The sequence below is a fragment of the Semicossyphus pulcher genome, unplaced genomic scaffold, assembly GCF_022749685.1.
Source record: "Semicossyphus pulcher isolate SPU_LCO1_2020_fin unplaced genomic scaffold, fSemPul1.0.p SCAF_27, whole genome shotgun sequence".
Taxonomy (NCBI): domain Eukaryota; kingdom Metazoa; phylum Chordata; class Actinopteri; order Labriformes; family Labridae; genus Semicossyphus; species Semicossyphus pulcher.
In genome coordinates, this window is record NW_027211701.1 from 2,858,907 (window position 1) to 3,118,958 (window position 260,052).

The 260,052-nt window shown below is 42.1% G+C and overlaps 19 protein-coding genes, 2 long non-coding RNA genes and 1 pseudogene across 21 annotated transcripts; 12 read left to right on the top strand and 10 right to left on the bottom strand.

Moving 5' to 3' along the window:
• The first annotated feature begins 8,658 nt into the window (after positions 1–8,658).
• Positions 8,659–16,601, top strand: LOC138604897 (uncharacterized). Its single transcript, XM_069676933.1, has 5 exons — positions 8,659–8,747; positions 14,003–14,305; positions 14,858–15,169; positions 15,265–15,375; positions 16,427–16,601. Exons 1-5 carry the CDS (start codon positions 8,711–8,713, stop codon positions 16,453–16,455), a joined length of 792 nt encoding a protein of 263 aa, XP_069533034.1. The 5' UTR covers positions 8,659–8,710; the 3' UTR covers positions 16,456–16,601.
• Positions 16,602–29,542: 12,941 nt separating this feature from the next.
• On the bottom strand, positions 29,543–29,933 carry LOC138604915 (histone H2A-like). The gene has a single exon (XM_069676952.1). The coding sequence runs from the start codon at positions 29,931–29,933 to the stop codon at positions 29,550–29,552; it is 384 nt and encodes a 127-aa protein (XP_069533053.1). The 3' UTR covers positions 29,543–29,549.
• Positions 29,934–30,296: 363 nt separating this feature from the next.
• LOC138604910 (histone H3) lies at positions 30,297–30,707 on the top strand. Its single transcript, XM_069676948.1, has one exon. It carries the CDS (start codon positions 30,297–30,299, stop codon positions 30,705–30,707), a length of 411 nt encoding a protein of 136 aa, XP_069533049.1.
• Positions 30,708–33,580: 2,873 nt separating this feature from the next.
• On the top strand, positions 33,581–33,949 carry LOC138604917 (histone H2B 3-like). Its single transcript, XM_069676955.1, has one exon. The coding sequence runs from the start codon at positions 33,581–33,583 to the stop codon at positions 33,947–33,949; it is 369 nt and encodes a 122-aa protein (XP_069533056.1).
• Positions 33,950–35,562: 1,613 nt separating this feature from the next.
• Positions 35,563–35,874, top strand: LOC138604930 (histone H4). The gene has a single exon (XM_069676968.1). It carries the CDS (start codon positions 35,563–35,565, stop codon positions 35,872–35,874), a length of 312 nt encoding a protein of 103 aa, XP_069533069.1.
• Positions 35,875–36,805: 931 nt separating this feature from the next.
• On the bottom strand, positions 36,806–37,179 carry LOC138604922 (histone H2B 3-like). Its single transcript, XM_069676960.1, has one exon. The coding sequence runs from the start codon at positions 37,172–37,174 to the stop codon at positions 36,806–36,808; it is 369 nt and encodes a 122-aa protein (XP_069533061.1). The 5' UTR covers positions 37,175–37,179.
• A 2,835-nt stretch (positions 37,180–40,014) lies between these two features.
• Positions 40,015–75,356, bottom strand: LOC138604900 (histone H2A-like). The gene is made up of 4 exons (XM_069676936.1): positions 74,977–75,356; positions 71,476–71,504; positions 51,995–52,001; positions 40,015–40,363 (listed from the first exon to the last, which is right to left on the bottom strand). Exons 1-4 carry the CDS (start codon positions 75,354–75,356, stop codon positions 40,015–40,017), a joined length of 765 nt encoding a protein of 254 aa, XP_069533037.1.
• On the top strand, positions 42,739–43,107 carry LOC138604919 (histone H2B 3-like). Its single transcript, XM_069676957.1, has one exon. It carries the CDS (start codon positions 42,739–42,741, stop codon positions 43,105–43,107), a length of 369 nt encoding a protein of 122 aa, XP_069533058.1.
• LOC138604902 (histone H1-like) lies at positions 72,946–73,590 on the top strand. Its single transcript, XM_069676938.1, has one exon. It carries the CDS (start codon positions 72,946–72,948, stop codon positions 73,588–73,590), a length of 645 nt encoding a protein of 214 aa, XP_069533039.1.
• A 355-nt stretch (positions 75,357–75,711) lies between the features above and the next one.
• Positions 75,712–76,122, top strand: LOC138604906 (histone H3). Its single transcript, XM_069676944.1, has one exon. It carries the CDS (start codon positions 75,712–75,714, stop codon positions 76,120–76,122), a length of 411 nt encoding a protein of 136 aa, XP_069533045.1.
• Positions 76,123–79,056: 2,934 nt separating this feature from the next.
• LOC138604929 (histone H4) lies at positions 79,057–79,368 on the top strand. Its single transcript, XM_069676967.1, has one exon. It carries the CDS (start codon positions 79,057–79,059, stop codon positions 79,366–79,368), a length of 312 nt encoding a protein of 103 aa, XP_069533068.1.
• Positions 79,369–80,478: 1,110 nt separating this feature from the next.
• LOC138604923 (histone H2B 3-like) lies at positions 80,479–80,847 on the bottom strand. Its single transcript, XM_069676961.1, has one exon. It carries the CDS (start codon positions 80,845–80,847, stop codon positions 80,479–80,481), a length of 369 nt encoding a protein of 122 aa, XP_069533062.1.
• A 10,511-nt stretch (positions 80,848–91,358) lies between these two features.
• On the bottom strand, positions 91,359–91,769 carry LOC138604911 (histone H3). The gene has a single exon (XM_069676949.1). It carries the CDS (start codon positions 91,767–91,769, stop codon positions 91,359–91,361), a length of 411 nt encoding a protein of 136 aa, XP_069533050.1.
• Positions 91,770–92,121: 352 nt separating this feature from the next.
• LOC138604898 (histone H2AX-like) lies at positions 92,122–107,700 on the top strand. Its single transcript, XM_069676934.1, has 3 exons — positions 92,122–92,501; positions 106,983–106,988; positions 107,301–107,700. The coding sequence occupies exons 1-3, from the start codon at positions 92,122–92,124 to the stop codon at positions 107,698–107,700; spliced, it is 786 nt and encodes a 261-aa protein (XP_069533035.1).
• On the bottom strand, positions 93,905–94,549 carry LOC138604901 (histone H1-like). The gene has a single exon (XM_069676937.1). It carries the CDS (start codon positions 94,547–94,549, stop codon positions 93,905–93,907), a length of 645 nt encoding a protein of 214 aa, XP_069533038.1.
• LOC138604932 (histone H4) lies at positions 100,219–100,530 on the top strand. The gene has a single exon (XM_069676970.1). It carries the CDS (start codon positions 100,219–100,221, stop codon positions 100,528–100,530), a length of 312 nt encoding a protein of 103 aa, XP_069533071.1.
• LOC138604925 (histone H2B 3-like) lies at positions 101,454–101,822 on the bottom strand. Its single transcript, XM_069676962.1, has one exon. The coding sequence runs from the start codon at positions 101,820–101,822 to the stop codon at positions 101,454–101,456; it is 369 nt and encodes a 122-aa protein (XP_069533063.1).
• Positions 106,547–106,957, bottom strand: LOC138604912 (histone H3). Its single transcript, XM_069676950.1, has one exon. The coding sequence runs from the start codon at positions 106,955–106,957 to the stop codon at positions 106,547–106,549; it is 411 nt and encodes a 136-aa protein (XP_069533051.1).
• Positions 107,701–116,779: 9,079 nt separating the features above from the next.
• Positions 116,780–135,048, bottom strand: LOC138604780 (NACHT, LRR and PYD domains-containing protein 12-like). The gene is made up of 15 exons (XM_069676768.1): positions 134,942–135,048; positions 133,951–134,105; positions 131,239–133,119; positions 129,705–129,881; positions 127,174–127,425; positions 126,913–127,083; positions 126,628–126,801; positions 125,274–125,323; positions 124,601–125,178; positions 123,612–123,667; positions 122,055–122,269; positions 121,690–121,958; positions 120,701–120,817; positions 120,471–120,612; positions 116,780–118,800 (listed from the first exon to the last, which is right to left on the bottom strand). The coding sequence occupies exons 2-15, from the start codon at positions 134,103–134,105 to the stop codon at positions 118,478–118,480; spliced, it is 4,560 nt and encodes a 1,519-aa protein (XP_069532869.1). The 5' UTR covers positions 134,942–135,048; the 3' UTR covers positions 116,780–118,477.
• Positions 135,049–137,572: 2,524 nt separating this feature from the next.
• On the top strand, positions 137,573–139,733 carry LOC138604781 (E3 SUMO-protein ligase KIAA1586-like; annotated as a pseudogene).
• Positions 139,734–175,758: 36,025 nt separating this feature from the next.
• LOC138604971 (uncharacterized) lies at positions 175,759–178,568 on the top strand. The gene is made up of 4 exons (XR_011309308.1): positions 175,759–175,849; positions 177,021–177,386; positions 177,793–177,920; positions 178,109–178,568. It is a non-coding gene; the product is annotated as an uncharacterized lncRNA (long non-coding RNA).
• A 12,756-nt stretch (positions 178,569–191,324) lies between these two features.
• On the bottom strand, positions 191,325–192,272 carry LOC138604754 (uncharacterized). Its single transcript, XR_011309302.1, has 3 exons — positions 192,193–192,272; positions 191,845–191,937; positions 191,325–191,647 (listed from the first exon to the last, which is right to left on the bottom strand). It is a non-coding gene; the product is annotated as an uncharacterized lncRNA (long non-coding RNA).
• Positions 192,273–260,052: the final 67,780 nt, after the last annotated feature.

A 260,052-nucleotide genomic window follows, 5' to 3' on the forward strand; every position in this document is an offset into this window, starting at 1 on the left:
GAGTTTTTAGAGGTGTTCGATAGCCTCGACCTTAAGGTACCAGATCCTAATCTAGGTAGAGCAGTAAAATGTAAAATCTTTATCCCCTAAACTGCCCGTTCATGCGGTCGATTTTATTATCGAGCGCATGTCGAAGAATTTTCGTAAATTACACTCCCTGGCGGATTTTCAACATATCACCTCAGCTTGATTTCGCTGGTTGAGCAGTAGACACTTTTTAAACTCAAAGTGGGTCTTTGTACTTTAACAGGGAAAGTTAAGTCACCCAATTCACATCTAGAATCCTTGTTCTAATGGTTAGGGCCTAAATCTTTCTCCTGCCCCACGTTGGGCGCCATGAAGCATGCTCTAATATCTAAATAGGGAAGGGGAAGGGGGGTTTTAAGAAAAAATTGTTCCTATTTTTTCTTCTCCTTCTAAAAACGGGACGCCCTCAGAAGCGTCACAAAACTGAGGCTTTCCGGTCGGCGACGACACGTTCATTAATCTGTCGCCGTAGTGCTCACGGATCACTACTGGGACTATGCTAGCGGGCCCTTAGCCCTCAGGGAAAAATACGGCTAGTTTCTCTGTCCCTTGGTCCGGTCCCTACCGTGAAACCCCTACACGTCTTTCTCCCACCCTAAGGCCTCGTCCCTGACTTAAGGCTAAAATACAAAAGGGAGAGATGCGGGAAGGGGAGGGTGCTGAAGGAAAAAAGCCCCCTTATCTGACTTTATTCACTGGCCTAAACACCCATAAGATTTTATCTTCCTCCGTATGAGAGCCCTGTTAGTGGGACCCCTGTATGATTTAAATCCTAACAGCTATGAAGGCCTCAATAAACATAGATGCCTAACATAGCTCAAGAAGGGGCTTTCTAAAGGTGCTCTCTACCCTGTGTGTGTGTGTGTGTGTGTGTGTGTGTGTGTGTGTGTGTGTGTGTGTCTATAAATCAGTAATGTCGCCGTAGTGTGAATCTCATGAGCTTACCTCGGGGGCGTAATGGAGTCCTTTGAAGAAAACCTTTCTCACTTTTGATTTAATACCACTCACTCCGGAACAAAAACTCCCTCCAAAGGATTTCTTAAAGTTTTACATGCCTTTATTTGTTCACTCAGTTATAAATGACACAAATAATAAAAAAGAAAATAAAAGGAAAAAAAAAAAAGTTAAAAACTCAAATTTGTCAGAACTGGTCTGGTTCTGTTTTCAGATGCCTTTAAATAAGGCTGATAATTTAGGAGTTGGACAATTTGGATGCAATTTAAGAAACCTTAAATTACATTCTATCTATCTATCATCTGAATTTGGGAGTCTCTGGCGGGCATTGATTATTCACAAAACCTCGAGTCCTGTTTAGGTTTGTCTACCAAGAGATACCATGCAAACCCTCAATAGGCGTATTGTCGCCAGGAGCTTACGAGCATCTCCATTATCGCACGCCCAACAGTTGTCAAAGTCTTGCTTCAAATCTAAATTACGCCAGAAGTTCAAGTCACAAACGGACAAGAGTCAGATTTAAAGTTTTTCAGGCTATCTGCTTTACCTCTTCCTGCGAATGGAGAATCTCTGAGAGACGAGTAGGCATGTCCTGAGGAGAGCGGAGCGGAGAGTGAGCCCCGATCTCCGGACATTTGCCTTTATATAGGCCTCTGCGCAAAAGCTGGAATTTCCCAGCTCCTGCACCTGCAAGTTCACGCGGCCCGTTCACGTGAGGTGAGGTGCACGCGGCCCGTCCACGTGAGGTGAGGGACACTTTTCCAGCCTACCCATAAATATTGGCCAACCAGAGCCCTACCCCACGTGGGCCAGCTGCGGCCGGGGAGCCAATCATAAATCTGTTCCAGTTTCAACAACTCTCCCACCCACAAATAAGGACTCAAAGAGAAGTTCTCTGACAACTCAATAAATGTAAGCATACATGATAAATGTTTAACAATACATAGTCAAAAATCCAATAAAATTTTTTAAAGTACATTGACAGAAAAATCAACCATGCAGATTGATGAAGAGACTAAAGTAACTACTAGAAGGAGAATAGTAGCACAAATCATTGATTAAAAGTCAAGGTTAAAATAATTCCTTGCAATTCACAATTCACCAATAATTTGTGTTAATAAAAAGTCGACATAATTGAGTAATACTCCAAAATAATATGTAATCAAACATCCTTCTATTTTTCCTAGTTAAGAAATTAGATAATAATCCATTAATTAATAAACTCATTTATAAGTTGTGAGCTATAAGCTACACAGTGAGTTTACAATGTTCAAACTTAAACGCACACATATAATAAATCTAAAGAAAAAGACCAAGAGAGCAAAGGCTACAGTACATAAAGCTTGCTGGCTATAATGTTAAAGGCTGACATGCAGTCAGTGTAAATGAGGGAAAACAGGATATAAATCAAGAATAGGATCTTTAAAGACTCAACTGCAGTAATTCTCAAGACACTCAACTAAGAGCATCAGAGGCCAACATGGCAGTAAAACTTAAAGCATACATGTTAGACTCTGACACCTCAAGAGGAGTACAAGAGGAGCAGATCTAAGATCATACAGAGAACATAAAAGTGATATATTCTCAAGACTCAAACGTGCACAAGTTATTCAGAACAAGTTTTCTGGCTACTCTTTCATGCCAGTGTAAGCTTATGGAGAGTTCCTCCTTATTATTTGTTTTTATTATTTTTAACTTGTTATTTATATAGTCCCATAAGGGACATGGGCGAAATGCAGGAGTCCAAAGACATGTAACCCATTACATCCTACATAAACGCTCATTTAAAAAATATTTAATTATAGTAGTCAAATATTAACAACAATTGCATTTAATTTGACCTGTCCTGTCTAACACATACAAACCAAGAGGAGGAGTTATGTAGTCACAGTTTATGATTACTTACTTTATGATTTAAACTGCACTTTTGGTGCTCAAAGAAAAGACAGATGACTTTTTCAAATATAATATCGCATCGCTGTCGTATGCCTTTGCCAACCAATCAAGTTGCAGTTTACATCCATCAGTGTTTCTCTTTGAATTTTCCTGTGGAGTCATCGGCTGTTTTAACAGCTGTGACAAACTTTAACTTTGGGAAAAAAAGTGCACAATACACGAGCATCAACGTCCTGAAGAGTCCCTCTGTATGAGACCACATAGATTCACTGTCCGTGCAGAGGACTGAGACATTCTTCAGGAGTGAATTGAGAATATTATAATTATCATTATTACAGTAATGTCGTCTCTCTCTGACTGACCTGTAGATGCATTTTGTTTGGTCGGCAGGTGATTATTTAAATGATCGTGAATATAACGTTCCTCCACTAGATAGCATCATGAAGTAAGAGCTGCATGTAATCGCTACAGAGCAGCTGCATTAGCAGAAAAATGTAAAATACGTGCTGAATGAATATTAAAAACTTATTTGTCAATGTAACAAGTTTGTGATGATTACATGCAGCTGTTAGTGATCAAGCTAACTAGCTTGTAGTGTAACATTATATTCAGCATGGTCACGTTTTTCTCCATTTCTCTGTTATGTAATCAGGCTGTTGTTGTGAAATGTCTAATATTTAAAATCTAAATAATGTTAAGGTCGCCTGATTAAGGTCCCTTCATTAGTAAAGAGAGGCAGCTGTCTAACATCTTTAATCCAACTAACGATGCTGCCGTCACAGTCCGCAGGCAGCAGCAGACACGGAGCGGCCATCGCAGTAACGACCACATTGGGACAATAACACGTAGAAAAGATGATTCCTCTGCATACTGGAGGCATCGGTGCTCATCACAGTCACATTTGCACAGAAACAGAAAAGTCCTTCAGAGGGACACATTTTACTTTTATACTGTGACGACATTTCAGAGCCTGGACCTTCAACTTTTGCTTCAGTACTGAAGTATGTCATGAGTTATTCTAGTTTAGTTCTGGTTTTGATTTGATTTCGGTGTTCAGTTATTATTTCTTGTTTTACTTGTCACTTTGTCTCTTGTCATGAGTTCTCATTGTTTAGTTTTGTATTTAGTTTATTCTGTGTTCTTGTCATTTAGTTAGAATTTCATTTGTGTTTTACTGGTTCGATCATTTCCTGGTTTACTGTGTCACCTTGTCTCTCGTGTTGGTCCACTTCCTGCCTTGTTTGATTATGTGCCCTGCCCTTATTGTTTTCACCTGCCCCTTGATTGTCTCACCTGTGTCTGATTAGCCTCACCTGCTGGTTCATTGTCTTTGGCTGTGTCTGAAACCGCATACTAACGTACTCCCTACTACATACTCAAACAGTATGTACTGCATACTGCCTACTAACCTGACTATTAGGATGCCGGTGGCATCATACTCAGAGCCGTCTTCTCCGTATCACGTGACTTAATCGTTTACGTATGTCCGGTCTGATCTCCGGTCCATCTCTGCCATAGTAGAAGCTGAATAGCCGCAATGCATTTTGGGGCGGTTGAGTACAACCAGTGAGCTCCCGTCTCATACTCAAACATCTGGGCCGATCTAGTATACATCCGGGCATTTCTCACATACACAAAATTGCATACTATGAGATGGGAACGCATGACACTCATTTTACGTCACGGTTAGTATGATTAGTATGATAGTATGCGGTTTCGGACACATCGTTTGTCTTTATGAAGCCAACGTACGTCTAACCTCATATTACCTGCTCCTAGTTTCCTCGTGTTACTGTTGTTTTTCCCCTTGGATTATCCGTTACCTGGATTTGATTAAAGTAAGTTTTTCCTTTTTTGTCTTTTGTTGGATTTTAGATTTTGTTTTTGCATTTTGCCTCAGTTTATTAAACTCTTTTCTAAGTCTGCATCTGAGAGTCCTCAACCTTCATTTTTACCACAACCGTGACAAAGTCTATATTTAGTATCTATACTTCTTGTCACAACTGAACTAGGTCTTGAACCCAAATGCACGACTGGAAAACAAAGTACAAATAAACAATCTTTTAATAACAAAGTGCAAAAATCAAAATCACTCTACAGACGAAAATACAAGTGAAGAAACCAAAAATCACTCTGATGAGGAAAAAACTTCTATGACAAAAAAGGCTAGACAAAGTATCACAATAACACAAGAGCAAAACAAAGTATCACAATAACACAAGAGCAAAACAAAGTATCACAATAACACAAGAGCAAAACAAAGTATCACAATAACACAAGAGCAAAACAAAGTATCACAATAACACAAGAGCAAAACAAAGTATTAAAATAACACAAAACCTGAATTGACGTAAAGCATAACATGGAAGTGGCGTAGGTTCTCTGACTGCATGGGACAAGACGAACTGGCACAGAATGAAGGGAAACGCAGACAATATATAGACAAGGTAATGGGGAACAGGTGGAAACAATCAGGGCAGTGAAGACAATCAGACCAGCTGGGAACACACAAGGGGAGGGGGCAAGTTACCTGAAAGGAGAGGAGAGTTAGATTTCAAAATAAAACAGGAAGCCACAAGACAACATAGACACAAAACAAAAACTAAACATAACCAGATTTCTCTGACATGACACTTCTACTTGAGCAAAGCCTGAGAGTACTTTTGTCCCCTTTTGTGACATGAAATTAAACACACCGCTGAGCACACTGGCACACTCCTGCATCAAATTAAGCATGGTGCGCTTGTGATTTTTACCTATGAGAAAATATCACAAGATGCACGAGCAGGAGCGTATCCAGGTACAGGTAGCAGTGTGCTACTGTGGTTCTGTTTTTACCGTGTTTGTACATTTATTTAATTAATTCATTTAATTTTTGGTTCATAAAGATAATCAGATAAAACATATATAACTATATCATGAGATTTATGACAACTTTTTATGACTAGTATTCTTAAATAATTTTCCATTCAAGAAATGATCACAATCAGAATTCTTAAAATTGTCACAAAAACTATGATATTATATTAAAATAGTTTGTTGCCCATCCCGCTCACCAAACACTGAGTTCATGAGATGTAGTGAGAACACCTCCTTCTTTTTTGGAGTTAATGAAATAAACACCAGAGTCACTCCTCTGCACTCCTGTGAGCGTAATGTGTCCACTTCTGTTGCTCCAGAAAAGTCTGTCAAATTTCCTCTCCTTCACAGAGGCGATAGCTTTTCTAAGCGTAAGAAATCCAGACTCCAGTAGAGGGTGAAGTAGAGTGATGGATCGTCCCTCAATGCCTGTCAGCTTCATGCCGGTCTCCAAAGAATGTAATGAGATCACCGCTGTATAATGTAGAGAGATACAACCGTTAGTTAGACCAGCTCAAATCCACTTTTTGTGAAGGTGAGAGCTCTTTCCTTTAACAACATACAGCGGTCATGCAGCTCTCCTTAAAGCCACCAGACTGCTTTCATACAGTGATTTAACCCCGCAGCATTCAGGTCTTGCAAGTGTTCGGCTACCTCAGCCTGTAAGTGACTTTGGTGTTCTTAAAGGGTTAGCTTGGATACAACAAAACATGTTAACATGAAGACGAGCAGAAGATGAGCAGTGGCAGACCAGAAACGTGTGCTTCGAGGTTAAACTGCTGTTTTTTCTATGGTAGCTTTGAAGGAAGCAAAGTAGATAAAAGCAGTTTCTCTCACCGCGACAGTCAGGTAATCTTTCTATCATTTCTGTAACATTTTAACCAGCATCGCATAAATGAAACATTGAAAAGGAGTTCTAATTTAGAAATCTGTTTGTGTCTTTTGTTCATTTATAATTAAAAATTAAATTGCGGAAATAGTTTTTATTGGTGCATTCACTGCATTCGTAATATATCCAATAAAACCACAGCAATACAATAAGATGAACTTACACCTTTGTATAAAAGACGAAAGGACAGTCAGAAGAAAAGAGAGTTAATACCTTGTCAGTGTAAGTATAGTACAGGTCATATAAATGAATGAAACATAAAATATACCTCACCAACCAAGTGGTGATTTTCTTTTAAAGACAAGAACTCACAAACTCCTGAATGTCCTGCGCAATCTAAGTACAGCAGTATCACCTTCATTTAGTCGAGGCCTCTAAAATCAAGTCAAAGTTTCATATCACATTTTACAGAGATTCATAAGTTAAAAAGTTACCTATGACAAAGACGATAATCCTCAAATGTAGCTCCATGGTTGTTTTCTGGATGTGAGCTCTTTCAGGTGTAACACTCACCACACAGCAGAGCGAAGACCACAATAAAGCCGAAGCGTCATCTTCGCACGTTGCAGCTTCCTGTTTCAAAAGAGACAAAATTGAATGCTGCACAAAGCCACTGAGATCCCTCAGGGTCTTGCTGCCAGAGCACCTGATGAGGTAAATGAGAAGAGGAACACACAAACATGCCTTTGTATGTGAAAAACTATTTATTAGTTTCTCTTCACATGTGTTTTATCTGTTTATTACAACATTGTGTTCACAAACACAACCGGCTGCGTCGTGAACGGAATTGTTCACATACAGCGCGTGTTACTGGAGGATACCTCTAGAGGGCACACCAGAGAGCTCAGGCTGTATGCATCTACTGTATGTGCAGTATGACAACAGATGTTGGGTGCGTCTGAAACCGCATACTATCATACTAATCATACTAACCGTGACGTAAAATTGAGTACGTCATGCGTTCCCATCTCATAGTATGCAATTTTGTGTATGTGAGAAATGCCCGGATGTATACTAGATCGGCCCAGATTTTTGAGTATGAGACGGGAGCTCACTGGTTGAACACAACTGCCCCAAAATGCATTGCGGCTATTCAGCTTCTACTATGGCGGAGATGGACCGGAGATCAGACCGAACATACGTAAACGATTAAGTCACGTGATACGGAGAAGACGGCTCTGAGTATGATGCCACCAGCATCCTAATAGTCAGGTTAGTAGGCAGTATGCAGTACATACTGTTTGAGTATGTAGTAGGGAGTACGTTAGTATGCGGTTTAGGACACGTTTGCACACACACTTGTAGTGTTATAATTGGACTAAAAGTGGTTTGTCACCAAAAAAAAGTCACATAATGCAAGCTTCTCACAAGTGGAAAAAAGGGCCTCAAAGGTTAAAACATATATAGACCGGCGTGCATGTTGCGTGAGAAACAGGCAGGTTTTGTAGAAATGAGAGCGAGCTACCTGTGGTTGTCGTGGCTTTGACTCATGTATGTCAGGCTGCGGTCGACAGATGGCTCCAATGTCTGGACTGCTGCTCTTTTATCTACGTGTTTGTAATGAAGAAGAGCGTGACAGGAAGAGGGGTCTGGTTTTTTATTTCGAGAACTCTCAACCAGAAGAACAGACAACATGCTGCCGTATGGAAACAGAGAAGGTTTCATGTGTTCACAGACAATGGTGAACCGAAATTGATGTTTCAAACTAAAGCAGAATGGATTTTTATTTTATTTCTTAACAATGCTGCTGTGGTGTGTTCTGTGTTTCATTGCAAAAGTACAAACCATGAACATAGTTTCCTTCAATAAACATCATATTAACTTGCATGTCATCGTGGGTTTCATCCCTGGACCCAGATACAAAAAAATGTTGCTGCATTTTTACATTTCACATCACCTCCAGAAATCATATTTTAATGCCAGTAAACACTGTCACCAGAATCCCTTTTTCTTTTACTCCTCTCTCTCTCTCTCTCTCTCTCTCTCCCTCCCTCCCTCTCTCTCTCTCGTTCTGTTTTAGTTAGGCTTGTCGTGCAGAAGCTGCGTTGACTTTAAACAACATGCGCGTCTTCATTTAACTCCGTAATGGAGGTGCTGATGAGAATCATCGTCTTCTTCATGTGTAAGTAATAAACTTGATATCGTATGCACATCCATAATGCAGTTCAGCTGATGATATATTTCGGAGGTAACCTATATCCGTCTGATTTCGGTTGTTTGGCAGAAGCTTCCCAGCTTTTACTCACTAACGAAATGCTGAGGGTGCTGCAGCGACTCTTAACATCAGGAAAAATAAAAACCATCAGCTAAAAAAAGCGTAAAAAGGACGTTTCCTCCGTTTTTTTCACCAGTATAAATGTGTATCTGGCCACGTCACACCCCGCCGTCTATCAACAGCATCTAAATAGTTTAGGACACTTCTGCAGAGTAAACAGGGTGTGTGATGTGGTTATAGCTGTGAATTATACAGTAAACTAGATGTGGTACAGTTACTTAAGGTTACTCTGTATCGTCAAAGTTTGGTCGATTGTTCATTTAATATGAACAAACAATGGACTCCGCGGAGAGGGAGAGAGAGAGGGAGCGTACAGAAACGGATCATTTCGCCTCTTCGTGTTTCTCAGTTTATCAGGGAGAGGTCTGAATCTGCATCGATCTGTGTATCACTCGTCTCGATATACCCTCATGGCGCTGCACTGTACTTTAACGTTGCTGTATGAGGAACTTGTCATTGTGTGAACTCTTAAAATCCCTTTCGGATCTCCTCTGTGCAGCATTCCTTCTATTTTTCTGTTTCTGTTTTCTTTTTGTGAGCGATAGCCTACATGTTCATGTTTGATTTGTTGCAGAGTAAAAGGCTGAAAATTGGTAAATATGTAAAAATAATAATAATAAACTCTAAATCTCATAACCTAAAGATAATTTTTGCCCGTGTTGCCTTTATTAAAGAGGACAGCTGAGGAGGAGAGTGGGGGGTGACGTGCAGCGTGGGGCCGAGGGCGGGAGTCGAACCTGCGGCCGCTGCCTCGAGGACTGTAGCCTCTGAAAAGATCATCACAGATGTTTCAGTGATGAAGTGCTGTATGAATTATTCTCCAAACCCAGAAATGAGTTCAAATATAGCTAAACAAAAACAATATTTTATCCTTCGTCATTAACTCTGTCTTTGCTCATGAAAAAACAAAGGAAGGAAGCTGCATGCTTTTCTATTTAACCAAGTTTCTGCTGGAAACAAAATATCCAAAGTCATCTTAAAATAAAGTATTAATTTAAGATTATTTTATTGTGTTTTAGAGAGATATAATCTAGTCTATAACTTAAAAGAAAAGCTTTGATGAAGAAACACAAATTCTGATCCCAGTAGAGAAGTAAACGGTCTAAGCAGCCGACTAAGAAAGAGGAAATAATTAAACTTGAAACCAACGTCTTTTTTTGGTCTGATCAACATGTGATACGTTCACTGGAGGCTCAAGAGATAAAATGAAAACTCCACGAGAGATGTTGAGAGCGGCTCATCCTCGGCTAATACTGCAGGGTTTTTCCATCCAACTGTTATCACCTGAAATATAACTGTTTACAACACACAGTCTGTTGCGAGGCAAGCTGTCCAAACAGAGACTTCCTCTAATGTGAAGTCTGGTGATAAAGTAAGGCATGATAACATGTAGTTCCTCAAAATGGACTCCTCACAGGGAAGTATTCTGCGTACACTCTGGTCACTTGCTTAAGACGAACATCTGATCCTTTAATATGTTGCGGTCCTCTCTGTGAGCCTTTGTTTCTGTCTTTAGTTAAGGAGGCCGTTGTCAGGCCTGGACTAAAATGAGGACTCAGATGCAGAGGATATCACGTACAAGCACACTTTATTGAATTCAGATCCTCTTTGAAGAGTGACAAACAATTGGGCTATGAAAAACTCACTTAATAAACTAAGTCCTGGCAAGATAACTCGCGGAAGATAACCTTCCTAACAAGGAAAATCTCCAATAAAAGGAGAGACAAAAAACACACTAGAAACAGGGAAGATCCTAAAACATAAATCGCTCCCGAAGGAGGAAAACCAAAACTACTGATCAACGGGACAAAAGAAAAGGCTCACCTAAACAGGAGGCTCTACAACTATCTAATACTTATTAAACACAAAATCGCTCCAAAAGGGAGGAAAGAAAACAGTTTACAAAATAACACAAAATCGACTCTAAACTAGAAAACTTTAACAAACGAAAAATCACTCTCAAAGGAGGAAACAGAAAACAACTTACGTGGCGTAGCAAAAAACTCTTGGCAAAACCGACTATGACTGTGGATAAGGGCTTGGGTGCACGGACAAGGACGAAACACTTTGGCAAAAGACAAAGGGGAGACGCAGACTATAAGCACATGAGGGTAATGGGGAACAGGTGGAAACAATCAGGGATCAGGGGAGACAATCAGACCGGTGACACATGAGGAAGGGCAAGTGACCTGAAACGAGAGGAGAGTTAGGTTTCAAAATAAAACAGGAAGTTACGAGACAAAAATCCAAGACAAGACAAACCTCACCGCGGTGTGACAGCCGTAACAGTTGCATCAAAAGTTCTTCACCAGCCATTATTCAGTAAAGCAGGTACACTGAGGATCTGACTAATACCTGAAACAATTACCATCCCATAACGGTTTAAAACAATGGAAACATTGCTCTCTCCAGTAAATAGACTCCTACTCCTCCCTGAGGGATCCTGAGGCATTCCCAGGCCAGATGAGATGTTTAATCTTTCAAGTGAGCTCTGGGTCTGCCTTGGGGTCTCCTCCCAGTTGGACGTGTCTGGAAAACCTCCAAAGGGAGCGTCAGGAGGCATCCTCATCAGATGCCTGAACCACCTCAACTGGCTCCTTTGGATATGAAGGGAGGAGGGAGCTCGGAGTAGCTGCTCTACTCCGAGCTCCCTCAGGATGTCTGAGCTCCTTATCTTATCTCTAAGGCTGAACCCAGACACCCTGCAGAGGAAACTCTTTCAAATCAGCCGAGGGTTGTAACGTAGATGAAGTGGTAAATCGAAAGCTTTGCCCTCAGGCTCAGCGCCCTCTTTACCACCACAGTCCAGTACACGCACCGAATACTGCTGATGCTGCACCAACCCTCCCATCAATCGATTTTACCTTCACTCTTGAACAAGGCCTCGAGATACTTGAGGCAGAGACTCACTCCCCATTGATACGGACTAGTCAAGTCTAGGGTTGAGGGTGTGACCTAGGCCGAACCTGGAGTGTGCAAAAAGAGAGAAAAAGGGGAGAAGCTGGACCTGGAATTCAGCTGAGTGGAGAAACAACTGTGTGGTTAGCTCACGTCTAAGTCCACAAGCAGCTCCTGGTGGAGGCCTTCCTGGGCTGGTCCTCGGGAGCGGCGTGCTCCGTCGTTTCCCCAAACGTTAACGTTAGTTCAAGTTTTTATGATCATTGGTTGTATCCCCAAAATACCAAAAGTAACAATGCTGGTCTTCATCCAGTTTCATGAGTAGGAGGTGATAAGCTGCCGTCGTCCTGAAGCCCGTCTCAACTCAATAGTTGGCGTCTCATTGTGGACTCTCCCGTGTGCTTTTACACCTGAGCCTCATTAGCAGACCGCTGCGTGCGTCATCACATCACATCATATTGACGTCCTATCAATAGCATAACCAACCACCTCATTGTTTCTCAGTGAAAACCAGTCCAGAGTCAGGAAAAGGAAAGACAGAAATTATAACCCCCCTATCACTACTAACACCACCCGGAGGGAGCAATCCACAGTTTTCCACCAGAGAGCCATGGCCTCAGACGTAGATTTGCTGACTCTCATCCCAACCAATGACTGTATATAGATGGACAACGCGTCTCCATCTGCTCTCATTGTATGAAAGTGATGCCAAAATAGGATAGGAGTTGCGCAGTAAAGATCGGGTGGAGTCGCAGTAGCCACTTCCGCTTACCAAAACACACACTTAACTTACCGAAGAAACAGCAAGGATCCCGCACACCGGCGTGTTTAACAGCAGAACAGCTTCTTGTGTTGGTCTGAGGTTAACGTTCACAGGTATGGAAACTTCAATGACTGTAGTGATTGTTTTAGGTACGTCTCCTCTCGCTGTTCGTCCTCCACTCTGCTAATCCGAAACTGATCGGCTGCAGGAGCCGTATTTGTCAACAGAGCTGTCAATCATCATTTTTACAGCATCAAATAACTAAACTTGTCAGAAAAATAAACACTTGGACGTTAATCAGCATGATAAGAACTAACTATAATGACAGAAACCATGTTTGAGAAAAAATTATTTGACGTGTATTTTGATTTTATAGTGTGACTCATGTCCCATCTGTTAACATGGAGGAGGCGGGCTTTATGACCTATACTGCAGCCAGTCAGCAGGGGGCGATAGAGAGGGTTTGGCTTCACTTTAGGGAGCTGTCATGTTGTCCATCTTTTTATACAAGCTGTGTTTGAAACGGGATACTACATACTGCATACTGCATACTGCATATACTGTGTTTGGTGGTAGTATGTAGTCTGGAGGAGCATTTCAAATGTATTTTGCAGTATGCTACGCCAGGTGCCAGTTTCCGGTTATGGAAAGCGCAAGTACACAATAACCGCTGCTTCTTTAGCTATAGCGCCCTCTTCTGCTCGAATGCTGCTGTCCGTCATTTCACCTGCTGCTGTGACGTTCCAGCGCTTTGCATTGTGGGATACAGTAGGCGAGGTAGACTGGTCCGATGCATACTGGAGAATTTCTCCGAATCATAACGACATCCGGGCATTTTTGGCATACTGCACATTTTTCTTTTGTTTGTATACTACAGACTACACTTTGGCCACATCAGTACCTACTGCTAGTATAGTATGACATTTAGAACACAGCACCTGTCTTTGATCCCAACAAACCACCTCATTGCCTGCTGGAGGTCCCAGCTTGATAAAGCCAACAGAACGTTGCTATGGTTACTCGTTTTGTATACAGACTATGATAGACACAGCATTAATTTAGAACGGTGAACAGACATGGCAGCCAATCAGAATTGAGCGTTCACCCAGCTCATGTTATAACTGTGAATATGTTAAAGGGAAAGTGTCCGGTAATAATTCTTCACAGGTTTCCTAAAAGCGACTCTTTTCACATAAAAGTTGTCACGTCATCTTTTGTTAATTAAAATAGGATTATTGATATACATCCCGTGTCAGAGAGAGATGAATTGATCCTTTCTGATCTCAGTAGAAATGATTGAGGAATGTTTTAGTCCTCTTACTTCAGTATGATAAGGCTGTGATAGATGTTATTGAACTCTAATGGAGGTCATTATTGATAGTCAGTAGATCAGCTCTACTTTGTTCATCTCTGTTGACTGTTGTATCTCTACATGTTACAGTGAAGGTCTCGTCTGCTGCTGAGGAGGTGAAGAGTGAGCTGAGAGGCATTGAAGGAGGATCCATCACTTTCCTTGATCCTGTGCTGGAGTATGGATTTATTTCACTTGAAAGAAAGAATGTTGCCATGGTGAAGGAGAAGAAATGTGACATATTGGAGGAAATTTACGAGGACAGACTTTTCTGGAACAACAGAACTGGACTCTTTACACTCAGAGGACTGCAGAGGAGTGACTCTGGTGTTTATGGTTTTGACTCTAAAAAAGGAGCTGTTTTCACTTCATCTCATAGACTCACAGTGTACGGTGAGTTACATTTACTTTCCCAGTTTACTGACCAGTGTGTTGGTGGTTAACATTGTTTTCTACCATCTTAGCCCCGTTTGTTACCTCAGCAGTCCGTATGTTACTACATGACTTGGTCTTATACAGTTTCCTGCTTTAATCTCAAAGATCAAAACTCATTCAAATCTTCTTAAAGTTTTTTCTGATGTTTACTGTTGTTTGCTTTAGACAACAAATCAGCATTTAACTGCAGAGTTTATGTTCTTTCAAGCAGCTCAGTCAGTAGAAATATAGCATCAAACATTAGTTTGGCCCAAAGGGAAGTGCGTGACAGAACAACAGTGTAACTAACAACATGCTCCGGTCACTATCGTGGCTAACAGCACAAGTGTGTCGAGACGGTTTGACACTTAGACTGTGGATTCACATTGAGCTGGAGGACATCAGAGGGAGATATTTATCCATAATATGATCCTGTTTTACCTCAAATCAAGTTACAATGTGAACTTTGTCCAGTGAGCACAAACAGGGGATGAAACTTAATCAAACTATTCTCATGAATCTCTTCTCTAGAGCCCGTAGCAGCTCCTGCAGTGAATGCAGTGAACACAGTGAACGTGAGCGCAGAGAGCTGCACCTTGCTGTGTTTGGTGAAGAAAGCTGGAGAGACGACTCTGCTGTGGTACAAAGACGAGGACATACTGAACCAGAGCAGCTCGGCTCTCTCTCTGCCTCTCACCTTACACAGGCAGGATCTCACATCATCCTGTAGATGTGTGGCAGCCAACCCTGCTGAAGAAAAGACTCTTCACGTCGATGTTACCGCTCTCTGTGGGGGACTAATGGACACAGACAGGCACGGCAGTGACACCAAGATAAGAAGCTGTAAGACGTATTCTTACTCACATTTTAAAGGCTCTTGTCACAAACTGTTCATGTTGATGTTTGTGTTTTTGATGTTGTGTGTTTTGTTTTCACAGATATGATCATAGTTCCCATTGTGCTTGCTGCAGTTGTTTTACTCGGTGCCTTGTTCATCAGAGGGAGGTTTTTCCTCAAAAACAAGAAGACAACCACAGAAACACAAGCAGGTATTTGTTTGATTAATCTCTGCCTTTGAATTAATGTATATATATTCATCTATAGATTTTCCAATGTATCTCTACTTAGCAGGACTGATCCTTGATGTAAGAGATCTTTTACCATGATCCGAGTGAATTCTGATTGGCTGCTGGATGTCCATTAACTCCTGACAATGGAAACCCACTAAGTAGTTCCAGTAAAACCGTTAATTGACCCGCTGGCTACTTAGTATCAGCCATCGTCCCAAATGAGTAACCACAGCAACAACAACACGCTAACATCTAATCACAACAATGAGGAACTTTTATTTTAACCTTTTGGAGGATTATGAAAACTTCATTTAATGAGACGCAGAAACTAAAGTTATTTATCAGACTGACTGTAGTCCTTCAGTACCTCTGAACACCACAGGATGGCGCCTGTAACGCACAAGCAGCAGGAAGTACACTGCCCCTCTGAACCTTGGATCACATAAACGATTATCTCTCAGCGCTTGAACTACTTAGCTCGTTACTGAAGGCCGACTTTAAACATGGCCGATTATTTTGGGTGAAAATCTTGATGTGAATTTGGGGTCAATAACACGGCTAGCTACACCGCGTAGCTAGCTTTTCTAGTTATGTTTAACAACTTGACAAGCTAGCTAAGCGGCCATGTTATTGACGGTTGACTGTCAAATGTTTGCTTTACTTTACGACGATATGATCTTTTGGAACGACCGCCAACTTTTCAGAGCTTTTGGGGTCATTGTTTACAGTCTGACTAGCAACTTGAGAAGTGAGAATGGAGTTGAGAGACGTCGTCTAAGAGCATGTTAGATGCACTTTCATGCAGATGTCTGTTTATAGAGATTAATTAAAGCTGTCTTGTCTTCAGATAACCACCAATTTGTTGCTGTATTGGTGCCTGTTTAGCTCTCCACAGGGACTGCTTACCTGCACACAGGCACAAACCAGAATGCTGCTGACACCAGAAATTGTGTCATTTGCCGACAGATTCTGCATTTAAATGCAGATATCTGTTAAGAGAGATTAACTGGGGTTTTTTATGTTTTTTTAGAATATTATTTGCCTTCATTAGATAGGTGAGCTGACGAGAGTCAGGAAACGTGCGGAGGAGGAGAGAGTGGGGGATGACACGCACCAGACATCCACAGACGACCGCAGCCTCTGCACACGGAGCGCTCGCTCCACCAACTGAGCTAAACCAGCGCCTGAATGCAGATTAACTTTATGTCAACCAAAAGTTATTGAATTTAAATTTTGCTAGCATGCTGTTAGCTTACTTGTTCTATAAGCTGAGCAGACTAGATTTATCTCCCGCTGCCAAGTCATAGTTAAAGTCCAGCTCCAGTCATGTTTTAAAACATACGGTATTAAATGCTCTGCTTGAAATAATAAATTGTGTCTGATGTTTTCTTTTCTCCAAAATATGTTTAATTACAAGCTCCTTTCTCATCTTTGATTCATGACAACAACTCTCTGCCCATGATAAGATCACGTGGACACCTGAAGCCCAACAGGTTTTCACTGACTTCAAGTCTGCACTTACAAAGTGCACCAACTCTAGGTTTACCTGACCCTGTGAGTTAAGTGCGGGCTGAGCCCTTTTCAGATATTACTGGGTACACTTAACAGCTTCCCTTTCAGCCCTTCACCTCCAAGTGAAGACTGCACTGCCTCAAAAGGCCACTGGTCCTAAACACAACACCCAGCCTAGTGACTGGGTGCTCAAAGATTTCAGGAGGAAGCAATGGAAGCAAAGGCGTTTCACCGGCCATTTCCAGGTCCTCCTAACACCACACAACCCTCTCAAAGTCCAAGGGAGGGCCACTTGGCTCCACACCAGCCACTGCAAACTGGCTCCTTCTCCAACAGGGGAGCCTCTGAGGAAATGATTTACAACCTTTGGAATATACAAGTTTTGTTCTCCCATCGGGGGGAACCTTTGGAAATATCATTGCCTCTTTCTCCCTTTGGGGAGAACCTGAAAGAAATAAAACGGCTGAAAAGCCAAAATTTGAGACGCTGAGGAAGACAACTGGGAAGTGAGCCAAGCGCCACCCTTCAGAATGGATCGTCAACGACCGTGGTGACCACTCCGGCAGCCTGGAGATGTTGTTTAACTTTAGTAACATCGATCGTCATTTTTCCTTTGTTATGGTTTGACATGCAACAGCAGACAACCAGAGTTGATAACCTGACTACTAGTGTGACGCACACACATGACCTGACTAATAAAACACACCAGACTAACACGTGAGTTTGACTAAACAGCTGACATTTAAAGCACTGATCCAAAGTGACTCTGACCTCCCTGATGACCCCCGCTCAGCTGACCTTTGCCCTTTCCCCAACTATGACACAGACATGATATCACACATGGGTAAGTATTGACAATTCTCACAGGACAGCAGATATTACAATGATTCTTACCATGATTCTTTTACTCCCCTTCTGTGTGACGAGTGTAATTAAACTGTAAAACAGGGTTTACATTCTGATGTTGCTGAAGGCTTATATACTCATATACTCAAATGTAATTATCAGTTCATGATAAAAAGTGGGGAGTTGTGAAGGAATTTTTATGTTAACCTGTTTGCTCGTGTTTAAATTTCTTTAATATTATAGAGTCAATAATCATGGTATAATCAGCTAAGGTTGTCTGCTCCTCTCCAGGGTCTTGTGCATGATTTACTGTTGCTCCTTCTGTCTTAGAGAGATAGTTGGTGGCCTTGTCTGGGCTGAGAGCTCCAGGGCAAGGGGTAAACTCTAGATAGACAGGCGCCTCAGCTAAAGTCATAACAATAACACCTTACTTTATCTCTGTGAGAGGGAGTTCTTTCTGTAATGTATAACACACACTGTGAACCTTGAGTCTGTGTCAGTCAGCTAGACAGCTGCGTTCTGTGTAGTACTGGTCTGACCCAGCTCGAGTTGTTAATTGCTTTTACTCATCTTTTAATATTCTTCAATTAACTCGACGGTGTTTTGCTATGCTGCTAACTGGCAAATTGTCTGCAATAGCAGACAAGCTAACGGTAGCTTGTTGTCAGCTTACAGCTGGCTGGCTAACCTTAGCCTAGGCAGGTAATGCAATGATATTGGCTAATAGAAAACAATCGGTAAATTATACACATTTGCTTTGTTTTGCTACATAATTTACAAAATCAACACCATTTGTCAAGTTAGCTTGCAGGTTATTTGCCAAGCTAGATAACCGACATACACACTCATATAGTATTTTGGTAGTCATAATGTTAGCGAGCATGCTAAGGTTAGCCAACTCTAGCCAGCTCTAACATAAAAACACTGCATGGCTCCAGCATTGTGCTTCGTAACCAAACGGCAAATTACGCCGGTGAACCAGCAAATCATCACAAGCATTAGTGAACATTAGCCAGGCAGGGCAGGGCGGCTGGAGAGAGCTGGCATGAAGCTCTTGTGCTGTGAGAGAAAAAACGTTGCATGCTGGTTTTGTTCCTATGACAACAATAAGTTGTGTCTGTTTTGATCCCCAAAAGCAATCAAAGGTCTCCAAGATTAACATGCCCTGCCAATGTTGACTCTAGTTTTCCTCCTGTGTTGGTGTTGTTGTGGGTGTCGGCCGTTTGTTGGCCTTATCCAGCTCCATTTCACAGCTTGTGTTGTCTCGTGTTGCACACTGTTGACTGTCGTGGTGTAGAATGAGCTCTCAGCAGAGGTACTCGCGAACGCGCAGATACGTCACATCCTCTTGTTTCCCGGAAAAAACGTCCCGATTGCTTTACATAAAAATCAGCCCGCAGGTTGTTCGGGCCGATGGAGGAAGATGGGGAAGGTCTCAATTTATCAGTTCCTCTACTATCCCTTCACTCATCGGCAAAAAGATATTTGATTGATGAATACATGTGAAATCTTACATATAGCCCCTTTAAAATTTATACTTGACTCATAAATTCTTTGTTCTGTTCACAGAAAAAAAAAGAGAGAGACGATGATGCTAGTGATTCACAGTCAGTCTTTTTCAACGAGTACTGCGTGAAATTTGAATCTTTCCAGAGATGTAGCAGGTTGTAGGTTGGGGGAGGTGCTGCTGTATGGGGTTTGTTTTGGTTTCATGCTGGTGCTCAAGTGCGACATCTACTGGACATAAAAGTCGCATATTAAGCCTTTAGGGGCGGCTCTGTCAATCGGAAGGTCGGAGGTTCGATCCCCAGCTCTCTCAGGCTACATGTCGAAGTGTCCTTGGGCAAGACACTGAACCCCAAATTGCTCCCGGTGGCACAGCCAACGGGTATGAATGTGATATCGGATTGACATTTGGGCACTGTACGTGTATAAATGTGTGTGTGAATGGGTAAATGTGACATGTAGTGTAAAAGCAGCTTTGAGTGGTCGCAAAGACTAGCAAAGTGCAAGTACAGTCCATTTACCATTTACGGTCACTTTAATAAAAAAACATCATTGTTGTGATTTCATTTCATGAGAATGTTTCTCTCCATCAAAAATCTGTGAAACAGTGGAGAGGTGACATCACCCTCTCTGTCTGTCTGACAGCTTCTTACTGACATGGTCTGTGTTCGAAATGCTGAACTACATACTACATGCTACATATTATACACTACATGCTACATACTACATACTACATACTACATACTACATGCCTCATACTGCATTCGGCAGTAGTATGTAGTATGGAGGAGCTTTTCAAATTCATTTTGCAGCGTGCTACACCAGAAGTAAACAATAACCGCTGCTTCTGTAGCTGTAGCGCCCCCTTCTGCTTGAATGCCGCTGCTGTCCGTCATTTCAACTGCCGCTGTGACGTTTCAGCGCTTTGCATTGTGGGACACAGTAGGCAAGGCAGACTTGTCCGATGCATACTGGAGATTTTCTCAGAATCAGTGCGACATCCATGTATGTTTGGCCTACTGCACATTTTGCTTTTGTTTGCATACTGCATACAACATTGTGGCCTAATCAGTACGTGCCGCTAGTATAGTACGGAATTTAGAACACAGCAATGGATTCCTTTGTAGTCTGGGTTTTCCTTATTTCTGTCTCCAACATGTTCGTGGATCGACGGTCCCGCTCCTTTTTCTAGCCACTCTGGTAAGGAGTTAGTAATCCTGTAGTTTCTATATGAAATGTCTCTCTCTGTGATAATCCTTTCACTAAACAGATCTTCAGTTACAAACTGTAGGTTCCTAATCAGTGAAGCCATGAGCTTGACGCTCTCCTCCCTCGTTATCCACTTGAACGACAAAAAAAAAACTCCACACGATTCCTTCGTTTCTTTTCATTGTTTACTCCGAAAAATAAGGCAAAATACAATAGTCCAGCATTATGAAAATAAAAAAGAAAGGCAAGAGCCAAAGACAACAAAAATGCGGAGTCTAAAGGTAACTTAAAGAGCAAAGAGGTCAAAAAACTGTGTGGCTCCACTCCATGACACTGACCTGACTGCCTGCTTTTCGTTAACCACGCCCACACACTCATCAGCATTAAAGGTTACATGTGCGATTTTTAAACCAAAAAACACCCACACATTTTTAAGTGAAATGAATGAAGTACTAACCTATTAATATGAACTGTTCACCTGTGAGTAATGTAAATAACCTCTTTTTTATCATAATTAACCACAATCTTTTTTCACATATCAACTTAAGTTATTATTCAAATACTTATCAACAAAAAATAGCATTTAGGCTCCTATATTACCGGCCCCTAATTGTTATCAATGTCCTTGAAACAATTACTCCAAAGGTGTCAACTTAAATTAAAGGAGCCTGAATAACATTACTATCACTTAGTGAAAGAAGCTTGGTGTTCTTAGTCCCATTCAAGATGAGATCTTCATAACAGTCCATCAGTTATCCTCTGATTCTTGAAGAAGACTTTGTTACAGGGCGACAAAGCTCGTTGGTCTTGGTCTTCACTTTAACCTGACGAACGAAATCATTTCTATCAGGAAAAGTCTCCACTATTCTTCCAAGTGGCCAGGAGTTTCTGGGTGATGTATCGTCCACGATCAGCACCACGTCGCCGACACAGAAGTTTCTTCCAGGTGAACACCATCGCTGACGTTCTTGGAGCTGTGTCAGATACTCTTTGCACCAGCGTTTCCAGAAGACATCCGCGAGGTATTGAATCTGTCTCCATCTGCGGTTGACGTACTGGTCATCTTCATGAAATACTCCTGGTGGTAACTCGGGCTTGACTTTGAGCAACAACAAGTGGTTGGGCGTGAGCGCCTCTAAATCGTTGAGGTCTGATGACGCCTTTGTGATGGGCCTGCTGTTTATGACCGCCTCAGCTTCACAAAGTAGGGTGTGGAGACCTTCTTCATCCAGCAGTTGCTCCTTGACCGTGATGTTCAGGATTTTTCTCACTGAACGAATTAACCGCTCCCAGCTGCCTCCGTGGTGAGAACCCGCTGGCGGATTGAAATGCCACTGAACACCTCTCTGTTGCAAATGTTTCTCGATCCTGTTGGTGTTCCATTCCTTGATTGATTTCCTCATCTCACTGTCAGCTGACCGAAAGTTGGTTCCATTATCTGAATACATCTCTCTGACTTGTCCTCTTCTGGCAAGAAATCTTCTGATTGCGTTGAGACAGGCATCAGTGTCGAGAGAAGAAGCAACTTCCAGATGCACTGCTCGTATAGCAAGACACGTGAAGATAACGCCGTATCTCTTTACTTGGACTCGTCCTCTCTTCACTAGGAATGGACCGAAGTAATCTATGCCGACTCTTGTAAAAGGAGGGTCGTCTGGCAGGACCCTGCATGTTGGTAGATCTGCCATGAGCTGCTTGCCAGCTGCTCCATGTAGCCTTTTACAGATGACACACTTGGACAGGAACCTTCTGATAGCTCCACTGGCTCCAGGGATCCAGAATCGTTGCCGTAGCTGAGCCAACATGTGGTTCCTTCCGGCGTGAGCTGTAATGTCATGAATGTGTCTCAACACAAGCCTTGTGACGTGTGAATCCTTAGGCAAGATGACTTGCTGCTTGGAGTCATCAGGCATAGCCGCGCGACTCAACCTTCCACCAACTCTCATAACTCCGTCTTGGAGCACTGGATTTAACTTAAAGAGCGAGCTACCTTTCTTCACTCTTTGATGCTCCTTTAGCATAGCCAAGTCTTCTTTGAAGCTTTGTTTCTGACAGCATTTCACAATTTCTGTTTCTGCTTCAGTCAAGTCATCACAAGTCAGATACTTTCCTTTAACGGCTTTCTTGAACTCTGTCATCCGGCTTTCTCCGTCTACTGCTCGTAGCTCCTTTCTCTTTTCCTTTAGCTCTTTCAGCAAATCCTTAAGTTTCAGAAACCAGCCTACAGCGCGTTTCAACGCCGTCCAGGAAGAGTAGTGGTTCATCCACTGATCCATGAAATCCTCAAGTTCTTGTGCCTGAATGACATGCACTTGAGTCACTCTTTTGACCTCTGGGTCGTCGATATCCAGCATGCCCGGATCTGGATTTTTAGGCCACTGGTCTTGTGAGCTGAGCAAGAAACTTGGTCCTGAAAGCCAGCTCTCATTTTTCAAAAATGCTTCCACAGTCTGTCCTCTTGAGACAACGTCAGCGGGATTCAGAGTGGTGTTGATGTATCTCCACTGAGACGTCTGGGAGTGATCCAGGATTGCTGAAACCCTGTTAGCAACGAACGTCTTGAATCTGGTGCTCTCACTGTTCAAGTACTTTAGCACAGCCGTGCTATCGGTCCAAAAGATGGATTCGTGAAGCTCCAACTCAAGCTCTTTCCTCAGAAGCTTGTCCATTTTTATTGCGACTGTGGCCGCTGTCAGTTCCATTCTGGGAATAGTTGGTGACTTTAAGGGAGCGACCCTTGTTTTTGCTAGGATCAAGGTGGATTGAGCTTCACCCGTTGAAAAGCGCAGCAGTAAGTAGCTTGTGGTGCCGTAGGCATCTTCACTAGCGTCAGTAAAGTGATGAAGCTGCGCAAAGACTGGCGCACCAAGGTGCTTCGACTTGACACATCTGTCAACTCCAAATTTCTCAATCTGTGGCAAACTTGAGATCCACTTATTCCAACCTTTGACCACAGTGTCTGGCAGGTCTTCGTCCCAACAATACTTCTGCCGACATAAATCCTGCAGGATTCTTTTGGCGGGCAATATTACTGGAGCGAGAAAGCCCAGCGGATCAAAAATTGAGCTGACCAAGGAAAGCAGGCCTCTCCTAGTGTGTGGTCGATCTTTAAGGTTGATCTTGAACCTGAACTGATCTGATTCGGCACACCACTGGATACCCAATGTTCTTTCCATGGGCAAGTTGTCCTCATCTAAGTCCAGATCTTGAAACCCTTGAGCCTTTTCCTCTTCTGGGATTGAGTTAAGCAACTTCCTGCTGTTGCTTGACCACTTTGTCAGCCGGAATCCTCCTTTTGCCAACATGCTTCTCAACTCAGCACACAGTGTGATGGCTGTATCTTCATCAGAAGCCGACTTAAGACAGTCGTCCACGTAAAAATTTTTCCTGACTGTTTTAGCCTTCTCTTGTCCAAACTCCTCTGCGAAATCTGTTGCGCATTTCTGGAGCGCAAAGGTGGCGACACTTGGCGATGATGTTGCGCCGAAGATATGCACCAGCATCTTATGTTCGACAAGATCCTGCTCATAGTTGCCGCCAGGCCACCATAGAAATCTCAGGAGATCCGTGTCTTCATTACTCACTTTGACTTGGTGGAACATGGCCTCCACGTCTGCCATGACCGCCACAGCCTCCTGGCGGAACCTCATGAGGACCCCCACCAGCGAGCTTGTAAGGTCCGGACCCTGTAGGAGCTGCTGGTTCAATGATATTCCTTGGAAGCTTGCGCTGCAGTCGAACACGACGCGCAACTTCTGCTTGGTTGGATGTCTTACTCCGTGGTGAGGCAAATACCACGTTCGCCCCTCAGTAGGTTCACACTCATCACCTACAAGCTTCACGGCGTAACCTTTCTTGAGCACGTCGTCCATGAACGCCACATATTCTCCATAGAACTTGCCGTCCTTTGAGAACCTCTTCCGTAAGTTCAGTGCACGTTGCTCCGCAACTGCTCTGTTGTTCGGCATACACAAACATTTTTTCTTCACTGGAAGACAAACATTGTAATGACCGTCTATAAGTACAGCAGACTGTGACACCATGCTGATAAACTGATGGTCCTCCTTAGACATCTCGATGTCTTCGTCTTGTCCAGCATCTGGAAAGTCCTGCTTGAATTGTAGCTGCCAAAGTTCTTCAAGCTTGGCTACTGAGATTCTGTTTGCAGTAATTCCTGTCAGTGTGTTTGCCTCCAATGTGTCATTTCCACCTCTGAGTGGTCCGTTCACTGTCCAGCCTAATATTGTCCTCACGGCGTATGGTCCATTGTCCACGCTGTTGACCACTTGTAGCGGTTCCATCGCCTTGGGAACATTTGCTCCAATGAGCAATCCAACTTCTGCTTGGATAGTGGGGATTTTCACCTCTTTTAGGTGGGGCCAACTGTCAATATCCTCTTGGCGGGGAATATTGTCCTTAGCTACAGGAATGTCCTTCTGTGAATACACCTCCGAAAGTTCAACAAACTGGTTGCTGTCCAAACTGCTGATCTCCAGACCAGCCACAATGCGTGTGTTCACGACTGATTCATGTCCCATAGTTCGCAATTAGATGCTTACATTGCGTCCATTCATGTTCAGTTGATTTATCAGTGACTCTGTAGCGAAAGTAGCCGAGCTACCGGGATCCAAAAACGCGTAGGTTGTCACTGTCTTGGTTCCTTTTTGTGCCTTGACACACACTGGAACGATGGAAAGAACGTAATCGTCTTTACCGGCCCCTGTGACTCCAAAGGTTTCAGCCGTTCGTACAAGGGCACTTGAAACAGATTGCTGATCACAACAGTCCTTTCCTGTGTCTTCTCTTGTGTCTTTGTTAGTAATGTGCAATGATGTGGGATGCGGTCTGGAGCATTCTTCACATTGAAGCTTCTGTTTGCAGCTGCTACTCATATGACCGTGCTTTAAACATGCGAAACACAGACCTTTGCTCCTCAAGAAACCAATCTTGTCTTTATGTTGCTTGCTCTTGAATTTCTTGCAAACTGTGAGACTGTGTTGCTCTCCATTACAATAAACACAAGGTTTGCTGAAACCATCGACTGAGACAGGTTGTGTTTTTGCTGCTGTCTGTTTTTCATTTTCCGTCTTTGGGGGCACAACAACTGTTGTGAACACTTTCCTTGATTTGAGTGTCTCTGCGTATTGTGGTTTCGGTTTCTGTTTTACAGGCTCTTTCGTGTTTATTGTGTTTATTGTGTTTTCTTTCATGTTTCCATAGAGTGGATGCAGAAGATACTTAACTTGCTTATTCACAAAGTCAACAAAGTCCTTGAACTTGACTCTTTTTTTTGTTCTTTCTTGCAGGTCGCAAGCGGACTTCCTCCAGGATTCCTTGAGCTTGTATGGAAGTTTATTTGCCAGTGCCTTTATATTAGCTGTGTTATCCAAATCTTCCATGTAGCTAATATCTGTCATTGTGTTAGAGCAACCTGTTAAGAATAGTGCGAAGGATTGAAGGGATGCACCATCTTCCGGCTTGATTGTGGGCCAGTCCAAAGCTTCCTTTATGTACGCTTCCGCTATCTTGAAGTCGTCACCAAAGAACTCTTTCAACATTTGCTTTGCTTTAACATATCCTGCTGAAGATTCCATGTGGATGCAGCTCTTAACCAACTCATGTGGTTGTCCACTTGTGTACTGTAGCAAAAATTGAAGACGATCACGATTGTCACTTGTGCGACCTTCAATCCCATGTTCAATGGCTCTAATAAAGGATTTGTATTCCAGTGGGTCTCCTTTAAATGTTGGGATGGTGAGATCAGGAAGTAGTGAAGCTTTGTGACTCCTCACAAGATACTCTGTGACGTTGGCTTGCTGAGAGATGGCTTGGCAAAGCCCATCGAGCACTGGTCCCTGTGGCTCTTTAATTTCAGTCTTTGGCGCAGAAGTAGCCAATTGGTCAGTTGCTGCTGGAGTATTTTGTTTAACCCTGGGCGCTGGTAAGGTGGGTCTTGTGTCTGTTTGACCGTTATCATCCGCTTTACCTTTGCTACCATCTTCTTGTGTGTTCTCATATTTTTGTAAGACCTCCATTTTAGCGTCAGACTCAGCCAGTGCAGTTTGCATTGCATGCATTTCTTTTCTAGCTTTTAGTGAAGCTTCCATCCTTTTTTGGTGGGCTTCAAACTCTGCTTCTGTTCTATGGCCAGTTTCTCCCGTAAAGCTGCAGCTTTTGCTCTTAATAATGCTTGTTCCATTTCCGCCTTTAATCTGACTGAAGACGCTGATGAACGTGATCTTCCACTCCGTGATGTAGCTTTACTTCGACCGCTAGTGGTCACTTTTGTTGATGTAGACCTACTGTCTGCAGGTGTAACCTGTCTGTCACACTCTTCAGCCTGCTCAACACGCTTCAAAACCTCTTTCATCCAATCCTCACATTTCCAGAAAAAGTCATCCATTGATTTATTCTTTGGATCAAACCAGTTCCTTTGATCTCCTGCAAATTCCTCCTCATTCATTAATTTCTGAAGGCCAGAATTAAGCTCCAAAAATTCCTGATGCAAGCCACTGAAGTCAACACGGAGCTTATTTTTTACAGTGTCAACATTTGCATCGTCTTCCATTAATTGTTCAATGTGATTTTTCAATCTAGTTATCTGGGAGAGCTTGTACCTGCGTGCCTGGATCTGTCTGGATGTATGTTCTTCTATGGCCTTCTCAGTCATCTTTACTGTCCGCTTTCCACTGTCTTGTTCATCCATAACAAGGTATTATTTCCACTTTTAATCAATAAAGAAGTCGAAGCACCGTAGAGTCTCACTTCGTTATTCAGCCGAACAACGATCCTGTTTTTTTTTACTCACATGCGTCGGCGAGTAGACTCGCATCAATTAACGATCCGACGCCAGGCTGATGAGCTCCCTCTCGCAGCTTGTGATTTTTCCTTTTCCAAAAGTCTCCGTGTTTGTCAGGCAGTTCCACGTTCCATAAATCCACGAAGAGCAAGTTTTTTGACTAATGTAGGTTCCTAATCAGTGAAGCCATGAGCTTGACGCTCTCCTCCCTCGTTATCCACTTGAACGACAAAAAAAAACTCCACACGATTCCTTCGTTTCTTTTCATTGTTTACTCCGAAAAATAAGGCAAAATACAATAGTCCAGCATTATGAAAATAAAAAAGAAAGGCAAGAGCCAAAGACAACAAAAATGCGGAGTCTAAAGGTAAATTAAAGAGCAAAGAGGTCAAAAAACTGTGTGGCTCCACTCCATGACACTGACCTGACTGCCTGCTTTACGTTAACCACGCCCACACACTCATCAGCATTAAAGGTTACATGTGCGATTTTTAAACCAAAAAACACCCACACATTTTTAAGTGAAATGAATGAAGTACTAACCTATTAATATGAACTGTTCACCTGTGAGTAATGTAAATAACCTCTTTTTTATCATAATTAACCACAATCTTTTTTCACATATCAACTTAAGTTATTATTCAAATACTTATCAACAAAAAATAGCATTTAGGCTCCTATACAAACAGTTCAGTGAACAGTGAGCCAATGGTCTGTTCTCAACAAGTCAGTCAGTGACTCAGCAGGTGGGCTCAAGTTTATTTGTTAGTCCAATGTGAGTCTACCGGTGGCACAGTATAAAAGGCGCCATGTATCATCTGTCTGTGTTGCTGGTACGAGCTATGTTGGATGTCGATAAGCTGTTAACTGCTGCTGTTTTTCTTTGATGGCTGAATAAACCAGAACTTTTAGTACACCTCACCACCGACTTGGCATCATTTTCCACCCTGAACTCTGCATTATCCAGCCGTTGAACGGGTCATTCTAACATGCACTGTTTAATTTTTAGAAGATGTTTTTGAGTCTGAGGATTATTTTGTCATTTAGTGCAGCTTTTAATTTTACTGTCCACACATTATCCTCCAATCACGATGTGAAAAAAGAAGTTACTACGTTTATCAGTATAACAATATTTAGGGCCTCTTTTCAGCTCTGGCTGAAGATCATAGATGGTTTTATATCAGAGCTCTGTTGGTGAGTGTGTTTATTTATCTACCCGTAAATACAGTGTTATACTGAACACCCTTGTTATTACTGCAGAGAAATGTGTTGCAATATACAAACATGTATTATTGAAAGAATTATTATTATTCACAACCGTAGAACAGCTCTGACAGGAAGCTTCGCCGACCTGCAGCACAGGCCTCAGCCATCATCGGTGTGTTTGCTGTGACCAGAAGACGTTGATTTAATCACAAACTGATCCTCAGCTGATGGTTGTTTTTACTTGGAGTCCCTGAACAAACATGTGGGCAGTTATTTATTATCACTTCCACTTTGATAGATGGGTAGGCCTATGTAACAGGCCCCGGGTGTGAGACCTGTATGCAGATTATGATTGTTCAGTAAAGAACAGGAAAATAATGAGACCGGCAACCGGCAGGAAAATGTGCTTCCTTCTCTCGCTTCTGACAGACGTTCACATGTTTAAGTATTTTAAACCATACTAATAATTTCATATTTTTAAACACAAACCCTTTACCAGGTAGCTTAATCACACACTCCACGTTTTGTCTCTCCAAACAAAATATTATCACACTACATGTGCTCTTTAACAGTTTCATATACAAATGAACATAAAATAGATCTCCCTCCAAACTCATCCGGTCTGCTGCTTACAGCTTTAATAACTGCAGCATTAGTTGCATATTAGACTCCAGATAAACTGGTTGTATATATTAAAACAATAGCAAGGCTGGCGGGAGACATTACACTCGTTTTACTTGAACCTTAAACATTTACAATTTAGAAGTTACTTCAAAACATACACATGCGTACTACACAGTTTTTAACGTGACAGATGCCTTACTAGACGGTTTATTAACGTGAGCCTTATAAAGAGACAAAGTAACGAAAATAAAATACATACTCCCTGTGCGTGGAGCTAGCTTACATTGCTTTAGGTAATTGCTTTAGCCTTATCATTTCGACACAGTTATAAACAAGAATGTGACCACACATTTGCTGGGCGTCACAACTATAACAGAAACTCTGCTCTTTATTGTCGGTGTGTGTGGCTCTTAAAAGAGCCGTTGTGTGTTGTAAAGTCGGTTGTGGGTCTCTACTTCTTGGCGGCCTTCTCGGTCTTCTTGGGGAGCAGGACAGCCTGGATGTTGGGCAGCACGCCGCCCTGAGCGATGGTCACTCCGCCCAGCAGCTTGTTGAGCTCCTCGTCGTTGCGGACAGCCAGCTGCAGGTGACGGGGGATGATACGGGTCTTCTTGTTGTCGCGGGCAGCGTTTCCGGCCAACTCCAGGATCTCAGCGGTCAGGTACTCCAGCACAGCCGCCAGGTAGACGGGGGCGCCGGCACCCACACGCTGGGCATAGTTACCTTTGCGCAGCAGCCTGTGAACACGGCCGACTGGGAACTGGAGCCCGGCACGGGATGAGCGGGTCTTTGCCTTAGCTCTGGCTTTCCCGCCTGTTTTACCTCTTCCACTCATGGTTCAGTCTGTTTGCTAGGGTCGAGACTCAGAGAAATGTTGCCTCCGACGGACAAAACCCTCCTTTATAAGTCGCGGAGCGCGGGAGGGTTCCTGCCGGACCAACCAGAAGAGAGGCTTCCAGCAGAGCAGAGAGGGGGGTCTCGCGCCCAGTTTCGGTACATTTTTCCGCCAATAAGCGGCGGGGATTGAGGCGGCGAGTCGCTCCTCCAGGCGGGGCTGAGCTCCAACAGCAGCCCATCACCAATCAGGGGCTGCAGGTCTGAACCAGCGTCACCCTTTCGCCGCTCCTCCAGTTTAAGAGCAGCGCGTCTCCTCTCTCTGACTGCTACACTTTTCTCTTGTTCAAAGAAAGAAGAGACGATGGCAAGAACCAAGCAGACCGCCCGTAAATCCACCGGAGGCAAAGCCCCCAGGAAGCAGCTGGCCACCAAGGCTGCCCGTAAGAGCGCCCCGGCCACCGGCGGCGTGAAGAAGCCTCATCGTTACAGGCCCGGTACCGTGGCTCTGAGAGAGATCCGTCGCTACCAGAAATCCACGGAGCTGCTGATCCGCAAGCTGCCCTTCCAGCGCCTGGTCAGAGAGATCGCTCAGGACTTCAAGACCGACCTGCGCTTCCAGAGCTCCGCTGTCATGGCTCTGCAGGAGTCCAGCGAGGCTTACCTGGTCGGCCTGTTTGAGGACACCAACCTGTGCGCCATCCACGCCAAGAGGGTCACCATCATGCCCAAAGACATCCAGCTGGCCCGCCGCATCCGCGGAGAGCGAGCTTAAACTGTCGTCTGCTGCTATACGAACCACAACGGCTCTTTTAAGAGCCACCTCACTCTGACTCAAGAGATCATTCCTCTGCTGCGTGTGTTCAACATTTCAGCACTTTTATCAATTTAAACTGCACTTTAAACAGTATTTTAATATCACTACTGAATATTTAAGTTAACAGCCTTCATGCTGTCAGTTCATGCACGATGGCCTACCCTGACTGGGCACAACACATGGAAGAGTTTATACCATATGTTTGTTGTAAGTGCAGGCTGTGCTCGTATTCAGGGCTAATGTCTCAGTGATTCTCCGGGTTGGCTGCCCTATTTTTATTAAGACTTTGTCAACACATGCATACAGAAAGCAGACGTCTAATTTACAACAAGAGTCCGTCTGGTTTGTTATCATAATAAAGGGAAGCTCATGAAGAAGTCCTGGATCAGTGACATGTAGGCTGTTTAAGGCAGAGTTGAAATACTACAAAGGAGGAAACATTGTGAGGATAAACAATCAGACTGACTGAGTTACTGTTGTCTCTAAGAAAAAAACACGAACAGATATTTTTTAGGAAAAATAAATGTGATATATTTTGCAGCAGTGGTTCTTACAGGGTTAAGAGTAAGTGTTAGCGAACATTTTTTTTAGGATAGATATGATTATGATATGATATATTATTATATATGTATGACTCTATCTAGAATAATTAAGGTTTAATAACGTTGTAGAAAGAAAATACCTACAGGCAGTAGCTGATTTTCAGGGCTCGTTCCGGGTACCTAAAGTTAAATCTAACCGCTAACCCAAACCTCCACGTTATAGCACAACTATTTTCCTTCTGTAGTCATGTCTCCCCCAAAACACTTTGTTGTTGAGTTGGCTCAATAGTGACACAGACACAACTGAATGGTCAGGATTATTATAGGACGATTACAGGCAGTGTGTCTCTGATTATCTTGCTCTTCTGCAACTGTTCACATTACGTGAAACTTAATCATAAGGGTGACACTACTTTGGACCATAACTGTTTCACTGTAGTAGTATAATAATAATAATAATAATAATAATAATAATAATGATGATGATGTGTGAATGATAATAAAGCATGTATTTAGTGAATTGTATATAACATTATGAATAAAGATTGAATTGACAGAAGGACAGGATTGAGAGAAAAGGCACAATTATTAATCCCTCTGCAACTTCAGCACCAAGGACAGAGGCATGGATTTGACCAATCAATCCATTTCCTGTTAATTTATTGACAAAATATTGCAAATAATGTTTTGATATAAAGCAGGTCTGTAAGGAGGAGGATCGGGGCCAGACGATAAGTTCTGAATTTAAACTCAGGTTTCTTAAAGACAAAAAAAGCAAGTCAGTAAATACAAAATAAGAATAGATGAAATAAATCAAATCAAATAAGAGATATATACAGCTGTTATACAAGTAAGAGTAAGTGACGAGTTAAAGTGGCAGTTATAGGATACAGTGACATGAATGGGTAATAGCAGCAACATTTTAGCAGTATGAGATAATACAGTATGATATGAGGAATATTTTAACGAAGCGTTCGGGACCGAAACATCTCTGATATAAAGCTCGATTGATCAGGAGAGTTGTAAAAGGATTTTGTCCTGGATTGTAAACACTCTAGAATGAAGAGAAGTGTTTATCATAAAGCCCAAGAAGCCCACATCACCTTTATACAAGAGACTCACTTGTTTGATTCAGATGCTGACAGGTTGATGAGAGACTCGCTCCGTCAGATAGATCCTAAATCATTCTCTGGTTAAACACGGAGTCGTCTTTGTCTCGTCATGAACCAGCCACAACACGAGGAAGCACTAATGACATGTCTGGAGGCCTAAATTAATGTAACTCAAATTAATGTTTGTCATATTTATGTTTCAAATGTGGAACATTCAAGCATGTCTCATCTAGTCAGTAGGGAGCATAGTAAAGGGACATACAACAATAGCTTGATCCACCTTCTCTTATAATGTACCTAAAGACAGAACGGTGACCGAAGTCTCGACTAGTCCAGGCGAGTCTAGTACAAGGACTGAAACAAACAGACAAAAGAAAGAATTTTCTCCATTTCAGGAGCCAGAATTCAAAAGTTTTATAGACAAAGACCTCAACATTTTTATTAGAGAACAAAGAAACAATGAAATGAGTTGGGTCAGTCTAAGGCCGACATGATGGGGAAACATTAGCCTGCTTCAATAGGAATAAGGGATCAAACACAAAGGGTTAAAACCTTGAATCTTAAGTAAGAGAATGAAATCAAAGAAAACTTTCCATTAAAAATGATTTCGGCAAATGTCAGAAGTGAACTGAAGTTTGTTCTTTCTAAATGTTAGCTAAATCTGGTGCAATCGTAAGTTGTCTCTAATATCGTTCACTATCCTGCTCCTCACTCGCTAGTTTGGGAGTTCAGAGGAGAAGACCAAAGAGCTCTTCAACAAATACAAACACGTCCGGACATTTCCCGGCTTATTTTCTCGGTGCTGTTAATCATCACTGCTGTTTGTTTGTTTGTTTGTTTGTTTGTTTGTTTGTTTGTTTGTTTGTTTGTTTGTTTGTTTCAGCGCGATGCAGGGTGCTGTGTTGAGCTTGATGAGTGACCATCAGGCATCACTACACTGGGGATTATTATATTGACTGAAGACTTTGACAGACTGAGAGATAAACTCACTGTAAGGTGGGCGGGAAATGATTTTGGACACAGCCTCCTCTCCCCCTCTGGTTGCTCAGACTGAGCTCACACATCTCAGCCAATCCTGCGAGAGCGAGAGCACGAGCTTATTTGCATCAGGCACATACATAAAGAGCGCCCCGAGACTGATGACTCTATCAGTTCCAGTGAACTATACCACCCAAACATGCCGGAAACAGTCAAGGCGCCCAAGAAGGGCTCAAAGAAAGCCGTGTCAAAGGCCACCAAGACCGGCAAGAAGAGGAGAAAGACCAGGAGGGAGAGCTACGCCATCTACGTGTACAAGGTCCTGAAGCAGGTCCACCCCGACACCGGGATCTCCTCTAAGGCCATGGGCATCATGAACTCCTTTGTGAGCGACATCTTTGAGCGCATCGCCGGTGAGGCCTCCCGTCTGGCTCACTACAACAAGCGCTCCACCATCACCTCCAGGGAGATCCAGACCGCCGTCCGCCTGCTGCTGCCCGGCGAGCTGGCCAAGCACGCCGTGTCTGAGGGAACCAAGGCGGTGACCAAGTACACCAGCTCCAAGTAAACCCGCTGATATCTGCTACAACCCAACGGTCCTTTTCAGGACCACCCACTAGTTCCACTATGAGCTGCCATCCTGTCCATTTTTCTTAATGTATTTACGTTGATGACTAATGTAAAGCAAAATGTCATAGTACCTAAACTTGGTTGGTAAATTAAGCCTCCAATTTGTTATACTCCGTTCTCTCTCTCTCTCTCTCTCTCTCTCTCTCTCTCTCTCTCTCTCTCTCTCTCTCTCTCTCTCTCTCTCTCTCTCTCATAAAAACCACAAGCAATCTGAATATGTTCGCCTCATAATTTTTTTATATATGTGTAACTCGGACAGAACATACATTACATGCATGAATCACCTGGCTGTTTGCCATATCCTGGGGTAGCTCCGGGTTGTTTCACAGGTTTGGTCTGAACAAAACAAGTTACTTTAGAAACGAGACCTTAATTAACATATGGCGACAGAAGGCTCTTTATTGCGGTTCCTGCTGAAATTTGCTTTCAATAAATTGTCGTAAGTCTCATGTAGGCCATGAGTAGGCCTACATCATGTTAGTGAACATGAACGGCTCATACGGTTGTTTTCGCCATATGTGAATTAAGGTCCCGTTTCTAATGTAAATAAAGTAACTTGTTTTGTTTACAGGACCCACAGGGGAAACTCTGCTACTCCAATAAAAGTGCTGATAATGTAAAATGTGTCTTTATCATTATTAAGCGTTCTGTAGTGACATTCAGAATCGTGAGCATTTAGTCAGTGGACGGTCCTGTGCTGTTACGTTTGTCCAAGTCATCTGTAAGTTACTTTAGTGTTAGCGATGAAAAGAATTCCCCTCACATGAATCTTAATGTACTTGACTCTGTGCATGGACTTAATACTACTGTACAAAAGCACGATACATTGATGCTGTGTTTAGACTGACTTCATCATCAGGAAGTTTACTGTCTCTTTTGACTCAGTGTACAGTGTGCATCTCATATTCTCTTGACGACAACAACAACAACAACAACAACAACAACAACAACAACAACAACAACAACAACAACACAAAGGCTCTTTTAAGAGCCGCACACTGAATCAATAAGAGCTGATTTCCACGTTTTAAAACAAAAGACATTTCTCACTGCTATCTAAAATTATAAGAGGCACGAAAATGAGGTGAAGTGAGCCTCATTATCAAAACATACATCTGCCAACTTTTCTGAATTTAATTAAAGTTTTCTCGAGTCAAAAAACGGGCAACTCAAGGTCCTCTTCAGTGCTTTTACTTGATCTCACATCTTTGTAACTTTAACTTTATGTAAGAAAGAAGTGTTAAAATGATTGAATGTCAAACTTGTTTTTCTTAAACTGCTGCTATGAAACTTTTACTGAAGTCAAATATCTAAAGACTTCTTCCATCACTGGACGATGTGGAGCTCAGTCACTTTGACAGGAGACATGCTGTCCCTGATTCAAGCGGCTGGTCAGTGGGGGCGCTAATGCTCTGAAGAGAGAATCAGCGACTGTCATGAAGAGAAGAAGAAGAGGCGGACCATGTCTTCTATTAGGTCCTCAGATAAGATATATGTTGCTGTGACTCGTTCAGAGCGCATCATTCGACTTTAAACTATCAACTAGTGACAATGAGTGGAAGAGGAAAGGGCGGGAAAGGACTCGGTAAAGGAGGCGCTAAGCGTCACCGTAAAGTCCTCCGTGATAACATCCAGGGAATCACCAAGCCCGCTATCCGCCGCCTTGCTCGCCGTGGTGGAGTGAAGCGCATCTCCGGTCTGATCTACGAGGAGACCCGCGGTGTGTTGAAGGTGTTCCTGGAGAACGTCATCCGTGATGCCGTCACCTACACCGAGCACGCCAAGAGAAAGACCGTGACCGCCATGGATGTGGTGTACGCTCTGAAGAGACAGGGACGCACTCTGTACGGCTTCGGAGGTTAAACATTCACTGACCTACTACAACACAAAGGCTCTTTTAAGAGCCACACACTCGATCAACAAGAGCTGACTTTCCAGTGTCTTTTCCACGAATCTCTAATCGCCATGATTGAGGAAATGGGCCAACTTTTTAAGCACAATTGGCAAAACAAACTGCTGCTTAGAGTCATTTCTGTGTGACTGTAAAACAATGAATGGTAAACTTGAACAGACTGCTGCGCTGAGAGAGAAAGCTAAGGCAAAAAGCAGTCATTCTGTATATTTAAGCGGATCATGATTCTTGAAAGACATTGTTCTAATATTAAAACCACCAGAGCGTTTAGAAGAATAAAATATATTCGCCACGGTTGAGGTTACAGGTTATTTCTTTCCAGTCTGAAGTGTAGCCTAATTCCTTGTTGTGGGAAGAGATGCATAGCGCATATACTGAGGACCTAGATGAAGGATAAAAATGCTTAGGACTATTACAATCTAAAAAGGCAGATGTCCCTATTCACATTCCCAGTGAGTATTTCAGTTGAACAGATGTTCAAAACTATGGGTCGCCGATTGTGAAGAGTTTCTCACTGAGATTTCCAGAAACATTGAGCTCCAAACACATTTTTTCAAGTCAACATTTACAGCTATATGAATTTATTTTCTTTTAAAAATATATAAATGAGCACTTTGACTGCTACAATTTAAATACTGTCTGAATATTATATCTTAATGTTGAACATTTAGTACCTACGTGTTAAATGAGCTTTGATTATCTAGATGTGAGTCATACTGTAATTTTTCATCGGTGCATGACAGAATTTCATACAACGTAATTGCAGACACACCGTGTTACCCACAGTCACATCACGAACACAAAACAACTGAACAATCACGCTTCAGTTCTAGTGGGTGGCTCTTAAAAGAGCCGTTGTGTTTAGATTAACAGCAGAGCCGTTTACTTGGAGCTGGTGTACTTGGTCACCGCCTTGGTTCCCTCAGACACGGCGTGCTTGGCCAGCTCACCGGGCAGCAGCAGGCGGACGGCGGTCTGGATCTCCCTGGAGGTGATGGTGGAGCGCTTATTGTAGTGAGCCAGACGGGAGGCCTCACCGGCGATGCGCTCAAAGATGTCGCTCACAAAGGAGTTCATGATGCCCATGGCCTTAGAGGAGATCCCGGTGTCGGGGTGGACCTGCTTCAGGACCTTGTACACGTAGATGGCGTAGCTCTCCCTCCTGGTCTTTCTCCTCTTCTTGCCGGTCTTAGTGGCCTTCGACACGGCTTTCTTTGAGCCCTTCTTGGGCGCCTTAACAGTTTCCGGCATGTTTGGGTGGTGTAGTTCACTGGAACTGGTAGAGTCAACAGTCTCGGGGCGCTCTCTATGTATGTGCCTGATGCAAATAAGCTCGTGCTCTCGCTCTCGCAGGATTGGCTGAGATGTGTGAGCTCAGTCTGAGCACCCAGAGGGGGAGAGGAGGCTGTGTCCGAAATCATTTCCCGCCCACCGTACAGTGAGTTTATTGTTTTGTATGTCTGTAAAAGTCTTTATAATCCCCAGTGTAGTGATGCCTCATTTTACCATGAGAAGTAGTGTAGGCCTACAGATGATGGTCACTCATCGAGCTCAACACAGCACCCTGCATCGCGCTGAAAGAAACAAACAAACAAACAAACAAACAAACAAACAAACAAACAAACAAACAAACAGCAGTGATGATTAACAGCACCGAGAAAATAAGCCGAGAAATGTCCGGACGTGTTTGTATTTGTTGAAGAGCTCTTTGGTCTTCTCCTCTGAACAGGATAGTGAACGATATCAGAGACAACTTATATTTTAGAAGCAGACAAACAAAAGAGGCTAATTATCTTCTCATGCCAAGCTTTTATATTTCAACATGTCGGGGATGTCATGTCACTTATTTAAAGCTAAAGTTTTGTGTCTTTACTGTGATCCAAATGTGACATTTCATCATTTGGTACTTGAAGATAACTTTTCTATAAAAGGCCGAGTCTCGCTCTCAGTGACGATCCTGCCTGCTGATTTGATCAAACATTTAGAAAGAACAAACTTCAGTTCACTTCTGACATTTGCTGAAATCATTGTCAATTGAAAGTTTTCTTTTATATAATTGTCTAAGCTGAGGTCGTGGTTCGGCTGAAATATACTGGCGACGGGGATCCTCCAAACCGTGACTATGTTGGTGAAGAATTACTCTTTCAGTCATGCTGGATAAACACCTTTGATGTAAACTCTTTCATTGCTCTCCCAAACAAGAGAGACTTTGAACTGTGTTTCCTTCAGGAAGCTCCGCGTCGCCGCTTCTTGGAGGTTCAAGCCTCCAAAAACTACGAACCAAATGGAAAGATTGGACTATTGAATCATCCATTCAACTGGATATTAACACGTTGATTGTAAAATTCTGGACCGGCAGAATCCCTGACCACCACGTCGAACTGTACCTGCACAGATACTGCGAACTTCTGCGAAAGCATCCTGAGGTCCTACCATCCTCCAAGCAGCAGAGGAAGCAGATCCCCTGCCTGTCTCCAAACAACAACAACAACAACGACAACAACAACAACAACAACAACAACAACAACAACAACAACAACAACAACAACAACAGCAACATGAGCCCCTGCCAGCTTCCCTGCTGTGGCCCCCAGCTCCACCTCCTGATGACCTCTCCTCGTCTCCAGGTGAGGGTTGCTTAACTATTGATAGCGATGCTGATATCGATGCTGATGCCGTTTACAGTATTGCAGAGAGTTTTGAAGATGAAAATGAAAACATACATTATGAAAGTGCAAGTGAAACCCCGAGCTCTGACGTCAGCTGTGATAACAGCTGGCCAGAGAGCCAGCCCCCCACGTACATCTTTTTTCTGTAATCGGTTATTGGTTCGTGGCTGATGCAGTTATTTTCAGTACCTTCTATAGGCCATGGGGTGATGTCAGCTACAATGGGCCAGTTTTTGGTTAATGATCTGTTAGACCATCAAACAGGTTATGCACGAAAGCGAATCTGATATTTTGATTTATTGGCACAGGCCTCTTAAATATTTCTTTGTTAATAAAATGAGGACAAATATAATTGTTTTGGATTGATCAGAGTTGGAGTATCAACATGTTCACTCTTGAGCTACGCCACGATGTTCAGGTAAAATGGGCCAATGAAAACTGAGAACAACACAGTGAGTACAGATGACATATCAGTAATTGTTACAGCAGATTGACAGCAGCTGTTGTCTGTGGTGTGCCTTGGATGTCTCTTTCACTAAGGGGGAAACCTCTTTGGGAGAGGAGCTTGATAAGGCCGGCCAGTTACTTGTTTTCCTTTTTCCTCCTGCCAATGCACCTTTGCAAAGGTGTCTTTGGAACATTGGATGCCCTTGCTTAAAACTGTCTGCCCTTTCTCTACTAGCTCATCATTGATAGCACCTCTTATTGTGTCTTTCTCCACTGGTTTATTGTAATCTTCCTTCCTTTTCCTGTCTTTTTCTCTCTGCAACACATGTGTCTAAAAAGTGTTCTGAAGATCTTGAATGGATACTTAATTGGACCTATGAACTTGTTTTACACCCTTAATTTTCTGTCTTACTGTGTAAAAGTGTATATTGATGCGGCCCATTTTAGACAAGTGGTTAAGCTAAATTGGGCCAGTTTTTTCACAACGTTTTTCAGATTTCAACCTTTTTATTTTAAAGGCCTGTCTAATAACTGATCGTGAACATTTTCCTTTATTTGTAAACCTACTTCAAATTGTTTTATACCCCTTATTAGTGAGGAGTCATTTCCGTCACTTCATGCAACACTCTGCCCCGCCCATCTCAGCAAATTTAGACCAATCCAAAGTATTGTTATATGTCATTAGGGTTGTAGCAACAATTCAAGATCAGTCATTGTGATTGGATGTTTATATTTCATCAATAGCCTTTTCCAAAATAAAACAGCTAATCGCCTTTACATTTTAAATAACAGCCAGCTAGTCATGCCTTTTACTTCAACACAAAAGTTAGTTGGCGGACAGTTGTCCCAGAAGACAAAAGTTTGTATTAGTTTTTCGTCGCTGCGCTGCAGACGCACGTGAAACTCTGCTCTTTATTGTCGGTGTGTGTGGCTCTTAAAAGAGCCGTTGTGTGTTGTAAAGTCGGTTGTGGGTCTCTACTTCTTGGCGGCCTTCTCGGTCTTCTTGGGCAGCAGGACAGCCTGGATGTTGGGCAGCACTCCGCCCAGCAGCTTGTTGAGCTCCTCGTCGTTGCGGACAGCCAGCTGCAGGTGACGGGGGATGATACGGGTCTTCTTGTTGTCGCGGGCAGCGTTTCCGGCCAACTCGAGAATCTCAGCGGTCAGGTACTCCAGCACAGCCGCCAGGTAGACGGGGGCGCCGGCACCCACACGCTGGGCATAGTTACCTTTGCGCAGCAGCCTGTGAACACGGCCGACTGGGAACTGGAGCCCGGCACGAGAGGAGCGGGTCTTTGCCTTAGCTCTGGCTTTACCGCCTGTTTTGCTTTTTTTTTTTTTTTTTTTAAAGACTTTTATTGAAGATAACACGTTACAGATTAAGTTACATTAGTTTACAGTTTGCTATCAAGTACAATACATAAATACAAAAATAAAAAGAAACATACAGTCAATACAAAGTGCAGATAGTGCGAAAAATAGTTTGTTTTCCTTAAAGGTTCAGAATGTGCCAGGGGAGGCGCTGAGCCTTATCTAGAGTTCTCCTCCTCCGGAGGTCTGCAAGGAGTTGTTTTATGACAATTTTGGAGTCAACAAAAGTCTGATGTATGGTGGTCACACATCGTGTTTTCCATAAATGATAACAAGTAATACTGATGATGGTTTGGTAAAGTTCTTTTTGTTTGGTTGGGAATTTTTCCTCCAACAACCCATACATAACAGATACATATGATACATTAAACACTAAACCAATATCTTTCATTTTGCTCCAGACTTCCTGTGATCTGTAGCACTTAATCAGTAGATGTTCCTGAGTTTCATCATTGTGGCAATAAATCATTGGGCATTTTTTTGTCGTCACATAGCAGCTCCAAGATACCACAGCTCTCACAGGAAGTCTGCCAACAGAAATGAGCCAGCGTACATCTCTAATGCTCTCTGATATATTTTTATTTTTTAAGATTTTTATCACCTCAGTGTAATTATTATCAGTTATATTTTTATACTCTATTAACCCCCCATATTTATAATTATTTATAATGTTAAATATATTTTTACTGGGTGTACCACTCCAACTGATCTGTAAGTGTTGGTGATCAGATGTAAAATCTCCGTGCAGCAGCTTGTAGAAGGGGCCACTTCTTAATCTGCCCCTTCTCTTCTGCCACAAGGAGCGATCACCAACCCAGAGAGCATTTCTTAAGATGGCAGCTGATACGTTTTTAACAAAGGCAATATTTAACATAAGTCCTAAATCAATAGCTCCTAAACCTCCTTGTTTTTTACATTTAAATAACAAAGCTCTTTTAGTGACTTCTCTGGTGGTTCCCCATACCATATTTACACTGTTTGTTTAGTCGAATGATCATTTTGTGAGAAAGAGGAAAAATGTTGGCCAGGAAAAGGAGTTTGGATAAGATGAACGTTTTAACAAGATGAATTCTTGTTTTGTAATTAGTACTTTTGTTCTCCCACTTCTTTACTTCTTCTTTCACCACACACACTTTATTCTCCCAGTTTCTTTCACTACATTCTCTGTTACAGAAGGTAAGACCAAGTATTTTAATCTCTTGTTTCACTTTAATATTTATGTTTTGTACGTCTTCATCTGAGCCGATCCAAACTCCTTCTGTCTTATCCTGATTTCATTTGGCACCTGAGGCCTGTTCATACAAGTTTAAATGATTAGTTAAAACATCCATTTCCTGTTGATTTTTTATGATGACTGTGATGTCATCGGTGTAAGCCATGGCTGTGACCTTGTGCATGTGTCCTACCCTGGAGCCAGTTAAAAGGCTGTCATTATTCATCTTGTTTATTAAAGGACAGATAGCCAAGATGTAAAGGGCGGCGCTCAAGGGACAGCCCTGCTTCACACCTCTCTCTACTTGAAACGTTTCTGTTAAAACACCGTTAACATTAATACACACACTTGATTTTATGTGCAGATAGTTATAAGAAGATCGAGACCGATCCAGCCACTGTGGAGTCCTTCTTAAAGTCTATCTCCTCTCACGACTCCTTAAACTTTACTCCCCTCCTGGGAGAGATCAGGACAGACGAAGTGCTGCAGGCCATCCAACAGCTAAACACGGGGAAGTGTCCCGGTCCTGACGGCCTTCCTGCCGAATTTTATCAGCTGAACCTTGATGGAGTCATAAACCTCCTCACCTCTGTGTTCAACGAAGGCCTCCACAGTGGTTCTATGGGTGATTCATTTTATCAAGGTATTATGTGTTTATTATATAAAAAAGGTGATGATACTGACATAAATAATTATAGACATTTAACCATTATGAACACGGATTATAAAATATTTGCTAAAATAATTATGAATAGATTAAATGATATCCTAGACGAAAAGATTCGTTCTTTTTGAACGAATCGTTCAGGACCGAAACATCTCTAGTGACCAGCATCGGTCAGTCTACACTACTTCTCATGGTAAATTGAGGCATCACTATACTGGGGATTATTATATTTACTGAAGACTTTGACAGACATAATAAACTCACTGTACGGTTGGCGGTAAATGATTTCGCACACAGCCTCCTCTCCCCTTCTGGGTGCTCAGACTGTGCTCACCAATCTCAGCCAATCCTGCGCGAGCGAGAGCACGAGCTTATTTGCATTAGGTCCATAAATAAAGAGCGTCCCGACACTATGAAGCCTATCAGTCCCAGAGACCTACACCGAGCCACTATGCCAGAAACCGTCAAGGCGCCCAAGAAGGGTTCTAAGAAAGCCGTGTCGAAAGCCACCAAAACCGGCAAGAAGAGGAGAAAGACCAGGAGGGAGAGCTACGCCATCTACGTATACAAGGTCCTGAAGCAGGTCCACCCCGACACCGGGATCTCCTCTAAGGCCATGGGCATCATGAACTCCTTTGTGAGCGACATCTTTGAGCGCATCGCCGGTGAGGCCTCCCGTCTGGCTCACTACAACAAGCGCTCCACCATCACCTCCAGGGAGATCCAGACCGCCGTCCGCCTGCTGCTGCCCGGCGAGCTGGCCAAGCACGCCGTGTCTGAGGGAACCAAGGCGGTGACCAAGTACACCAGTTCCAAGTAAACGGCTCTGCTGTTAATCTAAACACAACGGCTCTTTTAAGAGCCACCCACTAGAACTGAAGCGTGATTGTTCAACAGTGACTGTGTTCGCGATGTTAATGTGGGTAACACGGTTTGTCTGCATTAATAGTATGAAATTCTGTCGTGCACTGATGGAAATTACAGTATGGCTCACATCTAGATAAGCGAAGCTCATTTAACACGTAGGTACTATATTTTTAACCATTAAGATATAATATTCAGACAGTATTTAAATTGTAGCAGTCAAAGTGCTCATTTATATTAAAAGAAAATGAAAATGTTACTGTAAATGTTGACTGTGAAAAAAAGTGTTTGGAGCTCAATGTTTCTGTAAATCTCAGTGAGAAACACTTCATAATCGGCGACCCATAGTTGTGAACATCTGTTCAACTGAAATACTCACTGGGAATGTGAATAGGGACATCTGCCTTTGTAGATTGTAATAGTCCTAAGCATTTTTATCCTTCATCTAGGTCCTCAGTATATGCGCTATGCATCTCTTCCCACAACAAGGAATTAGGCTACACTTCAGACTGGAAAGAAATAACCTGTACCCTCAACCGTAGCGAATATATTTTATTCTTCTCAACGCTCTGGTGTTTTTAATATTAGAACAATGTCTTTCAAGAATCATGATCCCTTTAAATTTACAGTGACTGCTTTTTAACTTAGCTTTCTCTCCCAGCAGTCTGTTCAAGTTTCCCGCTCATTGTTTTACAGTCACACAGAAATGACTCTAACCAGTAGTTTGTTTTGCCAATTGTGCTTAAAAACTTGGACCATTTCCTCAATCATGGCGATTAGAGATTCGTGGAAAAGACACTGGAAAGTCAGCTCTTGTTGATCGAGTGTGTGGCTCTTAAAAGAGCCTTTGTGTTGTTGTTGTAGTAGGTCAGTGAATGTTTAACCTCCGAAGCCGTACAGAGTGCGTCCCTGTCTCTTCAGAGCGTACACCACATCCATGGCGGTCACGGTCTTTCTCTTGGCGTGCTCGGTGTAGGTGACGGCATCACGGATGACATTTTCCAGGAACACCTTCAACGCACCGCGGGTCTCCTCGTAGATCAGACCGGAGATGCGCTTCACTCCACCACGGCGAGCCAGACGGCGGATAGCGGGCTTGGTGATTCCCTGGATGTTATCACGGAGGACTTTACGGTGACGCTTAGCGCCTCCTTTACCGAGTCCTTTCCCGCCTTTGGTTTTTTTTTTTTTTTTTTTTCAAAGACTCGGATGCCTCACAGTTATTGTATCACTCATTGACTGACTGTAGGCCAATTTCATCATCGTCTTTGTTTTCATTTGATTTTTTTAGATTAAAAAACAAAATAAACATGACTTTATTTAATTTAAGGCTAAAGTATTAAACTAATAATAAAGATTAAACACATACAGTACAGTCAAACACATGTAAAGTGAATCAGACATTAAATGTTTAAAAAGGTCCCAGGGCAATGGACTGTTATTCTTTTGGTCGATGGTTTTCCTCTTCCTCAGATAACAGGATGTTTTTAAAGACACAGTCACTCGAGATCATTTTCTGTTGGAGCACGACTTTTGCTCTAGTTTTCCATATTGTTGTGTTTATCACACACATGACAAACCAAAAGAGGCGCTTTGAAATCATTAACCACGTTAAAACCCAGGCTGGCCATTTTTAACCTCACCTGTTGAGTGCGGTGGCAGTGGAGCAGCAGGTGTTCTACAGTCTCGTCCTCATCACAGTGAATCATGGGACACTTTTTTGTTGTGACGAAGCAGCTCCACTGAACCACCGCCCTCACAGGAAGTCTGTTCACAGAGATCAGCCACGCTCTGTCACGGAGACTCTCACTTAAAATTTTGTCTTGGAAATTTTTGCTGATCTGATTGCATTCACTGGGACGTACATTTTTATATTCAATTAAGCCTCCATTAACACTATCATTAATCACTTTATATGCGTCTTTGGTGGATGAGCCAGTCCAATTTATATTTAGAAATTTAAATTTAGTTATAAAATCACCAAAAATCAACTTATAATATGGGACATTACTTCTGCCCCCACATCAGTCACCCTTTGATGGCGCATGTTTGTTCCTGTTCTATTATTATGTCGAGGACGTCATTCAGCCTGTTCATTATTATTTTCGCTAATATTTTATAATCTGCATTCATTATTGTTAACTGTCTATATTTATCTAGATCAGGGGTTCTCAAAGTTTTGATAGCTGAGGGCCAATTTAAGAACCCATCATTGGACTGAGGGCCGCAGAAGGGAAAAAAAATGGAAAAAACAGAAAAAAATCCCATTTGTAATCATTTTAATGACCAGGTTGCATCTCTACAATTCACATTTATTGGTCTGCATCCAGTAATGTGCAATAAATAAATTTCAATTAATAAATGAGGCTAAACCTGGCAAAACTTGAGAAAACCTTGAGAAACATTGTAATACACACAAAATCCCTGAGGTTTTCTGCCCTCTACAGTAAAATTTGGGATATAACAGTCCTGTGTGCAGTCCATTTCATTTAGAACAGAAAGTCAGTCTCAGTGTGCCTTGCTTCCTGTCTTATCAGCATGGACCTTATTCAGGAGCAATTCCAGCTACCAAAGCGCCACAGGAAAACACACACACACACACACACACACACAGAGGGAGGGGGAGAAAGAGAGAGAGAAGGACTTTTAAAATAGAAGCTCACCAAACAAGTCATCATCATTACCATCATTAATATCTATCATTGCCTGTCATCAATAAGCTTGTCATTAAGTCACACAGAATATTTGTTATTTATGGTCAACATACCTTTTTTTATTGGCATGGGATTTGTGGTGCTGTTTTCGGCCACGATTCCTCTGATGTCCGGCTCCATCTCCGTCGTTGCGATACGAAGGACAGCATGAAGATGGCCATCTGTCAGCCTGGATCGCAGCTTGGATTTGTTGATGGCCATGGTGGAGAAGGTCTTCTCACAAATGTATGTGCTTCCGAATAAAGAGACCATTCTGATAGCATGCTGGCGAAGTGCAGGGTATGTAGATGGGGAAAGTCCTTTGTAGAACTCGATGAGATTCTTGTCACGACATGCTGCTCTTGCCTCAGAGCTCTCCTGCAGGTCGATGAGCTCAAACTGCATTTCTGCAGGCTCTTCCTCAGGGACACATGAGAAAGGATTTTGGAAGAGGTTGAATGACTTCTCATGGTCCCTGAAGTCGGAGAAGCAGTGGTCGAATTCCTCTCTGAGTTTTTTTATGAGGTTATGGTTCTTGTCTGAACGCAGGTGACGTAAAACGCGGCGCCCATATGTGTCTGTGTCATCTACGAGTGCCTTGCAGGCGGGAAAATGGGTTAGATCTCCCTGTTTGAGCTGTCCCTGCAGCAGTTCAAGTTTTCGCTGGAAAGCTTTGACATTGTCAAATAGTGTGGAAATGAGCTTCCCATGGCCCTGCAGCTTCACATTGAGATCGCTGAGCCAAGTATTCAGGTCAACAAGGAGCGCTAGGTCACAGAGCCATTTAGTGTCACTTAAATGTGTCACATCTTGACCTTTTGACTCCATGAACTCTCTTATTTCTTTTCTCAGGTTAAAAAAACGCTTCAGTGTGGCACCTCTGCTCAGCCACCTGACGGCAGTGAAATATATGACGTCACCAAAATCTGCCTCCGATTGCTCCAAAAAAGTCTTGAATTGGCGGTGATTCAGACCTCTGGACTTAAGGAAATTAACTGTCTTCACAACAATGTCCATGATATGTTTCATATTAAGCGTTTGGGCAGCGAGAGCTTCTTGGTGTATTATACAGTGATATTTGATTAGCTTCTCACCTCCGTTGTTGGCCACTTTCTCAGAGAGCAGCGACACTGCACCTGTCTTTCTCCCGATCATTGCCGGTGCTCCATCTGTCGTGACACCGACCATAGACGGCAGCTTCACGTTGTATGCATCGAGACTGCGACACAGCATCACAAATGTCGACTCCCCTTGCTCTGTCTTGGATACTCTCCAAGCTTAGTAGCTCCTCGCCTATTTCAAAGTTCTCTGTGACTGTTCGGATGAAAATCAGCAATTGCGCTGTATCGGAAATGTCCGTGCTTTCATCCAGTGCGATAGAAAAGGCTCCCTTTTCCAGGCCCTCCACACGTTGTCCCAGTTGCTCTTTGAGATCGTTGGCCAGATCTTCGATTCGTCGTGTCACTGTGTCATTTGACAGACTTACGGAGCTTTGTTTTCTGCTCCGGGCATACAATGTCGGCCACTTTCAAAATGCAGTCTCGCACAAATTCTCCGTCACTGAACGGCTTGCTCCGCCTGGCTATTTCTTGAGCTACCACGTAGCTAGCCTGTGTCACAGCTTCACCGGATTTGGCCAGATTTGTGAAAACTGACTGCTGTGCAGTGTAGCCTCTTTTAAGTTGTTCAAGCTTACTGGTGCGCTCCTCGCCGGTGAGTTTGTCGTAGGTTTTATGGTTGGTATTATAATGGCGTTTTATGTTGAAGTCCTTGAGCATTGCATTAACCTGCTTGCAGATCAGGCACATGACTTTATCCGACCCGTGAGGTACGACAAAGTAAGCCTTTGTCCACTTATCTTGAAACCGCCTTTTTTCCTCGCCGACACAACGTTTTTTTCTCGAGGGGCCCGGCTCCTGCTCCGACTCCATTGTCACAGCTGCGGTCACAGTCTCTTCCCCGAGGCAGGGTGATGCGGGAGACACCGTCAGCACCCCAGTGGTGAAATGAAACATTGCACCGTGGACCTCTGGGAGTGAGGTCAAGTGAGGTCTAAACCACACCTGCAATTACCGCTTATCCCTATAGATGCCGCTAAAGAGATTCATCCTTTCAAAGCAATGTACAGTTGGATTAAATGATAATGAATGATAATTCATTGCGGGCCGCCAGAAATGTTTCTGCGGGCCGCCATTGGCCCGGGGGCCGCACTTTGAGAATCTATTTATCTAGATCATGTTCCTCACCCTTTTTATACAGTAAACACATGACTCCATGATAAAACGTGTCACATAGTACACCGTTCCTAAAACCCGTATTAAACACTGAAGTTAAGAGGTCGGTGATGTCATCACAGGCCAGTTTATAAAACTCAGCGAGCAGGCCGTCTGGACCTGGAGACTTACTGCTGTTTAACTGGTTGATGGCTGTGACGACTTCATCTCTCCTAAAATCACCTGACAGTGCAGTAAAGGTACACGGATCATAGGGCGTGATTACGTCTAAAACGGAACTGATGGCGTCATCATCGGGAGCTATTCTCCCATACATGGAGGAGCAGCTCTCGGCGACGGCACATCGTTTCTCCCTCTCATTAAAACACAGTTTTCCACTGAGATCTTTGACACATTTAATGAAGCTGCCGCTTGTTTTGTTCTGACTGACAGAGACAGTGTGAGTAACATTTCCCCTGTCATCACTTCCAATTAGCTTCTGCATATTAAATAATAACTCCGTATTTATTAGGTCTATTTGACTCTTCAGTTCACTCAATATATCTTCCTCTAGTTCTGTACGATGTTTATTACATTTCAGCTCTATCTTTTTATATTATCATTATACTCAATGTTTTTAATCCTACTTAATTCCCGACATTTGAACTGAAAGAAATCTTTAACTCTGCTTTTCATTAATTCCCACAGTTCAATATCGGATCTTACAAGAACTCTTAAATCTATTATTTTACTCATTTCGATTTTCAATTCATTCAATAGGTCAGTATTATTCAAACATTTAATGTTAAGTTTCCAAAAGCCCTTTCTGTCTTTACAGCTGCACATAACAGAGGCTTTGACTATAAGATGATCAGAGTAAGTATTTATCAGCGTGTTATAGCTCAGACTCTGGACTTGGGAGGATACATATATTCTATCTATTCTAGTTTTAGTTTTAGTATCAAATCGGGTGAAGTGTGTCCCCGCTGGGTTTAAAACTCTGTACAGATCATTCAGACATTTTTACAGATATCATCAAGTAATTTTCCTTCCCCGAGTCATTTTGAAAGGAGTGGCAGCAAGTCTATCCTTCTCATCAGTGACAGTATTATTTATTATTATTTATATTAGTAAATCACTACATAATATTATATTAAATCCAACATTGACTATTTCTTTTAACTTTTTAAATAACTGCATGTTACTTTTTCTGTCAGGCGCAGTATATACATTAATGATACGAAATTTCTGACCCATATAAAAACAATCGATCAGAAGAAGTCTACCAGGTATTATATCTCTTCTCTTTATAATATCTACGGTATGGTTTTTAAAGAAAATACCCACTCCGTCAGCGTTATCTTCGCCTATAGAGATCACACAGAGTCCTTTATGCCAAAGACGACACACATCATCGACATCAGCGCTGCTTTTAAGAAGGAGCTCTTGCAGACACAAGAAGTCAAGATCGGTGTTCAGCAGAAGATTCATTTTCCCACATCTCAGCTCAGAGGACTGCAGACCTCTCACATTCCAGGTAGCAACTTTTACACAACACATAGAAGAGATTTGATGTTAAGACTTACTCAGGACTTGTCTTATGGTCTGGACGTTTCTCTCTGCCATGAGCAGCTGGGATTTTGGTACGCTTCCTTTTATTGACCAGCACCGGGTAATAAATGTTGTAATTATTTCGATTAAGACGTTAATTGAGGCTCGTTTCTACTGAGTGGGCACTTGTTCCGCCATGCGCCAACAACAAAGAGACTTCCGCTTTCAAAATAAAGCCCATTTTAACGGTAAGTGGAAAAACAGTGTTCTTCTCTCTCGTTGAAAATTACAAGCCAGCTTCACCTCTGTTTCGTTTGATATGGTCAAAAGAGTGATGGACTGGCACACCCACCAACACTATGTCATATGGTCATAAGGGTCAGAGTACTTACTGCATCAAGGTGAGAAGAAAAACTTCCGGAGACAAGATATGCAGGATCATGTTGATTACAAACATGGCACAAAAAATATTATTTTTAATAATAAGTATTTTTTGTAATTGTAGGTTGGACCATTTAACAGCATATTACATTACTTTAACACTTTCTGGAACAATACTTAAAATCTATCCTTTTATTTTGAAGGCATTGTGACTGTATCCAATCCAATCCAATCCAATCCATTTTATTTATAAAGCACAATTTTAAATAAACGCAAAGGTTTCCAAAGTGCTGTACAGCAAAATAAATACAATAAAACATAATAAAAAGTCAGAATACTAAAAATAAAAGAAGATAAAACATAATAAATTACTAGACTGTTCACCTCAGATAAAATATCTGTGCACATAAAGTCAACAACCTATGTGGTGTTAAAGGCCAGAGAAAAGAGGTGCGTTTTAAGAAGACTTTTAAAATTAGACAGTGAGGAGGCCTGTCTAATGTGCAGCGGCAATTCATTCCATAATTTTGGAGCTGCAACCGAAAACGCTCGGTCCCCTCTGAGTTTCAGCCTAGTTTTGGGAACCCTCAGGAGCAGCTGGTCAGCTGACCTGAGAGATCGGCTGGGTGTGTAGGTGTGGAGAAGCTCAGAGAGGTACAATGGGGCAAGACCATTTAGACATTTAAAAGCAAATAAAATAATTTTAAAATGAATTCTAAAATGGACGGGTAGCCAGTGGAGTGAAGCTAAAATCGGTGAAATGTGCTCAAACTTCCTTGTGCCAGTTAAAAGACGTGCAGCTGCGTTCTGTACCAGTTGAAGACGTGCGATGGAGGATCCACTGATCCCCATGTAAAGTGCATTACAGTAGTCTAGCCGAGTCGTCACAAAGGCGTGAATTACTGTTTCAAAGTGCTGTCTCTGGAGAAACGGTTTTATTTTTGCCAGCTGCCTTAACTGGAAAAAGCCTGTTTGCACCACAGCTTTAATCTGGCTGTCCAGCTTAAGTTCTGCGTCCACCTTTACCCCCAGATCATTTACAATAGGTTTGGCGTACTGTGCCAAGGAACCCAGATCGACTGGGGGGGTAACAGATGTGCCACCAAAGACCATCACTTCAGTCTTTTTTTCATTGAAATTTAAAAAGTTTAGAGCCATCCAGGCCTTGACATCATCTAAACAATTTAACAGTGGCTTAAGGGAGAACGAATCAGCCTTTTTTAGGGGGACATAGATCTGGCTGTCATCAGCATAACAGTGGAATAGAATGCCGTGCTTCCTGAGAATAGAACCAAGTGGGAGAAGATACAAGGAAAATAAAAGAGGGCCCAGCACTGAACCCTGTGGGACCCCACATGTGAGAGGATTTTTCTTAACGAGGTAATGTGATTCAAAAATATAGACAACAGATACGATGAGATAAAGCTACGGTATAAATTGAAATTAGAAAACAGATTAGAAAAAAAGAACACAGATAGCCTATGAGACAAAAACAGCACAGCAGATACTATTGCGAAAGAAGATAAAAACAACAGATGTATTTACCTTCGGTAAAACCATGTGGCTACCACGTGACCCCACAGTGCAATAGCCTAAAAGTCATGATTTCTTTTGTAGTAGGCCTAAATGAATATTAACTAAACAAAAAAGTACTGAATTTATGACGACTATTTGTAGGCCTAAATAATCTGAACAATCAGCAAGTTACTTTGGGTTTTATTTCAATACAATTGGATAAATGTCAATACATTTCTTAACATAGGCTATTGTTTTTAACACAGAACATATTAAGGACATGTTGAGGGTAAAGGGAATAATCTGCATCAGATATTACGTAAGGGCATTTTTAAATATAAACAAAACCCTGCTGACAGCAGCAGAGACATTTGGCTTCTCTGTCTTTTTCTTCTTGATGATACAGTTTGCAGAAGCTTCCACCATATAACTTAACCCAGTTGTTCATTTATCAGGCCTATTACTGTAATAAAACTAAAATGTATTTGACCCTAACCCTTTTTGGGAAGACTGCAGGTGGTTGAAAGTAGTTCTCTGTTGGACTTAAAATTTTCACTGAATGTTTTCTGACTTCTTTTAGTATGAAATTACTAAGATGAATGCAAACAAACTGAAACAGGCAATTACTTTAACTGTTTGGTTTAGGGCGAGTTTCCCTGATTGCGCCATTCTTTCTTTCAAAAATGTAGAATTCAAGGTGTCCATTCACATTACACCATCACCACAGAGACAGTTGACTAGAATGTCTTCAAGTGTGTGTTTAAGACTTTAAATGGAGTTTTATTGACTTGTGATGGCAAATGTGAGGACTTTTCCTGATATTCATTATGGTGGAGCAGATTCTGGTATGTTCATGTGACCTGCAGCACAAGTTAAAATGTTGGATGTATTTCTGTCTTTAGGTCCTTCGGTGCTTCAAGTGGACATCGACCCTCCTACCAACCCCCCACGAGACTGGCATCCCACGCAAATCCTCCTCTGAAAAACCTCCTGACTCTCTCTTGAGCTCCTCTTCTAAACCGACCACCACTTATCTTGACTTCTTAGGGAACCGGTCTTCAGGCTTCTTTTCTGACTCCTCCTCTGACACCTCCCCATCAGTCACTCAGCCCCAAGTTACTACCTTATTTATACAGTATATGGTTTCTACCCATGCTCATCTAAAAGCTCTTTCAGCCGTAGGTCCTCCCTCTTGTCTTCTCCCAGAGCTTCCGCTGTAGTGCCAGTGGATGAGCTCTGGACCTGTGTGATGCACGAAGAGCTCAAGATCTTCTTGAAGAGGCAGCCGATGACGAGCCACCCTGCGACAGAGGAGCCACCCAGCCCACCCGCTACACAGCCCACAACCACGAGTCCGACGGCGTCCGTCTCATCGGGCCCCTCTGGGAGCAGGAACAACGCAGGAACAACACAGACAGCATCAACTAGGTCATGAAAGACCTGGAGGACCTGCTGCCGAACCGATCTCTCATGCCTCCTGCTCCTCCAGAGCCGGGTCAGTACACTCCTGATTGATGCAGATATACGAAGAACATCATAAGTATATTTTAGTGTTTAATATTGGAAAATGAATCCAGAGAAGTAATGTTTCTTTAATGTTTTATTAATACAAAGTTTAAGTTATAGTATATGAGATAGATACCAACAGCTGTGATGTATTTATAAATATATATCTAGAAAGCTGAGACGAAGCCTAAGACGAAGCCTGGGTCAGCAGGTAAAGGTGTTAACCTGCAGAAAGATGTAGCTCTGGCATCGCCCAACCCCAACGCTCAAGTGCCGGTGAGTCGCCTGCCCGGGCCAGAGGACTTGGACCTGGACCGGGCCGGGGCCGTGGGAGAGGGCTCCCTTCGAGATAACGGTGAGGAATCTCTTTTCGCTTCACAGCTGGAGATATGAAGAGGTACAATAACAAGGTGTTGAGATTGTGTTACAAAAATCACCTCATATTTATTTACTGATATCAAGTGTTTAAAGTCTCCTGGAGGTCATTTTTGTAAATGAAATGTGAATAAGCTGTAACCTACAGTACTGTTTTACAACACAGTGCGGTAAAAACCTCAATTTTGTTAATTATTTTAAGCATTTCAGATTTTCAACAACTGAGACATCTGTGCTTTATTGTTTTCTTCTTACATTTACTTTGTAATTCATGCTATGATTCTAACTTTGGAATCAAATTTAAAATCCTTTAGTGACATTATTGTTTCAGCTCAGTTTATATCTTTTCATTCTTGGCTGAAAATCAGCAGCTCCACAGCTGATAGTCGGTTTCACTAAAATCTCACCACCCTTTGATGGCCGGAGTTTTTGTACAGGGAGGCAGAAATCTAGCATGAAGGTCAAGTGTGTGTGTGTTTTCATGCCACTTGGCTACTTGGTTATCTAAAAGGCGTATAACTTCCAAATGGATCCGTGAGCCAAAGGACAGGTGATTACCGTAAAATCCAGAATATAATACACTTATGGACCACTTTTTTAAGGACACCTGCTCAAATGCTCGTTAATGCAAACATCTAATCAGCCAATCACGTGGCAGCAACTCCATGCATTTAGGCATGTAGACATGGTGAAGACGATCTATTGAAGTTCAACCCCAGCATCAGAATGAGGAAGAAAGGTGATTTAAGTGACTTTGAACGTGATAGGTGCCAGACGGGCTGGTCTGAGTATTTCAGAATCTGCTGATCTACTGGGATTTTCACACAGAACCATCTCTAGGGTTCACAGAGAATGGTCTGAAGAAGAGAAAATATCCAGTGAGCGGCAGTTCTCCGGGCGAAAATGCCTTGTTGATGGCAGAGGTCAGAGGAGAATGGCCAGACTGGTTGGAGCTGATAGAAATGCAACAAGTAACTCAAATAACCACTCATTAGAACCAAGATATGCAGATGAGCATCTCTGAACATACAACACGTCAAACCTTGAAGCAGATGGGCTACAGCTGCTGAAGACCACACCGGCTGCCACTCCTGTCAGCTAAGAACAGGAAACTGAGGCTCACCAAAATTGGACAATGGAAGATTAGGACAACGTTGCCTGGTTTGATCAGTCTCGATTTCTGCTGCGACATTCAGATGGTAGGGTCAGAACTTGGCATAAACAACATGAAAGCATGGATCCATCATGCCTTGTATCAACAGTTCAGGCTGCTGGTGGTGGTGTAATAGTGTGGGGAATATTTTCTTGGCACACTTTTGATAGTACCAATTGAGCATTGTTTAAACGCCACAGCCTACCTTAATATTGTTGCTGACCATGTCCATCCCTTTAATGACCGCAGTGTACCCATGTTCTGATGAATAACATCGAAACACAATAAAATACCTCTCTCTGCATTTTATAGTGGTATATTGGTCACACCGGTGTATAGGACGCAGCCCACTTTTTAGATGAAAAAAAAAAGTATTGAAAGTGCGTCTTATACACCGAATTTTACGGTAACTGTTCGTGCCAGTTGGCAAAAAGGGTTTGTGTCAGAGGGATTGGTTTATAACCAAAAGGGGCACAACTTATGAATAGATTCCAATAACTTTGTCGAAAGACACACAAACACATTTTGCCACGACCCCTTTCATAAGCCTTGCCATATACACTTGGTGGCATCACTGAACCGAGCAGAGTTCCTTTTTTATAGCTTGTAATGTGCATTTTTATTCATCCAATCTTTATATTTCTTTGGTCATTTGTTTAAAACATCACAAGGAAGGGAGAGACAGAAAAGAATGACTTAAAGAGACTCCAGTGAATTTGTGTCAAACAGTTGCCTCCTTATAAGACATTAATGTTTAATATATTTTACATGTCAAAACCATGAACTCTTATTGTGCTTTAGTATTTAACTTCTTCTGTATATTGTCTTGTGTTACCACCTGGCTCAGGGGCGGTAACAAAAAGGGAGGCCACACACAGATAAAGCAATCAAGTTAGGATTTTATTTAACTTAAATGATCAAACATCAAATAACTAATGTGATACGTGAATATGACAGTAATCAGTCATGTCTGAAGTGTGTGGATGAGTGAAAATGTGGTGTGATGCATGTGATGCAGCAAACCAAACAAAGGAAAAAGGCTGAGCAGGATGCAGCAGACCCAGCTGACTGAGTGAGTGTGATTTTAAAACTGATTAACAAATACAACCTGGATAAAACTCAGAACAAGAGGGCATGTTTAAAAAAAGAGAGAGTCATTTTCTGATGTCATTTCCCTCTTGACCTGCTGTATATGTCCCTGTGAACTGAGCTATGAACGTTGCACTATTTATGTTCTAAAACCTTCAAATCTTGATATATAGATATGTTCCACTATATTATTATTGCACAGAAAAAAAAGATTTTAAAAAATGCATATAAAACAATGTCAGGGGGAAAAACAGCCTCGGTGTTGGTGTTTCTGCAAAAACTCAGGTAATGCTCAGTGGTCTGAACTTATTGGTCACACTCAACACTCACACCTGTTGCCTCAGTCGCAGTAAAGTTTTATTTTGAAGGGTCTTTAAAACTTTGATATGTGTGAAATTACAAAAAGTGAAAGAGACAAATATTAGCATACACAGAACGTAAAAACACTCGTGTGTACATGTCGCACGCGGAGGATTCCATGGTTGCTATGGTTTGTCTCCAGGTGCATCATTTTGATCAAATCATCACTGAAACACAAACGACTCTAAAAAACAGCCACAAAAGTTTTTCGTCCGTTTCAATTGAGGACTTTCGGGAAATTCATCGCAAACTTTGAACTTTTTGAACCCCGACGAAGACTCCAGACTTCCAGAGACCAGCTAAACTTGAGACGACCATGGAAAATGTAAGATTTGAACACTTTGACAATCTTTAACGTGTTGACTGTAATGATGCACTCTGTCCAGCCATACTGTACCGGATCTATTCATTTAAAACAGGCCACAAAACACGATTTAAATCATTTTGATGCAATCTTTCTACATGTCTGATACATAATTTATAACTAATCAACAAATCAGCATCTCCCAGCTCTGAATGCTACGTTAATGAGTTCAACTCTGAAGCAGCCTACATTAACTGCGTATATTAAATCCATCAAGTCATTAAAACTGTAAATCCGTAAAAGAGTACGAAAATAAATATGAAAGTAATAAGAATAAAAGTAGGCTATAGATGTTTAAATATAAAGAAAATTACAAATATAATTGAATAATTATGAGCCTTTTCCCTTTTTGTCGTATTTATGTGTTCATGTACTTTAATAACCTATATGTTTATATTTTCAGTTTTTGATGTAATTTAGTTATTTTTATTTCTTTATTTTTCTTATTCTGTCGCCTTTTGTTTGGCTATTCTTTGAGGGGCCGAGCTGTCAATCAGCTGGCTTTGTGACATGTAAAAACCTTCATACAGTTTATGGTAAAACAATAGTTTGTGGTCAGCTGTTTGGATTCTTTTAACTGACACATAAAGGTCTAAATATGGGTCTTGTTTTGTTCCCTGACATACTGCATATTTCTTCATTAGTATATATATTCATGTGATCACAGTGAGTCTGCAGACAGGTAATATACTAACTCACTGAGGGTAATCAGGGGCCCAGCAGCTCCTTGTGTTACTGACAGGCTGTTTAAGAGACGGGTTGAAAGGGTTAATGTTGCATTTATGCTGGTGAAAGTTAAGGTCATTTTTTATGTGAAGCTTCATTTCCTGCTGGACATTGTAAAATTGTCATTCAGTGTTATTTATTGCATTAGTAAAGCCTCACTCTAACGTGTCTGTATGTGTGTGTTTTGCTGCAGTGTGTCGCTGAGAGATCCAGGAGGCCCCGAGCCCAGCGACAGTGCCCCTGCTGCAGGGATGACCTGGTAAAACATTTGATTGTCATGCTTTGGTAGAAACAAGTTGTAAAAAAGTCACAATGTAATCCTCAACAAGCAGAGAGTTAGAGAACTCTACAACACAGAAATCACAGGATGAGTCTAGTTTCAATGCTGCATGTTTCGGGACACAAACGACTGTACAGACCTGTTGCACTGCTTACTGGACTTATTTGTATTACAGTAAAATGGAAGAGTATGAGGGGTCAGACATTAAGGGACAACAATGAGAGGAGGAAGAGTTTGTGTTCATTTTGCAAGAATAAAGTCAAAATGTCAGAAAATCTTCCTCCTCTTTTTCTATTTTCTATAAACTGACGAAGTTTGACTTTATTCTCAATATAAGGCCTTTACTTCAACACTTCCACTTGTTCTCAAATGTTTTACTTTATTGTTAACTTGTAAAATATTCTTGAAATTTAGACTTTATTCTCATATTTTTAACTTTGTTTTCATTATTTTCATTTCCATCATGGAGACAATTTGTTGTGGACATTTCAGCACAGTACAAAATGAGTTTCCTCAGGCCTGGTTCTAAAACTTTACTGTCAAGATCCCATCAAACCTTTCACCTATTAACAGCTCGAGTGTGTGGTTACAAAACGAGATTTAAATTTCACCTTCAAATGTATTTTATTGTCCTTGAACTGAGGTTGTTCTTGCAGAAGGGTGCTTAAGAAAAGAATTGTTGTGTCTCTAATATCCAATAAGTTAGAAATAATTTGTAAAGGATGTTTTCCTTTGACAAACTCTGCAGTGCATCTGATGGAGATTTTCTCTTAAAGTATGTTGATGAGAAGTTTACTGTAGCCTGACATCCTCTTGCGTGTTGCTGACCTTTCCCTGATCTCAAACCTGACCCAGCAGCACTCCGCTCCTGCTCCCCGACGGGCCAGGAAGAGGACCCGTCCACGTGAGCCTTCTGCTGACCGTCCTGCTGCTCTTCAGGCCACCATCTCCGCAGAAGAGCTGCCGACGGTCTCCAGCGTGGCCCCGGGTCCCCGGCCCTCCACGCATCCACTGCAGCGTGCTGAGGATCTTCGGATCCACGGCCGCTCAGTGGAGGAGTACCAGCAGCTCTTCGGTGCTGTTGTGGAGGACATGCTGAGGTATGTTTGTTTTAACAATCAGAGAATCTTTCTCTGTCTTCATCTCCAATCGATCATTTTTGATCTCACGTATCGTTGTGATTTAAGTTCTGTTTCTGTTGCTCTTCACAGATGCAAGAACGGTCGCCGACGTCCATACAGCCTAGACCTTGGACGCCGGGTGAAGCAGAGGCTGTGGGAACAGCTGGACCGGCCCGCTTTCACAGAGGCCGTCGATGGTGACGGCCTCCTGAGTGTGGAAGCGTCATACGGGTGTGGGGATCATCCTCCGCTCTATGATGTGGACACATCAGGAGAGCCAGAACCTAAGACGCGCCCTGTGAAACGAGCCAGGAGGTGAGGTCCCAGCTGACTGTAAATATGTATATATGTATATATGTTAAGTGTTTTTGTGATGTTTATTGATTGATTGATGATTCATGCTTTTCTTTATTTCTTTATTGATTCATTCATTCATTTATTGATTTACTGATTTATTGTTGTATTCATTCAGTCATTCAGCCATGCATTCATGCATTTTTATTTCTTTAGAGTGACTGATTGATTATATTTATTAAGTGTTTGATTGTTAGTGATGTTGTGTGATGATGTTTGTGTGTGTATTTTTGTATATGTATGTATGTGTGTGTGTGTGTGTGTGTGTGTGTGTGTGTGTGTGTGTGTGTGTGTGTGTTTGTGTGTGTGTATTTTTGTATATGTATGTGTGTGTGTGTGTGTGTGTGTGTGTGTGTGTGTGTGTGTGTGTGTGTGTGTGTGTGTGTGTAAGTGTCTGTGTGAGTGTGTGTGTTTGTGTGTGTGTATGTTTGTCTGTGTGTGTGTGTGTGTGTGTGTGTGTGTGTGTGTGTGTGTGTGTGTGTGTGTGAGAGTGTGTTTTTATGTGTCTGTGTGAATGTGTGTGTGTGTGTGTGTGTGTGTGTGTGTGTGTTTTTCTGTGTCTGTGTGAGTTTGTGAATGTGTGTGTGTGTGTGTGTGTGTGTGTGTGTGTGTGTGTGTGTGTGTGTGTGTGTGTTTGTCTGTGTGTGTGTGTGTGTGTGTGTGTGTCTGCGTCTGTGTGAATGGGTGTGTGTGTGTGTGTGTGTGTGTGTGTGTGTGTGTGTGTGTGTGTGAGTGTGTTTTTATGTGTCTGTGTGAATGTGTGTGTGTGTGTGTGTGTGTGTGTGTGTGTGTGTGTGTGTGTGTGTGTGTGTGTGTAAGTGTCTGTGTTTGTGTGTGTGTATGTTTGTCTGTGTGTGTGTGTGTGTGTGTGTGTGTGTGTGTGTGTGTGTGTGTGTGTGTCTGCGTCTGTGTGAATGGGTGTGTGTGTGTGTGTGTGTGTGTGTGTGTGTGTGTGTGTGTGTGAGTGTGTTTTTATGTGTCTGTGTGTGTGTGTGTGTGTGTGTGTGTGTGTGTGTGTGTGTGTGTGTGTGTGTGTGTGTGTGTTTTTCTGTGTCTGTGTGAGTTTGTGAATGTGTGTGTGTGTGTGTGTGTGTGTGTGTGTGTGTGTGTGTGTGTGTGCGCGTGTGTGTGAGTGTGAATGTGTGTGTTTGTCTGCGTCGTGTGAATGTGTGTGTGTGGGTGTGCTTGCACACAAGGTGTGTGGAGTGTCTCATGCAGTAGTGCATTAGTGTAGAGGAGCTGGTAGTTAGTGCATGCTGCATGCAGCTCTGTGCTCTCTGCCTGCCTCTCTCTGCTTACAGCTGCTGCTGCTGGCTGACCTTGTTAACAGAGTGTAAAGACAGTTGTTAAAGCTTTCTCCTGCTAGCACACAGCCTCTCCACCACCACGACTCCTGCAGTGCCTCCTCGCGGCCACACATGGAAACTGGGTATCTCACGGTCCCAGGCTAAACTACAGGGGATCTCGGAGCAGCAGTGGGCCCCAGAGACGCGGCGTGCAGGCGTGCCCGTCAACCACTGCCTCAGCTATGGGCACATAACCCATGTGCTGTAGTAAGTGTATTATAACAAAGGTAAGGTAGCCCAGTCTGACAGAGCTATATCAGCTTCACACAGCCCGATTCATTGCCATAAGAGCAGGCACAACCAAGACTGGTTTCACTATAACTTAGACACATTGCACAACTTGCTAAAAGACATGCACAAAGCAAACAGGGCATCTATTAGACAACATTTTATCCACCACACCAGACAGCTGGCAGGCAGCTCGGACAAAAAGTTGTCCTTAAAAATGATGCATAATTTCAATGCTGCTGGTGTAACACTTTTAAAGTATCAGAATGCTAACCCTCTGAACTTCCTCCCATCCAAGACCTCAGTGTCCATTATTGTCTTAAGCTATGGGTCGTAATGTAATGGCCTGTTCTTTACTTTCTTCATTTGATAATAGACTTTGTGCATTAATTAACATGGAACAGATTAAATGCACTTGAGTTAGCTGAAAGGTTTGTTTTCATTAACTACAACAGGTGCAGTTCAAATCCAAATTACAGATGAGACTGATACAGTCATTTTTAAGGTGCATAAACATAGCAGTGTGATGAGTTGTAATATGTTGTGATGTGACTTGATTTGCTGTCTGTTGCTATTGTGATGTATGTCCACAGTATACAAACAGTAGAGAGAGTCACGATGATCCCAATGCAGTGAATTTGGAGTGGGAATACTGCCTCCCAGTTACTCTCATCACTACCAGCGGGAAACAAACAAATGTGGTAAGATGAATCCTCTAAATGTAGCTTATCAAAGCGGAATCTTGCAGTGGTACATTCGATGGGTAAGTAAATCAACTCTACAAGATGGATTCACTTCAGCATGCAAATGGAATATTAAAAGGTGAGTTTGATACCAAAATAATTCATGCTAATTTAATAAGTGTGATCCTGTTTGATTGTTTGTTTTCCTTCAGCCCTGTTTTTAGACTGCAGGACAGGCCTGAACGATGAGGGACAGCTCTCAGGAACAATGGTAACTTGAAGAAAATGTCTCTACTTTTTGTTAAAATATAAAGTGCTCTTTGAGGAAATGCTTTTATTTATCCTAAATTTCACAAGTGCTTTAATTCAAGATTGAATTAAGAAAACTCCAAATGATTTAAAAGAACACAATGCAGCTCAAAGAAGAGAAATAACCCCGAGATGCAAAGAGAGATTTGGCAAATAAGATGTCATGTTTTACCTATTTGTGGGCAACGTGTGCTTAAGGTAACCAAAGGAAGGCAATTGTATTTAGTATAGTAAGTATATAGTTAATGCCCTCTGGGTGAAATCTGTTCACTTTAATTTCTGCATGAAATCAATCAATGACAAGTTTATTGTTTTTCATTCTGTCCCTAAATAATAGAAACACACAAGAAAGGCCAAATATCAGAAACATAAACATCAGGCTGCACCACCTCTGTGTGCACGTGTCCAATTAAACTTTGTAATGTCCGTTTGTTTCAGCTGAGAGCACAGAGCGAAGAGAGGACCAGACTCAACTCTCCATCTAAAGAGGTGGGGATCGACCTGAGAGACGACATCGGGACGAAGATTTGCACAATTTTAACATGATCATCCTATAAAAATAATTTTTCATATATAAAGTCAAAAGTCAAATGTTTTCACTTAATGATGCCTTTAAGTCTTTTTCATTATATTATATATTTTGTGAAATGTTCAACTGTTAAAAAGAACTTTTTGAAAGCATTGGGTGAACTGAAAAATGTGTAATGGTATAACATTCATACTGTACATTGTTTAAGGTATTCAGAACAGATATAACCACAGTAACAACCATTAATACAATCATTTAAAACAGTAAATAATTTTAGTTCATAAAACATGAAATCAGACTCACAGTAATGAGTTGAATAAATATTAGACTCCAAGCATGAATTTTAGTCAAATATGTGCAGATAGCAAAGAGACAAGAACACAAAGAACACAAAGAACACAAAGGCTTTTTATGTTTATTCATTGTGTCAAAAATCTAAAGAAAAAGCAAAAGATGTAAAATATAGGTTTTCTCTACAGTCTTAAGTCATAGCTGACTGCAGGCACTGGTCCTGCATGGTTTGAAGTAACAACTGAATGGTTATGTCCATGAGAGATCAGACTTGACAGCACTTTTCTGATGGTAACTTTAAAGAGAGAGAGAGACTTAGTTAATCCCCGAGGGGAAATTCAATTTTTTCATGCTACACACACACAAAGGCCCAAAACACACAAACAGGAACCAATGGACATGCATTAAAGGAGAGACGCCAGAGTGAGGGGGCTGCACATGGACATGCACACCGAGCTGTTGGTGCCTTGCTCAAGGACACCTTGACGGAGCCCAGGAAAGGAACTGGCACCTCTTCAGCTACCAGCCCTGATCACTTGATCCAATGTGGGACTTGAGCCGGCCATCCTCTAGTTCCCAAGCCAAGTCCCTCCAGACTGAGCTACCGTCTACCCCCTTACATGATGATAAATCACCAAAGAGAATGTGATATATTTGAGTGTTTGACTGCTTGACATTAGAATAACCAAAACAAAATACTGAAGTGCATAAAATATCAATTAAAAGGAAGTTTTCTTAAAAAAGGCACCCTTATGAAAATTCACATTTCATATCCATGAATTGAACATTTGCTTCCACACTTTACGAAAAAGCAGTCCACTTTTATCTATGGGGTTTTTGAGTGTTACATAGAGTCAACTTCAGAGAGAGCAACTCCAACCAGTCTGTTTGACTGTAAAAAAGAAGGTACACTGATATGTGTCTGTGGAGGCCGTTTCTATGGAATTAGATTTGTGCCAAAATAATCAAACAAAACTTTTTAAATATCAAACAAAAATACGAATTTCAAAGAGAATAAAACTCACCCAAGCAAAAAAAAAAGTAATCTCAAAATTAAAACACTTGCAAACAAATTATCTGTGTAATTGTGTAAAGTATTGGTCTTTTACTCTTTTCATAACATATCATTTTGTTTACAACAGTTTACATTTATTTCTTACTGCTGGCTTTACGGTTGCGCTCCCAGCTGTCTCGTTTGCACTCCCTGATTTTTTGTTTGGAGTTTTGGCACAAACCTCTCGGGTGGGCGGGTTCTTTAAGGGGTGCATCCCCATTGGCTAATGAGTATTTGAGTGACAGCTCCATAGCTGGAGAGCTCTCTCAGTGCCCCGGAAGTTGTTCAGCAGCGCACCAAGTTCTGGCCCAACGGAGACACGTAAACGAACCAACGAGAGAGTCCTACATGATCATTAACGCGTAAGTATTGATCATATATGTTGTCTGTGTCTTACTAGACGTTTTGTTGTTTTGTTCTGTTGTGGTTAGTAAGTTTTTATTGAATTAACGTTAGCTAACGTTAGCTATTGCTATCAATAACGATTGCTAGCTAGCTAACCACACACACACACACACACACACACACTAGTACTAACTTTGCAGAAAATCAGGCAGTGTAGGTAGGATTTTGAATGCAGGATTCTATTTGTAATGAAGTATTTTTACATGTGGCATTGATACCTTTGCTTAGGTAATCTGAGTACTTCGGGTCACAGAATCTGCTGGTTAACCAAATACCGTGTAACACCGGCCTGTTTTCTTTTCTGGTTAACTTAGATATGTAAGTGCATGTGATGATAACTTTTTAATAAAAAAGCATGTTAATTTGCCGTGACAATCACTGGAGGCTGAATGTATCTTGACTGTCATCTTCACTTTGTAGAATAATGTAACATTGTGGGAACAGAGCAGGACCTACACAACAATGCAATCCCAGGTAGGTCAATACATGGTGTATTATAACAGATTATGATCCAGCTAATACATCGCAATGTCACTAATGCTACAAATTTGCATACATGGTCCGAGTTAACAACAAAAGGAAGCAAAATAAATGTATGACTTGGTGTAGTTTGTGTTTTTGGCTTTTCTAAGCTACTGAATTTAGTGTTATGTCAAATAGTTTATCGGTGTCAGATATACTAGGTACCGGTAGGAACAGGCAAGCTAAGTGCGTTGATCAACTCCTGTAGATTGTTAATGAGTTCCTGTGGGATGTTTAGGTGATGTGATGCAACTGTTGCCAAGGAAAGCTCTTGTTGAGCAACATCCAGGAGGTAATCCAAATCTATTGTTTCATTTATGAGAACCAAGCTGAATCTTGCTTGAATCCTCTGCAAGATTTCCTCTCGTCCTTGCTCCTGCAGGCACAGATATTGCCAAGTCAGTACAAAGTAACCTTAATGTCTATACAACTGGACACATTTCATTACACGATCCAAAAATACTATAGCATGTGGCAAATTGACGAGATAAGCCCAAGCTCTACATTTGCATGTCAAATAATGCTTGTAAAATTAAAATGTCAGGGGCAGTCATAGATATGTTACATATGCAAATTTGTAGCATCAGTGACATTGTGATGTATTAGCTGGATCATAATCTGTTATAATACACCATGTATTGACCTACCTGGGATTGCATTGTTGTGTAGGTCCTGCCCTGTTCCCACAATGTTACATTGTTCTACAAAGTGAAGATGACAGTCAAGATACATTCAGTCTCAAGATACATTCAGCCTCCAGTGATTGTCATACCGGTGTTACGCGGTATTTGGTTAACCAGCAGATTCTGTGACCCGAAGTACTCAGATTACCTAAGCAAAGGTATCAATGCCACATGTAAAAATACTGCATTACAAATAGAATCCTGCATTCAAAATCCTACCTACACTGCCTGATTTTCTGCAAAGTTAGTACTAGTGTGTGTGTGTGTGTGTGTGTGTGTGTGTGTGTGTGTGTGTGTGTGTGTGTGTGTGTGTGTGTGTGTGTGTGTGGTTAGCTAGCTAGCAATCGTTATTGATAGCAATAGCTAACGTTAGCTAACGTTAATTCAATAAAAACTTACTAACCACAACAGAACAAAACAACAAAACGTCTAGTAAGACACAGACAACATATATGATCAATACTTACGCGTTAATGATCATGTAGGACTCTCTCGTTGGTTCGTTTATGTTTCTCCGTTGGGCCAGAACTTGGTGCGCTGCTGAACAACTTCCGGGGCACTGAGTTCAGGTACCAGCTCCCTTGGAAGAGATGGAGGGGAGCTGGAGGAGGAGGACGGGATACTCACATCTACTTCACCAGAAGAAGGGAGGGGGGAGCTGGTGTGATGTCCTCCGGGAACAATGGAAGTGCTGAATTCATCACTATCACTGGCGCTCTCATACTTCTCCGACGCGTCGTCGTCGTCACTGCCAACGTCATTGTTGTCACCTTGTTGTTGTTCATCATCATCGTCGTCGTCATCTCCTTCACTTCCCATCGGCGGGGTTGAGCGGGAAACGGGGTCGTTGTGGGTTTCTGCCTGCACCTCCTCTGCAGCCTGCGGCTCAGCAGGTGGGATCTCCTCACCCTGATACTGGCTGTCTGTCTGCAGCTGTGGTGGGGGCTGATCTGGAACCTGCTGATCGACAGGCTGTGTTTGGGGGGCCACAATCAGCTGCTCAGGCTGAGGCTGAGCTGGAACAGGCGTCGGAAGAGGAGCAGGTTCGTCCTGCGGAGGAGGCAGGGGAGCCGGCTGTGGGAGAGCTTGAGCTGTATTGTGTGTCTGAATGTTGGGTGCTTTGACTTTCTTTGTTTTATTGGCATATGACAGCGGACAGTTGAAGAAGGTGTGACCCTTCTGTCGGCAAAGGGAACATTTACTTGTTCCCTGACAACTTTTGGCCTTGTGACCTAGTTTCCCACAGCGCCAGCATTTTACAGTAGGGCGCTCCTTCACCTGATGGTCGGATGCCTGACAGATAAAGCACCTGTCTGCTTGCCCGTTGTAAATGACTCAGCCGTTGTAAGGACCGAGTGATATGGAGTTGGGTATTTGGACGAGGTGGCCGTTGCTGTCTTTCATCATTCTGACTTTGAATTTCCTCACCCCATACCAAATCCCAAATCTGTCCACTGGTTTGAATGGAGGCTGAAGAATGTCACAGTACCTTTTCAGGTAAAGTTCAACGTCCTCATCCGGGATTCTGCCTGTCCAGAATTTGACCACAGTTGTGGTGACATCAATTTCTATGGAAGATTCAATTAACCACTCCTTCCATTTCGGGTCTTGTGATTGTTTTGACACTACTTCCAAGAAACGGCGGAGGGGAGCCTCTTGGCAGAAAACCAACTCATAATCTTTCTTGTTTGGCAACAAAATGAAAGAGTAAATGTCTTTGGCACTGAGCCAATTTGTCTGAAACAATAGTTCCTCTGCTACAAAATCATGAGGGGGTGCGTCACCATCACCAGTGTATTTAAGCCTTACCCATAAGTGTCCCAATTTAGCAGCATAAGGAGCAGGTCTGAGGGGAGCCATAACAGTAGAATAAAGAGAGTGGAAGGAAAGGACTCATTCATTAATCCCACCCTTTCCTCTTCCACTCGTGGTCACTGGTCGGTGGTTTAAAGTCGAATGATGCTCTCTGAACGAGTCACAGGTACATATATATTGTCTGAGGACCTAATAGAAGACATGGTCCGCCTCTTCTTCTCTTCATGGCAGTCGATGATTCTCTCTTCAGAGCATTAGCGCCCCCACTGACCAGCAGCTTGAATCAGGGACAGCATGTCTCCTGTAAAAGTGACTGAGCTCCACATCTTCCAGTGGTGGAAGAAGTCTTTAGATATTTGACTTCAGTAAAAGTTGAAGAAAAGCAACTAAGAGTCTGGCATCATTTTAAAACTGCTTCAACACAAAACGTTATTAAAAGATCTGAGGCACGGATAAAGCCTTAATGGCTGAAACACATGGGCATGCTTCTTTTTTTATATATACTGAGTCTGTAATCCTGAAGACATACAGGCTTTGTGTTAATCAGAGCCTCAGATTTTCTTGAAACTTTTTTTCTTACACAGGCCACACTTCTTGTGTAACAGAGTTTACATAGATAATTCCCCTTGCAGGCCTGTTTTGTGGTTCTTTCATTGGCATGTCAGCAAGTTAAATGAACAAAGAATGACACCTAGTTGTACTTCCTGTCTTGGGACGCCGCATGTGACACCATCTTCCCAGTCTGTAAACACCACGTCACGAGTAGGTCCGCTTAAACAAGCCTCTGTTACATATCAGAATCACAGTCAGCTTTATTGGCCAAGTATGTGTGCGCATACAAGGAGTCTGAGTCTGGGTTTTCTTTGCACTCGATGTACAGACACACATACTAAAATTAAAAAAACAAGGACAGGTTAGACAAAGGTAACACAGACATTTAGACACTAAAACTACAGACCTATGCATACAAATATATATAACAAATTATTAATGTATTATTTGCTATAATATTTTAAAGAAAACACTACATGACTTATAGACATGAGACAATGGTGCAATAGAGAGTGCAAAGGTGCAGAGATAAATATGGTTGTGAATCAGGTTGTTATAAGAGGTAGATGGTCGTAGTATTTACAGTATTTACAGAGAATGTGGATTGACCTTCGATGTAGGGGTAATATATACATGATAGGACCGTTAATTAAGCAATGACAATAAATGATAAATAACATATTTCTCATGCACAGTGGATGTTTGTATAACTCGGATGTACAGCTGATTAGGTTACACGTTTATAGTCGCTGACACTCTGGCTGAGTTAGCTGTTCATCAGAGTGACAGCTGCTCCAGAGGCAGGTTGAACTTCCTGAGCTGTCTCAGGAAGTACATCCTCTGCTGGGCCTTTTTCCTGACAGTGTCTATGTGGGAGGTCCACTTCAGGTCCTTGGAGATAGTGGATCCTAGGAACCTGAAGGTGTCTACAGCAGACACTGTGCTGTTGAGGATTGCGAGGGGGGAAGTGTAGGGGGGCTTCTTCTGAAGTCCACTGTCATCTCCACAGTCTTGAGCGGGTTAAGCTCCAGGTGAATCTGATCGCACCGGAGGACCAGCTGATCCACCTCCCGTCTGTAAGCAGTCTTTTCACCATCCCGGATGAGGCCAATGACCTTCGTGTCGTCTGCAAACTTCAGGAGTTTCACAGAGGGGTCCCCTGAGGAGCAGTCATTAGTGACGAGGGAAAAGAGCAGAGGGGAGAGCACACACTTCTGGGGGACGCCAGTGCTGATTGTCCAGGTGCTGGATGTGATGTTTCTCAGCCTCACCTGCTGCCTCCTGTTCGTCCATCTTGTTAGCCAGAGAGCTGACATCCGGCAGGCGGATAGATGGGAGCACAGTGCGTAATCCCTGCTGCCTCAGTTTCATGAGTGTTCCTGCTCGTTTCCCCCATCTGCGTTTCCGGCTGCTTCCATATAGAGCTGCTGATCCTCTGACAAGAATCTCTGTAAAATTTTCTAGTTAGGTGAAAACTAAAAAAAACTAAAACTATCATAGGAAAACCCGATGTTTAGAAGTTCCTCTCTGGTAAATGCAACCAGAGAGGGAGAGCAGAAGACTAAACAAAAACACATCTACGGCCTCGTGCCGCAGCAAGTAAACAGTAATAATCAACAACAGATTGTTTTTTGCTCCACTAACTCAACTAGTTCCACAAGTTAATTGAAACTGGACAGTTGTTGCCAAGCAACACAAACATTCTCCTGCACACTGTGTCTACACGTTACCACAGATCAGCTGCTTTTATCATGTACATTTATCTGTTTGTTTTAATTTATCATCAACCAGTGAAATAAGAGTCTGCTGACTGATTCAGAGGTAGCAGCTTGATCAGTGTAAACATACACGGTCTGCTGTAATGTTAATTAACAGTATTCAGAACACCTGGCTGAGGCGGAGTGATACACAGAGTAAAAAGTCGCAGTGATGTTCTCTATATCGCCACTCATGGAATGCCTCTTGTCCAATCAGATTACTTGGTCAAAACTAACTGTTATACAATATGAGACTTAAAATCCCTCATCCAGATATCTACTTTATACATATGCATTTAATAACCTGAAGTTTAATTTATGAAACATGTTTTTATATCTTTTAATATTTTAAGTGCATGTTTGTTGTGCATCAATGAGGAAGTTTCAAGGAAGGTTAACATGTCTGTAATTTCCAGTAGGAGCTCACAGTAATCTTCACCTTTCAGTCTGACATTTGCAAAAGAAAAAAAACAACAACTTTAAACTACTTTCCCCTCCTGTACAGATGTGTCATGTCCTGCACATTTCCAGAGAAGGTCCTGATGAGTCAGTTTTTGTGAGGTTGAAATCTCCTTTGATGATGTCATTTTCCAGATCTACTATCTTTGTTACATATGACCTGATATTTTAAAGGATGTGTTACAAAAATCATAGCAGATGACACCATTTTAAAACTCTGTGAAGGATCAGATCTCTCTGTATTCTCTGTTAACTGCATGAAATTGTGATATATCCATAAACTTGTTCACCAGTGCATCATGGTGCAAACGGTCTGTTCTGCTGCGACTCTGCTCTGATGATTGTATTTATTGATAACTTCTGGAAACTACGGAGAGATTCAACAATCTGCCATTGGATCCCATCAAGAAAGAACAAATGTGTCAAGGTTAACGGGATAAACGACTTCCAGTCTTTTTTGCGTGCTGCATTGTTGACAGATAAATGAACCCTTTTTCTTGTGATTGACTTTAATCAACGGGTCTCACCTTTGCTGAAATTTCAACATCATGATGCAGATTTGTAAAATGTCAAAATGAAGCTTTGTCAGGTGTGTCCTCAAGAGCAGAGCTGTTACAACAGAAGACCTCCACATGCTGAAAGTCTGCAGATGGGCATATTACATTTCTGAAGGAACAATTCAGCAGATTAAAAATCTATAAATTAGGGAAATGCTTTTTATCTTTTTGAAAATATTTGATAAAATAGAATATTATAGTTGAAACAACAGAAAGAACTCTAATAATTGTATCTAAAGAGTTGGTTTGCATGAAAATAAAAAGCTGTGGGCTTCAATAAATGTTTAGTTCTCAGTAACAGTGTTTGTTTATTTTAACAGAATATATTTGAGTCTGACGATTATTATGTCATTGAGTGCAGCAGCTTTTAATCTTACTGTCAACATATTTTCCTCCAATCACAATGTTTTTATAATTCATTAACACTACGTTTTAGAGGTCGACCGATTGATCGTTTTGGCCGATTAATCGGCCCTGATAGGACTTATTAAAAACTATAATCATCAGCGGATCTGGGCTCCGATAGTGGCCGATGGCTGTGCAGCCTCAGGCGGGGACGTACATCGCGTGCATTCGCCTTTTTAATGGAGTCTCCATACGTGACATACAGGTAATGCAGGTACCTGGGATAATGAATTAAAGTTAACTTCATAACACAGCTTTATTCACAAAGTATGATCATGATAAGGTTGTTGTTTATAGTATTGCATTATTAATGAATTAGACTATCAATAACTTTTACTGCTTTTCTGCCGAACTCGTGCTGCTGCCATCTCTGTTTAGTTAGCAAGCTCGCTACAATTTGGCTAGCAGTGAGTGCAAGCCTTGCACAACTAATGGGATCATCAAAAAAACATGAAATGCCACTCGTACGTGGAGACCGGGCAGGTGGGGGCTAAACCTTTGCTGCACCGGGGAACAGCTGACAAGTTGTACGTGATTCATATTATATCTGACTCGTTTCAGTTTATTTCTCCCCTCAAAAGTTATCTCTGGAATATAACGTAACAAGCTCTCCACGATACAAGACGGGCAGGCAGGGAGGAAAATAAATCATTTAACTGTTACTTAAATGACTTACCAATTTGCCGTTCTCTCTTCTAAATAATCCAACCACGTAACGTCAACTGTCCATTCATGACATGAATTCACACTTTTTTTAATGATCCTCCTCACTCTGGTAATGTGCACAAACACTAATAGTTTGAAAGAGTGGTATTTAAAAATGTAACGGGATGCACAGCATCTGGCCTGATATACGCTACAGTCGAAATGGCAAAAAACGGGTTTATTAAAAACCGGCGTTTGCATAAGGCTGTTGTAGGAGTAAAGCACGCCACGACGTTAACACAAACTGTTGTGAACAATGTGTAGGTAAAGTTAAAGGAAAGGAGCGAGAGACTGACGCAGGGGCGACAAATATATGCCAGAAAGCTTCTGTGATGATAATAACCAGTCATTTGTAACTTTAGTAAAACTTTACTTTATCAGAAAGGTTTTATTAAACCAGCAACTTTAAGAAAACAACTGCAGTATCATTTCAATTTAAAAATGATTAATAAAATGCAACTTAAATCATTCATGTAGACTGAAATAAATATTAAATATATAAAAGTAAATAATAAAGTTTTATATATATACATTATCTATTTGATAGCCTATTTAGTTAATAGCTATATTGAATTGATTTACATGTTTGTTTCTTACATTAGACGGCAGCTGAAGGAAACACAGTCCCTCTATGGGACTATTTAGCTGAGGAAAGGCACAATGTGGGCACAAAAATTTGAGTTAGATGTTCATTTGCAGATTATATTTTCTTTACTACTTATTTTATTTATTTAGGTATTGATTACTCTTTGAGATCCATGTTCTGTTCCAGATTGATGTTTTTATTTTGTTATTAATTTGAAATAGACTTTCAGTTCAACAGATATGTGTAAGGATGTGTAATAAAGATAAAGATTGTTTATTTAAATTAGTTTCAATTTTTTTTCGTGGGGTAGGGAGATACTGGCCGATTAATCGGCTATCGGCTTTTTCTTCGAACAAACTATCGTTATTATATCGGCCTTTAAAAATCCACTATCGGTCGACCTCTACTACGTTTATCAGTATAACAATATTTAGGGCCTCTTTTCAGCACTGGCTGAAGATCATAGATGGTTTTATATCAGAGCTCTGTTGGTGAGTGTGTTTATTTATCTAACCGTAAATACAGTGTTATACTGAACACACGTGTTACTACTGCAGATAAATATGTTGCAATATACAAACATGTATTATTGAAATAACTATTATTATTATTATTATTATTATTATTATTATTATTATTATTATTATTATTCACAACCGTAGAACAGCACTGACAGGAAGCCTCGCCGACCTGCAGCACAGGCCTCAGCCAACATCGGTGTGTTTGCTGCGACCAGAAGAAGTTGATTTCATCACAAACTGATCATCAGCTGATGGTTGTTTTTACTTGGAGTCCCTGAACAAACATGTGGGCCAGCCGGAAAACAACTTTTCACGGAGCTCTGATGGATTTTAAATCATTTTAGGAGAGATATGAGCGCGAAAAGCCGCTGAGCAGTGCTGCCCACGGCGGTGAATATGTGAGGTTTGGAGGCTCCACAGAGGAAAAAGCAGCGAGCAGCAGAGCTCAACATGACTTCAATATGAAGAGACACAAGTCCGCTATCTGCTGCTTCACTGTCAGCCTTCAGCGCGGCTCCCACATGTAGTTTGGACTCTTTTATCGGGGAAGAGAAAACACAAGAGGCTCGGCATCCACACGACTCAGAGGAGGCACGCGCTGGGTTGAGTCTCCACGGTTCCCATGGTGTGTTTAAGGCCAGCCTCCTGCGCAGGACTTTCCAACAGTTCAGTCACCCCGTGTTGTGAACGAAGCTCTGAGACAACAATGGCAGAAGAAGCACCAGCTCCCGCCGCCGCCCCGGCCAAAGCGGCCAAGAAGAAGGTCTCCAAGCCGAAGAAGGCCGGCCCCAGCGTCAACGAGCTCATCGTTAAAGCTGTGTCCGCGTCCAAGGAACGGAGCGGCGTGTCCGCGGCCGCCGTCAAGAAGGCTCTGTCTGCCGGAGGCTACGATGTGGAGAAGAACAAGTCCCGCGTCAAGACCGCCATCAAGAGCCTGGTGACCAAGGGGGTTCTGGTCCAGACCAAGGGCATCGGGGCCTCCGGCTCCTTCAAGATGAGCAAGAAGACCGAGGTGAAGGCCAAGAAGCCGGTCCAGAAAGCAGTTCCCAAAGCCAAGAGACCCGCAGCGGCCAAGAAGCCGGCAGCCGCCAAGAAGTCCCCGAAGAAGGTCAAGAAACCCGCAGCGGCCAAGAAAGTAGCCAAGAGCCCCAAGAAGGTCACCAAGAGCCCCAAGAAAGTAGCCAAGAGCCCCAAGAAGGTCACCAAGAGCCCCAAGAAAGTAGCCAAGAGCCCCAAGAAGGCAGCCAAGAGCCCCAAGAAGGTGCTGAAAAAGGCCCCTGCAGCCAAGAAAGCCCCCGTGAAGAAGGCTGCCAAGCCCAAAACCAAGAAGGCAGCACCCAAGAAGAAGTGAGCTGTCAGCGCCTCAACAAACACAAAAGGCTCTTTTAAGAGCCACACACATCTTTCACTAAGAGTCCATTCCTCTTTCTTAATATCTCTCTGTGTTTTTAGCATAAATAACTATTCTTTAATATGCTGTCTAGAAATGTTTACAATCACTGTTTATGTCTGCAAGTTTAAAATGTATCACAAATAACTTTGATTTATTGTTGTAATAATAGAATATTAGGACTGGGAGAGAGAGACACACACACACACACACACACACACACACACACACACACACACACACACACACACACACACACACACACACACACACACACCTCGAACTGAAGAGTTTATTGCTGCTCATTCAATTGGCATTATTTTTATTAATTTACTTCGTCTACCTGCTCGTCTTCATTTTGATCATTAGTCAAATTATATCTTACATCATTAACAATAAAAAGCAGACTGTTTGTTGTGTTTACTATAGTGAGCAAAGAAAGATCAACAAATATAAAGACAATAAAATCTCTCAGTGCAGCAAATACAAAGAAGGAAAAATAAACAGACTTCAGAAGGTTCAGACACTTTCTTCAGACTCATTTCGATCTGATCTTTGCATCTTTGTGCTTTATTAATGTTTTCTTCTTCATGTATTTAAACATGAACTATTTTATTCCTCAAAAGGACCTTTGGGTTACTTTGATGATCAGGTTTACTTGGTCGCAAAGTATGAATTTACCCCCATCAGCCCACATTTATTTGATTATATTTCTCACATGTTTTTACAGACATGACGAGTAAGTTTGTATTAAATATATTAAGAATATAATCGATTTACTTAATTAAATGCGTATTATTCATTAATGCATTTATTCCTCAGTGTTCATTTAGGTTTAATTTTCTCACATCGTCAACAGGACCTCTGGGTGTTGTTTGTTTTAGCTTAATATTCTCTGTTGCATCATTGATTGTGGTTAATGGGAAGTGGGCATCTTCACTCATAATACATTTCTAAATCAGCTGTGTATTAAAATGTAGTCTACCTCAGAACAGACGTATACAACAGAAGACATTTGCGGTTGGGTTTCAGTTAACAATAACTTTAATTCAGGACCGTCGTGTAGTCGGCCTTTGTTGTGCTCCTCATAATCTGCTGCCGTTTCTCACGTGCTCAGTCTTTATTTGCGTGCTCATGTTTAGACGACTCAACGTTCATTTGTGGCCTCGTGGCCAAATGTGCTTGTTAATGTATATTGAATGTTTGATGAGCAGTTGTTCATTATCACTTATACTTCACTACTTATAAGATAGGTAGGCCTACATGAGAAACTCTGCTCTTTATTGTCGGTGTGTGTGGCTCTTAAAAGAGCCGTTGTGTGTTGTAAAGTCGGTTGTGGGTCTCTACTTCTTGGCGGCCTTCTCGGTCTTCTTGGGCAGCAGGACAGCCTGGATGTTGGGCAGCACGCCGCCCTGAGCGATGGTCACTCCGCCCAGCAGCTTGTTGAGCTCCTCGTCGTTGCGGACAGCCAGCTGCAGGTGACGGGGGATGATACGGGTCTTCTTGTTGTCGCGGGCAGCGTTTCCGGCCAACTCGAGAATCTCAGCGGTCAGGTACTCCAGCACAGCCGCCAGGTAGACGGGGGCGCCGGCACCCACACGCTGGGCATAGTTACCTTTGCGCAACAGCCGGTGAACACGGCCGACTGGGAACTGGAGTCCGGCACGAGAAGAGCGGGTCTTTGCCTTAGCTCTGGCTTTTCCGCCTGTTTTGCCTCTTCCACTCATGGTTAAAGTCTGCTTTCTAGAGTCGGAACTCAGAGAAATGATGCCTCCGACGGCTGAAACCCTGCTTTATATGCCGAGGAACGCGGGAGGGTTCCTACCGGACCAACCAGAGGCTTCCAGGAGAAGAGACGGGGTCTCGCGCCCAGTTTCGGTCCACTATTCCTCCAATAAGCGGCGGAGATTGAGGTAGTGAGTCGCTCCTCCAGGCGGGGCTGAGCTCCAGCAGCAGCCCATCACCAATCAGGGGCCGGAGGTCTGAACCAGCGTCACCCTTTCACAGCCGCTCCTCCAGTTTAAGAGCAGCGCGTCTCCTCTCTCTGCTACACTTTTCTCCTGTTCAGAGAAAGAAGAGACGATGGCAAGAACCAAGCAGACCGCTCGTAAATCCACCGGAGGCAAAGCGCCCAGGAAGCAGCTGGCAACCAAGGCTGCCCGTAAGAGCGCCCCGGCCACCGGCGGCGTGAAGAAGCCTCATCGTTACAGGCCCGGTACCGTGGCTCTGAGAGAGATCCGTCGCTACCAGAAGTCCACGGAGCTGCTGATCCGTAAGCTGCCCTTCCAGCGCCTGGTCAGAGAGATCGCTCAGGACTTCAAGACCGACCTGCGCTTCCAGAGCTCCGCTGTCATGGCTCTGCAGGAGTCCAGCGAGGCTTACCTGGTCGGCCTGTTTGAGGACACCAACCTGTGCGCCATCCACGCCAAGAGGGTCACTATTATGCCCAAAGACATCCAGCTGGCCCGCCGCATCCGCGGAGAGCGGGCTTAAACTGTCGTCTCCTGCTGCTGCACGAACCACAACGGCTCTTTTAAGAGCCACCTCACTCTGACTCAAGAGATCATTCCTCTGCTGCGTGTGTTCAAACATTTCAGCACTTTCACCAATTTAAACTGCACTTTAAACCGTATTTTAATATCACTACTGAATATTTAAGTAAACAACCTTCATGCTTTCAGTTTATGCACGATTGCCCGCCCTGACTAGACATAACGCATGGAAGAATGTATGCCATATGTTTGTGTGTAAGTGCAGGCTGTGCTTTTATTCAAAGGCTAATGTCTCAGTGATTCTCCGGTTTGGCTGCCCTATTTTTATTAAAACTGTCAACACATACATGCATACAGAAACCAGACGTCTAATTTACAACAGTCCGTCTTGTTTGTTCTCCTCCACTTATCATAAAAAAGGGAATCCATTTATCATTGCCAGATCACTTACACCTCCTCTTCCTGGACCGTTCTCACCTTTCCCTCAACAATGAAGTTGCACCCCCCCAAACCATTCTCACCTGACACTGAACAATGTTGTCCTCAGAACCCTTTTCCGCCCCAAACAACAAGCTCATGAAAAAGTCTTGGATCAGTGACATGTAGGCTGTTTAAGGCAGAGTTGAAATACTACAAAGGAGGAAACATTGTGAGGATAAACAATCAGACTGACTGAGTTACTGTTGTCTTTAAGAAAAAAACACATGAACAGATATTTTGCAACAGTGGTTCTTACAGGGTTAAGAATTAGTGCTAGTGAATATTTTTTTGGAGAAAAAAAAATAAAACTACAAATTATTCTTCTGATATTATTCTAAAGATATGGTTCTGATACGATATTTTATTATATATGTATGATTCCATCTAGAATAATTAAGGTTTAATAACGTTGTGGAAAGAAAATACCTACAGGCAGTGGCTGATTTTCAGGGCTCGTTCGGGGTACCTAAAGTTAAATCTAACCGCTAACCAAACCTCCAGGTTATAGCACAACTATTTTCCTTCTGTAGTCATGTCTCCCCCAAACACTTTGTTGTTGAGTTGGCTCAATAGTGACACAGACACAACTGAATGGTCAGGATTATTATAGGACGATTACAGGCAGTGTGCTTCTGATTATCTTGCTCTTCTGCAACTGTTTACATTGCTACGTGAACCTTAATCATGAGGGTGACACTACTTTAGCCCATAACTGTTTCACTGTAGTATAATAGTAATAATAATAATGTGTGAATAATAATAGAGCATTTATTGAGTGAATTTGATGTAACATTATTAATCAAAATTGAATTGACAGAAGGACAGGATTGAGAGAAAAAGCCACAATTATGAATCCCTCTGCAACTTCAGCACCAAGGACAGAGCCATGGATTTGTCATAAAACAGCGATGCTGTAACGAAGCTCCGCTGTCATGCAGCCTTTGACATTTTACATTGGATCAAGCAACCCCGGCGTAAAGCCGCCCCAGCGTGTGTTTTGACTCAGCGTTCCGGCGCTGCAGAAGCAAAGTGTGCGTGAGGTGTAAACAAACAGCGTGTGCTTCAAATACACACACATGTTGCTGTTCCGCCCTGCCGGCTCCGCTGTTCACCAAGACGCCCTTTCACCTCTGTTACTACCTCCGATGCCGGCTCAGAGGTGTAACGACTTCGCCCCAACATTCCGCCTCCTGTGTTTTACATAGAAGACAGAATGTAACAGAGGCGTCATAATCGCGCCTTGAACTGGCAGTGTGAAAGGGGCTTTAGTCAGACACCACCTTGTTTCGCACTTAACTGGTTGTTTTTTGAAACTCAGTCTGATGCGAGGAACAGCGCAGTCTACTGTTCATGATAGAGTCATTCGAAAGAATTTCCTATGAGGAGAAAATGCCTGATCAAGTAAAAGCGCTGAAGAAGGACCTTGAGTTGCCCGTTTTTTTTTCATTATCACACAGAAATTACTCGAGAAAACTTGAATTAAATTCAGAAAAGTTGGCAGATGTATGTTTTGATAATTAGGCTCATTTCACCTCATTTTCGTACTTCATATCATTTCAGATAGCAGTGAGAAATTGTCTTTGTTTCACAACGTGGAAATCAGCTCTTATTGATTCAGTGTGCGGCTCTTAAAAGAGCCTTTGTGTTGTTGTTGTTGTTGTTGTTGTTGTTGTTGTTGTTGTTGTTGTTGTTGTTGTTGAAAGAATATAAGATACATACTGTAACTCCAGATGTTATACACACAGGCCTCCAGATCCTGGTCGCACTAACTCTGTGAATGGCAGAAGAAAAGTTGTTTGAGGGAGAAAATTGCCTGGTCTGAATTAAAGTCAAACAATAGGCCCAACTCAAGACGGTGAGTGGGCCCATGCTGCACATATTTCAGTGAAGTGTTTGAAGTACAGGTCTCAGACAGAGACAGACAGAGAGACGGCTCTCTCATGAAGTCCTCCACATGTTAAAACATCAGTAGATCTGCAAATTACATTTTAATTTTCTGCCATTATTATTGCTAATGACAGCTCAGTAAAGTTCGATGTTGGTGGAGACATGATGTCAGCATCACTAAGTGATTGTAAGATCCTGAAATGAGGATGGAAATAGAAAGGCTGTTGTATGAAGTCAGGGAAATATGTTTAAAGTAGTTTTAATATGATGTCAAACTTTTACTTGTTTTTCTTAAACTGCTGTTATGAAACTTTTACTGAAGTCAAATATCTAAAGACTTCTTCCACCACTGGACGATGTGGAGCTCAGTCACTTTTACAGGAGACATGCTGTCCCTGATTCAAGCTGCTGGTCAGTGGGGGCGCTAATGCTCTGAAGAGAGAATCATCGACTGCCATGAAGAGAAGAAGAGGCGGACCATGTCTTCTATTAGGTCCTCAGACAAGCTATATTTAGTTGTGACTCGGACAGAGCGCTTCATTCGTTTTGAAACTATCTATACGTGGCGATGAGTGGAAGAGGTAAAGGCGGGAAAGGACTCGGTAAAGGAGGCGCTAAGCGTCACCGTAAAGTCCTCCGTGATAACATCCAGGGAATCACCAAGCCCGCTATCCGCCGTCTGGCTCGCCGTGGTGGAGTGAAGCGCATCTCCGGTCTGATCTACGAGGAGACCCGCGGTGTGTTGAAGGTGTTCCTGGAGAACGTCATCCGTGATGCCGTCACCTACACCGAGCACGCCAAGAGAAAGACCGTGACCGCCATGGATGTGGTGTACGCTCTGAAGAGACAGGGACGCACTCTGTACGGCTTCGGAGGTTAAACATTCACTGTCCTACAGCAACACAAAGGCTCTTTTAAGAGCCACACACTCCATCAAATGAGAGCGTAAACTTCCTGATGATGACGTCAGTCTAAACATAACATGAATGAATCGTGCTTTAGTACAGTAGTTTTAAGTCCATGCACAGCATCAAGTGAAGTAATATTACTTTAATCGCTAACACTGTAGTAACTTACGGATGACTTGGACAAGAGCCACACACTTTACGTGTAGTAGGATACATAACGATGAAAAGAATAAGGACTATTGTGTGGGCAAATTCAAAGAATTACAGGTTCTTTGACTCGATTATAGAACACATTGTCATGCTACAAGGACAAGTAGGGGGGACTGGGGGCATTTTATCATTTTCCTTTATAACTGTCTAATTGAAATACGTCATATTTTAATGTGCAGTATGTTTGCGGAGCAAAAGAATCGTATTAAATTTAAGGAATAAACTCCATTATTGGAACATTATAGTAACACTATTACAAATAAGCTTAATCTGCTGTGGTATCTGGTCAAGATTCGTTTTTGTATGTGGTGTAAATTCAAAGCAAAAGTTTGTCTATTTGTCATTCAACTTCTCGTGGAAACTCGGTTTTACTCAGATGAGTCACGGACATTCTAAGCTTATATGAAATGTTGACTGATTAACACAATTAAATGTGGAGGTAATATTCAGTTCAACTCAGTGCAGTGATCGTGCTCCTTTTTAGTAGGCAGAGAGCAAATCCTACTGAGTATGCTTCATCACTAGCTTGGTTGTTATTGAAGGAATTAAGTGTGTTGCAATGACTCCCGGTCTCCCACACAAGCATTGGCTCTGCGGAGCAGCAGACGGTCCATGTTCTGAGCGGGCACATATTCATCGCTTACTGTACGTATTGGACAGTAGGCGCGAGCATCCTGAGTCTTAAGCGATGCCTCTATAACCAGCAACACGTCAGATTTGCATTTCTTTAGCCAAGCAGTCGTTCGTAGGTTGAAGGGACGCAGTAGTGGTGTCATCATCATCATGATGATGAAATTTATAGAATAAAGCTCGTAGTTCAGTGGTGGGTGGTCCTGAAAAGGACCGTTGGGTTGTAGCAAATACCTGCGGGTTTACTTGGAGCTGGTGTACTTGGTCACCGCCTTGGTTCCCTCAGACACGGCGTGCTTGGCCAGCTCACCGGGCAGCAGCAGGCGGACGGCGGTCTGGATCTCCCTGGAGGTGATGGTGGAGCGTTTATTGTAGTGAGCCAGACGGGAGGCCTCACCGGCGATGCGCTCAAAGATGTCGCTCACAAAGGAGTTCATGATGCCCATGGCCTTAGAGGAGATCCCGGTGTCGGGGTGGACCTGCTTCAGGACCTTGTACACGTAGATAGCATAGCTCTCCCTCCTGGTCTTTCTCCTCTTCTTGCCGGTCTTGGTGGCCTTCGACACGGCTTTCTTAGAACCCTTCTTGGGCGCCTTGACAGTTTCTGGCATTGTTGCTCGGTGTAGTTCTCTGGGATTGATAGATTTCACAGTCTCGGGGCGCTCTCTATGTATGTGCCTGATGCAAATAAGCTCGTGCTCTCGCTCGCGCAGGATTGGCTGAGATTGGTGAGCACAGCCTGAGCACCCAGAGGGGGAGAGGCTTTGTCCGAAATCATTTACCGCCAACCCTACAGTGAGTTTATTATGTCTGTCGAAGTCTTCAGTAAATATAATAATCCCCAGTATAGTGATGCCTCAATTTACATGAGAAGTAGTGTAGACCGACCGATGCTGGTCACTATTCAAGCACAACACAGCACCCTGCATCGCGCTGACAGAAACAAACAGCAGTGATGATTAACAGCACAAATAAAATAACCCGAGAAATGTCCGGAGAGAGAGAGAGAGAGAGAGAGAGAGAGAGAGAGAGAGAGAGAGAGAGAGAGAGAGAGAGAGAGAGAGAGAGAGAGATTCGGTCAAGCGAAACGTTCCCTAGACCAATGTTGGTCGTTTGATACATTTGATTTGATACAGACAGCCCTCCTCCAAAAGGCAATTGGCGCGTGCTGAATTCAATCAGTCTGGTTTTCTAAAAGGAAGAAGGAAAGGATTGGGAAGCCGCGAGCAGAGCAGAGTGAACGAAAGGAACAAATGGAAGTGATTCCGTTCACTGATAAGTGTTTTTCAACGAAGCGTTCGGGACCGAAACATCTCTGATATAAAGCTCGATTGATCAGGAGAGTTGTAAAAGGATTTTGTCCTGGATTGTAAACACTCTAGAATGAAGAGAAGTGTTTATCATAAAGCCCAAGAAGCCCACATCACCTTTATACAAGAGACTCACTTGTTTGATTCAGATGCTGACAGGTTGATGAGAGACTCGCTCCGTCAGATAGATCCTAAATCATTCTCTGGTTAAACACGGAGTCGTCTTTGTCTCGTCATGAACCAGCCACAACACGAGGAAGCACTAATGACATGTCTGGAGGCCTAAATTAATGTAACTCAAATTAATGTTTGTCATATTTATGTTTCAAATGTGGAACATTCAAGCATGTCTCATCTAGTCAGTAGGGAGCATAGTAAAGGGACATACAACAATAGCTTGATCCACCTTCTCTTATAATGTACCTAAAGACAGAACGGTGACCGAAGTCTCGACTAGTCCAGGCGAGTCTAGTACAAGGACTGAAACAAACAGACAAAAGAAAGAATTTTCTCCATTTCAGGAGCCAGAATTCAAAAGTTTTATAGACAAAGACCTCAACATTTTTATTAGAGAACAAAGAAACAATGAAATGAGTTGGGTCAGTCTAAGGCCGACATGATGGGGAAACATTAGCCTGCTTCAATAGGAAAAAGGGATCAAACACAAAGGGTTAAAACCTTGAATCTCAAATAAGAGAATTAAATCAAAGAAAAAATCCCATTAAAAAAGTGAACTGGAGTTTGTTCTTTCTAAATGTTTGATCAAATCAGCAGGCAGGCCTTTTACAGAAAAGTTATCTTCAAGCACCAAATGATGAAATGTAACATTTGGATCACAGTAAAGACACAAAACTTTAGCTTTAAATAAGTTACATGACATCCCTGATATGTTGAAATATGTATCATAAAAGCTTGGCGCTTGTGTCTACCTGCCCACGGACTGCAGACGGAAATGAGCTAATCAGCTAAATCTGGTGCAATGCATCTCCTCTCATTAACTGAGATTAATGTATGTTGTACATGGTCACCCTGCTTAATATAGATGCAAAAATCAAACAAGAACCAAAGTGTGACCAAAAATTAAGACTACTTAAACTGCCCAAGTGATTTTTAAGACTCCTGGTTTGTTATATTCTGTACTCAAAGCTGCACTATTCCTTAAAGTAAACACACACGCTTCAGGCGGCTTCACACTGGAATCATGAGCAGAGCGTGGCGGCTGATGCTTCAGCTGGGCTTCAGGCCTGTCTGTCCTGTACATGAGTTTTACCTTCATAAAGGCCTCAAACAATCTGAATATGTTCGCTTCATTAATGTCATTCAGATTTATTATACAGGATGAATGAAGAGGCGTGTGAAGCCACTGTAAATAACTCTGCTATAGTAAAAGTACATGAATCACTCTTCACTTTACCTGGCTGTTTGCCATATCCAGGGGTAAATTCGGGTTGTTTCACAGGTTTCGGGGGTTGGTCTGAACAGAAAAGGAACTTATTTACATTAGAAACGGCACCTAAATTAACATATGGCGACAAAAGGCTCTTTATTGGTTCCTGCTTAATTTTCTTTGAAATAAAATGTAATCATAAGTCTCATGTAGGTCATGAGTAGGCCTACATTATGTACGTAAAAGACGAATGGCTCATATGGTTGTTTTCGCCTATGTTAATTAAGGTCCCGTTTCTAATGTAAATAAAGTAACTTGTTTTGTTTACAGGACCCACAGGGGAAACTGCTACTTGAATAAAAGTGTTGATAATGTAAAATGTGTCTTTACCATTATTAAGCGTTCTGTAATGACAGATTCAGAATAGTAAGCATTGTGTCACTGGGAGGTCCTGTGCTGTTTCGTTTGTCCAAGTCATCCGTGATTCCCTGGATGTTATCACGGAGGACTTTTCGGTGACGCTTAGCGCCTCCTTTACCGAGTCCCTTGCCGCCTTTGCCTCTTCCACTCATGGTCACTGGTCGATGGTTTAAAGTCGAAGGATGCACTCTAGGTAAGGTAAGAGGTCATTAGCCTGGAGGGATAGCTCAGGGCTTGTGCCCTTTTCTATCCATAGTAGGTGGTCATGGCTTATCTGGTTTTAAGAGGGGAGGAAGGAACCGAGGGGCTCTTGAGGTTGGAGGACGCATGTGGACCAAGGCACAGACAAACAGACAGACAAACAAAAAGGACAAAAAAACAAAAAAACGACTTGTGCGTGATGTGTCACTTACATTAATGTGTGTGTGTGTGTGTGTGTGTGTGTGTGTGTGTGTGTGTGTGTGTGTGTGTGTGTGTGTGTGTGTGTGTGTGTGTGTGTGTGTGTGATATTAAGTGATAGTAGGTGATTTAAGGTACTAGTGGTGGTGGAATAGTGTTCTGTTTGTAGGTTCGATTACTCGATTACGGGGGGTTGAGTGACTTTGGCCAGCTGTAGGATGGATGACAGGGGGGTGTTGGCTGTTGCTTGTGCTTCCTTAATGATCTTCTGGAGGGCGGGGTTGTTGCTGTCTTCAGGTATTTCAGTGTTATTGCTTGATGTCTTTGTCTTACAGTTTGGATGCCTATAATGGAGTGTATGTAATGGTTGCTGATGTAGAATGGGAGCCTGTGTGCCAGTTTCAGTGCTTTGTTCTGGATGGTTTGAAGTTGTGTAGCTGGTTGTCTGAGATGGTGATCCAGGAGGGGGCAGAGTATTCAAAGAGTGGTCGGATGTATGCCAGGTAGACTTTGATGACTGTAGAGGATGATGCGCCGTGCTTTCCGCAGAGGGTTTTGAGGTGGTTGAGTCTGTTATTTGCCTTTTGTTCCAGGTTGTTTATGTGTTTTGTCCAGGTCATGTTGCTTTGAAATGTTACTCCGAGGAATGTTGCTTCTTTGCCGATGTTGATTTTGTGGTTGTATAGTGTTAAGTTAATGTTGTTGTTGGGCTGCAGGTGAATAGGAGGCATTGTGTTTTGGCAGGGTTGAGTTTGATTCGCACATATTTGACCAGTTTTCTATTTCATTTATGCATACGTTGAGTTTTTTGGCTGCTAATTGTGGAGTTTTGGAGCTTGACCAGTAACAGAGATCGTCAGCGAACTGTGAGACGTTAGCTATGTTGGCTGGGGGGTAGTAGATGTCAGAGATGTACAGAAGGAAGAGAAGTGGACTTAAAACTGCACCTTGGGGAACTCCTGCTTGGGGGGTGAAAGGTGTTGAGATGGTGGAGGCAACTTTTACTTTGATTTGTCGGTTATTGAGGAAGCTTGAGATGATGGATTGGGTGGGTTTTGGGAGTTTGAGGATGGTGTCCAGTAGTCTGTGGATGTCTTCTGATTATCGGAGGATGTTGTCTGTGGTGGTTCTTCCTTTCCTGAAGCCGGCTTGGTGAATTCCTAGGAGGCCCATTGATTCTATGTGGGTGGTGAGGCGTGTGGTGAGTATTCCTTCAAACAGTTTTCCTATGTAGCCGAGAAGGCTTATGGGACGGTAGCTTGTGGCGTTGTGAGGGTCTTTTCCTGGTTTATGGATCATGGTGATGACTGCAGCTTTCCATGGTGAGGGGAAGTGACCAGTGCTGAGGCAGGCGGAGAAGAGCTGTCCAAGGTGCTGAAGGTAGGTGAGCGGTGCTTGTTTTATGAGTATGGTGTCAACATTGTCTTGTCCCGGTGCTTTGTTATTCATTTTTTTCAAGTGCAGTTGTATTTCTTAGGTGGCGACTGGGTTTGTGAGGGGGTGGTGCTCTGCAGTGGGATCGACTGTGTGTGCGTCATGATTTGCCATTTCTTTGTCATTTCTTTGTCAACCAGGTCTTTCCATGTGTTATCGAAGTATGGGTCATTTGGACATGAGTGGATATTTTCGAGGTGGTTCTGGAAGAGTGTGGCTTTTTCTTTATTGTCGTTGATGATTGTGCCCGAGGATTTGAGTGGTGGTGTGGGGGTTGTTTGCTGGGTCTCCATTTATGCACTTTATTTTTTGCCAGAAAGTCCGGGGGTTGGTGTCTTGGTTGAGGTTTTTGTAGAATGTGTTCCAGGTTTTCTGTTTGTGAAGGGTGAGTTTCTTTCTAATGGTGCTTTGGATTCTGTTTATTTCCGTTTTGATGTGGGATGATCTGAGCCTGATGAATTCTTTTCGCAGTTTCCTTTTGTGTTTTATGAGTTGGAGGAGGTGAGGCGGTAGTGTCTGTGACAGTGTTTTGGCTGAGTTTAGGGTTATTGTTTCTTGTCTAGCTTGGGTGAGGAGTTGGCTTGACAGTGTGGCTTGATGGTCCAGACCTTGGGGGGTGGTGATCAGAGTGATGACCTTTTTCTTCTATGTTTATCCCGTATGTTTCCCATTGTGCTGTTTTGTAGTTGTATTTGTTCCTTGGGGTTGCTTGTAGATGAAAAGAGAATGTGGTGAGAACAGGCAGATGGTCGCTGGAGAGGTGGTTTGTGGTTGAGAACTTGTGTACTTTTGAAGCCAGATCAGGGGAACACAGAATCAGGTCCAGGATGTCTGCGCTGCCTGTTTGGGGGGATATGTAGGTGGGTTCATTTGTGTTGATGATTGACACATTTGTGTTGCTTAGGATCTGTTGGAGTGCTGCCGTTTTGGTTTGTTTTCTTGCAGTGGAAGTTTGTATGTTTTGCATTAAAATCTCCCATTATGAGGGAATGACTGGGGTTGGAGATGACTGTAAACAGGGCTGCTGAGGGTTTTGTTCCAGGGGGGCAGTAGACGCTGGTGACTGTGATCGGATGATGTGTGTGGATTTTCATTTTCATTGCAACATATTCGTTTCCTTGTAGTTCCTGAGATGTGAGACCAAAATCGATTTCACGGTGTTCAATGTTTTTTTCGGATTAGAATTGCTTCTCCTCCTCCATGTTCTGTCTGTCGTTCTTTTCTGATGATGTTGTAACCAGGGATCCGTGTTCGTGATGTGTTTGATAGCATTGTTTCATTTATGGAAGCCACAGAGATGTTCTTGTCATTGAGCAGTTGGATTAATTCTTCTTTGTTTCCTCTTCTTCCTCTGATGTTGGTGTGTAGGAAGGTGGTGAGAGCCATTGTGAAGGATGTTAGAAATAACAGACGGAAGTAGATTGCTCTTGGTGGGGGTGGCTGGGAATGGGGGGGTGTGGTTGTGGATTTCATATGCTGGAGTGTGTGTATTTCCTGATGCTTTTGAGTACTTCTTCTATTTTCTTGTCATCCATGTAGAGTTTTTGGGGTCGTAATGCAGGTGAGTGAGGTGGGTGCCGTCGTTTGGGTGCTGGCTGGCTGGGTTGGTGATGGAGGGTTTTCTGGCTGAGGGTCTGGCGGATGGTGGCTTTCTGGTTGATGGGGTGTGTGAGAGGTAGACAGGGCAGGTTTTGGAGGCGGCAGAGTGTTCGCCTGCACAGTTGGCACACTTGGCTTCTCTCCTTTCTATTGTGCAGGTTTTGTGATGGTGGTTTTCTCCGCATCTCAAACATATGATGGGGTTGGTGCAGTTGGTGGATATATGGTTGAACTGTTGGCATTTGTAGCATTGTTTGATGATGGCTGGGGGCCGTGCCTTCTCCACTCTATACTGGAAGAGGTCCATGTAGAATCCTTCGTGGAGAAGGCCAGCAGCTTGCTCTGGGTTAATGAGGTGGATCTTGATGAATGTGGTTGGCTGTTGAGTGGCTTTGCTTATGATTCTGTGTATTCTGGAGATGTTAATGCCTTGTTTTCCAGTTCTTCTTGGACCTGTGCTTCGGTGGTGTTAGTGTGGATGCCTTTGATGACCAGTAGTTTTGTGGGGGTTTCAGATGGGGTCATGGAGTTGTGCTTGCGTGCTAGTCTGCAGGTGAACTTTGCTCCGTTGAATGCTTCTTCGGGCCATGGTGAGAGTAGGGAGTTCAGGGAGGGAATGTCTTTGGGGAAGATGAGTATGTTACCATTTCTCATGTGGACCAGTTTGTGGAGTTGGGCTTGCGACTTGAGTCTTTGGATTTCCTTTAGGATGGATTGGTTGGTTGAGGAGGGGTTGTTGGGGGTGTGAGGTGTGTGTTTTCTGTTGACTCCCGTCTTGCTCTTTTCCTTGTACCGGTGTTGAACATTTGGTATTTGTGCATGTTTGTATTTACAATGTCTGAGTAGCTGGCAGAGACTGGTGGGAGGGGAGTGTGTGGGTCTTGTCCGTTGAGTAGGATCTGTTCCATGGTGGTCAGAGTAGACTGCATCTGTGTTGTGACACTGTTGAGGGGGGTGGGTTGGGTGTATTTGCTGAGTTCAGAAAACAGGTGGTTGATTTGGTCAAAAATATTCTTGATGATCAGGTTGTCGATTTTATCAGTGGTCGGGGGTGCTGGTGTGTCAACAGAGGTGGACGGTTTGGGGTTTGGATTTTCTGTTGTAGTTGGGTTGAGTTCTGAGGGTGCAGTGGCGTCCATTGTTTCTAATGCTTGCAGTGCGTTGTTGATGAAGCTGCGTACTGCAGGGTCATTTGGAAAGTGAGGGTTCTTTTTGTCCTGAGTGGTTTTCTGTGGTTTGGGATTTTTGTTTTTTCATGTGCTCCAAAAGCTGTGGTCCAGATTTGTTTTCTTTCCAGTGTGCTAGTTGGTCATGCAGCAGCCATTCTGATTCAGGAGTGAAGGGGGAGGCAGAGCTGAGGGGGTGGGGGTCAGTGTGTGTGTGTGTGTGTGTGTGTGTGTGTGTGTGTGTGTGTGTGTGTGTGTGTGTGTGTGTGTGTGTGTGTGAGTGTGAGTGTGAGAGCTTAATGAACCACTGACGTGCTGAAAGTGCTTAGTTTAGTTGCATTTTCAGTGCTTTAGTGAGACAGTGAAACTTAACAAAACATAAATGCCTTGGTCACAACATTCATTTTTACCTCAGGTTTGTCTGCATTTGCCGTGGGGGAAACCAGGGGAGCTCTGTGAGCCGTGGTGGTGCGGCTTTTAAGATCATCTGCTGTCCGAGCGTGTGACGACGAATTATCCAATGCGAGATCGATCTGATCTGATCTGAATATGAAGCGCTCTGACCGAGTCAAAGCTACATATATCTTGTCTGAGGACCTAATAGAAGACATGGTCCGCTTTTTCTTCTCTTCATGGCAGTCGATGATTCTCTCTTCAGAGCATTAGCGCCCCCACTGACCAGCAGCTTGAATCAGGGACAACATGTCTCATGTAAAAGTGACTGAGCTCCACATCGTCCAGTGGTGGAAGAAGTCTTTAGATATTTGACTTCAGTAAAAGTTTCATAACAGCAGTTTAAGAAAAACAAGTAAAAGTTTGACATCATATTAAAACTACTTTAAACATATTTCCCTGACTTCATACAACAGCCTTTCTATTTCCATCCTCATTTCAGGATCTTACAATCACTTAGTGATGCTGACATCATGTCTCCACCAACATCGAACTTTACTGAGCTGTCATTAGCAATAATAATGGCAGAAAATTAAAATGTAATTTGCAGATCTACTGATGTTTTAACATGTGGAGGACTTCATGAGAGAGCCGTCTCTCTGTCTGTCTCTGTCTGAGACCTGTACTTCAAACACTTCACTGAAATATGTGCAGCATGGGCCCACTCAACGTCTTGAGTTGGGCCTATTGTTTGACTTTAATTCAGACCAGGCAATTTTCTCCCTCAAACAACTTTTCTTCTGCCATTCACAGAGTTAGTGCGACCAGGATCTGGAGGCCTGTGTGTATAACATCTGGAGTTACAGTATGTATCTTATATTCTTTCAACAACAACACAAAGGCTCTTTTAACAGCCGCACACTGAATCAATAAGAGCTGATTTCCACGTTGTGAAACAAAGACAATTTCTCACTGCTATCTGAAATGATATGAAGTACGAAAATGAGGTGAAATGAGCCTAATTATCAAAACATACATCTGCCAACTTTTCTGAATTTAATTCAAGTTTTCTCGAGTAATTTCTGTGTGATAATGAAAAAAAAACGGGCAACTCAAGGTCCTTCTTCAGCGCTTTTACTTGATCAGGCATTTTCTCTCCATAGGAAATTCACCTTTCGAATGACTCTATCATGAACAGTAGACTGCGCTGTTCCTCACATCAGACTGAGTTTCAAAAAACAACCAGTTAAGTGCGAAACAAGGTGGTGTCTGACTAAAGCCCCTTTCACACTGCCAGTTCAAGGCGCGATTATGACGCCTCTGTTACATTCTGTCTTCTATGTAAAACACAGGAGGCGGAATGTTGGGGCGAAGTCGTTACACCTCTGAGCCGGCATCGGAGGTAGTAACAGAGGTGAAAGGGCGTCTTGGTGAACAGCGGAGCCGGCAGGGCGGAACAGCAACATGTGTGTGTATTTGAAGCACACGCTGTTTGTTTACACCTCACGCACACTTTGCTTCTGCAGCGCCGGAACGCTGAGTAAAAACACACGCTGGGGCGGTTTTACGCCGGGGTTGCTTGGTCCAATGTAAAATGTCAAAGGCTGCATGACAGCGGAGCTTCATTACAGCATCGCTGTTTTATGACAAATCCATGGCTCTGTCCTTGGTGCTGAAGTTGCAGAGGGATTAATAATTGTGGCCTTTTCTCTCAATCCTGTCCTTCTGTCAATTCAACCTTGATGAATAATGTTACATCAAATTCACTCAATAAATGCTCTATTATTATTCACACATTATTATTATTACTATTATACTACAGTGAAACAGTTATGGGCTAAAGTAGTGTCACCCTCATGATTAAGTTTCACGTAATGTGAACAGTTGCAGAAGAGCAAGATAATCAGAGACACACTGCCTGAATCGTCCTATAATAATCCTGACCATTCAGTTGTGTCTGTGTTACTATTGAGCCAACTCAACAACAAAGTGTTTTGGGGGAGACATGACTACAGAAGGAAAATAGTTGTGCTATAACGTGGAGGTTTGGTTAGCAGTTAGATTTAACTTTAGGTACCCCGAACAAGCCCTGAAAATCAGCCACTGCCTGTAGGTATTTTCTTTCTACAACGTTATTAAACCTTAATTATTCTAGATGGAATCATACATATATAATAATATATCGTATCAGAACCATATCTATAGAATAATATCAGAAGAATAATTTGTAGTTTTATTTTTTTCCCCAAAAAAATATTCACTAGCACTAATTCTTAACCCTGTAAGAACCACTGTTGCAAAATATCTGTTCGTGTTTTTTTCTTAAAGACAACAGTAACTCAGTCAGTCTGATTGTTTATCCTCACAATGTTTCCTCCTTTGTAGTATTTCAACTCTGCCTTAAACAGCCTACATGTCACTGATCCAAGACTTTTTCATGAGCTTGTTGTTTGGGGCGGAAAAGGGTTCTGAGGACAACATTGTTCAGTGTCAGGTGAGAATGGTTTGGGGGGTGCAACTTCATTGTTCAGGTAAAGTTGAGAACGGTCCAGGAAGAGGAGGTGTAAGTGATCTGGCAATGATAAATTTCCCTTTTTATGATAAGTGGAGGAGAACAAACAAGACGGACTGTTGTTGTAAATTAGACGTCTGGTTTCTGTATGCATGTATGTGTTGGCAAAGTTTTAATAAAAATATGGCCGCCCAACCGGAGAATCACTGAGACATTAGCCTTTGAATAAGAGCACAGCCTGCACTTACACACAAAGATATGGTATAAATTCTTCCATGCGTTATGTCTAGTCAGGGCGGGCAATCGTGCATAAACTGAAAGCATGAAGGTTGTTAACTTAAATATTCAGTAGTGATATTGAAATACTGTTTAAAGTGCAGTTTAAATTGGTGAAAGTGCTGAAATGTTTGAACACACGCAGCAGAGGAATGATCTCTTGAGTCAGAGTGAGGTGGCTCTTAAAAGAGCCGTTGTGGTTCGTGCAGCAGCAGGAGACGACAGTTTAAGCCCGCTCTCCGCGGATGCGGCGGGCCAGCTGGATGTCTTTGGGCATAATAGTGACCCTCTTGGCGTGGATGGCGCACAGGTTGGTGTCCTCAAACAGGCCGACCAGGTAAGCCTCGCTGGACTCCTGCAGAGCCATGACAGCGGAGCTCTGGAAGCGCAGGTCGGTCTTGAAGTCCTGAGCGATCTCTCTGACCAGGCGCTGGAAGGGCAGCTTGCGGATCAGCAGCTCCGTGGACTTCTGGTAGCGACGGATTTCTCTCAGAGCCACGGTACCGGGCCTGTAACGGTGAGGCTTCTTCACGCCGCCGGTGGCCGGGGCGCTCTTACGGGCAGCCTTGGTGGCCAGCTGCTTTCTGGGGGCTTTGCCTCCGGTGGATTTACGAGCGGTCTGCTTGGTTCTTGCCATCGTCTCTTCCTTCTCTGAACAGGAGAAAAGTGTAGCAGAGAGAGGAGACGCGCTGCTCTTAAACTGGAGGAGCGGCGAAAGGGTGACGCTGGTTCAGACCTGCAGCCCCTGATTGGTGATGGGCTGCTGCTGGAGCTCAGCCCCGCCTGGAGGAGCGACTCACTACCTCAATCTCCGCCGCTTATTGGAGGAATAGTGGACCGAAACTGGGCGCGAGACCCCGTCTCTTCTCCTGGAAGCCTCTGGTTGGTCCGGTAGGAACCCTCCCGCGTTCCTCGGCATATAAAGCAGGGTTTCAGCCGTCGGAGGCATCATTTCTCTGAATTCCGACTCTAGAAAGCAGACTTTAACCATGAGTGGAAGAGGCAAAACAGGCGGAAAAGCCAGAGCTAAGGCAAAGACCCGCTCTTCTCGTGCCGGGCTCCAGTTCCCAGTCGGCCGTGTTCACCGGCTGTTGCGCAAAGGTAACTATGCCCAGCGTGTGGGTGCCGGTGCCCCCGTCTACCTGGCGGCTGTGCTGGAGTACCTGACCGCTGAGATTCTCGAGTTGGCCGGAAACGCTGCCCGCGATAACAAGAAGACCCGTATCATCCCCCGTCACCTGCAGCTGGCTGTCCGCAACGACGAGGAGCTCAACAAGCTGCTGGGCGGAGTGACCATCGCTCAGGGCGGCGTGCTGCCCAACATCCAGGCTGTCCTGCTGCCCAAGAAGACCGAGAAGGCCGCCAAGAAGTAGAGACCCACAACCGACTTTACAACACACAACGGCTCTTTTAAGAGCCACACACACCGACAATAAAGAGCAGAGTTTCTCATGTAGGCCTACCTATCTTATAAGTAGTGAAGTATAAGTGATAATGAACAACTGCTCATCAAACATTCAATATACATTAACAAGCACATTTGGCCACGAGGCCACAAATGAACGTTGAGTCGTCTAAACATGAGCACGCAAATAAAGACTGAGCACGTGAGAAACGGCAGCAGATTATGAGGAGCACAACAAAGGCCGACTACACGACGGTCCTGAATTAAAGTTATTGTTAACTGAAACCCAACCGCAAATGTCTTCTGTTGTATACGTCTGTTCTGAGGTAGACTACATTTTAATACACAGCTGATTTAGAAATGTATTATGAGTGAAGATGCCCACTTCCCATTAACCACAATCAATGATGCAACAGAGAATATTAAGCTAAAACAAACAACACCCAGAGGTCCTGTTGACGATGTGAGAAAATTAAACCTAAATGAACACTGAGGAATAAATGCATTAATGAATAATACGCATTTAATTAAGTAAATCGATTATATTCTTAATATATTTAATACAAACTTACTCGTCATGTCTGTAAAAACATGTGAGAAATATAATCAAATAAATGTGGGCTGATGGGGGTAAATTCATACTTTGCGACCAAGTAAACCTGATCATCAAAGTAACCCAAAGGTCCTTTTGAGGAATAAAATAGTTCATGTTTAAATACATGAAGAAGAAAACATTAATAAAGCACAAAGATGCAAAGATCAGATCGAAATGAGTCTGAAGAAAGTGTCTGAACCTTCTGAAGTCTGTTTATTTTTCCTTCTTTGTATTTGCTGCACTGAGAGATTTTATTGTCTTTATATTTGTTGATCTTTCTTTGCTCACTATAGTAAACACAACAAACAGTCTGCTTTTTATTGTTAATGATGTAAGATATAATTTGACTAATGATCAAAATGAAGACGAGCAGGTAGACGAAGTAAATTAATAAAAAATAATGCCAATTGAATGAGCAGCAATAAACTCTTCAGTTCGAGGTGTGTGTGTGTGTGTGTGTGTGTGTGTGTGTGTGTGTGTGTGTGTGTGTGTGTGTGTGTGTGTGTGTGTGTGTGTGTGTGTGTGTGTGTGTGTGTGTCTCTCTCTCCCAGTCCTAATATTCTATTATTACAACAATAAATCAAAGTTATTTGTGATACATTTTAAACTTGCAGACATAAACAGTGATTGTAAACATTTCTAGACAGCATATTAAAGAATAGTTATTTATGCTAAAAACACAGAGAGATATTAAGAAAGAGGAATGGACTCTTAGTGAAAGATGTGTGTGGCTCTTAAAAGAGCCTTTTGTGTTTGTTGAGGCGCTGACAGCTCACTTCTTCTTGGGTGCTGCCTTCTTGGTTTTGGGCTTGGCAGCCTTCTTCACGGGGGCTTTCTTGGCTGCAGGGGCCTTTTTCAGCACCTTCTTGGGGCTCTTGGCTGCCTTCTTGGGGCTCTTGGCTACTTTCTTGGGGCTCTTGGTGACCTTCTTGGGGCTCTTGGCTACTTTCTTGGGGCTCTTGGTGACCTTCTTGGGGCTCTTGGCTACTTTCTTGGCCGCTGCGGGTTTCTTGACCTTCTTCGGGGACTTCTTGGCGGCTGCCGGCTTCTTGGCCGCTGCGGGTTTCTTGGCTTTGGGAACTGCTTTCTGGACCGGCTTCTTGGCCTTCACCTCGGTCTTCTTGCTCATCTTGAAGGAGCCGGAGGCCCCGATGCCCTTGGTCTGGACCAGAACCCCCTTGGTCACCAGGCTCTTGATGGCGGTCTTGACGCGGGACTTGTTCTTCTCCACATCGTAGCCTCCGGCAGACAGAGCCTTCTTGACGGCGGCCGCGGACACGCCGCTCCGTTCCTTGGACGCGGACACAGCTTTAACGATGAGCTCGTTGACGCTGGGGCCGGCCTTCTTCGGCTTGGAGACCTTCTTCTTGGCCGCTTTGGCCGGGGCGGCGGCGGGAGCTGGTGCTTCTTCTGCCATTGTTGTCTCAGAGCTTCGTTCACAACACGGGGTGACTGAACTGTTGGAAAGTCCTGCGCAGGAGGCTGGCCTTAAACACACCATGGGAACCGTGGAGACTCAACCCAGCGCGTGCCTCCTCTGAGTCGTGTGGATGCCGAGCCTCTTGTGTTTTCTCTTCCCCGATAAAAGAGTCCAAACTACATGTGGGAGCCGCGCTGAGGGCTCACAGTGAAGCAGCAGATAGCGGACTTGTGTCTCTTCATATTGAAGTCATGTTGAGCTCTGCTGCTCGCTGCTTTTTCTCTGTGGAGCCTCCAAACCTCACATATTCACCGCCGTGGGCAGCACTGCTCAGCGGCTTTTCGCGCTCATATCTCTCCTAAAATGATTAAAAATCCATCAGAGCTCCGTGAAAAGTTGTTTTCCTGCTGGCCCACATGTTTGTTCAGGGACTCCAAGTAAAAACAACCATCAGCTGATGATCAGTTTGTGATGAAATCAACTTCTTCTGGTCGCAGCAAACACACCGATGTTGGCTGAGGCCAGGCTTCCTGTCAGAGCTGTTCTACGGTTGTGAATAATAATAATAATAATAATAATAATAATAATAATAATAATTGTTCTGTCAATAATACATGTTTATATATTGCAACATATTTCTCTGCAGTAGTAACACGGGTGTACAGTACAACACTATATTTACGGTTAGATAAATAAACACACTCACCAACAGAGCTCTGATATAAAACCATCTATGATCTTCAGCCAGTGCTGAAAAGAGGGCCTACATATTGTTAACGTAGTGTTAATGAATTATAAAAACATCGTGATTGGAGGAAAATATGTTGACAGTAAGATTAAAAGCTGCTGCACTCAATGACATAATAACCCTCAGACTCAAATATATTCTGTTAAAATAAACAAACACTGTTAATAAGAACTAAAGATTCATTGAAGCCCACAGCGTTTTTGTTATTTTCATGCAAACCAACTCTTTAGATACAATTATTAGAGTTCTTTCTGTTGTTTCAACTATAATATTCTATTTTATCAAATATTTTCAAAAAAGATAAAAAGCATTTCCCTAATTTATAGATTTTTAATCTGCTGAATTGTTCCTTCAGAAATGTAATATGCCCATCTGCAGACTTTCAGCATGTGGAGGTCTTCTGTTGTAACAGCTCTGCTCTTGAGGACACACCTGACAAAGCTTCATTTTGACATTTTACAAATCTGCATCATGATGTTGAAATTTCAGCAAAGGTGAGACCCGTTGATTAAAGTCAATCACAAGAAAAAGGGTTCATTTATCTGTCAACAATGCAGCACGCAAAAAAGACTGGAAGTCGTTTATCCCGTTAACCTTGACACATTTGTTCTTTCTTGATGGGATCCAATGGCAGATTGTTGAATCTCTCCGTAGTTTCCAGAAGTTATCAATAAATACAATCATCAGAGCAGAGTCGCAGCAGAACAGACCGTTTGCACCATGATGCACTGGTGAACAAGTTTATGGATATATCACAATTTCATGCAGTTAACAGAGAATACAGAGAGATCTGATCCTTCACAGAGTTTTAAAATGGTGTCATCTGCTATGATTTTTGTAACACATCCTTTAAAATATCAGGTCATATGTAACAAAGATAGTAGATCTGGAAAATGACATCATCAAAGGAGATTTCAACCTCACAAAAACTGACTCATCAGGACCTTCTCTGGAAATGTGCAGGACATGACACATCTGTACAGGAGGGGAAAGTAGTTTAAAGTTGTTGTTTTTTTTCTTTTGCAAATGTCAGACTGAAAGGTGAAGATTACTGTGAGCTCCTACTGGAAATTACAGACATGTTAACCTTCCTTGAAACTTCCTCATTGATGCACAACAAACATGCACTTAAAATATTAAAAGATATAAAAACATGTTTCATAAATTAAACTTCAGGTTATTAAATGCATATTTATAAAGTAGATATCTGGATGAGGGATTTTAAGTCTCATATTGTATAACAGTTAGTTTTGACCAAGTAATCTGATTGGACAAGAGGCATTCCATGAGTGGCGATATAGAGAACATCACTGCGACTTTTCACTCTGTGTATCACTCCGCCTCAGCCAGCTGTTAATTAACATTACAGGAGACCGTGTATGTTTACATTGATCAAGCTGGTACCTCTGAATCAGACAGCTTACTCTTATTTCACTGGTTGATGATTAATTTAAACAAACAGATAAATGTACATGATAAAAGCAGCTGATCTGTGGTAGCCTGGTCGGCGTTTACATCCCACCTCAGGCCTGTGTAGCTGAGGCGTTACAACACCTGGCTGACCAGATCACAGATGTGGAGAAAAAACATCCAGACTCCCTGCTCATCATTCTGGGAGATTTTAACAGAGCATACCTCAGCCATGAACTTTTAAAATATGGACAGCATATAAAGTGTCCCACCAGCGTTGTCAACATTCTAGACCACTGTTACACAGTTTTAAAGGACTCATCTCGCTCTGTTCCCCGTGCAGCTTTGGGACTCTCTGACCTCTGTCTGGTCCATCTTATTCCTACCTACAGGCATAAACTAAAATCTGCTCAGCCTGTAGTGAAGACGGTGAAGTAATGGACAGATGAGTCAAAGCTGGAGTTACAGGCCTGCTTTGACTACACAGATTGGAATGTTTTTAAAGCTGCAGCCACAAACCTCGACAGACTTACTGACACTGTGACATCGTACATAAGCTTTTGTGAGGACATGTGTGTGCAGACCCAAACCTTCTGCACATACAACAACAATAAACCCTGGTTCACATCAAAACTCAGGCAGCTACGTCAAGCCAAGGAAGAGGCCTACAGAAGTAGGGATGTGGTCCTGTACAAAGGACAAAGGAGATCAAGGTAGCAAAGAAGAGCGACACTGAGACGCTAAAAAGCTGTTTTTCAGCGACCCTGCATCAGTGTGGTGAGGCCTGCAGAACATCACCAACTACAGGAGACCATCCCCCCACCCTGTGGAAAACCCCCAACTGGCTGACGACCTGAACATCTTTGACTGCAGATTTGAAAATAACTCTTTCACACCCCTCACCCGCTCCAACATCAAAGGGCTACCTGCACACCCTACCACCCCTCCCCTCTGACCCCTCACCTGCACTAAGGATGTGTGTCAGCTCTTTCCAAGGTAGAAGAGCAGGAAGTCCCATGACCTTACGGTGTGTCTCCCTCCTGCCTGAGAGTCTGTGCTGACCAGCTGGGTGAAATCCTCACCCAGATCTTTAGCATATCTCTGGCGCGATGTGAAGTCCCCTCCTGCTTCAAACGCTCCACCATCATATGGGTCCCCACCGTCATACAGGCCCATCGCCCTGACGTCTGTGGTCATTAAATCCTTTGAAAGACAGGTGTTGAGTCACCTGAAGGTGATCACAGCCCCCCGGCTTGACCCCCTGCAGTTTGCCTACCGGGCAAACAGTTCGGTGAATGATGCAGTCAACATGGGATTGGACTACATCCCGCATCACCTTGACTCCCCAGGAACCTTCGCGAGGATCCTGTTTGTGGACTTTGGCTCAGCCTTCAACACCATCATCCCTGAAATCCTTCACTACAAACTCACCCAGCTCACAGTGCCACCCCTTACCTGCCAGTGGTTTACCAACTTCCTGACTGACAGGAGGCAGCAGGTGAGGCTGTGAAACATCACATCCAGCACCTGGACAATCAGCACTGGCGTCCCCCAGGGGTGTGTGCTGTTCTTCTCCCTCCTCACTAATGACTGCTCCTCAGGGGACCCCTCTGTGAAACTCCTGAAGTTTGCAGACGACACGACGGTCATTGGCCTCACCCGGGATGGTGACAAGAATGCTTACAGACGGGAGGTGGATCAGCTGGTCCTCCGGTGCGATCAGATTCACCTGGAGCTTAACCCGCTCAAGACCGTGGAGATGACAGTGGACTTTAGGAGAAGCCCCCCTACACTTCCCCCTCGCAATCCTCAACAGCACAGTGTCTGCTGTAGACACCTTCAGGTTCCTAGGATCCACTATCTCCAAGGACCTGAAGTGGACATCCCACATAGACACTGTCAGGAAAAAGGCCCAGCAGAGGATGTACTTCCTGAGACAGCTCAGGAAGTTCAACCTGCCTCTGGAGCAGCTGATCATTTTTTACTCCGTCATCATCCAGTCTGTTCTCTGCACGTCCATCACTGGTTGGTTTGGATCTGCCACCAAACAGGACAAGAACAGACTGCAACGGACAATCAGGACTGCAGAGAGGATCATTGGAACCAACCTGCCCTCCATCCAGGACTTATGCCTGTCCAGGGTCAGGAAACAGGCAGGTAACGTCACTGCAGACCTCTCACACCCCTGTCACAAACTGTTTGACTCCCCTCCGGCAGGCGTTACAGAGCACTGTACGGCAAAACAACCAGACACAGAAACCGTTTCATTCTCCAGGCTGTCACTCTGATGAACAGCTAACTCAGCCAGAGTGTCAGCGACTATAAACGTGTAACCTAATCAGCTGTACATGTGAGTTATACAAACATCCACTGTGCATGAGAAATATGTTATTTATCATTTATTGTCATTGCTTAATTAACGGTCCTATCATGTATATATTACCCCTACATCGAAGGTCAATCCACATTCTCTGTAAATACTGTAAATACTACGACCATCTACCTCTTATAACAACCTGATTCACAACCATATTTATCTCTGCACCTTTGCACTCTCTATTGCACCATTGTCTCCTGTCTATAAGTCATGTAGTGTTTTCTTTAAAATATTATAGCAAATAATACATTAATAATTTGTTATATATATTTGTATGCATAGGTCTGTAGTTTTAGTGTCTAAATGTCTGTGTTACCTTTGTCTAACCTGTCCTTGTTTTTTTAATTTTAGTATGTGTGTCTGTACATCGAGTGCAAAGAAAACCCAGACTCAGACTCCTTGTATGCGCACACATACTTGGCCAAGAAAGCTGACTGTGATTCTGATATGTAACAGAGGCTTGTTTAAGCGGACCTACTCGTGACGTGGTGTTTACAGACTGGGACGATGGTGTCACATGCGGCGTCCCAAGACAGGAAGTACAACTAGGTGTCATTCTTTGTTCATTTAACTTGCTGACATGCCAATGAAAGAACCACAAAACAAGCCTGGGCCAGGGGAATTATCTATGTAAACTCTGTTACACAAGTGTGGCGTGTGTAAGAAAAAAAGTTTCAAGAAAATCTGAGGCTCTGATTAATACAAAGCCTGTATGTCTTCAGGATTACAGACTCAGTATTAAAAAAAAGAAGCATGCCCATGTGTTTCAGCCATTAAGGCTTTATCCGTCTGAGTGCCTCAGATCTTTTTAATAACGTTTTGTATTGAAACAGTTTTAAAATGATGCCAGACTCTTAGTTGCTTTTCGTCAACTTTTACTGAAGTAAAATATCTAAAGACTTCTTCCACCACAGGACGATGTGGAGCTCAGTCACTTTGACAGGAGACATGCTGTCCCTGATTCAAGCTGCTGGTCAGTGGGGGCGCTAATGCTCTGAAGAGAGAATCAGCGACTGCCACGAAGAGAAGAAAAGGCGGACCATGTCTTCTATTAGGTCCTCAGACAAGCTATATTTCGCTGTGACTCGGACAGAGCGCTTCATTCGTTTTTGAAACTATCTACACGTGACGATGAGTGGAAGAGGCAAAGGCGGGAAAGGACTCGGTAAAGGAGGCGCTAAGCGTCACCGTAAAGTCCTCCGTGATAACATCCAGGGAATCACCAAGCCCGCTATCCGCCGCCTTGCTCGCCGTGGTGGAGTGAAGCGCATCTCCGGTCTGATCTACGAGGAAACCCGCGGTGTGTTGAAGGTGTTTCTGGAGAACGTCATCCGTGATGCCGTCACCTACACCGAGCACGCCAAGAGAAAGACCGTGACCGCCATGGATGTGGTGTACGCTCTGAAGAGACAGGGACGCACTCTGTACGGCTTCGGAGGTTAAACATTCAATGTCCTACTACAACAACAACAACAACAACAACAACAACAACAACAAGGCTCTTAAGAGCCACATACTTTACCTGAGGAGTCATTCCGGTCTGTGATGGTTAAATATAGTGAGGCGACCTAAGCACTCAAAGTCATAATGAAGTCAAAAGTAGGATACATAACGATGAAAAGAATAAGGACTATTGAGTATGTGGGCAAATAGTAAGCAAGTTATCTTTCACTCGATTAAAGAACACTGACATGCCACAAGGACAATTAAGGGGGACTGGGGGCAATTTTAACATTTTCATTAAGTGTTGAAATACCTCATATTTTAATGTGCAGTATGTTTGTGGATCGCTAAGGAATCGTATTACATTTAATGAATAAACTCAGTTATTGGAACATTATAGTAACACTATTACAAATAAATGCTTAATCTGCTGTGGTATCTGGTCAAGATTCTTTTTTGTATGTGGTGTAAATTCAAAGCAAAAGTTTGTCTATTTTTCATTCAACTTCTCGTGGAAACTCGATTTTGAATTAAGTCGATTTTACTCAGATGAGTCACGGACATTCTAAGCTTGTATGAAATGTTAACACAATTAAATGTGGAGGTAATATTCAGTTAAACTCAGTGCAGTGATCGTGCTCCTTTTTAGTAGGCAGAGAGCGAATCCTACTTAGTATGTTTCATCACTAGCTTGGTTGTTATTGAAGGAATGTGTGTTGCAATGACTCCCGGTCTCCCACACAAATAGTGGCTCTACGGAGCAGCAGACGGACCATGCAATTTTCGTTCCATGTTTTGAGCGGGCCGTCGTTCGTTTGTCGGTTGAAGGGACACAGTATCATGAAATGTGTAGAATAAAGCTCGTAGTTCAGTGGTGGGTGGTCCTGAAAAGGACCGTTGGGTTGTAGCAGATATCAACGGGTTTACTTGGAGCTGGTGTACTTAGTCACAGCCTTGGTTCCCTCGGACACGGCGTGCTTGGCCAGCTCGCCGGGCAGCAGCAGGCGGACGGCGGTCTGGATCTCCCTGGAGGTGATGGTGGAGCGCTTGTTGTACTGAGCCAGACGGGAGGCCTCACCGGCGATGCGCTCAAAGATGTCGCTCACAAAGGAGTTCATGATGCCCATGGCCTTAGAGGAGATCCCGGTGTCGGGGTGGACCTGCTTCAGGACCTTGTACACGTAGATAGCATAGCTCTCCCTCCTGGTCTTTCTCCTCTTCTTGCCGGTCTTGGTGGCCTTCGACACGGCTTTCTTTGAGCCCTTCTTGGGCGCCTTGACGGTTTCTGGCATGCTTGCGCGGTATGGTATGGTTCAAACAAAAACACATGGGATCAACAGTCTCGGGGCGCTCTTTATGTATGTGCCTGATGCAAATAAGCTCGTGCTCTCGCTCTCGCAGGATTGGCTGAGATGTGTGAGCACAGTCCGAGCACGGGGGGGGGGGCTAAAGTAAATATAATAATCCCCAGTATAGCGATGCCTCAATTTACCATGAAAAGTAGTGTATGGCCGATGGTCACTAATCAAGCACAACACAGCACCCTGCATCAAACAAACAGCAGTGATGATTAACAGCACAGAGAAAATAAGCCGAGAAATGTCCGGACGTGTTTGTATTTGTTGAAGAGCTCTTTAGTCTTCTCAAACTCCCAAACTAGTGAGTGAGGAGCAGGATAGTGAACGATATCAGAGACAACTTATATTTCACAAGCATTCGACCAGAGAAACAAAAGAGGCTAATTATCTTCTCATGCCAAGTTTTTATCATATTACAGAATCGTGAATACTTTATTAACCCTCGGGGGTAACTTCGGAAGTCACAATTGCTCTGACACAGAGAAAGCATAGAGAAATATATGGCATGAAATACAAGTAAGAAAAAATGTCAAATATGTGCATTCAATAAATTAAAAAATAAAAGACAAGGATGAAATGTGTGGAAGTGGATCTATAGTGATTTAAATATATTTAAAATATATTTCAACATATCGGGGAAGTCATAACTTATTTAAAGATTAGTTTATGTGTCTTTATTATGATCGAAATCAGTGGTTCTCAAAGTGGGGTCCGCGAACCATAGCCTGGGGGTCCGTGAAATAATTATAATAAATTATAAAATTGTGCTGTATCATTAAAAGCTGCATGTCTACAGGTGAGGACCATTTACGCCATTTGAAACAAGCATGTAACCATTACTCGCGCGCACGTAAGCTTTGGGCCAATAGAAACTGAGATGATTGTGACACATCACATCAATCTGTCATGAATCATTCAACTCACTCAGGTGGCAACGAACCGTTCCTGCAGCTGTTAACTTACTGAAAGTGTAAATGCTGTCAAGTTGAGTCCACAAGCTATTTGATTAAAATGACGCTCTGTTTCAAAGTATATAAGTGGTATTAACATGATGCAAAGTGAAATGTTTTTGTTTCTCACTATGAAACAGGTCTGAAGTATTAAGGTAGATACGTTTTACAATACAAATAGTTCCAATGGAATCTGAGAGTGCAAATGTCAGTATGCATATGCTTAATCTGTGTTACGATTATGGAGGGTTCCTTGGGAAATGTTGTCCTCTATAAAGGGGTCCCTGGCCCCAAAAAGTTTGAGAAACCCTGATATATAGAGGCTGTTGTTCAGCACCTGTGTCTGGTCGCACACAAGCGGTTTGTTGGCACTTAGTGACTTTGTCTCCTCCTGTCTTCATCCGTGCTGGTGATGTATTAACTCTCAGATTAGTGCAGCGGATAACTGTAAAAATCGTTCACATGGTGATGCAAGCATGAAATTTGGCACAAATACTCTCGAAGGGCCACTCTTTTGAAAAACAGTCCGTGCCACGCAAAAATTCAAGATGGCGGCCATTTTTCAAGATGGCTGCCACCTTGTTCGAACAATTAAGTGATGTAATTCTTTAGTTGGTGATATAGGCATGAAAATTGGCGTAAGCAATCTCCATGAGTCACTTAACAAGAAAATGTTCCCAGCCACAGGAAATTTCAAGATGGCGGCCATTTTTCAAGATGGCCGCTACCTTAGTGGAGCAGTTAATTGATGTTTAGTGAGTGATACAAGCACAAAAATTGGCATTAGCATTCTCCATGGGTCACTTGACAACAAACTGTACATAGCCAATTCAAATTTCAAGATGGCGGCCATTTTTCAAGATGGCCGCCACCTTACTAGAGCAGTTCAGTGATGTAATCATTCATTTGGTAATACACACATGAAAATTGGCATGAGCGGTGAACATGTGTCACTTGACCAGAAAATCCACACAGCCACTTGAAATTTCAAGATGACAAACATTCATTCAATAATAATAAATCTTTAAATAATATCTTTATAATATATTTTACCATGTTAGTTTGAGTTCCTAAAAAAGGGTGTTTTTTGACTGTGTTCTGTCTAACTCCTTGCCCTTGACCTGTCCAATTTGGTAAAACCTGCCAGGAGTTGCCTCCTAATGGCATAGCTCTCAGGGTTCAGTGAAGTATACAAGCTCCCATACCACGACAAGGTAACAGTCACAAGGGAGTTTTTTTTTTAGTTTTTTATATATATATATATATATATATATATATACGTATATATACAAACAGACAGTAACTTTAAATACAGGGGATCGGGAAACAAAAAGAAAGATTAGTAAAGTAGCACAGCTGTGGTGCTGAATGGACAGCGCTCCAAAAAATAATTTATCAATTAGAACTGAATGGCAACATAGCCAGATCCAGAGGCAACAGCAGCTCTGACTGACAGCCGTGGAACAAGCAAAAAATAACTCTGACAAATTAACTACACAGACATCCCCAGTGATCCCCGGTTGAGTCATACCCAAGGCTGTTAAAAATGTTACCCAGTGCCTGCCTTCTTGGGACTCAGCATCAAGGGTTGTATTGGGGGCGTAATGTCCAGGAAGTTGTACTTGTACATCAAGCTAGCTCACAGTACAGAATCAGGAGATTCATGGACCGCAAGGTTCTCAAAGGCTACTTGCCCTCTTTTCTATTCACATTTGCAACTGCACAGTGCTGTGCAGGTGAAACCCAATCTGAAACATTTGCACCTTCCACAGCACTCTGATTTGCAGCCACACTTGGCCAGTTGTTGACAACTTTTTGCAACTGGTGTATTCGCTGTCCAGAAGACCCACCATTGTTCTCCAACCTTTTTCCATCCCCAGTCAGCAGGACTCTCTGCTTCTGTCTGACGCTGGGTTGCCTGACCCCATATGCAGCCTGCCTGATACACAGCACGTTTAGTGTGTTGAAGCAGAGCTGCTCTTGTTGGAGGAATGGCTTCATACGGCCTCTGCTTTCGGGCAAACATGTCAAGTCTAGCCTCATCCACACTAACAGCTGTGCTCGATCTATCGTACATCAGGACCACAAACCTCTCCAGGATCTCCAGGTCAACATCAGTCAGTACAGGAGGGTATTGACTTAGTTTGGTGAAGATGGGAGAGGCCTCAGGGCAAATGTCCCAGGTTTTGATGTCGGATGAAGGCCGAGGGGTTATCCTTTTACCACCTTAATCAAAGTAATACCACACATTCAGGTATGGGATACAACTCGGTTCAGGTCACCTACACCTAGCCCGATCATTCATCCAGTGCCATTTAAGTCCTGTGTGATCTGTACACCTTCAGGGTAAGTATACATGAACAAGTCATGTATTGCCCCGCTTACCCTTGGCTCAGCTCTCCTGCGCTGGCACAACCTGTCAATTCAGGTGCGGCTATCTAACTACATCTAACTGTTATTACTAGCTAATTGATGAGGGGCTGTTAGACAGCATTTGGGACACTAAACTAAGTTATACTACATTATTAGTAAAACTAGATTAGCTGACACTGAACCCCATGCTGAGTTCCACAGCAGCGATTTCACCATTGTGCCCTGGTTGTGTAGTGACAATCACTCTATTAAACAAATCTTAAACCCACTAAATTGTGCTCTGATAACAAACCAATAGGTTTATTGGAATTTACAAACCCCCAAAACCTAGGTAAGTGTAGACCAAAAAATGTGTTTCTGCATTTTATACATACATATAGATCATTTAACAGAAATGGCGTCCATCTTGGAAAATGGTCAGCATCTTTAATTTTTCAGAGGCCATTGCCTTTTTCCAGAAGAGTGGCCCCTGAATGGCATGTTCACCGCTCATGCCAATTTTCATGTGTGTATTACCAAATGAATGATTACATCACTGAACTGCTCTAGTAAGGTGGCGGCCATCTTGAAAAATGGCCGCCATCTTGAAATTTGAATTGGCTATGTACAGTTTGTTGTCAAGTGACCCATGGAGAATGCTAATGCCAATTTTTGTGCTTGTATCACTCACTAAACATCAATTAACTGCTCCACTAAGGTGGCGGCCATCTTGAAAAATGGCCGCCATCTTGAAATTTCCTGTGGCTGGGAACATTTTCTTGTTAAGTGACTCATGGAGATTGCTTACGCCAATTTTCATGCCTATATCACCAACTAAAGAATTACATCACTTAATTGTTCGAACAAGGTGGCAGCCATCTTGAATTTTTGCGTGGCACGGACTGTTTTTCAAAAGAGTGGCCCTTAGAGAGTATCTGTGCCAAATTTCATGCTTGCATCACCATTTGAACGATTCTCTTGAAATTTGCAATTATCTGCTGCACTAGATGTACGTCACTGGACAAAAAGCGTCTGCTAAATGACATTGTAACATTGTAGCATGAAGTTGTTTCACACTATAACTCGTCCATTTAGCTCATTTTAGCTAGAAGCGTTAAGCATAGCTGAAAATGTAAAGATTCTGCTATATGTATTGTTAAATTATTTAGAGTAAAATAAATCAAGTTTATGTTTCATACCCTGACTTTCAGAACATTAAGGATTTTATATAATGATTACTATAATTATTATTTTTCTAATAATTGAGAATAAGTACAGCAGAGGAATGATCTCTTGAGTCAGAGTGAGGTGGCTCTTAAAAGAGCCGTTGTGGTTCGTACAGCAGCAGCAGACAATTTAAGCTCGCTCTCCGCGGATGCGGCGGGCCAGCTGGATGTCTTTGGGCATGATGGTGACCCTCTTGGCGTGGATGGCGCACAGGTTGGTGTCCTCAAACAGGCCGACCAGGTAAGCCTCGCTGGACTCCTGCAGAGCCATGACAGCGGAGCTCTGGAAGCGCAGGTCGGTCTTGAAGTCCTGAGCGATCTCTCTGACCAGGCGCTGGAAGGGCAGCTTGCGGATCAGCAGCTCCGTGGATTTCTGGTAGCGACGGATCTCTCTCAGAGCCACGGTACCGGGCCTGTAACGGTGAGGCTTCTTCACGCCGCCGGTGGCCGGGGCGCTCTTACGGGCAGCCTTGGTGGCCAGCTGCTTCCTGGGGGCTTTGCCTCCGGTGGATTTACGAGCGGTCTGCTTGGTTCTTGCCATCGTCTCTTCTTTCTCTGAACAGGAGAAAAGTGTAGCAGTCAGAAAGAGAAGACGCACTCCTCTTAAACTGGGGGAGCGGCTGTGAAAGGGTGACGCTGGTTCAGACCTCCGGCCCCTGATTGGTGATGGGCTGCTGCTGGAGCTCAGCCCCGCCTGGAGGAGCGACTCACTACCTCAATCCCCGCCGCTTATTGGAGGAATAGTGGACCGAAACTGGGCGCGAGACCCCGTCTCTTCTCCTGGAAGCCTCTGGTTGGTCCGGTAGGAACTCTCCCGCGCTCATCGGCATATAAAGGAGGGTTTCATCTGTCAGAGGCATCATTTCTCTGAGTTCCGACTCTAGAAAGCAGACTTTAACCATGAGTGGAAGAGGCAAAACAGGTGGAAAAGCCAGAGCTAAGGCAAAGACCCGTTCTTCTCGTGCCGGACTCCAGTTCCCAGTCGGCCGTGTTCACCGGCTGCTGCGCAAAGGTAACTATGCCCAGCGCGTTGGTGCCGGTGCCCCCGTCTACATGGCGGCTGTGCTGGAGTACCTGACCGCTGAGATCCTCGAGTTGGCCGGAAACGCTGCCCGCGACAACAAGAAGACCCGTATCATCCCCCGTCACCTGCAGCTGGCTGTCCGCAACGACGAGGAGCTCAACAAGCTGCTGGGCGGAGTGACCATCGCTCAGGGCGGCGTGCTGCCCAACATCCAGGCTGTCCTGCTGCCCAAGAAGACCGAGAAGGCCGCCAAGAAGTAGAGACCCACAACCGACTTTACAACACACAACGGCTCTTTTAAGAGCCACACACACACACACACACACACACACACACACACACACACACACACACACCGACAATAAAGAGCAGAGTTTCTCATGTATCTGACTGATAATAAATAACCGCTTTTCAAACACAATTTACAAAAATTAAGAACCTATTTAGCCATGAGTCGAAGACAGATAAAAACGTTGTGAGACGTTTAAACACCGAGGACGGAAATTGAGTGACACAAAATACACATGATGCTGCAAAGTAAACCCATGTTAGTCTTCTTAATACGTTCAATTAACTCTTACTTGTCATATGTGTAAAAATGTGACAAACATGAACTGTGGGCTCATGTGGGTAAAATTATCTTTTACATTTTTGCTTCATAACAAGTGAAATGTTGAAATCTGTTCTGGAAACACGAGCTAATATTAGAAACTCCAAATATAATAATTCTGGTGAATTGTTCAGACATGGACTGTGAAGGTCTTTCATCCTGAATGGGACACACATTGTTATCATCAATATAACAACATAATAAACATTATGAAACCACTAATAAATAAGTGTTAATAAAAAGCTGTGACCAGATCTCAGTGTCACTTCATGATTGAGCTCAAATTATATGATGTGATATATTGTTTTCATGTTTTTACATATTTATATTTACTCCCAAAGAACCTGAAACAAATACATTTAGAACGATTATCCCTTACTGCTGAATTAATGAATCTTGTTTTTACGCTACAGCGTTTATAAACGTGTAAATACTTCATGTTTAAATACATGAAGAAGAAAACATTAATAAAGCACAAAGATGCAAAGATCAGATCGAAATGAGTCTGAAGAAAGTGTCTGAACCTTCTGAAGTCTGTTTATTTTTCCTTCTTTGTTTTTGCTGCACTGAGAGATTTTATTGTCTTTATATTTGTTGATCTTTCTTTGCTCACTATAGTAAATGCTCTCATAAACACAGTCTACTGTTTTTCTTACTGTTAATGATTTATGAAAAAAATACATCATCACTTCAATGATTAATATTCAGCACCTTCTTGGGGCTCTTGGTGGCCTTCTTGGCCGCTGCGGGTTTCTTGGCTGCAGGCTTCTTGGCTTTGGGAGCTGCTTTCTTGACCGGCTTCTTGGACTTCTTCGGTCTTTTCTTTTCGCGCTCATTTCTCTCCTAAAATGATTTGAAATCCATCAGAGCTCCGTGAAAAGTGGTTTTCCTGCTGGCCCATATGTTTGTTCAGGGACTCAACGTAGAAGCAACCATCAGCTGATGATCAGTTTGTGATTAAATCAACTTCTTCTGGTCGCAGCAAACACGCCGATGATGGCTGAGGCCTGTGCTGCCGGTCAGCGAGGCTTCCTGTCAGAGGTGTTCTACGGTTGTGAATAATAATAACTGTTCTTTCAATAATACATGTTTGTATATTGCAACGTATTTCTCTGCAGTAGTGGTAACACAGGTGTACAGTATAACACTGTATTCATGGGTAGATAAACACTCCTCACCAATAGAGCTCTGATATAAAACCACAGAACTTCAGTCGGTGCTGAAAAGAGGCCCTATTTCAAAAATATTGTTACATTGATGAACGCAGTAACTTATTTTTTCACATCGTGATTGGAGGAAAATATGTGGACAGTAAAATTAAAAGCTGCCCTAAATGACAAAATAATCCTCAGACTCAAAAATATCTTATAAAAATTAAACAGTGCATGTTAGAATGACCCGTTCAGCGGCTGGATAATAAAGTGTTCAGGGTGGAAAATGATGCCAAGTCGATGGTAAGGCGTACCAAAAGTCATGGTTTATTCAGCCATCAAAGAAAAACAGCAGCAGTTAACAGCTTGTCGACATCCACCATAGATCTGACCAGCACACAGATAGGTGATACATGGCGCCTTTTATACTGTGCCACCGGTAGACTCACATTGGACTAACCTATTAGGAGGTGCTCTCCAAAATATCATTAACTAACAAAATGAGCTGAGAAAATATGTATATATTATACCCCTATCCATAATATTTACAATAAACACAGACTGCTATTTAACACCAAATAAACCCATTACACATACTTACAATAAATATAAATATACACCCCACTATTTTACCTCCCCTCTGCCTATCTTATCACTTGGTCCCTCCCGGAACGTTTATCCGGATGTCCGTCCGTGAATAAATACTGTTGGTAAATAATCAATAAATAATGTTGTTAAATCCAAAATGAGCAAATATGCAATGTGCAAAAAGTACTGCGCAAAGATCGCTATCAAAGTGCCAAGTGCCATTACTAATTTAAGTTGTGCATCGAACCAAACCCAGTGTGCAATATTTACATTGCAACAAATCCGTCAGTCACCAGTAACAACGGGCTCTTGTTACACTGCAGAAGCACCGTCAATGAGAACTAAACGCAATTATTGGAGTTCTTTCCGTCATTTCGAATATAATATTCTGTTTTACAGATATTTTCAAAAAGATGAAGATCCTTAATTGATGGATTTTAGCATTTTAGCAGTACGTACTGATTTGGCCAAAATGTAGTATGCAGTATGCGAACAAAAGCAAAATGTGCAGTAGGCCAAAAATACATGGATGTCGCACTGATTCTGAGAAAATCTCCAGTATGCTATGTTGCCTACATGAATACAAAAACATGCAGTCAATCATGATAAAAGTGCAGATAGTGCGAATAACAGTCCATGTTCCTTAAAAGTTCAGAAAGTGCCAGGGGAGGCGCTGAGCCTTATCTAGAGTTCTCCTCCTCCAGAGGTCTGCAAGGAGTTGTTTCATGACAGTATCGGAAACAACAACAGTCTGATGTATGGTGGTCACACATTGTGTTTTCCATAAATGATAACAAACAACACGTATGATAGACTGGAACAGTTCTCTTTGTTTGGTTGGGAATTATTCCTCAAACAAACCATACATGACAGAAACATAACATACACTGAACAACAATAAATCATTGGACATTTTTTTGTCGTCACATAGCAACTCCAAGATACCACAGCTCTCACAGGTAGTCTGCCAAGAGAAACGAGCCAGCGTGCATCTCGAATGCTCTCTGATATATTTTTATTTTTTAAGATTTTTATAACCTCAGTGTAATTATTATCAGTTATATTTTTATACTCAATCAAGCTGCTGGTCATGCTGGTCAGACCAACATGACCAGCACTAAAACACAACGTAAGGCATACGAACATATTCCCTCTACAATTAATTCAGTTAGCACCATTTTTTCAACCGAAATAAAAATAAAAAAACAAAAATGCCGTCGGACTCATCAGGTTTCTTAAACTACACCACTACTGCACGCACCTCAAAGGAAACCCCTTCTCTTCAAAATAAAAGAGCAGCATAGACTTTTGGCCACAACATTTTTTTTTCCAAGCTCACAGAGACCCACAGAAAACAGCTCTGCGACCCACTTTTGGGTCCCGATCCACCAGTTAAAAAACAGGGGTCCAAAGGCTTTTTGAAACAAACACAACAGTTTTAAAAACTAATTTCCACTCAAACTTTTTTCCCTCTGTCTGTTAATATCCATGATTTCTTCAGTGATGTACCTCCCAGCTTTTGATAGTCTTGCCTGCAACTCTCCTTCTCCTTCAGGGTATCATTCAAGGGAGGGATGGCCCTGCTTATGCCTGGTATTAAAATGCATCCTGAGTGATCAGATCTCAAGTGGACAGCCAAAAATACAGGCATATGAGCACACAAGAGGCACTGAAGTTGCACTAAGATCCAATCACATAGACATTATTGAGAGATGGTCTGGAACACGGATGATTATTTCACAGTAGATTGCAGGCCTCATTTAGGACCCCTACTCTCCTTATCCGGGGCAACAGTTAGGCCTGATTTCATGTTTAAAGTTATTGAAAGTTCATAGTAATTCTTTGAACTGTTATAATTAAGCAATGTCACATGAGAGGGAGTGATGTTGTACTGTATTGTAGTGTATCATCACGGCTGTGATCCGGTCGTAGGCACGGGGCCTTATTTATTAAAACAAATAAGATAAAGGGTAAAATAAAAGGGAATATAATTGTAAAAAGCAGATAGGAAAATACATAGGAGGAAATTTTTGTGACTTTTCCACCACAGCCTATATCTACAGGTGGGCCGCTCAGACCTGTTTCAATCATTGTTAATCTGTAAAATCGGGAAAACTTGGGCCGTAAAGCCCATGTATGGGCTCTGTTGTGGTGTGTCTTCAAGAGATATCCACAACAATTGCCACAGTGGGGTCAGTCCCCCTACATATAGAATATGTAACTGTGTGGAGAGATATTGTCTTCACTCTGAGAACTACAATTACAGTTAAGCCAAACGTTTTGTGTAATGTATGTTTAGATGTTATGGTTTTGGAATTATGCATTATGTACATTGTTATATGTATTGTAAACAGGAAAATGGCTGTACCTCATCTCCTTCTGCAGACATGAAGGTTTCCACTTGCACTTGGTCTCCAGACTGTAATAAGAGAATATTGTAAATGAACTTAACAGCTAGACTGTCTAAATTCAACCACTTGCATCAGGGCCTAAACTTGAAATAATTCTGAAAATTACACTGTATTCATTTAACTCTGTCACGTCCATTTTGTTCACAGCAAAATACAAAGGTAAACTTTAAGAACAGCTTCTAGATGATAAATGACACGAGGATTTAACTTATTTTCATTTGCACTGCATAAAATGGTGTAACGTGTGTTTGGACATAACAACTTACAAGAAAGCAGCAGGATCAGGACAGAGGATACAGGGGTTGGGGAGGTTGGGATGGACAAGCAGGACCAATGTCTTGTCTCTTCTGAAGAATTAAGTACAACAATGAAAACCACAATTAATGCCATTTCAATCATTACTAATGGTTAGTCAATTAATTAACATTCAAATCTATGACTAGCAGTGTCACTGCTAAGTAAATAATAGTAGTGAACCGCAACATTGCATGTAATTGTGCATTTTTAGTCAGAATGTGTAGACACATAGATATAAAAGATCATTTTTAAATGAAGTCATCCACATGTAATAGTTCAATTCAGGAGATGCAGCTTTCAGTTTCAGTTCACATTTTCACTTACTCACTATGAGTGCAACTTCTGGATCTTCTCTATGTCTAGGAGAGGAAACGGTTAGCCTCATTGTGTGTTTGAAAAGTTCACAAAAAATTTAAATGCAGCAAACATTTGAACAGAAGTATTCAACGTAGCGTATCTAAACAATGCAAAACTAAGATGGTGCTATAAACATCAGCACAAATCAGTTGCACAAAACATTAAAACGTCTCTCTCGCGACACACCAGAGCAGCGCGCGAGCGTTAACGTCCACTAGTTTATATTTTATGGAAGGCGATTTAATATGGATAAGAATGGGGGGAAATGATAAAATGGTCGGCAAATATACTTGGGCGGCCGTTAATATACCGAGGCAACCCACCCAAGCATAGTATCTGTGGGGGAAACAGTATTATGATACCTTACCTAGCGAAATGCTGACTTCCACTTAGCGCGCGCGCACACACAAGCACTGGGGCAATGGATCAAAAATTAAAGCCATTCAAACTTTTCCTAATAAAGATGAAACCATTAACTGTATGTTGCTTGTAACTGGTGCTTTTTTTACAACATGAGAGGTTTGCTTTTTACACTTACCTTACAATTATGTCAGGGTTAAGTTACCGTAACTGGTTAGCTAATTTTGTTCTCAAAAAACCGTTATAAGTTAGCCCAAACTGTGAGAGTAGTACTTCGACTCATAGGCTGTATTTCCACTCGTATGTGAAATGTTATCAGTTATCACGACGTTTTAATGTCAACTGCACCAATCTGATCTCAAATTAAAACACTTAAACCGTGTATTGTACTGTTAAAAAGTGAGAAGCTGGGAGAGATGTACTCACCTCAATGGACGAGCGGAGTTGCGTTCACGGACACTCGGAAATTCCATATTTTAATACATAGGGCTTAGAAACTGGTCAAAATATGTAATAGAATTAGAAGAAATATTATGTATTTGTGAGATTATATCGTCTTTTGTATGAAGGTATTTCCACTCATATGTTAAGTGTTATCAGTTATCACGCCATTGTAATGTGAAATACACAAATGTAATATCACATTGATATACTAAGAGGTTCCTTTGTCAAAGTCTGTAATCACACACGCATTGAGATGCGTTCATGGACAATTCCAAGTGTTAATAAAGGGCTTAAAAACTAGACTAAATATGTTAAATAATTATTTAAAGAAATATTATGTATTCTCGTGATTATATCATCTTTGTATGACCTTAATTTAAGTTACAGGTTTATTAATAATATTACATTTTATTTAGAAGCGCCTTTCAGGACACTCAAGGTCGCTGTACAAACAAGAAAACACAAACAAGAGTAAAAACACCAACAAGAGTAAAATAAACCAGATAAAATACATTAAGAGTGGGTGAGGGACAGTGCTCAGAAATATTCCCAACACTGTCTTAGTTGTACCTTAGAATGCTTTTCGTCTCATTTTTATAAACTCATAAATGAGTCAATATTTATTGCAGGCAGGTGTCAGGTACTGACCTGATGTCAAGTGTTCCTTTAAGAAAGATTGCAACTAGAGATGCAAGTGCTGCATTAAGGGCTCCCATGCATAGCACTCTGCCGCTGTATATGTGAGCGGTAGCAGCAGATTTACATGTGCAGCTTGTTTTAGTCTTTTATCTTTCTAACAGATTTGTAAGTAAAATACAGTCGGTTGTATACGTTTGATTCAGGCCAAGTAAAAATCAACAAATATAGATCTTCTTCGACATGTATTTATATATTAATAAATTAATATATATTCATAAATTATATATATAGATAGTATGATTAATTAATATAGATCTTCTTCGACATTTTGAGCCTTATATCAGCTCTTTTGTTACTGATACTATGCTGGTTGACCAGCTTCAACACCAACATCAAACGAGCATGACCAGTATCAGACCAGCTTAGATTAACATCAAACCAGCATAGACCAGCATCAAACCAGCATAGACCAGCATCAGACCAGCATCAACCGAGCATAGACCAACATCAAACCAGCATAGACCAACATCAACCGAGCATAGACCAACATCAAACCAGCATCAAACCAGCATCAGACCAGCATCAACCGAGCATAGACCAACATCAAACCAGCATAGACCAACATCAACCGAGCATAGACCAACATCAAACCAGCATAGACCAACATCAACCGAGCATAGACCAACATCAAACCAGCATCAAACCAGCATAGACCAACATCAAACCAGCATAGACCAACATCAACCGAGCATAGACCAACATCAAACCAGCATGGACCCACATCAAACCAGCATAGACCAACATCAAACCAGCATGGACCAGCATGATTTCCATGCTGGTTTTTCTATCAGGACAAACAGCGTTGATTTCGACATGATGCCAGTCAATGAACACGTCTCGTCATTCAAAAGTAAACAGAGCCGATGAGTTCCGAGATTGACCATGCTCAGTTTCGTGTCTCTTCAGCAAAAACCCCGGATGCTCGTTCATGCGTGCCAGTGTCCGCACAAGCGCGTACAAGAAGGTTGACTGCAGTTCCCTCAGTGGCCGACCGTGTCGCTAGGAGTGAGAACTGAAAGTTACATATAGCACCTTTAAAACATTCCAATTTGTTTCATCATATAAGGAGATAAGCAAAGACGAAACAAAGCAAAACAAGACACATTAGCACTCTCACTCATGTGTTGACTCATAAGAGAGTCACGACGGAGGAGGTCATCACACCTGTGTGAAATGCAAAAGAAATATCAACAAGACGTCAATAGAGACACTCTTACAATAGATGATGACAATCGTCAACACTGTGGCAGCCGTTCTACTCTCTGTGCTCTCTGTTGTTGTATGTAACCAAGTCTCGCTCATGGAGAGGTCTCGCGCTGAAATCTTGCGCGAGAACGTAGTTGTTGCAGAAAGAAGGAGAAAGGAGTGAATCGTAGAAATCAGATACATCTTCAGCCATGACAATCTTTTAGATAGCACTGAGCAACGCTTTCTGTACTCCAACACAACAAACGGCACTCACTCCTCTCTCCTTCTTCCTGCAACAACTATGGTCTCGCGCGAGACTTGGTTACAGAGAGCACAAGGTAAAGACACTTTATTTAACGATCTCAGCCTGTCAGTAGCAAAAACAAGCGCTTTTAGTGGCTTTGTGTTGGGGTATGCGCGGTGCCCCGTTTAGTTACATTGTATCTCATTTCACGGCTGCCGGCCGGTGCTCCCTCCCTGAATACTGGTTCGATTTCAATAATTGGAGCCGAATTTGTCAACAGAGCTGTCAATCATCATTTTGACAGCATCAAATAACTAATTATAAATAAACTTGTCAGAAAAATTAACACTTGGATGTAAATCAGCATGATAATAACTAACTATAATGACAGAAACCATGTTTGAGAAAAATTTATCGGGTGGGTATTTTGATTTTATAGTTTGACTCATGTCCCACCTGTTAACATGGAGGAGGCAGGCTTTATGACCTATACTGCAGCCAGTCAGCAGGGGGCGCCCGTTTTGGCTTCATTTTTTGGGAACTGTCATGTCGTCCATCTTTTTATACAGTCTATGGGTTAGACTGAGGGTTTGTTGAACCACCTTTCTGAAAAGGACCCCTGCAAGAACACGTCCAAAAGAAGCCAAAATATCCAATAAATATTGGAGGATTTGCTGGTTGCGAAAGATCAATTTGTTTCCTCTAATCTCAGAACAGATTTATACTGTTCAGGCAGTTTCTGTCTTTAAGGCTGTGGAACCAGCAGGTAGAAAAACACACAGGAGACTCAATGAAAGGTTGTGATGGTGTACTTCACCTGGCAGTGCAACGGTCCCCTCTTGTGTTGACTGTCATTATTACATCTTTACTGAGCGTTATTAAGCAACAGTTAAACAACTTACACTGCACAAAGACAAAAGAACTATAGAATAGAGACAATAACAACAATGCATTTTTCAATCATTTATTCACAAACCAAAATCACATCATCATCATGGAGTTTAGACAACTCCAAGCATTATGGCAAACAACCATCTTTGGTCCAATCAATTCTGTCAGCTTTCTGTCGAGTTACTACCAGTTTAAAACCCCGGTGAGTAGAAACGTGTTGTTTTTGCTCGTTCTGTTTTAACCACTGTGTGATGAGAGAAAGATATATTTACCTTACTGTTTAAGTCCAGATACTGTTCATGAAAAACAACCGAGGTTATGGGAATGTTTTCTAAGGTATTTGACGAACTTTGGTAAATGTAATCATTCTTTTATGGTGCTAAAACGACCGCTAATGCTCTGGTTAAGTTAAGGGTAATATACAGTGATGTGTTTAGTTCAGCTGAACTGCAATACAACAGATTTCGGTTATTAAAATGTAAATGTTCAATTTGTAATAGTAGTAATTTATGAACAGACAAAACCAGTTCATTTCATTTGCAAGCGTAAGATTAGTTTGTTCCTTATCAAAGGTAAATAATTAGTTATTATCCCGCACTATTTGTGTATCTGTTTCTGAGGACAGAACGACAGAATCTGGAGGATTCAGTGAACGCGAGCCCAGAGAGACTGTGGATGGTCGACCGTAGGATCTGCCAGAGAGGACATCAGACTTGCTCATCTCATCGGGATACCAGATAAGAACACAAACACACTGTTGGCACTACCCGGGTAGTAGGACTTTGAGAAGCAGGAGTTAAAATAGTGCTCTCTTGATCAAAGGAACATTCTGGTTGAGAAATTAATTCTTAAAGAGACTCATCTGGGAAGTTTTCCATTTTACTTGTTACTTTAAAGAAGCTCTATTTTATTTATTTATTTTAAATTTTATTTCATGTTTTTGATTCAAATCCTGCAGCACGGTCAATGTTGTTCGCTGTAATGTGTCAACTGTTCAACTCGATATTAACTCTCCATCTGAGTTTTTTAAGGCAAACTGCTCATTGAACCCAGGTAGATGTTAGCGTGGCTATAATTCCCATTGGAGTACCAGAGGCACTACATATGGATGAAGGTAATACATCAATGTGTCAGATCGATTTTTCAAACAAACAGGACTAAGACCTGGATCACAGATATTTTGATTATTTTCGTGAGCTCAAAGAAAGTTATACATATTTAAAACACTCATGAGTCAAACATTAATTACAAAAATGTCATGATTTCCCTTTAATAAGAGGTGGTCTGTGGGACAAATTCTTTGGGGTCACAGGGGTATTCTTTCCTGCAATACCACGATTGGCTACTGGGGAAAACTGGGAGCCGAGCAGCAGCGCTTAATTATACGTCCAATCCCCGAACGCCATCCCAGACAGACTTTTTACTCTTTATACTACGTCACCGGACATCAACAGCAGATCAATCAGCCAGAGGTCAGTGTCCAGAAATGACACAACAGAGGAACCTACATTGATTTTGAATCATTCGGCCACTGACAGGATGGATGTATTTGAAGTGTGTGGGGGTCATAAATGACTTGTTTAGTGCGAGAAGTGTGTCGCACCAGTGTCTCTGCTAACTCTCTGTGTGTTAACACAAAGCATGTCAAAAATCTCGGCCGATCCGGTCGAGGCAGATCAGCCGTTCACCAATGAGTCTGGTTCTGCTCGAGTTTCATTCACAGCTTCCAACACTTATTTTTGGTCGGTTTTAAATAATGATAAATTACTTACAGCTATGACTCGTCAGATTTTTGCTTCAGTTTAAGCTGAGCTCTTTGCAGAGGAAAGGATCACTGCTGGAGAAGATGGTTATCATCTTCGCACTTGCCTCCGCTCCTTTCTTTCGCACCATGTCGATCACGTCTCGTGCTTTGTCGGCCCTGGGTTTGACTCTGGCCGCCTCACCCTCAGCATCGTTTAAAACTTTGCACCGCAGAAGTTCATCCAGCAGCTTGTTGAGAACCGGGTCGGACACTCTGTCGACAAAGTGTGGCCGAGCCCTTTTTAGCTTCTCCTCTGCTGAGGTGTTGCTCCTCATTCTTGGCTGGTTGTCGTCTGGAGAAGCGTTTGAAGATGAAGCTGAAAAAAACACATGACTGAACAATCAGCAGCCATATACATACAGAAAATATAATAATTCTTAAAACTACTCCAACCAGACAAGGCTGAAGATACTCTACTTGTAAATGATTGTCCAAATTCCCATAAAAACACAGAAACAACAAATGTGTGTAATGGCCTGTCTCTACAGAGGGTTTAACTGTGAACAGTGATCTGACCACCAGTGCCGACCCGCCAATGGGAGGATGTCACGGTTCGGGGTCGAAACACCCAAAAAATGTTGGACACTGTCTGATGACATCATATCCTCCTGACAAAGGCTTCATTCACCTTAGGTGAATTATACGTTACCTTAGGTGAATGAAGGAAAAGCATCTTTTAGATGTAATCACTCCCCTGCTTGGAGAGTATTGACGTAATCATGGAGACTTTAAATTCGGGATGGTTCAGTTTGTCTACGAGCAGGTTGTGAGGTCTACAATCTCGGATCCCATAGGCTATAGTCTGAGACGATGTAGCATCTGGGGACACCGGTGAACGTGCCGGGCGGTAAGCGATAAACAACTTCCCATCAAGACTTCCTTTTCCGCGTGCTGCATTGTTAAAGAAAGTTTTCTTGTGATTTACTTGATATTAACGGGTCTTACCTTCGCCCACATTTCAACATCATGATGCAGATTTGTAAGAAGTAAAAACTCAAGCTTTGTCAGGTCTGTCCTCAAGAGGAAAGACAACTTTTAATATGCTTGTTTGTTGAACGGAGGTCGGATTGATCTGATGCATTTGAGGAAGTCGGGAAATCTGAACGCTGAACAGCTTTCGTGACAGAGCGTCAAGGGAATTCATCTCAAGTTTAATTTTAGATCTAGAACAGATTTTTAGCTGTTAGCATGCAGATGTTTGTTTATAGAGAATAATAAGAGGCTAAATTGTCGTCAGATCACACTGATAGGAGCCGGGATGTCATCACAGACTGTTTTTCCTGCATATGCTGCAGCCTGCTGATACGTGATTCGTCAATATTACTCGGACTACAAGCGTAGCTCAAACGGAAACCAGAACACTTGCCGTCTAGGAAATCCACTTCCTACAGATTCTACTATGTAGAATATGTAGAATCTGTAGAATCTGTACATAGAGATTGTGAGGTCTAAGACTGGATCTGTGAACCTGTCACATGACCAGATAGTCTGGAGCTAACATCTGTGCTGACCAGGGACCCAAACCAGATTCCTGCCTCATTTGTCACGAGAGATGAATCTGGTATAAACTCTGTGTGAGTGTGAGCTCGGCCTTAGAAGTGAGTGATAGAAAACTTTAGTGCATGTTGATAAACTTTATTATAAAGTTAAAGCCGCCTGGTCTCCTCTGGTCTTCTGTCATCATCAGGATTCTGTACAAACTGGCAGCACTATTAAATTATGTATCAAAATAAATATCTGTATTAATCATATTCTTAAGAATATTGTGATCATATTTTGTGATGTCAGCCATGTTTCATCCTGAAGAAAACTGAAAAATGTGATGATTCAGTTCTTTAGCAATAATAAGCATCATTTTACTGTGATTATTGAGTTCTAACTCTGAAAAGGAGTGTCAAAGTGTGTAATATGCCTCACATAGTATCTCTGCCTCTCCACCTCACAGGTTAAAAGCTTTGACTAAAAACTGAGTGATTGTTTCTTTACCTGGCAGGTGGAGGCCATACTCCCACACTTCCATCCTGTCTGGATCTCGCACCATCAGAGTCACTTCCTCTGTGCTCGTCTTCAGGGTGATCTCAAACGATGCGTGGTAATTAGGTCCATAGTTCTCAAAAAACAGCGCATGCTGAAATGAAATGCGAACGTGTCATTATGCTTATTGGCTGAGATCAGACTTGTATTCACGAGCTGCATTGGTCGTGTCTGATACTCACTGCAGGCTGGATCATGTAGCCCTCTGGGTTACTGTGGAGGCTGTAATGTTGGCTTTTGTGGAGGAGACAGTAGGACGGGGCCTGGATGTACTCACAGTTCTCATATTGTGCTTTTACCTGCGACGATATCAGATGATCGTGTTTGACGACTTTTACACTTGTCTTGTGCATTACGATGTAAACCTGTTCATTATACATGTGGACAGAACTCTGACTCAAAACAAGCAGATGCTGTCAAGTGCTTTTCTGGAGGCTGATTTTACAACATTAAGTGTTCAGACCAAAAGCAAAGCACGTTTTTTGCCTTGTGTTACTGTGTTCAGTATTTGATTCTTGTTGGTCAATTACGGCACGTTAAGGGCTGCTATTTCTGCATATAAGACCAGTGAAGAACAGGCTGTTGCTGGGGTCTCAGCTCTAATAAACAGACTCTTGAGGACTAACTCTAATCATATCAGTCCGCAGAAAGAAGCTAAAATAAATCGGAGACGAAAACAGCAGGGAGAAAGCAATAGAGCTCAAAAGGTATAAAACGATGAATGCTACGACAGAGAGACCGACATAATTGAAGCTTGCACATGAAGTAAACATTAAACAGAACACATGGACTACTGCAGAGTTTAAAGACCTGTCAGTCGAAGAGAAAATGTCAACAGACTTCACTAATTACGAGGCAAAAAACCTCAACCAGGTGTTGCAGGGATTCGTGTGGTCCTGTTCACCTTGTTTAGGAATAATTGATCCAAACTCAATTCAACATACAAACATTTTTTTTCCTAAACCAACCTCAGGACTTCAGGTGAATCACAATGAAAACAGCGACTTAGTGTGATTGGCATTATTCAAGTCTCCACCTGAATTATGTCTGTTTATCTATTTCTATTGACTTAGAAACCTCACATAAAAAACTGCTTTGCCTTTGGTTTGAACAAACCCTCAGAGGTTATTTAAACAAACGAGTTAGCTCTAATGGTGAGCGGTGGGTTTACCTCCTGCAGAGGTACGTTGCCTGGCAACAGGATCACACTGAGGATGAGGTGCATTCCTCTGTACGCTGGTCGCAGGAACAGCAGGACTTGGCCACGCACCGGTGTGGTCATGAAATTCATGAACCTCTTGACAAGATCCCACACGATGCCAAAGGCAGAGAGATGAGGAGTTTCTACCACCACGTGGGTTTCAGTAATCTCCAGCGGCCTAATGACGCTCATGCCATCGTCAGTGATGTGGAGAACAGAGAGGCTTTCTGAGACCAGTGCTGTGAATATTCAGAGTTTCACTTAATTAGCCCCGTTACAGTTTCATGTTACAGTTTCATGTTATTTCCATCTAAAAGGCACAGCAGTGTTCTTACCAGGTTCAGGCTCACAGTGAGGGAGGTGCAGCTGACAGATGGAGTCCTGAGGACACGTGATGCTGAACAGCGGTCCTCCAGGCACCTTGCAAGCAGGTTGAAGGATCGTTGTATCCCAGATCAGGGTCTTGTACGTGACCTCCCCCTCGTGGGTCACTTTGAACACCAGCCCAGTCAAAGAACACTCAAACACACCTGAACTGGGGAACTTGAATCTGCATGAAACAGAAGGGTTTAAAGTGAAAGAAAAATGATTATTACAAGCTGGTTTTTCCACATGTTCATAGCTTTTGCTTTTGTTTATATTATTGAGTAAGGCCCTGAGAAATATTTTTCCAGCTCTGAATTATTTGTTCACAATTAAATAACATTTGATCATCTGGAGGAGTCGTTAATCATGTGCTGGTTAAATAAAATGTTCACAGGTTGGAGTCTTTACAAGACGAATCGCAGGTGACGTCATCAGTCGTTCTCAACAACAGTCTACGCCTGTGCAGTTTTTTTCCTGCAATGTTTCGTCTTGTTTAAGATCTTCGGTCAGAACTGGTTTAAAGCTGTCCTTTTTACTGTCCCCTGAGCTGGCAGTGAAGAAGAGGCTCCAGACAACAAAATATAAAAGCAAAGTAATTTTCTGTAATTTGATCCAGATTCAGTTAAAACGCTGAAATGTTCTGCAAACCACCCACTTTGGTAAATCCTGTGATATTCTGGAGGAATACATTATTCCAACTTTATTATAAGACTCAACTTTTCTGTCTGTTTCATCAATGAAGAAATTGTAGGGCCCTAAGTTAGAGCCTTTTTGTGTGTGTGAGAGTGTGATAGATATATCTGTTGACTGATATTATCAGATGACATCAGACAATCACTGACACATTAGTGTTGGCGTGTTTGTTTACTGGAATAAGAACTTTTGAACAGAAAACAATAATTAAGTGTTATTGTCATCCTTCAGTTGGTGCAGCAGAGCACACTCCGACTCCATAGTTCATAATCCTATCAGGGTCTCTGGTTGTGGGGGCGGGGCAGACCCATGAGGAAAAGGTGTAACACAGATTTAATTGATATAGAAACTACTTTTAATTGTGTCATTAACATACATAAATCAATGTAGAATTATGATTACATCATTTTAGTTTGATAATGTTACAATGTTAAATGTTATAATGACGGTTATTTCAAGGATAGTTCCAGAAAAACTTCTTTTTTCTTGACTTTACTGGACTGAAAACCTCAACAGGCAGAGCCCAGAGTCTCGTTAACATACGAACAGTTAAACTTAAAAATAACACATGAAACAGATGATGTTTTATTTGACCACATTTTAAATACTATTTAATTTTGTTGCTAAAATTCATCCTGAATTAAACTTTTTACTGGGATCAGGCAAATTGAGATTTTTGGGGAGTAAAATAAGTTTTGTTTCTAAAGTGTCGTTAAATGTTCTTAATAAACAGCTAAAACACTCAATAATATAACGGAAAAAATGATAATGTTTAGAGTAGCTGGCAAGGAACTTGGAGAAAAACAGTTTCCTCATCCTCTCAGATTTCTTACCTGTATGAAACGCCGAGTCGTTCTGTCATCACCTCAGGTGTAAAGCTCAACCTGGCCTGAAATCAAAATCAGTCCGTTATTTTTCCAGTGAAACCAACTTAAAGGCCTTTCTCAAACCGGATCCTGCCCCCTCCCGCTCCGTCACAGAGAGGACTCTGTTTGTTGTCACACTGACAGCTGAAGGAAGAACCCTTCATTAAGGTGGAGGTACAAAATACAGCAAGAAGGTTCAGGACCAACTCCTGTTTTTCTAGTAGAGACAAGAACTGTTGTACCTTTTCATAATCATGGATTTGTATCGTATTACCGTTGATAAGCTGCGTAAATAAAAATAGTCAGTGAGGTGGCAGACTCATTACATTTCATTCAAAAGTCTCTGTGAATATAGCCTACAATGCTTTTCACTCAAATGAACACATCCACCATTTTCTAGACCGGAGGAGGGATGATTTGATTTTAAATACGATGTAACCTTTAAGTAAACGTCTGTATGACAATAGTAAAGGTTTACCTTAGTTTGAGCTTTACTTTTATACCATTAGTGGCATGAAACTTCTTTGTACAGCGCGTTTGCATAGAGCTTAGGGTTGCCACTGAATAGTCAATCAAACATTAGTCACTGAAAGGAGTCTTAGTCAGCTTAGTTTTCATTGGTCGTGTCGTCGCAGATTAGCTCGTTTGGCGACATTTATTTACATGAAAATCTTTTAGATTACTTCAACATTGATATATTTGGATAACTAAATAAATACCATTAATGTGTGATGACTGGTCGACTATTGGCTTACACAAATGACTACATGTCAACAAGGAAAATCTTTAGTCAGGGGCGGCTCTAGCAGACTGTTGGTTTTATAACATACTCCAACTTACTGCTGACTGGTTTAAGATTGTGTGCAAACGGAGCAGTAGTGCACAGGGAGTGGGTGTAGGTGTTGGTTTAAGAAAGGCCTGTAGTGTCCTGCTATGACAGAACCAGAAATACTCACATTATCCATTCTCAGGGTCACAGCACTGGAAATGGTCAGAGATGTTTCATAAGAGTTTCCAATTAAAACTGAGAAGGCCGGGTGGAGGGGCTCAGTGAAAGTGGTGTGGACTGTATGAAGGAGAGTTTTCTTGTCACCAGACAGCAAATAAAAAGACAGAATCCCAGCGGACCAGTCCAGAAACAGCCCCAGTCTTCTCCTTCTGGCCCGGAATGCTTTTACATCAATGAAGGGGACAGGAAAAAAAGTTTCTCCGAGCCCGGGACGGAAAGAATAACCACTCGACGAAAAGTCACAACTCCAGGCTTTGTCACTGTATGGCATGAGTGTATCCTGGCGTCCTTTTCTCTTTAAGCTCTTGTATGCCGCGCCAATACTCCCGGCTCCCTCCCACTCCACCTCCCAGTAGCAGCGCCCGGTCAGACCCTCTCTACACAGCACCTGGATCTCTTCCTCAAACCTCTCTGGGTGATCAGGATACGGCTGCTTCTCTTCAGAATAGTTCACTTTCTTCTTACACTCAGACAGGAGGAGGTTTTCATGCACTGTGTTGGGGTCGAGCGTGAGATCACAGGCATCTATCCAAGAAATGAAAAGTGTTAATTTCAGTTTAGCCCGTTTAATGTAACAGAGCAGAGGAGTAACTCGGTGAGTAACACGGAGAGAAGCTTACACTTGTTCAGAAGCTGCGGGTTGATCCAATGCTCTTCATCTTGGTCAACACTGAGGCAGAGGACAGAGAGGAAACACTGTCAGCTTGGCAGTCATTATAAAGGCCATCAGATACTAATGCATACATTGTTTAGAAGGTATTGGAAAAATCATCTGTCCTAACATGAGGCTCTTATTTCATTTTCTTATTGCAAAGAAAAGTAAATCTGCATTCATCTAAAATATTTTCACACAATTAGATTTTTAATAAAACGATGTTTTCAGTTCAAAAGCTGTTTGAAGCCTGCGTAATATTTCCTATCTGTAAGTTAACAGAACCTTCTGACAGTTTTTGTCTTAAGTTAGTTGGAATAGTGTGCAATTAGTTTATCCCAAAGTCAGACCTGAATTATGCAGAAAACCTGACAGAAAAGAATACTCTTGATTTTCCTCGCTGACGGTCGCTTTCCTTTTCAGACTGTTTGCTTCATCTGAGTGTCAAATTTGTTTCTTTTTCTTTGGATTTTCACTTATTTTTGAAGTTGTATCTGTAGTCATCCATCTTTTCTTTGTTTGTTCAGCCATAGTAGATTACTGTTTACTCGCAACACTTCCAGAGACCGGAAAAGCAGCCTGTGATGCCCTGTGTCATCATGTGTTTTCTGTGTCATCCTGGAGGTGTGCCTTTGCAGGTAACTAATCAGAGTAACTCAGCTCACCTGGGGTCCGTTTCAGAAAGGTGGTTCAACAAACCCTCAGTCTAACCCCAGACTGTGGTGTGATTTACCCTGAGCTGAAAGTCGCTGGCTTTTTGGTTTCAAAACAGCTGATCTGAGTTAGTTCAATCAACTTTGAGTAGGTTCAGCCGGAGCTAAGTGCGCGTACGCTGATTATAAAAAGCAAGCATTAATGGAGCCCCAATACCACGATTCGCCATGGCAACGGTACACAAAAAGAGGTCCTCCTACGTCACACCAGTGGAGCTCAAAATCCTCATGCAGACGTTCAGCAAATACGAGCATGTTTTTAGAAAAATAAAGTTACAAAAAAATAAAGTTACACAAAATCTACAAATGATGACTTTGACACAGATTTGTCTTTTGATTATTTTATTATAATTATAAGAGACTTTTGCCAAAGGGTCAGAGCAGCACAGACGTTTTTTTTTAAATTCAGTAACCACTCAAACACGCGTGTGATACGGGCTGAACAAACAAAGAAGTCGAATGAGGATTAGAGGGAGGAGGCGGAGTGGATCTCTGAGTTTCCTGAAGAAAATCTGTCTCCTGTCCGACTCGAACGGAGAAACCTAAAACATGCAGGAAGGTAGCTCTCCAGGAGCAGGGTTGGAGACCCCTGCTCTTCAGTATACTAACTTGAGTTTTTCCAGTTTACATCTTGGGTCCTCCAGTCTCTCGGAGAGCAGCCTCACTCCCGCCTCTCCTGGGTGATTGAAGCTGAGGTCCAGCTCTCTCAGGTGGGAGGGGTTAGACCTCAGAGCTGAGGCCAGAGAGGCACAGCCTTCCTCTGTGATCCCACAACATGACAGCCTGTAGAGAAAATGACTCTTAATAAAAACACAAGGCCACACAACATCCTGTTTGGCTGTCTGTACATATAACTGCACAAATCTGATCAACTGTTTTATAAGATATTGATACCTCAGTATCTCCAGCCCACATTTTGAACTCCCAAGACCAGCAGAGAGCAGCTGCACTCCTAAATCCTGCAGGTTGTTCCGACTGAGGTCAAGTTCTCGCAGCTGAGAGTTTGAGCTGAGAACTGACGCAAACACTTGACAGCATTTATTTGTCAGGTAACAACCACGCATGCTACAATAGAGACAAAAATAAACCGCCATTAAACATTATAGTAACAAGGAAACATTGCGTGAAGATGCTGCTGTCGCCTAAAACTTTCACCTGAACTCCTTCAGTTTACAGACTGGACCAATCAAGCCAGCAGGAATGAAAGTCAGCAGGGTTAACTCATCGTTGAAATCTTCCTCCTCCTCTTCCTCCTCCTCCTCCTCCTGAGAGTTATACCCACTATAATCCTGTGGATAACTGTATATGCAGTCAGTCAAGTCCAGGGCTCTCAGTGATGATTGTTTCCATTGAAGGATGGATGCCAGTCTGTGACAGTGTTTAAAATCTAGAGTGAATCTGGACAACCTGTACAAAAACATCACATATCAATTATAAAGACAGCGTAGTGAAAGTGCATCAAGATTTAAATTTGTTGGGATGAGTAACATTAACTATGAAGTTGTTAGACATACAGTACTGTAGTGTAAATATTTGAGTTTCTCATATTTTTTTTAAGAATTAAAATACAAAACTAGTTAAAAGTCTAGAGGAACAGTTCAGACTTTGAAATAAAAGGTAAATTTGTATATTTGCCTAATTAATTAGTGGCATTTATTAGGGGTGCAAACAAGTACTTACTAAATAAATCATAATCAAGTTACAAAAAAATCAATTTTGTTGTCCTATGTTTTTTCTACATTTTATCCAAGTCCCCTGTGTCATAATAATAATAATAATAATAATAATAATAATAATAATAATAAGCGCTTTATATTAAGGTCCTTGTAATAAGCGTTAATTAACAGTTAATAAGACCTTACAAGTCCTTATAAGATGCTTATTAACATTAAATATACATTAATAAGACTATATAAGTGTCAATAATAGTATTATTATCACATTTTTATTAGATTATGAGACATTAATAAGCACTCATAAGATACTTGTAAACAATTTATAGGCAGCTTATGAGCGTTTATAAAAGCCTTATAAGTTTATTATAATTGTTTATAATAGCATTACAAACCTATTCATTGAGTCTTACTCACTTACCTATTATGCCTTTGTTAAGCCTTTACTATGCTTTACAGTTGCTTTATTATGATTAATACATACTTTACTATGCAGTAATTAGGAATTAATTATGCACTTATTAACAGTTAATTATGCTTATTTGCAGTTACTGGAACTAAAGCGAGAACGGTGCCTTATTGAGGTTAATAAATCCTTTATTATGCACTTATCAACAGTTAATTAATAGTTACTTATGCTTATTTGCAGCTACTGGATCTAAAGCGAGAACAGTCCCTTATTGAGGTTAATAAATAATCTATTATGCAGTTATTAACAGTTAATTATGCTTATTTGCAGCTACTGGATCTAAAGTGAGAACAGCACCTTATTAAGGTTAATAAATCCTTATTATGCACTTAACAGTAAATTATGCTTTTTTGCAGCAACTGGATCTAAAGCGAGAACAGTGACTTATTGAGGTTAATAAATCCTTATTATGCACTTTACAGTTAAATGCTTTTTGCAGCTCCCATTTGTAATAATAAAGGATTTTTTAACCTCAATAAGGCACCGTTCTCGCTTTAGATCCAGTAGCTGCAAATACGCATAATTAACTGTTAATAAGTGCAAAATAAATTGCTTATTACTAGCATAGTAAAGTATGTATTAATCATAATAAAGCAACTGTAAAGCATAGTAAAGGCTTAACAAAGGCATCATAGGTAAGTGAATAGGACTCAATGAACAGGTTTGTAATGCTATTATAAACAATTATAATAAACTTATAAGGCTTTTATAAACATTCATAAGCCGCCTATAAATTGTTCTTATTGTATCTTAAGTACCTTATGAGTGCTTATAAATGTCTAATAATCTCATAAAAACATGATAATAATACTATTATCAACACTTATATAGTCTTATTAATGTATATTTAATGTTAATAAGCATCTTATAAGGACTTATAAGGTCTTATTAACTGTTAATAAATGCTTATTACAAGGACCTTAATATAAAGTGCTTCCGATTGTTAGCAGTTGCAGGTGTCTGTTTATAGAGATCAATAAGAAGCTTAATCATCATCAGATTGCCGCTGATGGGTGCCTGGATGTCATTAAGACACATAACATTTCGCCTGCTTTTGCTCTCCAGACGGACTGTTTTTCATGCAAACGCCGTATCCTGCTGATAGCTGATTGGTCAATACTACTCAGACTACAAGCGTAGTACAAACGGAAACCAGAAAAATTGCCGTCTCGGAAATCCATGGCCCCCGTCTGTAAATAGTAGCCCCAATAGATAATATATAGATTTTTTTTTTCAATAGTTATTGACAGGCGGGGGTTGGGCCCATATGGACTGCGGGGCCCCCCTGCCCCCGCGGATCTGCATTCATAAATAAGACCCCAAGGCACTTAAACTCCTTGAGCCTGTCAGTGGAAAAACAAGCACCTTGACTGAACAAACTTTGATTGGCTGAAGTTACCGCCCAAATTACAATGCAGCCATTACAGCAGTTGTTAGGACATTGTTAGGACATAAACCATTTCAAAAGTTTTTACTTGTCATTCATCCCAAAATGTAAAGTAGGGCCCAGGTTCAGAAATACAGGAATTATCCTTAAAACTGACCTCAGTGTCTCCAGTTTACAGTCACGACTTTCCAGCACAGCCAAGAGATCTCGAGGAAGAAGAACGTTGTAGTTATGAAAACACACCAGGCAAAGTTCTCGCAAGCATGAGTCTGATGACTGAAGAATGGAAAGTAGAGTGGCAAGGCCATCATCACTCAGATGCTCCCTTGTAAGTCTGTAGAAATAGAGGAAACAAATTGGAGTGTCATGTTTGCCTAGTGGTAAGGACATGTATCATTTATTGTAGTAGCAGTGTTCCACCACTTTGATTCCAGCCAGGGACCCAATTAAGCCTCATTTTTACTAAGTGCTCAACTTCCAGGGTTGAAAAACAAACCTAATGGGGAGCTGCCATAAACACCACCAGAGCACACAGAGAAATAACTTTACCAGAGGAAGATGAACTGACAGGGAGAGAGTGACTTCCTTGGTAAGTTGTTTATTTTTTTATTTAGCGCTATCTTTTCTGGTGGAACAGTTCACAGGTGTCTGTGTCTGTCTGATTTGTGGGCCGTTTAACGTTTATCTTTTTTTTTATGTGATCACTGCGAACACAGAGCTTTCTCACTGTTTTAGGGGGCTTATATATAATATATTCTGTGCAACTAGCCTCAGCTATTTAAGATCTTTATCATTCAATAGAACCAAGAACATCTTTAGGGAGACTAGTACACTCTTTGCTTGAACACTCCAGAAAAACACAATTATGCCTCACTTTGAATTTTTTAGAAAAGTTACATTTGATCTCAATTTAGTTTGCCATGGCAACCTTCTGACACAAACAGCTGATCTGAGGCCTAACACAGTGTACAGCATGCGTACAAACAGGGGACTTTAACAATTCAGAAAAAAGCTGCCTGGCAGCAAGATGAAGCGGTGGAAATGTTGACTAATGTTTATTTCTTTTAGTGGGACTCTTTTTAAGTGGCTAAAGTACATTTTGCTCCAAATCCCCTCTACAGCATTATATAGCCTAGCTTCCCTGATGGTGTCCAACATGGCTTGTTAGCTTGCATAGTGTTTTCCATACATTGATTTGTGGCAGCCGTGCTTTGGAGTCAGGATTGTTGTTGGCTTTTCCCCACAGCGAAGAGATGAGAAGACCAGATTGTTTTAAGTTATCTGGTTTAATTAAGCAGCAAGTTTGCTTTAGGCCTATTGAACCGCCTCTCTTAGCATTTTCTACTACTTTTGTCTATTGTCTACTTAATAAACAACTCCTGTCAGCAACCACCACAAAAAATTATTGACGTGGGAAACAATATCTTTAAATAAACTTGCTAATAAATTAGCCTTGAGAATAGCTTTGGTCAGCAAGTGTTTGCCAACCCCTCACTTCTCTCTTGCTCCACCTTCTCATCAACAAACCAAAAAGCCAAACCCAAGGCTTCAAAATCAAAGTCCACAAACCAAAAGGTGGACTTTGATTGCAAAATCAATAAGGAATTAATCAAATGAATATTGCACACAAAAATTCACATTACGTCAGAACTCAGCTTTTACCTTTGAAACTGAATTCATAGGATACTTACACAGCTTTCTTGCAGTTCTTCATTACCAGGATAAGTTTCTCAGCTCCATATGGTGTATAACATTTTGTTAGATCAAGTTCCTCAACCAGCTCCCCAGATATCTGCAGCATTGTGGACAGTACTGAGCAGTCAATGGGCGAAAGTGTTGCTCCTGCATCCAGATACATCCTGATGTCATCCTGAAATCTCTCTTCTTTAAGCTCATACTTGCAGAGAAGAAGATTCATACACCTCTTTTGTGGGATGTTTCCTGCATGAAAATTTCTCAGGTACTTCTTCATCTCCTCAGCCGTCTCTGAGCCGCTCATTGTCTGTGGTAGTGAACTTTGGAGCATCGTCTGATTGGACTGCAGTGAGAATCCAAGGAAGAAGCACAGAAACAGGTCCAACTGACCTTTCTCACTCTGCACTGCTTTATCCACAATTCTCTTCTGCAACTCAAGCAAGCCCAGGTCAGTAGGGTCAGCCTCCAGGAAAGACCTCAAAGTGCTGACGTCCTTTGTCACACAGCAGTGGAACATGTAAAGTGCAGCTAGAAACTCCTGAAAGCTTAAATGCACAAAGCTGAACATCTTTTTCTCGTACAGGCCGCGTTCTTGTTTCAGGATTTCTGAGCAAAATCCACAAAACACAGAAGCTCTGTCAACGTCAATGCCACATTCTCTGAGGTCCTCTTCGTAGAATATGATGTTTCCTTTCTGCAGCTGTTCTAATGCCAGCTTGGACAGACTTAAAATCATGGCAGCATTCTCTGTTGACTTCTTCTTTTGAGCCTTCTCACTTGAGCTCTTCCCATATTTCTGTGCTGTTCTTTGGGTTTGAACTATCAAATAATGTATGTACAACTCTGTCATCGTTGTGATCTTTCGACTCCTCAGGTCACTCCACCCTTTCTCGAATACCTCAGCTATGATCCAACAAAAGATTGGGATATGGCCCATGAAATAGAAGCTTATCATCCCTTTGAGATAGGAGAGGACTTCTTTGGCCTGACCAGCAGTGCCAAACCTCTTCATGAAGTATTCCTCCTTATGTTGGTCAGTGAACCCTTGGACCTCTGACATCTGATCAACATATTTCGAAGGGATTTGACCGGCTGCTGCAGGGCGGGATGTTATCCAGAGAAGAGCATTGGGCAGCAGGTTCCCTTTGATCAGGTTAGTCAGTAGCACATTCACCGTTGATCGCTGATCTATTTTACTCATTCTCATGCCCCCTTCAAAGTCCAGTGGGAATCTACTTTCATCCAAACCGTCAAAGATGAACAACACTTGCTTATTAACAAGTTCCTGTGCACCTTTAAGTGGTCTCAGTTCAGGGTAGAAGTGTAGAAGAAGTTGCAGCAGAGTGTATTCACCCTCTTTGAGCATGTTCAGCTCTCTAAAAGGAAGCACGAAGATGAAATCAATGTGCTGGTTTGATTTTCCCTCTGCCCAGTTTAGGGAGAAGTTTTGGACTGCAACCGTCTTTCCAATGCCAGCAATACCTTTGGTCATCACTCTCTGGGTTGAACTCTCTTTTGCAGGGTGTCGTTGAGCAAAGTTTTTTCCTGGCTTGAAGATATTCAGGCAGTCGATCTCTTGATAGGGAGAATAAGGTGATCTCTCATGTGGGAGTTTAAACTGATCTAGAATCTCGTGTACTTTGATACCATAATCCTCAGTCTGTTCAGTGATGAAGAGTCTTGTGTAGACGTTCTCCAGTCGTGATTGGCTGTCTGATGTGCCTTCATTTATGCACGTATACTTTTCCCTCAGATGGGCTTTATGCTTCTGTTTAACACTCTCAATGATTGGATTCCTTTCCATGACTCCGTCACCACCTTCTAAATGTCTGTCTGTCCTCTCCCCCTCAGTGGTTTCTCTCTGATGTGGATCTTTCCTGTCAAAACATCAAAATCAAAAATGAGAAAAACAGCATGAACAGCATCACACACGTACACACTTAACTTTAGAGTTATATTGCTTCTGAAATGCTTTGGATCCATCATCCTCAAACTGAATAACCTTCATTTGTGGTTGAAGACATACAAGTTTAATAGTGAGTGTGTCACTTTAACTGACCAGCAACATATTCAGGTCATGCTCTCCATATACTAGAATACTTTGAAAATATTTGGGTCTGACATCTGAAGACATTTTAGTCATCGACTGTGAGACTGGGCATTTTTCTGAATCACGATTTAAAAGACGACAAATAGATTCCTGTTGAGATTATTTCCCATCATGCTCCTGGTGGAAATTTAAAAAAAAGAGCAAACAGTGGATCAGAAACAAGCAGCTTTTGGCCACAGCTGCCTTTGTGTTTGCATGTAATACAGGTTATCGAGGCCCTAATGTTAGCCTTGTTAGCATTAAGAGCTAGCAGGCCCTTGCAAGGCATTTCCTTCCTCCTCCCCACTTCAAGCTGTCACTGGTGAACCAGACCCAACTGCTAGTGCGGAAACAGTGGGTCAACCAACGATAGTGTCACATTCAGGAATAACAAAGTGAAAGCATGCCCCTCTGAAGACATGGTGGCTACGTCCATTACTTATACTGTGTGTGTACCACACCAAGCGAAACATCTGAATGTAGAACTAGGAATGGGTTTGTGGCATTTAGGCCAAAATGTTCACTAGAAGAAGATTGTGTAACTTCTTCCTTCAACAGTTACATAGTCTTGTGTTAAAGTTGTGTTTTTAGCATGTTGTTGTGTAGACTCTGAACTTACCTCTTCTCTAACAGACTCTCACCACTGTGTCCTTCCACAGGTGGATCAATGTCTTTCGTGCTCTTCATCTTTCCGTCTTCCTCTTCTCCTGTCTCTGCTGAGTCACTTCCCTCTACATCCTCGTCCATCTGAGGTTCTCTTGCCGCGCCTGCCATCTTGTTTGGAGACAGGAAGTGGTATCATGGTTAAGTCAAGGCATGTCAGATTAAACTCTTCTCTTAACTCTTCAAATGTACATTAATGTGAATTAAAGTTGCAGGATCATCACGTACAGTCTTTGTTTATAAATAAAACATTAAGCAGTGGCCCTGAGGATACACTGCATTATTAGAAAACACACGTATCAAGATAAAACACACACAACACAAACAAATAGCACAAAACACAAATAAACCCACAACACAACCAATCGTGTCAACAAAACCAAATTAAACAAGAGCAAATAAGACAACACCAAAAGTAGAGACAACACAACCTCAAAATGCAACCCAGCCAAATACAGTCAACACAACCAAGTTCAGACAACAGAACTAAATAGAGACAACACAACCTCAAAATGCAACCATAAAACAACCAAATAGCAAAATAAAAAACAAACAGACAGCACAGCCATACAGGGTCATTGGTTGTCATATTGGTTGTGTGTGTTTCTCATATGTCTTGTGTTTGTCTACAGGTCATTTGTGTTTGTTTATTTTTCTTATTGCAGTGTGTTGAGCGCTTAGGGCCACCGTACTTTGGGCTTACCTTTAAAATCCAAAAAAGGCCTAAAACTTGAATATTTGATTTCATGTAGATGGGATCAAATATTTTTACGCTGACAGCAGGCGAATCATCTTCTAAAGATGAAGCGGAAACAACAATAATGACTGATTTCTGATCATCTGACATAAAGTCAGTGTGTACTGTAGTTCAAAGGCATTTCCACAAACAGCTGTTTTTATGTAAGACGACAGAAACTCAATGAGTTGTTACAAGTTAAGTTACTTACAGTCTCCTGCTGTGTGGATTATATAGTGCGGCATGTCAGAACCCGGTGACGAGAACGTTTCAAAGTTGGTCTGCGGACACTTCCTGGTCCTTCGCTTCCCTCCTTGTGGACTTTTGACCTCACAGAATGACCGACTGTGCTGTCTGCACAGGTTAACATGGGGTTACTGAAAGACATTAATCTACAACAAAGACGTTCTCAATATTAAATGATATCTTTTAGAAAAAATGATGTGTTTGCTAAAAGATACACAGTGAAATGTTTAAATCCAAGGAGGAGAAGAAAACTTTTAAAATGCTCGTTTGCTGAACAGAGGTCGGATCGATCTGATGCATTAGAGTAAGTCGGGAAACCTGAACGCTGAACTTCTTTCGTGACACAGCGTCAAGGGAATTTATCTCAAGATGAATTTTAGATCTAGAACAGATTGTTAGCTGAACTTGCTGCAGATGTCTGTTTATAGAGATCAATAAGAAGCTAAATCGTTGTCAGATTGCTCTGATGGGAGCTGGGATGTCATTATGGCAGATTTTGTTCCGCCTGCTTTTTCTCTCCTCACTGACCGCTTTTCCACCGCAGCCGTGATATGTGATTTGTCAATATTACTCGGACTACAAGTTCAAACAGAACACTTCCCTGTCCACATCCCTGCCTACAGATTATACATTCTATGTAGAATATGTAAAAAGAGATTACTCCGTGATGTAATATTGTCCAAATAACAAAATGCAAGTGAATAAAAAAGCCTCAGTAATCATACAAAATAACACAATCTGTTCATAAATAAGAAAATTAAAGGAAGATTAAATAATTAATATGAGCAACAAAAATGATTATTCCAATATTGTTCTATCTTAATCAATTTACAGATCTTAATGAATAAAGGTTTCTTAAATATCTAGGACTTTAATATGACTTTAAGATGTCTGTCTGTCTGCCTGTCTGTCTGTCTGTCTGGAAACTGAAAGGTTTGTAAATTGTTTTTAAATGAATTGTTCCCTGATCATTCGTACATGTAGGTTTGACAGGTGATGGAGCTGCTCAGCTGGTCTTCAGTAGGTTATACCTGACTTCACTACGGCTGTGTTCAAAATGCCGCACTATATACTACACACTATATACTACGTACCACATACTGCGTTCTGGGGTAGTATGTAGTATGGAGTCAAATTAATTTAGCAGCGTGCTACGCCAGGCGGAAGCAGACAATAACCGCCGCTTCTTTAGCTAAAGCGTCCCCTTCTGCTGGATTGCTGCTGCGGTCTGTCATTTCAACTGCCGATGTGATGTTCCAGCACTTTGCATTGTGGGATACAGTTGACGAGGTCCGATGCATTCTGGAGATTTTCTCCGAATCAGCACCACGTTTTTGACATACTGCACATTTTGCTTTTGTTTGCATACTGCATACTTCATTTTGACTAAATCGGTACATACTGCTAGAACACAGCATATTTATTTTTACAAAGCCTAAATTGTGCGCAAGGTGGAAATAAACAGCGCGTGCTTCACACTGTTCCGCCCTGCCAGGTCCACTGTTTACAGTCGCCGTTTCGACTCCGTTACTCCCTCTGAAGCCGTCCAATCATTACGCCTCTGTGCGTTTTACATAGAAGACGAAACGTAACGGAGGCGTAAAAATAAATCCCACCTTGAACTGGCAGTGTAAAAGGGGCTTCGTAGGGGCTAATGACTCTTATTCTGACTCTTAAGGATTTCTTATTTTGCTAATTCTCCTCCTCCGTCCCCGTGTCTCGTCCTAGTTTCCTTCCTAACTAGGAGGAGCTACGATGCAAGGAAAAGACGAAGCAAGAAATAGTGCGTTCCATTTGTATTCGGAAGTCGGAATTTCCGACTGGAACGGCCCCTGAAGTCAGATTTCCGACTCGGAAAGTCTTAGGAACCTCAACAACCCAGACCTCATATCTCTGTGCATGAACAGTAAAAAAGCTGTAGTATTAACTGTTTATTATCACTTCTGTCTTAATTGTGTCTCATTAAATCAGCCGTACTCACAGTACTTTCTAACTTCTATCTGTGGACGTGTTGTGGACCTCATATTTGTTCTGTAGTCGACTTGTTGTACTGGAACCATAGACTGTACTGGAACGCGGTCAGCTCCGGTGCGATGTCATTCCCATTTCCAAATTCCGACTTCCGAGGTTAATGGAATGCACCATAAGTAATGGACAGACGCAGGGTGCGAACTACGGGGGAGCCACGGGGGTCTCAGGCCCCCTTAATGAGACATGAGCTCCCCTGAAAAAATTATTTGTGAAATTTTGGGGGGGTCTCTAAAATATTGGAAAAATGCTGTTTTTCCCATGCATTTCCTTTTTGTTTTGTTTTTTTGAATTGTCATAATCATGGATCATGTGTAAAATTAGGCTATTTTTAATGTATGATTTGCGCATGAGGGTGATTCACCATTATTTCACTTTAATAAAGATACCAGCCTGCATGCAATTCTTGTCCTCGCCATTGAAGCGTGGGGGCGCTATGTCTTAAACGTCACTTTAAATCAAATGAAACGAAAAAAAAGACCTGCTCTGGACCATTTGCGCTGGAGCCGCTGGCCCCGCTCAATTTCGGTGCTGATGGTATTTACTGCCATGTTTTGCAGTCTTCGTTATGTCTAAAAGAACACAAGGAAACCTCTTGGCAAATTTTGGATTTACAAAGAAATCAAAGAATGACTCTGAGGAGCAGCAAGAGGTGAGTTCTTCGGCAGATGCTAGGACAACCGACACCACCGCTGCACCTGCAGGGACTGCAGCCGGTGAAAGCCCGCCAACAGCCGGGCCCTGGGTCACGGTGACTATACAGGACGACAGCTCTGATGACGGTGACGCCATCTGCCTCTCTCTCCCGGCTAACTGGACCAGCCAGCAGTGGAGAGAATGGAAGTCCCGCAACACCTGGCTGTTTCTTAAGGATGGAAACTGGGGATGCACAATTTGCAGAGACACAAAAACTCTTCTGCTTTCTGAGAAGGTAATTGGCAGGCACTTATCAGAAGAGTGGATTAATGGAGATGTAAGCAGCCACACACAAAAAGGGTTGCTTAAAAAAATCTATAAACATCGTGATAGCATAGCACACAAAAGGGCTGTTGTAGTCACAGAAAACAAGCAAAGGGAGATTCTGCCAAACAGAATACTTGAGATAAATTCCAAGTTAAAAGAAGAAACGGCAACTTCATTCAGATCGGCCTATATGGTGGCCAAGGAAAGGCTGGCGTATAAAAAGCTCCCTCCTTTAATGAAACTACAGGAGCTCATTGGCGCAAAAGTAGGCACTGTGCATAAATCAGATAAGTCATGTGCTGAAATTATAGGCCATATTGCACAGCATATGCGGATGAAGTTAGTCTCAAACATTAAAGAGATAAATTCAAAAATCAGCATAACCATTGATGAGAGCACGGTGCACGGACGCGCGTAACTCATTATATATGTGCGGTGTGATGTGAGTGGGAAAGGAGACGTGGACAATGTATTTTTAGACATTACAGAACTGACACAAGGCACAGATGCGGAATCCATTTACAACAGCTTGAGACAGAGTTGGCGCCAAGCAGGATTAGATGATGAGTTTTTGGAGACCAACCTCATCAGCATCGCCACAGATGGAGCTGCACTTCTCACCGGCAAAACCACTGGACTGATTGCGAAGCTTAAACGTGACTTCCCAAAAATTCACTCCGTACATTGCCTGGCCCACCGCCTTGAATTGGCTGTCCATGACTTTCTCAAAGAGGTTGCTGGATGTAACCACTTCATCTCCAAGCTGTACGCTCTGTATCACCAGTCCGCAAAGAATGCGTGATTGCTTGATGAAGCGGCTGCAGATCTAAATATGCAAATTTTGAGAATTGGGCAGATATTCACCATCAGGTGGGTGGTGAGTAGTTTTAATACTGTATAAGCATTCTGGAATAACTACCCTGCATTAGCGCGCCACTTCAAGACAGCACGCGAGGATACATCTCGCAACCACACCGAGAGGAAGAAATTCCTGGGGCTACACAAACATCTAACAGACTCCGGGTTTTTTATGGATCTGGCTTGCATGAAAGACATACTCCGTGAGCTGCAGGGACTCTCATGTCACTAGTGGATGCCACTGGCCAGATTCAGCAGACTACTGATGTACTGACAGCCATGAAAAAGAGTGGCGGTAAATCCACACTGAAGGCTGAACAGCGCACATCCCTGGGCCTGTTTAAAGATGTTTAACTTGTTGAGGGCAGGGGGAAAATCAACCAGCGTCAGTTTTAGCAGTCTGTGATTGACGGCTTTAAAAGGCGAATGCCGGAATCAGACCTCGTCCACATGTTAAAACCCCTGGATAAGCACTTTTGGCCACAGGACTGCAACGCATTGATCCTGTATGGAGAAAATGAAGTACGGACACTAGCTAAAAACTTGGTGAGTCAGCTAGAGAGGCAGTTGATGAGTTCCACGACTGGAAGTTACAAGATAAAGCACCAGGCAAAACATTGGGAAAGCTTTGTACAGCAAGCAGCACATATCGCCCCACCCCATCAGAGTGTGAGAGGGGGTTTTCTGCTGTCAATGACACTGACAGCAAGACCCGCAATAGACTGCATGAAAACAGCCTCTCATCGCTCCTTTTTGTGGCTCTTAATGGACCCCCTTTGGAGAGATTCGACCCAGCACCCTTCATCACATCCTGGATTAAATCAGGTCATCGCCTGTCCACATTGTGGGCTTCTGGACCAACGGCAAAGGAAGCTGATCCCAGGCCTTTGTGGTCGCTTCTTTTTTAGGTAAGGGCTAATCTGTATAAACTGTATTATTCATTGTTAGCACTGTGTTGTATATGATGTTGCTGAGGATTGGCTCTCTTGTAGGCAGCCTGGCCGATTTTTTAAAATTATGATGGTCATGCGTGTGTGATGTCATTGATTGGTTTGTTGATGCGTGTTATAGTATTTCAGAGGTTATTTTGCGCATGTTAATGCGGACTTGTTTCCTTGTAGTCAGACTTGCATGTTTTGGTTTTGATTTAGATTTTATTCTGATTTGATGCGGGTGTGGAGGTTGGATGTGATATGTGCTTATATGTGCTGACATAACGCAAGTAGGCATACACTGGGCAGACACATCAGTGTAATAAAAAGCACCCCACAAATAACCTATCAGTGCAAAAGTATTCTCTTATCCTCTATCACCTGTTATTAAGTTTCTTAGTTGCAATGAAAATTAAACACAACAAACAATCAGACAAAATTTAAAGTTGATTATGAAAAGCTGTGAGGAACTTTCATCTTGTGTCGATCTCGGCGACCACCAATGTGCAAAATGTTCACGTTTTATCTTACTGCTGATCTTGTCCTGTACGTGTATCAGTCGTGTTTTTAGCCCCAAAATCTTACCCTGCTGTCTTTGACAGTCAAACTTGTCACACCGCGTAAAGGCACTTCCGCTCTGCGTTAATCTCCTCATCTGACACTGGCCGTTAGGGCTGTTTCAGTCTGTTTCATAACCTGCTAAAAACTCCTCACAAGAGCTTTAAAATAGTAGGCTAAATGATGATACACACCTGTGAGAAAGAAGAATTTGGTAGCCTATCTGTCCTCCTTGATGAGTCTTATTACCGGTATGGTTGAGTCTGATCTGCAAGTTTGGGCTGTGAAAAAGTCAGACAGCGATAGACTTGAGGTAGCAGGAAACAACAGGCGGGGTTTAGGGACCGTCTTTAAAGTGCATTAAGATCATTTTGTAAATTTTACTGACCCGATCCGTGTTAAATATATTTTAGTTTTAACTTTTTTTACCCATACATGATATGATTTTTCTTACAATGGGAATAATTGGCACGATAACACAATTTTTTATTTCAGTTTGAAACTTTTAGTAAAAAAGATAAAATGTGGAAGTTAGCTACGGTGCCTTGTCTTCAGCTCGGCCTTGTTAGATCTTTTTTCTATTTTTTTGTCAGCTCGTCCTTTTATCTCGTCTTTTCTTTAATATCAAACACAGACTAGTATAGCTCGACGTCCATTTTTTAAATCTAAAAACACATGTATGTATCTAAATAAGATAAGGTACAAATACAAATACAAATAGATAAGAATAGGATAAATTAAGAGGTATGGTATACAAAAGTGACATAAATGACAATCAAAAGTCACATGGTATGGGATAACACTTACATATATGGGTAATGGCAGCAACATTTAGCAGTATAAAATAGTACAGGCCTATAAATAAGGTGCAATATGAAAATTGTCAATTAAATACAGTATGTTTTACAGTATGTATACATATATAATGTAGTATGGTACTGAATATTAAGTCTATTAGTGTATATTACAGCAGCAAAAACAGCATATCAGATGTAATAAGGTGTTGTACGGTACAGAATGTACAGTATAGTATAAACATATAGATACCAGAATATACTACTATATGATGTACTATATAACAGTAACTAGTGATAATAATGATAATACAATATAGTTCAGTATAGTTTGGTGGTAAGTCGTAGTATGAAGACATTACTCTATAGTTGTATACTGTACACTGTTACTGTATACTGTTATGTCAGTATTCATATGCATATTAGCCTACCGTAATATTGGGTGTATAAAACGCACTTTTACTTAAAAAATTGTCATCTAAAAATGGGCTGCATCCTGTGTACTGGTGCGACAAATATACCAGTATAAAATGCAGATAGAGGTATTTTATTGTGTTACGTATTTTACCCAGACGATGGCGCTATAATCCAGCTCAATCTTCGTCATGGGAAAAAAGACTGTGGCTGCTTCTCAAGTCTCTTAAATTGCATCCATGTTTCCTTCACTTGCGTCGTTCACTTGCGTCTTAGTCCCTCCCACCAGAGATGCTTGGAGAGACGCGAGGAAACCAAGAGAGGAGAGAGGAAACGAGGGAATGTTTTTTAAGAGACATGAGACGTCCTTTCCGATGAAGCGTCACGTGCTGCGACGTCCGTTTGGGATGATCGCGTCATCTGATCACCGCTGGATCAGCTGTCAGTCTGCTTTAACAGCTGTTATTGTCTGTACACATGTGCACTGTATTCATTCTAATAAAACACACAGTAACAGTGTTTCCTCTCTGTAACCTGTTACCTGTGTAACAAACACCTGCACATGAAGAACAGGCTGCAGTCTGTGTTCCTGCTGCAGAGCCAGACGGACATTTCTTACCAGCACTGTGTCTTTATGTTATTTGTTCATTATTTACATTTTCGATCACTGATCATCTGATCTGAATTCATTATTTAATAAGCCCAAATACTGTCTGCTCATGAACTATGAACATTATTGATTAGGCTCAAAGTTTCAGGATAAATAGAAATCACGTCACGCTGATCAAACCCGACCTCACTGATGATCACTCTCACACGTAGTGTTACCTGCTGACAGAGAGACTCTCCTGCTCCCTCTGAATTCATTCATTCATCTGTGATAAAAGTTAGCAGGGAAATAACTGATCATGACGAGAGGTATTTCTTTAGATTCAATTTAATAGAAATGAATCTGTTTTTGCCACTTCTGATTTTTAGACAACTTATTTTCACTCAGATGTTGACCCAGAAAACAAATCAAATCTGCAGTTATTCACTGCATTTTACATATTTTACGACAAGTTATGATCAATATTTCGTTCTAAACGATCTCAGGTTGTCAAATACCAACTCATTATACCAACTTCTACTACATGTCAAGGCGCCCTGTTAAGTCTGTTTTAAGGCCCGCTTCTTCCTATTCTTCGATAGGAAACTCTGGTGATGTTGTTAAGTTTCACATGAGTCCGATCTGCTGCAGCGTCAAATCACTAACTGTCACTGGCCAGTAAAAGACTTCCGTGGAGGCTGTTCTCGTGTATCCTCGCTTATAGCTCCTCGGAACTCCCTACTCTCTCCTCTCCCCTCGCTCCTCCGAGCAGCGATAAGAGCTTTGAGACGGTCCTCAATATGGCGGCTCCGGAACTACTTCCGGTTCGGGCGAGGAACGAGGAGCGAGGAGCTATCAAATAAGAGACTTGGGAAGCAGCCGGAGTGTGTTTTTTATGTGTTTCAACTGAAAATAAATTGAGATATGTTGAAATAATTTGTGTACATGTTTTTTTAAATATCTCTTGTATTCCAGATTTTACGGTATATTCAAATCACATAACTTTAAGCTCTAAGCAGCAGCTGTCTCTGAGCCTGTGATTCACATTAACACACATGATATGACCATAATATCTCACCAGACCTTGTGTGAACTTTGACCTCTTCCAGCAAACAGGAAAAGATGGTGGGCTCGTCATAGTGTGAAATTTTAGCTTTTATGGGATTCAACCAAAATTCTGTCTGGCATGGGCGCTATAGCTGGTAACTTTTTGACAGTAGAGCTTAAATTTACTTTTATTTTATAAATGTTTTTATATGAATTTAGTATGTTAGCTTGCATACTCATGCTCCTTCAGCAGTGTTTTTGAGACACTTTCTCAGCTCTACATGCAGTGAATGTTTGAATTGTGTTTTCAATATAAATGTTTCATTTACTTTGTTTCAAGTCTCACAACAGCGCTCCTCAAAGTTCCAACTTCCAGCTGTGAAAAAGCTGTCATTATCCAAGGACTCGACATCTAACTTAAAGAAACATTTACAGGTGAGACCAACAGCTGACGTTAGCTGCTCAGAATTCCAGTTAAAAATGTTCGCCAACCCGTCGTCTTCTACTTCTACTACTGAAAAATAGTTTGTGACTCTGGTGAAGCCGCAGGCAGGATGGTGAGGGTAAAAACACGATCACCAGACTGGAATTAGTTTATGGCAGTTTATTTTAAGTTTGAGTGTGAAGTAGTATGAACCGCACACTTAGCAAAGTACATTTAAATATGTGCATAATTAGAGCTAATCATTTAAATGGGCATCCGCACATTACAAAAATATTGAAAATTATTTATCTTGTCTTTATTTGCAGATTTAGTATTGAAGTTATCCTGAAGTAACTGAAAGTAATCAGTAGGGACATTTTCTTCTCTGCAGGTGTTGCCCCCTGCTGGCCATTAAATAGAATCAAGGTTTAAGTAATTCTTTTCAGCTTCACTTTGGAAACCAAGAGGCTCCTTCCCAGGGGTGGATCCAGACTTTTTGGACTGGGGTGGCCCAACTGGGGCACTGGCTTATGCAAGGGTGGCATGATGTACACACAAATGAACAGCATTATTTACCCTTACTCTAGTAATCATATTTTTTTTGCTTTACAAAGCAACACAACAGAGTGGCAACGTATAAATCTTTTAGCTTAATTCGTTTATGTCTCAAAAAGATGTACAGTATGTCAGAGTAACAATTCAAAGTACGAACACAACGAAATGTGCCACATTAAAATGCAGAGAATCCAAAAGCCTGTTGCAACCAAGTGGCAACCTCCGGTGTTGAAAAATGAAGCCAATGCGGAAGTGTAAAAAACTGCAGTTCCTCGAGTGGCCACTTGAGGCTCCAGAAAACAAGAAATAACATTACAGCAGGTGTGAAAATGCCCATTTTTACAGCAGAAATAAACATATTTACAGCCTGGTACAAAAAACGGTTTTGTTATAAATAGCTAATTTTACTGTTCAAGATAACTGTACGGGGGGTGAATTTTTTTATAACACACCCGTTTTAATTATATTAAGCCTTAAATTATAGGGGTCGGATCACTTGATTGACAGGTGGATCCTGCTGGCTGTCTGCTAGACGTCAACACAGACACAGACACTGAGCTTAACTTCACCTGTTTGTGTTGTTGGAGACTTTTGGGGATTTTTTCATTCAAAGTTTGGACAAATAATCTGTCTCTGTGGATTTTATTTAACTTTCTGACCGTGCAAGAAGTCTGAGCTCCAGCTTTTCAGTGAGTTAAATGTTAGTGTTATTGTATTGAAATATTTTTAGCACTAAGTAGCAGGTATACTGTGCTCGCTTGAGCTGCTTGTTAGCCTGTGCAGTGTTTATTTATTTAATCGTCGGTCAGTAAATAGGAGTCAGGAGTTGTTGGCGTTTCCCCGGAGAGACTACAGCGGACCGTAGTGATGAAGAGACCGGTTCTTTTACGTTTCCCGTTACGTGTCGGCTCGCCGCTCTCTCACCGGGCGAGCAAGCAGCGAGTCCGCTACTTCTTTAGTCTGATAACTAAACACCTGCAGTCAGTCACCGACAGAATCTCCTCCTGGGAAAGTCAAACCAGCTCATTCATGATTTATACAGTCTATGGATAATAACCGTTAGCTACGCTGAGGAGCATATAGCCGAGCTTCATAGCCATAGCTAGCTGATTCATGCGGCCCGCCCATAGAGCTCAGCCATAGGCTGTAGCTCGGTCGCGCTCCGCCTCTTTGCCCGTCTCTAGATTAGCCGTCTCTGGCATTTCCAATATGGCGACCCCCAGCGGCGGCGCAATTCGGGCTTCCAAACGCTTCTTCAGAAACCAATGGGTGACGTCACTGAGACTACGTCCATTATTTATACAGTCTATGGTTGCAACACAGCCCAAATAGCTGATTTTAACATACATTAAGTCCCGCCTCTGACAAGGCAAACAGCCAATCATAGTTTAGGATTCTTCCTCTCGCTGCTCTCTGCTACTCAGGATCAGAACGCTTAAGGAGCCAGATTTATCGGATTTGTTTTGTGACCTATACTGCAGCCAGTCAGCAGGGGGCGATACACATCACACTGCTTTGCAAACAAGCAGTTCAGATGATTTTAATACAAAAAAATGTCTCATATTTATTTATTAACCTCTGCACACTAAATAAAAAGCTTGTTTCACACAGTTTTTTTTGTGGTGTGTGAGGTTTCTGTTCACAATGCAGCTCTGAGATCAGCTTTACACTGGCAGCTCAGAAAGTTGTTATCATGTTTCAAACAAGTGTTGAGCAAATAGTGAAGCAACTCTTCGTCCGGCCTCTGAAATCTGCAGTGAAATCTCTGAAAACAGAAGTGGGACTGTGAAGAGGGAATTCTTGGCCCTTTCACAAGTCACAGGCCACACCTCCTCCTTCCTCTGCTGGTAAACAAATCCTCTGGGCTTGTTCCAGTTTATGTAAGTTCCTGCTCAGCTGCAGGTCGCAGTGCTGGTAAGAACAAACTACATTAAATTCCTCTTGCTTTCTTGTTCTGACTGCTGTTTGTGTTTAATGTGCAAACCTGCAAAGCTGGCACACATGTTTGTTCTTCAGAGTGAGCTGCCAATCTGCAGGATTGTCTGCAGCTTTCTGTGGACGAGAAACATCCAGGAAAAAGTGAAAGTTGCGTGTTTAGTGAGTCCGGGTTGGTCACCTCCTGTCGAGTGAGATCAACACTTTATGGGTTTTTGTTTGTTTGTTGTGACTTTCACCACAACAGGACTTTGTGTTCAACTTGAGCAGGTTTTAGTTTGTATCTGGTTTCTCTTCTGTCCTTTTTCTCTCTCAGTAATCTGCAGGGACGCTGTGTTTCAGCTGCAAACATTGGACTTTGACCACATTTGTGCTGGTTGTAAATCAAGTCTGACCTGCATGCTTATGAAACCAAAGTCAGAGCAGAACAGTGACAGCCAATCAGGACGAGTCACAGCAGGTTTGAAAGCTGAGAAGTGACATATCTGCTGGAACCAAATAAGGGTGCAGCAACTTGTGGAGTTTGTTTACAGCAGCAGGCAGCACTTGAAGAATGTCTATGATGTGTTGGTGTTATAGTTACAGTTACCCAGCATGCAGTGCATCAATACTAAAAAATATAATCATATTTTTAATAGTTGCTTAATAAAAAGTGACTTTTCTCTCTCTTCCTCTTTTTTTGAGTTCCTCAAAAAACAAACAACAAAAGGAAACTCTGCACTTACACAGTCTCATGTTTAAATCTACGGAGTCATAGGAGTGCCATAAAAAAAAAAAAAAAATTAAAAGTGACTGTAACCTGTTTCTTAAACTTTCACATTTATGAATTGTTGTATTTATTCCTCTTTAAATTTCCTAATTTATTTTCTTATTCTTCATCATATTTATTATTTTTATGTCACTGCGATGACTCCATATGAACCTTGTAACAACAGCCTGAACTGAGCATGAAAGGATTATTTCATACATCTAAACTTTTTTGAAGACTGAAAGCGTACAGACTTCACCAAGGCGAGCAGAGAGATAAGATTTTGACCTTTGAGCTCTCTACAAGTGTCAGTGCACTTTAATTAATCACTAACAGAGGTCATGTTTGCTGGCGGGCGGTTCAGATGTAAAGACTCAGAAACAGAACAACATGGTGCACTGAAACGCAGACGTGACCCAGAGTGAGTTTAACTAAAGAGAAATAAACTGAGTGAGAAAAGTCTCATTTAGTGTTTTTAACTCTTCTGCCTCACTGAAGACTTTTAGTCCACTGTCACTTTTTACCTTCAGGCTTTTTTAACAGTGTGTATCCCTATGGCCTGTCTTTGGCAGAGGTGTGCATTGTTTATATATTCATACATACATGTATACATATAGGCCACTCAACACCTTAAGGGTGAAAAAGTCCCCATTTAAATCCATTATAACCTCAATTTGTTTGATCCTGTCGCCATTACAGCATCAAATCATGCACACTGTTATTATGGGCTTCCAATATAAACACACACAAACACACACACACACACGAACACATGGACATGAGAGATCAAATCTGATATATTACACCTCCTAGATGCAGCAGATTTCTATATTTGTTACAGTACAGGATAAAGAGCAGTGAAGATGTTAGTGCTTGTTTAAAAGTGCATTTAAGCCAATGTTGTTGCAAATCGTTATAATAGAAAAACAACTTTATGTCTCTAGTATCGACTTTATTACCATTTTGCATGTTTGTTTGTTTTTAATTTGATGTATCCAAACTAAACCTGGAATGTAAAAGGTTAAAGTTCTGAAAATGAATAAATATTTGGTATCTATGAACAGAACTGAAGCTAGAGAACAGATTTGATTCAGTGAAAAAGGAAAATAATATTGATATCTAATAATTTTATGGCAGTTTTTAAATGTGGAGGAACGTCTTGTTGCTGAAGCATGAGGGTTAAAGGTGTTCTGTTCTGCATCAGAGTGGAGCTTTGATGGTTTTAGAGCTGGATGTCAACATGCCACAGCTCGATGGCACCACTGGTCTATAGTTCACTGCGCTGCTCTTCTGCATTAGTCAAAGGCCATGCTCATATTTTACAGTATTTATGTGTACTTAGGAGACTTTTCTGAACTCTTAGCATCACTCCTACATCTAACAGCAGCCGAACACGACTCCGTATCAAACAGTTCTCTTTTTAACCCATTATGTGTCTCTTCTGCCCCAGAGGCACATCGTCAGTCATGACACACAGACCTGCATTACTGGTCATGTTTCAGTTCAACCTGCGCAGACAACAATAAATACATTTTATGTTACATATGTTTTTTTAATGCAGTTTCCTTTTGCTGTAAACAACTCTACATGGTTTGGTTGAGTCAAAGTGTCAAATGTGTTAATATTTGACAAATTAGTCATCTTTATACGTAGTATGCACTGTAAACACAGTTCATAACAGAGTCCAGACACCAACATATTGTTTGAAACGGAGAGACAGCCAATCAAAACCCTTTGCTCATTGAGACATTGAAGTGAACTGATTGAAGTGAACTGATTGAAAGTAGGGATGGGCATTTCCAGTGATTTCAATATTCGAGCAAATTATAGATTTTTCTATCGTTAAAAAAACACGTCGGACACGAACCTCCCGGTAGTTGTCCGGTGTGATGGTGGCTTGTACTGCGGCTCAACAAAGGGCATCAGCTCACGGAAGCCTTCTCCTGCCACAACACTTAATGGGAGCAAATATCTCTAGTCACCATTTTTGTTATTAGCAGGCTAATCCTCTCCACTCTGGTATCACCAGGATGACGTGTGCTAACATGGATAGCAAATGATGTGATGCGAGACTGCCTGTCGCCTGTCGCATGTGGTAAAGCATCGAACAAGTTTTTCTATGATTAAGTTTAACACAACGTCTCGTGCACAGATTATTGTTGTCTTTCTTGTCAAAGTACTTTCAGACATCACTTTTGCTGGTCACAGCTGACATGGTGCATGTAAATGAGTTAACCTACTTCAGCCGAAAACAAGGCATGCGCAGGTGCAGTAGTAGTGTCACGTTACTCGAATAATGACGCCAACAACGAGTACTGGAGTACTGGAATATTCGCCCCCGTCCCTCATTGAAAGCCTTTATTCTCAGCGTATGACAACAAGATTAAGAGCTCCTCTCCTGGATGGTGCATGAGGTTTAAAAGACACGCTCGCAAACAATATTAAAAATCATTCACACAGACAAATCACACTACATAACAGAAATGTACAAAACACCACATCACACTGATTATATAAATAATACCTTACAAGGTGAAGTGCCAGAGTCAAAGTGCTGTAGTACTAGTCACAATAATAAATAGCTGAGGTAGATATATAAAGTGCTGAAGTCATCAAACAGTTCACAGAAGTTCAGTTCCTGTTAGTTATTGCTGTATAGAAGAGATATAGTGAGGGTGTCGTTGTGAGAGTGTAATATAGCTGTTCATTTCGTATGTTTAAGAGTGTGAAAGGCCTCAGGGAAAAAACTGTTCATGAGTCTGGTAGTTTGTGTTTTTAGTGACCTGTAGCGCCTGCCTGAAGGCAGAGGGTCACACAGGTGGTGTCCGGGATTAGAGCAGTCTTTAACGATGTTTGTGAGAGGTTATGAGGTGTTTGCTTTGTCAGAGTAAGGGAAGAGGGCAGCCGATGATTCTTTGTGCTGTGTTGAAAATCGTCTGTAAAGCTTTTTTATCAGTTGCCGAGCACTTTCAGGAAGTGCAAGCGCTGCTGTGCCTTTTTGACCGCAGCCGTCGTGGACCAGGACAGATTGTAAGATATATGGGTTCTCAGGAATTTGAAGCTGTGAACTCTTTCCACCCAGTCACCACAGCAACATGTTGTTTACTGAGCATAATGTCAACAGCGGCTGGATGTCGTCTCTGTAGGCACACTAATCCCTTCCTGAAATTAGTCAGACCACAGTGGTGTGGTTCACACATTTCATTATGGAATTGGTCGTGTTGAGGTGTGGAGGAGAGGTGGGGGCCGATTAAGTGCCGAGTGAAGAGCTATGATGTCATCCTCCATGGACCTGTTTGCCCTGTACACAAACTAAAGGTGGGAGTGAGGCTAGCTTTAATGTGCCTCAGTACAAGTCTCTCACAACATACCAACAAAGCTAGAGCGCGCAGAGCATGTTTGGTGCCACTTTATCATTCGTCAGTATGTCTCCTGTTGATACTGGAATCAGCTGTGGGTGGTTCAATCAGCCATTTGTCTGTAAATTCAGTCAACTGTTTATTTAAAATGCTCATAGTGACATCTGTTTCAATAAAGCTTTAAAGCTGCTGCTGCTGCTGCTGCAGAAGTCGAGGCTTTGTGCTTCATTTAAGGTTTATTTAAGGCTGCCGTTAAAGCTGTGTTTGATCACAATCACAGCATGTTCATGTTTACAGTTACACAAGTATCCTGTGAAACGTTTCCACTAATCATTACTGCCTCTGTGTAATTCCTTAAAACATGGGAACTCTCAAATGCTCACCTACTTTACAACATACACTTTTCAATGAGGATGAAAAAAGAGCCACTTCAGTACATGACCTCGTGAAGTACCCTGATCCTACTTCAAGGCTCCGACCTCATCACTCCTCAGATTTATTTAACATGCAAACATTTGAGGAGTGATGAGATACTATCTTAAACCCTCCTAGTCTGAGCCTGCAGGTGGATGCCGGGATAGTGGTGGGGCTGAAAGTATGAGCGCAGTACTGGTGCAGGGCAGCGATGGCAATGACAGAGCAGAGGGAGAGACCGGAGATCTTGCAGCTTTGTGACAAAGTGGGTGAGACCTTTTTCCTTTCTCACCACTTGTCCCTTATGTTCATGAACATACTCTGAGCATTAATTTATGTAGCTATATTTTACCTTTGCTTTTGTAACTTTGCAGCACTTACTATCCCGGGTTTGACAGAGGCACACAGGCAGGTACAGGCCGACAGAGGCAGACAGGCAGTTAGGCCGGCCACGGGCTGACAGAGGCACACAGGCAGGCCACGGGCCGACAGAGGCACACAGGCAGGCAGGCCACCGGTTGAAAGAGGCACACAGGCAGGCCTGGGGCCGACAGAGGCAAACAGGCAGACCTCGGGCCGACAGAGGCACACAGGCAGGCAGGCCACTGGTTGAAAGAGGCACACAGGCAGGCAGGCCACTGGTTGAAAGAGGCACACAGGCAGGCCACGGGCCCTCAGAGGCACACAGGCAGGTACAGGCCGACAGAGGCAGACAGGCAGGCAGGCCACCGATTGAAAGAGGCACACAGGCAGGTCACGGGCCGACAGAGGCAGACAGGCAGGCCTCGGGCCGACAGAGGCAGGAAGGTAGGCAGGCTACGGGCCAACAGAGACAGACAGGCAGGCCACCAGTTGAAAGAGGCACACAGGCAGGTCACGGGCCGACAGAGGCAGACAGGCAGCCCACGGGCCGACAGAGGCACACAGGCAGGCCACGGGACGACAGAAGCAGACAGGCAGGCAGGCCACCGGCTGAAAGAGGCAGACAGGCAGGCTGATTTGGTGCTATACAATATAATACTATAAAACTTGATTGATTGATTGAACCTTATTTTAACTAGTATTTTTAAGGAGGAGAAGCTCAGAGTGCTTAACAATAATGTGAAGAAACAGGAGCCAAACGGGCCAAATAAAACAAGAGCAAATGCTTTACGATAAAGCCGAACAACCTTCTTTTGAATAGCTGAAAAAAGATACAGCAAACAGCAAAAATCAACAACAGAACAAGTGAAACAACGGAAAGCATAAACATTAAAAAATGTAAAAGATGAGAATAAAACAAAGGGAGAGTGACGGCTGGTTAAAGTTAAATAAATACTGTTTCAATCATTAAAGAACTGTCATCGTTACCCTTCCTGAGAGACTCTGGGAGTCTGCAGGTCATCCAAAACTGGGCTGATGTATCTCTCCAATGTATCTCTGATGTATCTCTCATCCAAACCTGGGCACTATTTCTTCAGTGAAAGAATCTTGCACTCATTGTTCCCTTTTTTCTTCCTGTTCCTTCCTGTTTTCCTCCTGTTCCTTCCTGTTTTTTAGTGGGTATTTTCAGTATTTTATTTTTTTTTACGTCAGCAAGTGAGTCTGACTTTGACTCAGCTTTCTCCTGGCAGCTTTCTTGCCTGCCCTCAAAAATCGAAATATAAGTAAGATGAAATACGTCAAATCCCGGCATTTTTATTACCAGGTAGTTTTTATGTTTCCAGATTTTCACTTGTGTGAAAAGGTTTCCACAATCCTTCTTCCACCTGCCCTGGGTATTTGTCTGCAGCCAGCAGAGTAATCAGGCTCAGTCAGTCAGCTGTGGAGCGCTCGACCACTAATTGTTTCCAGGTTTCATCAAAAAAAGGGGAAATGAAACATGTTCCACAACAAGACGATGCTGTCAGTGTGCGGTTTTAGTGGGAGTTACACTCTCTGGTTTCCCTCAACCCCCACAATGGTTTCATCCAGTCAGGGCGGAGCCAGAGGGGGTAATAAATATACAGTGGTTTAGTCGCTTCTGGGACTCTTGTTTTTGATCCTTTTCTTGCTATGTTTGGTTAATACAACCACCACTGATTTTTGCACAGATTTCTGCAGCACCTTTGAGAATCGGTCCCTCTGCTGATGTATCATCTGAACACTTGAAGTTTTGGTGTGTTAGCAGATACTTTTGCTTTTTTAAAGTAATATTTTTTATTTCCTTACCCTTCTTTTTGAGAGCTGGCTGTGCAGTTCATTACCTGCCTGATGTCCTGTGTAAGGAACCCTGATGTTTGGAGACTTTTATTCTGACATCCTGTTCAGAGTGGATCATTTGATTCCTGCCTTCTGTGGCTTCATTCAATGTTGCAAGCTTAGTGTTTCAGCTGTTAACACACTACAGACTCTAATATCGAACTCGTCAGAACGATGAAGTGATTTATAATCCAAAGTCAAAGATGGCCTTTGTTTCACCTCAAAAATACAGACTCTTCATATTTGATATAATATTCGTCCTTGTTTTGATGTATTTAAGTTGCCTGACAGAAGCACTACTTCTGGTTCACATGTGTGTTCTTGATCTGTGTTCATTGTGTTCACAAAGTACAAAGACAAACTCCTTTTTGTGTCAACATACTTTGCTGTAATCCCTGAATCGGATTCTGAATACAGAGATTACTTTTATAAAACAGGACATGTTGCTCTTAAAGGGGCCATATCTTTTGAATATATGTTCTCATATTTTCATGGGTTTCACATGTTTGGGTGTTTATTGTTCACAGTGGAAAAGTGAAAACTGCAAAATTCTGTGTTTTTCCAGAATCACATGTTTAAAAAGGTCGCCTCTGAAATGGGCCGTTCAGCACAGCTGCAGGTTTCTACATAGAACCTTGCTTTTGCTGAAATCGACCAATCATCATTCACCACGTATTTGTCTGTAAGGTGGAAATTAAAGACACATTTTCCATCTAGTATCTCCTTAACACACTTTCCAGATACTATACAGATACGATGTTTATGTGGTTGAAGTCTTTACACCTGCACTGGTTTCCACATTAAGAAAAGAGTTAGATTTTACTGGTTACTTTTAAGCACAGAGAGGTCTGAGATTGTAACTCTTTGTGAGCCAGAATGCAGCCCAACACCCTGAAGCAAGGCCTTTGAGAGAGGCTCCGAAAAAATTATATAATTAAAATATGAATAAAAATTTTTAAATGAAACAAACTTTCCCAACATGATTCAAAAGCACATTAGAATAATAGAAAATTGATGGCTAAAATATGTCCCCTTTAAATTTGAATGCACATCATGAAGTGAAGACGCCACAGTGTAACCAGGATAATCCACTTAATCCCAGAGTGGGGCACAAACACTTCCTGTCTTAGAGCAGCTTATGGTGGATCATGTTTCGTGAAAAGGACGCAATGTTTTTATCTCGGCTGTGTCTGTGGATTGTTGATGATATCATTCAAGCTGAAACCGCTTACAATCGGGTGCGGTTCACACCCACAACTTTAGATTTCACACTCACTAAGCGTGCAGACGGCTGCATGTGTCACTGTGAGAAATAAAAAGCGCAGGTCGGCCTAAATTTTGAAAAGGTTGTGTCTGCCGGCCTGCAGCTGGGAGGAACTCACTCCGCTGTGTATAACTTTGCTTCACAAAGGTCCAGAGAGGACAAGTACTCCTTTAGCACCCACAGGCTCACCTGCAGCCACTATAGGTAAAGTGTGAAGATCCCTGCATGTGGAGAATTTCAGAAACCATGAAAAAATATTTTCTGTTGGCGTAGAAAACACAAACTTTGCTGTGGAAACTGTAATTACATTTGGCTCCTTAAAACAAAATGTTTGATTTCACATATTTATCACATTGTATTCTGCAGAGATATACAGTAGTTATGTTTTTAACACACACAAAAAATGACATTAATCTGACATGCTTTATCCAACTTACACTGAATCAACGCACAAACTATTAAAATTCAACTCTTGAATCCAACGATATCGAGCATTAGCTTGAACTCCTCGTAGTTTTTGACATTTCTGAAACATACTATTGTTCGTTTATAGAGTCGCTCATTCTCTCAGCTTTCACAAAAAACTTCAGGTTCCTGTGATCACATGCTCAAAAACTCTCGTGTGCTTGAAGGAAAGATGATTCAAGTCAGAATGAATCATAAAAAATATTATATCAGGGAGAAATGAAGAGAAATGCAGCTCCAAAACCAGGAATGTCCATCAGCATTTCCATTCATTTCAATGCATCTTTAGCATGACGCGCTAATGGCTAATGACTCAAATAGATTAATGCACTCTGATTAGCCCTTTGACGTGTCTTGTTTTTCACACTCACTCAGCGTGAGGACGGCCGTATGCTCTGAGATCGCTGGATGTGTCATTGTGAGAGACAAACTTTGAGAGTTTCAGAAACAGTGTGAAACAATGATCATGTTATTTATGTTCCGTTTCCACACGCACACACCGAGCCAGCCGAGGAGTCAGACTTTTTTTAGATCACAGTATTTGTGTTAAGCTTTCAATAAAGCTGTAACACTTGCCTGTTCTCCAGGGCTGTAAGCCTAGACATCCATGTGCAATGCACCCAAGAATGCCTCATCTTTGTACTGTGTGAATCTTAATTTTTATTTCATTTTGTCTGGCCCTTGTGTGAGTCATCAGGCATGGGGCCACACGAGCTTGCACCTCTGACTATGTACTGAATTAATTTAATGAACCTACTTATTGTCTCTGACAAACTCCTGATGCTGCTGCTGTTGTGCATGTATGTATGGTCTGGATGGACTGTGAAAACTGAATTGCCCTTTTGGGATGAATAAAGTCTGAATCTGAATTTGAGAGCTGGTGAGCAGTGGTTTGTTGTTGTATTTGTCTGTAACATGGAAATTACAGACACATTTTCCATCTAGTATCTCCTTAACACACTTTCAGAGTAAACCTGATACTAAACAGCTACTATGTTTATGTGGCTGAAGTCTTATCACACCTGCACCGGTTTCCAGATTTAGAATTGATATCAAATTTTGGGTTACTTTCAGGCACAGAGAGGTCTGAGATTTTAACTGTTTGTGAGCCAGAATGCAGCCTAACACTCTGAAGCAAGGCCTTGGAGTTTGCTCCCTTTTTGAGCACCCAAACAAAAAGGACACATAATAATCAAACATTAGCTCTGTTTCCATACTGCATGTATATTTAACACATTACTAGCCACCAGCCCATAATGAGGTGATGAGAGGTTGTGGTTATTTCATTTATCTGTGTAAGAAAAGTTTGACTTTATTCAAGCTTATGCTAGTAGCATTACAGCAAGGATCCCAACAGAGATGAACGTCTCATAATAAAGTGCAAGATCGTTTTTGTTCGACCAGAAACACAAGTGTGGCTCAAGAAGAGATCTCACTCTAAAACAGGACTAGGTCAAAACCTAGAATGTGGCTGACCGCATCGGGTCAATGTGCGCTTTTGTGGGCAACACTGGAAGCGTGGCGTGTACGTGACGGCTGCAGGACGTGTTCATTTTCATTTGAAATGCATGAAAACAGATGAGAGTCTTCTTCAATTGCTTTGTATTGTAGACAGGTCAACTTTATCTGTAAAGAATCAAATACATGATGATGTAAAACATGTGTGAAGAAACAGATCCAAGAGGAAATTAAAGCCGCAAGCGGCAATGAACGGGCCCTCGCACCCGTGGCCACGTTGGGGCTTGTCGCGGCCGCGGGGTGTGCTGCAGACACGGGGTGCACCTCAGAAGCGGCGTGTGCATGAAGCACAGGATGTGCTGTAGGCACAGGCTGTCCACCAGTAGGGGCTGCTGTCAGCATGAGCACAATCAATATTTGGATCTGTTCACACCGGGACTGGCACCATACATGTGAAATTTGGAGGAGATTGAACAATGTATAGGAGACCTACTACTGCCTCTTTCCACTGGGTGGCACTATGAGTATGTGCGAAAAATGTATATGTAGACCCGTTCAGGCCGAGACTATAATCATGCATGTGAAATTTGAAGCTGATTGAACATTGTATATGAGAAGTAGTTCTGGCTCATACCAGTAGGTGGCGCTATGAGTTTGAGAGAAAAATGAATATGTAGATGTGTTCAGGGCGGTACCCTCATCAAACCTGTGAAATTTGGTGGAGATTTGACAATGTATATGAGAGTTGATACAGGCTCTCACCAGTGGGTGGCGCTACAGCATTGGCAAAAAAAGGAGTGTGTAGATCTGTTCAGGGCGGGACTCTGATCAAGCATGTGAAATTTGGTGCAGACAGGATGAAGTACAGGCGAGTTATCGCAGCCTAAATGTTATGGCGAGGCATCATGGCGAAGGTTATATTCGTGGCGCCGCCAGGGTCACGCCCTCTGTTGAAACCTCAGCGAGGCTTTTCACAAACCTTAATCAAGGTCTTAAGAGTTTCCTGACATGAATTTGAGGTTAATATGTTTGACCACCTTGGAGGAGGGGCTTGTAGAGGAAAAACATGTGACTTCCTGTTTACAGTAGGTGGCGCTAGGCCTGATGGGAAATATTTTCCTGTAATTGTGTTGGCGCTGGGACTCTTGTCATACATGTGAAATATGAAGAGGATAGAAGACTGTATGTGAGAGTAACAGTGATTCCTACAGTGAAAACATCAGACTTTGACCCCCCGCCGAGGCCACGCCCATTCTTAAAAACTCAAGCTTTTGATAACTTTTAATCTCCAATGTCTTGTCAATACACTGACTGAGATTGAAAAGGATGAGACTAAGTCTGTAAGAGGAGTTCGTTAAAGTATGGACCCTGTGAATATGGCGAAATATGCCAAAAATGAGCATAAGAAAAAAAATGGCGGACTTCCTGTTGGGTTTATAATAATAGTTCATAATAGACTTTTTTGTAGGTCCTGCCATGATACATATGTGTACCAAATTTGGTACACGTAGGTCAAACCTGTGTGAGGGGCTGAACTTTAGGGGGCGCTAGCGAGCCATTTTGCCACGCCCATTCACGAAAGCACTATCACACGTAAATTTCTCCTACTTGTGATGCACATTCCAGATTTGATGAGTTTTGGGGCATGTTAAAGCCGCCACATTTGCAAATCTTTTGGCCGTAATAATAATAAGAATTCCTTGCATTCCAATTGGTCCTCGCCACTGCGTGCAGTGCTCGGGCCCTAATGAAGCATCATCATAGGTTACCAATCACTCGGACCTGGGTCAGATGACTTCCTCTCTACCAGCATGGGAAATTTGATGCCATCCAAACATAAGACAGGAAGGATAAGAGAGACAAACACACACACACACACACACGCAGAGGGAGTGTGGGGGTTGTGGGTCTGACTCACCAGCAGCCGATACATTTCCTGTGCTGGTTAGGTTGACATAATCTCTTCTCGCACACTTGTAAACTTCGCTCCTTTACCATCCTGTCCTGTCTGTGTCGGACGCACAGACAATCATAAAAGACTCTGGTTTATGTGAGGGGGGGCTGGGTAGCGTGTGCAGGAGGAGGAGTCTTCTGTGATGGTGATTGTTTCTGGGTTAATGACATCGGCATAGGTAAACGTATGTTTCAGGAATAAAAACACAACACAACAGAACTGAGGTGAGCAGTAAAGCGTATGTAGCACAGAAACTTCATGACTCCACCCTCACTTGTCGGCTCACCTCGACTTCATGCAGACACACAACAAAGAGGCTGGCAGGAAAAAGTCTGCTCAGATGCCGGAACATTTTCAGGAGTGCAGTGCAGGTGTGAAAGGGGCTTAAGATTGGAGGCTGACCATGAAACCATCACATCCGTTTTGTTTCTGCTGGATGTCGTTTCTAACATGAAGCCGATCCATTGTTGAACAAATCTTCACTCAAGAGTCTGTGCAGAGATCTGTCTTGTACTCGACAGCCTTGCCCAAGTCCAAACTTTTCCCCTGCAGGTTTCTGAGTAGCTCTTCAGTTATGCCAGGGAGTTTTAAAACACATCCCCAGCATGTAGAGCGTCTGAGGCTGGCAGAGCTTTGACTGTATCTCTAGTGTCTGCTCATTGCTGAGACATGATAACCTCACTTCACCTTACTTGACCTTGCTGTAGAGCTGCGAGTTCAGCTGTCCTCAATCCAAGTTGTTTCAGGTTTGGGTTTTCATTTGTAGCTCACCACAAGTTTGAGTTCCTGTGCTTAGCAGTGCACGTACACCCTTTCAGAGTGTCACTCTCTGTGCTCGGAAACCCCAACTGCCCCACTCATGACAGACGTACTGGCTTGCGCAACACACAACAGATCGCCTAAGTTGTGGGACTGTAGCATTGCTTCTATTGCATCAGAAATAGACTGTGCATCAAAGCTCTGTAGCTGTCACAGCCAAATAAAACAATCTCTCACTTTGCCCTCTTGTGTAACACACAGACTGCCAGCTGCACTGTGTCTGTGGCTTCATCTGCTATCAGAGTTGTAAAAGAGGAAGGTGGTACATGAAAGTGGAGTATATTTCAGTAAAGAAGCTTCAGGCAGCCTGACTAGCTTTGACGTGTGGCCTGCATGTCTCCGAAATGCTAAAAACATCCTGTTCCCATGCACTAAGCAGGTTTTACAAAAGTAACTTCAAAAGTTTTACATTCCTGTGATGTTTCCCTCTTTTTAAATGAGGTCAGTTCGGCACAGTCTCGGATGTGTGGGGGTAGAGAATTCCGGAAGGAGGGGGCAGCTGGGGAGAATGCTCTGTCACCCCAGGTTCAGTGCTTGGTTCTGAGTGGTGGAGAGAGGAGGTTTGAATCAGAGGAGGCGGTGGAGCAGGTCTGTGAGGTATGAAGGGGCCTGGTTATGGAGGGCTTTGTGGGTGAGAAGCAGGACTTTGAACTGGACGCGTTGTGGAGCAGGGAGCCACGTCTGGACAGATTTCAGCTACTTTGTTGTGTCTCTTGATTCTGGGCTCTTGTTTTTATCTGCAGGATTTTCACTGTAACATCAAAGAACGCCTGACTGGGATACAATGAAAAACAGACCAGCCCGCTGAAACATGCTCAGAGGCAGCTTACAGAGCATGTCACCTGGTACAAGGATTTCATATTAAACTGTGCTTATAAAGACGTTGAGAGGAAGTTAGCCATAAAACTCAGAGCTGTCTTTGGTCCATCTTGTTCTTGTCTTGCATTCTTATAAAATGAAACACGTCAAATAAAGAGAGTTTTTAGTCTGGGTTCATGCAAAAAGTGAGCAACCAGTAGGAGTGCTCCCGAGCAGCAAACCAGGTAGACAGTAAACATGGGGGGGAGCTCAGCTGTCACCGTGTCCTCACGGAATGTTTTGAGATAATTTAACGCTCGCTTTCTGTCAGGACATTGTTTGCTGGTGTTTGCTTACTGCTGGTTAAACGGTGAGAGTTGGAAGTGGCGAGGGAGGAAATGTCTTGCTAGCAAACTGCCAGCTCAATATGCTAATGCAGCTAATGTTACAGCATCAATCAGCACCGATAACACAAACAACTGAATGCACAAGAGCAGCTGTGACAAAAAGCTGCTTCTCTTTCTGCTCCATTATTAGCTTTCCTCTCTCTTCCTCAGGTGCATGGTGGGAAATAATCTAGTTGTAGTCTTGTAAAATATGTGAGACGGCGTCAGACTTTAGTCTTTCAAAGCATTAAGTCTTCCTGTCAAGTAGTCAAAATGTTCCTCCTCAGGTACCTCTCTAACATAATTTCTGGACGTTGCACTTTTGCTTATTGTTTCTATGTTGTGTTAAAGTCTGGTGATGCAACATAAAGTGTGGAAAAGTCCACTATTGGTGGTGATTGTTGATGATGGAACTAACCAGGACCACCCAGGAGATTATTTTGAAATAAGTGATGTTATATAAGTTACGTAACGTTGTACATTAGTTGCATCAAACAAGGTGTGTTAGTTATGTAACATTTATATTTCTGTTATAACTCATTCAAGGTCAAACCATGACCTTATTCCTCAACATCACAAACGAGTTTTTGGGCCTAAACCAAACTGAACTGTGAAGATGTTAAACTGTCGCACAGAGAAAAGTGTGAAGTGTTTGTCAGTAAGCTTTATTTTGAAAATCTAACCTGCTGTTGCTTATTCATTATAGCTTACTTTATTGCTTTATTTTGAAATTTAACTGGACATTGCAATGCAGCATTATAAAGAAATGAATATCAGTTTATTATATAGTGTATGATAAATATTAATTTACACACTGTCAGATTTGATTCTGTAGTTGTGGTGAAACTGTTCTTATAAATTTGTCAAACTACCGTGCGACTGGTTTAACATATAAACAACTGGAGTGGTATGAACACAATGAATGAGTGAGGCAGCTGGCAGCTATTGCTCTCTTATCTGCATTATATCACATGGTTTTGAGGTTCCACTGTCTCTGCACTACAAGTATTTGTGTGAAATCACACTTTAAAGTTAACAGCTCACCATTAAAAACAGCAGCAATACAGACAAATACTCAACTTTATGAGCAAGATTATTTTCAGATTTTCTTCTATTAAAGGGGCTAAATGTGAGATTTTACATATATTCATCAATCAGATATCATGTTTTATTGGCAATGTGTGAAGGGATAGTAGAGGAACAGAAAAATGAAAAGACACCAACTTCCTCCATCGCCTCTAACAGCATGTTGGCTGATTTTTATGTAAAGCACAGTTTTTTTCTGTGAAACAAGAGGATGTGACGTATCTGAGTGCTTGCAAGTACCTCTGCTGAGAGCTCATTCTCCACCACTACAGTCAACAGTGTGACGAGACAACGCAAGCTGTGAAATAAAGATGCATTATGCCAACAAATGACCGGCACCCACAACAACACCAACACAAACTACACACAAGAATAGTGTTTCATCTAGGGAAGCCCGTCTGACCAAACAGGAATGTGACCGACGTCAGGGGGAAAACCAGAGTCAACATCGGCAGGGTATGCGTACAAGAAGGTTGACTGCAGTTCCCTCAGCGGCGAACCGTGTCGCTATGAATGACGACTGTTTGAAAGTTACATATAGGACCTTTAATCATGTGAAGCAATGACCAAAAATACTTGCCATTCTAATGTAGGTTTATACTGAAATAAAAGTGGACTTGACTCACTGCAAGTCTATTGTTCCACTGACAGCACTGTCTAAATAAAGTGATCCTTCTGGGTGTCTTTAAATCTTAAGTTGTGCAAGAATTACTGTAGAAGCAGCGGGAAGGAGGCTTTTTGACCAAATGATGACTCAACATTCACTTCTGAGTAGAAAAGCCCGTGTGTCACAGTCACATAATTTAATGACAGGAAGCAGTCAGAGGAGAGGAACAAAGAATATCGTTTCAGGTTTTGATGCACAGTAAGTATTAAGTTACAGAAGCAGTGAACTGCCAGATTGCTCTAAAAATACGCAACAAAATAACATTTCAATCAGGAGAGACTTAATACGTTTGACAATTATTTATTTACAGGTTGAAATGAAATGTGCAAAGTCTTTGGCGATTAGACTCCATTGTGATGTCATCGTGTGCTGGAGGGGTGTAGAGGCTGAGAGCAGGATAGGATACCCCCCCCCCCCCCGATGGAGTCTAGACACTGGTGGTGATGATGGTGAAGAGAGGATGCAGGATGAGCTGAGCTGACTGGACACTGATGAAAAGGATGGAGGTGACTGGGGTGGAGGAGGGCCGCAATAATCGTCTGAAACGATGAGCAGACTGCGGAAGGGAGAGGAGCAGATTTAAAGTTTGACAGCAGTAAGATGATTGGTTCACAGACGTCGTGTCTAACTCTGGTTGGTTAATGCTTAAATGGGAACGCACATAATCAGCTGATCGCGAAACAGGAACAGAGGGGGGAAAGAGAGAGAGTGTAGTATGAATGAAGTTAATGATGAATGAATGAATGAGAACAGTCTTCCTGCTTGAACTTTCGCTAAGCTACATTAATACAAAAGTGTACATGGGTTAAATGCAAAGAGGCGGTGGCTAACAGAATAGCAATAGTACAAAAAGTTACCTATAAAAATAAGCTGAGTATAAACTAGTGTGACAGTCGTATTTTCAGTGATAATAAGTAGTAATAAAAAACTTATATGGCACCACATGATGAATGTAAAGACAGTGAATGATGTAATTATGCATGATAGTAATAAAAGCAATATTGCACGTGACAGTGGAAGTAATAGTTTTTGTGCACATGATTATGAAGATTTGCATAGAAAGGGGCCAAATTTGTGCAAACTCTGCTCTGCAGCTCAGGTTGAGATGCATTCATCCCTTTGCCTGTGCTTAAAGAATTTGGTGGTGTCTTTATTTTCTCTGGTTTAGCGGACGCAAAAGCTGCACAATCCTTTTGTGAATTAGGCCCTAATGTTTACAATGTTGTTGGTAAATTCGTAGAACAATGCAGCAATTAAGATCAGTGTATATGATGAGTGGCATTAGTGCCAATGGAACCCCGCTATCTGGACACTTTCTCACGCTGGCTGCTGCTCCATGTCTTGTTGGATAGTTTTTAGCCCTATCAAGGTGTTTTTTGGTAATGCTTTAAAATACAGCCCGAAACTTGCCGCATAAGTACCCGCAACTCACCATGAAAGTGCCCGCGACAGATATAATATGGTCACATGTATCAGTGCTTCAATGTAGGTATGGTGGAATAAGGGAGTAACAATTTAGAAGCAAGAAGAAAACGTTATACTGTAAGTATTTTGTCAGTAGTGGGGACCTACAGTGTAATTTAAAGAAATGAGAAATTATTTTTCTCTAAATTAATTATTTATACTCATTATTCTATAAGTACTTGGTACTCACGGGTTACTTTAGAGCAGTGGTTCTCAAACTTTTTCTATCATGCCCCCCTTTGGAGAAAGAAAAACTTCCAGCTCCCTTCGCCCCAACAAAATTGTCACAAATGGGTCAAGTTGAAATTTTATTGAAAGAAAATCATTATTTTCACTTTTGTCTGAGTAATTTGCTGTGCAAAATATTTATATATATTACAATTGCTCCATCAGACTTTTTCAAATAGAAATATAATAAAATGTGCAAGAACAATAACAATAAAGTTCAATCTTAGAGCTTAGAAAAACAACAAACAGATTTTTGCTGCAGCTGCCAGACTTTTCAGACATATAACACAGACAGGTCTCTCTTCATCTCCGACCATATCCGCTGTAAATCCAAGAGCAAGATCAGCGTCGTTATATTTTCTTGACTTCTTGGTTTTTGGCGGTTTGGTCAGTGTTTACGTCGGCCGACGTCGTCTTGTTGGTATCTGACACATCAGCTGTTTTTTTTTTCGCCCCTGTAATATATTTGTCCATTGGCAATGCTAGACTTTTTCTCTGTGTGTGTCTGAATGTAAAATCTGTTATGGAAATCACCAGGGCAACGCTTTTGTGTACTGTGCCACCTGAAAATGAATCCGGGTTGTCCGACGTCAAAACATAGTTCCGCCTTACTACATTTTCCAAACAAAAAAACCCCACACAGGAGCGGTGACGTGCCCCCCCTGTCATGCTGCCGTGCCCCCAGGGGGGGGCGCGCCCCATAGTTTGAGAATCACTGCTTGAGAGGAAAGGAGAGATTAGTTACTTTAAGTATCTCGAGTGTTCCCCTGTACCTACACTGTAAGTAACCTTAAAGATCTAGTCTCGAAGATTTCACTTCCGCTCTCTTTGGTGGCACCTTTGGCAGTACATGGCAATAATAGAATAATGAGTATAAATCATTTCTCAGGTCACTGCTGACAAAACATTTTTCTCCTTGCCTCTAAAAGTCCTAATTGTTACTCCCGAGTCCCACCATACCTACATTGAAGTACTGATACATGCGATGATATTACATTATAAGTTGCGGTACTTACATGGGACGTTGCGGGCCGTATTATAAAGCATTACTGGGTTTCTTCACTATGGTACCTGATGCAGCACACCATACCTAGCTGTGGAGCAGGTTATGTTTGAGATGAGGGATCAACCTGTATCAAAGCACCGCCAAAGGACCAATCAGATCCCTTGATGCCGGTGTACCTGCATTTTTTGCTTCACTGAAATCCTCCTCCTGCCACAGAGACTGATGAAAACACTGAAGCCTTGTACTCCTTTGACCTTGGTCTTAAAGTGAGCCTTATAACAGCTCTGAATCATGTTTGTTTCTGTCGCTCCTTATGTGTGTTTGACACGGCCGGGGCTGCATGAAGAATACATCTGAACAACTCCTCATAACTGTGACTGCTCAGATGTTGTCATATATGTGAACTCTCTCACGGACAGCCTAGGTTAAACTGCAGAGTTAATAACCAGTCAGATAACAAAAAGGAGTCAGGTCTGTCTGACTCATTCATCCTCCATCTGACATTTAGGTTTCAGTCAGGAAGTCATGACACTTCTATGGGAGACGGGACTTCAGACATTTTATTGTAGATACTTTGTGTGCCCCAAAAAGTCATAAGTATATTGTTTATTTATAATTCAATCAAAATGATTACTATATAGCCATTATTATTAACTCTATAAAGATTATACTGTAAGTGTAGGAGTTAGGTGTAGCCATTTATTGACTGAATATTCTGTGAATTTCATTCGTGGCCCACTTGCTGTTGGAGTTGAAAGACCCTGATGTTTTAATCCTGTATGGATGTGCCACTAAAAACGCTTGTTTTTGCTACTGACAGGCTCAGATAGAAGGAGAGAGGAGTGAGAGAAGATGAAGAGGGAGAAGTACTGTTTGTTGTGTTGGAGTACAGAAAGCGTTGCTCAGTGCTATCCAAAAGATTGTCATGGCTGAGGTTTTTTCTGATTTCTACGATTCACTCCTTCTTTCTGCAATAACTACGGTCTCGCGCATATTTCAGCACGAGACTTCTCCGTGAGCGAGACTTGGTTACAGAGAGCATAAGGCAAAGTAGCATGGCTGCCACAGTGTTGTCAGACACTTTATTTAACGATCTGAGCCGGTCAGTAGCAAAAACAAGCGCTTTTATAGTGGCTGTATATTGCCGCATGCGCGGTGCCCCGTTTAGTTACATCGTATCTCATTTCACGGCTGCCGGCCGGTGCTCCCTCCCTGAATACTGGATCGATTTCAATAATTGTTGTCTCCACTAGTCGCTTACACACAAACACATGGGAAAATAGGTCTAGGTTGAACTTAACTTTAGAAATAATGAACGACACAGTCTGGAGAAGATTTGTCTGATATGTGCCTCACTCGTGTCTTCTCAAGAGGGTTAGAGAAGCATTTATTTTAACGTGGAGTTGCTTCATACAGTGTTTGCACTGGTGTCTACTATCAGGCCAGTTTGTTTTAGAGAGAAGACCATAAAAAATCTGGACTGAAGGAGGGAATCAGGCCCAAAATCAGCTCAATTATCTTGTAGTGTTTACCCCGTCTTAGTCATTTTAGACATCTTTGTGAATTTGTGGCATCATTTGGGTAAAAATGTTTCAGTTATGGACAAAAACCTAGAGGCCACAGTGACCTTGACCTTTGTCAAAGGACAGACTAAATGAGAGACAACCTGAAAACAAAATGCCTCCAACCACAGCTGATGATTTTAAATTAGAACAGAAACAGAGAGCCAAGGATTGATTGATTTTTGTTTTTATTCCTCAATTTTAATCCAGTTTATTTGTTTAAAATTTTACCCACACATGTTAATCTGTTGAGGAATATAAACTTCCTTTGTGCTGCAGATTTGAATGGAAACAGAAAAGCTTTTGCGATATCAACAAGTTATTTTCTTATGTGATGTATGTTAGCAGATTAAGATGGAAAAAACGTTATATAAGTCATCATATTCCGGTGACAAGAGCATATAAAGTTCCCAGCTGTCCAAGTAATGCTTAGAGTTCCCCTGTTGAGCTCTGGGCAGAAAAACAAACGTGGGGAGGGTTGAGCCATATAAGGAGTGGTGAGTCAGAAAGCAGTGCAGGGAGCCAGCCAATAGGTTCCAAGCAGCAGAAGCAGCAGTTACTCACAGAAGGAATAGACTCTCTCCAAGCTACATGTCACTGTCTTCCTCTGAACTGCTGCTGTTGAAGCTACAATGTGTTTCTGGGGGTTGTTCTCAGCTCTTTGTGAGTATACTGAACTTTTTGTCTTGATACCAACATTCACTCTGTTGCTTTGTTTCAGTCAAATCTGGCTGCTTGTTAGATTTCTAACAGGTTATTCAGTGTCAGGTGTTCCCAGCAGGTTACTAACATTAGTTCAGACATATTTCAGTAATAGAGGAATGTTAATGTTTCTGTCAGCTGCTGTAAAACCGCTCTCTGTGTGGTTTGTGGGAGCGTGTGTGTGTGTGTCTGAGGGAGAAAGGCAGAGATTGTATCTGACATGACGCGCAGCTCACTTCATCTCACTCAGCCATGTGCTATGTTAAAGCTTTTCACAGCTTCAGCCTCAGAACTTTCTTCTTTTTCTCTCCGACCTTTGACCTCCAGATGTTTCCTCTTGTTGTCCTTTTATTTTGGTTGAGGAAAACCATAAAAAGATAGCAAATGCTCGATGGTAATCCTGGATGACTTTAACTCTTGAGAGATTTGTACTTGTTCTTTTCCTTTAATTGAACACAGCATTTTCACATTAACACTAAAACACATACAAACTGTCTGTAACAGGGATACAAAACTATTTCAAGGAGAAAAAGTTTTAAATATTCACAAACCGTATCAACCATTGAACAAGTTCGACAAACCCACACTCAGTTTAAATTGTTTCTTACTCTTCAGGCCTCTTATAGGATTAGTTTCCTCATGCTGTGTGAGGTTTGTCATTGTGTACTGTAGAATAAACAAACCAGGTCAATTAAAGCTGCAGGCAGCGATGAACGGGCCCTCACACATTTGTGAATGTGGGCAGGGTGTGGTGCATGTCTTGGTTTGGTGAAGCCACAGAGTGAGATGCCTCCCAGGTGTCTTTTTTCAGACACAGAGCAATTAGGAATGGCTCTGACTTGTCATGTGTTTGCGCACACCATGAAAGTGAGAGCACAAGTCACAGATTTTTCTACAAACTTTCATCCAGGTCTTCAGGTATCCTGAACAAAACTTGAGGTTGATATGTTTCACCACCTTGGAGGAGGAGCCTGTAGCGTAAAACATGGCATTTCCTGTAGCCAGCAGGTGGCGCTATGAGAAGAGCTGAATTTTGTCATGTAGATGTGTTCAGACCGGGATGGTACTTGGACGTTTGGAGCAGACTGGTTATTTTCATACCATGTTCAGGGTACTCAATTCTGATTGGCTACAGGGTGTACATTAACCGTGATAATGGCCACCTCCAGCTTTGATTTACTTTTAACTTAAACTGACTGTGGTCGCTAATGTGAGGTCTGTGAGTGTTACAGGGACAGCTGTAGTTCTGATCAGTGCCGTAATCTAAGAAACTCAGTTCAGCTTGGTTCAGTTGAGTTAAAGGTCAGTTCAGACTCATGATTCAATATGAAGAGTTGAAACCTGCACCAGTGTGGCTCAAATAAAAAGTGTTTTCTGTCAGTGTTGAGGATGTAGACGACACCAGAGAGCTGCAGGTATGCGTCTGATAGACTTAGGGCGGGGCTTAAGAATGTAGGGTCATACAGGCTGTTCTTAGGACAACCTGATGAGGTGATCCTCTCTTTCCCTCGTCAGAAACTCTTCTATTTTAAGCTGCTGACATTCTGACTTGATCAGCTGAGTTAAGATACCAGCCTCCGGTAACTTCAAGCTGAGTTTCACCGGACTTCATCAGCCGGCGTGAGAGAAGCTGAGACGAATCGATCCACACCTCTGCAACTTTTCCCTCATCTGTCATCTTTGGTCTCAACTGGACTTTAAAGAGGGGAAAAAAAACGTATTTAATAAAAAGAGAGTTAAATTTACATCAGCACACGAATAACAAACTGCATTTGTTTGGGGAAATTTCAGGCATCAGAGATTTCAACAGTGCAGGAATAGTTCTGTTAAATTAGCCTGGAAATGACTTAGCATGCTGTGCTTCATCACATTGCATATTGTTTTTCTTTTATTTGTAATTTCCACACAAATTAAGAAACACTCAGGTCTGCACAAATCATTCACAAGTTTCCAAGTTTGGGCAACTGGCCGTGTGTTGCTTGTGCTTTGTTTTTAACTACAGAAGCCTGGGGGAAATCTGATTCATCCTGCTTCTCCCATGAGTGCAGACGTTTGTTTGTGTACTTAACCGCAGAAAATCAGCTACAAAGATGTCGTGTGGCGGTGTTTCCTCAGAGGGCGAGATGAAGGGGGCGCGTATGTGTCTGTGGGGCTGAAGGTCACTCTGGTGGAGATGTGAGTGTGTGTTGGATGAAGAGCGGATCGCGCTCTGAATTCCTAACAAACATCCTACTTTACAAAATATCAGACCTTTGACCTCTGTAGGCGATAGTGTGTTTCAGCTAACACCTCACTGGCCTTACAGAAAATGACATAGTTTACATACCTGACAATGATCTACTTCGCTCTGTGTGTCTGTGTGGGCCTGAAGCAGCACCCTCAGAGTCAGACTGTCCACCCACATGACAGGAAAGAGTGTAACCACAATCCTCTGTTACCACTCAGCTTACGACATGACAACACTTCATGCATTATTACCATTAGCCAAGCAATCAGTCAATTTTTATTTATGTCGTGCCGACCCATAAAAAGGTTATCATCGGACACTTAACATGAAGAGCAGGTGTAAGCTGTGCTCTTTGTTATGTTAGTTAAAGAGGCCGACTGCTTTCAACAGTGGGAAGGAAACACTTTCACATTAGAGGCTTTCCACTCATACTCGTGCTTTTTTATGTCGCCTGTTCAATTGTTTTATATAAACCCATGATCTTCACATTTCTCATACAGTCCTACTTTAAATTACACAAGTTATCAGGAGGTATGCCCAATAATTTGACAACTGAAGGATCTAAAATAAGTTGATGTCTAACATCGGTCTGATTTTCTCTCGGATATTCTTCCAAAGTTTTGGGCACTTCCAAAATATAAGTGAGAAGTCCCCGACCAAGCTACAACCCCTCCAGCACAGCTCCAATGTTGAACTTTCATTCAGCTCCTCTCTTTCTGTCTTTGGTTGAGGTAAACCATAAAAACCTCACAAATGCTGAATGGTAATCTGTGTACAGTAGAATAAATAGCACGGCCCATTAAAGCTGCAGGCAGCGTTCAACGGGCCCTCACACCTTTGTGAATGTCAGGGTGTGGTGAATGTCTTGCTTTGGTCACGGAGAGAGAACGCCACCCAGGTGTCTTTATCAGACACAAAGCAGTCAGAGTGGCTCTGAATTGTTTTAGACACAACATGAAAGTGAGAGTATTCAGTGTGTACAAAACAATATAATAAAATGTAACAAAAATGCAAAATTGGCATGCAGAAATGTTCACAAGGGGACTTTCATCAAACGTGTGAAGTTTGACTTTGATAACTTTTCATCCTTTGGGCCTTTTCTATAAACTGAACAAGTTTCAAGTGGATCGATTAAAAGCTCCAGGACAAATTTGTATTAATGTGTTTTGTGTTAAAATCTCAGCGTCTCAGAGTCTTTTTCCACAGAAAAGATTCAAAGTAAATGATGTGTAGGAAAATTAAAAGGGAGCAGGATGAGATTTTTTACAGAACCAGATCAGCAAAGAGATGAGATGCAGCTTTGTCCACAGGGGTCACCAGATTGATAACAAAATGTAAGTTCCTTAGGGCCCGATCAGACAGAACGCGTTTTAGCAGCCGGGGGCTTTTTTGTCATTGTTTTCAGTTCATGTAGTGAACAGAGTTACTGTGGACAAACAAACAGGGAGAAATCTGATGTGACTGGAAACACTGAGACAACCCTGCCAGGATGTCTGGGAAGTGAGGTCCAAATAAACCCACCTGTGATTATCTCTTATCACCAAAGGGGACGACAAAGTAACAGAGATCAATGAGATTGTAACTTTGAGTCTAAAAGAATCAATCAAAACAATCAATTGTATTATTTAATTATATATATTGAAATTCTTTCTCCATCTCTTTGTCTCTTTGTCTCTCTTAGTTGTGATCACTCTTCCTGGTGGATGGGCTGAAATTCAGCAACGGACAGTGAACGTTGGAGGAAAAATCGAGCTGCCGACTGAACCTGGTCTGATGCTGACAGGTGACTCCCACATCCTGTGGCACGTGAAGTCAGGCCGTCAGACAGAGCGGGTGACCCTCATCGACTTTGAAAATGGCAGTAAACAGCCTGACCCCCCAAAGAGGTTTGAAGGCAAACTCCAACTGAACAGTGCAACAGGTGCTCTGACCATCGAGCCGCTGGGCTTTGAACACAGCGGCGTTTACCAGGGAGAAATCACCGATGGAAACAACAAGAAGCACATTTACAAGTACAACGTCACAGTTCTGGGTACATTTCTAAAGATCTCAAATAATGTTTTTATTACATGTTTAACTGTCTGAGGCATCCTGTAGCAGCTGCTGAGCCAATTTAAATACAGATTTGGTTTTGTACAGATTATACAGTTGTTTTGTTAGCATTATAAGACTGCTCTGAAGGTTTTATATCTTTGTGGTACAAATAAAGTCTGTCATGCTTTGGTGCTTCAATGTTACTGTGTTTTACTGCTGCTCACACTGAACATCTCCACTTGTCTTTTTAAAGAGGCTCATCCCATCCCAACAACCGCTGGACCCCCACGAGGCATTACCGATGACCACAGGAGCCACACAGCTGCTGTTGTATCAGTTGGCCTCTCTGGTGTGGCCGTCCTTGTGCTGGTTGTTCTTGGTCTGGTGGTCAGGGCAAAGACACCGTGCACAATGAAAGGTCAGTTTGAAGCTCTGATGCTTTAATTCTTCATTCAGCTCTAGTTTTAGGTAATCCACCCAAGGTGAGCTGATTCAAGTCGTTTGCTAATAAACACCTAAATAGAGTTAAAAGGGGAAGTAAGAAAGAAGCAGCTAGAACTACTTTAATACAGTCAAAGTAAATCTACCTGAGATGCCATTAACAGGTAAATCATTTTGATTAATGAAAACACAAAGCTTGTAATTAATTAGATTCATTTGACAGCCAAGTTCTCAGAATTATCTACGTCCGTGTTTATTTACTGCACTTGGTAACTTTTGAATGAACCTCATGAATGTAATCCAGAGCTTGGCTTGGTGAAGTGATATTACTTATTTTCTCTTCTTCACAGGGCAAACTGAAGTGGTCTGACACCAGGCTTCCACCTTCTGCTTCCCTGCACTCGACCTTCAGTACAAACAGAACGAGACAAGAGAAGATCCAGGATGAATTTGACCAACAAGATAAATCTGTTGACAAACTGCTGCAGAGGAAACGCACTAAAAACTGCTCTTCCAACACGTTTGTTTTGGTGCCTTAAGGGAAATAATTCAGGGTGATCAGGATATCCTTTAAATGATCCTGCACTCTGCTCTTTGTTTTCACTCCTGTCTACTTTTCCTCTCAGAACGACAAACTGAAACCGAGAGTGGAACAATTACCAGCATATAGAATCTGATTCTGATTCTTCATTCTTCATGGCTGGGAAGCAGACACCTGATACGGCCTCGGCGAGCTCCCAACCGACGTGACTAAATGATTCAATTGATTTGTTTGTTGTTAATGTACTCTTTGTGGTCACCATTGTGTGATCGACACAAATTAAGTGCCGTCCATGCACTCCATGTCTGTTTCCCTGAGGAGGTCTGAGAGTTACTGAGTCAGCTCTCCGCTCAAGAGGATGTTATCACATCACAGGCTGTATATCCTCGGCTGAGGTGGGACAGCTGTGATTTGATGTGAGCAGAGCGCCACTGTATCTCTCCATCTGTGTGACTTTGATCATGATAAAACTACTGAATAGATCAGACTTTTATTTTAATGGGAACTGGATCACTGGCTCGCTGGTAAGCTTTGTTAAAGTACTAACGCCTGGGTCACACTGCAGCCAAGTGCGTTGTTAACAGGTTGGATCAAAATGTCCTGTGAGCATGATCTCTGGATGGTTCTTTGCCTCAGTGTTAATACCTTCACTTCAGCTTAAAACATCCTGTATCCGTGTCAGAATCCTCACTAAACTCAGTAGAATTGACATCTATTTTGAAAGGAAATGAAACATCTGACTATTCATGGCCGTTATCAGAGGAACACTGAATGTTCAGAGACAGGGCTGGCAGCAGTGTGAGCAGCAGCAGTCCAGCGAGGCAGACGCCTGGAGCTGCTCGGGCGTGCAGTGTGGACCAGGCCAAAGGAGAGAAGTCATTGAAGGATTGAGCGGCTTTTGCAGCAACTAAACCTGCAGATGAGACAAAAGGGGGACTGTTGAATTCTCAGAGCACCTGCAAAGCATGAAATGAACCTGAAAGCAACTGGTGAGCAAAGAGTGTCTTTGCACTTGGGGACCAAATTGAACATCCTTATATTCCTGTGAGTAAGTGTGAAATCATTTACACCTTCAGAGAGACTTTGGATACTGAGCGCAGTATTTATAAGGAGTGTCATGCCCAGACTTTCCAGGGATTATGGGAACAATTCCCCCTTTCTGTTAGCTACATGTTCTTTAATAGTCTGTGAATAAATGTTTGACGTTTAAATCAGAGGTCACCCAAAGAACAAACAGGCACACCATTTCCTGACGTGTGAAGACGGTCTGATTTCTCAGGACGGGGTTACTCTGTTACATTGTCCTGCAGGAAGTGAGCCGTGTTACAGATGGTAAAACTCGACATCTTTGGAATCTGAGCATCTCTATAAAGAGCTGCCCCCTCCCCTCCCAGCTTATCCACTACCTGTGGGTGAAATGAACTCAGTCAGCATGACAGAGCAGATCAGAGCAGCAGAGAGTGAACGTGCTGACAGCTCCTCTCAACAATCGACCCCTCAGGCAGAATCACCTTTATTAATCTGCCTCTTTATTGTTATTTAAGTAACCCGCAACCAATCAATAACGTCATTCAACCAAATATGTTGGTTTCTCCAGGTGAGCGGGGCCGTGTCGCACCTTTGTGTTTGGACACATTTCTGCACTCGTTTGTCTGGAACAAGTTTGTGTCTGATCAGAGCAGGTTTGTTTTTCACCTGTGAGCAGCGCAGACGGTCACCAGGTTCTCTGTTACACATGTTCTGGACTTTTCCGAAGTAACACAGCTTCTGGAAATCTGTGACACTCGACCAAATATAAATATCAGCATCATCTCCATGTGTGTCATATTTATTCGTCAGTGATGTTCAGCTCAGATGTTCTCGTTCGCTGTGACGGGAGGAATAAAAACTGTTTGAATAAAAATACGTTGCTTCTGTCTCATTTTTTTCTTCCTTTCAGCTTGTTTCTGTTTGATCCACGTCAGAGTTTGATTGACGGCATTCACAACCAAACAGGTGAATGAAGCAGACTCTTCTCTTTGCGGCGTCCACTCCTTCAGACACAGCATGAATAAGATCAGGGACAAACTGTCCTTCAGGTGTCTTTACTATTCCTCCGACCTTTAAAACTCTACGTTTGTGTTTGGCCCCTTAAAGCTGCCATGTTCATCACACCATTTCAAATAAAAGCTTGTGCAACATGTTGTCTGTAAAGTCGAGGAGGCCAAAGTGGAATCAGTCGTTCGCAGGTTTTACAAATGAAATATTTTGGCACAGGTAGAAAAAGAGTCAATGTAAAGACGTGCAGAGCCTCAAGTATTTTGAACAGCACAGACAGAATACAGTTCATGGACCTTAACAGCGGCTGCGGCTCAGTGGTAGAGTGGGTTGTCTTTTAATGGAAAGGTTGGCGGTTCGATCCCCAGCTCCTGCACTCTACATGTGAAAGTGACATTGGGCAAGACACTGAGCAAAGGTGCTGAACCCCAAGTTGCTCCTGAAGGCATCTCCATCAGTGTGTGAATGTGTGTGACAGTGATCGGCACTGACGGGCAGTCGGACACTTTACGCGGCAGCTTCAGCCGTCAGCGTGTGAACGAATCAACTTTAGATTTGTATTCTATTTAAACACGACGTTTTAACAATATTGAGTCATATTTACTTGATATGAGGAGTCAATGTGAGTCCATGATGGTGCACAGAAACGTCTGCACAGCCCATTTCCCTGCTGCACTGTGTTTGAAAGCATCACGATCACAATCAGCAGGTTCCTTTCTTTTCATGTGTTCAGAACTTTTCACTGTTTCCATGTGAATAAAATGTTCTTTAGTAAAACATGAAAACAGCGTTTCAGCTTCACCATCTGAGCGTGACGACAGAAGAAAATGGCCGCTGTGTGATTTTGGTGAATAATGAGTCTATAAAATATGAAGCAACGTCAGTCACCGAAGAATCAGCTCCACTTGGTGCGACTATTAAACGCTTCATATTAATGCACCTGGAACAAGAGTGCAATGATACATCAGTGTAAGCCTCAGAGCCAGTTATCCTGCTGGGAACTTTGAGACTTTCAGTATTTTGCTCATAATTCTACATGTCAGTTCTAAAGCACGACTTTAACTTGTCAGGGAACACGTTGAAGGTGGTTCGGCTGCTTGTTGTTAAAGACACATCCTGTGTGTGACACGGGGTTCAGATCAGCTTCAGAGGAGCCTGCAGGACTCAGCTGTGGAAAAAAAACCCTGAAGACACACACAAACACACACACACACACACACACACAAATGTCTTCATAGTTTTCTTCACTTCACCTGCTGTACAACAGTTCCTATCTCACTGACAAGGCGCGGAGGAAAACAGGGAGGAGAGGGAGAAACCTGGAGTAACCTGTGTGTGTGTGTGTGTGTGTGTGTGTGTGTGTGTGTGTGTGTGTGTGTGTGTGTGTGTGTGTGTGGTGTGATGCCCTGTTCACCATCCTGGCTGCTTCGTGTTCTCAAAGATCTGAATACTAAATACTGTCACATGCCAGACTGTGGAAAAAAGACACTGAACACACACACACACACACACACACACACGGTCGTTTCCGTGTTTTTTCGTCTGCTGTGTGTCACACAGTGTGTGTGTGTGTGTGTGTGTGTGTGTGTGTGTGTGTGTGTGTGTGTGTGTGTGTGCGTGCGTGCGTGCGTGCGTGCGTGTGTGTGTGTGTGTGTGTGTGTGTGTGTGTGTGTGTGTGCGCGTGTACAACACACTACAGTAGTTCGAGAGAGGGAGGGAGAGGGAGGGTGACGTAGGTCATAAGCCCCTCCCTCCCCCCATTTAAATCCCAGTGCGCTCGCACTCAGCGCGCAGTGTCTGTTTACTCCAGCCTGCTGTGTGGAAGCGTCGCATCTCTACCCTCTGCCATGCGCCTCTCCACGACCTTGACTGATTCTTGGATACCAGCCTTTATATGTAAGTGTTTTTGCTTTTGTGCTGTGAAGAAGGGGATCATTGTGTTTGTGTGTTCTGAAGTGGAGCCTTGTGTCAGTCTTCAGTTAGAGATCATTCCGCTACATCCTGAGTAAAGGTAAAGTAAAGGTGTTTTTACCGGTGCGTCGCCTTTGGTTAGTGACTGAAAGAATGAGGTCGCAGATACAAGCTGCCGACATGAGTTTCCTCCGAAGGGTGTCTGGGCTCAGCCTTCGAGAGAGGGTAAGGAGTTCAGACATCCGGACGGAGCTCAGAGTCGAGGAGAGGAGCCAGCTGAGGTGGTCCGGTTATCTGATCAGGTGCCTCCTGGGCGCCTCCCTTTAAAAACGTTGCTGAGGAGAGGGAATAGAGAGCGCGGAAATGTTTTTCAGCATTTTCTAAACTCCTCCACGTCTGACAGTGGGTTCGTGGTACAGTGGTATACAGAGAGCACAGGGCCAGCAAACCGCGCCGGGAGCGTGCCGCGGGCATTTGGCTCATTTCCTGGCTCAAGTAGACTAAACACTGTTGTACCTCTGTTGAACTGTGCTGCTATAAATCTTCTTCGTGGGTTTATTAGTGATGATTAATGATCTTAGGCCTGTAGTTTATAAACTCTTACTATCATTAATGTTTTATTAGACTGTGTAGTGAAGTCTGTGTGTTCTGCATCTGTGTCAGTCTCCTTTCACTACTTTAAACTGTGAGCTGCAAACATGAACTCAGACAGTCCCATCTGGAAAACACTGCTGAGGCAGAATTGGGTGCTTCTGACAGGGACCAGGACCCGTTACACTGGTGTGTTTAAAAAGCACTCTTTAAAACAGAAGCGTGAAAATATGATGTGACGTCATTATGAGCGTTGGAGTGACAGACTAAAGCAGCAGTGAGGTGTAACAAAAAGTAACCCCCCCGGTCTGTGTGTAGATGAAACAGCAGGATGAGTTACAGTCAGGGCGTGTTAATGTAGCATATTGCATCACAGAAGCTGAACCTGTATCCTCAGATATAATCGCAGTAGGTGGCAGAAAGATGCATGTTTGAATGTAATCATAGGGACCTGTTTGGATTTTAAATGTTGGTCATTTGATTATTATAAATATGTATGAATATAATTATATATACGAATACTTACCCCCACCTCCATCTCTCTCTCCCTCTCTCTCTCTCTCAGTCTCTCTCTCAGTCTCAGTCGGGGTCGCTCTACCTGTTGGACAGGGTGAAGGTGAAGTAGAGCATCTGACAGCGAATGTTGGAGAGAAAATCACTCTGCCTACCAAAGCCACTGAACTACAAAATGACTATGCTGTTGTTTGGTGTTTGACCTCGGGCAAACAAAAAGAGACCCTCATCACCTGTGAAGACGGAGAAATTGAGCTTGAGCCCCCCGAGAGGTTTGGAGAAAGACTGGAGCTAAACAAAGCAACGTGCTCGCTCACGATTGGTGGGCTCAGAGTTGAAGACAGCGGGGTTTACGAGGGAGAGGTCACCGATGGAAACAACATGGTGCAAACATACAAGTATAGAGTCACTGTTTCTGGTGAGTGTTTAAACAAAATGTGCGTGTGTGTGTGCGTGTGTACACTTTATGTCCTTCCTGTTTCCGATGTGTTCCTAACTCTTCATGCATCTCTGGTGTATTCAAGTCTTTGGATTGAGGATGAATTCATTATGTGTTACATTTTCCCCTCTGCTCCGTTCACATGTTGTATGACATTATAAAATCCATAATAGGAAGACTACGTTGGCCCTGAGAGATCAAAACAGTGCACTTCAAGAATATGCGAGCAAAAAGACTCTTATCCCAGTACACATTTGTTTTGCTCTCTCTACGTAACCAAGAGCTCATGATTGGACAGACATCTCATACCAGTCCAGGTTGTTGCTGTTCACCTCAGCGTCACAGCTGCTAAAGAAGCTTGTTGTCTCCTGTTCTTGTTTCACAGCGGCTCAAACAAACACTGGATCCCCTCCAAACACTGCTCACAACCACAGGAATCACATGGCGCTGGTCTTAGCTGCTGCTGCCGCTGTCTGCACTGCGCTGTTCATGTGAGCAGGTCAACATCTCCAGGTCAGTGTTACGACGTCCGAGCCGGTATGAGTAAAGACCTCGACATGCAACATTAGTTTTTTTAGATCGATTGTTGCTGTAACAAACCTTCACCACAGTCGGCCCGTGTTTTATGTCTACAGCACATCTTAAACATGAGCTCCAGCGTCACCAGAAGTCATTCATCGTGTCTTTATGTCTTCACACAGGAGGCGTTCACCCTTCTTCCTGCCTATGCAACCATGCAGTGTGTGATCCTCTGCAAACAGAAGACTGTCTCCTCGTCCCACAAAGGTGCTGAATGAAAATGGATCTACCGTCTACAGCTTCACCTGTTGTTTGCCTTAAAATATATTTGATGACTTGCTCAACACGTGCACGACTTCAGGAGTTTCCCCTTTTAGAAGCTCTTTGTGTTTCATTGATCAAATGTGGCCATCTCAGTCATTCCACTGATTTCCTGTTGTCTTTATTCTCAACCAGTTGTGCTCTTATCCAAACTAACACACACTCCAGCAGCACCAAAGAGTCAGTTCTTAAATCCTAATTATTTATTTGGATACAGCTTGAATGTGTAAATTATTGTTGAGGACCTGTAGGATGATTTTTGGTGAGAGCAGCGGCGGCTGAGGTGCTGTGATTAGGGTCCATCAAACGGGTACAAATAAAGGCAACACATTTATCTTTAAACTGATGAGTTGTGTTTTATTCATGTATGTTTGCTTCCATGTTGTGGGACTGAGTTACTGACCTGAACTCCACATCTTACGACAGCGCTGAAGCCTTTTTATTCCTCACTCTGCAACCACATGAGCCCAACCTCAGTCTCACCCTGAGTGTTGATGGTGTCAAAGGAAATATTGGTCTACCGCAGAACATCAGCCGTCTGTTACCTGCAGCTTTCACGCTCTAAGACCGAAACAGTAAGGGCAAAACAGGATGTCACCCACGAGCACCAACACGCACCCACTTCCAGAAACAATAACACACCCATTGTCACGGTTTCGGTAAAATAAAATGGTAAAGGACCCAAGAGTTTAATTAACTGAGCAAAAATGCAAAAACAAAATCAAAAATTAACCAAAAGACAAAACAGGAAAACCAAAAGGCAGAGCAAAAACTTACTTCAAACAAAATCCAGGTAACGCATAATTCAAGGGGAAAAAACAACACGAGGAGCCACGAGGAAACTAGGAGCAGGTAATACAAGGGTCGATGAACGTTGGTTTCACAATGTCATGGCCGGCTCCGGACCAATGACAAAGAACGGGAGGAAAACAGGAGTTCCTTCTAAACAATAATTCATAAGTAATAAGTAAATAAGTATTCATTCGTAATTCTCAAAAACAACCAAAAATATACGCGTGTGCATGAATATATACAACCTGTTAGTAACGCTCTCGCTCAACCTCAGCATCAGGATCCTGCTCATACACTGCATAAGGCAGAGTAGAGGTTAACACATGGACTGCATCTACATCACAGGGGCACATGACAGCACATCCACTACCACATTATCAGAACCTTGATATGGTGTTTATCTAGACAGTATGCCTGCAACATCAAGGACCATCTAATCAACCTTTGATTTGGACATTTCAAAGAGTTCAAAAATGTGAGTGGGTTGTGGTCGGTAAAAACAACAACCGGCACACCAAAACCCACATACACATCAAAATGACACGAGGCCCAGGCTAAAGCTAACGTCTCCTTCTCAATCACAGAGTAGTTCAGCTGATGTTTGTTGAATTTCTTTGAAAAGAAACTTACAGGCCTATCCATTCCCTGACTATCAGACTGCATCAATACTGCACCTGCCCCCACATGACTGGCATCCACCTGCAACTTGAACAGCTTCTCAAGACAGGGACCAGCCAGCACTGGCACACTGCACAGAAGAGTCTTTCTGTTCTGAAAAGCCTGCTGACAAACAGGGGACCAAACATACTCAACATTTGATTTCAACAAATCAGTAAGGGGAGCAACAACTGAGGAAAAATTCCTGCAAAAACCATGGTAACATCTGACCATCCTCAAGAACCGCGTAAGCCCCTTCTTTGTTGACGGTACAGGAAACTGTTCTACTGCCTTCACCTTTACGTGCAACGGCTGAACTCTACCCTGACCCAACACCAAGTCATGAAATTTTGCTGGTACTACCTTTTGGGAAACTGGGTTTCCCACACCAAACTCACTGCAAGGCACCCTCCTTCTCACCAGGAGACCACTGTTAGGACAACCTTTGACCTTCACCTCCACTGGCAGCCCCGGACGTACCGCGATGCACACCTCACCCTGTACCAGTTCTGAAAAGAGATTTATTTTATGCACAGGAGCAGACAAAATGGACAGTCCCATAACCAGACCGAGCTCTGAATCACCAGTTTCAGACTTCTGAGAAAGGGAGAACTGAGGCCAGAATAAATGAGCTTAATGCACCTGTGTCTGAGGATTTTAACTGGTACCTCCTCACTAGAAGCAGTCAGAGAGACAAAACCCTGCGATATAAAAGGCAAATAGGACTCATCTAAAGGAACCCTGTCACACACCTGAGTAACAGGAAGGTCAGAAACCACCTTCACCACTGGAGTAGCCAATACCACAGATTTCACGTTTAATTGCTTGTTTCTTTTTTGAAGAGCAAAACAATCAGCTTTTATATATAACGAGCCGCAAATTTTCCAAGCAAATTAAAATGAGAAGAGGAATGGTCAGCTGAAGAAGAATTATCTCCACTTAGACCTTGACCTGACAGACTTAACCTCCCTTCTCTGATTAAACTTAGTTTTTCCCGTTCCAAAGTGATCCTGGCCTGCTCAGTTTCACACTTCATTTTCTTCATTTTCGAGTTCTTTGTCCGCTTCAACACAATGTTTTACCTTTTCGTGTTCTATTTGCAACAACAGCAACTCTTTCTGCTGCTCAAATGACAAAGCTATACTAGAGACAATGGCAAAGACAAACCTGCAGCACTCGCAACCCTACCTCCCGCTGTGCCTGGTAACACATTCATCTCCAACAAATTAGCCTTCAAAATAGACTTACCTGTGTCCTTGAGCCTTTTATCACTGATCTCAACTTAATAGTGGTCTGCTATCTTCAGCAACTGTTCTTTGGTACAACCATCTAAAAACACTTCAACACAAGACATTTTACAAACTCACACGGAACGTAATGTTTAACCCTTACCTTCGCGTGGTCGAATAAGCGGGCAAAGCTACAGCTTCTCTGGACACAAAGAACAGTAAACTCAACTCATTCACCCAGGTGTTTTCTCTCAGCTAATTACACTCACCGAGGCACAAATGCCAATCACAGGGAATCCCCGCACACCCGCCTCCGAAATGAAATACGTACCACATACGTCACTGAATCCACCAACGTGACTGCCAGGGGGAACCCCCCTACAATTAACAGCACCTGGATGCGTTCAACACAAAGAACAACTGATTAAACACCTGGTAACAAACACAACGTATTTAACCTAAACCTGACTTACACAGGTCATCGTGGGCAGCCACATGCTAATCTGACGGGGCTTTGGCATTTCTAACTCACTAGTCTACGTCTATGGTCTATGGACGAGCCCCCAATTTGTCGTGGCCGGCTCAGGACCAATGACAAAGAACGGGAGGAAAACAGGACTTCCTTCAAAACAATAATTAATTGATTGTAACTTAACACAAACATGATCAAATGAACCAACATGGTGAGCTGTGGGAGTCAGTAAGTCAGTGGTGCTAGTGTGTGTGCATGAGTGAGGTTATGCGGTGTGGGGTGTTAAATAGGATTGGAACACCCGGGCCCAGGTGTTCCCAATCATGAAGACACGACCACACCCACAGGCATCTGAAACACAAGTCAACTGAGCCAACAAGCAACAACAAGGTGGGGACGTCACACACACGACAAAGACAATGAACCAGCACTCAGACAAGAGAGCACAGAGACCAAATAAACTTAGGAGGTGAGGCTAATCAGACACAGGTGAAATCAGGGCAGGGCACATAATCAAATAAGCGGGAAGCTCAAAGGCAGGAAGTGGACCCACACGAGAGACAAGGTGACACAGTAAAACAGGAAATGATGTAACCAAAGAGACACAAGTGAAATACTTAACTAAACAGGACTAAATTGTGACCAGAACATGGAATACACTAAACACAAAACTAGACAATAAGAAAACATGACAACGAGAGACAAAGTGGAAACAGGAAATAATATCTGAACGCCGAAATACAAATCAATGTATTCTTGAAAATATTAAAGTAATATGTGTCAAGATGGCGACACTGAAGCAAAAGTGTGCAGCTTCTGCTGTGAGAAGTCGAGCTGGAGGCTGTGCAGTGTAACAGTACGACATAGAACACACAGAAACTACAGTCCTCCACGAGGCCTGAGGGAGAAGATGTGTGACTCTCCTTCTCTTCTTTGCTACCTATTTTTCCACTATTATTTCAGTTAGCCTAAACATTGGGCCGTCACAAGTTGATGACAAGCACTTCACTGTGGGCCGTTTGGTGTCAGGGGTCCAAAACCCCCCATATTTAAAAAATGCTTCTGGTAAGATGATGTAAATAAAGACATTAAGTTGCTCACTATCCTGAAACAAAGGGCGAAGTAGACAAAGCAGCTCAGCTTGATGAAGTGTAAAGGTCCGGGTCTGAAAGTATAATGAGAAGGTGGACAAACACAGTCAGCAGTTTGAGCCCTGTCCTACATGTTGTCCCTGCATCTTGTCTCTGCTATGGTTTGTTCTGCTGCGTGAGGAAGCTCAAATGGCTCGGGCTAAACAGCTCAAACATCCACACTGACTCAGAGAGGAGACAACATGTTTGTCTGCAACGGCAGCGGAGCCTCAGGGTGGGGGTTCTGTTTTACTGCAGGGTGTTTTCAGGCTCCATTAATCACCCTGTGGTTCTCCTGCTCAGAGAGAGAGCGAGGGCGAGAGAGGGAGACAAGAAGAGCAAGGGTCAACCACATACATTTAGACAGGAAATTCCTTCTGGAGATGAAGTGAGTAATGATGACGAGCCCATCATGGTGTCCAAAAATAGATCTGACAAATCAGGAGGAAGTGATACTAAAGAGGATTTTCTACGACTAAAAATGTTTATCATGTCAAAAACAAAAACACTGTTCTCAGAAGGCGAGCAGCGGCAGAAAGCCCAGAAGGATATCAGAGCTGAGAAATCTCTGTCACCACAATGAAATGCTGCCATGCTGACTGATATGTTAAGTCTTTCCAATTGCAATTTCAAAATATATCATGGAAATACATAGGTTTGCAATTCGTGCTGACTGTGAACAGCCCAGAGTGGAATCCACACCGGTTTGTCAGGGCCAAAAAGGGCAGGACAGGTCTGAGCGCAGGAGCTTCTCTCATCATGCTTGAGCATCGGGGGGACACCCTGGACGTGTAAATACAATGTTGCATGAACACAGGTATTGTGTCAAAGGTTACACAGGTATAACAAGTACACAGTCTTCATAAAATATAGTGTTTAACATTTAAATCAGTTTTAAAGAGTGAAGAAAGGAGGAAAGACTGTGAGAAAGGGAACTGAGACTGAAGAATAAAGGGACAGGAATAGAGGAAACAGCCAGCGACCAGTCAATCAGGTCTACTTCCAAGTATGACACATCAAAGAAAAAGAAACCAAATGATAAAAAAAGAAGAGAAAAGGAAAAGGAAAATGCAGCTTTCAAGCAAACAATAAGAGGAAGCAAAGACACATGTAGCTGCCAGTTCAACAGGTCAAGAGACCCTGCAGGAAGTGCAGCCTGAGCCTGAGGGAGTATAGAAGGTAGATAGACTGATAGACCTCTGAAGAAAAGACAAGCGCACAAAGTGTGGGGTGTCACATGCTAATGCACTAACTGTTTTATGATGAGACGTTACCAGGTCACACAAGAGGAAGTGCATCCTGGTGTTCAACACTCTTTGTTTTTCCTTCACCACTCTGAACCAACACATGAACTGTCAATCACTGACACCCTGACACTCACACACTTTCTCCCAATCGTGTGCAATACTTTCCTTAACAGCTCTTTATGATGCAAACAGTCTGACAGTGAAGTGGGCAGATGCATACAGTATTAGGCACAGCTGTTTCCATGACACAGGGAAACGCTGTCTACCTGCCAAGAAGCTTCAGGGATTTTCTGTTTTTGTGGCGACAAAAGAAAAAGACAAAAAGGCAATTTATTTTCCAGTAACAGATTACTTTACGTGAAAAAGTAAGTAATTAACAGATTACTTGAACTGCAGAGCTAACGCGTTACTCCCAACACTGGTTACTATCCTGTGTGTCGCATCGCCCTGAACCTGACCAGAGTGGAATCCAGCGTGTGAAGTTATCCTGTAATCTACACTTCATTACACTATACACGACACAATCCGTGCAGTGTGCTCCTGATTGTGAAGAGGAGCTGTGTGCACCTCCACTCTGCTCTCAGCTGAGCGCACACTGACAGATCTCAACTCCTTGCACAGATCGGTGATGAGCAGGTGTTTACAAGTTTAACTGTCTGTAACAGAGCTTCACCGCCCCGTGTAATGGCTCCAAAGGTTGCCCATGTGCCGGGGTTGAGCCTTGCAGAGCCGCGGACTGATTGGTCTCCCAATTATAATAATTATGACATAATATGATGGTAACGCTTTATAATACAGCCCACAGCTTACCTTGTAAGTACCCACGACTTACAATGTAATATCGTTGCATGTATCATTTCTTAAATGAAGCTATAGTGAAGTAAGGGAGCAACAATTAGGAATTTTAGAGGCAAGGAGAAAAAGGTTATACTGTAAGTAGTTTGTCAGTACTGGGTACCTACAGTGTAATTTAAAGAAATGAGAAATGATTTATCTTTATTGTTCTATAAGTAATAGGTACTCACGGGTTACTTTAAAGCATGGGTCTCCAACAGGTAGCTCGCGGCCTGGATTTTAGTAGCTCGCCAAGAGGTTCACAGACTCAAAAAAATCTGACGACAATAAATGCACCTTGAAAGCCTCTTCCCACTTCAGTTCAATCAAATACACAGATGTCGCACCCCCTCCAATACAAAATAATAGGACAGGCCTATCAGCTGTCAACAAAAAACGCCAAGAAAAAGCAGAAAACATGCTATTTCCAGGGGTAGTGGGAAAGCAAGTTTTTAGTAATGACTGTGAAGGACAAGTGTGTGTACCTCATCTGTGGTAACAACGTTTCAGTCGTCAAAAGAATCAACATGAGGCGCCAACAGCAATTACAGCGATGTAATGCAAGTAGCTCTTGGCCACTTAATTTTTTCAGAGTAGCTCTCAGATGAAAAAAGGTTGGAGACCCCTGCTTTAGAGGAAAGGAGACATTAGTTACTTTAAGTATCTCAACTGTTCCCCTGTACCGACACTGTAAGTACCCTTAAAGATAGAGTCTTAAAGATTTCAGTTTTGCGGCACCTTTGGCAGTACACGGCAATTCCTAATTTAACCAGACGTCTACAGTTGGCTCCCTTTGTTATGGTTGTGTTGTGGCAAAACAGGTCCCAGAACCCTCTCGTCAGCAACTTAATTTCAATCTCCAATAGGTAATGAATGGTATAAAAACTCTTAAAAATAGGTAATAAAACTTGGTTAAAAAAACTCTTAAAAATATAGTCAAAGTCTTCAAAAAACTCTGACAAGCAAACACTAGAGACTGGCAGAATCTGATGCAAAAAGAGTTTTTTCTCGTATAAATACAAACAAATAAACCTGAGTCCATCCGGATGAGACTCCCCACAGGTTAGCCACTCCGCTTATATACTCTGAAGCCCCTCCCACGCTGGGCTTCAGCACGTTTTTTTTTTCACTGTCAGATCACCACTTGCTGGAGCTCAGCCCCCAAACTTTGGCTCTCTGCCCTCAGCTCGTGTCCTTTCAGTTTCGTCCGGCACAGTTACAACTTTTCAACAGGGCGCTTCCTCGCTCCGGCCAATTAGGCACGCTCTCACATGGTACAGCAGAAAAGGGGGGGTTCGTTAGCGGGGGACACGTGGTTTCCCATCACTAGTTTAGATAAGGCGGCCGGCTTCCCCCTTTGATCTGCATCTGGCTTTTATAATGAGCCCAGCGAGTCTCTCAGCTTAAGATTCTGATTAAAGCATTGGATTATAAGAACTTACTTTAAAACGTTTGACTGTAAAACTTAAACTTTAAGACATCTGATTATATAACTTTAACTCTAAAACATTTGAGTTTCAAAATGTTTTCCAACAGTTGTAACGCTGACGGTCGCTTTCCTTTTCAGTGAAAATCCAAAGAAAAAGGAACAAATTCAACTCTCAGATGAAGGCAAACAGTCTAAAAAGGAAAGCGACCGTCAGAAAATCAAAAGTTACAACCGGAGCCAACCGTGGACATGTGGTTAAATCAGGAAGTGTCCTCCTGTAATTACCATGTACTGCCAAAGAGTGTGAATCGCAAATCTTCCTAACTGGATCTTTAAGGGTAAGAACACAGGAACAATGGAGATACTTAAAGTTACTAATTTCTCCTTCCCTCTAAAGTAAGCCGTGAGTACCTAGTGTTTATAGAATAATGAGTATAAATAATTTCTCATTTCTTTAAATTGGGGTGCATTCAACCCTCTGATTGTGCTTGGAGAGTGAAGCGGAGCCTTTTTGTGTCATTTGTGCAAAAGCCACGCAATCCTTTGGTGAATTCTTCCTGTGAGTTGGTGCTGCCAAAGCCTGTCTTTGCCTGTCTGTGGCAGAAGTGGTACAAGCACACACACACACACACACACACACACACACACACACACACACACACACACACACACACACACACACACACACACATTCCTCACCAGTCAAAGTCAGGGGGTTGGCGAGGAGATACCAACTCTTCTATGATGTGTTGAATTTTTTTCTTTTCCATCGTGTCATTATTTCTGTTAAAGTAAGTATTAAAGTAAGTGTTCACATTATGTTGGTTTACCTTGTGTGTAATGTGTGGCTTCTTATCAGGCTGAAAATGATCCACCAATAAGATAAGTCGGGTTGAGTCAGTTTTTCTGTGAGTCAGATGTTTATTTTTTTCTTAGCAAGTAGACGCCAACTGCTGGATGTGGCGGAGGGTGTATGTTTTTGTGTGTGAGAGAGAGATTACTTAGTGATGAGGTCCTGTGTGTCAAAACGCTGCATTCCTGCAGACGTCCCAGGTTTCATTTAGTGATTTCAGTTCCCAGTTTAGAGAATGCTGACAATAAAACTTCACTCTTCTGTGTCATGTAGCACAAGCTGAGTGGGAACACATGTATGAGGCGCCTACTTCTCTGTCACATCTCCCATTTGTGTTTGTGAGGCTGAAAAGACAAATGAGAAGATTAAGAATTGGAGGAGATAAAAATCAAGACATGGGAGCTCAACACTACACAGACACTCATTTACTGTTAAACAACTGGACAGCAGGAAAGGAAAAACAAAGACATTAACATCAGCAGTTTTTACTTGCTGGCTCGAGGCCCAGAATATGCTCGGGGCTACATGTATGTGATTAAGTAGGCACATAATTATGTGCTGGTAGTTCCCTTCTAGTCAATAGCCTTTTTACACTGTGGTTCTGCCTCAGCGCTGTAACAGAGCTCTGTCCTCATGCCGCCCTTGTCATTCCGCATTTGACCACACAACGCCAGCGTAAAGCCACCCCAGTGTGTGTTTTTAAACAGTGTTCCAGTGTCGCGGATGCAAAACATGCGCGAGGTGTAAACAAAACTGCGTGCTTCAAATACACCCACACAGCGCTGTTCCGCCCTGCCGGCTCTACAGTTTACACAGACGCCGTTTCGCCTCTGTTACTACCTCCGATGCCAGCTCAGAGTCGGGTTGATTTCACCCCGTGCGACGGAAGACGGAACATAACGGAGTCGTAATAATCCCGCCCTGAACTGGCAGTGTAAAAAGCCCTAATATATTTGATCTCTTCACTATTTATAACTGCTAAAAGATTTCACATAGGGCCTCTTTGTCACACCCATACATTCTTTAATTGCACCTTATGAGAGTAGACAGCTCAGATGATGTGTGTCAAACCAATGTCCTTTCAGTCAAATAATGAGCAAGTTCACACATGCACTTCAGTCTGCCCCTGAAATTTCCAGAGTTGCCCTTTGACCCATCAGGCAAAACAGAGGGAGCCCAGGTAGGCCTTTATAAACGGCCGCCCAACCTATATTTGGCTACTAATGCTATCAGGATGTCATCCATCATCAATCAATCATGTACGATTGATTATTTGACTTCTCTAATGTCTGTCCTGTAAATGCATTGAGGTGAGACGTCTTCTGTTAAATAAGGATCCTCTTTTTCTATTTTTAAAAGCTTTTAAGTGCAGCTCAAGAGTGTTATGGGAGATAGAGCCTTCAATTATCAGGCCCCTCAGCTTTGCGAAAGCTTATAGCTTCTCACAAAGCTTATGATGACGCTGGCTCAGGCTTGGACCGGCCCAGAGTTATGCTGCTATAGGTTTAGACTGCCGGGAGAGGTGACACACCGTCTCCCCCCTCTCTCTCTCTCTCTCTGTCTTTATGCATTCATGTCCCATCAGAGCATGTGAGGTTCTGCTCGAGGTTCTATCTGCTACTGTTGCCAAGTGCTCACTCATGGTTCATTCAGGTTAAATGCCTGTCACTGCTGCCACTGGGTCAGATGCTGACAGATTGGTATGTCTGGCAGCAGGAAGCTGGACAAGATTTAATCAGAGAATACTTCTGATGCATGCACTCGACAGGATCAGCAAAAAGATCAGACGTTCTGCTACAGTTATTATCATCAGCCATCTTCTATCAGCATTCTTATAGCTGCTGCTTACATTTGTTTTACTTATACAAACAGTATTGGTATTGTTTCTCTCACTGCTGTTACCAAATGCTTGCTCATGTTAATGTTGGGTCTTTGGAAATAGCTACGCATGACTGCACTGTAGACCTGCTCTGTATGTAAAGTTTCATGAGATAACTATTGTTGTGATTTGGCGCTTTATAAATAAAGATTAAAGACACATTAATCATTCATCCGGGTTTCGTTGTAAGTTGCTTTAATAAAGTACTCTCTCTTGTGCTACTGACTTTAAGGTTCAGAATTCAGTGTAGAAAAACAAGTTCACATTAGATTAGTAAGCAACGTAAAACCAACAAGTTAGTTATTAACAAAGAAAGTGTGATTGTTTTACAACAAACAAAAGGGAGGCAAAAATGTAACAAAGAAATGGGCCTGTGGGTGCTGCTCAAATCAATTAACAATTATTACAAAAAGAGGACTCTAAACAAGAGCTAATTGTACAGCAGTTAGATTGGACAAGAGGCATTCCATGAGTGGCGATATAGAGAACAACATCACTGACCGTGTATGTTTACATTGATCAAGCTGGTACCTCTGAATCAGACAGCAGACTCTTATTTCACTGGTTGATGATAAATGAAAACAAACAGATAAATGTACATGATAAAAGCAGCTCTGTCTCTCAGATCTTTCACAGCCAGGCTGAAGCCTTCTGTGGAGCTGATGTTGAGGCCCAGATATTTGTACTTTTTAGTGCATTTTAGGCTTGAGATGCCCAAATAAACTTTGCTTTTCTGACTTCCGGTTTTCTTTGGAAAAAATATTTTTAGTTTTGTTAAGGGTAACAGTAAGGACCCAGGTCTGACAGAACTTATGCAGCAGGTTCAGGTTCAGAAAGGCTTTCTTAAAGTCTATGAAGCATGCAGAGACCCTTCCTTCCTTCTGGTCCAACTCCTGTTCACTCAGGGTGTGGAGGATGTTAATGTGGTCTGTGGTGCAGAAATTTGGTCCGGTCAAGAATCCTCTTGTTCAGAATATCATAGAAGGTTTTTCCCAGGTTACTATTCACACAGATTACACAATAACTATTCTGGTCATATTTGTCCTCGTTTTCATGAATGGGTGTTATTAAACATTTGTTCCAGACAGCAGAATAATATTAAACAGTTTCAGTAAAGCCAATTTGAATGTATGATCAGAATACTTTATCATTTCATTTAATATGTTGTCCACACCACAGGCCTTGTTATGTCTGAGGGACTGGATGCCCTCCATCACTTCTTGCTATTTGATAGATGCATCCAGAGGGCTTTGGCTGCCTTTTGATCTCTGATTCTACATCTCTGCTATTCAAAGTTTCTAATTGTTTGTGTATAGATCCTGATGTGTTCTGTTCTGGTGAAACTCTGCTGTGTTGTTCTTCCTTTGCTATCACTGTGCGTTTGTATTGTTTTTCATTTGATAATTCTCTTAAAGTTTTCTCATCTTTTTACAATACTGGTCAAACCATTCATCGTACCATATTGGATTTGTTTTCAGGTTCGATAATGACGCCACTTTATCAAAGATTGCATTAATTTGGCCCACAGCAAACTATTTGGAGATAAATAACTTGATTAAATTTATGATTTGGGGATTTTCAAATGCTTTTTGGTATCTCTCCATGCTGTCTGATTTCAATTGGTATGAATGTGTGGCGTTTTAAAAGAGGCCTCATAGTTAGTGAGAGCCTTCTTTAAATAGACTGTGATCGGACTGTGGTCTGACAGTGGAGTGAGTCGGCTGACTTTGAAAGCTCTGAGAGACGTTGGGTCTAGATCTGTGATGGCGTAGTCCACCGTACTGCAGCCGCGACAAGTGAAACTGCCCGGAGTGTCTCCTCGTATCCGACCATTGGCGATGTACAGACCCAGCGTGCGGCAGAGCTCCAGAAGCTGAGAACCTCTTGCGTTTGTGGTTTTATCGTTGCTGTGTCTCTGGGGGAGTTCGCAGAAGTTAGCTGTATCAGGTTTGTCTCCTGTTCGAGCATTTAAATCCCCACATATAAGAACGTTTCCCAAATTTTTAAAATGTTTAATTTCACCCTCTAAAATTGAAAGAGTATCTTTGTTGTAGTAGCGGGATTGTGAGGGTTGGATGTAAATCGCGCACAGGTAGACATTTTGATCTGCACATATAACTTCTTTGTTAATTTCAAGCCAAATGTGGGATTCTCCTTTTTCAAAAGTTTGGATTGCAGGGTTAAGTTCTGATTTGAACCAGATAATCATGCCTCCTGAGTCCCGACCATTACGTTCGGATTGGATGGATGGGATTATAACCTCAGTGTAACCAAGAGGACAACCAGTGGAGCCGTCTCTCCTGTACCATGTCTCCTGTAGGACAGTGATATCAGAGTCTCTAATCGCTCTCATAAAATCTCGATTTCTGCTTTTTAATCCAAAAGAAGACGATTTTAGACCTTGTATATTCCAACATGTTACTTTAAAAGATTCTGTTTTTAAATCATCATAATATTTTCTGATTTTAAAAAGAATTAAAATAAAAAAAATAATTAAGAAGATGATGCAAACAAGTAGTGACATAATGAGCTTCTGTCTGTTTTTCTACCTTTTATTAGAGCAGAGTAGGTGTCACATGAGATGTCTGTCCCTGAGTTCGCCAGTAGGGGGTTGAGCTGCTGCTCCTCTCACCACCTCAGCAAAGTTCCTTCCAGTGGGCGTGGGGCGACCTGTAGAGCTGGCTGCGCTGCTGGGAGGAGTCGGGTCGAGGGGGCCTCTGGCTGCGTCGGGGAGGCCTGTGTTGATTTGGCTGGGAGGCGTGTTGGTGATGCTGGGGAAGCTGGGATGGCTGTGGTGTTCTGGTGACCCCCGTTGGCCTGGGTGTTAATGTTCCTGATTAAGTCGACATCCTTCAGGGTCTTGGCTAATGGTGTCTATCTTTAAACAAAATAGTTTGCTAACATTAGCTGAGGTTCAGAGAATATGTGGTAATGGCAGTCACCGATGTACCAATAAACATTACAATCCGGTTAATATGAAGACTGAAAGTTAACCCCGCTTAAAATATCATAATTAATTGATGAACACTACGATCAATCGACTGAAGTGGATTAAAAACAAAATAAAACTCTTACCAAACTTGAGAAAGATGGCGGACCTGAGGTATGTGCCACATGGTGTGACGTAATGTGCACAAATTCTTCTTCTTCTTTGGTTTTACTGACGGACTACAAATTGAATCAGAAAAATTCATGTTGATTTTATTGATTTGTTATGAATAAAGGATGAAAATATGTTTAATTGGGTAAAATCAAGTACATTTGTTCTTATAATACCACTGACAGTCAATAACCATATGAGGATGTTTCTAAAGGATTTCTAACTATGAAGACTGAAACAAGGCTCAGCTTTCTGACTTGAGAAGCTGCAGAACCCAAAAACACAATGATCCCATTGAATACAGCATGAAAGCAGATACTTACATATAAACGTTGGTATCCAAGTATCAATAAAAGTGATGAAGTGCATCGCAGAAGTCATAGATCCGACACTTCCAAATGGCAGGCAGGAATGAGCAAGCGGAGCGACGCTGTCTGGGTTTAAGTATGGTAAGTTTGGGTGAAAGGGAGATAAGGGAGTGGCACATTGCCTACGCAACTACTGCACCCAGAGGGAGATACTTGACTGACTCATAACACCAGCCCAAACACACGCAAACACAAACACTCAAAGTCTCTGCAAAAAATGTACAGGATTTATCTGTCTGCCAACTAGGAGGACAGGGCGAGTCTCTGCAGTAACAAGAAGCAACATGAAGCCCAAACATGTACAACAATTACTATTGGTTTTTCCAATGTTGAGTCTTCCAGACTCCTCTGAAGCTGATATGAACCCAGTGTCATCTGCTCGTTATCAACCAACCGAAGCGTCTTGATAACGATTGATAACAAAACATTCGAATCAGGTGTGTATCAAATGAGCATTTTCATGCTAGTGTAACTTGGATTGGGAACCAAGAGATGTTTTATACAAAGGAAGATGGAGGTTTTTAGGCATAGTTTGATAATAAGGTAATTGTGAATTATCCATGTAAATGTACAGACAAATGTGCAGATTGAAACAAAGTGACCGTCAAAAATAGTCAACTGTAATTAAAGAAAGACTTGAGCACTTAAAGCAACTGAGTTGGAAAAACGAGCTCATCTAATAAACTATTGCTGCTGTTGGAATATTTCATTGAGATAAGTTGAAAAGTTTTTTTGCCCATTTACAGTATGATAAATATGGATAAATTAAACTAAAATATAATGTTACGAATCTAGTTTTGTTTACAAACCCCCCTTTTTTAATTAAATTATATTATTATATAAGATTTGAGGCCTTTCTGCAGACAAATCCAACCTGTTCTCTATAAAATCACTACTGTCTGTATTGACATAAGAAAATCAATGAAGAAATCTAAAATAAGACTTTTTAACCCACCAAGAATACTCAACACAGTACAATACAGAGGGCCGATGTTGCAAAGCTTTATTAGAAAGGAATGTCACAGGTGTCCCGCAGGGATCTATTCTGGGACCATTGCTATTTTGTTTTGATTTGCCATCTGTACGTACTGACACCAATATCCAGATGTATGCAGATGACACTTTAATGTATGTACATGGTAGCAATAAGACACAAGTTGCTAATGAACTCACAAACTCCATGGTTCATGTAGCAGCATGGTTGAAGCCATGCTGCTGGCAACTAACCGCCGTTAGCTTGTCCTACCCGGTTTGAGGCACCTACCTGTCCAACAGAAAGAAGGCCAAATCTGCAGCGCTCTTTCGCCATGTTCAGTCTGAATGGGGCACAGTTGCTAATTTGAACCACTCCCACACTCACCTATACGCTGTGATTGGCTCAGAGAGCCACAACAGCACCCCTCCTGAAAACGTCCTGTGCAAAGCAAAACAACAGAATAGATGCAGAGGGAAGGGTCTCACAAGGGTCTGCACACACACGCACCAACACACATGTATAGAGGCCCAGAAGTGATGATTTATATTATATTATATTTGTAAAAGTTAATTTTCTAGGAAAATCCTGCTTATCATACCTTTAAATAAAAACCTTCTTTGCCACTCTTGCAGGGCGTGAGGTTTCTGACACGTGTTCTTTAAAAGGCAAACTTCCACTTGTTCCAATTAGACGCTTTAAAAAACAAAAGTCGACAGTTACAAAAATAAAACTAACTTTTCTCCTGATTTTAAACCTATATGCATTTTATATCGTATTGGCAACAGTCAACAACAAAAACTGGAGCTCCCCGTCCTGCTTGACTGAATGCTTCATACACGGAGCATGTGCTCACAGGAGCCGTAGTGTAGAGCCAGGTTGTATCCGAATACAAGTACCTCTGAGTTATTGTGCTGCCCTTAAGGCATTTAAATTAACTTTCTTAATTGTAATATTGTAATAAATCAAAATGTGTTAGTAAGGTTATTTCTAGTTGAAAACAATAATTGTATGACTAGTATACTGTCATTTCATAAAGTAGTTTTAAAGTATTCCGTTGATCGCATAACGTGATGATGTCACTTCTGGTTTGTCACTTCCTATTGATGGCTACTGTGGTGAATGAGACAGACATGAGTTGCATGCTCCAATCCATTTACATCTGCTAAGAAGCGTCATAGAGGCAATGCCATAAGTTTGTATATTTGATGTTAAAGATGTTAAAAGTATATTAGTAATTATTTTGCCATAAAAATATGTTTGATAAGTAATTTAAAAACAGTTTATTTACAGATGTGTTCAGTACAGTACGAATGCTGGCTGCCATTTTAACTCTATTTACATTTTCAAAAAGAAATGTGTAATATTAACAACTTTGTACAATGTGTGATTAAGGACAAAAACTGAATGTTTTGTGTTGTTTATTTACAGTTTTCACCGGCATCTTATATGAAAAGGCTGACAGCAATTGGTCAAGCTTGCTACGACTCTTTCTTCATTGACTCCGGTTTACCTTCTCTAAAACCATTACAGTGTCTGTATAAACTAACACTTAAAATATTGGACAAGAAATCGGTACATTTTCACCATTGCCCAATATTAAAAGAAATATAACTTGTTGAGCTGCACGATAAAATATATAAATGCTTGTCCTCTGTACAAGATTGTTAATGGTTTGACTCCTCCTCCGCTCAGACAGTTTGTCAACATAAGAACCACCGCATATCAGGCTACAAGAGGTGCTGCAAGAGGGGATAGCATCATCCCTCTTCAGTCAGTCTGCCTTCTCCTTCAGAGCAGCACTACAGTGGAGCTCCATCCCAGCAGCCATTAGAGAACGGGTTACATACAGTTTATTTACCATTACCATTACCATTTAACAAATGGTTAATTAGTACTCAGTCCTGTCAGCACTAAACGTCAATTACATTACACTGTTCAGTGTGTTCCCTGTATTATACTATGCATGTTTTTATTTCTGTGCCTCTGCTTTGCATGCTTTAGTAACATTGTGTGGTATCATTTAGTCCATATATTTATTAACATCATCTGTTTTTGTTGCATATTGTGAGCCTCTGTGTTGCATGTTTTAAAATGATTTTAAAGACTTTGTCATCTAAATGTTATATTATGTGTTGACTTTTGGTAGGGTGACTCAAAACATCTGTCCAGTGACTACAGATGAAAAATAGCCTCTTGGTTAACTAATGTTCCTGAATGTGCACTGTCCCTGTTAAACAAAACGAACAAAAAAAAAATGTTAAACAGCCACTGTGGAGATCAGGTTGTGAAACACTGGAGGTCACCTTTGGCTAGTTTTTTCCTCCTTGACTCAGGACGGTTGTTTGAGTGCTCACTGAGCTCTCATCAGCAGACAGGAAATAATTCCAAGCAGCACTCAGGAGTGGTGCTGCTTTCACTTGCTGGAGCCTCTGTTAATATATCCTCTGCAGACAAAGAATCAAAGAAACCACACGTGTCAAGCTTATCTTGATTTACAACGTTTAAATGGCGTCTTTGCATAAGGCCTGCCGCTGTTACACACATACACATCAATGCAGCTTGTACGTACTGAGAACGGCTGCTGGCTAAGGCCCCACATAGGATCTGCACACCTCAGCAGATTGACCGTAAGGGTCCGCAAGCATAGGCAGCTAATAAGGCAGTCATAGCATAGTGTTTATCCTACTCTCCTCTGCCATCGACCCGTCCACTAGCCCTCGCACCCTCAGTTGCCTACAGCCTGAGTCTGCTGTCGAGAAGTCATTAAGCTGCCTGACCTTCAGAACCTTTTAGGCCTAAAGAGCTGTTTTGTCAAAGCATTCAACTTTGTGTGCAGTGTTTAGTTGACAACCACGTACCGTGAAATGTAATCAGTTGTCACGTGAGGTGCCTTGAAACGCTGTCTGCTCTCCTGTTTTTCCTCCAAGACTTTCACATTTATAACTGAGTCATGTCTCGTTTAAAATCTTCAGGTTTGAAATGTAGATTGCAGAGCCAAAGTTTATTTAGACGATCCACCGGTATATTCTCGTCATATTTTGGATTCCGCTGTTCCGCTCTGAGCCGTTGCCTGCAGCAAAAACGGTCGTATTTCAGTCCAGTGTCTCTCCTAGGCCGTTCCTTTCAGAGGGAGGGGTGCAATGCACGCTGGGTGCAAGGGCTTCCAGGGGCAAATTGCTCCTAAGCAGCAAAATCCCTGACAATGGAGTCTAGACTTTGGTGCTTAAGGCTGTGCTTAAAGTCTGGATGTATGTGATGTTTGGCAGGATTTCTGACGAGCTCAGCGTAAGAACCCATTCACATGGAAGTCTTTTTCCTCTGACGACACGCTCAGGTTGGAAGGCTCAACATCTGTTTCTGATGTTGTGCTGTTGTGTTTCAGGTTTCATGTTGTATAATTGTAGCCATTTCATTTCATCGCATTTGAATTTATTAGTAGTTGAAAAGACAATGGGTAGTGAAAATCTGGAGGTATATCCTGCTTCCAAAAGACAGCTATTTTTAGCCTTTAGCCACTTCCCACATACGACATAGTAAGCTTGCCCCCCCCAACCACACAGCTCCACAGCCCCACACACACACACACACACACACACACAGCTCCACAGCCCCACACACACACACACACACACAGCTCCACAGCCCCACACACACACACAGCTCCACAGCACCACACACACACACACACACACAGCTCCACAGCCCCACACACACACACACACACACACACACACAGCTCCACAGCCCCACACACACACACACACACACACAGCTCCACAGCCCCACACACACACACACACACACACACACAGCTCCACAGCACCACACTCATCGATGATACAACGTTGAAAAATGTTTCACACATCCGTTTCAAAACAGGCACGTAGGAAAGGAACAGGCAAAAAAAAAAAAACTCCTGCACACTGTCTAACTTGCAGAGATAATATTTATTTGCTGAAGACAAAAGGCAAGTATGCTGGGAAACAATGTTGGAAAATGCTTCGCACATCCGCTTCATCACCTCATCTGTGCCTTTAACAGGCTCTTTGTTCCTTAAAGTCCTTTTTCACGCTACGATGTTCATTTCTTTTTTCTGTTTCCTTTAACAAAAAGAAATCTCGAGCAGAACAAACATCAGCAGCAAACCGGATGAGAAAATGAGAAAGAGGAAGAGGAAGAAAAATAGAAAGAGACAAACAAACCAGGAAGCAACAAAAATAACATCAGATGTCACAGACTTACAGAAGCAATAATATTAGTAGATATATGCCAAATATAAGCAGCAACAGCAACAAGAATGCTGTCGCAGTACGTCTGATCTCTCTGCTGATCCTGTCCTGTGCATGCATGTGGAGTATTCTCTAATGAAATCTTGTCCAGCTTCCTTAAAGCTGTCTGACATACCAATCTGCTGCAAACTGGCTTGTTGGAATCTGCCCCGGTGGCAGCAGTGAGAGGCATTTAACATGAATCCACCGGTCAGCTCTCAGCAACAGAAGCAGGAAAACCCTTTTAACAGGCAAAAACCTGGAGCAGAACCAGACTCATGATAAACAGACATCTGAGACTGGAACAAGAGAGCACAAAAAGTCCCAGAGGATTTATAGTTAGCAACATGCATTGGTGGGACATGAATGCATACAGATAGATAGAGGGAGGGAGAGAGGGAGGGAGAGAGCTCGGTGTCTCAGGTGCCCCTGCACGTAGCTGTATGAAAAGGGCTTCATGTGCATGTTTTCAGCCAGCCTCACAGTAAAATGTCTGCAAGAAGTCGGGGTGAGCCGGTGTGTGAATGCAGCAGGTAATAGTCATTCACTGTGTGAGAGCAACAGGGGGTGGGGGGTACCCTATTTAAAGAAAGTTGTAACCTAATATCATTATTATTGTTCTTCATTCTCCACCATATTTTAGTGTTTGTTCACAAAACGACGTAAATCTGCTCATCGTGCTTCTCTTAAGTTCTCCGCACACCTACACCTCTGCTGTCCCTTCCCTCCTCTTTATGTTTCTCTCTCTCTACATGTGTCTGCTCTGTTCACATTCATCATGATCTATACAAAGTAGCACAACCTGCATGTTGATTTTTTAACCCACAATCATGTCTTCAACGCTCCAGGTGAACAATCTAACAATCGCAACAATCTAAACCGATCAGGTTACAAATGACATCGGAACTAAACAGCTATATGAGGATCCATATTTAGCAGAAGACGTTGCTCCTGAGTCATTGCATTTACAGGACAGATGTACTACAAGTCCACTCTCTCTGTATGTGTGTTTCTCTGACAAACATGTGTAGAGACGCTGCTTGCGAGAATAAGGGCACATTCACACCTAAAGTCTGTTTGTTTGTTCTGAATTAAAGACCAAATTGTTACAAAGTTTTATTTTGCCTCCAGTTTGGTATTTCTATTTCCTCATTGCTCCCCCACGTCTGGCCCCTCGCCAAATATAGGTGGCAATTAATTCTAGCCCCCTTCCTTAGGGCAACTTTTGGAAACTTTTAGGTACCACAGCAGGCTACAGCATACTACTAAAGTAGAATCTACGAAAAAATAATCCTTATCGATTCGGGAAGTACTCTGCATCTCCCACCCCACCGTCTCCCAAATGATTTTGTCTCGATTTGCTTGTCATGAAAAGCAGACATCGCTCCAGCCCAACGCCAGTTCTGTTACAGTGACTGAGATCACTCAGGTAGGCACTGTTTTAAATATGAAATCATCCAAAACAACACTTACTTTTTGTCTCATCCATTAAAAAAAAAAAAGATTAAGTAGGTCAGTAGGACTTCGCTTTAATTTGCTCATTACTTTCAGTGTTAGTGGCTCTTTGAAGGGAGCCGGATCTTTCGAACAGCTCTCGAAAAGGAGCCATAAGATCCGAGGTGACAAAGTGGTCAGACTGGCGGACGTGCCTGCATTATATTGTCCCGTGTCAACACACACATGTTTTAAATTCCGGGCTTTAACAATTTTAAAGGACACAGCAGATTAATGTAGGAACTAGTAATCAACGTCAGTGATTCGTCAATAATTTACGAATGACTACAGAGATGTCAACAAAAAACAGCAAACTTGGCTGAGGGTTTTAATGTTGCTCACTGTGGGCACTATGTTGTGGAGACCTATGATAGAGGAGTTGCAGTTGAAAAAAGCTGCCTGTGCTAATCCAGCATGAAGGGGAGTGGATCTAGGACAGGCAGTGAAATCTGGGCACAACTCGGTTCCCGTCGTTCACACCAAAGAGCCGTTAAAAAGAATCAGATCGTTCGCGAACGTCACACCACTAATTATTAATAAAACATGTCAAATCTGTGTTTCTTTGTGGAATAATGTGGTTCAGTAGAATATAAACAGTTCCCATGTTATCAACATAATGTGTGATTAAGGAGGGTGGTGGTGTGACAACATCAGGGTGGGAATTAGTACATGTTGGTGGGGAAAGTGCCCTTTATTTTGCTTGAGCCCCTGCCCCCAAAAATGTCAGCGCACGGCCCTGTGGCACAGTGTTCTAAAGGGGTAATAGGGCACTAATGTTATTCAACATATGATGGCTTCTGACCATTAAGAGCCTTGTAGGTGAGAGGAAGGATGTTCTGTGATGTTGAGCTAGTTGTAGAGTTTTGTATGTGTGATTATACATTGGACTAAAGATGGATTGTAAAACAAGCTGTTGTAGTCTGTGTCTTGGTGATGGGCGCGTACAACCTGCTGCCCAGTTACAGCCTGTGAAGCCATTTGGCTGAAACAACATTGGTATGACACGTCATGTATCACATTGGGCCTCATGCAGCAACAGACTCGTACATTTCTCTTAAATTTTCTCTGTTAAGAGAAAAAATAAGGGAAGGAAAAGTCCTCACTGACGTCTCTCAGGTCTGAGACAAACTTAGTTTATCTATTTTACACCAAGAATTTACAAAGTGGCATAACGTGTCCGGTAACTGTTCATCACCTGCCCCTAGCCTTTCTCTGATTCAGGTGGCAAACGTACACACGGCCTCAACTCAATTACAGAAAAGGGTGTAAAAGACAGGAGTTGTAGAAGAACTGATTCCACTTGTTTCCTGCAGTAACAGTGCAGCGTCCAGGCTCTGAAATGTCCTCACAGTATAAAGTAAAAAGTGTCCCTCTGAAGGACATTTCTACCAACTCTGTCTGTGCTAAGCTAACTGAAGCTCACCTCATATTTGGGAGATTTAACCTCCAAATTTCAAATAACATAAAAGAATAAAGTGAAACATGAACATTAACCTTGTGAGTCCTTCCATCCTTTTAAACTCTGCAACTGGGGTTGTTGTTTTACACTTTGCGTTTGTCCATGAAGCCAGTTTGCCCTATCAGATAAAACAGATGAACTCTGATAAAGGCACATCTCACTTTATAAAGTCTGTTCGTGTGTTATTTTTCTCTCTCGTTTATGCAAACATATAATACATCTATTTTAGTTGGATCGGTGTTTCCACATGTCCACAAAGTGATGAAAATATGGTGGAAAAAGTGAACCTTTTTTGTAATTTTTTGTATTAATGGAGGAACCTTTTCAGTTAAATCAGATGATATGCACTCAGCAAGCATAATATATCATTTTCACAATAAAATACTCTAACCTTGAACAATAGAATAAAGAATACTTAACAATGCTCTGCAGCAAGAATGGATATTTGAAAAATGTTGAAAAAAAGTTTGTCTTAAGTTTTAGATTTTATTTTTAATCCATTTTTTTTATTATATCTGTGGTGTGTCGCCAACCTTCTTCTGCTGCTTATATTTGCGGCGGTGTTTTGGGGTGACAAACTTCTTCAACCTCCTCCACCAAGAGATCTGGCCCATCTTAGGTCGATCCTGCACGGTCTCTGTGTCCTTGGCTGTCACTTGAGTGTCTTCGGACGTCTCCGGAGTGACCCCTGTGATCTTTGAAGTGTCCTTGGCCATCTCCGGAATGTCCTCTGCAATCTTTGGAGTGTTCTTGGCCGTTTCAGGTGAGTCCTGCACCGGAGTGCTCCTCTGCTGCTGCTTGCATATGAGGTGGTGTTTTGGGGTGAACTTACACCGCAGGGAGCTCACCCCCATCTTAGGTGGAACCCGCACCTTGACGATCTCATGTGTGTCCTCTACTATCGCTCCATCTGTGACGCTGACGTCCTCCTCGGGTATTGTAGCTGAGTCAATATCACCATAAGGTGCCTTTGAGACTTCCCCATTTCCAAAATAAAAAGCTGACATTTTCCATTGAACTTCATATTCATTGTATTAAGTAGATGTTATGCTGTTAGAAATGCATGTTGGTCAAGCTCCAACACTTTTTATTAATTAACTGCAAGCAGACAATGTCCATGCAAACAGCAAAATATGTCCACCCTGTCGTGGACAAATTCAAAGTAGAGTAAATACATTGTAATTACATAATGATTATAAAACGTACATTTTCAGAAAGCCATTTAGTCCCTTTCTCAACAATATATTTTAGTTGATGGGAAAAGTATTAGGATAATAATGAAATTATGGCAAACTATTTGTTTCTCTATAAAATCTGCGAGAGTTGCACTTTCTTTTCTAAATAAAATCTAACAACAAAGATATCTGGTCACACTTTCAAACAATACTATTTGGGGCTAATTTGTTTAAAAAGGAATCATACAAAAGGTTTCACTAACTTGTGAAAATATTTGGTTTATTTTCATAAAACATGAACATCACAGGGTGGACAATGACATGACAGGGTGGACACGTTGTGAAAAGTCATCGAAAGGCCTTATAAATGCAATAATTCTAAAGTAAGTGATGTATAAAAAAAAATGTCAGAGGTCCTTTTCCCATGTAAACTAAACTTAAAATGTGATAAACTTTGTACATCATTCTGCACAGTAAAAGTCAAACATTCAACTGTAGAACAAGAAGAAAAATGTTTTTAAGTGGAGAATGGTTGATTTAAAAAAAACGCATGTTACAGAGGGATCACACACCAAACAGTCTCTCCCTTTCTGCAGATATGTGGCTCAATTCTGCAGTTGCTGTTCCACATACTTCCAAGCAGACGCTTCAATCTGTACAGAGCGCTTGTTCAGAGCCTGTGGTTCTGGTATTAGGCAAAGTACCTGCCCGTCATGGTACCAACAGATGTCCTCCCGGAGACTTGGCCAGTGGAACTTGTTTATGCCATTGCGGTGCATACACTTTCCTTTCACACTGTGCCCTTCTGCATCCATGATGAAACCTGGGTATGCTTCATTGTCGTAATTTACGACGCACCACTCGCCAATGTGCTTTGCCTCAATCATTTCTGGTCTCCTAGGGTTATCTGGTGTCTTTCCACATGCTGGGGACTCAGATGAAACAGGAACATCAGCTAGAGTGACCTCTTGAAGGTTAAAGCAGGGGCAGTCCAAAACACCTTCCTCCCTTTTACACAGACATGAAATGTCTCTGTATTTCATCTGGCCGGGTGTCAGACTGATAGCTTGGTGGATTCTCATAGTGCCTTTTATGGCAGCTATTGCAGGTACCTATAGTGAGGGGGTGGAAAATCAAACCTTAATACATTTTACTTAACCACAACACATGAAAAGATCAGATTTGACAAAACTAGTCTGTAATCTGGATGGGAGAGAAACTGGGACAGAAGGACTATGGGTTGTATTGGATAATGGATTATAGCTTTTACCTCAGTCTTTGATTCAATATCCCTCTCTGGGACGAAGAACAGCTCGACAGATGTGTCCAGGCTTTTCAGCTTTTCATACAAGCTCTGGGCATCAGGGATGTCTCCTCCATGGGCCACAATCCGGTCTGCTGACCTCTTGAGGGCCCCACCCACACCATCTGGTGCCCCCTTCCCATGACTAGCCCCAAAAAAATTCCATGTTATTTCTTTGAAGCCATACTTGTAGGGTTCCGTTGAGAAGTAGAAGAAATTTCCCTTTTGTCGATACTGCATTGCAGGCCCGTCGCTGAAAAAATGAAGTATGCTGACTTGAGGGTGTCGTTCTCTCACTACCTTCAGCACTGGATCAAGGTGGGCCCAGATGGCCACAGGGTCGTGTCTTCTGGAGGGTGATATGGAGCAAAAGGTGTGTGGCGCTTGTTCACCAGCGGTGTAAAGCACTCCAGTGTGCAGACTGGCCTGCTGATGTGAGCCTCCAAAATGCACAGATTGTATTTCTTCGCTGTACTTGCATGAGTAATTTTCGCTAAAATCTATATGCAAGAGGGACTCATTGTGCTTCAGGCTCCTCCTGAGCTCCCTGTAGGCATCAAACTGCCATTTAATGTTGAAGACATGGCGCCTAAAATGGAGAAGCCTCTCCTGGAAATCTGTGTTAAGGTCATGCTCCTTTGTTGTTATCTCCCTTTTCACTGTGATTGTTGACACCTTCTCATCCTTTGTGATTTTCTCTGTCATCCACTGAGATAAACAAATGTTCCCTTCCCCAGGAGTTTTCAGCATCGGGTGACAAGTTAGGAGGCATTCACTGCACTCACCGTAAGCACAGACCTTGGCTTTCGGGTCGCACATGGTTACTTCAGACATTTCCTCAATGTGTCTTGAGGACAGCAACCCTTGGCTCTGCAAGGCATTGGCCATGAATTGCAAGTTCTCATGTTTTTTGCAGAGACATGTGTCACGGTCAGAGGAAGAGGGGGTTACCACCCAAAAGGGTCTGAGACGGCAAAAGGAGGTGTATGACATGTGGCCAATGTGCTCAGAGAGAAACCTCCTATGCAAGTTCTTCATTGTATCGGTAAGCAACCTCTTCTGCATCTTCTTCTTCAGCCGCGTGACTGTTTGTTTGCAGCCAGTTGTCATTCGACTAACATCATCTCGAAGAAAAAATGATGTAACTTTCTTCCTAATCTCATTTCGACTGACGCACCTCCTCCCATGGTAGGTGAGATCCACAGGATACTTTGCTCTCTTCTTAGAGTAGCCAAAATAAGTCTGGGCATGCTTTTGGAGCTTGTACTTATTCAGAATGTTTCCACTGACCACTTTTGCAATCAACTGCTTCTCTCTGTTTGTTTTTGCATTTTCATATTTACTTCTAAAATCTTCAATCAGGGATGTATGGAAAAGAAGAGCTCTTTTGATGGGTGAATTCACTTTTTGACGTCCCAACAAAGCCTTGACTTTTGCACGTGGTGATTTGGACGCACTTTCTTTCTTGGCCCTATGGAACCTCTTCTTATATTTCTCAGTTTTAGTTTTCTCTTTTGCGAGCTCTGCCTCCAATATTTTGATCTGTTTTTTCAGTTTCCTCTTCGAACTCCTTCGAATGCTTTCCCCTTGACGCCGTTGCCTGAAACACAAAATATTTGTAAGGATTTTTAGTTAGAGTTTAGCGAGTTAGCTATCAATGTGTAATTTTATGGGGACATAAACAGTTGATAATTGTCCTTCAAATAAATCTAAACTTTCTAATAAGTCTCATCAGCTAAACTTCCAATGATCTAACCTGGAGGGCCCTGGCTCAGGCTGATTTTCAGGAGTTTCAGGAGCTGCAGGGGAGTTGGGTGGTGTCTCTGACTGTAGCAAAGCACTGGCCCTGTTTCTTGCTCTGGCTTGACTTTTTCCCTCTCTCCATTTCTTTCTTTTTGCCCTCTTCTCTCTCTCACTGAGCTCATTGACACCCTTCTTCTTTCCAGTCTCTCTGTCTTTCTTCCATTTGTCCCTCTCTTTCTCAAGGTACTTTCTTCTTCTGTCCGGGTCAGCATCACGACGTTCCCTATATCTCCTTGCTATCTCAGCTCCTTTTGAGCTCATTCCTTGAAAAAGACAAATCAAAATGTTCCCTTACACACTGGTCCAGCTTATAATTGGCTGTTTTTGACTACTTTTGATTTAACCCTAACCCTCATTGTTTTGACACACAAACCAAAAAAATGACTACACTACACACTAAACACACTACACATTACATAACACACTAACAATACACTCCAAACACGCTAAATATCACAAATCTCTCCACTCTCAAAATTCGCTATCTCTATCGCTCTATCACAGTCATTGTCGCTGTCACTCTTTTGCCGCCGTCCCTCCCACAACTTCCCCCTGTTCCTCAGCAACCAAATCACGTGCTTTGCCATATAATAAGGGGATTTCAGGTGTTTTTTGCTTGCAAGCACTTCATGCTTGCAAACACTTTCCTGAGAAAAGCCTGTTTTTACCGTTTCTTCCTGCACCAAATGCACCAAACGTGACGGCAATATTCACGAAAAGCGTACATTATTTATCGTAAGTCCAGTTTTACTTGGCCTATCAACACAATTTAAAACTGGTATATAGTTTGAAGGCCGAACCTTCCCATAAATTGAAACGGAGACTCACTGAGGCTGCGTGTTGCTGCTACTTCATCTTAAATCGTCACGTGATTTGGATTTGGCGCGTCTTTCAACCCCAGAGGGTTTGGCGGTCCAGGTAAACTAGGCTTGCCTTATCAAACTAGGCTTGCTAATACCGATATTGCCAAAAAAGTCCATATTGTCCACTCTTTTATGTGTGTAATAGTTGTAATATGTGTAACATTATCAGCATGTGGCGTAAACTATGCGCATGTCCACCCTGTCACGAACCATGTCCACCCTGTCATGGAAGGCTTGCTGACAGGGTGGACAATGACAGGGTGGACATTTTTGGCTAATGTTAGCATTTAATGAGCACATGGTGGACCTTCATTTAGCAAGATGATTCAGTTAGCAAGGTGACTGTGTACCGTTTAACAAATATATTTCAAATTTCTGAAAGGTTTTTATATTAATTGACATTTCACTATGACAGAGTGGACATGTTAAGCTTGACAACATCCAATTACACACATAATATGATGAAAATTACGAAATATAAGTATAAATACTTACTCTGCAACTAGCCACTGTTTCAGCCTCCACTGAAGAAAGACAAAATGGTGGTAGTAACGTCCCTGATGACATCAGAGCGGTTCTTAAAAGGGCAGTTACCCCATAATGACAGGGTGGACAGCAATTTCAGGGACACATGCAAAATGTTTAATATGATTATGAAAATAGAATATACATAATCAAAATTACTCACTTTATCAAATAACTTGTTGTGGACAATACAACCATGTAAAAAAAAAATTTGATTTAGTATCATTTAACCACTTATTACAGACACTGTAGTAAGCAGAGCAGTGTGTGGGACATGCCAAAATCACATACATCCAATTAAAAAAAATGGTATAAAATGAAGGAAACACATTTCAAGAGACTTACCATTGTACTGATATGTGTGTAAATGTTTGGCCATTTATAGTAAGACCTCAGAGTTTCATTATTCTGCTACATTTTCATGATGACTGAGTGATTCTGATGAGGACACCAAAGGCACTTTATAGTGATATTGACCCAGCTAGAGGCAGCTTCATGTCCCTCACAAAGGACAGTTTTTTAGCTATCACTGTCTTAAGCTGCATCTTGTCCATGGAGGCTGCCTCCTGGAACTGATGCCTGACTTGCTTCAGCTCTTTCCTGAGGATGTCAGCCTTGCACTTTTCATCCTGCAGCTCGTTGTTTTTAGCTATGATATCTGCTATGAGCTCCTCTTTTCTCTTGTTAATATAGATGTCCTGTGTGCTGGAGAACGGGCTAAAATGTGGTTCTTTGAGCCTCCTGTTCTCATTGATGACTGGTTGACTCTGGACCTGGAATGAAGGCTCCCCGAGCAAGTAAAACGCAGTGCAGCTTTGGCTTTCTGATGTTGTGCCGTTACTTGCCATTGCGTTTTTTGATAGTACCTGGGTTTAGGTCTATTTGTCTTTTAAAGTGGTTTCAGTACTTGTTAATGTCTTACTAGTGTCTCAGAATGGATCTGTGAACTGTGCTATGTGATTGTGATTGTCTGTTTTATACTCAGATTCTGCTCTTTGGCTTTGATCTGTGTTCTGGAATCCTTTCTCATTGACATCATCGACATCACAGAACATTTATAGAATCAGACTCTGTTTGTTATTCAAATGTAAACAAAATGGCCACCACACAATCAACAGTAAAAAAAAGAACCTGCAAACAACCCAACAGTTAGACACGGAATAACACATTTATTATAAACTATCATGTTACTTTACGATCGGACATAAAGCTAATGATCTGTTTATTACAAATGATGCATTATTCAACATGATGGAGATTGGTGGAAAGTAAAAATGAACGCTTTTTCAGGTCTGTCTGCAAGATGTCAAGTAGTGAACCTTTAAAATGCTTGTTTTCTGAGTTTGGACTGATCATTCATGATGCAATGTCAGGACGTCAGGAGATGATCAAAGTTGAAAGGCTTTAGCAACAAAGCTTTATGCTAATTTTGTGTATTCAGGCATGTGGCTGGAATGTGTCTTTCCGTGTCTTTGTTTGACTTATTTAAGGATGTTGCATCAAAAATCAGCTTCGCTTTTGTCTGAACACGCCTGAAGTGCGGCAAAACAATTTCATTTTCCTGCAATGATAACACAACACTGTGCATTACAGCAAAAAAGGACAAACTAATCTGAAAATATACACTGTACTACACACAGCAATAGCAGTTAGCCCATCATTACCAAACACAAAAAGACATGTGGAAACATGACGCACTTTGCAGAGGTATATCACAGTGACAAAGTGAAGTTACAGAGCTGAGAGGTACTAAAGATGGTAAGATGGTACGTTGGCCAACAAGGGCAATCGCACTGCAACAGCTCGAAAAATGTCCATTAGAAGAAACAGGCTGCAAATTCAAAAACACATGTAAAAGTCCAAAACAAATGCATTAACACTAAACGTGCTGCAAATACCTCAGTGATGCAGCCTGTTTCTTCTAATAGAAATTGTTTGGGCTTTTGCTGCGCCATCGCCCTTGTTGGCCACCATAGTATGGTACGTTCACTTTATCAGCTTCAAATCCCTAAAATCCGTGCTAAAGGTTGGGTCAGTTATGTTGTCATTATTGTGTTTTTTATTTTAGATGTGTTTAGAGAGGGTGATGCAAACAGCACACAGAGGCCTCAGCCATGGTCAGCTAAGGCCTCTCTGTGTGAGGAGCTCTATGTGTAGGTTTCATCCCACAGTCCAAACACATGCAGGTTAACTGGAAACTGTCCTGTCTGTAGGTGTGGATGGGTCTGTTTCTGCTTCTCAGTGCATGACTGGCAGTCATTAGAGACGGGCTCCATCCACCTACAACCATGAGCAGGAGAAGCAGGTGTAGAAAACAATGTATGGAGGACATGGACATTTATTATCTTCTAATGAATCTGTTTCTTTTAGAGGACTCATCCAGAGGTATCAAACCTGGCTCCTTATGAGCAGCACATCTCATTACTTCCCTTGAGAAAGTATTTCTAAATAGATTGTATTACACTCTCCCCCAGCAGGGCTCATCTTGGCCGACAACTCCAACTCACAGTGTCCACTTTGCATGACACCACAGACGGACTTCTACTTCTCCAAAGGTGTTCTCTGCATGAGTGCTAATGCCTGCCTGGATGTGATGTGTCCATCACTCTGACTATAAAAAGAAGAGATGGAAAAAAGATACAGTGTGTGTGTGTGTGTGTGTGTGTGTGTGTGTGTGTGTGTGTGTGTGACTGTCTGTGACCGTCATTGACAGTTTCTCTGTCTTTTTTAATTTCTTGCAGGTGAGTGACACCATGTTAGCAGAAGCTTTTGATGTGATAGTCCGTGTGATTGTTGCTGTGGCTCATTGATAGAGTCAGTCGTCTCTCAATCAGAAGGTTGGTGGTTGATCCCCGACTGCTGCAATCACATGTCGAACTGTCCGTGGGCGAGACACTGAACCCCAAATATCCTGGTGGCAGAGCCGTCGGGTATGAATGTCCATAGATCTGATTGGAGATTGACACTTAGGCCTTTGCCATCAGTGTGTGAATGGGTGAATGTGACATGTGGTGTAAAAGTGCTTTAATTGGTTGGAATAACTGAAAAAGTGCTGTATAAGTACTGTCCATTTAACATTGTCTCCTCACTGTGGCTGTGATCACTGCACACAGGTACATTGTATTTCCCACACCTGTTGTTGACTACCTAGCAGCAACGACAGCCTGGATGAGGAAACATAAAAGGAAGAGAATGTTTTGAATGACGAGCAAACCTGTCGATCAATATGTAGCTATATATTGAACACACACATGCATGCACACACACAGTAATGTTAGTAAAAGTTAACTAGCTTAGTTAGCCAGCTAGTCTTAGCTAACTATAAAGTAAGCTTATTTGTTGATACAGGATGATAACATACTCTTTCACACAATAGTCATGAATGACATCCACACATACATGAATGTGCGAGTATGTTGTTGAAATATATGAATTTGAGGACATCAAATATTTTCTGATGTATCAGATCTTGCTGTGTAAATGATCTCCAGGAGAGCTGACACTTCTGAAATAATCTGTGGTCCACAGTAAATATATTCCTGACAGCCACAGTTGGTAAGAATCAAAGGTTCCCATGAGATTCCACAGGAAATGGACATTTTTGACCCACTTATGGAAGCTTGGGGTATTAATACAGAAACTAAAATGTCTGAAATTGTATTTAAGGTAACTTCAAAACTTAAATGGCATAATATCAAAAACATGTTTTTTGAGGAATACCTGGAATATGAAATGTTCAAAACTTTTCATTGCGAAGATATTGCAAGAAAACGACCTCACCGGGTCATTTTTGACCCACTTATGCATCTAAGGGTTAAGTCATCTATCGCTGAATGAGGTAACACAATGATGATTGAGCCCACTGATGAAAGCCTTTGCATTTGCAATATTACAGACTGGGTGTCTGTGGCGACTTGCAAGAAAAAAACACAAGCGGCGCCCAGTTAGTGACGCGTTTTCCATTAGCCAGCAGTGGTTGGTCTGCCTGAGAGGGTAGGTGGAGCTAAGCGGCTGCTTTTCCGACTGAACAAAAAGAAAAGATACAGATACAACTTCAAATATAAGTGAAAATCCAAAGAAAAAGAAACAAATTCAGAGCTCAGATGAAGGCAAACAATCACGGACATCCGCTCGGCGTATCAGGAAGAGGGCGGTGAGGTGAAGACTAGTTAAAGGAGGAAAAAGATGCATGAGATGGCCCCAAAATGAAAAAACAACAAATTTCAGCACAGCGGAAATAAAGCTAATTGTGTCGTGAGGACACACTTTTCCGAAGCGTGTCCTCAGGAGTCACGATGTTGGAAAATAATGAAGCTTGGGCTTCAATAACTGAGGCTGTAGATGCTGTGTGTCCTGAGGTTCGGAGGTGGCTCAGGTTAAAAAAAAAGTGGTCGACATGAAGGTGGACACTACAAGAAAGAATCGCTGAGCATAAAGGACAGGGACCACCTGACCTGGTCTCATCTGATCTCGGCGCAGGATGAGAGACTGGCTGCAATAATTGAATCATTCCTATGTGTAATTTGTCCACGCACTGAGGGTGAAAGTGATGATAATAAAACAGAAAGGGAGGAGAGGACCCAGATGCAGACAAAAATGAGTTTAATTAACAAAAAGGCAAATAACAAAGGCTTACTAATTCCAGGTTACCAAAATCCAACAGAAGGTCTAACTTTAAATCCAAAACGAGGGAAAACACGAGAAGTCAGGAGGAGACAAAATCAAACTAATAAAAACCACTAGAGAAAAACACCACTGGAATAAGGGTCTTACAAAGTCTCAGGACAAAAGACGAAGACGATCTGACACTGAGACAAGGGAGCACAAAGGCTAAATAAACTTGGGAGGTGATGCTAATTAGAGACAGGTGAGACAATCAAGAGGCAGGTGAAAACAAGGGCAGGGCACAGAATCAAACAAGCAGGAAAACACACAAAGGCAGGAAGTGGATTATCACAAGAGACAAGGTGTCAAAGTAAAACAGGAAAAGCCTAAAAAATGAAATACAAATTAAATGCAGAACTAAAGTAGACTAAATAATGACGAGAACACGGAATAAACTAAACATCAAACAACAAGAATACATGACAACAAGAGACAAAGTGACCAGGGGTCCGTTTCACAAAGAAGGTTCAACAAACTCTGAGTCTAACCCTGGACTCTGAGTTGATCTACTCTGAGATAGGAAACTCTGAGTTTTCGGTTCCAGAACAGCTGATCAGAGTTAGTTCAATCAACTCTGAGTAGGTTCACCCGGAGTTAAGTGCGTGCACGCTGACTGTAAAAAGCCAGCATTAATGGAGCCCCGACACCACGATTCACCATGGCAACGGTACACAAAAAGAGGTCCTCCTACGTCACACCAGCGGAGCTCGAAATCCTCATGCGGACGTTCAACGAATACGAGCATGTTTTTAGAAAAATAAAGTAACACGGCTGCAGCTGCAAAAGAGAGAGAAGCAGCGTGGGAAGAAACTGCTGCTCGAGTAAATTTGCAAGTTTGAACTGGTCTATTTATTTAATACTTAATCACGACCGGAAGCTAAAATTTATATTAATTTAGGAGCAATCCAGCGGGAGAAAAACGTAAATGGAAGCACTTCAATCATATTTTAAATGTTAAACAGATTAAATATCATTCAGTGGCTGTTTTAATGTGCATCAGCTTTATCCCTAACATGATGCTGACTTCACATACATTATAATTCATGTTGATTAAACTGAATGTGTTAGTTTAAAAAAAAAAAATCCAATAACTAACGGCGTCTTATTTGAGCGCTCTCGGCAGTGGTGGTGGAAAATCTACAAATGGTGACTTTGACACAGATTTGTCTTTTGATTTTTTTTATCATAAATATAAAAGACTTTTGCAAAGCGGTCAGAGCAGCACAGAGACGCAACTTTTCTTCTTTTAATTCGGTAACCGCTCAAACACACGCGTGAGACGGGCTGAATGAATGAGGAAGTCGAATGAGGGTTTTATATTCTAGAGGGAGAAGACAGAGCGAAACTCTGAGTTTCCTGAAGAAAACCTGCTCACGACCAGGTTAGGTTCATAGAGTCTGTTACTACAGTAACTGACCGAGAGCTTAAGTTACCTCTCTCTGTGAAACAGGCTAGAGTTACCCCTCTTTCTCTGGTTTGAGTTACCTCCCTTTGTGAAACGGAAAACTCAGAGTTTCCCTCATTTCAGGGTTAACAGACTCAGAGTTTTCAATAAACCTGCTTTGTGAAACGGACCCCAGGTAATATCTGAACCCCAAAATACCAACCAAAACCGTAACCAAACTAGAATAACTCATGACACCTGCATTAAGTTAGAAGGCTGTGTGTTTACATTTTCTGAGAAAGCCTGTCCTTCATCATCTGTGCGTACGAACAAACTCAAGTAAGAGCATATTGATGAATCCTAGATTTGTGCAAACGTTCATGTTTGTGAATGCGGCCCATTGTGTTTTATCGTGTGAGAGAGGTGATGATAACTGAGGGGTTTACTCTTGTCAGGTGAAAATAAAGAATGTGTGGGTGTGGCCCTGTTATAATCTTTTAGCAGCTATAAACAGTGAAGAGTTCAAATATATTAACTGGAAACTACCATCACGGAAATATTTGCCAACTGAATCACAATCATGTAGCCCCGAGCGTATTCTGGGCCTCGGGCCAACGGGAGCTATGAGCAATGAGCTGCTCTCATGAGAAAGCAAAGTGCTAATCTGCCCATCAGGATCTAATGTAAACACGCACACACGCACAATTCAGGAAATTCAGGGTGCTGGAGAGTCGTACATGAAAGGGAGTGAGGCAATGAGTGTGAGAGCAGGATAGGTTTATACACTGGCTTACTGATGAGGAGCAGCCGTGTGCCCAGGCGGGCGGAGAGAAGTGAAGAATGGAAGAATACAGAGACCCAGAGAGCGGGACTGTGACACACACACCTTGGCCCTCATTTATCAAACGAACGCACGGCAGAAAACCGTGCGTACTACCCGGTGCAGCACAGCAAAATCTGTCTGAGTCTGAAAGTAATTATTAAACAAACCTCAGCTGTCATCTAAGCATAAGCAGCCACATATTCAGAACAGATCAAAACGGATTCTTAAAACGAATAAAACAAAATGATTTTTTTTAAAAGCCCACATTTGGCTGATACCACTTTATTTGTAAAATAAAATAAATATGATAGGCTAAATAGCCTAAAAATTACAACCAATTATTGCACATTCAAATGTGAAATAATGATAAATACAAGCAGAAATCTGTGTTTGCAAATGAACTCAAAATAGCCTATGGTAAAATTGTGCAATTGTTTTTGAGCGCAGGTTCAACAGTGCACGCACACAGGTCACAATGGAGCGCTGCTTCGGGTTGCTCAAGGGCAGGTGGCTCTGTCTTGGACCAGCGGGGGGAACGCTGCTGTATACCCCAGAGAAAGTGTGCGACCCCACACCCCCTCAGGAACTCTTGAGGGAAACAAAGTTCAGCGAAAGTTAGACAATAAATGAAGCTGATTAATGTGTTGGATTAGTGCGTTTACCCTCTAAGAAGCAATACTTCAGAGACTTTGGCAGCTGTTGAGGAAACACATCATGACTACAGGATGCATTTACCCTCTGAACGCTGCACTGAGTGTTGAACACCACGATGCACTTCCTCCTGTGTGATCTGGTAACATGTCATCATAAAACAGTTGGTGCATTAGCATGTGACACCCCGCTTGAACTGGCTGCAAGAGTGTGTGTTTGTCTTTGTTCTCTGTGTTTACATGAGCTACCTCAGTCTGCAGGTCAAAGGTGACGCCGTGACTCACTCGGCCAGCCTGCAGCTGCTCGCACAGAAGAAGGAAGAGCACGAGGCCTCCACATGGAGCTGTCTTTTCCTGCTGTCCAGTTGTTTAACAGTAAATGAGTGTCTGGGTCGTGTTGAGCTCCCATTTCCTCATTTTTGTCTCCTCCAATTCTTAATCTTCTCATTTGTCTTTTCAGCCTCACAAACACAATTGGGAGATGTGAAGAGAAGTAGATGCCTCATACATGTGTTCCCACTCAGCTTGTGCTACATGACACAGAAGAGTGAAGTTTTATTGTCAGCATTCTCTAAACTGGGGACTGAAATCACTACATGAAACCTGGGACGTCTGCAGGAATGCAGCTTTTTGACACACGGGATCATCACTCAGCAATTTCTCTCACACTCTCACACTCACACACACACACACACACACACACACACACACACACACACACACACACACACACACACACCAACACATCCTCCGCTGCATCCGATAGTGGGCGTCTACTTTCTAAGACTGCTGCTGTGGTGTGGCAAAAACAAACAAACACGCTGAGTTCCTGTCAGGTGTCAGGACGGACCACTCCTTCTGACTGATGTTCTGTGCCCTAGCGCCTTGCCCCTTGCCTCGAGAAGTCGATCCTCAGTTGGTATGTATATATAACTTCAATATATCTCCAAAATCTATTTCCCGTCCAAGCCTAAAATGTGTTTGACCATTGCTCTTCTTGTCTCTCTCTGTCGCCCTCTCTGTCACCCTCTCTCTCTCACGAGAACCTCCCTTAATCTCTAACATCTAATCACACACTCACCAGAAGCAGTGACTTCATACACGTATTTATGCCCCCTGCAGTAAAACAGAGCCCCCACCCTGAGGCTCAGCTGCCTGGGATTTGCACACCATTTCCTCTTCCTTTACATGTGCTCTCTGTGTGTGAACTTCACATATATTTGTGGTTGTATCTTTGTTGATAGGAATGTTGCTTCTGGTGACGTGAGACAAACATGTTGTCTCCTCTCTGAGTCAGTGTGGATGTTTGAGCTGTTTAGCCCGAGCCATTTGAGCTTCCTCACGCAGCAGAACAAACCATAGCAGAGACAAGATGCAGGGACAACATGTAGGACAGGGCTCAAACTGCTGACTGTGTTTGTCCACCTTCTCATTATACTTTCAGACCCGGACCTTTACACTTCATCAAGCTGAGCTGCTTTGTCTACTTCGCCCTTTGTTTCAGGATAGTGAGCAACTTAATGTCTTTATTTACATCATCTTACCAGAAGCATTTTTTAAATATGGGGGGTTTTGGACCCCTGACACCAAACGGCCCACAGTGAAGTGCTTGTCATTAACTTGTGACGGCCCAATGTTTAGGCTAACTGAAATAAAAGTGAAAAAAAAGGTAGCAAAGAAGAGAAGGAGAGTCACACATCTTCTCCCTCAGGCCTCGTGGAGGACTGTAGTTTCTGTGTGTTCTATGTCGTACTGTTACACTGCACAGCCTCCAGCTCAACTTCTCACAGCAGAAGCTGCACACTTTTGCTTCAGTGTCGCCATCTTGACACATATTACTTTAATATTTTCAAAATACATTGATTTGTATTTCGGTGTTCAGATATTATTTCCTGTTTCCACTTTGTCTCTCGTTGTCATGTTTTCTTATTGTCTAGTTTTGTGTTTAGTGTATTCCATGTTCTGGTCACAATTTAGTCCTGTTTAGTTAAGTATTTCACTTGTGTCTCTTTGGTTACATCATTTCCTGTTTTACTGTGTCACCTTGTCTCTTCCTGCCTTTGAGCTTCCCGCTTGTTTGATTATGTGCCCTGCCCTGATTGTTTTCACCTGTGTCTGATTAGCCTCACCTCCTAAGTTTATTTAGTCTCTGTGCTCTCTTGTCTCAGTGCTGGTTCATTGTCTTTGTCATGTGTGTGAAGACCCCACCTTGTGGTTGCTTGTTGGCTCTTTGCAGTTTGTGTTTCAGATGCCTGTGGGTGTGGTCAGTCTTCACGATTGGGAACACCTGTGCCCGGTGTTCCAATCCTATTTAAGCGTCCCTCAATCTGTCTTGGACGGGAGTTGGAGAACTGTCTGCTCCCCACGAGGCCACACTCTCTAATGTTAGGTTTTTTCATATTTTCACACAACACCCCACACCGCATAACCTCACTCATGCACACACACTAGCACCACTGACTTACTGACTCCCACAGCTCACCATGTTGGTTCATTTGATCATGTTTGTGTTAAGTTACAATCAATGAATTATTGTTTTGAAGGAAGTCCTGTTTTCCTCCCGTTCTTTGTCATTGGTCCTGAGCCGGCCACGACAAATTGGGGGCTCGTCCATTTGGTTTGTGAAGGAGGTTGTTTGTGTGTAGCCACATGAGGTAATTTCCTGAACTTGCCAAGTTAAGTGAGCCTGCGGGTGCTGGAGAGACCAGCCCTACTTTGTTATTTTGTGTGATAGCCCTGGGGTGGCCTCTGGGTGCTCGGGTGCATCACTGAAGATAAATAGGTAAGGTAGTTACAATACAGCTCTTTAGGGAAACTGGGTGAGTTCTGGACTAGTGACTTAGAAATGCCAAAGCCCCGTCAGATTAGCATGTGGCTGCCCACGATGACCTGTGTAAGTCAGGTTTAGGTTAAATACGTTGTGTTTGTTACCAGGTGTTTAATCAGTTGTTCTTTGTGTTGAACGCATCCAGGTGCTGTTAATTGTAGGGGGGTTCCCCCTGGCAGTCACGTTGGTGGATTCAGTGACGTATGTGGTACATATTTCATTCCGGAGGCGGGTGTGCGGGGATTCCCTGTGATTGGCATTTGTGCCTCGGTGAGTGTAATTAGCTGAGAGAAAACACCTGGGTGAATGAGTTGAGTTTACTGTTCTTTGTGTCCAGAGAAGTGGAGTTGGAGTGTAGCTTTGACCGCTTATTCGACCACGCGAAGGTAAGGGTTAAACATTACGTTCCGTGTGAGTTTGTAAAATGTCTTGTGTTGAAGTGTTTTTAGATGGTTGTACCAAAGAACAGTTGCTGAAGATAGCAGACCACTATTAAGTTGAGATCAGTGATAAAAGGCTCAAGGACACAGGTAAGTCTATTTTGAAGGCTAATTTGTTGGAGATGAATGTGTTACCAGGCACAGCGGGAGGTAGGGTTGCGAGTGCTGCAGGTTTGTCTTTGCCATTGTCTCTAGTATAGCTTTGTCATTTGAGCAGCAGAAAGAGTTGCTGTTGTAACAAATAGAACACGAAAAGGTAAAACATTGTGTTGAAGCGGACAAAGAACTCGAAAATGAAGAAAATGAAGTGTGAAACTGAGCAGGCCAGGATCACTTTGGAACGGGAAAAACTAAGTTTAATCAGAGAAGGGAGGTTAAGTCTGTCAGGTCAAGGTCTAAGTGGAGATAATTCTTCTTCAGCTGACCATTCCTCTTCTCATTTTGATTTGCTTGGAAAATTTGCGGCTCTTCCCTAAATTCTTTTTCTCTGTTTGAGAGAATGGCAGAGGCTAGGGGCTGGCCTGAGGCGGATCGTACTGTTATGCTGCAGTGCGTTCTGACCGGCAAGGCGCAGGAGGCATATTCATCATTGTTTGTAACTGATTGTTTGAGTTATCCCTCTTTAAATAACATAACAAAGAGTCGGTCTAGACCTGCTCTTTTTGTAAAGTGTCTTGAGATAACTCTGGTTATGATTTGGCGCTATACAAATAAAATTTGATTGATTAATTGAGTTATACGTCAGTGAAAGCTGCGGTCCTCAAGGTGTACGAAATGGTCCCCGAAGCAAACCACCAGCGGATTAGAAACGGTAGGAAAGATGATAAACAGTCTTACCTGGAGTCTTCACGTGACTTGTTGAACTCTTTTAATCGTTTGCGTGTAGCTTCTGAGGTGGAGACATTTGATGATTTGTGATCTTGTTGTGTTGGAGCAATTTAAAAATTCAGTTCCCGGCCGTATTGCCACGTATTTAACTGAGCAGCAGGTTAAAACGGTAGGTGAGGCAGCTGCGTTGGCAGACCAATACGTGTTGACTCACTGTAATGACTGGGGAAACGTGCGTAGTAGTGATGGTCACAGAGATAGCTCTGTTGCGCGTGTTTTTTCCCCGGCAGGTTCAGTTAAACCTAATTCAGAGGTGAGTGTAACAAACTCACGGGATTCTGAAAAAGTGTGCCATTTCTGTCACAAAAAGGGACATATAAAAGCTGATTGTTTTGCTCTTCAAAAAAGAAACAAGCAATTAAACGTGAAATCTGTGGTATTGGCTACTCCAGTGGTGAAGGTGGTTTCTGACCTTCCTGTTACTCAGGTGTGTGACAGGGTTCCTTTAGATGAGTCCTATTTGCCTTTTATATCGCAGGGTTTTGTCTCTCTGACTGCTTCTAGTGAGGAGGTACCAGTTAAAATCCTCAGACACAGGTGCATTAAGCTCATTTATTCTGGCCTCAGTTCTTCCTTTCTCAGAAGTCTGAAACTGGTGATTCAGAGCTCGGTCTGGTTATGGGACTGTCCATTTTGTCTGCTCCTATGCATAAAATAAATCTCTTTTCAGATCTGGTACAGGGTGAGGTGTGCATCGCAGTACGTCCGGGGCTGCCAGTGGAAGGAGTCGACTTATACGGGGTAGTTGGATGCCTTCCACCCTGCTTCTGTGCAAGCTGAACACAGACAGCTCAGTGGACTTGTCCTTTTTCCTCTCATAGGCTGCCTCTCTCCTTCCTCTCATGGGATGGTGAGTTCAGCCATGATCCTTGTCCTGGCTGAGGTCGACCACAGGAAAGTGTCTGGCCAATGTTACAGTGATCTCGAGGGGAAACCTCAACTGTTTGTCCAGATCGACCCTCCATGACATCGTCCATGTCATTCTTGGGAATGGGCTAGCTGGTGGGCGGGTGTGGCCGGATGTACCTCCTCCTCCAATTGTTAATCCAGTGCCTGTGGTTAGCAGTGAACCAGATGAGAGTGAGCGTGACTTCCCACGCTCTGGTGCTGGTGCTGTTGGAGGACCTGATAGAGCGAGTGTTACAAAAGAACCATGTGTGAAGTTGTCTGACTTTCCGTTGTCTGTGTTTCCCATGCAGAGTTGGTAGCAGAGCAGCAGTCAGATCCTGCTATGAAGGACCTGTTGGATGCTACTAACTCTGCTGCAGAGGTGAAGGTCAAAGCATATGGCTGTTGTGAACACCTCACCATGTTGGTTCATTTGATCATGTTTGTGTTAAGTTACAGTCAATGAATTATTGTTTTGAAGGAACTCCTGTTTTCCTCCCGTTCTTTGTCATTGGTCCGGACCCGGCCATGACATTGTGAAACCAACGTTCGTCGACCCTTGTATTACCTGTTCCTAGTTTCCTCGTGGCTCCTAGTGTTGTTTTTTTGCCCTTGGATTATCTGTTACCTGGATTTAGTTTGAAGTAAGTTTTTGCTCTGCCTTTTACAATTGTCTTCCCCCGGGTCCTTTACCTTTTTATTTTACCGAAACCGTGACAATGGGTGTGTTACTGTTCCTGGAAGTGGGTGCGTGTTGGTGCTCGTGGGTGACATCCTGTTTTGCCCTTACTGTTTCGGTCTTAGAGCGTGAAAGCTGCAGGTAACAGACGGCTGATGTTCTGCGGTAGACCAATATTTCCTTTGACATCATCAACACTCAGGGTGAGACTGAGGTTGGGCTCATGTGGTTGCAGAGTGAGGAATAAAAAGGCTTCAGCGCTGTCGTAAGATGTGGAGTTCAGGTCAGTAACTCAGTCCCTGGAAATGTAAAACCTTTCACAGGCAGTTATTATAAACACAAATCACACACAGGCACAGAGAGGTGAAATATCTCTGAGTCTGCTTCTGTGTGCTCGTGGTGCATTAATATAACAGAGCGGCCTCGACCTGCTCTTTATTGATTGATATAAACAGCTTGTGGTTCACACATAGCTTCACATCAAGCTGTTTGTCTGTGATCATGTGACATCATCATGTCTTCTCTCAGCTCCTCCTTGAAGCTTCTGTTGCAGACACCAGCTGTCAGACATTTCTCTGTTTGTTATCGACTCCTCCATTCTGCTGAAACATAATCGTCCTTTTTAAGGCTTTACATTCAGTTCGTCGTGTGTTTGATAACATGGAAGCAAACATGCATGAATAAAACACAACTCATCAGTTTAAAGATAAATGTGTTGCCTTTATTTGTACCCGTTTGATGGACCCTAATCACAGCAAAGGTTTGTTTCATTGTGCCAGCACAAACACATTCATCTTTCATTTGGGACCTGCAGCACCTCAGCCGCCGCTGCTCTCACCAAAAATCATCCTACAGGTCCTCAACAATAATTTACACATTCAAGCTGTATCCAAATAAATAATTAGGATTTAAGAACTGACTCTTTGGTGCTGCTGGAGTGTGTGTTAGTTTGGATAAGAGCACAACTGGTTGAGAATAAAGACAACAGGAAATCAGTGGAATGACTGAGATGGCCACATTTGATCAATGAAACACAAAGAGCTTCTAAAAGGGGAAACTCCTGAAGTCGTGCACGTGTTGAGCAAGTCATCAAATATATTTTAAGGCAAACAACAGGTGAAGCTGTAGACGGTAGATCCATTTTCATTCAGCACCTTTGTGGGACGAGGAGACAGTCTTCTGTTTGCAGAGGATCACACACTGCATGGTTGCATAGGCAGGAAGAAGGGTGAACGCCTCCTGTGTGAAGACATAAAGACACGATGAATGACTTCTGGTGACGCTGGAGCTCATGTTTAAGATGTGCTGTAGACATAAAACACGGGCCGACTGTGGTGAAGGTTTGTTACAGCAACAATCGATCTAAAAAAACTAATGTTGCATGTCAAGGTCTTTACTCATACCGGCTCGGACGTCGTAACACTGACCTGGAGATGTTGACCTGCTCACATGAACAGCGCAGTGCAGACAGCGGCAGCAGCAGCTAAGACCAGCGCCATGTGATTCCTGTGGTTGTGAGCAGTGTTTGGAGGGGATCCAGTGTTTGTTTGAGCCGCTGTGAAACAAGAACAGGAGACAACAAGCTTCTTTAGCAGCTGTGACGCTGAGGTGAACAGCAACCTGGACTGGTATGAGATGTCTGTCCAATCATGAGCTCTTGGTTACGTAGAGAGAGCAAAACAAATGTGTACTGGGATAAGAGTCTTTTTGCTCGCATATTCTTGAAGTGCACTGTTTTGATCTCTCAGGGCCAACGTAGTCTTCCTATTATGGATTTTATAATGTCATACAACATGTGAACGGAGCAGAGGGGAAAATGTAACACATAATGAATTCATCCTCAATCCAAAGACTTGAATACACCAGAGATGCATGAAGAGTTAGGAACACATCGGAAACAGGAAGGACATAAAGTGTACACACGCACACACACACGCACATTTTGTTTAAACACTCACCAGAAACAGTGACTCTATACTTGTATGTTTGCACCATGTTGTTTCCATCGGTGACCTCTCCCTCGTAAACCCCGCTGTCTTCAACTCTGAGCCCACCAATCGTGAGCGAGCCCGTTGCTTTGTTCAGCTCCAGTCTTTCTCCAAACCTCTCGGGGGGCTCAAGCTCAATTTCTCCGTCTTCACAGGTGATGAGGGTCTCTTTTTGTTTGCCCGAGGTCAAACACCAAACAACAGCATAGTCACTTTGTAGTTCAGTGGCTTTGGTAGGCAGAGTGATTTTCTCTCCAACATTCGCTGTCAGATGCTCTACTTCACCTTCACCCTGTCCAACAGGTAGAGCGACCCCGACTGAGAGAGAGACTGAGAGAGAGACTGAGAGAGAGAGAGAGGGAGAGAGAGATGGAGGTGGGGGTAAGTATTCGTATATATAATTATATTCATACATATTTATAATAATCAAATGACCAACATTTAAAATCCAAATAGGTCCCTATGATTACATTCAAACATGCATCTTTCTGCCACCTACTGTGATTATATCTGAGGATACAGGTTCAGCTTCTGTGATGCAATATGCTACATTAACACACCCTGACTGTAACTCATCCTGCTGTTTCATCTACACACAGACCGGGGGGGTTACTTTTTGTTACACCTCACTGCTGCTTTAGTCTGTCACTCCAACGCTCATAATGACGTCACATCATATTTTCACGCTTCTGTTTCAAAGAGTGCTTTTTAAACACACCAGTGTAACGGGTCCTGGTCCCTGTCAGAAGCACCCAATTCTGCCTCAGCAGTGTTTTCCAGATGGGACTGTCTGAGTTCATGTTTGCAGCTCACAGTTTAAAGTGTTATTTGAAGGAGACTGACACAGATGCAGAACACAGACTTCACGACACAGTCTAATAAAACATTAATGATAGTAATGTTTAATTAATGTTGAATAATGTTTCTATAAATCAAATCCACTTTCCTCCGCTTGTCCGGGGCCTGCTCGCGGTGGCAGCAGGCTAAGTAGGTTGGCCCAGACATCCCTCTCCCCGGCAACGTTTTTAAAGGGAGGCGCCCAGGAGGCACCTGATCAGATAACCGGACCACCTCAGCTGGCTCCTCTCCTCGACTCTGAGCTCCGTCCGGATGTCTGAACTCCTTACCCTCTCTCGAAGGCTGAGCCCAGACACCCTTCGGAGGAAACTCATGTCGGCAGCTTGTATCTGCGACCTCATTCTTTCAGTCACTAACCAAAGGCGACGCACCGGTAAAAACACCTTTACTTGTTGAAGCTGCGCCAACCCGTCTGTCAATCTCCCGATCCATTTTACCCTCACCGAACAAACCCCCGAGATACGTGAACTCCTTTACTGGAGGCAGAGACTCACTTCCCATCCCGAGGGAGCGATCGTTCTCCGGGAGGGAACCAGAGCCTCAGGATGTAGCGGAATGATCTCTAACTGAAGACTGACACAAGGCTCCACTTCAGAACACACAAACACAATGATCCCCTTCTTCACAGCACAAAAGCAAAAACACTTACATATAAAGGCTGGTATCCAAGAATCAGTGAAGGTCGTGGAGAGGCGCATGGCAGAGGGTAGAGATGCGACGCTTCCACACAGCAGGCTGGAGTAAGCAGACACTGAGCTCGGCTCACTGGGATTTAGATAGGGGGAGGGAGGGAGGGAGGGGCTTATGACCTACATCACCCTCCCTCTCCCTTTCTCTGTGTCTCTTGGCCAAACGCCAAACAATGTTCAGGGGAACTACTGTCACATGCCAGACTTTAAAAAAAAAAGAAAAGAAAAAAGACACTGAACACGCACACACACAGGTTTCTCCCTCTCCTCCCTGTTTCTCTCCGCGCCTTGTCAGTGAGATAGGAACTGTTGTACAGCAGGTGAAGTGAAGAAAACTATGAAGACATTTGCGTGTGTGTGTGTGTGTGTGTGTGTGTGTGTGTGTGTGTGTGTGTGTGTGTGTGTGTGTGTGTGTGTGTGTTTGTGTGTGTCTTCAGGGTTTTTTCCACAGCTGAGTCCTGCAGGCTCCTCTGAAGCTGATCTGAACCCCGTGTCACACACAGGATGTGTCTTTAACAACAAGCAGCCGAACCACCTTCAACGTGTTCCCTGACAAGTTAAAGTCGTGCTTTAGAACTGACATGTAGAATTATGAGCAAAATACTGAAAGTCTCAAAGTTCCCAGCAGGATAACTGGCTCTGAGGCTTACACTGATGTATCATTGCACTCTTGTTCCAGGTGCATTAATATGAAGCGTTTAATAGTCGCACCAAGTGGAGCTGATTCTTCGGTGACTGACGTTGCTTCATATTTTATAGACTCATTATTCACCAAAATCACACAGCGGCCATTTTCTTCTGTCGTCACGCTCAGATGGTGAAGCTGAAACGCTGTTTTCATGTTTTACTAAAGAACATTTTATTCACATGGAAACAGTGAAAAGTTCTGAACACATGAAAAGAAAGGAACCTGCTGATTGTGATCGTGATGCTTTCAAACACAGTGCAGCAGGGAAATGGGCTGTGCAGACGTTTCTGTGCACCATCATGGACTCACATTGACTCCTCATATCAAGTAAATATGACTCAATATTGTTAAAACGTCGTGTTTAAATAGAATACAAATCTAAAGTTGATTCGTTCACACGCTGACGGCTGAAGCTGCCGCGTAAAGTGTCCGACTGCCCGTCAGTGCCGATCACTGTCACACACATTCACACACTGATGGAGATGCCTTCAGGAGCAACTTGGGGTTCAGCACCTTTGCTCAGTGTCTTGCCCAATGTCACTTTCACATGTAGAGTGCAGGAGCTGGGGATCGAACCGCCAACCTTTCCATTAAAAGACAACCCACTCTACCACTGAGCCGCAGCCGCTGTTAAGGTCCATGAACTGTATTCTGTCTGTGCTGTTCAAAATACTTGAGGCTCTGCACGTCTTTACATTGACTCTTTTTCTACCTGTGCCAAAATATTTCATTTGTAAAACCTGCGAACGACTGATTCCACTTTGGCCTCCTCGACTTTACAGACAACATGTTGCACAAGCTTTTATTTGAAATGGTGTGATGAACATGGCAGCTTTAAGGGGCCAAACACAAACGTAGAGTTTTAAAGGTCGGAGGAATAGTAAAGACACCTGAAGGACAGTTTGTCCCTGATCTTATTCATGCTGTGTCTGAAGGAGTGGACGCCGCAAAGAGAAGAGTCTGCTTCATTCACCTGTTTGGTTGTGAATGCCGTCAATCAAACTCTGACGTGGATCAAACAGAAACAAGCTGAAAGGAAGAAAAAAATGAGACAGAAGCAACGTATTTTTATTCAAACAGTTTTTATTCCTCCCGTCACAGCGAACGAGAACATCTGAGCTGAACATCACTGACGAATAAATATGACACACATGGAGATGATGCTGATATTTATATTTGGTCGAGTGTCACAGATTTCCAGAAGCTGTGTTACTTCGGAAAAGTCCAGAACATGTGTAACAGAGAACCTGGTGACCGTCTGCGCTGCTCACAGGTGAAAAACAAACCTGCTCTGATCAGACACAAACTTGTTCCAGACAAACGAGTGCAGAAATGTGTCCAAACACAAAGGTGCGACACGGCCCCGCTCACCTGGAGAAACCAACATATTTGGTTGAATGACGTTATTGATTGGTTGCGGGTTACTTAAATAACAATTAAGAGGCAGATTAATAAAGGTGATTCTGCCTGAGGGGTCGATTGTTGAGAGGAGCTGTCAGCACGTTCACTCTCTGCTGTTCTGATCTGCTCTGTCATGCTGACTGAGTTCATATCACCCACAGGTAGTGGATAAGCTGGGAGGGGAGGGGGCAGCTCTTTATAGAGATGCTCAGATTCCAAAGATGTCGAGTTTTACCATCTGTAACACGGCTCACTTCCTGCAGGACAATGTAACAGAGTAACCCCGTCCTGAGAAATCAGACCGTCTTCACACGTCAGGAAATGGTGTGCCTGTTTGTTCTTTGGGTGACCTCTGATTTAAACGTCAAACATTTATTCACAGACTATTAAAGAACATGTAGCTAACAGAAAGGGGGAATTGTTCCCATAATCCCTGGAAAGTCTGGGCATGACACTCCTTATAAATACTGCGCTCAGTATCCAAAGTCTCTCTGAAGGTGTAAATGATTTCACACTTACTCACAGGAATATAAGGATGTTCAATTTGGTCCCCAAGTGCAAAGACACTCTTTGCTCACCAGTTGCTTTCAGGTTCATTTCATGCTTTGCAGGTGCTCTGAGAATTCAACAGTCCCCCTTTTGTCTCATCTGCAGGTTTAGTTGCTGCAAAAGCCGCTCAATCCTTCAATGACTTCTCTCCTTTGGCCTGGTCCACACTGCACGCCCGAGCAGCTCCAGGCGTCTGCCTCGCTGGACTGCTGCTGCTCACACTGCTGCCAGCCCTGTCTCTGAACATTCAGTGTTCCTCTGATAACGGCCATGAATAGTCAGATGTTTCATTTCCTTTCAAAATAGATGTCAATTCTACTGAGTTTAGTGAGGATTCTGACACGGATACAGGATGTTTTAAGCTGAAGTGAAGGTATTAACACTGAGGCAAAGAACCATCCAGAGATCATGCTCACAGGACATTTTGATCCAACCTGTTAACAACGCACTTGGCTGCAGTGTGACCCAGGCGTTAGTACTTTAACAAAGCTTACCAGCGAGCCAGTGATCCAGTTTCCCATTAAAATAAAAGTCTGATCTATTCAGTAGTTTTATCATGATCAAAGTCACACAGATGGAGAGATACAGTGGCGCTCTGCTCACATCAAATCACAGCTGTCCCACCTCAGCCGAGGATATACAGCCTGTGATGTGATAACATCCTCTTGAGCGGAGAGCTGACTCAGTAACTCTCAGACCTCCTCAGGGAAACAGACATGGAGTGCATGGACGGCACTTAATTTGTGTCGATCACACAATGGTGACCACAAAGAGTACATTAACAACAAACAAATCAATTGAATCATTTAGTCACGTCGGTTGGGAGCTCGCCGAGGCCGTATCAGGTGTCAGACTGCTTCCCAGCCATGAAGAATGAAGAATCAGAATCAGATTCTATATGCTGGTAATTGTTCCACTCTCGGTTTCAGTTTGTCGTTCTGAGAGGAAAAGTAGACAGGAGTGAAAACAAAGAGCAGAGTGCAGGATCATTTAAAGGATATCCTGATCACCCTGAATTATTTCCCTTAAGGCACCAAAACAAACGTGTTGGAAGAGCAGTTTTTAGTGCGTTTCCTCTGCAGCAGTTTGTCAACAGATTTATCTTGTTGGTCAAATTCATCCTGGATCTTCTCTTGTCTCGTTCTGTTTGTACTGAAGGTCGAGTGCAGGGAAGCAGAAGGTGGAAGCCTGGTGTCAGACCACTTCAGTTTGCCCTGTGAAGAAGAGAAAATAAGTAATATCACTTCACCAAGCCAAGCTCTGGATTACATTCATGAGGTTCATTCAAAAGTTACCAAGTGCAGTAAATAAACACGGACGTAGATAATTCTGAGAACTTGGCTGTCAAATGAATCTAATTAATTACAAGCTTTGTGTTTTCATTAATCAAAATGATTTACCTGTTAATGGCATCTCAGGTAGATTTACTTTGACTGTATTAAAGTAGTTCTAGCTGCTTCTTTCTTACTTCCCCTTTTAACTCTATTTAGGTGTTTATTAGCAAACGACTTGAATCAGCTCACCTTGGGTGGATTACCTAAAACTAGAGCTGAATGAAGAATTAAAGCATCAGAGCTTCAAACTGACCTTTCATTGTGCACGGTGTCTTTGCCCTGACCACCAGACCAAGAACAACCAGCACAAGGACGGCCACACCAGAGAGGCCAACTGATACAACAGCAGCTGTGTGGCTCCTGTGGTCATCGGTAATGCCTCGTGGGGGTCCAGCGGTTGTTGGGATGGGATGAGCCTCTTTAAAAAGACAAGTGGAGATGTTCAGTGTGAGCAGCAGTAAAACACAGTAACATTGAAGCACCAAAGCATGACAGACTTTATTTGTACCACAAAGATATAAAACCTTCAGAGCAGTCTTATAATGCTAACAAAACAACTGTATAATCTGTACAAAACCAAATCTGTATTTAAATTGGCTCAGCAGCTGCTACAGGATGCCTCAGACAGTTAAACATGTAATAAAAACATTATTTGAGATCTTTAGAAATGTACCCAGAACTGTGACGTTGTACTTGTAAATGTGCTTCTTGTTGTTTCCATCGGTGATTTCTCCCTGGTAAACGCCGCTGTGTTCAAAGCCCAGCGGCTCGATGGTCAGAGCACCTGTTGCACTGTTCAGTTGGAGTTTGCCTTCAAACCTCTTTGGGGGGTCAGGCTGTTTACTGCCATTTTCAAAGTCGATGAGGGTCACCCGCTCTGTCTGACGGCCTGACTTCACGTGCCACAGGATGTGGGAGTCACCTGTCAGCATCAGACCAGGTTCAGTCGGCAGCTCGATTTTTCCTCCAACGTTCACTGTCCGTTGCTGAATTTCAGCCCATCCACCAGGAAGAGTGATCACAACTAAGAGAGACAAAGAGACAAAGAGATGGAGAAAGAATTTCAATATATATAATTAAATAATACAATTGATTGTTTTGATTGATTCTTTTAGACTCAAAGTTACAGTCTCATTGATCTCTGTTACTTTGTCGTCCCCTTTGGTGATAAGAGATAATCACAGGTGGGTTTATTTGGACCTCACTTCCCAGACATCCTGGCAGGGTTGTCTCAGTGTTTCCAGTCACATCAGATTTCTCCCTGTTTGTTTGTCCACAGTAACTCTGTTCACTACATGAACTGAAAACAATGACAAAAAAGCCCCCGGCTGCTAAAACGCGTTCTGTCTGATCGGGCCCTAAGGAACTTACATTTTGTTATCAATCTGGTGACCCCTGTGGACAAAGCTGCATCTCATCTCTTTGCTGATCTGGTTCTGTAAAAAATCTCATCCTGCTCCCTTTTAATTTTCCTACACATCATTTACTTTGAATCTTTTCTGTGGAAAAAGACTCTGAGACGCTGAGATTTTAACACAAAACACATTAATACAAATTTGTCCTGGAGCTTTTAATCGATCCACTTGAAACTTGTTCAGTTTATAGAAAAGGCCCAAAGGATGAAAAGTTATCAAAGTCAAACTTCACACGTTTGATGAAAGTCCCCTTGTGAACATTTCTGCATGCCAATTTTGCATTTTTGTTATGCGGCGTTCTCTCTCCGTGACCAAAGCAAGACATTCACCACACCCTGACATTCACAAAGGTGTGAGGGCCCGTTGAACGCTGCCTGCAGCTTTAATGGACCGTGCTGTTTATTCTACTGTACACAGATTACCATTCAGTATTTGTGAGGTTTTTATGGTTTACCTCAACCCAAGACAGAGAGAGAGGAGCTGAATGAAAGTTCAAATGAAATGTTTATTAAAAGGACCAAAAGAGGAAAAATCTGGAGGTCAAAGGTCGGAGAGAAAAAGAAGAAATTTCTCCCTCAGACACACACACACGCTCCCACAAACCACAAACCACACAGAGAGCGGTTTTACAGCAGCTGACAGAAACATTAACATTCCTCTATTACCGAAATATGTCTGAACTAATGTTAGTAACCTGCTGGGAACACCTGACACTGAATCACCTGTTAGAAATCTAACAAGCAGCCAGATTTGACTGAAACAAAGCAACAGAGTGAATATTGGTATCAAGACAAAAAGTTCAGTATACTCACAAAGAGCTGAGAACAACCCCCGGAAGCACATTGTTCTTCCTCTGAACTGCTGCTATTGACGCTACAGTCGTCTCACAGCTCTCTCTTACTGAGTCTCTCCCTTCAGTGAGAGACGGCGCTTCTTCTTGTGCGACTGCTGCTCTTTAACCCCGCCTCTGTTAATGACTCATCTGTCCTTATTTGTACACAATGAGTTCCCCTGTTTCCACCCTCCTTTTCTATCTCTGCCCTGGAGGATTCATTCATAGCATGACATACGTGAACTACTAACATCTCTTTAAAACACAGCTATACATTGGAGCTGTGCTGGAGGGGTTGTAGCTTGGTCGGGGACTTCTCACTTATATTTTGGAAGTGCCCAAAACTTTGGAAGAATATCCGAGAGGAAATCAGACCGATGTTAGACATCAACTTATTTTAGATCCTTCAGTTGTCAAATTATTGGGCATACCTCCTGATAACTTGTGTAATTTAAAGTAGGACTGTATGAGAAATGTGAAGATCATGGGTTTATATAAAACAATTGAACACAATTTTAAAACAATTTGTTTCCTTCCCGCTGTTGAAAGCAGTGGGCCTCTTTAAGTAACATAACAAATAGCACAGTTTACACCTGCTCTTCGTGTTAAGTGTCCGATGATAATCTTTTTAAGACTCGGCACGACATAAATAAAAATTGAGTTTTGTCATGTCGTAAGCGATGGGTATCAGTGTAACAAAGGATTGTGGTTACACTCTTTCCTGTCATGTGGGTGGACAGTCTGACTGAGGGTGCTGCTTCAGGCCCACACAGACACACAGAGTGAAGTAGATCATTTGGCCAACAGAGCTCAAAGGTCTGATATTTTGTAAAGTAGGATGTTTGTTAGGAATTCAGAGCGCGATCCGCTCTTCATCCAACACACACTCACATCTCCACCAGAGTGACCTTCAGCCCCACAGACACATATGCGCCCCCTTCATCTCGCCCTCTGAGGAAACACCGCCACACGACATCTTTGTAGCTGATTTTCTGCTGTTAACTACACAAACAAACGTCGGCCCTCATGGGAGAAGCAGGATGAATCAGATTTGCAGCAGGCTTCTTATCTGCCTAACTTAAACACAAAGCACAAGCAACACGGCCATTTGCCCAAACAAACATTTGTTGAAGTACAAACTTGTGTGGTGATTATCTTAAGAAGGTAACATGATTTGTGCAGACATGATGGAGGAGGAGGATGAAGGTGTAAATCCAGAGCAGGAGGGGGCATTAAACCTGTACACATTTAATAATTGTTCTCAACTTTAAGCTTCCATTTTGAAAGACTTTTTTCATGTGCCGATGTACATTCAACTCTCTTTTTATTAAATAAGATTTTTTTTCCTCTTTAAAGTCCAGTGGAGACCAAAGATGAGCGATGAGGGGAAAGTTGCAGGGTGTGGATCGACCAGTCTCAGCTTCTCTCACACCGGCTGATGAAGTCACGTAAAACTCAGTTTGTCAGGTTACCAGAGGCTGGGATCCTAACAGCCAATCAGCTGGTAGAGAAGCCTGCTGATCAAGTCAGACTGTCAGCTGTTAGAAATAGAATACCAAGGAAAGAGAGGATGTTCTTAGGACGGCCTGATGAGGTGATTAGGTTGTCCTAAGCCTTTATGACACTACATTTTTAAGCCCCGCCCTCAGTCTATCAGACGCACACCTGCAGCTCTCTGGTGTCAGCTACATCCTCAACACTGACAGAAAACTATTTCTATTTGAGTCACATTGGTGCAGGTTTCAACTCTTCATACTGAATCAAGAGTCTGAACTGACCTTTAACTCAGCTGAATTGAGATTCACTGATCCGAACGGCTGTATCACTCACAGACCTCACATTAGCCACCACAGTAAAAGCACAGTATACCTTCAGCCTCCATAAGCTAAGAAGTTTTTCACATCATCATGTTTGTAGAAAATGGCACGATACGGTTTATACTCCAAAAATGACATCATGAACACCTGAAGTCCATTCATCCATCCATTATCTATAAGACTCATCCTGTTCAGGGTCACGGAGGAGAGGTAGGGGAAACACCCCTAAATTTAGCACGTTGACCCGCTTACAGATGCCGATAGAGTATACTCCTTTCGGTCTCTTTTCTGCTGCGTCACTGTTGGAAAAAATTTTGAAGTTATATAATCAAAAGTTTTATAATGATGTGTTTTAGTTGAAACTTTATAATTAAATGTTTTAGAATTGATGTTATATAATCAAAAGTTTTACACTGATATGTTTTAGTTGAAACTTTATAATCAAAGGTTTTAGAGTTGAAGTTATATAACCATAAGATTTACAAATTAAATGTTTTAATGCCTTAAAGTGAACTTTTCTATAGTCTAAAGCCTTAAAGTTAAAGGTTTTATAGTTATAATGCCCTAAAGTTAACTTTCCTATAGTCTAAAGCCTTAAAGTTAAAGGTTTTATAGTTATAATGCCCTAAAGTTAACTTTCCTATAGTCTAAAGCCTTAAAGTTAAAGGTTTTATAGTTATAATGCCCTAAAGTTAACTTTCCTATAGTCTAAAGCCTTAAAGTTAAAGGTTTTATAGTTAAAATGTCTTAAAGTGAACTTTTCTATAGTCTAAAGCCTTAAAGTTAAAGGTTTTATAGTTATAATGCCTTAAAGTTAACTTTCCTATAGTCTAAAGCCTTAAAGTTAAAGGTTTTATAGTTATAATGCCTTAAAGTTAACTTTCCTATAGTCTAAAGCCTTAAAGTTAAAGTTGTACAGTCAAATGTCTTAAAGTTAAAGTTTTACAGTCAAGTTTTTTATAGTTGAGGTTTAACAGTCAAATGTTTTATAGTTAAGGTTTTATATTCTAATGTTTTATAATAACATATAAATATATAACTGGGGGGGGGGGCTCCAACAGGTGTTGGGGCAAGCTGAAGCCCAGCGAGGGAGGGGCTTAGAGTATATAAGACCCGAGCGGCTGACCCGTGGGCAGTCTCATCCGGATGACACTCATTGATTTATTGATGTATCGGTTTATCTGTAATCAATAAAGATTTTTGTTGCATCAGATTTTGCTTTTTCTAAGATTATTTTTGACAGTTTTATTTCTCCATTTGAAGACTTATTCGACCAAGTTTATTAACTATTTTTAAGATTTTATTATATATTGGAGATTGAAATTAAGTTGCAGATAAGATAGTTTGTGGAACTTTTTGACACAACATCACCGTCTGACGTCACAAACGCGTCGGAGACAGGGTTAGTAAACAGTGAAGATGTTACGGTGGTTAGGTTTTTATTGTATCTATTACTTATTCAGTCTGTTTATCAAACTCTGCAAGACAAATTTGGAACGATGTTCGAGCGCTGCTCGGATGGAGACGGGCCGAATTTGTAGCTGAGATGCAAGGAAGTTACTGTTGGAAAAGGGGGCGGAGATTAGCGTGCCAACCCGGGTTTGGTGTAATAAGTTAGCAAGTGAAATATATTGAAATGAGTAAAGTTTACCTGCCTTACCTAATTTTCAACAGTAACTATTGTAACCCAAAATAACAATAAAAACTACCCAAAGATATCGGGCCTGTGCTGCAAGGTGCGCATGTGCAAACGTTTGTTCTGGGCTGCAGGCCAGGGTTGGATGTGTGCCATCGGCGTTCAAGTTAAGATTAATGTTTTGCTGTGTATCATAGAATGAATGAAAGTGTTTATATTTATTAGTCAGATATACCAGACAATTTGTAGTCGGCGTGTCCGTATGTGACAAGACATTTAAATTAGTAGCCCTCTCTTCGCGGTTGCACTGGCCGACTTTCCTAAATATTAGGACGTAAATTAACACGAGCAGGCTGATGTTGTTGATTAGAATTTATCTGTATTTGAGCATCTTGATTCCCAATAGGCTGCACGGTGGCGCAGTGGTTAGCTCTGTCGCCTCAGGTTCCTAGTTCGAGTCCCAGTACAGACGAAGTGGGCTCAAGTTTGTATGTTCTCCCCGTGCAGGCGTGGGTTTCCTCCAGGTACTCCGGCTTCCTCGCACAGTCCAAACACATGCTCGTTGGGTTCATTGGTGACTCTAAATTGCCCATGAGTGTGAAAACTTGTCTCTGTGTCAAAAGTTTTTATTAACTAAGTAATAAGTTGTGTGATCTATAGTGAAATGTTAAGTACATTTTACCTAATTTATTTAAGTGTATCATAGTTGTTAAATTTAGGTTCTCTTCACTCAAAACATTCACAAAAAAATTCACTCAATCATATAAAGTGCAAATTTTTAGCCCAATTTTATTGAGTAGATTCTATGGGTTGTTTTTTGTAGTGTCGGAACAATCAAACAGTACCGGTTCACCCAATACGCACACTACGCACGTTGCATAGGGCCCCGCAAACTCATAGAGGCCCCGTGGAAAAAACAAAACAAAAACAAAAACGTGACGACGTGACCGTCCGTCGCGCTGCTCGCGCACGTCAGATTCCCAGTGCATGTGCATCAACCTAGCAAGATGAAGCGGAGTTATCTCTCGGGGAGTGAAAAAAGGAAAAAGAAACTGCATGAAAATGAACAGCGGGAACAGCAGTCAGGTAACTCTCCTCTCCGGGTGGGAGAATGGGAGGGAGGGGGCTAGTCGGTGTTTGACCTACATAACAGGGCGGTGAGCCCTGCTGGGTGAACCCCGGACGGTCTCCGTGTGCGTCTTGCTGGCTTCTACAATTTAAGTGTTACATCAATCGTTCTGAGTGTAGTTACAACTGCACTTATACAAAATGGAAAGTAATGGATAAATATTTACTAAGATTGAATTTTGTTTGCTTGGATAGCCCACAGGCAAATATAAATGCAGATATATTAGTGAATAAATAAAACTCGTGAAATATTATGACAATGGTGCTAAATAGGCTAAATAATAATCTAACTCACCTACATTTTAAGTACAGTATCTGAAGGTAAAACAAGTGCAGCCAATTTGATGGAGCTGAATTAATAGTAGCCTTATCTATATTTTACAGGTGCTATGCTTAAGTTTCTAACAAGCAGCACAGAGTCCAGCCAGTCAGCCAGTGGAAGGACAGAACCAGATAGGACAGGCACAGATGAGCCACCTTCAACCAGCACAGATGACTCATATGCAGCTGCCTCAGCCAGTACAAGCAGCAGCACAGGTCCAGTACAGCCACCGTTGTCAAGTACAGACACAGGGGAAGAACAGGCAGCCTCGGCCACTATTCACACAACCACGTGTGCACAGCAAGCATCAGAAGCTAGCTCAGACACTAAAGCAACAGTCTCTGCTCCACCAAATGATCCAGCAGACTGGCCCCCAGTCTTAATGGACTGTATGCGGACTGAGTTAGTGCGCAGAGGTCCATTCAAGCCAGGAGTAGATTTTTCTTACCCCAAAGACAAGTCCAGAAGAGGGTTCCATCCAGGATTATTACAGAGACAGCTGTCAAATGGTGAAAAGATTACCAGGAGCTGGCTTTCATACTCAGTGAAAAACAACGCTGTGTATTGTTTTTGCTGTAAGCTCTTTTCCACAAAAAAACACAAAATAATAGGAGAAGGTGTTAATGACTGGTCAAATATCAACGCCATTCTGAAGCAGCATGAGGGTAGTCCTGAACACACAAGCAATACGATTAAGTGGAGAGAACTTGATCTGCGCTTAAGTCGTGGAAAAACACTTGACCACATAGAAATGACAGCTTTGGAGGCTGAAAGAAAGAGATGGCGAGATGTCCTTACATGCCTCATAAGTATCACACAGTCTCTAGCTGAAAGAAACCTAGCATTCAGAGGTTCATCAGATAAGCTCTTCCAACCAGATAATGGAAACTTTCTAAAAGAGGTTGAATTATTAGCTAAATTTGACCCTGTTTTGGAAAATCATGTCAGCAGAATTAAAGACAGAGAGACACATGCTCATTACCTTAGTAAGGACATACAGAATGAGCTGATACAGCTTGTGAGTGACAGGATTCTCACAACTATTGTGACTCAAGTGAGAGACTCAAAATACTTCTCCATTATCTTAGACTGTACACCTGACATTAGTCACCAGGAGCAGATGTCCATTATCCTCAGAGGTGTGGCTTTAAAGGGACAGCCAGAGATAAAGGAGCACTTCCTCGGCTTTGTGAATGTTGAGGCTACAACTGGCTTAAGTCTGTCTACAGTCATCTTGGACAAGCTGACTGATCTGAAAATTCCATTTGACAATTGCAGAGGGCAAGCCTATGACAATGGGGCCAATATGAAAGGTAAACACCAAGGAGTACAAGCCAGACTGTTGAGAATGAATCCCAGAGCTGTGTTTGTTCCATGTGGTGCACACACATTAAACCTCGTCATTGCAGATGCTGCCAAATCCTCTAAAGATGCTGTTGGTTTTTTCGGCTATGTACAAAAGCTGTTCACCTTTTTTTCTGCTGGCACACAAAGGTGGAATATCTTGAAACAACATGTGAACATAACAGTAAAGTCATGGACTGACACAAGATGGGAGAGCAGGCTTCAAAGTGTCCATGCAGTCAGGTATCAGGCCTCTGAGATTCGAGAAGCCTTACTGGAAGCCAGACAGAAGATTAATGATCCTGTGGCAAAAGTGGAGGCACAGTCACTTGCAGAGGAAGTTGGTTCTTAACGCTTCTTGATTTGCTGTGTAGTGTGGTGTGAGATACTGTCAAGAACAAATACAGTGAACAAGCTCCTCCAATCTGCTTCAATGCAGCTTGACATAGCTGTGCAGTTAATCTCAAATGCAAAAGCCTCTCTCACTCAATACCAGGACACTGGATTCTCAGATGCCCAGACAACAGCCAGAAGCATTTGTGAGGAAATGAATGTAGAAGCTGTTTTGAAGGACAAGAGGCTGAGAACCAGCAAAAAGCATTTTAGCTACGAAGCACCTGATGAGCCAGTGGCTGATGCACTGCGGAATCTTGAGGTCAACTTCTTCAACATTGTGGTTGACTCCACAATAGCATCCATTGATGAACGATTTGAAACTCTGAACCAGGTGAAGACTAAATATGGAGTAGTGCTGAACTTCAGCACTGCATGTCAGATGTCCAGTGACTCCTTAAAGGCTCAGTGTATGGAACTTGAGAAAACTCTGACCTTCAACGAAGACTGTGACATCAGTGGAGTTGATCTGGCAAACGAAATCAAGAATTTATCTGACCTACCATCAGCTAATATGACTGCCTTTGAGCTGCTTTCTTTCCTTTGTGAGAAAAATCTGGAGGAACTCTATCCTAACCTTTGGATAGCCCTGAGAATTGCTGTCACTCTGCCTGTGACAGTTGCCTCAGCTGACAGGAGCTTCAGCAAGTTAAAAATGATCAAAAACTATTTGAGATCTTCCATGTCCCAGGAACGTCTGAGTGGTTTGGCCATCATGAGCATCAACCATGATGTGAGGAAGCAAATATCATATGACGACATTATTGATGATTTTGCATCCAGAAAGTGCAGAAAGGGACATTTTGGTGAGTAATTTGTTACACATTTAGTTAGATTTGATTTGATCTGATTTGGTCTGTATTTATTTGGAGTTAGACCAACAGGTGGCGACACTAGTGCAATATGTTTAAAGGGGGGATGAGTGGAAGCACTGGGTGTCAGGTGCGACTGTTGAACATTTTGGGGTTCAGTTAAGAGGACCCCTTAGCAGAATTTTGCCTAGGGCCCCATTAAGGTCTGAACCGGCTCTGCAATCAAACCTATTTTTAGTTCTAGAGGGAAAGTTCCCTTTTTCAGTGACGGATTGAAAATGTGTGTTACAGGTTTAACACTCATGGATGGATCGCAATATGGTCAACTTTATTTATTTATTTATTCGAACAGGTTAAAAGAAAACAAAATAAAATACACAATGTGCTTTGGCAGAAAAACAATTAAAATGACAGCTCTATAACAACATAGAAAATCATACCTTGTTCGAAAGGGTGTAGGATGAAGTTAATAAAACTTATCTAGTCCTACCCCTTTATTGTTGTGTTTATATAATTAAATCAGTCAGAGCATGTGTAGGAAAACAGAACAGAAGAAAAGAAAGAAGAAAAAAAGAAAATGTATCAGAAAAAAAGGCACATTGCACATTGTTATAAATTCATGTTTCCGTTTCTCTCTTGTATCCATTCAGAATGTGGTTTTTAAAAGTTTGTTTGAGCTTATTTATTTATATTATTATATATATTATTTATAATATTTATTTATATATTTATATTTATTTTGATTTGGAGGTTTTCTTTTCTTCGCTGCAGCTGTTTCACAGATTAACTCCTTTGACTGATATACAGTGTGTTTTTGTGTTGGTACGTACAGGTTGTTTTTTGACGATGCATATTCCCCTGAGATTGTGTTTGTTTTCTCTTATTTGAAACAACTTTTGGATGCCCTGAGGTAACTGATTCTGATTTGCTTTGTACATGATCTGAATTGTTTTAAGGTCGACCAAATCTTTGAATTTCAGTGCGTTCAGTTTGATGAAGAGTGGGTTGGATGGTTCTCTGCAGGTGCTGTTATTTACAATTTTTATTTATCTTTTTTGAAGTTTGAATATTGTTTCAGTGTTTGTTTTATATGTGTTTCCCCACACTTCCACACAGTAGGTAATGTATGGGAGAATGAATGAACAGTACAAGGTGTATAGTGATGACTGGTTTAGAAGATATTTGACTTTATGTAATATTGCAATTGACTTTGCTATTTTAGCTGTAATGTACTGTATATGTGACTTCCAGGATAATTTGCTGTCAATTATGACTCCAAGAAATTTTATTTCATTTACTCTCTCTATTTCTATGTTATTTATCATGAGTTTCTTTTGTGAAGTATTTGCCCGATTTCCAAATATTGTGAATTTAGTTTTGCTTAGATTTAGTGTGAGTTTATTTGAGTCAAACCAACTCTTCAGTTTCTTTAATTCATCTGCCACTGTGTCAAAAAGTTGTTCCAAATTATCTCCACAGCAAAGCAAGTTAGTGTCATCTGCGAATAAAATGATTTGAAGTGTTTTTGAAACCTCACATATATTGTTAATGTAGAGAATGAACAACAATGGTCCCAGCACCGAGCCCTGAGGCACCCCACACTTCACTTCCTTTAGTTGTGATTTACTGTTATTGATTTGCACATATTGATTTCTATTGCTTAAGTAGCTGGATATCCAGGAAAGTGCTAGACCTCTGATTCCATATTTCTGTAGTTTTATCAATAATAGGTCATGGTCAACTGTGTCCAAAGCTTTTTTTAGATCTAAAAATACTTCGATGCATATTGTTTGTTTTCTATTGCAGATGTTATGTTTTCTACCAATTCCATGAGAGCGAGTGATGTTGTTCTTTTAGTTCTGAAACCATATTGTTGTTCACACAGTACATTATGCTTTGTGATGAAATCATCTAGCCTTGTGTAGAATAATTTTTCCAGTATTTTAGAGAATTGTGACAGTAGGGAAACAGGTCTGTAGTTTGAGAGTATGTGTCTATTTCCGGATTTGAATATGGGTATGACTTTCATTTTTCTAGGAAAAACACCGGTTTTAGTGACTGGTTACAAATATATGTGAGAGGTTTCACCACACACTCAATGATATTTTTAACCAACGACATCATTGTAGTCTGTTGACTTCTTGCTCTTGAGTTTATTAACAATGTTGATAATTTCTTTTTCATTGGTTCCCTTTAAAAACATAGATTCACTTACATTCAAAGCTTTACTGTCCACCTCATTCATATTGCTAGTGTTTGCAATCTTTCCAGCTAGACCAGGACCGACACCAACAAAGAAACCATTAAACTCGTTTACAATTGCGGTTGTGTCATTACTACTTATGTTATTTTTGGTTATGAAGTAATTTGGGTATCCGTCCTTGTTTTTCCTTTTTTTGATAATGTCATTCAATACCTTCCATGTATTTTTTATGTTGTTTTTATTGTCTTCTAGTAAATTACTGCAGTGCTTTTTTTTTTTTGCTGCATCTCATAATTCTTGTTAGTTTATATGATAGGTCTTGTATTTTGTTTCTGCTTCTTTTGTTCTTTTCTTGAGAAAGTCTTTATATAATACATTTTTCTTCTGGCATGCATTTAATATACCTTTAGTTAACCATGGCTTTTTTGCAAGTTTGTGTTTCACTAGTTTCTTTACCAGAGGACAGTTTTTTTCCTAGAGAGCCGTTGTTATTGACATGAATGTGTCATAGGCTTCGTCTACATCGTCAACATAGACTTTGTTCCAGTCTTGTTTCATTAAATCATATTTAAATGATTTAACAGACTCTTCAGCTCTTTGTCTTATTGTCTTATATTTTGTATTTTCTTTGTTTGTTCCTGTGTTGCTCTGGACAGCTGCAAACACTGGCAAATGATCACTCATGTCAATAATTATTATTCCACTAATTATTTTCTCATCGATTCCATTTGTGAAGATGTCTATTAGTGTCGCACTATGAGTAGTTATCCTGGTTGGACGTGTTGTTAATGGATAGAGGCTCATGCTGTACACTGAGTTAATGAATTCCTTAGTGTTATTGTTTTCTTGTGGGTTTAACAAATCAATATTGAAATCCCTGCATGCAAAAAACAATTTATTTTTATTTATTTTCTCATATATACTCGATAGTTTCTCTTTAAATACTTCAACACATGATCCTGGTGTTCTGTATACACAGCTTATCAGTATGTTTTTTGATTTCTCTGTTTCTATTTCTACAGTGATACATTCCATTACGTTGCTTATCGCTTCAGACACGTTTTTAATAGTTTTACTTCTGTATGTTTTTTCAATGTATACAGCAACTCCTCCACCCTTTTTCTGTTTTGTTTTCTGCTCACAAGACGCATAATTATGGCTGGTTTGACATTTTTTTCTCTTCGGGGGAGAGGGTGACAGGCCTCGATGTTGTTTCTGTCCAGAGTTATCCCCTTGCTGTCCAGGAATACGATCCCCTGCTGAGAGTCCCTCTCTCGCTGCAGCCCTGGCGTATGACCGGGGCTTTGTGTCCAGGCCGCTGACGATCAGGTCGTTCATCCTGGAATATTGTTCCAGGTCTGCCACACGGCCTTCCAGCATGTATATTGTTCTGTCCTTTTCAGCATTTTGTCTTTTTAATTCTTTTATTTCTTCCATCAGATTCATGATCACTTTTTGTTGTTTGGAGATGTTTGTTATTTCCTTTGACATAAAGTTCAAAGACCTTTTTATGTCTTCTACTTCTTCTTCTGAGATTGTTGGCTTGACTTTTGGTGGCATCTTGGTTTTCAGTCAGAGCCGAAAATCTACAGGAAGTCCGAAACAAAGTTTTGACCGTTGCTAGGTTACCAGTAGCAATACGGAAGAGCTGCTGTGTAGCCAGGCTAGCCGCTAGCCGCTAGTCTGGCGTCCAAGCTTGCTGTCCTTGTTTAGTCAAGTCCGTGTTCTTAAATCAGTGTCTCAATCTCAGCGTGGGTCAAAGCCAATGTATCCGTCAGGTAGTCCAAATCATAGATCCAAACTCAGAACCGAGATCAACCAGTAGAAATTGGCGAGTGAAGCGGCCGTAGCCACTTCCGCTTACCCAAACACACACCTAACTCAGCGAAAAAAACAGCAAGGATCCCGCATGCCGGCGTGTCCAACAGCAGAACAGCTTCTCTGTGTTGGTCTGAGGTTAACGTTCACAGGCACGGAAAACTTCAAGGACAGGAGTGAGTCTACTAGTGAAAAGTAGAAACTTTATCATAACTTGGAGAAGAATCTTTTAGACTTATTAGCATCTCCAGAACCTCTTCTGTAAATGGTACGAGTTTATGTAACCCTTTATACGCAAATCAAATCAAACAGAGAACATAGACAAGGGAAACGTATCAGAAAGGAGCCATCAACACATATACATAAAGCCAGAAGATCTGAACGCAACAAATCGTCTTCAGCCAGACAACAACTGGTTAACAGCACACACACAAGGTCACACACCTTGTAGAGCAGCAGTGTGCATGTACCATCTAGTCATAGAACCGTTTTCAACTCAGAAATTCAGGTATTTGATCATCTGCTTCCTGCGTTTTTCTAAAAACTCCTTCATTCCGAATAAAAACCTTAAAGTGGAAACAAGTGACTCACCAGAATAAAGTCTTCAGTCCTCAAACAGAAGATGAGACTAAATGACTTCCTCAGACTGATGCTTTCAACATGTAATCTCACAAACCGACATCATGTGAAGAGAGTGCAGAGATAAGTTCTGTACTTACAAAGGAAAGTTGCGATCAAGCGTTTGGCCATGCTGGAGGACATCGCAGTAACACACACAGGCTCCGAGGCTGTTCAGATATGGGGAACTCTGCTGAGAGTGCTGCCAGAGAGGGACGGCAAAAGCTTCGAGAAAAAAGGAGGTGGAACCTAAACGCTCAAAACCAATCAGACTTCTTTTCATTGCTTAAGCCTCTCCCAGTGTGGAAATAAAAACTTTAACGCACCCCTCTCTCTCTCTCTCTCTCTCTCTCTCTCTCTCTCTCTCTCTCGCTCTCTCCCTCTCTCGCTCTCTTCTGCACACCTTTGTTAACCGCTGGCAGAGATAAGTCACATTATTCTCAGAGCTCTACATCATTATCCTTATCTGTTCGTGTGACAGACTCTGTGGCAAAAGAATAATGGCTCTAATTCTTTACGTGTCCAGTTTGCTAAATAAGAATGACTTCATTATCTGTTCTCTAAAAAGATGAGGCTGAGGGATTTATGTCAGAAACATGAGTTATAACTATTTCTTTCCGCCTCCACAACATCGCTACAATTAGATCCTTTCTGTCCGTGTCTGACGCTGAAATCCTGATTCACATTGTTGCTTCATCCATGCTTGATTACTGTAATGTCTTGTTGTTTGGTTTTCCATATGGTACAGGATGCTGCAGCTAGACTGTAAAGTTATCTCACCAATTCAGCTTCGCTTCACTGAGGAGTACCAGGAGGCATGCCTGCCTGTCTGCCTCTGTCGGCCTATCGGCCCGAAGCCGATGCTGATATCCCTTGAGTTGGGGATGTTTGTGAAAACTCCTTTGCATAACTAAATAGCTACACAGATACCGTGCAGGGGGAAAGTTTGGACTTGGGCAAGGCCGTCGCGTACAAGACAGACCCGTGCACAGACTCTTGAGTGAGGATTTGTTCAACAATGAAATGGCTTCATGTTAGAAACCGATGTGATGGTTTCATGGTCAGCCTCCAATCTTAAGCCCCTTTCACTCCTGCACTGCACTCCTGGAAAGTTTCCGGCATTCTCCGAGTGGTGCATGTGTGAATGCAGAATCCATTCACCCCGCCTTTAAGCAGACTTTTTCCTGCCAGCCTCTTTGTTATAAGTCTGTATGAAGTCGCCTCGAGCCGATATGTAAACACAGCAAGTGTTTACCACATGAGGGTGTGGTCATCACGCTCTTGACCCATGTTTACCCAAAATATCAGGGCCTGAATGTCCTGAAATGATCTAGAAAAGGTCAGGAGTTCATGTGTAAAATGGGCAGATTCAGATTTTATTATCCTCTCTTGGACACGATGGTAAAGAAGCGGAAGAAGAGCTTATGACAACCCAGCCACCGAGGACTTTCCTGCTGAAGAAACCCCAGAAAGCCTTTTGGCCTTTTACAGGACTCAACTGAAGCCGAAAGAACTCCTCTTGGCTAAAAGTTTCACATAGAGAAGGATGGGGAAAGTGTCTCTGACGAAGCCATTATGCTAATGAAGCTTTATGAAGACGTGCTGCCCACCCTGAAGGCTGTCTTCCATGTGGAAATTTGTGGTTTTCATCTCATCCTTTCCTGCCGATCGACTAAATGTGAAGTTTCACATTCATCACGACTCCATGTCAATAAAACAACACCAGGACTTGTTGTTGGCGTTACCTCAGTTCACAATCTAAATTGTCCCTCTGTTAACCAGAGTATTTACAGGCCGTGTCGGCTGTGCTAACCAGGATGAACTGTAACTCTTTTCACAACTCGTGCCACTCCGTATCCCTCTGTTTGTTTTTGTTTCTGCTCCCACAGGCCTACACGTGTTTTACAATCCTTCATCATGTATTTTGTTCTTTACAAATGAAGTTGACCTGACTACAATACAAAGCAATTAAAGGCCTATGTCTGGATCTGAATAGATAGACAAACAAACAGCACTTTGGAAGTACTTTAAAGTAATAATCTTGATTATTTTCATTTCAATAAATGTCTGTTAAGTCTCTATCTATCCCCAAATGAGGTAACACAATGGTGATTGAGCCTGTGGCCCACTGATGAAAGCCTTTGCATTTGCAGTATATATTATTTTTATGGACTCGGTGTCTGTGGCGAAACAAGTGGCGCCCAGTTAGTGACGTGTTTTCCATCACTTCGCAGTGGTTGGTCTGCCAGAGAGGGTAGGTGGAGCTAAGCGGCTGCTTTTCCAGTCTCTGCAAGTATTGCGAGTAAACAGTAATCTACTATGGCTGAACAAACAAAGAAAAGATGGATGACTACAGATACAACTTCAACAAGAAGAGAAAACTATAGAAAAAGAAACAAACTCGACACTCAGATGAAGGCAAACAGTCTGAAAGGAAAGCGACCGTCAGCCAGGAAAATCAAGAGTTTCAACCGTGGGCGTCTGGATATGTAGTAAGTGTACTCCCGCAATTACCGTTACAGACATTAACATCAGAAATGCATGCCCAAATGTGCTTTATCAAAGTACATCCACCACAGGTGTTGTTTTAGCCACTGTCAGGCTCTGACTGTAATCTAAAGCTGCGTTCTAAATGTCATACTATAATAGCAGTATTTACTGATGTGGCCAAACTGCAGTATGCAGTAAGCAAACAAAAGCAAAATGTGCAGTAGACCAAAAATACCCGGATGTCGTACTGATTCAGAGAAAATCTCCAGCATGCATCGAACCAGTCTACCTCACCTACTGTATCCCACAATGCAAAGCGCTGGAACGTCACAACAACAGTTAAAATAGCGGACAGCAGCAGCATTCCAGCAGAAGGGGGCGCTGCAGCTAAAGAAGCGGCGGTTATTGTTTACTTCCGCCTGGCGTAGCATACTGCAAAATGAATTTGAAAAGCTCCTCCGTACTACATACTACCTCCCAACGCAGTACGCAGTGTATAGTATCCGACTTCAAACACAGTGTAAGTGTCTGACAACACTACAGACAGGATCCCTACAGAGGTAGACGTTTGTGTTTTGTGAGATGATTTCTTTAAACCTGAAAAAGCCGCTACAAAGCTACCCGACTCCATTGACCAAAACTGTGATTTTAACTTGCAGAGCACAGGAGTTGTTCGTCTACTGCTGTGTCAATCAGTAAGTTTCTTTGTGTCATTTTGTCTCTGTGGTGTTTTAAATGTTTAGGTCAGGTCCAACACAGAACTTTTGAAACATAAAATAACAAAGAAAAACCTTAATGGATCGTGGCAGCAGGAGAGCAGCACCGCTTTGTTTTTGTCAGTGGAGTCTGGTGGCTTTGAGCAGAGTGACGTAACACTGTTTGTTGGTTAAAAAAAAGCTTCACCCTCCAACAAAAAGCTCTCTCTCTGCAGGGATCCTTTCTGTAATGCTGTCAGACACTTAGAATAACAGTCTGAGCCTGTCAGAGGAAGAAACAACAACTTAACGTAGACGTACTTTGATCGGGCACATTTAAATATGCTGCAGCCATTACAGCTTTTTTACCTGCTGCTGGCTTAAGTAATCTACTGGAGCAATTCCAAATATTTTTGTCACTGTTAGTCATTTAGACCCTAAAATATGTTAAAATAGAACAGATGTTCCTTAAGCACCTGTAAGGTGAGAGAGCCGGGTGATGTATGAACAGCCATCTACTGATGAGTGTGAGAACAGTGTCTGTATTTCCCACACCGACCACACCTGTAATTATTACAGCCTTCCATATGAAGCCATCTGCAGGTCGTCAGGAGGAGTCGTATCTTTCTGCTCTCTTGTGGTTGTCAAAACTCTCCTCTCAATCTGAATATAACACACCTGTAACCATAGTATCAGAGAGGATCTGCACTGTGACAGACACAGTAATGCAGGGAAGGACATGGATGAAATGGGTCACACCTGTTAGTTTAACTACCTGTCTCATGTGTGCAACGTGAAAGGCGGTGAAGCGCCTGCAGCTATTTGTCTTATCTGCAAGCAGCCACAGCAGAGAGCCTGTGAGCCGCTCAGTGTGAATACTGTGTTAAATCTTTGTCAACCAGCCCGTCGACATCTACACACAGAGGGTTTTCAGTTTGAGATGGTACAAGCTCATAATGACTCAGCAGTTTCAAACCAGGGTTTGTTCTTCACGGAAATTCATTGTGTCCGTGATATGCAGTTGGTTTTATGATCTAATATTACACCCAGAGAAAGACAGGAAGTGGAAGAAAAGGAGAGATTAGACACATTAGTGTCACTTTTGGTGAGTCTGTCTACTTGTGTTTCAATCTTCTTATAACTCAACGATTATATTGTGCAAAAACTAACATTAACTAACAAAAATCTATCATTTTGAGATTGAGTGAAAAGACGTCCGTATGCATTTAAAAAATGATAAATAAATGCTAATGCTAAATGCTTTAAAATAACTGTTGAGCTTTTTAAAGGAGCTATCTGTGCTTTAAGGATATCCTTTTAATGTTCAATTCTACATTAATGAAGTTTACATAGCCCAGCTTCTTTGGGTCTATTTTAATCTAAATTAATTCATATAAAGTCACATTATTATTCACTTAGTGTACCATTATGTGGAGCGCATGTCTGCACTGTTTGTATTTTCTTTAATGAAGTTTGAAAACAAACTTCTCTTCGATCTCGTTGGCCGAAAAAACATTCAAACTTCCACAAAACTTCATAAAAAGGAGTTTTTTCTTCCCGAGTCGATTTCTGTGAATCGTAACAGTTTGTAATGTTTATACGGGAAAGTTTGGAGCTGTTAATGTAAACAGCCTTTCATTAACAGATATGTTATCTGAAGGTTAAACGAGGTGAGTGAAAGGTGCTGAAACATTGCTTACAAGATTTAGCTGTAGTCACATTACAGGTCTTACATCACCATGAATAGATACATGACCACGCCCCTACGCACCAGCAGAATGTGTTTAAAGTAAACTAGAATTTAAGAAGTTGCTGCTTGCTTTGCACACGTTAGCAACATTCCTCTCTTGTCCTATTTTTCATGTTCTTCATCACTGTTTATTAAAACATTCTGACTGAAGCATGCAGCCACGATGACCAAGAGTCAGATGAGGCAAGAAACGTGGAAACACCAAGCAGCAACCTCCTGGTGGGAAATGAAGCCAAAGTGCCAAAAACTGCAGTTCCTCAAACAGCCACTTGAGGCTCGCTCCAAAAATCAAGATGGCGTCGGCCAAAATGCCGAGCTCAAGGCCTCAGTGAGGCAGTAGCAAACCAATGTGTGACATGACGGTACCTACATCTACTTCCTATTTACGGACTCGGTAACTGGAGCCTGAAGAAGAAAGTCGATGACCTCCTTTGTGATACCCGTTATCGTCAGACTGGGGTTTTAGGTTTGGTTGAAGGAAGCATCACTATGACGTACTTACTCCTGGTTTAACTTTCTGGGCTTGTGTTTATTTTTCCAAGTCTCAGACACAGTACAGGAGGACTCATACTAACAATTAATCCCTACATTTAAGAAACATTAAGCCCTCCACAGTGGCTCCAAAGACAAATTAAGCTCTCATCTCTTTTTTATCTGCGCTATAATTTTTTTATTCGGCTGTAGTTTGAATTGCTAATTAATTTAATAAGAAAACAAGTTGATGGGTCTCTTAAAAACTTAAGTTTACAACAACAATCTTCGACGTTTGAATTTCACTCTGAGATTTGCTGATTTGACAGTTAGAAAGTTTCTGTTGTCTTTCACATGAGTCAACTGGGAAAGAAAAAATCCCAAAGCCTCTTCTTGTTAGTTAGTAATGCTGTTCACAAAAAGTCCAATTATGTAACCTGAACTAGTGAAATTAGTCAGCTTTTGCCTTGTATGAGTTGACAGGAGTGAAATTAAGTCACTTTTAAGATGGAGACGATGTAGATACAAAACAGGATAAAAAATGTAAAGACAAAAATAACGCACACTTTCAGATTCTCAGACGTCTTGAGAATAGTGCACATAGCTGCCATGAAGGGGACAAAACTGTCCACCAGACCTCCCTGATTGTTTGCATCATTTCTGTCTCCACCCCTGCAGCATAAAAGTTTTGTTTGCAGTCTCATCAGAAGCAATTTGTTCTGCAGAGTCACAATGGCAGTCACAGTTGCAGACTATAAAAGCAGCTTTGAACAATCACTTATTTGCACAGGAGACAAAGTACAGCTATCCTTTACTAAAGTAGAAGTAAAAATACTTGTGTAAAAAAAGCAGTAAAAGTAGAAGAACTGATTGAACGTCTTTACTGAAGTAACATTTTAAAGTACAGCTCTGAAATGACCTCACAGTATAAAGTAACAAAGAGCCTTGTTTGAATCCAGACGTCGCAGTTAAAACTGATGATTCACCTTTAACTGAATATTTGTGTCCAAAGCTTAAATCTGTGAATGCTGCTGTGGGATGGAGCCTCACAGGTTCACACCTTGGTCTTTTCTTAAAGAATTATAACACATGAAAATCACAGAGGTGGCTAAAAATACACACACTCACTCACTTACTTACTTACTCAAGCAGAACTACAGGCTGTGTGTCTGTGCTGTGTGTCTGTGCTGTTTCTGTGCGAGGCTAACTGAACCTCTCGTCATATTAAATTAGTCTAAAATTATTCTCACTTCAAATAATTAACACAAGCTTTGCTTCAAGGTGTAAATCAGCTGGATGGACATCCTTCTGCTGTGAATCTGCTCCGATGTTGTTGTGCGTGATAAGCACTGATAGATATCCAAAGGAGTCGCCGTTATTGTCGCATGTTGGTTGAAAACAGTTACGATGTTTGGGCGGTGGTGCAACACGATACAGAATTATCGTAGAATGAATTAAAGCTAAAGTGAGGAGTCTTTTCTCTAAGAGGGAAGACAGGACAGATATTTGTGTTTAAACGTTGGAATAAAAGTCAGAAGTTGGCAGCGACAACAAAAACTCAGCTGAAAAAGCTCTGTATGTAAAGCTCAAAGTATTAACAGCTCAATACCTCCATTCTCTGCTTCTTGTGTCCTGGGTGAGTACTTTATTATTAGATACAGCTCAGTTCAGCTTAACGGCAGATCATATTGTACGATCTAGCTATCCTCAGCACAAGGGCCTCAGCCCCTCGACACAGAGCATGAGTGACTCATCAAACAGGAAGCAGAGAAGACAGAGGAGTGGGCCTCGGAGAGGAAACGAGAAGTTGTGATATGAGAGCAGCTGAGCTTTGTTTTTAATCCCTCAAGATTTAAGGTCCTGTCATGTCACCTACATGTGTAGATGTATTTACCAAACAGCTCTGTTTGATTTGAAGTGTGTCTGCTCTCTGCTGACACAAGGTCTGATGTGGGCCTGAAGAGTGTGGGTGGCTAATGGCCCCTCTAGCGCTCCTGACAGGGTTAAGTTTCGATCACATATTTGATTACAGTCCCGGCCTGAAATAATCTGCATGCCAATATTCAATTGATGGACAAAGATCCACCTCCTGGTAACTGTTAGGCTGCTTCAGGGACAGCCTTAACGCTTTAAGGCTGTAAAGGCTGCAACGTAACCCTTGATGGAAACTGTGTCGGATCAAAGTTCATCCACTAAAAGTTCTTGTTTTTTTAAGATTGTTCATTTAAGTGTCTGCCAACCTTCAGGAAAGAATCCTGACAGTGAGACTCATGTTTCCATTTTTTCAGAGTGAGATCTCTTTTGAGCCACACTTGTGTTTCTGGTTGAACAAAAATCATCTTACACTTTATTTTAAGACGTCCATCTCTGTAGGGCTCCATACTGTAATGCAGCTAGCATACGCTTGAATAAAGTCAACCTTCTCTTCCACAAATACATGAAAAACATTTAAAAACAAGCGTTTTAAAAGTAGCTTTCTTCTCCTCTTGAGGACAGAACTGACAAAGCTTCATTTGGACTTTTTACTAATCTGCATTGTGATGTTGAAGCTTCGGCGAAGGTAAGACCCGTTAGTTAAAGTCAAAGTGGAAAGCAGAAGCTTATCTCTAATCTCTCTGCCCAGAGGCTATCGTCATCAGACTATTGCCGATGGGATCCGAGATTGATGCTAATGTAACGAGCATGTGGAAGAAAAGGAAGTTTATCTTACATTTGATTAAAACTGTGAAAGTTTGGTTAGAGAGTTTAATATTGGTTTGATCAGAGTGTTGGGCTGCATTCTGGCTGAACTCTTCACAAAGAGTTCAAATCTCAGACCTCTCTGTGCCTGAAAGTAACAGTGAAATCTAAATCTGGAAACCTGTGCAGTGTGATAAGACTTCAACCATATAAACATAGTATCTATATAATATCTGGTTTACTCTGAAAGTGTGTTGAGGAGATACTAGATGGAAAATGTGCTATTGATTTCCACATGTTACAGACAAATACGAAAACGAACCACTGCTCACCAGCTCACAAATACTGTGAACTATGTGATCTAAAAAAAGTCTGACTGCTCGGCTGGCTCGGTGTGTGCGTGTGGAAACGGAACATAAATAACATGATCATTGTTTCACACTGTTTCTGAAGCTTTTACTTTCTCACAACGACACATCCAGCGATCCCAGAGCACACGGCAGTCCTCACACTGAGTGAAAACGTGTTGTTTGTCAAAGCCACAAGACACGTCAAAGGGCAACAGAGGTCAAAGGTTAATCAGAGTACATTCATCTATTTGAGTCATTAGCCATTAGCACGTCATGCTTAAGATGCATTGAAATAAATGGAAACCCTGATGGACATTCCTGGTTTTGGAGCTGCATTTCTCTTCATTTCTCCCTGATATAATATTTTTTATGATTCATTCTGACTTGAATCATCTTTCCTTCAAGCACACGAGAGTTTTTGAGCCTGTGATCACAGGAACCTGAAGTTTTTTGTGAAAGCTGAGAGAATGAGCGACTCTATAAACGAACAATAGTATGTTTCAGAAATGTCAAAAACTACGAGGAGTTCAAGCTAATGCTCGATATCGTTGGATTGAAAACTATCAATTGTATGTGTGTTGATTCAGTGCAAATTGGATATATAGCATGTCAGATTAATGTCTTTTTTGTTATTTTTTGTGTTTTAATCTATCGATTACAGCGTGATCCATCCATCCATCCATTATCTATACCACTTATCCTGTTCAGGGTCGCGGGGGGCTGGAGCCTATCCCAAGGTACACCCTGGACTGGTCGCCAGTCAATCACAGGGCCGACACATAGAGACAGACAACCTTTCGCACTCACACCCACACCTATGGTCAATTTAGAGTCACCAGTTAACCTTACAAGCATGTCTTTGGACTGTGGGAGGAAGCCGGAGACCCCGGAGGGAACCCACGCATGCACGAGGAGAACATGCAAACTCCGCACAGAAAGGCCCCACCTTGCCCAAACTGGGGATTGAACCGGTGACCTTCAAGCTGTGAGGCAACAGCGCTAAATATGTGAAATCAAACATTTAGATTTTGTTTTAAGGAGCCAAATATATTTACAGTTTCCACAGCAAAGTTTGTGTTTTCACCGCCGACAGAAAAGATTCTGTGGTTTACCTGAACACACTGTTATGGTTTCTGAAATTCTCCAAACTTATATCCAATCTACATTTATTTATAAAGCACATTTCAAAGTGCTGTACAATCAAACATAAAAGCCATAAAAACAACATAATAAACACTAAGACCAATTTAAAGACAACAGAACAGTAAAATAGCAAAAAGCGTTAAAGACCAACAGGAAGGAAGAGGAATAAAAAGGTAACTCTCATGCAGAGCCAAAAGCCAGGAATAAAACTGCATTTTGAGGTTTGCTTTAAAAACAGGCAGAGTGGGGGACAGCCGAACATGTGGAGGCAGAGCGCTCCAGAGCGTCGGAGCTGCGAATGAAAAGGCTCTGTCATCCCTAAACTTGAACCTTGACCTCGGGACAACCAGAAGCAACTGGGTCCTTGATGAAAGATGAGGTTTTAAAAGGTCTGAGAGATAGGTTGGAGCCAGCCCATTTAACGATTTATAAGTTAATAATAAAATCTTAAAATCAATCCTAAAACGCACGGGGAGCCAGTGAAGAGAAGCCAAAAAATGTTTACGTTTACCAGTTAAAAGACGAGCTGCAGCGTTCTGAACCAGCTGATGGCGAGATAGAGAGGCTTGGCTAACACCAACGTAAAGTGCATTGCAATAATCAAGAGGAGTTGTGATAAAAGCGTGCATAGCCATTTCAAAATCATTAAAAGATAAAAAAGACTTGACCTTGGATAAAAGCTGGAAAAAGCTTGATTTCACCACTGTGCTTATCTGCTTGTCCATTTTAAAATTGCTGTCCATTATGACCCCAGAGGATTTCAAAGGGCTCCAGGGGGGACATGTCCAGGCTGGGGGCATTACAGCATCCGTGGGGTCCAAAGATAAGTAAGTAAGTAAAGCTTTATTTATAGAGCACTTTTTAAAACACCAGGTTACAAAGTGCTGTGCAGTGGAGATATGGGACCGGGGAGATATAGGAAAGGGGGGTTATGGGACAGGAGAGATATATAGTTTGACAAAATTGAGTAGAAACACATGCAGCCTTCTTCACGCTAAGTGAGTGTGAAATCTAAAGTTGTGAGTGCAACCTCCACACGAATGTAACAGTGTCAGTTTGGATGATGTCGTCATAATCACCACAGTCCACAGACGCAGCAAAAACAGTGCATTCTTTTCATGAAACATGATCCACCATAAACTGCTCTAAGACAGTTAGTGTTTGTGAGGCAACTTAGATACACTAAAATAAACCACAAAACATGAAAGAATATTATATCAAATATGTAGAGTCTGTATTTGTGGGGTGAAACAAATGCCATCTTTGATGTCAGATTATAAATCACTTCAGCGCTCTGAAACATGTAGCTTGTAACAGTGAATGAAGCCACAGAAGGCTGGAATGAAATGCTCCACTCTTAACAGGACGTCAGAATAAAAGTCTCCAAACAACAGGGTTCCTTATATTTAGATTTTTGAGGGCAGGCAGGAAAACTTTCAGGGGAAAGCTGAGTCAAAGTCAGACTCACTTGCTGAAAAAAAAACAGACATAAATAAAATAAAAAAGAGGAAGGAACAGGAGGAAAACAGGGAACAATGAATGCATGAGTGAAAATAGAAGAGACGGCCACCTGATGTAAGTACTGTATTATGTGTATGTGACCAGTACTGCGCTCACACTTTCAGGCTCCGACAGGGAGGGTTTAAGATATTATCTCATCACTCTTCAAATGTCTGCTTGTAAAATAACTCTGAGGAGTGATGAGGTCGGAGCCTTGAAGTAGGATCAGGACACCTCACGAGGTCAAGTACTGAAGTGGCTCTTTTTTCATCCTCATTGAAAAGTTGATGGTGTAAAGCTCGTGAGCATTTGAGAGTTCCCATGTTTGAAGGAATTACAGAGGCAGTTATGATTAGTGGAAACATTTCACAAGATACTTGTGTAAACATGAACATGCTGTGATTATGATCAAACTCTTAGCATAAACACAGCAGACAATGATCTGTTATAGAGACGCAGCTTTTCCGCAGAGATAAGGGAGTGTTAGCCGGGAACACGTGACAAACAAAGGCTGCACTTGCAAAGGAAGTTTTAGTGGTAGGAAGAAAGCTGAGGATCAAATAGGGTATGAAACAAGCAGCTGGATAAAGGCAGATAGTCACAAAGCAAAGCAAGGTAACAGCTCATAGTCTGGTTTATAATAATTCCCCAAACACGACCATATATGGTGGCTACATAAGTTGTTTGTTCCTAATCTCTAAAATGGCTGACAGCAGCATTTTGTAAATTAGCCTCCATTCAGATGGCAGCAAGTCATGCTGCACTTTACTGGAACTCGTGTGTTTTTTCTTCCCTGGAGTAGCGCGGACCGATCACAGCTGTCTGGTTCCTCATCAGGGTTACTAAAGGTCGTGCTGCATTTCATTCTCAGAGGATGTACCACAGGAAGGGTTCAGTAAACCTCCTTAAGAGGCCGGCCAACGACTTCGGCTCCACAGCATGTTAGAGAGAGCTCGTTTGACCCGGTAACTCATTAATTCATCACCTCTCTGCCACATTAACAATGTAGCGTGGCAGTAATTATAAGGTCATTTAGATCTGAGGAATTACACTGACATAGTTAAACAGTAACCAGAGAGAGTTTCTACTCAGCGCGCCTTTGTGCGCTAATAAAGCTGCTTTATTACTCTTTTACCTTTCCTTGAAGTAACATCTAGCTGAACTAGTCTGTTCTACTTTTCTGTTACGTTCCCATAAGGTGGTCATGGGATGAGGGGAGAAACAATAAAATAAAACCCGGGGAAAACAAGGGAGGAAGCAAATTTAAAGGTATTTATTACAAACTAAAGTCAACCTTAAACACAAAACAAGCCTCTTATCAAAAACCAACAAACAGAAGAGAAGCCGATCTTTCTGAAACAAGTCCAAACACTATAAACCAAACAACAAAGAAACAAACACGAAGGCCTCACAGGTAACAACCTCTTTCCACTGAAGAAGTAAGCACGAGTGAAAATGACATCAGACACACATGCAGCCAAACGGCCTTAAGGCCAGCTAAGAAATATCGATATTCGTCTCCATCCCAACATCCCAACATCCAAACACAGCCTTTCATCGGGCACTACCTCTGCTGGAAAGGGGAGCCAAGCAGATTGACCCCACCGGGGAAAGTTCCTCTGTGAGACGCTGCTGTAATAAGTAGCCATAAAGTATCTGATGCTGCTGTGATCAAAAGCTGATGTAGGATAGGACTTAAGAGTCTTACAGCCTCAAATTCATAGGGCTTAAATGACGATCCTCTCGTTAGTCTGACAGAGAATCTTTTTCTTCATCACTTTAACTCAGCCTATTCTGGTCTGCTCTTCCTCCTTCACACAATTTTACACCAAAGTTGTCGTCGGTCTACAAAATATATTGTTTTTCAAAGCAGAAACTAACGGTCAGTGTATTCGGAACTTGCAACCCAGATAATGAGATGGTTTGGAAGGTGGTGCCTGCTTCTTAAATTATTTAATAGGAACGAATTGTAAGGAGCATTATGAGATGAGGCTGCATTGCAGCCATGAACTGTATAAAAAGATGGACAACATGACAGCTCCCTAAAAGTGAAGACAAACCCTCTCTATCTCCCCCTGCTGGCTTGCTGCAGTATAGCTCATAAAGCCTGCCTCCTCCATGATAACAGAGGGGACATGAGTCAAACTATAAAATCAAAATACACGCCAAATACATTTTTCTCAAACATGGTTTCTGTCATTATAGTTAGTTCTTATCGTGTGGATTTACGTCCAAGTGTTCATTTTTCTGATACGTTTTTTTTTTATTAGTTATTTGATGCTATAAAAAGGGGGTGTGACCTCATGATTGACAGCTCTGTTGACAAATAGGGCTCCTGCAGCGTTCTGTTCCTGAGTAGCAGAGTGGAGGAGGAGCGGCGAGAGGAGACGTAACTAACACTAACACTACAGTCATTGAACTTTCCATAAGCGTGAATATCTGCTTCAGACCAACACAAAGAAGCTGTTCTGCTCGTAAATACACCAACACGAGGGGTCTTTGCTGATTTACCGGTAAGTTAAATGTGTGTTTTGGGTAGAGGAAGGGGCGGGACATCAATACCTGATGGATCTACAAATTGCACACAGCCTTCCGAAAATGAAACCCTATGTTCTTAACCTTAAATGAAGCACAAAGCCTCGACTTCTGCAGCAACAGCAGCTTTAAAGCTTTATTGAAACAGATGTCACTATGAGCATTTTAAATAAACAGTTGACTGAATTTACAGACAAATGGCTGATTGAACCACCCACAGCAGATTCCAGTATCAACAGGAGGCATACTGACGAATGATAAAGTGGCACCAAACATGCTCTCAAGCTCTAGCTTTGTTGGTATGTTGTGAGAGACTTGTACTGAGGCACATTAAAGCTAGCCTTACTCCCACCTTTAGTTTGTGTACAGGGCAAACAGGTCCATGGAGGATGACATCATAGCTCTTCACTCGGCACTTAATCACCTGGAACACAAAAGGAGCTATGTATGGATGCTCTCCATAGATTATAGCTCAACATTCAATACAATCATCTGAGATATTCTGATCAGCAACTGTCTTAGCTGGGGCTCCACACACACACACACACACACACACACACACACACACACACACACACACACACACACACATACACACACACACACCTGCACCTGGATTAAAGACTTCCTTACAGATTACACCTGGATTTAAGACGTTCCCCACAAGGCTGCGTGCTGAGCCCAATACTGTACTCACACTTATGTCTGTAAACCAAGAAACACAACCAACTCCATTATGAAATGTGCGAACCGCACCACTGTGGTCGGACTAATTTCAGCATTACTGGTCATGTTTCAGTTCAACCTGCGCAGACAACAATAAATACATTTTATGTTACATATGTTTTTTTAATGCAGTTTCCTTTTGCTGTAAACAACTCTACATGGTTTGGTTGAGTCAAGTGTCAAATGTGTTAATATTTGACAAATTAGTCATCTTTATAGGTAGTATGCACTGTAAACACAGTTCATAACAGAGTCCAGGGATGCATTTGCAACAACATTGGCTTAAATGCACTTTTAAACAAGCACTCACATCTCCACTGCTCTATATCATGTACTGTAACTCATATAGAAATCTGCTGCATCTAGGAGGTGTAATATATCAGATTTGATCTCTCATATGCATGTGCATGTGTGTGTGTGTGTGTGTGTGTGTGTGTGTGTGTGTGTGTGTGTGTGTGTGTGTGTGTGTGTGTGTGTGTGTGTGTGTGTGTGTCTGTGTGTCAGTGGTTGGGTGGGTGGGTGTAACTGTGTGTATGTGTGTAAGAGAGAGAGAGAGACAGGGACAGAGACAAGGAGATAAAACATCTGACCTGCAGAAGTCTATAATAAATACACACACGCACGCACATACAAATGAGTTTCACCTTACACAACACAAACAGCTCTTTGACTCCATAACAACACAATGAGACCATTTGAGTCGCTTACATTTGGTACATTGCTCTTCAGAAGCCTGAACAACGCTCCACAGTGGTAATTAGGAAAAAAGCATGTATTTGCCCCATGGAACAAAAGAATCGAAATGGCGCCATCTTTTGGAAAACAGTAAACATGACACATGTGTTTATATTGGAAGCCCATAATAACAGTGTGCATGATTTGATGCTGTAATGGCGACAGGATCAAACAAATTGAGGTTATAATGGATTTAAATGGGGACTTTTTCACCCTTAAGGTGTTGAGTGGCCTATATGTATACATGTATGTATGAATATATAAACAATGCACACCTCTGCCAAAGACAGGCCATAGGGATACACACTGTTAAAAAAGCCTGAAGGTAAAAAGTGACAGTGGACTAAAAGTCTTCAGTGAGGCAGAAGAGTTAAAAACACTAAATGAGACTTTTCTCACTCAGTTTATTTCTCTTTAGTTAAACTCACTCTGGGTCACGTCTGCGTTTCAGTGCACCATGTTGTTCTGTTTCAGAGTCTTTACATCTGAACCGCCCGCCAGCAAACATGACCTCTGTTAGTGATGAAACTCCATGCTGCCAATGAGCTCATTGTTACCAATACAAGCTTAACCTACACTCATTAAAGTGCACTGACACTTGTAGAGAGGTCAAAGGTCAAAATCTTATCTCTCTGCTCGCCTTGGTGAAGTCTGTACGCTTTTAGTCTTCAAAAAAGTTTAGATGTATGAAATAATCCTTTCATGCTCAGTTCAGGCTGTTGTTACAAGGTTCATATGGAGTCATCGCAGTGACATAAAAATAATAAATTTGATATAAGAAAATTAATTAGGAAATTTAAAGAGGAATAAATACAACAATAAATAAGTCAATGTGGAAATATAAAGTGAAAAAAAAGGGTAAATATTTAGAGAAACAACAAAATAATAAACTATAGAAATATAAGCATTTTCCCATTAAGTTGTATTCTTTTATTTGTCATGTATTTCTTGGATGATTTAAAATAAAATAAATGTTTTTGTCCTCATTAAAGTATAATAACAATACTTTATTCTATATATCCAGTTTGTTAATTTTCTTTAAACTATAATTGACTTAGTTTAATCCCTTTTTTTCCTGTATATTTGGCCTGTCTTTCTGCCCAGGCTTTTAATGACATTATATAAAAACAAACTGATTAATTTTAAAAAACTATTTAAAATATGATTATATTTTTTAGTATTGATGCACTGCATGCTGGGTAACTGTAACTATAACACCAACACACCATAGACATTCTTCAAGTGCTGCCTGCTGCTGTAAACAAACTCCACAAGTTGCTGCACCCTTATTTGGTTCCAGCAGATATGTCACTTCTCAGCTTTCAAACCTGCTGTGACTCGTCCTGATTGGCTGTCACTGTTCTGCTCTGACTTTGGTTTCATAAGCATGCAGGTCAGACTTGATTTACAACCAGCACAAATGTGGTCAAAGTCCAATGTTTGCAGCTGAAACACAGCGTCCCTGCAGATTACTGAGAGAGAAAAAGGACAGAAGAGAAACCAGATACAAACTAAAACCTGCTCAAGTTGAACACAAAGTCCTGCTGTGGTGAAAGTCACAACAAACAAACAAAAACCCATAAAGCGTTGATCTCACTCGACAGGAGGTGACCAACCCAGACTCACTAAACACGCAACTTTCACTTTTTCCTGCAGCTTGGATGTTTCTCGTCCACAGAAAGCTGCAGACAATCCTGCAGATTGGCAGCTCACTCTGAAGAACAAACATGTGTGCCAGCTTTGCAGGTTTGCACATTAAACACAAACAGCAGTCAGAACAAGAAAGCAAGAGGAATTTAATGTAGTTTGTTCTTACCAGCACTGCGACCTGCAGCTGAGCAGGAACTTACATAAACTGGAACAAGCCCAGAGGATTTGTTTACCAGCAGAGGAAGGAGGAGGTGTGGCCTGTGACTTGTGAAAGGGCCAAGAATTCCCTCTTCACAGTCCCACTTCTGTTTTCAGAGATTTCACTGCAGATTTCAGAGGCCGGACGAAGAGTTGCTTCACTATTTGCTCAACACTAGTTTGAAACATGATAACAACTTTCTGAGCTGCCAGTGTATACTTTTGAATTTTATTTACTAGGATAAACCCCAGAACAGAAAAGTTATCATGACATCAAAATTGACAACAAAAGAAGAATGAAAAATATGAAAATATGAACGACCACAGAAAACAACACACATAGACAAACAAAACACATGAATGAAAAACATTACACCCACAAGATAGCCATAGTGGCCAGTAATATCAAAAGAAAAGGGGATGAGCGGATCACCAAATATAGTCAGGTATAAACAAAAATAGAAATAGTGACATAATTAGTTATAGCAAGAGCATTCCATGTCAAAGGTTACACAGGTTACAGGTTAATTGTTCCAATCCAAAGGGGCTCTAAACGTAAAAGCCTTTTTGCAGATTGCTTTCTCAGCTTGACGGACAGAAAAACAATAAATCTGAGTAGAGTTCCTAGTGTGATAATTTGAGGTAATGGATACAAAAAACTGTTGTAAATAAGGATGTAAGAGGATAATTGAAATGAATACATTTAAATAGAAACTGAATCCAGTGCATGTGTCTTTGTAAACTAAGCCATTTAAGTCTGTCATACAGTGTACAACGATGAGTGAGAAAAGGATAAATCTGCGTCTATTGCATGCAGTGTTAAGATGAACAAGGTCTGATTTAAGTGCATTTTGATAAATAACATCACCATAGTCCAGAATTGGTTAACATTGATACCAAAGTTGACATTGCACAAGACATCAGGATATGATTTGAATGAGGGTTCAGAGTCAGAGGGGTGCCATCATTACAGGAAATTTCAGTGGGGTAGGGTTTGGATTTGAGTTTCTTTTTGGTACCAGATATCATTATGTAGCACTTGTTGACTAGTAGTTTACTGGATTAAAGCCAATGTTGTAAAATGTTGAAATCGGACTGGAGAGAAGCTTGAATTTGTGATAAATCAGGTTTGTATGTATAATACAGCATGTGAACAGGTGAACGTGACAGTTTTTGAAGATTGATAATAAATGATTAACATAAACAGAAAAAAGTAGTGGACCCTATGTTGATCCCTGTGGCACACATTGTTGTTGAATCAACAGATCAGATGTATTTCCATATAAGACTACACACTGCTTTCTGTTGTGGATGTACGAATTGAACCACAGTACTGCATTATGAGAGTTTATCTCAGAGCAGATAATGGTCAACAAAATCAAAAGCCTTTTTTTAAATCAATAAAGATTGCACCTGTGAGTTCACTATTATCTGCAGCACAGAAAACGTCACTGGTAAATTTAAGTAAAGTAGTGGTTGTGGAATGGTTTGGCCTGAACCCAGACTGAGATACAAATAGAATATTGTTGACACTGAGACAATGTGAGAGTTGTCCAGCACCACTGTTCACTTTTAATCCATTAATAGCATTCTGGACCTCCGTTGGTACAATTTTCCTAAAAGAGGAAGAACTGAGGCAGGGTGAATTATAGCTTTCAGCAGTCAGGTAAGAGTCAGGAGATAACATAGGACAGACAGAGGAGAAATGCTGATTGAATGCTTGAGCAATAGATAGAGTCATGTGATATTGTATTGCCAACTCCTATTTGATTTATATAATGTTTATCTGATGTATTAATGATAGCTTTATTTTGTTCCACAATTGCTTAGGATTGTAAAAATTAGAAGTGAGACAATCTTAGGAATTACATTTAGCATTTTGAGTTTTTGTCTTATACATACGTCCGGCAATACTAGTCTGTGTTTTGACATCAGGTT

What these genes read in the sequence shown, in the direction of transcription:
- LOC138604897 (XM_069676933.1), top strand. Translation starts at nt 8,711, where the DNA reads ATGGAGGTGCTGATGAGAATCATCGTCTTCTTCATGT. An exon ending in TGACACCAAGATAAGAAGCT is followed by an intron (nt 15,170 to 15,264) that starts GTAAGACGTATT and finishes TTGTTTTCACAG; the next exon opens with ATATGATCATAGTTCCCATT. An exon ending in AACCACAGAAACACAAGCAG is followed by an intron (nt 15,376 to 16,426) that starts GTATTTGTTTGA and finishes ATGTTTTTTTAG; the next exon opens with AATATTATTTGCCTTCATTA.
- LOC138604915 (XM_069676952.1), bottom strand. Translation starts at nt 29,933, where the DNA reads ATGAGTGGAAGAGGTAAAACAGGCGGGAAAGCCAGAGCTAAGGCAAAG.
- LOC138604910 (XM_069676948.1), top strand. Translation starts at nt 30,297, where the DNA reads ATGGCAAGAACCAAGCAGACCGCCCGTAAATCCACCGGAGGCAAAGCC.
- LOC138604917 (XM_069676955.1), top strand. Translation starts at nt 33,581, where the DNA reads ATGCCGGAAACAGTCAAGGCGCCCAAGAAGGGCTCAAAGAAAGCCGTG.
- LOC138604930 (XM_069676968.1), top strand. Translation starts at nt 35,563, where the DNA reads ATGAGTGGAAGAGGAAAGGGCGGGAAAGGACTCGGTAAAGGAGGCGCT.
- LOC138604922 (XM_069676960.1), bottom strand. Translation starts at nt 37,174, where the DNA reads ATGCCGGAAACTGTTAAGGCGCCCAAGAAGGGCTCAAAGAAAGCCGTG.
- LOC138604919 (XM_069676957.1), top strand. Translation starts at nt 42,739, where the DNA reads ATGCCAGAAACCGTCAAGGCGCCCAAGAAGGGTTCTAAGAAAGCCGTG.
- LOC138604902 (XM_069676938.1), top strand. Translation starts at nt 72,946, where the DNA reads ATGGCAGAAGAAGCACCAGCTCCCGCCGCCGCCCCGGCCAAAGCGGCC.
- LOC138604900 (XM_069676936.1), bottom strand. Translation starts at nt 75,356, where the DNA reads ATGAGTGGAAGAGGCAAAACAGGCGGAAAAGCCAGAGCTAAGGCAAAG. An exon ending in ACCGAGAAGGCCGCCAAGAA is followed by an intron (nt 71,505 to 74,976) that starts GTAGAGACCCAC and finishes TTTCTGATAAAG; the next exon opens with TAAAGTTTTACTAAAGTTAC.
- LOC138604906 (XM_069676944.1), top strand. Translation starts at nt 75,712, where the DNA reads ATGGCAAGAACCAAGCAGACCGCTCGTAAATCCACCGGAGGCAAAGCG.
- LOC138604929 (XM_069676967.1), top strand. Translation starts at nt 79,057, where the DNA reads ATGAGTGGAAGAGGTAAAGGCGGGAAAGGACTCGGTAAAGGAGGCGCT.
- LOC138604923 (XM_069676961.1), bottom strand. Translation starts at nt 80,847, where the DNA reads ATGCCAGAAACTGTCAAGGCGCCCAAGAAGGGTTCTAAGAAAGCCGTG.
- LOC138604911 (XM_069676949.1), bottom strand. Translation starts at nt 91,769, where the DNA reads ATGGCAAGAACCAAGCAGACCGCTCGTAAATCCACCGGAGGCAAAGCC.
- LOC138604898 (XM_069676934.1), top strand. Translation starts at nt 92,122, where the DNA reads ATGAGTGGAAGAGGCAAAACAGGCGGAAAAGCCAGAGCTAAGGCAAAG.
- LOC138604901 (XM_069676937.1), bottom strand. Translation starts at nt 94,549, where the DNA reads ATGGCAGAAGAAGCACCAGCTCCCGCCGCCGCCCCGGCCAAAGCGGCC.
- LOC138604932 (XM_069676970.1), top strand. Translation starts at nt 100,219, where the DNA reads ATGAGTGGAAGAGGCAAAGGCGGGAAAGGACTCGGTAAAGGAGGCGCT.
- LOC138604925 (XM_069676962.1), bottom strand. Translation starts at nt 101,822, where the DNA reads ATGCCAGAAACCGTCAAGGCGCCCAAGAAGGGCTCAAAGAAAGCCGTG.
- LOC138604912 (XM_069676950.1), bottom strand. Translation starts at nt 106,957, where the DNA reads ATGGCAAGAACCAAGCAGACCGCTCGTAAATCCACCGGAGGCAAAGCC.
- LOC138604780 (XM_069676768.1), bottom strand. Translation starts at nt 134,105, where the DNA reads ATGGCAGGCGCGGCAAGAGAACCTCAGATGGACGAGGATGTAGAGGGA. An exon ending in GAGAGTCTGTTAGAGAAGAG is followed by an intron (nt 133,120 to 133,950) that starts GTAAGTTCAGAG and finishes ATGTTTTGACAG; the next exon opens with GAAAGATCCACATCAGAGAG. An exon ending in GCAACGTACCTCTGCAGGAG is followed by an intron (nt 120,818 to 121,689) that starts GTAAACCCACCG and finishes ATATCGTCGCAG; the next exon opens with GTAAAAGCACAATATGAGAA.